Below are 243,793 nucleotides of genomic sequence, written 5' to 3'. Positions count from 1 at the left end.
CACTGGTTTGTCAGAAAAGTTCCATTAATAAAAATCCTAGATCTAAACTATTCTGTCAATATAAAATAATACTTTAACCTTCATAATATTCTATCAGATATGCAATTATAACTATAATTTAAGATATCAAAATCTCATGAGGCTCTAGAGAAACTTCAGTATGTATTCTTTTCAGAACAAGTGTAAAATGCCTGTGATAGCTGAGGAAAAAAAACTTCATCCTTTTATACTTCTACATAAATTATACATGCATGCAAAAACTTGCAAGACAAACTAGTAAGTCTACAAAAACTAATGCTTGATAACTTGTGCAGCCCTTATTTTTCATGCTAATAATACACATGAATTACATGAATGTTTTAAAAAGTATATTGCATACATATTAAAACTAAGCACTGAATTCATGCTAATTATAAAACATTTCTAGATTGTACAGTTCTGTTTGGCCTTAAATATTTACAACAGTGAATCAAGAATAAAAAATGAATGTATACCTGCTAATACTAGAATAAAATAGGCTTTCCTGCCGTTTTCTCTTGCACGTATGATGTAAAACGCTTTAAGAATTTTGGATATTCTCGTTTTGCCACTGCCCGTAACACTGATGCTGGTGCCCATCCTCCTGGGTTCACTAGAAGTAGACAGGAACCCAGACATTGAAATACAACAAATCTGCTAACTAGAAAAGAAAATTTAAGTTTGTATTCCTGCAACTGTTTCTGAAGTAACAGGAAAGAATAATCAGCAGAATTTACGCCCTTACAGCTTGTATTGCAGCACTTTCTATTCTTAATACTCTAATTCAGTCCAGTTCTATGATGTCACTATTTAGAAAACATTAAACATGATGTGTTGTCTTTGGGGAATGCCCAAATGAAAGATGATATTTTTTAAGTACTTCCAAGAAACAACAGAAAAAGAGACTCAAGTTACTTCTTATTTCAAAGAAAACAGAAGTCAGTCTTAACTTTTCAATAACTGCTGCATTTGCCTGCAGAATTGGTACATAGCCAATGTCTTACAAATTATTTTTAAACAAATTTGAAATTTTAAACAATTTTGAAATTTTAAACACTTTTAAACAAAGTTTGAACTGATTCTAAAATATGTTTAAATTCACAGGTCAAGTACTTTGTTGAAAAAACTGCCATTTCCCATATAATCACAGTTCAGAATCTGTCAATGAAAATGTATTTTTTAAATAATTGGGAAATTTCTAAACAGGAAACAAAGCAGCTTACCCCAGAGTTTAACATCATATAGTATCACTATATGATATATAGTACAACTATTCTATGATTCTATTTGTACAGGATTGAATACAAGTTGCATCACTCCTATATGGCAAAGATTTACTGAACCCACTTTTCAGACTTTGATTCTTTAGTAAGCCATGTAATAGGTGGTCAAAAATAATAAGCAGGTGAGATACTCAAAGTGTTTTGTTGCTGCAGGAGAGGAGCTAATAGGTATATGGTTCCAATACTATATTACACCGCTAAATACCGGGTACAGTAACAATACAGTTTGGCTTTGCTAACTTTGCATTCAATACCAAAGATTCTATCAGTTAAAAAAATTTAAAAATATGTAGACTCGATTATACAACTTGCAAGCATCCTCATACAAAATTTATTTGTCCCTTCTTAATATTGAGGGTAAGAACTGTATCTTTACTATCAGCAGCTTTTCAGACTAACAAGAGGAATTGGGGGAAAAAAATGACAGCAATATATGAATAAAAAAACCCAGACTATCACTGAAGCTAAAAGCTTATGCCAAGTCATCCCAATTGCAGACATTTCTTCTGCCCACCCCCCTCCACCCCAAGGTTCAGGTACTTAGGACTGAGCTACACATTACTTTCATTTATTCCTCCCAGAATGCCATACAATGAAAAATCCCACTCACTGATTGATGTAGCACATGAATTTGAGTCTTTTTAACCATGAAGAGCACAAGTGTGATCCTATATATAAGTTTAACAGAAAACTGCATCAACTTTTTTTTGCCAGTATTCAGCTCCCCAGAATTAGCATATATCATGAATATCATACTGAAAAAATTTAGACTTACCATTAGCTACATATGTAATCTTGCATAGGATATTGTCCCTGCTTATTTCCTTGTTCCCCTCTGGTGGGCTTACTAACGTCTGACAAATCATAGCAATGTTTATTTTGGCACGGACACAGCGATTGTTCAGCTGCCAAAAATAAAGAATGAAACATTTGTAAGCTTCAAACTAAGTTTATTTCAGCATATTTGACTGCTAACATTTTAATTTAGTATAAAGCCTAAGACACTCCAAAAGTTGTGTTTTGGGAGTTTGTGTTCTAGCACTACATGGATGTAACATGAATGTGAATGAAAGGTACATGGGTGAATAGGGAAAGGGTTAAATTGAAATGCCTGAATCTCAGGTTTCCATTTGCTGAATACAATGAATTATTTCAATTATTGACACAACTAAGGAAACATCTAAAGAATAACACATCAGCATTTACAAACATCAGTTAGTAACTTTTCCCTTGTAAGCAGGCAATGGCATAGCAATCAGCACAGAAACACTCCTAAGAAAACAATCGTTGCTACTATCCGACAGAACCAAGGCAGAACTGTGTAAGCTGGAGGTTTAACAGATTCCATATCTACAGTTATACAAGCCTATTCCCATGTCTGACAATACCGAACAGTTATTGATTTGATTCCATACAAAGTAACCTCATTTCTTTAAAATGTTTTCACATCTCCAGAAATTTTGCTTCCATTTTTCTGCAACACCTTAGATCTGCCAACTGTTGAGATAAGGTAAGAAAGCTTTTGGCTCAGAATGCCTTCATCAGGTCACTGTATCATCTGGTTTAAACAAACTGTATTTTTGCATACTCCCCCCCTTACACTAGTACTGCAAGACCATCACCACATAATAGAAAAATGGTATCTTAAAAGCAGAACTTGATAAAATGAAAATGACACTTACAGGAGCACTGTCATGTTCCACAGAGAAATTGCATACAATCCATGTTTCCAGATCATTTTCACTGAATGCTGGTATCTTTTTGATGGCAGACAAATACAGCACATCCCTTTGAGAAGCTGGCCACACCCTCTGCAGAGAAACACCTGAATATAAGCTTTTCCAGTTTTGCAAATTAAGTACTTACTATCCTTAGATAAAGGAAAAAAACAAACAAGGCAAAACAGGTCAGTCATTTAAGTAAAAAAGTTTCAAGTTAGTAATTTAATGTAATTTTCAAAACTGAAACAGAACATAGGTGTTATACAGATGTGTATCAGGTTATATGGCTACACTTCCTTTTAAAAAAATTAAGGCAAAAGTTTAAGGCCTTTGAAAGGCAGGAAGCCAAGCTGCAATGACTTTTTCAGTAGACAACCATGAAGAGGCACTTCCCTGCTTGTTCTCTCAACCTCAGGTTTACATTGTACTTAATACTTATAAGCCACAAACTGAACTAGTGGTTAAGTACAAATAGATGCATCTACAGTTATTTATGTCTCCATAAATATGGGGAGGGAGGGAGAGAGAAAGAGAACAAGAAATATTTATAACATTATTTCAAGCTGCTACTACTTTAGTGAGACAGATATGGTAAACTGGTGTTATCTAAGAGAAAGTTTCAGAAGTAAAGCGTCTGATAAAATAAAGTAAAACTATACAGAAGCCATTTTCCTTACACTCAAAATGGGAAAAAAGTCCCCAGCTTTTACCACAACACTATACAGTTCACACAACTGCCTTCTTAAAAAAAAAAATGTCTGCTGTTACAGCAGTTTTAAGGTAACCACATTACTAGTAAAACTGTAAAAAAATAGATTTGTTTTAATATTTGAGTACACTAATACTTGGAATCATGCAAGATTAAAGATTAATTTGTACACTTCATTCCCAATTTTTTTGAACCTGTTAGGTTACAGTTATTGGGTTAAGTCAAATCAACATTCTAATGAAGCTACATAAGAACTGGTTGGGGTGAAAAATCATAATGAAGTTAAAAGAACAAATGTTGTACCAGAAATTATACCACCTCATAATGCAAATGCATATGTCAACTAATCGTGGTTGCCTTAATACAACAAAACATATGATACAGTGGTATGGGTTTCTTCCTTGTAGTTAGTGTCAATTTATTGCTTCAGTTTGCTTTAGATGACCCTTGCCTTGATGGCAGTGATATACTTAAGAGATTAAAAACAGTCCTCATTTGTTATTACAAGCTCTATCAGACACATACACAACCAATTATGCTATCAAGCCAAGTTTGAAAAATTGACAAAACTGCAGTTTAATAGAGAACTTGTTCTGAACTGTTGTTTTGAATAGTATTTCGAGTTGTTAAGACATTAAAGTATTTCAGAACAGATTAGAACACATATGCCCCAGACTGTCTCACTAAGGTGTGTATACAGGTGAAGTGTTATTACCTTATGCATCTGGTAAATGATGATTGCATTATCAGCTAAATTTTCCACAACATAGAAATTTTCAATTGTTGCTAAAAGGGGGGGGGAGGGGGGAAAAATCCATCAGTAAATGTCATGGTTTAACTCGGCAGGTAGCTAAGACAACCACACAGCCATTCATTCCACCTCCACCTCCACCCCCCCCCCACCCCCCCCCCCGTGGGATGGGGGAGAGAATCGGAAAAAAGGTGTAACTCATGGGCTGAGATAAAGACAGTTTAATAGGACAGGAAAAAAAAAAGATAAAAGAATATACAAAACAAGTGATGCAAAGCACAATTACTCACCACCCTGCCGATCAATGCCCAGTTAGTTCCTGAGCCACGACACCTCCCCAGCCAACTCACCCAGTTTATATACTGGGCATGACGTCATATGGTATGGAATATCCCTTTGGCCAGCCTGGGTCAGCTGTCCTGGCTGTGTCCCCTCCCAGCTTCCTGTGCACCCCCAGCCTGCTCGCTGGCAGGCCAGCACAAGAAGCTGAACAGTCCTTGACTGCTTAGCAACAACTGAAAACATCAGTGTGTTATCAACATTATTCTCATCTCAAATCTAAAACACAGCACTATACCAGCTATCAGGAAGAAAATTAACTCTATCCCAGCTGAAACCAGGACAGTAAACAAGCACAGATATTAGGTCAATGTTATAAACAATATGCTTGCTGATAAGCAGTTTAAGAATGGATTCCTTACTTTCCCAGTCATTACGAACATCAACACTCCAGAAGTAGTGGCAAACTTCATGCCCTGTTACCCCTTTAACAGCATGTGTTGCTTTCAAAGGATCTAAAACTATTCCATTCTCTTCCACCTCTCTTCTGTACACCTGTGGCCAAATAAAAAAAAAGAAATGCAGAACAGAATTTGTCAAAACTGTTCAAAAACTTACCTAGAAGACTAACACATGAATAATTTGCCATGTCAGTGTTCTCTGGTAACTACCAATGCAAACGTTCTTACATGGACCTTCACATAAAATACCAGTATTTTGAGAATCTCTACTCCAAAAATGATTAAGCTACCTTATTTACCACTATGCACAAGAATGCATAAAAGCACAGTGGAGTAGCCGACAGTAACTTGCTACCATATAACATTTTCATACATTGAATTTACATACCATTTTGATACCAAGTTTTAAGTAGGAGAAAATTAGAAAGGAATCTGCAAAGACAAAGCTATTGCAAGAGTTGCATAAGATTTTACATGAATAAATACATTAGACTGCAGCTCTTGTAGACTCCAGTCCTAATTTAAACAATGCTATTCTTAGAGAGAAGTTTTAACAGCATAACTTGCTTAGTGATACTATTCAAAGAGAATCGTAGAATCACAGAATCTTTGGCTTAGAAGGGTCCTTACAAGGTCATCTAGTCCAACACCCCTACAATGAGCAGTGACATCTTCAACTAGACCAGGTTACTCAGAATAAAACTATCTGTCCTAACAGCATATCATATATCAATTAAGCAGAAGAGCAAATGCTTACCTTCATTTCTCCTTCTTCTACCACCAGCTGCCAATTGGCATCTCCCCCTACATCTTGCAAGGAATACGTCATATGGTTTTGTACCATCTCTTCCACCTTTAAAAGAAAAAAATACACATTTTTAAATCATTCCTTCCATCTTCTTGGGCAGGTGACTGTACAGTATTGGAAGACACAAGTCAGTATTTCAAATCCTGTGCAGGAGCTGAACTTGGACAACAGAGCTTTCTATCACCAAGCTGACAGAGCATATCTATGATGTCAAGCTGAGCGGCACAGCTGACATGCCTGAGGGATGGGATGCCATCCAGAGGGACCTGGACAAGCTTGAGAAGTGGTCCCATGTGAACCTCATGAGGTTCAACAAGGCCAAGTGCAGGGTCCTGCACCTGGGTCAGGGCAACCCCCAGTATCAGTATAGGCTGGGCGATGAAGGGATTGAGAGCAGCCCTGCTGAGAAGGACTTGGGGGTACTGGTGGATGAAAAACTGGACATGAGGAGGCAGGGTGCCCTCGCAGCCCAGAAGGCCAACCGTATCCTGGGCTGCATCCAAAGAAGCGTGGCCAGCAGGTCGAGGGAGGTGATTCTGCCCCTCTACTCCGCTCTGGTGAGACCCCCCTGGAGTACTATGTCCAGCTCTGGAGCCCTCAGCACAGGAAAGACATGGACCTGTTGGAACGGGTCCGGAGGAGGGCCACAAAAATGATCAGAGGGATGGAACACCTCTCCTATGAGGACAGGCTGAGAGACTTGGGGTGGTTCAGCCTGGAGAAGAGATGGCTCCAGGGAGACCTTACTGCAGCCTTCCAGTACTTAGGGGCTTAGAAGAAAAATGGGGACAGACTTTTTAGCAGGGCCTGTTGAAATAGGACAAGGGGTAATGGTTTTAAACTAAAAGAGGGTAGATTTAGACTAGACATAAGGAAGAAATTTTTTCACAGTGAGGGTGGTGAAACACAGGTTGCCCAGAGAGGTGATAGATGCCCCATCCCTGGAAACATTCAGGGTCAGGTTGGACGTGGCTCTGAGCAACCTGATCTAGTTGAAGATGCCCCTGCTCATTGCAGGGGCTTGGACTAGATGACCTTTAAAGGTCCCTTCCAACACAAAGATTCTATTATTCTATGATCACAAGTCAAGAACAAGCAGATACTTCTGGCCTTCAGAAACAACAGCCAAAATCTTGATTCAACTTCCAACTTCATTCTTTATGGGTGTATACTGAGGGGTTAAAAGATGGGATTTTGGTCTGTAGTTGGACACTGGCAGAGGGGTTAAAAAGGTGGAATTTCGGAGAATAGCATCATGTTCCAACCATGGACCACATGGTGGCATATATACGGAGGGGTTAAAAGATGGGATTTTGGTCCGTAGTTGGACCCTGGGTAAGAAGTAGATAGCAGAGAAAACCACAGCAGAGGGATTGAAAGATGGACTTTCGATCTGTGAGAACATCGCAGTTAACACAGTGAGAAAAACAGATAGCTGGGTTGAGAAGTAGATAACAGGCTGGGTAGGAAAAACCAGATGGTTTCCCACAGAGATAAGAAAGTTGAACAATACTAGGGGAGGACGTGGAGGGAGGAATCCTTGCAACATCTTGCTATTGGGTTAAGCATGATTGATAATATGCCGTGTGTACAAAGCCTACAAACCAATAGATGGGATGGCTATGGTGTGTGCAGCGCGCCTGACCAGCGGGCGCATATGCCATAGGCTCCCTATGTTAAGAGTCAGCAACAGAGGCGTGTTTCGGCACTCGCTGGTCACGTGTGTCGAAACCCGCTCCTCTGCAAATGTATAAATACCGGGATTTCCCAAAGAGCAGGGGATTTGGTGTACGGTGAGGCCACCATTGCCTCCGTGGGGACGCCCACATAAAGCTGGCACCTACCGACTGCTGAGCTGAGCACGCAGCACAAGACGACACAAGAATGTACGGATGTACCATCTTCATCACAGTCCTCGGGTCAGTAAGACAATCGCTTTGCAAGATACCCTTAGTGTAATGCATGCTTGTAGGTAATAAACGCTTATTGCTTTTCCCCTTGTAGTCTGTGTATATGTGTCTACCCTTCTCGGGAATCCTCAAAACCACCCTAGGACAATGGGTACTTCCCTATCTTTCTTTTGCACCTCTAAACTGTCAAAACTCACTATTTCTACCTAAGACAGTTTTATTTCAGCATGTAGGAAATTACCTCAGGTATCTCCAAATAGAATTACAATGCATTGTAAGATTTGAAAGACAATATTCACTGAAGAGCATTTAAAAAGCTGAACAAGGTGGGGGGAGAGGAGGCAGACAAGCTCTAAAAAAGTGAATGCATATCAGAAGTCACATTGAAACAGCAGTGAAGGAAATAGTCACGAGCAAAGCATGCCTATACTGTTTCATTGGCACAGCTGCCAGCTAGACAAACAGAACAGAAATGCTTATATTCCAAAAAATTACGATGATGCAGACTCCACTATTATAAAATACCCATTTAAAAATTATTTAGCTAGACAATTGCGTGCTTTTCTTAAAAGCCAAATATTTGATATGTTTTTATCAAGCTATGTGAATACCTCTTTTTTTCTCTTCCAAATTATGTGCATGAAAATGGGTGGTGGGACAGGAAATGGATTTTCATTTTAAATATACAGTCTTATTCTGTTTCTTTTGTGTCCGTCCCCCCATTTCCAAATCCCACTCTCACCCAAATAAAAATAGAGACAAAAATATAAAGTATCCATTGCTGTGTAATATTCACAAGTGCTAGAAACAATTTAATAAATTTTTCCATCTGAAAGGTAGGCAACTACTAAAGCTCATCACAGGAAATAAGTCCATGTACTTGACACTATTTTCCTGAATTACTAGAAAAACCTTTTTAAAAAGGAAAAGCACTGCAAGCAAAGGTTAGTCAATTGACCAACATACAGATTAGTCTACAAAGTGTACAATCACAGAATTAATAGCCTGAACCTATAAGTGTTTTTTTGCACAACTTACAAAAATATTTTATATACACACTAGGCTTCATAACTGTTATAAATTTACCTGTCCAATTGAGTGACAGAGGCTAGTCAAAGAAATTTTTGATTTATTAAAGCAAGCGACCAGTAAGCAAAACAGCGCTGGGCGGCTGGGGAGTCTCCTGCTCTACCAACGGCCGGCAACTTAACAGGTCTTTCAGTCCTCTCTTTATACCTTTTTTCACTCGCGCCTTCTCTCGAATCTTCCAATTGCAATCTACTCCGCTCCCCCCTCCCCTTCTACCTCAGGGCATGTTTTGTCTTGTCTGGGCTTGTTTTGTCTTGTTGCCGGGCTTGTTTTGTCTTGTAGCCAGGGGTATTCAAGGTGTTAAGCACCGATTTCTTATCATGCTGTTCCATCTTACTATACAGTTCTTTCATTCTTAGCATTACCATCTAAACTTTAATGCTTTAAGAAAACTTTAGCAAACATGGTTCTAACACATATACACAGAGTTTGATGAACAAAACAGTTTACAGTTTATCACAATAACCTATAAAACATAATTGAGCAAGTAGTACACGTATAAAACAAAATTAAAAAATACTTAATGACCTTTTTCTGATACAATATAGAATTGAAAGATATTATTTACTTCTAATTTAAAGCAGTAATTTTGTTTGTAAAACATACTCTTTGGGCAATACACTTAATATCAGGAAGAAAAACAGTAACTGAATCAAGTCAAAACCCTCAAAGTAAAACATAAAAATAAAAACCTTTCAATATAAATTTGACTTTATCTTAACTATAAAATTCTCTACAGAAACACAAGTTATCAGTCCAGTTTTGGGGGTTTTCTTGGATTGTTTTTTTTTTTTTTGTGGTTTTTTTTTTTTTTTTTTTTTTTTTTTTAAGTTGTAATGAACTATAAACACCCGGAAGATCTGTGCTTCTGCTTTTAGACAGGCCATCTTTTCCTGCCACTTACTAACAGGTTTCCTACAAAATGTTCTTTTTTTTTTTTTTCTCCAGTGACACAATGACAGTACAATCCAAGCCAGGTAAGAATGTAGGCTATTTAAATATTCAAGGTCACACTTCTTTCAGAAAAGAATCCTCTCCATGCTCCCAACCTTTACCTGCAACATCTTCAGGTCCCTCTCACTCTTCTCCCCTAGCTCCTAATCTGTTAAGGACAAAGCTGGCGTTTATATGTTTGTTTTGTATTTTGCTGCTTTTTGCTTTATGCTAAATGCAAAGGTAAGAGGGGAATTGATACCCCCAGTATCAATACAGGCTGGGGGATGAAGGGATTGAGAGCAGCCCTGCCGAGAAGGACTTGGGGGTGTTGAAGGCATGCAAGGAATGAAGTTGGGGGTATTGTTTAGCCTCTGTGAGCAGTTAACAAGGCGTAACCTTGAGGGAAGGAGCAAGATAATCACAAAAGAAACACAACTACTCAACCTTGAGTGAACTATCCTAATTAACATCTAATTAACATGTAATGTGCATGATAGAAACCTGCCCCTGGGCAGGGAAAGCCCCCTCCTCACAGAGCATGCCTAGGAAAAAAGAAGGACACTGTGACTTTAAGTGGAGACGAGGCTTGTGAGAACCAATGGGAACAAGGGTAATGGAGCCAACTTTTAAAAAATACTGATAACTGTTGCTCGAAGTGTATAAATATTTTCTGTAATTATAATAGAACCTTATCACTTACAAGTGACAAACAAAATTTAAAGACAAAATTAAACCTTTGATTTAAAAGCAAGAAAAACTATTCAATTTGAAGCAAAGACCATATCCAGGCCACACAAAACAGGTGTTCTTTTATTACTTTTATTATAATCGGCAATGCAAAATTTTCAAGTTGTAGGCATTTTTATTAAAGCTACTGAAATCAATCCAACAGTTTCACAAGATTTGGGCCTCTGCACAAGTGATATGCATGAAAGCAGAATGTAAAAAGACAACCGTTTAGTATAGGAACAGAGAGGTTTTTTTTGTCTCAACATACTAGTTTAAAGCAAGCAGTGATTTATGTATCAAAAACCCCAGGATGAAATACAGCAAAGATATGCAACCCCCACTCTACACATTAATACAGTACCTGGGCGCTGAATCTGTGAACATCAGAGGCACTGACTAGATCAATGGAAGACATGGAGGAAGAGCGACTATAGGGCTACCAGAGACAGACAAAAAAACCAAGTAATCAGAACAAAGGCACAACAGAGCATTTGGTACCAACTTTGCAAGCACAAGATAATGAAGAAAAGGAAAACAAAAGCACCATAAGCAGCAAGCACAGCAGTGAACACTGATTTCATGCACCTATTATGTATTATGCTCCCAGTGTAGCCCTAAGAAGAGCATAGTGTTTCTAGTAACACTAAAAAAAGTCAACTGGTCCTAATGCAAGTGACTGGATTTTTAAAATATATTTTTTTAAATCAATTAAATGAATTTTGGTGAAGGTATCTTAAAAACACTGCGGTTAGCAAGTTGGGATTTTTTTTCCCCTTTAATATAGTCTCCAACTTACAAGCTTGATACAAGTCAAGAGTATTCTAAATAGATACTGAAATCAGTATTTTTTTGAGCCAAAACAGAAAACACTGAAAGTTATACTAGAAACACAATCTTACCTATCCATATAAAATATTATATAGAAATATGTCAGCCCATTATTCAGAGGAGATAACGAGAAGTATCTTACCTTTTGGACAAATCTATGAGTCCCCACAGCAGAATATGCATCTCCAGAAAGTAAGGATGTTGGCCAGTGTAATCTGACCTTTTCACTTTGGGACTGCAACAAAATAGGTTTAATTATTGGTAGCCAGCTGCTACTGGGTGGACTATGAAACAGAGTGAGGCATCCTCAATCTATATAGTGGTTACAACAACTAATGCTGTCCATGACAGACCTGAAGTTGTCATCCTCCTGGAGTTCTCAGGAAGTGAATGGGCCTGGACACTGAATTACCCATCCATCTATACTTCAAGGTGTATTTCCAGGTTAAGCAAAATAGATTGGCAGCATTAAGGATGTTGCATCCATGTAGTAGTACAAGAGTCACTCAAAACTTTTACTTTCCGCTAAGAGACCCCAACATAGATAAACTGTTGGGCACTATATGTCTACTAGAAGGTCTTATAATTCCTAACCAAGTCATTGTATTCACTATATTCATAAGCCTAAAACCTTTTAAGACAAAGGAGACACCACTTTGTTATTCCCTCTCATTTTATACACTACTATATGTTCTCATATTCTATATATTTCGTCACATGCATCTTATCCCTTTTTGATCCTTGTCACTGAAGTGTATTCAAGAAATGAGTTCGAAAAATAGCCAGAGCCTACACAATTTTTTAATAAAAACAAACACCAACAGAACTATGTCTTTCCTATTTCACATATTGCTACAGTCAAAAGGAACTTCAGAGCAATAATTAAGTTTTAAAAAATAGCTGCAGTATTTGATATTCTTATTTGCACAGGGCATCAGTTACATATAAAGATAAGTTTTATACAGGACCAATACACTTATTTAGGAATTAGAAACCAAAGACATTCAATTAGCTTAACACTTATACTATCCTTTTCTATGCAAGCTGTGAAGTCACTTTCTCAAAATTAGTGTTAAGCAATGATATTTAACTGTACAAATATTAAGTAGTGAATTCCACTTATAAGTGTCAGTATAAAATATCTAGAGTTTCAGGAGATGCACCCCAGGACTAAGTCACAGAAGTCTTCCATGAAGTGCCCATCATTAACACATTTCTCAAGTATCAATACCTGTTCTTCCATTTTATCCTGTCTATCGAGAGCAGCTTCAACAGCATCAAAGAATTCTTCTTCATTAATCAGACTATTAGGACCCTCCTAGAGGATAAGAAACAAAACTAGTTCAAAATTTTTGAGACACGAGAGCTCCGCTTAAGTTTAATATTAGAAATAGATATTTATATATTATGCATATAACTGAAAGAAGGAAATTTCTTCCATATACCTCAAATATTTTCACCAATATTCTTATATTACAGTTCATCTGAAAACCTTACTTGTTAAAGGAAGTTATTTCCTTTAACTACAGTTTAGGGGTAGTTCTAGAAACAAGCAAAAAAACAGGAAACTGAAGACTGAGTAATACAGTGTCAATATGCTTTGATTTAGGTTTTAATTAACATATATCTTCTCTTAAAAATGTTTACAGTGTGTCAGTAAAGTAAACATATTAACATAATTGTGTAGTTAGACTCCTTCTAAGTATTCCAGTGCCTTAGGGTGGATTTCAGATATGAGCTCAAAGCACAAGACAAGAGAAAACCCTGGGGATCACTACTGAAAATTCTTGGAAGGTTGTTTAACAAAAAACAGCAGGTAGAGTTGAGTCAACTACTAAAAACCCGTGTCCACTAAGTAAAATGGTAATTTAAGACGACTAGGTTTACTGCTTTTATTATACTGTAAAACAAACTGGTCCAGCAAATTTCAAAAACCTACTTTACAACAGGGATATCTGGGAGAAGCATATTAGTACTATTTCTCAGGCTATAATTTGTAAGTAGAAACCTGCTTGATTACCATAAATGAAAGGGTCAAGTTCTTAAAAGTTATGCAAACTGCATTATAGGTGCATTAGCTTATATTATTCTTCAGAAGGCAGTTTAAGAGCCTTAGAATTTGACTAAATAACCAAACTGAGGAGGAAGCTGCTAAAACATGCAGTTTAACAGATGAAGCAGAACCTAAAAATAACTGAATTTATCAACACATTTCAAGTGGCAGTGACAAGTTAAAAGTCCAAGTTAAACTTCAGATTCTAGGACTGCCTCTGCAGTCAGGGTTTTCATATTTACATTACATATCTATACAGCTGACTCATTAAAAAGTAAGAGTACAAAACTTGCATATGAGAAGTATCAAATGTAAAAGAAAAATAAAATAAAGTCAGCAGAAATATCCGTAAGCAAAATGCTTTAGACAAAAGCAGAATAAGGAAGCCTGGGGTGAAGACAGACTTCTACTCTCAAAAAATTAAGGATTTAGATTCTTCATTCAGTTTCCAAGGCAGTAAAAGGTAAGTGGCATAAACACACTTGCACAGCCAAAGACCTTGATTTACACAGGCAGTCCTTTGAGAAACAAACCAATCTTTAAAAGCCTTAGCATTTTTAAAAATTTCAAAAGCAGAATTTGTACCTCATAGTCTGGCCCTCCAAAATGGGACTTCTTCTTCAGTTCTGTCATGGCATTTTTGTATGCTTCTTCAATTCTTCTCCTTTTCTCTATCTCCTGTAAAATTACATGATTATTTGATGCAGCAAGAACGAACTGGCTGATAATAGTCAGCATGCCAATAAATCACAGAATCACATAGAATCATTAAGGTTGGAAAAGACCTTTAAGATCATCAAGTCCAACCATTAACCCAACACCACCATGCCCACTAAACCATGTCCCAAAGTGCCACATGCAGACGTTTTTTGAACACTTCCAGTGATGGTAACTCCACCACCTCCCTGGGCAGCCTGTTCCAATGCTTGACCACTCTCTCCGTAAAGAAATTTTTCCTAATATCTAATCTAAACCTCCCCTGGCACAACTTGAGGCCATTTCCTCTCGTCCTATTGCTAGTTACTTGGGAGAAGAGACCAACACCCACATCGCCACAACCCCCTTTCAGGTAGTTGTAGAGAGCGATAAGGTCTCCCCTCAGCCTCCTCTTCTCCAGACTAAACAACCCCAGTTCCCTCAGCCGCTCCTCATAAGACTTGTGCTCCAGACCCCTCACCAGCTTCATTGCTCTTCTCTGGACACGCTCCAGCACCTCAACATCCTTCTTGTAGTGAGGGGCCCAAAACTGAACAGAGTATTTGAGGTGTGGCCTCACCAGTGCCAAGTACAGGGGTAAAATCACTTCCCTGGAATGGAATGATCAGTATAGGGGTTTTTCCCAAGTAACAGTTGCAAAGCTGCTGATTTTCTGATTTCATTCGAATGCATGCATTATATGTGCCCATATACATGCATATATAATACAAAGCTTGGAGTGCTAGCTACCTTGAGCATACCTTCTTTAAGTCACATGGAACACACTAGATCAGCAAGCAAAATCTGGTATCTAGTTTAAGCATAGCTATTCATGGTTTGTTGAGGGTCAGACTTGGTATCTGACAGTATATAAACTCCTTGACACAGATGCTTGGGCAGTGATAACAAAGGGTGAAAAGTAAGACTGGTAGAAAGCTAACTTGTTGAATGGGGTGAGTTACTAGCGAATCACAGCATGTAAGCTTGTATCTATAATTAGCTGGCATAGGATCCACGTGAATCATTTTGTGAACTCCATGCAGAGACTAACAACTCAACATCATTCTCCCATAATAGGTGTGTGACTGTACTAGAGCCACTAATGACGTCTATGTTATTGTATATTTTGAATAAAGAAGTAGTAATGCTGGAATCAGATTAAGCCTAGTATTTCCTCTGTAAATTCTACATACTGCCAGATATTCCCAGAGAAAAAGCTATAAATGCTTCTGAAATTCTTGCAGAATTCAGCTTTGGTACATAAGATGTTTCTCTGTTCCCTTTTGGCAACTGGACACCACACACTACTTCTTGCAGATATGAGCATAATTATTCAGCAACCCAATTTGAACTTTAATGATTCAGTGGAAAACCCTTAACAACACTGGAAGGCTGAGTTTACCAACTGGGAATTTGGTGGTAACATTCATGCTGGAAGACATACTTTTCAGTTTCTAAAGAAAAGTTTGAAAAATAAAGCAATAGTTTTGATGCAAAACAAAGTAATATAATTTTCCACAGGAAAATTCTTAGGAAAAAAGCAGCACTTAAATGAAGACAGTATTGTTGAAGGTATGCAAGGAATTAAGCTGGGGGTATTGTTTAGTCTCTGTGACCAATTAACAAGGTGCAACCTTGAGGGAAGGAGCAAGATAATCACAAAAGAAACACAACTACTCAACCTTGAGTGAACTATCCTAATTCACATCTAATTAACATATATTTGGCTTAATAGAAACCTGTCCCTGGGCGGGGAAAGCCCTCTCCTCACAAAAGCCCCTTCCTCACTGAGCATGCCTACAGAAAAAAGAAGGACGCTGTGACTTTAAGTGGAGATGAGGCTGGTGAGAGCCAATGGGAACAAGGGTAACAGAGCCAACTTTTAAAAAATACTGATAACTGTTGCTCAAAGTGTATAAATATTTTCTGTGTGTTAACTGAGGCGTGCTAGCTTTGTGGACCTACCACCTAGCACCCAACTCTGCACAGATTTGGAGTAAAAGCAAATCTCTCGGCTCTGTGTGTTTTTCGGCTCTCTGCACACCGGGTGGAAGAACCTGTATTTGGGACAACAGTATTGCTTTTATCTGTGAATGTAGGCTTTTCCCTTCCTTAAACTGTCACAAACAGGCAATAACTGCTAACACTAATGTTTCACAAAATTTTGCAAGTTTACCTATTTTGAAAGTAACTGGAGAGTCCCGAAGATGCATAAAGCATGACTTGAGTGTAAGTCACTGAGAGAAAGCATAGAAGTTTTACCAGAACACTTGGAATGAAAAAAAAAACAAACCCCAAAACAATCCTCCCCCCAATCCCCACGCTTTCTGTACTTCAATCTGCAAATTAGTGATAGTTCACATGTGTCAAGACAACTCTCCAAATCTGCCAGCTTCTCTTGGCAACAGCATTAAATAAGGCAGAAATTGTGAAACTGTTTGATTGCAGAGCAGAAAAATTACCGGTGCATTAAAACTCTGTAAAATTTAATAAGACATTTAAGTTACAATTTTGAAAGGTGAACAAAATAAACTACCCAAACAGGTTAATCTTAAAGTAAAATTTAACACTCAGAAGATACATTTGCACGTTAATATCAATTATTTAGACCAAAGGAAACAAGAATAGAAAAATGTTGCTGTAGTCAAGACAGTAAGAAAAGCATCATCACAAGGATTTTGTTGCAAATAAAACAATGGACCAAATACTAGAGATTAAATCCTTTCCCTGTTTATCCATTTTCTTATAAAAAAGTCTATTTAAAAAATACATTCAAGAGGCTCATACTGAAAAAACATATTGCACTGGAAAAATAAAAAGTCAAGCTCAAGATCTTATCAGCTAAGAATAAAAGGTCAAAAGCAAAGCTGTAACTACAATTACCTTTAGATAACATTACATGCTTTTGTATTAATTTTATTCTGGCCATCTGACTGTTTTGGTAACAGAAAGAAAGCAAAATACAGAATTCTAAAATTACGATCACTAAGTGCACTATTTTAGCAGTCTCCTTCAAAATTAAAAGATGTTTTTATAATGATTTCTTGCTTTCAAAGGTTTAAAAATAAATTTTCCAATCTTCAGAATGTAACTTAAAAACCTTTCATTTATTTAAAAAATAAGGTTTCTAGAGAAAGATACTCACTTCATAACACTGTACTCAAGTCAAATTGTAGTCAGCTCTGGATTCAACAAGTTCTGATGAACTTGAGCTTTTTAATAACATTAGAAATATTTTAGGATAGCTATAATTTTGAAATATATTTGCTTCAAGTTCAGCAGACGTAAATCTCTCTTGCATCTTTAGCCTAAACTGGCCCTCTACAAGATGGAGGCTGTATAGGTTTGTGAAGTAGCAGGACTCTCACTAATCACATTTGTGTTTTGCTGTCAAGTAAAATGTGGTTCTGAAGCTAGTGGAGTGAGGAGGCTGGAGAGGGAAGGAGAACAAGCTAGATTACAACGGTACTTAGACTACTTGTAAAACACTCATTGCTTTTAGCCACTGACAGAGATCCTGTTCTTCCTGTGACAAACCTGCACAACACAGAGCCTGCAGAATGAATCTGCTGATATGCCAAGGACAAACTTCAATTCTTATAGCTGGTCTTTTACATGCACTGGACAGACTTACAAGAGCTTTAAAACCGTCCTAGCTAAAACAAACACAAATAGCTGCCCAATTTAATATAATTTTTCCCTCTAGTCTCTCAGAAAAGATATTCTGAACTTTATAATCTCCCCATATCTATACTTCCTTTTCAGAACAGCATAAGCATCCATCCAAGAAAACCAAGAGTACAGATATCAACATCATTGTCCTCCTACATCTAATTATCAGATGACAGAGCAATGTTCCCCCCCCCCCGGGCCCATAGTTATAGAAGAGACTTTTACAGAGCCATGTTTAGCCAATAAAATAACAAGGTAAAAAAACAAAACAAAAGCAGCCCTACAACTGAAGGGGAATAGTGTTAGCAAAGGTCTGAATACAGTTGACTGCTGTCTTTAAATTCTTGTGCAGGGTGTAGGTGTCAAGGTGTTGGTTGTGGGGGGCTGCAGGAGTGGCCTCTGTGGGAGGAGGCCAGGGGCTGCCCTGTGTCAGACACAGAATCACAGAATCATTAAGGTTGGAAAAGACCTTTAAAGATCATCAAGTCCATCCATCAACCCAACACCACCAAGCCCACTAAACCATATCCTGAAGTGCCACGTTGTCACCGAAATCGGGAATAAACCTCGTAACACCAATGTAGTGTTAAAAGGCAGGCATTCTTTATTCGCGGCGCCGGGAACACGGGGGATAGCTCCTCCTAAATCGTGTTCATCGATCAGTTCAAAAATCAAACATTTATAGGCAAGATTAATACATATTCATCAAGTGTCCATACAATGATTGGTTAAGTATTCCTCGCCTACCATGTAAATGACCACGCATGCTCACTATAATTTCTTGGGATTTTACTTCCTTAATCTTTTGAGTCGGAGGGTTTCTTGAGTGGGTGGTCTCTGAGTCGGTGGTCGCGATCTCCCCCTGCCGGAATTACCTTTCCCTCTAACTTCACTTAAACTTGGCAATACCAAATGGTCCTTTACGGGCCGTTGGCACAATAAGTAATTATTCATTCCAAAGTCTTTGTTTCAAGACAGAAAAATTGCCTTCGCTATGTTATACTACACCATTCAGACTAGTTACACTGTTCTCTATTTGCTATCAAAGAACGAGACATACTACTCTTAATCCTGATCTTCTACAATTACAATGTTACATACTGAGTAGATCCTTGATGTTTAAATCAAGATGGAAAGGGTTGGGTGGACTTCTGAGCAGCATTGCTGGTACATAACGTTCTTATGGTTACATCTATATAACCTTATTATGATTCCCACCACCTCGGTTACATTTCCCCCCTTTGGAAGTTTTGAAATAATCTCTTTTCAATACTTCCATTACAAATTAATTTTCTTAATAACATTCAATCACTTTATTGTATGATGGTGGGAGCATTATTAGCCAGTCCATTTAAATTTTGGTGTCCCCCTGTAGTCATTGCAAGTGTAATTTTACGGTTGATTGCCGCTCTTTTATAGAATTCCCTTTTCAAACAATGATAAATGAATAACACTCCCAAGAATCTTAGTAACAACAATAATATAGTGCTAATCAAGGACTTCACCCAAGAACTCAAGTTCCATCCCAATTCACTGAAAATTTTATCCAACCAATTTTCTTGCATGTCTTGTTGCATTTCCTGAGTGTCCTTTTCTATTTTTCTCAATAAGTCCAAATCATATTCAACATCCTGGGTAATGTTTGGGATATGTATGCAACAATGATCTATCCTATCCCTCAGGTATCCGCAAACTCCATGTTCTTTTAGTAAGAGCATATCTAGAGCCATCCTATTTTGTAGGGTCATCTTCGAAGTGGCTTGTAACTGTAAATTTAGTTGTTTAAATCCTTTCCTTGTTATATTGGCTAATCTTTCCACTTGACCTGTCAACTTATACAACCAAGCCCTATTCCTGTAAGTTGCCAAGGGAGTCAATAAGGATTCTAAGGCCCATCCAAGTTTTACTCCTGTCGAGGGTTCATTCCAATCATCATCATCAATTTGTGATCTTTTTGTCCGTATTAACTTCAAATTTTCAGAATCTCCTTTAAAAGGAGCTTTCTTCCAGATTGGACATAATGTCGGCATTCCTAAAGTGATTTGTTTTACTTTCCCATCCATTGGTAAATGGGTGGTCCAAGTTCCATTACTCATTGCCCAAACTAAATGTCCTGGGCTCTGAACTGTAGATTTTCTACAACTGAATACAGTCCCTCTTTTGATTTTATACGTACTAGTCAAATTTAAATCGTTCTTGAGTCCTCTATGCCAACACCCATATTTTAATGCAGCTGCTAAGGGAGGGACTGCTCTATCAATTGTACTGCAATTATATATCTTTTTACAATTCCACCAGGGTACTATGTCTTCCTTTTCCCTGGATGTGGTTCCCTTCTCATTGACCAATGGGAAAACTGTAAAGACTGTTCCGTCCCAGGTAAAACACCATGAAGCATTGGCCATATATTGAAATTGAGACAAAATGGTCATAGACCACACTGAATCCCAGATAACCTCTGATCCTTGGTTAGTCTGATTGGTTTTTCCACATTTCCATTCCATGATCATTTGACTAACATTCTTTTTAGTTAATTCTTTATAGTCACATGTTCCTCCCGGTGCTGGATTTTGTAATGTAGCCACCGGTGTGTATTTATTTGACTCCTTTGTTCCTAACCTATCGCAGTCCTCTTTGCTCAGAGTATATCTTCGCTTTTGTTGGAGTTTTAATTATTCCCGCCATACCTGTTTTGGAACTTGTTCACAACTCATGTTCTCATTATTAAATCCCTTGTTGCTTAAACCTTTTGTCAATATTCCCCATGGAATTGATTCACCTACTGCTCTTGGAATTGGAAGACGTGTGGTTATTTGGGTTACATTTTGTAAATTTGCAAATTCTTTTATCAATCCTATCATTAAGTTCTCCTCTGGGGTTCTTTTTGGGATGTGTATTAGTTGTCCTACTTCGTCTTCAACTTTCCCTTCCAATTGGTTTATTGTTACCCCAAACAATGCTCCCAACATCATCAGTTTCCAAATCAAAACCCCTTTTTCCATACTTTCCAATGATAATTTCTTAAACACGTTTTAAAGTCAACTTTGCAGTCTCTGAATCCCTATTAATGACCTTCCATGACGGGGCTTTCTTCACTCGGGTGTAGTGTATCCACGGTTCCACTCCTCCAACCTTGATTGCAGTATAAGTTGTTAACAGTACCTGGAATGGTCCCTTCCACTTTTCCTGCAGTGGTTCAGAGTTCCAAGTTTTTATATATACAAGATCACCTGGCTGATACTGATGTACAGGCGTATCCAAGGCAAGTGATCTAGTCAGAACAATATATCTCTGAAGTGCTCCAAGGACTTTTCCTAAAGAAATTAGATACACTTTCAAATCAGTTTCCCCAGCTACCTTCATATCCCCTGGGATTAAAGGAGTCTGGTACGGTTTGCCATACAGGACTTCATATGGACTTATACCATCTCTTGATCTTGGTTGGATGCTGATTCTCAAGAGAGCTAGTGGTAAAGCCTGTGGCCACTTCAAAGATGTTTCCTGACAAATTTTACTTATTTGTCTTTTTAATGTTTGATTCATTCTCTCAATTTTTCCACTCGATTGTGGTCTCCAGGGGATATGTAGGTCCCATTTTATGCCCAAAATTTTACTGATTTGTTGAACTACTTCTGCCACAAAATGTGGTCCTCTATCAGAGGACATTCCCATTGGCACTCCAAATCTTGGTATTATTTCCTTCAATAATATCTTAACTGCTTCCCTAGCTTTGTTGGTACGGCAAGGGAAAGCCTCTGGCCATCCAGAAAATGTATCAATTAACACTAACAAATACTTACATCCATTCTGTCTGGGTAACTCAGAGAAATCAATTTGCCAATAATCTCCAGGAGAATTTCCTTGTTTTGTCACTCCTAAAGGTGGTTTCCTTTGGTTCAAGGGATTATTTTTAAGGCAGATTGGACACTTAACTATTATTGATTTAACTATTCCTGTCATTCCTATGCACACTACAGATGTTTTTAAACTTGAAACCATAGCATCTACTCCCCAATGTGTTTGCTCATGTTTTTCCTTTGCAAGTTGTATCATAACTTGCGGGGTTACTATCACCTGTTTCTCTGGCGTTACCCACCATCCTTCTACATTTTGTGATGCTTTTAATTGTTCTGCTAACTGCTCATCCAATTTATTGTATGTTGGTTTTCAATTTGGAAATTTTATTTGTTTTACTGGTACTAGTGCAAGGATACGCCGTTCTGCGGCCTCTTTTGCAGCTTTGTCTGCCAATCGATTACCTATATTTACAGCCATCTGACCAAATTGATGAGCTTTACAATGCATTTACCGCCACCTCCTCTGGTCTCACCTCGGTTACACATTTGTGTGTCTTGGTCATATTCATTTTTCTACTTTGCTTCTACTTTTGATGCTCATCCTCTTTCTTCTCTTTCCTCCATGCTTTTTTGTCTTCTACCTCATTCTTTAAATGGGCCAGATAGAAACTGACTCTTGGCTCCTTCTTGCTTGTTTTTGCTGGGTAATCTCATTCAGTCATGTTCATTCAGGAATTATATTAACAACTTTGGAACTCACATTTTTCTTTTCAGTCTTACCTTCATTTTTCCAAAACTGTGTTTCTTTGCCACTGCTCCTTTGTAACCCAAACATACATACTTTGTCCTGCACACTTGCAGTGTTGTCCAAATTCTCCGGTTTCAACCAACTTCAGCTTTTTGTCATTTCTCCTTGCTTTTAATACTCTTTAAGTTAATTTGCGTCTTAATTTATCAGCACTTTCCTGCCTTCCCAAAGCCTCTACAACTACCTGAAAGGTGTTGGCCTCTCCTCTCAAGTAACTAGTGATAGGACAAGAGGAAATGGCCTCAAGTTGCGCCAGGGGAGGTTTAGATTGGATATTAGGAAAAATTTCTTCGCTGAGAGGGTGGTCAGGCATTGGAACAGGCTGCCCAGGGAGGTGGTGGAGTCGCCATCTCTGGAAGTGTTCAAAAACGAGTGGATGTGGCGCTTCAGGACATGGTTTAGGGAACGTGGTGGCGCTGGATTAATGGTTGGACTTGATGATCTTGAAGGTCCTTTCCAACCTTAGTGATTCTGTGATTCTGTGATTCATTTTTTCACAGAAGTACAACAGCTAGAATTTCGTTGTTGCTTCTTGCTTGTTCCATATCGTTTGTTCTGTCCCCCCTTCTCCCTGCCCCATCGGAATTTCTCTGCCACTACAGAATTTCTTATTCCTGTCAAAGATCCTTCACAATATTCTCTACTTGATCAAATTAATCTCTTAAAAGTATTTCAGATATTACTCTGAACCATCTGTTTCTTTTGTCACAAAAATTTTGCAACTGGCTCATGCCCACAGAGAAGAGAGGCTAGGATGCAAAGTATAGAATTACAAGAGCAGTTCTTTTTTTCATGCGCATGAGGTGTCTCGTTCAAATTTGGGGCACACCGAATGCTGTTTTGCACATGATTCTTAGACCTTTCAAATGTTCAGATATAACATGATTCGACCAATCACTACTTAGCACGCACATACTACTGTTTTGCAAAGCAACTATAATTCTATGGCATCATCATCTATCTGCTTTTTTTCTTGATCTAGATGTCCCCGGAGTCAGTCTTGCTACAGTTACTTGTCTGTGATGCCAGATAATGGGAGGGTTTCACAGAGGTGTTGGAGGGTCTAGGATGCTAGTTATCTTGATAGTCTGGGGATATCCTTTATTCTTCAGGGTGGGGGCTGTCTTTCTTGTAATGAGCTGGGGTCCTTTAGTCATGCTTACTTAACCATGACTATCCAGTATACAGTGTTAACTATATATCCTAAGAAAGTTCATGCAATTTCATACTATAAAGACTAATTGGTACGATAGTTAGGGAATGAGATTTTCCAACACTGTCTTATGTTCTCTTTCAGGGTTTTTCTTTGCCATGCACGGGCCATTTTACATCAACCTCTAGGGAAATATTTTTCTTCTAGTTCTTAATTATCTGCTTCCGTTTCACTTGTGAGGACATTTTTCAGACTTAATATTTTTAGATCTTTGTCACGCTATTTTAATCAAGAGATGTTTTTCATTTTTTGCATTATTTAATTAGTTACTATTATTGTCTCTCCCGCTTGCTTTCAGTATCTCACCTTGTTTTATGTAGACTTTTGTTCTTTGTCAAAAATAATTTGTCTAGTATAAAGAATATTGCTAAAGAAGTCTAGAACAAGCAAAAAAAATGATAGTAGTAATATCTGTCTTTTTTTTCTGTGATCTCTACTGATTTTGTTCTCATCATGTTCTAAATTTTGTTCTCATCATGTTCTAAATTTCCTGTTGGATCCTCTGTTGATAAGAATATTGCTGGATTAACAATCGGTGTGGTTTTCAATTCCACATCATCTTGTTCCAATAGGACAACCTGATACTTCAGCATTCTGCTGGGGAATAGCCAGTGACCCCCCTTTTGCTCTAGAACGGCTATTACCATATGTGGTGCGTACACCACCATTTTTTTTGACCCAAGGTCAATTTTCGTGCCTCTTGCATCAACAACACTGTTGCTGCCACAGCACGTAAACATCCTGGCCATCCTTTACTCATGTTGTTAAGTTGTTTAGAGAAGTACCCCACTGGTCTCTTCCAGGATCCTAGCCGTTGTGTCAGCACTCCAAGAGCCAGATGTTGCCTTTCATGTGCAAACAATTCAAAGGGTTTGGTCACATCAGGTAATCCCAGAGCAAGAGCCATCATTAATGCCTTTTTCAGTTCTTTGAATGATTTCTGACATTCAGGTGTCCAAGTCAGATACCGATCCTTAGATTCCTTTAAAGCCTCATATAGTGGTTTTACATACAGTCCATAGTTCAAAATCCAAAGTCGGCACCACCCAATCATTCCCAGAAAACCTCTCAGCTCCTTTGGGCTACTAGGTTCTGGAATTTGACAAATAGCTTCCTTTCTTTCATTTCCTAATTGTCCTTGAGATATTTCAAATCCCAAATAAATCACTGCTGCTTTTCCTAGCTGAGCTTTGTCTCTGGAGACTCTATATCCTCCTTGGCCTAAAAAATTTAGTAGACATAGTAATTTCAAAACATTTTTCTTTACTTTCTGCTGCTATCAGAATATCATCCACATACTGCAACAATATGCCTCCCCCTTGGTTCTATTTCTTCCATATCTCTTAATTCCTTTGCCAATTGGTTCCCAAATATCGTAGGGCTATTTTTGAATCTTTGTGGAAGTACAGTCCATGTTAATTGTGTCTTTCGTCCTGTGGCGGGGCTCTCCCGTTCAAAAGCAAATATGCTTTGGCTTCCTATATCCAGAGGTATGCAAAAGAAGGCATCCTTTAAATCTAGTACAGTAAACCACTTATGCTCCTCTTTTAAGGAAGTCAGTGTATGGGTTAGCCACTACTGGGTGTATGTCTTGGACTATCTGATTTATAGCCCTTCAATCCTGAACTAATCAATATTCCTTGCCTCCGGATTTCCTTACTGGCAATATGGGAGTATTATATTCCGATTCACACTCTACCAATAGTCCATATTCTAAAAACTTTGTAATCAACCCCTCTAATCCTTTTCGAGCCTCCCACTTAATAGGATATTGGTTTTGTCTTACTGGTTTGGCTCCAGGTTTTAGAATCACTTTTACCGGCTCTGCCAATTTAGATAGTCCCGGAATTCCACTTGCCCAGACCAAAGGAATAACTGCATTTTCTACTTCTTCTGGAATTTGTTCTTCCCGTAGGAATCCTGTAACATAAACACTCTTGCCCCTATGGCTTTTGATTCTGGTATTAGCAATTTAATTTCTCCATCTTTGAAAGTTATTTGTGCGTCTAATTTACTCAACAGATCTCGTCCGAACAAAGGCAGCGGACATTCAGGCATATACAGAAACTGGTGAGTTACCCATTGTTTTCCCAATTTAAACTTTAACAGTTCTAAAAATGGCCAATTTTCCTTCTGCCCTGTCGCACCAACAACATCTACTGATTTGTGACTAAATTTCCCTTTACATGTTGTCCTGGTTTCAGCCAGGATAGAGCTGGTTTTCTTCACAGAAGCTAGTGTGAGACTGTGTTTTGGATTTGGGATGAGAAACTGTTGATAATGTGCTGATGTTTTGGGTTGTTGCTGAGCAGTCAAGGACAGTCCAGCTTCTCGTGCTGGCCTGCCAGCAAGGAGGCTGGGGGTGCACGGGGAGCTGGGAGGGGACACAGCCGGGACAGCTGACCCAGACTGGCCAAAGAGATATTCCCTACCATCCGACGTCATGCCCAGTACATAAACTGGAGTTGGCCGGGGGGCAGAAATCGCTGCTCGGGGACGGGCTGTCGATCGCCGGGTGGTGAGCAATTGCTGTATTGGGCATCACTTGTTCTTGTACATTCCTTTGTTGGTATTATCATTGTTATTTCCTTCTTTCTTTCTGTCCTATTAAACTGTGTTTATCTCAACCCACGAGGTTTTTTTCCTAATTCTCTCCCCCGTCCCACTGTGGGAGGGGGAGTGAGTGAGCGGCTGCGTGGTGCTTAGTTGCCGGCTGGGGCTAAACCACGACAGTCCTTTTTGGCACCCAACGTGGGGCTTGAGGCTTGAGATAATAACGGTTGCAGATCACAATATCAGTTTATTTGATTTGCATGATGCTCTCGTCTTTGTTGTACATGTTAAGGATCGGTGTTGGTCTCTGCGGGCTGCTGTACTCGCCTGCGAGTTTTGTTTTTAGAGCACTGACCTTGAACTTAATGTGGTATCATCTGAGCTCTGTACTAAAGCCGTTACTGTATTTTGGCTACAGTCTTGTGGAGACGATTAGCAATTATACTTCTGCCTCTGAAAGGCTTTCTATGGAGGAAATGCGGAATGGTACCTTTGCTACCCTCTATCATAACATTTCCTCCTTCATCACAATAATTTTTCCGTATTTTGAACATCCTTGGGTAGTTATAATACCTCTATTGCTACTTCTGGGGAACATTGTTTCAGTTTTGTCTAAGGTTGGCAAGCAATTTAAGAATATCACCCGGAGATCTGCCCCAAGGCTGGATAGTTATGAATGGCAGGGCGTGTGGAACAGCATGGGCAAATGCCTGGGGTGGTGGGCACCTCCGGTGTTTTGGAACTTCACTCCCGAACAAGTGCAGAATCCTGATAAACTAGCAGAATATCTGGAAGAAGTATGCTGTCAGCCTGGCAGTTCCAAGGAGACACAAATCATTGCAATGTGCTGGGGCCTGGCCCATGCCTACCGAGCTCTATTTAACACTATGCAAAGGGGAGAGAGGCTCTCTGGGTCTGATGGCAATGTGGCAGGCACTGTGACTACTCCAACCCCTGCAACAGGCACTGTAGCTACTCAGACTGTTGCAGCTGAACCAGAGAACCAGCCCATCCCAGTATCAGTTGCCCCTGTACAAAAGAAGAAATCTTGGAAGCGGAAGTCAGCTCGTTTAGTAAGGGATGAGGAAGATTCTGCTAAGAAGGAGGCAGAGGAAGAGAGTGAGGAGGCAGAGTGCTCTGAAGCAGGGCCATCACAAGGACGGAAGAGGGAAGAGAGCGGGTCATCGCTTGAAGAGGAGGAAGAGGAAGAACTCATAAAAGAGACGGTAACTACCCGATCTCTATCCCTGAGTGAATTGCGAGATATGCGAAAGGATTTCAGCCGTCGTCCAGGTGAGCACATTGTCACCTGGCTGCTCCGATGCTGGGATAATGGGGCCAGTAGCCTGGAATTAGAGGGTAGGGAAGCCAAGCAGCTGGGATCCCTTTCTAGGGAAGGGGGCATTGACAAAGCTATTGGAAAAGGTGCACGAGTCCTCAGCCTCTGGAGACGACTCCTGTCAGGTGTGAAGGAAAGGTATCCCTTCAAGGAAGATGTTCTATGTCACCCAGGCAAGTGGACCACCATGGAGAAAGGTATCGAGTACCTGAGGGAGCTAGCTGTGCTGGAAGTGATTTATGGTGACTTGGACAATGGACAATCATCCAAAAATCCAGATGAAGTCAAATGCACGCGACCTATGTGGCGGAAGTTTGTACGGAGTGCACCATCATCATATGCCACCTCATTAGCAGTAATGGCCTGGAAGGACGGAGAGAGACCAACGGTGGATGAATTGGCTGGCCAACTCCGGCAATACGAAGAAAGTCTCTCTTCCTCCCTACGGGCCTGCGTCTCTGCTGTAGAGAAACTGTCCCGGGAGTTCCGGCAATTCAAAGAGGATATGCCCTATCCTCCACCCGTACGGACCAGTGTCTCAGCCATTAGGAGTAAGCGCTCTTCTGTTCAAGAGAGAGGATATAGAGGATACACACCACGAGCCACCCTGTCGTTTCAATTGCGTGACTACGGAGAGGACATGAGGAGGTGGGATGGAAAACCTACCTCGACCCTAGAGGCACGAGTACACGAGCTGCAAGGAAAAACAATTAGAAAAGGGGATTCAGGTTCCTCCAGAAAAATTGTCGCTCCACTTTCCAGTGGGCAGTTCCCCAGAAAGAATAGAAGGGCTGATCTCACCTCTGATCCTCTAGAAGGGACTTCTGATTCATAATTACAAGAAGTGGGTAACGAGTACTATGAGCAGGACTAGAGGGGCCCTGCCTCCAGCCAGGCAGAGGAGAGGGACAACTGAGTTTATTGGACTGTGTGGATTAGATGGCCATCAGACCCACAGGAATATAAGGCTTTAGTGGATACCGGTGCACAATGTACCCTGATGCCATCAAGCCATAATAGGAGCAGAACCCATCTGTATTTCTGGAGTGTCAGGGAGATGCCAACAGCTGACTGTACTGGAGGCTGAAGTGAGCCTAACTGGGAAAGAGTGGCAGAAGCACCCCATTGTGACTGGCCCAGAGGCTCCGTGCATCCTGGGCATAGACTACCTCAGGAGAGGGTATTTCAAGGACCCAAAAGGGCACCGGTGGGCTTTTGGTATAGCTGCCTTGGAGACGGAAGAAATTAAACAGCTGTCCACCTTGCCTGGTCTCTCAGAGGACTCTTCTGTGGTAGGGTTGCTCAGGGTCAAAGAACAACAGGTGCCGATCGCTACCACAACAGTGCACCGGCGGCAATATCGCACCAACAGAGACTCCCTGATCCCCATCCGTGAGCTGATTCGTCGGCTGGAGAGCCAAGGAGTGATCAGCAAGACTCGCTCACCCTTTAACAGCCCCATATGGCCAGTGCGAAAGTCTAATGGAGAGTGGAGACTGACAGTAGACTATCGTGGCCTGAATGAAGTCACGCCGCCACTGAGTGCCGCCGTGCCGGACATGCTAGAACTTCAATATGAACTGGAGTCAAAGGCAGCCAAGTGGTACGCCACCACTGATATTGCTAACGCGTTTTTCTCAATCCTTTTGGCGGCAGAGTGCAGGCCACAGTTTGCTTTCACTTGGAGGGGTGTCCAATACACCTGGAATCGACTTCCCCAGGGGTGGAAACACAGCCCTACCATTTGCCATGGGCTGATACAAACTGCACTGGAACAGGGTGAAGCTCCAGAGCATCTGCAATACATTGATGACATCATCGTATGGGGCAACACAGCAGAAGAAGTTTTCGAGAAAGGGAAGAAAATAATTCAAATCCTTCTGAAAGCTGGTTTTGCTATAAAACAAAGTAAGGTCAAAGGACCTGCACAAGAGATCCAGTTTTTAGGAATAAAATGGCAAGATGGACGTCGACAGATCCCAACGGATGTGATCAACAAAATAACAGCTATGTCTCCACCAACTAGCAAAAAAGAAACACAAGCATTTCTGGGCGTTGTGGGTTTCTGGAGAATGCATATTCCAAATTACAGTTTGATTGTAAGCCCTCTTTATCAAGTGACCCGGAAGAAGAACAATTTTAAATGGGGCCCTGAGCAACGACAAGCCTTCGAACAAATCAAACAGGAGATAGTTCATGCCGTAGCCCTCGGGCCAGTCCGGGCAGGACAAGATGTTAAAAATGTGCTCTACACGGCAGCCGGGGAGAATGGCCCTACCTGGAGTCTCTGGCAGAAGGCACCAGGAGAGACTCGAGGTCGACCTCTAGGGTTTTGGAGTCGAGGATATAGGGGATCTGAGTCCCGCTATACTCCAACTGAAAAGGAGATATTGGCGGCATATGAAGGAGTTCGAGCTGCCTCAGAAGTGGTTGGTACTGAAGCACAGCTCCTCCTGGCACCCCGACTGCCAGTGCTGGGCTGGATGTTCAAAGGGAGGGTCCCCTCTACACATCATGCGACTGATGCTACGTGGAGTAAGTGGGTCGCGCTTATTACACAGCGGGCTCGAATAGGAAACCTTAATCGCCCGGGAATCTTGGAAGTGATCATGGACTGGCCAGAAGGCAAAGATTTTGGAATATCACCAGAAGAGGAGGTGGCGTGTGCTGAAGAGGCTCCACCATATAATGAACTGCCAGAGAATGAAAGGCAATATGCCCTGTTCACTGATGGGTCCTGTCGTATTGTAGGCAAACATCGAAGGTGGAAAGCTGCTGTATGGAGCCCTATACGACGAGTCGCAGAAGCTGCTGACGGACAAGGTGAATCAAGTCAGTTTGCAGAGGTGAAAGCCATCCCGCTGGCTTTAGATATAGCTGAATGAGAAAAATGGCCAATACTCTATCTTTATACTGACTCATGGATGGTGGCAAATGCTCTATGGGGGTGGCTACAGCAATGGAAGCAGAGCAACTGGCAACGCAGAGGCAAGCCCATCTGGGCTGCTGACTTGTGGCAGGATATTGCTGCCCGACTAGAGAATCTAGTCATAAAAGTACGCCATGTAGATGCTCACGTACCCAAGAGTAGGGCCACCGAAGAACATCAAAACAACCATCAGGTGGATGAGGCTGCTAAGATTGAAGTGGCTCAGGTGGATCTGGACTGGCAACATAAGGGTGAATTATTTATAGCTCGGTGGGCCCATGACACCTCAGGCCATCAGGGAAGAGATGCAACATATAGATGGGCTCGGGATCGAGGGGTGGACCTGACCATGGATGCTATTGCACAGGTTATCCATGAATGTGAGACGTGTGCTGCGATCAAACAAGCCAAGCGGTTAAAGCCCATCTGGTATGAAGGACGATGGCTGAAATATAAATATGGGGAGGCCTGGCAGATTGACTATATCACACTTCCACAAACTCGCCAAGGCAAGCGCTATGTGCTTACCATGGTGGAAGCAACCACCGGATGGCTGGAAACATACCCTGTGCCCCATGCCACCGCCCGGAACACTCTCCTGGGCCTTGAAAAGCAAGTCTTATGGCGACATGGCACCCCCGAAAGAATTGAGTCAGACAATGGGACTCATTTCCGAAACAACCTCATAGACACCTGGGCCAAAGAGCACGGCATTGAGTAGGTGTATCACATCCCCTATCATGCACCAGCTTCCGGAAAAATTGAACGATACAACGGACTGTTAAAGACTACCCTGAGAGCAATGGGTGACGGGACGTTCAAACATTGGGATAAACATTTAGCAAAAGCCACCTGGTTAGTCAACACTAGGGGATCTACTAATAGAGCCGGCCCTGCCCAATCAAAACTTTTACGTACCGTAGAAGGGGATAAAGTCCCTGTGGTGCATGTGAGAAATATGCTGGGGAAGACAGTCTGGGTCACTCCTGCCTCAGGCAAAGGCAAACCCGTTCGTGGGATTGCCTTTGCCCAGGGACCTGGGTGCACTTGGTGGGTAATGCGGAAAGATGGGGAAGTCCGATGTGTACCTCAAGGAGACTTGATTTTGGGTGAAAACAGTCAATGATTTGAATTGTATTATGTTAATTGTTACACAATACAGTATGACATTACTACTATGGTTGCTATCTACCATATCAATGGTATTACAGTAAGAATCACCCAGACTGAAGAATGAGCTTCACTGAAACCAAGCAACGTGCAGCAGTGATGGAACCAGAACTGGCTTCAGCAGCTTGTGCCCAACAATTCCCTCGAGACTGACATCTTCGACCTGCAGATCATGGACATGGACCGTGCCAGATAACAATCCAACACCACATACCATCTCCCCTGCCCTGAGAGATTGCTATGATGGATGAAGCCCGGAGTCATGTACTGAATGAACTCCACAGACATTTTAAAGTGATGGCCCATGGACTAAGAAAGTGATATCTGTGTGTATATATTAAAAGACAGGAAGAGTAATAATGAATAATTGGAATGTATTGAAAAGTATAGGACCCGGGCATGACGTAAATGGTATGGAATAAGGGGTGGATACTGTCCTGGTTTCAGCCAGGATAGAGCTGGTTTTCTTCACAGAAGCTAGTGTGAGACTGTGTTTTGGATTTGGGATGAGAAACTGTTGATAATGTGCTGATGTTTTGGGTTGTTGCTGAGCAGTCAAGGACAGTCCAGCTTCTCGTGCTGGCCTGCCAGCAAGGAGGCTGGGGGTGCACGGGGAGCTGGGAGGGGACACAGCCGGGACAGCTGACCCAGACTGGCCAAAGAGATATTCCCTGCCATCCGATGTCATGCCCAGTACATAAACTGGAGTTGGCCGGGGGGCAGAAATCGCTGCTCGGGGACGGGCTGTCGATCGCCGGGTGGTGAGCAATTGCTGTATTGGGCATCACTTGTTCTTGTACATTCCTTTGTTGGTATTATCATTGTTATTTCCTTCTTTCTTTCTGTCCTATTAAACTGTGTTTATCTCAACCCACGAGGTTTTTTTCCTAATTCTCTCCCCCGTCCCACTGTGGGAGGGGGAGTGAGTGAGCGGCTGCGTGGTGCTTAGTTGCCGGCTGGGGCTAAACCACGACACATGTATTCAATACTGAATAAGTAGCTCCTGTACCTACCAGAAATTCTATTTCTTCATTCCCTAGCTTCAATGTAACCAGAGGTTCAGCTAGGGTTTATTCCCCCAGTCCCCTTCAGAGTTCTTCATCCAGAGTCATTAATTTAATTGCCCGGAGAGCTGGATCTAATCCTCCTGCCTTAGGACATTCTCTTTTCCAGTACCCACACTCCTTGAAAGTAGCACATTGACCTTCTGCTAATCGTGCTTCACTTTCCTCCTTTCTCCAATATTTATTCCCCGTCCTCTTCCTCTACCTCTTCTATGATTTTCTGTTAAAATCGCTAATAATTTTCCATCCCTTTGGGCTTGCCTCACCTCTTTTTCTTTTTCTCTAGTATTATATACAGCCCAGGGAATTTCAAGCATTTTACCCTAGCCACCCTTTTGGGATCCTCCCGATAGGTACCTGCAGTCTCTTTCCATGATCTTAAATCAGTAATAGAAAAAGGAACTTTCACCACCACTGGACCATCATTCCCCACTGCTTCTCGGAGAGGGGCTTAGAGGAAAGTTAGTCCTACTTCCCTCCTCCTTCCCCGTGTTCTTCCTGAAATTGGGCTAAATTCTCCTCCTTCTCTCTCCTTGGGAGAAGCAGGGGAATTATCATTTGCATCCTCCAGATCTTGGATCCCTCTTTCTCTCTCCCTCCTTCGGTGAGGGGCAATCATCAATTCAATATCTTCCTCCTCACCTCCCTTCCTCCAACCATTCTTTTTGGTCTTACAAGAGCAGCAACGTTTCCCCGAGTTCCCATCACGTTTTTCTTTTTGCACAACCATTACCATGGGATCATATGGATGTATTCCACACTGTCTCTGCCATTCTGGATGATTTTGTAGTGTAAAGAACAAATCAACATATGCCATTTCTTCCCATTTACCTTCCTTTTTACAAAAGAACATTCATTGCAAGATGGTGTTATATTGCAATGTCCCATTTTCTGGCCATTTCTCTTCCCTCTCCAACCTATACATTGGCCACCAGTGATTGCAATATTCAATTAATTGTTTCCGAGTCAGAGGATCACCTCCCAGATCTTTCCAGTGTCTTAAAATACATCCCAAAGGTGTTTTCTGTGGGATGGGTTTCTTCCTCGGAAGTATACTCATCTTCCCAAGACTAGTGGTTGTGATTGTGCACTATCACAGGCACTAGTCAGAGGGACCCCAACCCCTGTTGAAGCTCCCTCTAGGATTCCGGCCCCCTGCCAGGAATCCAAACCTCCTTACCTGGGCCCCTAGCCCAACCTTGCGAGGCTTTCACCACGACTTATAGGCAGGCGTTACTCGTGAGGGTCTTGTACCCTCACCCTTTCCAGAGGTACCTTTCAGCCCAACTCTGCGTAGCTTTCGCCGCGCCTTACGAGCAGGCTAGTGGGACTCGAACCCACGTTACTTCAATCCCTTAAAGAATGCCTTATTACCTTTCCAGGGGACTTGCTCAGAATTCTTCGGTCCGAGGATCAGAGGTTCTCCCCGAGAATCCCTCGGTGCCAGCTGGAGGGCCCGTGATCCTGCGGATCCGTCGAAATTCACAAGCAGTGTCCCATCTGGGTCGCCAAAACTGTCACCGAAATCGGGAATAAACCTCGTAACACCAATGTAGTGTTAAAAGGCAGGCATTCTTTATTCACGGCGCTGGGAACATGGGGAATAGTTTTCCCAAATCGTGTTCATTCAATCAGTCTGAGAAATATTCTTTTATAGATACACAAATACATATTCATCATCCTCTATACAATGATTGGTTGAAAATTCTTCACCTAACATGTAAAGGACTACGCATGCTCACTATAACTTTCTAAGAATTTACTTCCTTGATCTTTTGAGTCGGAGGGTTTCTTGAGTGGGTGGTCTCTGAGTCGGTGGTCGCGATCTCCCCCTGCCGGAATTACCTTTCCCTCTAACTTCACTTAAACTTGGCAATACCAAATGGTCCTTTACGGGCCGTTGGCACAATAAGTAATTATTCATTCCAAAGTCTTTGTTTCAAGACAGAAAAATTGCCTTCGCTATGTTATACTACACCATTCAGACTAGTTACACTGTTCTCTATTTGCTATCAAAGAACGAGACATACTACTCTTAATTCTGATCTTCTACAATTACAATGTTACATACTGAGTAGATCCTTGATGTTTAAATCAAGATGGAAAGGGTTGGGTGGACTTCTGAGCAGCATTGCTGGTGCATAACGTTCTTATGGTTACATCTATATAACCTTTTATTAATTATTAATATTTTATTAATTATTACTATATTTTAATATATTATTAATATTTCTTAATGATAAATAATTCCCACCACCTCAGTTACAATGTCTACACTTTTTTTGAACAGTTCCAGTGATGGTGACTCTACCACCTCCCTGGGCAGCCTGTTCCAATGCTTGACCACACAGCTGGTTCCAGCCAGCTCCAAAACAGACCCACCACAGGACACAGCTGAGCCCATCTGCCAATGTATGGCACCTCTGTGAAAAAGTATTTAAGAGTAAAAAACACCCCAGGGAGAGAGGAGGGGGAACAAAAAGTGAGAAACAGAGGGAATGCCAAGGCTAGAAGAGGATCTCCAGGGCAGAGAACATATCCACACTGCAGCCCATGGAGCACCCTCACTGGAGTATATTTTTGCCAGAGGACTGAAGCCCTGGAAAGGACCCATGCTGGAGCAGAGGAAAAGTGTGAGGGGGGAGGAGTAGCAGAGGCTGTGTTTTTGACTGACCTCCAACCCCCCATTCCCCACCCACTCCACTCTGCACTGCTTGGGGCTAGCAAGCAGGGAGGGGCCTGCAGTGAAAGAGTGAAGTTGAGACTGGGAGATGGGGGAAGAAAGATGTTTTAGTGTTTGTCTTTTTGTTTCCCACTAACTGCACCCATTTTAATCAGCAACAAATTGATTTTCCCCAAGTTGAGACTCTTCTGCCATGACAAGAACTGGTAAGCGATCTCTTTCTCTTGACCCATGAGCTTTCTCATCCTATCCCCCCCCCTTCTGCTGGATGGGGTGATAAGTGAGCAGCTGGGTGGACATTTGGCTTTTAGCCAAGGTTAACCCACCACAATTCTATATTATTTAATTCAATCAAAATCTCATCTTCTAAAAGGCTAGCAATTAGAGGAATCCAAATAAAAAAGGTTATTTTATATTAGAATTACAGTACTTTACCATGAGTGTGCTGTAAACCCCAGAATATTTCACTGGCAAGCGTGACAAAGTTGCAGGTCTACCAAAGCAGAGAAACTTAAAATCTCCAAGTTTTTAGAAGCTTTTGTTATTTTAATTTCTGGGAAACCAAGTCCAAATAAGCTTGTGACCCCCTTTAAAATGTATTTACTCATGCTGTATGAGGTATCAGTCACATGAGACTCAAAGTGAAATTTAGATTTGAATTTGTTAACCACTTGCAGCTAAAAACACATGCTTTAAAGTTAGTCCACAGAAGAAAAACGTGACAAATAACTAATCTAAACCAATTCAAATTCTATATTAACATATTATTCTGTAGTAACATATACTAATGAGAGAAGGGGTTAAGGGAATCTTAGCAGTTAATTAGTAGATAAGGTTTGAAATCTTGTTAGCTATTGCGTGAAGTAACTAAAGCAGGAGATATGTAGTTCCTCACAAGGACAGTTCCTGATAAACTGACAGGAGTGAGAAGACTTGTGGCTCCTCACAAGGACGGTCCCTGATAAGAACCAGGAGAGTGCCTCAAGAACCGGCTGAAACTGACCTTGTGGTTTGGACGAAAACCAAAGAGCAACTGAGTCTGCGTAAGAACAAGGGGTTACTACTGGTGACGAAGAGGAGCCACCGGCCTTCATCCTCACGACCCTCAGCGACCACCACCAGAAGGCACTGCGCAAGCGCAGATGGGAGGAGTTCATGGAAATAACGTCTTGGAACTCATTTCAATACGAAGCGGGGACAGGTCATGCATATGTATAGGCATATTGCGAAAATTTATGTATATGCAACACTTTGCTGTATATATTTGAAGTAAGTGCCGTGTTGGGGTGCGCACGGGTTTTGGTGGGACTACCCCCCCATGCTGCCCAGCGCTGAATAAACATACCTACTTTACAATCTTACAGATTGTGGAGTCTGTTTTCCGCACGTCAGTTTTGGCGAGCCAGCCAGGAGGCTCTCTGCTTAACCGCGGGATCGGCTGTGGAGCGGATGCCCCTGGGCGCGCCTCAAGCACTTTCCTCGGAGGGGACTCCGCTGCCAGCCGCTCACCGCGGGAGCAGAGAACAACCTCCTGAAGCCGCGGAAGAAAACGGTATGTTTTATGAGGGGAGCCTGTAAGTCGTACGCGTGGCCGGGGCAGCTGGTAAATTGCGCGGAGACGTCTGGCGTACAGCAGAGTCCCCGTATGGGAGGAGGGTACCCCGTAGGAGGAGGGTACCCTGTATGGGAATAAGGGGATTTGCTGACCGAGGGGGCAGCCGCTAGCGATCTTGAGGGTAGATCAAGCAAATCCAAGGTCACCGCTGCATCCCAGTGTCGGGAGCCAGGATGGACCTGCTAATGACTGGTATATAAGAAGCAGGAGAAGGGTAAGCAGACCTCCTCGCAATTGCGGTAGGGTTATTATTTTGTATATTTGCAGCTGCTGGATGGGTGTTACCTGGAGTGATGAATGTATAAATTAAGTACCCGGGAATTTTATGTTAAAAGTCTTTGTCTTTATGTGTGTAATATATAGAAAGATTGTGAATACCTTTATATGTTAATGAAGAAGCGGGGCAAAGGGAATTACTCCTTCGGTGGTTTGGGCTCGAACCTTGGGGATATTTAAACGAAGGAGCACATTGGATAAAAAGGAGACATAAACAATTTTATCTAGGAGGAGCGTATGTGACTCCTGCAGGGCGGAAAGTGACCTTAGATTGGGAACAACCTTCAGACGTTTTTTTATAAACCCCAGTGTTGGTAGACAAGTAGGAGTAATTCCCTGTTTTGTGTGTGTAAAGGAAAATCTAATCCCAGAAACTTGGGAAGTGTGGGAAAAGAACTGGGAAGAAACCATAAAGAAGTGTAAGAAACTGCTTGTGTGGAAACTTATTGAAAAGTATATCAGAAACTAAAGTAATAGGAGAGGTTTGCAAAATGGGTAACACTCAAAAGGGAGTTTTGAAGAAAAGCCCCCTGGGCTGTGTGCTTCCTCATTGGAAAGACATTGTTGGAACTGGAGGGACAGAAAATGAAAAGACCCTTATTAAGTATTGTAACCAATGGTGGCCGTTGGATAAATTGGAGAGTGAAGCTAAGTGGCCACTTAATGGATCTATAGATTATAACACTCTTTTACAATTGATGTCGTTTTTAAGGAGAGAAGGGAAGTGAGATGAAGTTTCATATGCAGATATGTTTTTTACCCTCCGAAACCATCCGGAGTGGCAAAGGGACTGTGGAATGATACCACCGCAGGACCCTATGGTTCTCGCACTTGAGCGAGAAAATAATAAGGAATTCAAAAGTAAGCTGAAGCGGTGTTGTTCAGCATGTAGTATTGGACAAAGGTGTACTAAAGTAGACAAAATTCGCCAGGCACCAGAACAAGATCTAACTGATTTGTTTAAGCCTCCCCCTCGACCACAGGAACAGGATGCGGACTTGGACGAAAACTCCACTCCCCTGGACGGTCCCATACCTTCCCACACAAGGAAGAAAACTGCCTCTAGGACTGTCCCTACAGCTTTACAAGCCCCTCTCCGAGAGTCAGTGGGACCTGATGGAAGAACAATGATGATTAAGGTGCCCTTTCCCACCACTGATGTAGGAGAATGGAGAAAAGTTGCAAGGGACTATAGAAGCGACCTGGTGAGTGTTACTAAACATTTTCAGTTCATAGTAAAACAACATAATCCAGACTGGAAAGATATACAGACAGAAAGATATATGACAGAAACAGAAAAGCAATTAATTTTGAAAACGGCAGGGAATTTAGCTGAAGACCATTACAAGATCACGGGGGGGGGGGGATGTCAAAGAATATTTCCCCTCCAAGACCCAAAATGAGATGCTAATAAATCTGCCCATATGGAGAGGTTACAGGATTATCAAAAATGGATTTCGAAGGAAATGGAAAGGGCTATTCCCAAAACCATAAATTGGTCAGCTCTATATGCAGTTAAACAAGGTCCTTCCGAGCCCCCATCCGAGTTCCTGAATCGATCGAGGGATGTAATGCGTCATAGCACACCGCTGGATCCTGGGTCAGAGGTAGGAATCCAACAAATAGTCTCCCTGTTCTTGGGTCAGTCCATGGGGAACATTAGGCGCAAACTCCAGAAGCTGTGCCCTACAGAAGGTAGAAATCTGGAAGTGTTGCTGGATGAAGCGTGGAGAGTATTTAGTAATAGAGAGGAAGAATATAGACAAGGGCAAAGAAGAATGATAGCAGTTGTCAGGGAAGAGGAGGGAAGGAGGCCTAGACGAGAACCGTCTCGATTAGGTAAGGATCAATGTGCGTTGTGTAAGAAATTTAGTCATTGGAAAGGAGAATGTCCAAGAAACAAGGAAAAGAGGCAAAGCCACCAGACAGGAAGAATAGTAGCCCATGTGAAAAAGGATTGACAGGGACCTGGGGAATCTACCCTAGCAGATCCACTGGTTATAATGAGGCTAGGGAAGGAACAACAAGAAGTAGAATTTTTGGTTGACACAGGACAACATACTCAGTTTTAAATCAAGCCTTGATGCCCCTGGGAAACGACTATATCATGGTAAAAGGGACAACCGGCCGAAGTAAAAAGGCATATTTTTGTAAGCCTTTGAAGTATAAATTGGGAAAACAATGGAGTATTCACAAATTCCTGTATATGCCCAACTCCCCAAAGCCACTTTTGGGAAGAGATTTGTTGGAACAATTGGGTGCAAAAATTACATTTGAAAAAAGGAGAAATTACTCTGGAAGTAAAAGATCAGCAATATATCCAAATATTGAGTCTATTCTTAACCAGTCTCCCCGCAGAAGGAAAGATAAGGAAGGAATTCGGCCAGTGATTGAAAAATTTTTATAAATAGGATTACTGAAAAAGTGTGAGTCTGATTTCAACACCCCTACATTACCTGCTCGTAAGCCTGACGGGTCGTATAGTGTGGTCCAGGACCTACGAGCTGTAAATAAGATAACTGAGGACCTTTATGCCGTAGTAGCGAATCCATATACCCTGTTGACTGTATTGACACCTAAACTAACTTGGTTTACTGTCTTAGATCTGAAGGATGCCTTCTTTTGCCTCCCTCTCCATGAAGCCAGCCAAAAATTATTTGCATTCGAATGGGAAAACCCCAAAACTGGTCGCAAAACTCAGCTCACTTGGACGGTGTTGCCACAAGGATTCAAGAATAGCCCTACCATCTTTGGTAATCAGCTCGCAAAAGATTTAGAATCTTGGGAAGCCCCGTCTGAAAAAGGGAAACTGTTACAATATGTGGATGATATCCTGATAGCCACCGAAACAGAGGATGATTGTATGACCGGGACGGTGAGTCTACTAAATTTTTTGGGGCTTCAAGGGTACCGGGTGTCTAAGAAGAAGGTCCAAGTAATGCAGCAGAAAGTGATTTATTTGGGCTACGAAATCAGTGCTGGACAGAGAACTTTGGGACAGGCCCGCAAAGAAGCAATATGCCAAACTCCGAGACCTCAGACAGTAAAAGAGTTACGAACTTTCCTGGGAATGACTGGGTGGTGCCGGCTGTGGATATATAACTATGGACTGCTTGTTAAACCATCGTATGCATTAACAACCACTGAACAGAAATACCTTAAATGGGGCGAAGAGACCACACAAACCTTTGAGCTACTAAAGAAAACTTTGATGTCGGCTCCGGCCTTAGGGCTCCCAGACGTGAGTAAACCGTTTTTTTTCCTTCTCATGAGAAACAGAGAATTGCTCTGGGAATATTAGCACAAGATCTGGGCCCCTATCAACGAGCAGTTGCCTACTTTTCCAAACAGTTAGACACAACTGTAAAGGGTTGGCTTGGATACTTGAGAGCAATTACAGCTGTAATATCGAATATACAAGAAACCCGAAAATTTACTCTGGGACAGAAGATGACTGTTTCAGTGTCTCATACAGTGTCTGCAGTGCTAGAAGCGAAGGGTGGGCACTGGCTTTCTCCACAAAGATTCCTGAGATATCAGACTATACTGGTAGAACAGGATGATGTGGAGATCGTAGTTACTAACATTGTCAACCCAGCCTCTTTCCTAGTAGAAACACGGGAGAACCAGTGCATCATGACTGTTTGGAGACTATTGAAACAACGTACGCAAGCCGACCAGATCTAAAAGACAGCCCTATGGGAAGCAGAGAAAACTGGTTCACAGATGGAAGCAGCTATGTCCTGAGTGGTAAAAGACATGCGAGATATGCCATTACCACTAGTCAAGAAATAATAGACCTTTACCCATAAATACCTCTGCACAGAAAGCAGAAATAATTGCTCTGACCCGAGCCTTGGAACTGGCTCAAGGCAAAGTTGTGAATATTTACACAGACTCAAGATATACCTTCGGAGTTGTGCACACGAATGGAACAATCTAGAAAGAAAGAAGGTTATTGAACTCTCAAGGGAAAACTATTAAGCATGCAAAAGAGATTTTGAGACTGTTGAAAGCAGTCCAACTTCCTGAGAAGGTGACGATTATACATATTAAGGCACACCAGAAAGTGAGCTCAGAATTGGAGAGAGGAAATGAGCTGGTGGACAGAGAGGCAAAACAGGTAGCTAAACCAGAGATAAAAACAGAAGGGGCTTTAGTCCCTGATGGGCAAATCTCCCTAGAAGGTAAACCAAAATATACCAAAGAAGATCAAAAACTTATCACAGATCTAGAAGGGTCATATAACGAAGAAGGGTGGGCTTATACCCCACAAAGAAAACTGGTTATTCCCTCCTGCCTAATATGGCATTTGGTAAGGGAAGAACATAAGAAAAAGCATTGGGGGATGGAGGCTCTATATAAACATTTAATTAGAGAAATTCTGGCCAGAAATTTATATACTATGGTGAGACAGGTAACTCAACAATGTCATCTTTGTCTCCAGACTAATCCTAAGAATACGCCCAAGCCAGAAATGGGCCAGATTAGGAAAAGCAATGAGCCTGAGCAACAATGACAGATTGATTTTACAGAACTTCCAAGAAAAGGGGGGTATCGATATTTATTGGTATTAACTGATACCTTTTCAGGTTGGCCAGAGACATTCCCAACCAGAACAGCTAAAGCTCGGGAGGTAGCTAAAGCATTGGTACAAGGGATAATACCACGTTTTGGAATTCCAACAACTATATCCTCTAACATATAGAGGTCCAATAGAGGACCACATTTTGTCTCTATTAATCCAGCATTTCAGTTACTTAATTATACTAACCTCCTGGTTCCGCTAGGGAACCACACTGGTTGTGTGGTACAGCAGCTCGGAAAACTTTACCTCTGGGGTGGCGGAGAGCATGTACTTTGGACACCCTGGTCCCCAGCATCACTATTATTGATAAAACAACACAGAATCCCGTGAGAAGAAAATGGAAGGCCACTTTAATCAGAAACTGAAAGATGAGTAACCCCTTAATAGAAAAGCCGACAAGCTATCATAGTTTTGTGCGGTGGCTAATCCCATTTCTGGAAGTTAGCGAGTTAGAAAAGACTATAATAAACATCACGACTGTAATAGAGTTAATCGAGAATAAAACTATAGATGCCATCAGGACACTCCAAGAAGAAACTACTAGTTTATCAAAAATAGTATCACAAAATCGTAGAGCTTTGGATTTATTATTAACCTCACAGGGAGGGGTGTACACAGTAATCAATGTCAACTGTTGCATGTATGTAGACAAAAGTGGGTGAATCAAAAATCCTACGTAAAGTAACTCAAGATGACACCTTTTGAGGGTTTTCTGAACTGTGGGAAAGGTTAACCTCTTGGTTACCAAACCTATCATGGTTAAAACGATTATTTGTTACTCCAATAATTATTGTGGTTCTATCCATAGTGCTTTGTGTTATAGTTCGATGTGCCCTGTGGTGTTTTCGGAACACAGGGAACTCCTACAGCGAATGGAAGAAGAACCAGTTACGACGCAGGCTTGAGTCCAACAAGTATTTTGAAAAGATGCTGGATAAGGAAACACTGTATTAGAAACAGGCATAGTAAAAGAATTTACTAACTTTTTAGAAAAGGGGGGACTGAGAGAAGGGGTTAAGGGAATCTTAGCAGTTAATTAGTAGATAAGGTTTGAAATCTTGTTAGCTATTGCATGAAGTAACTAAAGCAGGAGATCTGTAGTTCCTTACAAAGACAGTTCCTGATAAACTAACAGGAGTGAGAAGATTTGTGGCTCCTCACAAGGACGGTCCCTGATAAGAACCAGGAGAGTGCCTCAAAAAACAGCTGAAACTGACCTTGTGGTTTGGACGAAAACCAAAGAGCAACTGAGTCTGCGTAAGAACAAGGGGTTACTAGTGGTGACGAAGAGGAGCCACCGGCCTTCATCCTCACGACCCTCAGCGACCACCACCAGAAGGCACTGCGCAAGCGCAGATGGGAGGAGTTCATGGAAATAACGTCTTGGAACTCATTTCAATACGAAGCGGGGACAGGTCATGCATATGTATAGGCATATTGCGAAACTTTATGTACATGCAACACTTTGCTGTATATATTTGAAGTAAGTGCCGCGTTGGAGTGCGCACGGGTTTTGGTGGGACTACCCCCCCGTGCTGCCCAGCGCTGAATAAACATACCTACTTTACAATCTTACAGATTGTGGAGTCTGTTTTCCGCACGTCACTAACCTACTGACAAGAAAAAATTCACTTCATCCATGCTCTAAGCAAAGTCTGATCAGCAAGAGTGAATTGTGTTTGTTCAGCCTGGAGAAGAGAAGACTTATGTGTGTGGACTTAATAGCAGCCTTCCAATACCTCCAAGGAGGTCATCAAGAAACTGAGCCAGGCTCTTTACAGCAGTCTATAGTAGGGAGATGAAAAACAGTAGGCAGATATGGGAATAAGAGCTACTCCAACCGGATATAATGAAAAACTTTTTCACTATAACAACAGTTGAGCAGCAGAACAGGCTGCCCAGAAAGGCTGTGCAGTCTCCAGCCTTGGAGACTTAAAACCAGACTTGATAAAGCCCTGAGCAACCCAGTCTGATCTCAAACTGTACTTCCTTTAAAGCAGGAGGTTGGACGAGAGACCTCTTGAGGTCTCTTCCAACCTGAATTGCCCTATGATCCTATGAACAAGCTTCAAGTCTTAGGTCTTCTATAATTCCTCCAACTACCTAGATGAAGCAATAATAAAATAAGTGTTGACAGAAGTCACAATACAGTTAGATAGGACCAGGCCTTTGACATATGGACAAAGAAGAGCCAGGAGACAGGGGCAAGGATTCAAATGTGGATGTATTTTGTCTGAATGACTTAATTCTTTGAATTGTGTACCACTAACACATACGGAGTATGATCTGAAGTGTGATATACACCATATGGAAACATGCTAAATTAAAAATGAGACAATGGCTAAAGGACTGTACAGGACACCAGCCAGTGATGACAGGATTCTAGAAATCAAAGCCTGAAGTACAACCTAGCCATGCTTCTAGCACATCTCATCTGAAGAGAGAAGACATTGCTCCTTTCAAGTTGCTGTAGTGGTTGAATAGGCTTACCATGAACTATCACTGCCATAAGAATAACAGATATTATAATACCACACACCCCCCTAAAAAATTAACCAGTTGGTATAAAACATGACTAATTTATCTCTTCAATCTATTAAAGGTAAGTGAAATAATTGTATCTTAGACCTTTAAAGTTAGAACTGGTTGTTTTCCTCAGTACTGTCACCATCTCTTACCACAATTAAAAAATTTCAGAGATTTGCACATCATTTTGCAAACACAGATAATTAGGTCTCTCTTAGAGGGCTGAAAGCAATACACTTATTACTGTAGAATACTATCAGGTTCTTTATAGATATAAAAGAAATATAGGAATACTATCTAAACAAGGGCTGGGAAAAGAAAGACTATGATGAATAATATTACTGTATCACCAACAGTCAGGATGAGGTTTTAACATTTTATAGGAGTAATAAATAATGAAAGCACCTAAAATAAATAAATGCTGTACATAAAAATAAAAGCAATACCTGGAATAAAAAAGTTAAAACCAGCTAATTTGACATTTCAATTTCAAGCTGAAGAAACAATTTTTTCAACAAAAGTAAAAGGAAAATGATCTTACCTTATCTAGTCTTTTTTGCCAGCTTTCTTCACGTTTTACCATAAGTTCAATACAGTGAGAGAGTGTAGCAAGGATTCCAGCAGTAGTTGCCTTGAAAGTTATACATTCTCCTTTAAAGTCTATGCCATTAATTCCTTTGGGTGTCACATGTGGAAACACTAAAAACAAACATGAATCATTGACTGATAGCTGCCTTAAACTCAAACAAGCATTTTACATGTATGCTTTATGTTACAACTGTTTGAAGAAAACAGACTGTCTAAAAAGTTAATTTAAAAATAAAAATCAAAAGTGCTAATAATTTTCAGCTATCCACAAGATAAGGAAAGAGATTCAAAAGGAGGAACGCATCCCTTCGGCTTCATCTTGCTATACTGTATTTCAAGTCTGCTTGTAATGCTGTATTACTCTGCACTCTGTAAATCATGTGGGTGGAGGAAGTGGGAATACTTTGTAACAATAGCAGTTTGACAGCTTGAAGTGGGGCCTAATTAACACAGAGTGACCTTAAAACATATCCAATACAGCACTAAAAGGAACAATTTCACAATGCAATCAAACCCAAAAGGTAACATTTCAAGGTTGCTTTAAGCAGGTAACTATAGATCTAAAAACCACAACATAAAAAGGTATGATATAACAGTATCAAGTGTGCAGTTCCAACGACTACTTCATGCTGTCAACCAGGCCATCTGTTGCTAAAGCTATTTAAACAAGTCACTTAAAATGCGTGACAAAAAAGTACCAAATAGAATATATGTCAAACATGTACGTAGGCTGACAGAATAACAAATAAAACACTACTCGTAAATGTCAGAAAATATTAGAAAGCAGAAGTAACACCCATGTTGAAGCTGACTGAACCCAGCAAGTTAAAGTAACTCCTGCTATGCCATGGGGCAAGCTAATGACTTATCACCCAGTTGGATATTGCTTTCTTTTCCCAGTCTATCAGTTTGTCAATGTGCCACTGTTATGGTTTAAAGAGGACAAATAAATATTTGTGTAAGTTTATCCAATATCTGTCTGCAAGGGTAAAGCAGAGCTTTCAAGCAGCTCTATTCTTGTAGGGAAGAGAAATGCAATTGCTGTTCTCTAATGGTAGAGCACAATATCTACACTTAAGGAACAGAAAACAAGTGTAACACAGTCTTAAGCAATGGTTTAGGTCTCCAGAGGTTTTATATGCCCTCATTTCATAAGGAATCAAACTTTTTCAAAGATGTTTACACACCATACACTACTTCAAATACCTCAATAAGGATACATACTATGGTAGAACACAGCTTATTTTTTTGTTTCATATTAAACAAGAATACTCCCTAAAAGGGAAGGGAGGAAAGGATGGGAGAGGGAGGGAGAGGACGGGAGAGGGAGATTTGTTTCAGAAGCAATAATGAGCTCTCCCTCCCCCTAACAGCTGCAGAGGGAAGACAGAAGAGGCTAAAACTGAAAGTGGTATCATCTCTCAAGGAGGCAATGCAGTGGATTCACTGAATAGTGAAAATTAGACAAGAGCTTCACCAATAACACACTTCACCAATAAAAAAAAAAATGCAGTTTATACTAATAATATGTCCTGCTGGTATAGACCATGTTCATGTGCAGGCTTACCAGCACAGCTATGCTGCTTATAGATGTGATTTTTCTCTTAAGTATGCAACATGCTGGACACGCTGAAGAAATTACCATCAGCTGCAACAGTATAAAATCACTCCAGAAATCCATGGTAGACTGTAAAGGAGATGCAGCAACATAGCTTCATTTCCTGGAAAAAAGCCAGCTTTTGTTCCTGGATATCTTTAGGTCTACAGCTATAACTCATTGATACTTCCATAGAGTGTATGGTGACTGAAACTGTAAGTCATTCTTTAATAACTAGTCTCAAAGTAGCAGTGATACATACAGAGCTTGCAGTTTCAAAGTCAGTGTCCATAGTTCCTTTCAGCCATTATAATTCTGGACAAAACCAAACTTGTTTCAGAAAGGTGCAAGGCCCATTTCTTTGGAGAGAAGATCACTCAAGATATTCCTTACTGTGGATGGGAGTATTTTGATTCACCCCTAATCACAGGAGATATTTGTCTTCCCACATGTCAGAAGACAGCCTCAAGCTCCATCTCAGCAACAGATGAACTTTAGCACATTAGAAGTATTTGTCAGGAGATTTTTTTCTATTTGGAGAGCCTGAACATCTTTCCTATTCCTTTTTTACATCCTTTTTTCATGTCAGCTACAAGATCGAGTGTTTCAAAATGAAATCTTGCATCAGGAGATCTGCAGGTTCAAGTTAAAGGCTAATAGGAAAGTGCTCTTATCATTGCAACTGCTCTTCTAGCCTGGTGATCAAACAGTATGTAGCCAACTGAAAGAAGCAGCAGTATGATTTTTCTTCTAACTTTAACTTCAATTTCAACATCTTCCAAGTGGTTCCTTTGTAATTATCCTGTCTTTTAAGCATTTTGCTTTATTTGTGAATTCTTTTCTCTTGCCTTTCTTATAACGGAGTTTTCATACCATGCTTTAGCCTTCTTCCATAGCTCTTCAGCCCTTCTCTCCTACACACCTCTATGTCAGTTAGGATAGATCAGTTTTCCCTTCTTATTCCTAAGATGCTGTTTGTAATACTTTCCCAGATGTCCCAAACATCACCTGTTTGATCAAATCTGTTTTCCAGTGAAATGGAAGATTAGTTTTAAAAGACAGTAAGTAGAAAAACAAAGTTCCTTTATCTTTTCCATTTTATGCCACCTTAACCTCTTATGTCACTAAACTAATTCTAAATGAAAGAGAAATGGTTGGGTGCATGACCCATTTATTGATACCTACTGTTGTTGATTTTCTGTGGATAGCAGTAGTATCAATATTAGTTTTCCTCTAAGAACAACCTCATTATTTCAGCAGTATGTTGGTGAATATTCTTCCTCCATTCAAAGCATAAAAATCCACCACAAGTCCCACTGTGTTTTATATCAAATTTCTCTTTCAGTCTCTGTACCATTTCCATCTTTGTAGTTCCAGTACAAAACCACCTTCCATCTTCAAAGAGGTTCCCTTAAGTAAGTTTCACCTGCTAATCTTATTCTTACATAATTTAAACCCAAATACACTAATTTTCCTGAGCAGATGGATGGGAACACTTCCTGATCAAGATTCTACATTCTTAGAATATAAGATCCCAGTGGGCAAATATGCATCAGCCAGGCTCTCCCTTGGTGCTTTATACAAATAATCATTGTTTTAGTTACCAGATTTCCTAACTGGAAAGTGAGCAATAAATTTAAATGCCTTCATAGTGTTCTTTTTAACTCTTCACTCAAAGATCCTAGAGAACACAGAAAAGAAAAAGCCTATCTAAAACGTCTTCTTCAGAGCAGTACATAAATCTCCACAGTCATGCTAACTTTCTCCTCCTACCCAGGGAAGGTGCAGAAGGGAACAAATTTCTAAAACCAATGTGAGTATGGCCCCTCAAATCAGTCTTAAATGTAGTGATTTGAGTACTAGATTGATGCACTAGTGGTTTGAACAGTAGGCTCATACACTCCTCCTTATCATAGTAGGCTAAATAAGAGGTTGAATTTGTGCTTCCCACTTCCTGGAGCAGTGACTGCACAACAGCCCCGTGTTTAGAATAGACAGGCAATCATTTCTCAGCTACAGTTAAAAAGATTGTTCCAGTCTTTGCAGGACTGGACAGAGACTTCAAGAAGGGAACATGAAACTTGAGAAGCCAAAGAATCTTAACAGCTGCTCTGAGGAAAAGCTTCAGAAAAGGGTGAAGTCTAAGATAAATCTTTCATTATCAGTTAGCCCTGAGTAGTTTTCTGCTCAATACACAGGCATGGGTATCTCAAACCTGAGACACCTACTTCTCTCACTGCATCATGTAGAACTTTCACTTTAGGGCATAGAGTCTAATTTTTCAAGCTTTGCAGCACTCAGCTACTAAATCTTTAATGGATTTAGCCCTTAGAAATCACACAGAGGCATAGAAAAACTAAAATGAAGATAAAGCTTTTAATAGAAATAATTGATGGAAAGTAAATGTAATGGAATCAGGATTCATAAGAACTAGAAGTTTTGCAGAAAGCAAAGGGTTGCAGAAATTATTTTCTCTAGTAAGCTATAGTAAGTGAGTTTATATACAGGTACCCATAATACATAGCAATTTCTTAGCACATACGTTCCTAAAGACTTGATAACAGAATTTTTTACAAGAGGAATGTGGATATCACTTTAAATTCCTGTTAAACACATAATAAAAAAAATGACATCACTTTGCATTTAAATGTTCTAAAATGACCAGATGTACTAAAGATACAGACTTTCCTAATGACATTCCACATAATGAATGTGTATGTATAGTAGATACACCAGAAGAATGTAGATATGAAGAAATGTTCTAAAGGTAAATTAAGCTGAAACTCCTACATCGTTCTACTAAAATTAAGTCTGACAAAGACATCTTTTTCCAAATGAATCATGCAGTGAAATTAAATTCCCACTTAATATTTTTTAAAGAAGGCTTTTTCAGTTTTCTGAAGTTTCTTCTGACTTAACAGTCCTCAAAAATGTAGACATATATAAAATAGGGTTAGTGGAACTGTGGACTTGCTTACAGGTGAGTGTTGCAAGCTTGCTTATCTTTGCTGATAAGAGGCAAGAAAGATTTATTCAAAACTTCAGAGTTATACACCACTTAACCTCTGAAATCAGCACTACAATTAACCCTTAGCAGAGCAAGCGCTTTATATAATTGAAAAAAATCTACTCATATGATTAATTCTCTGGAAGTATACTGAAAGCTCCTTCCATTATCTTTCCTCGTAACATTTTTGGCAATAATATAGAAAGAGCACTTAAATACAGCAAGGAAAAATGCAACACAGGGAACTAGAGCCAGTTAAAAAGAAAACAGAAGACAAAAAAGGCTTATTTTGCCCATATATTTTCCAGGTTCTTGAAGAAAGTGTCTACATTTTGAAAAATGCTTTTGGTAAGTACTTCTTTTGGAGATTCCATCAGATTTGAAACTGTACTGCTTCAAATTTTTGTGAACCAAAGTCTAACAAATACTGAATTGTCAACAACTAGAGAATGTAAATACTGAAATAATTTCAGTCTGGAAACAAGTATAAGAATACAAATAGATTTTTAAATGCATACACAACTTCTAGCAGGCTAGAAGTATCATATTTCTAAAACAGCAAGACTTGCACGAGTTCTTCACATTTACTGCATGGATGCAGTGAGTATAATGACTATAACCAGATCATTTAAGATAAAAATCAGAATTCTGTTCATCATAACATTGGAAAATACAGTTTTAAAAAGTGCTAAAATTATGATGAGTGAGAATCAGTAACAATGTTGACTTAACCATTACGTAGCCATAGAACTTAGAAAAAACATAATGGGGCACACCTAACTGGAAAAGCATTGTGCTCCGCCACACTGCTAAAGCAGATAACACTTGCAAGAAAAACTGTAATTGCTATTACAAATCTCAGTTCCCAATATCTGAATGATGCAGCTGTTTCAACAGAATTTTGTAGTGGAAATGGCTTTGGACATAGAATAGGGAATTCCAGTTTGACAGGCTTGCATTAATATTTGTGTGAATTAAGAATAACTCAAATTATCATTCCTTAGCTGCTTTTCATGATGATTATCTTAACACAAATAAGAATTTCCCATCACATACATTCAAATAACTATCCTTGTCATTTTCTGCTTAGAAAAGAGCATAAATACCCATCTTATCAGGCTTATCATATCATTCATATGAATTTTCAGTGAAAAAGTTGACACACTTACATTTTTCCTTACTGCTGTTACTGTTATGTAAAAAATCGCCATCAGAACGCATTGTAGGGAAATCATCTTCATCATCTTCTACCACTAAATGTGAGAGTTATGGGAGTGAGAAAGCTTTCCCAATTCTTTAGTGCGCAAGAAAGAATTAAGAGCATCTTCATGGCTAAGCAGCATTTAAGATTTTTTTCTATAACAACAGTCATGAACCCCCCCCCTTCCCCCCCCCCTTTTTTTTTTTGACCCGAGACCACTATCAACATTACTGTCAGAAACCATCAAAAGACTAACATTTGCTCAGTGTTGAAATTTAGCACTTGATTCGACGGTAAGAACAACATTATATCGGTGTTACAACTGGATAAGCAGGGAGCCACAATTGAGCAACTATCTACTCTTTTATACTAGAAAGTTCTCAAAGAAGTGGAATGCTACTTATCTACTGTTTTCTCACTACCAAAAGTTTCAGGCTGCCAGAAAAAATGTGAGTATGAATATAAATGCCTCAGGAGAGTGCATGAATATGACAAAAAGCTGTGCTCTGGTGAAACAAGGATCTAAAGCAAACATAAGGTTTTAGCATGTGTCACTAATGAACTGTAAGTTTTGCAAATTTCTTAATATATGGAAGGTTATTGATTACATGATTAGTTTGACTTTAGTATAGAATTCTTTAGCCTAATAACTGTGTGATTATGTTTAGTGGCCTACTCTCATAGTCCTTGGGCTGTATTTGCCTCAGTGCTAACACTGTAACTATGTGTAAACAGTTAATCACGAGGAAAGCAGGCCTCATGAAAGTTAAAACAAAGAAGAGTTAAGAGCAAGGACTGAGAGATTAATGAGTACAGAGAAGATATCTTAACCTTGAGCATAGAGACAGACTGGCAGGAATGCTCTAACAAGGATGATAAGAAGGAACTGCTTGGCTGGACAACAGAAGGGGCAAACATCCAAGGAGAAGAAATTATCCTCAAGAGACCCGTGACCATAAAAGGGAAAAAGGAGTAGTGGGCTACCTCCCCAAACGACCACCGACGACCCCCGCGCATGCGTAGTGTACTTTTGCAATGCCAGCATTATGTAAATGTAGTAGATAAGCAAGGAGGCGGTGATTTCTCGGAAAATGTGTGAATATTCATGTCTTTAAGGTATATAAAGGATGAACTTTTGTTTCAGCACACGCATGTTAGGAGGAGATATCCCCCATGCGTCCAGCACTGCAATAAAGATGTCTACTTAATAACACTTTGATGTTGAGTTTAAATTTCTTTAACTTTTTTGAATCACTGGGAAGAACAATTCCAAGATGTGCAGACATCCACACGGGTCTACTAGGGCCTCAAGTGTGCACTCAGTGCTCTAGTTGCAGCCAATACATCTCAGGAGCATTCATTATGGCAGAACCTTTGCCTTTTTTAAAGAATGTATTGTTCCTATCAAAACTAATATCCTATTGTTTTTCAAAATAAAGGTAAGAGACACAGTAGTAAACTAACTTGAATCCATCTTATGGGGGTAAACAATTATTGCTCTGTAACATCAAATGCTTAAAAGAACATTTCTTTAATACAGTTGTCAGCTACAGGTTAATATTTAAGTTAAGCAGATTTTTATGGGAATCCAACTTCTGAAGTGAAAATAGTTAACGTTTATGCAGAAATATCTATGACTGATCCCATTACTAAAGAGTAAATTTAAGATACGTATTTTATTTATATGGTATCAAATGCTATAGTAACTATTTCAAGGGCTATTACTGTGTAAAAAATTAAATTCTATGGAGATAAGAGTTTTCAATTACAGTTTTACCTTTATCCCTCTGGAGTTCATCTTTGGAAATTGCATCTGCACAGGCATCAAAGTATTTCTGTAAAGTATCAACTTGTCTACACAAGATGTCTCTAAAGGTTTCCATCTCTGCAAGCTTCTCACGTAAGCTATGGCCCTTCTGAAAATACAAGAGAAAAAAGGCTCAAATGCTTCTACATACTCAGCAAGAGTTCAATGCAAAAAAAAAAAAAATTATGCAATTATGAAGAACAAATTCTTCAAGTACACTAAAGACATTTCAGATATCAGCAGCTATGAAATACTGTTAATGTTAGAACAACATAAACTGTATAGTGTTTCTTACTCATTTTGTCCACTGGTCTCAATTTTTCCTCTTGACTGCATCTGCTACTTTAGAGAATTCAATAAAAGCTTATTAAAAACACGATCTTGCATGCTACCAGGTTTACACCTATTTGCCTGAAAACAGTCAGTTCTAGTTTAAGATCTTTGTTTTAATCTTTACTCCCCCTTTTCTCGTGCTGCTCCTCTTCTGCTCTCCCAGAAGTACAGCCCACCCAAGTTCACATGTTAAATATTTATACACATGAAACAAGGAAAGCCATCATTTGTCAATCAGTATTAATCAAATTCGTTAAGTCACAGAATCGGCATTTCCTTTCATTTAGAAGCCCTGATATTCTCAGAAGTACGCTAGGAAATGTTAATAAATCCTCCCACAGGTTTGATTTTCTTGCCATTTGAAAATGACACCATAGTTTAGGAGGGACAACTACAGAGGCATGAAAAAGCTTCCTGTACAATCTGTTCATCATCACATGCTGAATTACTAACACTTATAATAAACTAAAGATTTGGGGTTTTTTTCCCCTATAATTGTGTGAATAAGTCTTCACATCACTTATTTCCTTTCCAGTTGTGTGTGTTATTTACACACCAATACTAAGAAAATGTTATTCACTAACCTTGAATGAAGAGGTGGATGTTGCAGAGTATCCACTTGCTCCAGAAACAAGAGACACCATGGAGCCATGGCGCCGTAAACTTGACTCTGATCCATAGCCAGATTCAGTCTAAAAACCAAACACACACAGAACTAGAGTGCTGAAGCTTTTAATGAAAAAAGAAATCATGAAAGCAAGTTTAATGTCATCTCCTTTAAAACCAGCCCATTTGTTTCTTATCAGGAAACAGCAGGGGGGACTTAACTCAGATTGTGTCTACAAGTTTAAGATGTTGATGTAGCATCTGTAAAGTTACTATGAATCTATTTTTCGTTATCATAGTGATCTGGGAAAAAGTAGTTATCTGCAACTTATTATGTGCCCCCAAAAGACCAAGACAACATATATTTAAGGGTTCAAAAAAGGGGTAATGTATCCATTATTTTGGTATATGTAATCCCTACCAAGCAATTTTCACATAGCATTTGAAAAACTTACAGCACTCTACAATTAATCAAGGGATTAACAAAGACAATTAACAGCATCGATTAATCCTTCCAATCATTCAAACAGTGCCATTTTAGTTTTAAAAGCAACAAAATCAGTAGAGATCACAGAAAAAAAAGACAGATATTACTACTATCATTTTTTTTGCTTGTTCTAGACTTCTTTAGCAATATTCTTTATACTAGACAAATTATTTTTGACAAAGAACAAAAGTCTACATAAAACAAGGTGAGATACTGAAAGCAAGCGGGAGAGACAATAATAGTAACTAATTAAATAATGCAAAAAATGAAAAACATCTCTTGATTAAAATAGCGTGACAAAGATCTAAAAATATTAAGTCTGAAAAATGTCCTCACAAGTGAAACGGAAGCAGATAATTAAGAACTAGAAGAAAAATATTTCCCTAGAGGTTGATGTAAAATGGCCCGTGCATGGCAAAGAAAAACCCTGAAAGAGAACATAAGACAGTGTTGGAAAATCTCATTCCCTAACTATCGTACCAATTAGTCTTTATAGTATGAAATTGCATGAACTTTCTTAGGATATATAGTTAACACTGTATACTGGATAGTCATGGTTAAGTAAGCATGACTAAAGGACCCCAGCTCATTACAAGAAAGACAGCCCCCACCCTGAAGAATAAAGGATATCCCCAGACTATCAAGATAACTAGCATCCTAGACCCTCCAACACCTCTGTGAAACCCTCCCATTATCTGGCATCACAGACAAGTAACTGTAGCAAGACTGACTCCGGGGACATCTAGATCAAGAAAAAAAGCAGATAGATGATGATGCCATAGAATTATAGTTGCTTTGCAAAACAGTAGTATGTGCGTGCTAAGTAGTGATTGGTCGAATCATGTTATATCTGAACATTTGAAAGGTCTAAGAATCATGTGCAAAACAGCATTCGGTGTGCCCCAAATTTGAACGAGACACCTCATGCGCATGAAAAAAAGAACTGCTCTTGTAATTCTATACTTTGCATCCTAGCCTCTCTTCTCTGTGGGCATGAGCCAGTTGCAAAATTTTTGTGACAAAAGAAACAGATGGTTCAGAGTAATATCTGAAATACTTTTAAGAGATTAATTTGATCAAGTAGAGAATATTGTGAAGGATCTTTGACAGGAATAAGAAATTCTGTAGTGGCAGAGAAATTCCGATGGGGCAGGGAGAAGGGGGGACAGAACAAACGATATGGAACAAGCAAGAAGCAACAACGAAATTCTAGCTGTTGTACTTCTGTGAAAAAATGAATCACAGAATCACAGAATCACTAAGGTTGGAAAGGACCTTCAAGATCATCAAGTCCAACCATTAATCCAGCGCCACCACGTTCCCTAAACCATGTCCTGAAGCGCCACATCCACTCGTTTTTGAACACTTCCAGAGATGGCGACTCCACCACCTCCCTGGGCAGCCTGTTCCAATGCCTGACCACCCTCTCAGCGAAGAAATTTTTCCTAATATCCAATCTAAACCTCCCCTGGCGCAACTTGAGGCCATTTCCTCTTGTCCTATCACTAGTTACTTGAGAGGAGAGGCCAACACCTTTCAGGTAGTTGTAGAGGCTTTGGGAAGGCAGGAAAGTGCTGATAAATTAAGACGCAAATTAACTTAAAGAGTATTAAAAGCAAGGAGAAATGACAAAAAGCTGAAGTTGGTTGAAACCGGAGAATTTGGACAACACTGCAAGTGTGCAGGACAAAGTATGTATGTTTGGGTTACAAAGGAGCAGTGGCAAAGAAACACAGTTTTGGAAAAATGAAGGTAAGACTGAAAAGAAAAATGTGAGTTCCAAAGTTGTTAATATAATTCCTGAATGAACATGACTGAATGAGATTACCCAGCAAAAACAAGCAAGAAGGAGCCAAGAGTCAGTTTCTATCTGGCCCATTTAAAGAATGAGGTAGAAGACAAAAAAGCATGGAGGAAAGAGAAGAAAGAGGATGAGCATCAAAAGTAGAAGCAAAGTAGAAAAATGAATATGACCAAGACACACAAATGTGTAACCGAGGTGAGACCAGAGGAGGTGGCGGTAAATGCATTGTAAAGCTCATCAATTTGGTCAGATGGCTGTAAATATAGGTAATCGATTGGCAGACAAAGCTGCAAAAGAGGCCGCAGAACGGCGTATCCTTGCACTAGTACCAGTAAAACAAATAAAATTTCCAAATTGAAAACCAACATACAATAAATTGGATGAGCAGTTAGCAGAACAATTAAAAGCATCACAAAATGTAGAAGGATGGTGGGTAACGCCAGAGAAACAGGTGATAGTAACCCCGCAAGTTATGATACAACTTGCAAAGGAAAAACATGAGCAAACACATTGGGGAGTAGATGCTATGGTTTCAAGTTTAAAAACATCTGTAGTGTGCATAGGAATGACAGGAATAGTTAAATCAATAATAGTTAAGTGTCCAATCTGCCTTAAAAATAATCCCTTGAACCAAAGGAAACCACCTTTAGGAGTGACAAAACAAGGAAATTCTCCTGGAGATTATTGGCAAATTGATTTCTCTGAGTTACCCAGACAGAATGGATGTAAGTATTTGTTAGTGTTAATTGATACATTTTCTGGATGGCCAGAGGCTTTCCCTTGCCGTACCAACAAAGCTAGGGAAGCAGTTAAGATATTATTGAAGGAAATAATACCAAGATTTGGAGTGCCAATGGGAATGTCCTCTGATAGAGGACCACATTTTGTGGCAGAAGTAGTTCAACAAATCAGTAAAATTTTGGGCATAAAATGGGACCTACATATCCCCTGGAGACCACAATCGAGTGGAAAAATTGAGAGAATGAATCAAACATTAAAAAGACAAATAAGTAAAATTTGTCAGGAAACATCTTTGAAGTGGCCACAGGCTTTACCACTAGCTCTCTTGAGAATCAGCATCCAACCAAGATCAAGAGATGGTATAAGTCCATATGAAGTCCTGTATGGCAAACCGTACCAGACTCCTTTAATCCCAGGGGATATGAAGGTAGCTGGGGAAACTGATTTGAAAGTGTATCTAATTTCTTTAGGAAAAGTCCTTGGAGCACTTCAGAGATATATTGTTCTGACTAGATCACTTGCCTTGGATACGCCTGTACATCAGTATCAGCCAGGTGATCTTGTATATATAAAAACTTGGAACTCTGAACCACTGCAGGAAAAGTGGAAGGGACCATTCCAGGTACTGTTAACAACTTATACTGCAATCAAGGTTGGAGGAGTGGAACCGTGGATACACTACACCCGAGTGAAGAAAGCCCCGTCATGGAAGGTCATTAATAGGGATTCAGAGACTGCAAAGTTGACTTTAAAACGTGTTTAAGAAATTATCATTGGAAAGTATGGAAAAAGGGGTTTTGATTTGGAAACTGATGATGTTGGGAGCATTGTTTGGGGTAACAATAAACCAATTGGAAGGGAAAGTTGAAGACGAAGTAGGACAACTAATACACATCCCAAAAAGAACCCCAGAGGAGAACTTAATGATAGGATTGATAAAAGAATTTGCAAATTTACAAAATGTAACCCAAATAACCACACGTCTTCCAATTCCAAGAGCAGTAGGTGAATCAATTCCATGGGGAATATTGACAAAAGGTTTAAGCAACAAGGGATTTAATAATGAGAACATGAGTTGTGAACAAGTTCCAAAACAGGTATGGCGGGAATAATTAAAACTCCAACAAAAGCGAAGATATACTCTGAGCAAAGAGGACTGCGATAGGTTAGGAACAAAGGAGTCAAATAAATACACACCGGTGGCTACATTACAAAATCCAGCACCGGGAGGAACATGTGACTATAAAGAATTAACTAAAAAGAATGTTAGTCAAATGATCATGGAATGGAAATGTGGAAAAACCAATCAGACTAACCAAGGATCAGAGGTTATCTGGGATTCAGTGTGGTCTATGACCATTTTGTCTCAATTTCAATATATGGCCAATGCTTCATGGTGTTTTACCTGGGACGGAACAGTCTTTACAGTTTTCCCATTGGTCAATGAGAAGGGAACCACATCCAGGGAAAAGGAAGACATAGTACCCTGGTGGAATTGTAAAAAGATATATAATTGCAGTACAATTGATAGAGCAGTCCCTCCCTTAGCAGCTGCATTAAAATATGGGTGTTGGCATAGAGGACTCAAGAACGATTTAAATTTGACTAGTACGTATAAAATCAAAAGAGGGACTGTATTCAGTTGTAGAAAATCTACAGTTCAGAGCCCAGGACATTTAGTTTGGGCAATGAGTAATGGAACTTGGACCACCCATTTACCAATGGATGGGAAAGTAAAACAAATCACTTTAGGAATGCCGACATTATGTCCAATCTGGAAGAAAGCTCCTTTTAAAGGAGATTCTGAAAATTTGAAGTTAATACGGACAAAAAGATCACAAATTGATGATGATGATTGGAATGAACCCTCGACAGGAGTAAAACTTGGATGGGCCTTAGAATCCTTATTGACTCCCTTGGCAACTTACAGGAATAGGGCTTGGTTGTATAAGTTGACAGGTCAAGTGGAAAGATTAGCCAATATAACAAGGAAAGGATTTAAACAACTAAATTTACAGTTACAAGCCACTTTGAAGATGACCCTACAAAATAGGATGGCTCTAGATATGCTCTTACTAAAAGAACATGGAGTTTGCGGATACCTGAGGGATAGGATAGATCATTGTTGCATACATATCCCAAACATTACCCAGGATGTTGAATATGATTTGGACTTATTGAGAAAAATAGAAAAGGACACTCAGGAAATGCAACAAGACATGCAAGAAAATTGGTTGGATAAAATTTTCAGTGAATTGGGATGGAACTTGAGTTCTTGGGTGAAGTCCTTGATTAGCACTATATTATTGTTGTTACTAAGATTCTTGGGAGTGTTATTCATTTATCATTGTTTGAAAAGGGAATTCTATAAAAGAGCGGCAATCAACCGTAAAATTACACTTGCAATGACTACAGGGGGACACCAAAATTTAAATGGACTGGCTAATAATGCTCCCACCATCATACAATAAAGTGATTGAATGTTATTAAGAAAATTAATTTGTAATGGAAGTATTGAAAAGAGATTATTTCAAAACTTCCAAAGGGGGGAAATGTAACCGAGGTGGTGGGAATCATAATAAGGTTATATAGATGTAACCATAAGAACGTTATGTACCAGCAATGCTGCTCAGAAGTCCACCCAACCCTTTCCATCTTGATTTAAACATCAAGGATCTACTCAGTATGTAACATTGTAATTGTAGAAGATCAGAATTAAGAGTAGTATGTCTCGTTCTTTGATAGCAAATAGAGAACAGTGTAACTAGTCTGAATGGTGTAGTATAACATAGCGAAGGCAATTTTTCTGTCTTGAAACAAAGACTTTGGAATGAATAATTACTTATTGTGCCAACAGCCCGTAAAGGACCATTTGGTATTGCCAAGTTTAAGTGAAGTTAGAGGGAAAGGTAATTCCGGCAGGGGGAGATCGCGACCACCGACTCAGAGACCACCCACTCAAGAAACCCTCCGACTCAAAAGATTAAGGAAGTAAAATCCCAAGAAATTATAGTGAGCATGCGTGGTCATTTACATGGTAGGCGAGGAATACTTAACCAATCATTGTATGGACACTTGATGAATATGTATTAATCTTGCCTATAAATGTTTGATTTTTGAACTGATCGATGAACACGATTTAGGAGGAGCTATCCCCCGTGTTCCCGGCGCCGCGAATAAAGAATGCCTGCCTTTTAACACTACATTGGTGTTACGAGGTTTATTCCCGATTTCGGTGACAAATGTAGTTAGAAAAAGGTATTCCAAGCCTTCGTGAAAGACAACTAAGTGATCACCAACTTAAGAAAAAAAAAGCAGCACTTATAAGTTCAAAAGATTTAATAAGGCACATCTTAAGTTCACTGCTTAATTTTGCAAAAAACCAGAAATATGTTACTTACTGGAAATAGAATTAATAGAGGTTTTTTTAACTGACAGCTTAGAGTGTGTCGTGGTTTAGCCCCAGCCGGCAACTGAGCACCACGCAGCCACTCGCTCACTCCCCCTCCCACAGTGGGACAGGGGAGAAAATTGGGAAAAAACTCGTGGGTTGAGATAAAAACAGTTTAATAGGACAGCAAGAGAGAAAGAAACAACAATGATAACAACAATAATAATACCGACCAAGGAATGTACAAGAACAAGTGATGCCCAATACAGCAATTGCTCACCACCCAGTGATCGATAGCCCGTCCCCAAGCAGCAATTCCCGCTCCCCGGCCAACTCCAGTTTATGTACTGGGCATGACGTCGGATGGTAGGGAATATCTCTTTGGCCAGTCTGGGTCAGCTGTCCCGGCTGTGTCCCCTCCCAGCTCCCCGTGCACCCCCAGCCTCCTTGCTAGCAGGCCAGCACGAGAAGCTGGACTGTCCTTGACTACTTAGCAACAGCTCAAAACATCAGCATGTTATCAACATTTTCTCATCCCAAATCCAAAACACAGCCTCACACTAGCTTCTGTGAAGAAAACCAACTCTATCCTGGCTGAAACCAGGACAGAGTGAAATGATAGAAGGCAAGATGCATTTAGAATCTTCTGCTATAAATCATGCATTTAAAGCTATTTTATACAGAGTAAGAATCCTAGAAAAATAGCTACCTAAGTGTAGCAACAGAAGTGCTAAAAGCTCAATTTTTTTTAAGAATTAGTCCCACTATTTGTTTTAAAGCATAGCTTTAAAATATCTACTGAGAAAGGCTTTTTATTAAAAACATTCACATTGGATACACAGGGCTCTTCGAGAATATCAGTTCAAGTGTTAAGCGGTATACCTGGCTTTGGCAACATGTTTGGTATACTGCACTACATTTTGAATTGCAATGCACTTGTGTTACAGTGCAAAGATTATACCTTAATTCACTGGATTTTAAGTATAACAAATCAAAAAAATGAAGTTTTGATTAGTTTTTTTGCAAATACTCAAGTAAGGGCTTTCAGCTCTTTATATGGACTTTAAGTCTCCCAAAGGCTTGACAAGTGAAAACAAAGAAGGTAAGGTGTCCTGGTTTTGGCTGGGATAGAGTTAATTTTCTTCCCGATAGCTGGTGTAGTACTGTGTTTTGGATTTGGGATGAAAATAATGTTGATAACACTGATGCTTTTTAGTTGTTGCTAAGCAGTCAAAGACTGTTCAGCTTCCTATGCTCTGGCCTGCCAGAGAGAAGGTGGGGTGTGCACAGGAAGCTGGGAGGGGACACAACCAGGACAGCTGACGCCAACTGGCCAAAGGTATATTCCACACCATACAACATCATGCTCAGTATATAAACTGGGGGAGTTGGCCAGGGAGGGGCTGTGGCTCAGGAACTAACTGGGCATCGGTCAGTGGGTGGTAAGCAACTGTGATGTGCATTACTTGTTTTGTGTATTCTTTTATCATTATTGTTATTCTCTTCTTTTTCTGTCCTATTGAACTATCTTTATCTCAACCCACGAGTTATACCGTTTTTCTGATTCTCTACCCCATCCTGCTGGGGGGTGGGGAGGGCGAGTGAATGGCTGTGTGGTTGTTTTAGCTAACTGCCAGGTTAAACTATGAAATATGGTAATAATGAGAGAAGGGGTTAAGGGAATCTTAGCAGTTAATTAGTAGATAAGGCTTGAAATCTTGTTAGCTATTGTGTGAAGTAGTTAAAGCAGGAGATCTGTAGTTCCTCCCAAAGACAGGTCCTGATAAACTGAAAGGAACAAGAAGATTTGTGGCTCCTCACAAGGACGGTCCCTGATAAGAATTAGGAACTTGCCTCAAGAAACTAGCTAAAACCGACCCTGCGGTTTGGATAGAAGCCAAGAAACAACGGAGCCTGCGCAAAGGCAAAAGGTTACTAGCGGTGACGAAGAGGAACCACTGGCCTTCATCCCCACGACCCCCGACGACCACCACCAGGAGGCAACACGCAAGCGCAGATGGGAGGAGAACTCATTTTAATACGAAGCGGGGACAGATCATGCATATGTATAGGCATATTGCGAAAATTTATGTATATGCAACACTTTGCTGTATATATTCGAAGTGCCGCGTTGGGTGCACACGGTTTTTGGTGGGACTACCCCCACCCGTGCTGCCCAGCGCTGAATAAACATAGCTACTTTACAATCTTACAGATTGTGGAGTCTGTTTTCCGCACGTCAGTTTTGGCGAGCCAGCCAGGAGGCTCTCTGCTTAACCTCGGGATCGGCTGTAGAGCGGACGCCCCTGGGCGCGCCTCGAGCCCTTTCCTAGGAGGGGACTCCGCTGCCAGCCACTCACCGCGGGAGCAGAGAACAACCTCCTGAAGCCACGGAAGCAAACGGTATGTTTTATGAGGGGAGCCTGTAAGTCGTATGCGTGGCCGGGGCAGCTGGTAAATCGCACGGAGACGTCTGGCGTGCAGCAGAGTCCCCGTATGGGAGGAGGGTACCCCGTAGGAGGAGGGTACCCTGTATGGAAATAAGGGAATTTGCTGACCGATAGGGCGGCCACTAGCGATCTTGAGGGTAGATCGAGCGAATCCGAGGTCACCGCTACATCCCGGTGTCGGGAGCCAGGATGGACCTGCTAATGACTGGTATATAAGAAGCAGGAGAAGGGTAAGCAGACCTCCTCGCAATTGCGGTAGGGTTATTATTTTGTATATTTGCAGCTGCTGGATGGGTGTTACCTGGAGTGATGAATGTATAAATTAAGTACCCGGGAATTTTATGTTAAAAGTCTTTGTCTTTATGTGTGTAATATATAGAAAGATTGTGAATACCTTTATATGTTAATGAAGAAGCGGGGCAAAGGGAATTACTCCTTCAGTGGTTTGGGCTCGAACCTTGGGGATATTTAAACGAAGGAGGACATTGGATAAAAAGGGGAAATGAACAATTTTATCTGAGGAGCGTATGTGACTCCTGCAGGGTGGAAAGTGGCCTCAGATTGGGAACAACCTTCAGACGTTTTTTATAAACCCCAGTGTTGGTGGATAAATAGGAGTAATTCCCTGTTTTGTGTGTGGAAAGGAAAATCTAATCCCGGAAATCTGGGAAGTGTGGGAAAAGAACTGGGAAGAAACCATAAAGAAGTGTAAGAAACAACTTGTGTGGAAACTTATTGAAAAGTATATCAGAAACTAAAGTAATAGGAGAGGTTTGCAAAATGGGTAACACTCAAAAGGGAGTTTTGAAGAAAAGCCCCCTGGGCTGTGTGCTTCCTCATTGGAAAGACATTGTTGAAACTGGAGGGACAGAAATTGAAAAGACCCTTATTAAGTATTGTAACCAATGGTGGCCGTTGGATAAATTGGAGAGTGAAGCTAAGTGGCCACTTAATGGATCTGTACATTATAACACTCCTTTACAATTGATGTTTTTTAAGGAGAGAAGGGAAGTGGGATGAAGTTTCATATGCAGATATGTTTTTTTACCCTCCGAAACCATCCGGAGTGGCAAAGCGACTGTGGATTGGTGCCATCACAGGACCCTATGGTACTCGCACTTAAGCGAAAAAAATAATAAGGAACTTAAGGGTAAACTGAGGCGGTGTTGTTTGGCATGTAGTATTGGACAAAGGTGTACTAAATTAAACAAAGTTCACCGGGCGCCAGAACCAGATCTAGCAGATCTGTTCAGATCTCCCCCCCCCGACCACAGGAACGGGATGTGGGCTCGGACGGAGCTTCCACTCCTCCAGATAGCCCCATATCCTCCCGCACCAGAAAGAAATCGGCTCCAACAATCTTACAGGCACCCCTTCGGGAGGCGGTAGGTCCTGAAGGTGGGACGATGTTAATTAAAGTACCCTTTTCTACTGTTGATTTGGGGGAATGGAAAAAGGTTGCAAAGGATTATAGAAACGACCCAGTGAATGTAACTAAACATTTTCAGTTTATTGTGAAACAACACAACCCTGACTGGAAAGATATACAGTTATTATTAGAATATATGACTGAGACAGAAAACCAGCTGATTTTAAAAACGGCAGGGAATTTAGCCGAAGATCATTGTAAGATTATAAGAAGGGACGTCAAAGATTATTTTCCTCTCCAAGATCCGAAATGGGATCCTAACAGATCCTCACATATGGAAAGATTGCAGGGGTATCAGGAATGGATTTCGAGGGGAATGGAAAGAGCTATCCCCAAAACAATAAATTGGTCAGCTTTGTATGCAGTCAAACAGGGCCCCTCTGAGTCCCCATCTGAATTCCTGGATCGGTTGAGAGATGTAATGCGCCGTAACACACCGCTGGATCCTGGGTCAGAGGTAGGAATCCAACAAATAGTCTCCCTGTTCTTGGGTCAGTCCATGGGGAACATTAGGCGCAAACTCCAGAAGCTGCGCCCTACAGAAGGTAGAAATCTGGAAGTGTTGCTGGATGAAGCGTGGAGAGTATTTAGTAATAGAGAGGAAGAATATAGACAAGGGCAAAAAAGAATGATAGCAGTTGTCAGGGAAGAGGAGGGAAGGAGGCCTAGATGAGAACCATCTCGATTAGGTAAGGATCAATGTGCGTTGTGTAAGAAATTTGGTCATTGGAAAGGAGAATGTCCAAGAAACAAGGAAAAGAGGCAAAGCCACCAGACAGGAAGAATAGTAGCCCATGTGAAAAAGGATTGACAGGGACCTGGGGAATCTACCCTAGCAGATCCACTGGTTATAATGAGGTAGGGAAGGAACAACAAGAAGTAGAATTTTTGGTTGACACAGGGGCAACATACTCGGTTTTAAATCAAGCCTTGATGCCCCTGGGAAACGACTATCTCATGGTAAAAGGAGCGACTGGCCAAAGTGAAAAGGCATATTTTTGTAAGCCTTTGAAGTATAAATTGGGAAAACAATGGGGTATCCACAAATTCCTGTATATGCCCAACTCCCCAAAGACCCTTTTGGGAAGAGATTTGTTGGAACAATTGGGTGCAAAAATTATATTTAAAAAAGGAAAAATTATTTTAGAAGTAAAAGATCAGCAATATATTCAGATCCTAAGTTTAATTTTAACCAGTCCTTCCGTAGAAGGAAAGGTTAGGGAAGAAATCTTAAATCAGGTATATCCTGGGGTATGGACCACTGATATACCTGGAAGAACAAAGAATGCACTACCTGTTGAAGTTAGACTCAAAGAAGGCCGACAACCGGTAAGGGTTAGGCAATACCCCCTAAAAAAGAAGATAGGGAAGGAATTTGGCCAGTAATTGAAAGATTTTTACAACTAAGATTATTAAAAGAGTGTGAATCTGATTTTAACACACCTATATTACCTGTTCATAAGCCTGACGGGTCATACCGCGTGGTTCAGGACCTATGAGCTCTAAACAAAGATAACTGAAGACCTTTATCCCGTAGTAGCGAATCCATATACCCTGTTGACTGTATTGACACCTAAACTAACTTGGTTTACTGTTTTAGATCTGAAGGATGCCTTCTTTTACCTCACTCTCCATGAAGCCAGCCAAAAATTATTTGCATTCGAATGGGAAAACCCCAAAACCAGTCGCAAAACTCAGCTCACTTGGACGGTGTTGCCACAAGGATTTCCTACCATCTTTGGCAACCAGCTCGCAAAAGACTTGGAATCTTGGGAAATCCCATCCGAAAAAGGGAAACTGTTAAAATATGTGAATGATATCCTGATCGCCACCAAAACAGAGGACGATTGTATGACCGGGACGGTGAGTCTACTAAATTTTTTGGGGCTTCAAGGGTACCGGGTATCTAAGAAGAAGGCCCAAGTAATGCAGCAGAAAGTGATTTATTTGGGCTATGAAATCAGTGCTGGACAGAGAACTTTGGGACAGGCCCGCAAAGAAGCAATATGCCAAACTCCGAGACCTCAGACAGTAAAAGAGTTACGAACTTTCCTGGGAATGACTGGGTGGTGCCGGCTGTGGATATATAACTATGGACTGCTTGTTAAACCATTGTATGCATTAACAACCACTGAACAGAAACACCTTGAATGGAACAAGGAGATCGCACGAGCCTTTGAGCTACTAAAGAAAGCTTTGATGTCGGCTCCGGCCCTAGGGCTCCCAGACGTGAGTAAACCGTTTTTCCTTTTTTCCTACGAGAAACAGGGAATCACTCTGGGAATATTAGCACAAGATCTGGGCCCCTATCGACGAGCAGTTGCCTACTTTTCCAGTTAGACACAACTGCGAAAGGTTGACCTGGATGCCTGTGAGCATATACAAGAAGCCCGAAAATTTGCTCTGGGCCAGAAGATGACCGTCTTAGTGTCTCACACCGTATCCGCAGTGTTGGAAGCGAATGGTGGGCATTGGCTTTCCCCACAAAGATTCCTGAGATATCAGGCTATACTGGTAGAACAGGATGATGTGGAGATCGTAGTTACTAACATTGTCAACCCAGCTTCTTTCCTCAGTGGAAACATGGGAGAACCAGTGCATCATGACTGTTTGGAGACTATTGAAGCAATGTATGCAAGCCGCCCAGATCTGAAAGACAGCCCTATGGAAAGCGGAGAAAACTGGTTCACAGATGGAAGCAGCTATGTCCTGAGTGGTAAAAGACATGCGGGATATGCCATTACCACCAGTCAAGAAATAATAGAGTGTCCTGGTTTCAGCCAGGATAGAGCTGGTTTTCCTCACAGAAGCTAGTGTGAGACTGTGTTTTGGATTTGGGATGAGGAACTGTTGATAATGTGCTGATGTTTTGGGTTGTTGCTGAGCCGTCAAGGACAGTCCAGCTTCTTGTGCTGGCCTGCCAGCGAGCAGGCTGGGGGTGCACGGGGAGCTGGGAGGGGACACAGCCGGGACAGCTGACCCAGACTGGCCAAAGAGATATTCCCTACCATACGACGTCATGCCCAGTACATAAACTGGAGTTGGCCGGTGGGGCGGAAATCGCTGCTCGGGGACGGGCTGTCGATCACGGGGTGGTGAGCAATTTCTGTATTGGGCATCACTTGTTCTTATACATTCCTTTGTTGGTATTATCATTATTGTTCCCTTCTTTCTTTCTGTCCTATTAAACCGTGTTTATCTCAACCCACGAGGTTTTTCCTAATTCTCTCCCCCGTCCCACTGTGGGAGGGAGAGTGAGCGAGCGGCTGCGTGGTGCTTAGTTGCCGGCTGGGGCTAAACCACGACAGTCCTTTTTGGCGCCCAACGTGGGGCCCGAGGCTTGAGATAATAACGGTTGCAGGTCACAATATCAGTTTGATTTGCATCATGCTCTCGTCTTTGCTGTACATGTTAAGGATCAGTGTTGGTTTCTGCGGGCTGCTGTACTCTGCAATGATTAGTAATGTCTCGCCTGTGAATTTTGTTTTTAGAGCACTGACCTTGAGCTTAATGTGGTATCATCTGAGCTCTGTACTAAAGCCGTTACTGTATTTTGGCTACAGTCTTGTGGAGACGATTAGCAATTATACTTCTGCCTCTGAAAGGTTTTTTATGGAGGAAATGCAGAATGGTACCTTTGATACCCTCTATCATAACATTTCCTCCTTCATCACAATAACGTTTCAGTATTTTGAACACCCTTGGCTGGTTAAAATACCTCTATTGCTACTTCTGGGGAACATGGTTTCAGTTTTGTCTAAGGTTAGCAAGCAATTTAAGAATATCACCCGGAGATCTGTCCCAAGGCTGGATAGTTATGAATGGCAGGGTGTGTGGAACAGCATGGGCAAATGCCTGGGGCGGTGGGCACCTCCGGTGTTTTGGAGCTTCACTCCCGAACAAGTGCAGAATCCTGATAAACTAGCAGAATATCTGGAAGAAGTATGCTGTCAGCCTGGCAGCTCCAAGGAGACACAAATCATTGCCATGTGCTGGGGCCTGGCCCATGCCTACCGAACCCTATTTAACACTATGCAAAGGGGAGAGGGGCTCTCTGGGTCTGATGGCAATGTGGCAGGCACTGTGACTACTCCAACGTCTGTAGCAGGCACTGTCACTACTCCAACCCCCACGGCGGGCACTGCCACTACTCCAACCCCCACGGCGGGCACTGTAGCTACTCAGACTGTTGCAGCTGAACCAGAGGACCAGCCCATCCCGGTATCAGTTGCCCCTGTACAAAAGAAGAAATCTTGGAAGCGGAAGTCAGCTCGTTTAGTAAGGGAGGAGGAAGATCCTGCTAAGAAGGAGGCAGAGGAAGAGAGTGAGGAGGCAGAGTGCTCTGAAGCAGGGCCATCACAAGCACGGAAGAGGGAAGAGAGCGAGTCATCACTTGAAGAGGAGGAAGAGGAAGAACTTATAAAAGAGACGGTAACTACCCGATCTCTATCCCTGAGTGAATTGCGAGATATGCGAAAGGATTTCAGCCGTCGTCCAGGTGAGCACATTGTCACCTGGCTGCTCCGATGCTGGGATAATGGGGCCAGTAGCCTGGAATTAGAGGGTAGGGAAGCCAAGCAGCTGGGATCCCTTTCTAGGGAAGGGGGCATTGACAAAGCAATTGGAAAAGGTGCACAAGTCCTCAGCCTCTGGAGATGACTCCTGTCGGGTGTGAAGGAAAGGTATCCCTTCAAGGAAGATGTTCTATGTCACCCAGGCAAGTGGACCACCATGGAGAAAGGTATCCAGTACCTGAGGGAGCTAGCTGTGCTGGAAGTGATTTATGGTGACTTGGACAATGGACAATCATCCAAAAATCCAGATGAAGTCAATTGCACGCGACCTATGTGGCGGAAGTTTGTACGGAGTGCACCATCATCATATGCCAACTCATTAGCAGTAATGGCCTGGAAGGACGGAGAGAGACCAACGGTGGATGAATTGGCTGGCCAACTCCGGCAATACGAAGAAAGTCTCTCTTCCTCCCTACGGGCCTGCGTCTCTGCTATAGAGAAACTATCCCGAGAGTTCCGGCAATTCAAAGAGGATATGCCCTACCCTCCACCCATACGGACCAGTGTCTCAGCCATTAGGAGTAAGCGCTCTTCTGTTCAAGAGAGAAGATATAGAGGATACACACCACGAGCCACCCTGTGGTTTCAATTGCGTGACTACGGAGAGGACATGAGGAGGTGGGATGGAAAACCTACCTCGACCCTAGAGGCACGAGTACGCGAGCTGCAAGGAAAAACAATTACAAAAGGGGGTTCAGGTTCCTCGAGGAAAATCGTCGCTCCACTTTCCAGTGGGCAGCTTCCCAGAAAGAATAGAAGAGCTGATCTCACCTCTGATCCTCTTGAAGGGACTTCTGATTCCTATTTACAAGAAGTGGGTAACGAGTACTATGAGCAGGATTAGAGGGGCCCTGCCTCCAGCCAGGCGGAGGAGAGGGACAACCGAGTTTATTGGACTGTGTGGATTAGATGGCCTGGCACATCAGACCCACAGGAATATAAGGCTTTAGTGGACACCGGTGCACAATGTACCCTGATGCCATCAAGCCATATAGGGGCAGAGCCCATCTGTATTTCTGGAGTGACAGGGGGATCCCAACAGCTGACTGTACTGGAGGCTGAAGTGAGCCTAACTGGGAAAGAGTGGCAGAAGCACCCCATTGTGACTGGCCCGGAGGCTCCGTGCATCCTGGGCATAGACTACCTCAGCAGAGGGTATTTCAAGGACCCAAAAGGGTACCGGTGGGCTTTTGGTATAGCTGCCTTGGAGACGGAAGAAATTAAACAGCTGTCCACCTTGCCTGGCCTCTCAGAGGACCCTTCTGTGGTGGGGTTGCTCAGGGTCAAAGAACAACAGGTGCCGATCGCTACCACAACAGTGCACCGGCGGCAATATCGCACCAACAGAGACTCCCTGATCCCCATCCATGAGCTGATTCGTCGGCTGGAGAGCCAAGGAGTGATCAGCAAGACTCACTCACCCTTCAACAGCCCCATATGGCCAGTGCGAAAGTCTAATGGAGAGTGGAGACTGACAGTAGACTATCGTGGCCTGAATGAAGTCACGCCGCCACTGAGCGCTGCTGTGCCGGACATGCTAGAACTTCAATATGAACTGGAGTCAAAGGCAGCCAAGTGGTACGCCACCATTGATATTGCTAACGCGTTTTTCTCGAACCCTTTGGCGGCAGAGTGCAGGCCACAGTTTGCTTTCACTTGGAGAGGTGTCCAATACACCTGGAATCGACTTCCCCAGGGGTGGAAACACAGCCCTACCATTTGCCATGGGCTGATACAAACTGCACTGGAACAGGGTGAAGCTCCAGAGCATCTGCAATACATTGATGACATCATCATATGGGGCAACACAGCAGAAGAAGTTTTCGAGAAAGGGAAGAAAATAATTCAAGTCCTTCTGAAAGCTGGTTTTGCTATAAAGCAAAGTAAAGTCAAGGGACCTGCACAAGAGATCCAGTTTTTAGGAATAAAATGGCAAGATGGACGTCGACAGATCCCAACGGATTTGATAAACAAAATAACAGCTATGTCTCCACCAACTAGCAAAAAAGAAACACAAGCATTTCTGGGTGTTGTGGGTTTCTGGAGAATGCATATTCCAAATTACAGTCTGATTGTAAGCCCTCTTTATCAAGTGACCCGGAAGAAGAACGATTTTAAATGGGGCCCTGAGCAACGACAAGCCTTCGAACAAATCAAACAGGAGATAGTTCATGCCGTAGCCCTCGGGCCAGTACGGGCAGGACAAGATGTTAAAAATGTGCTCTACACGGCAGCCGGGGAGAATGGCCCTACCTGGAGTCTCTGGCAGAAGGCACCAGGAGAGACTCGAGGTCGACCTCTAGGGTTTTGGAGTCGAGGATATAGGGGATCTGAGTCCCGCTATACTCCAACTGAAAAGGAGATATTGGCGGCATATGAAGGAGTTCGAGCTGCCTCAGAAGTGGTTGGTACTGAAGCACAGCTCCTCCTGGCACCCCGACTGCCGGTGCTGGGCTGGATGTTCAAAGGGAGGGTCCCCTCTACGCATCATGCGACTGATGCTACGTGGAGTAAGTGGGTCGCGCTTATTACACAGCGGGCTCGAATAGGAAATCTTAATCGCCCGGGAATCTTGGAAGTGATCATGGACTGGCCAGAAGGCAAAGATTTTGGAATATCACCAGAAGAGGAGGTGGCGCGTGCTGAAGAGGCTCCACCATATAATGAACTGCCAGAGAACGAAAGGCAATATGCCCTGTTTACTGATGGGTCCTGTCGTATTGTAGGCAAACATCGAAGGTGGAAAGCTGCTGTATGGAGCCCTATACGACGAGTTGCAGAAGTGGCTGAAGGACAAGGTGAATCAAGTCAGTTTGCGGAGGTGAAAGCCATCCAGCTGGCTTTAGATATTGCTGAACGAGAAAAATGGCCAATACTCTATCTTTATACTGACTCATGGATGGTAGCAAATGCTCTATGGGGGTGGCTGCAGCAATGGAAGCAGAGCAACTGGCAACGCAGAGGCAAGCCCATCTGGGCTGCTGAATTGTGGCAAGATATTGCTGCCCGACTAGAGAATCTCGTCATAAAAGTACGTCACGTAGATGCTCACGTACCCAAGAGTCGGGCCACCGAAGAACATCAAAACAACCATCAGGTGGATCAGGCTGCTAAGATTGAAGTGGCTCAGGTGGATCTGGACTGGCAACATAAGGGTGAATTATTTATAGCTCGGTGGGCCCATGACACCTCAGGCCATCAGGGAAGAGATGCAACATATAGATGGGCTCGGGATCGAGGGGTGGACCTGACCATGGATGCTATTGCACAGGTTATCCATGAATGTGAGACGTGTGCTGCGATCAAACAAGCCAAGCGGTTAAAGCCTCTCTGGTATGAAGGACGATGGTTGAAATATAAATATGGGGAGGCCTGGCAGATTGACTATATCACACTTCCACAAACTCGCCAAGGCAAGCGCTATGTGCTTACCATGGTGGAAGCAACCACCGGATGGCTGGAAACATACCCTGTGCCCCATGCCACCGCCCGGAACACTCTCCTGGGCCTTGAAAAGCAAGTCTTATGGCGACATGGCACCCCCGAAAGAATTGAGTCAGACAATGGGACTCATTTCCGAAACAACCTCATAGACACCTGGGCCAAAGAGCACGGCATTGAGTGGGTGTATCATATCACCTATCATGCACCAGCTTCCGGAAAAATTGAACGATACAACGGACTGTTAAAGACTACACTGAGAGCAATGGGTGATGGGACATTCAAAAATTGGGATAAACATTTAGCCAAAGCCACCTGGTTAGTCAACACTAGGGGATCTACTAATAGAGCCGGCCCTGCCCAATCAAAACTTCTACGTACTGTAGAAGGGGATAAAGTCCCTGTGGTGCATGTGAGAAACATGCTGGGGAAGACAGTCTGGGTTACTCCTGCATTAGGAAAAGGCAAACCCATTCGTGGGATTGCCTTTGCCCAGGGACCTGGGTGCACTTGGTGGGTAATGCGGAAGGATGGGGAAGTCCGATGTGTACCTCAAGGAGACTTGATTTTGGGTGAAAACAGTCAATGATTTGAATTGTATTATGTTAATTGTTCAGAATGACATTACTACTATGGCTGCTATCTACCATATCAATGGTATTACAGTAAGAATCACCCAGACTGATGAAGAATGAGCTTCACTGAAACCAAGCAACGTGCAGCAGTGATGAAACCAGAACTGGCTTCAGCAGCTTGCGCCCAACAAATCCCTCGAGATCGACATCTTCGACCTGGAGATCATGGACATGGACCGTGCCAGATGACAATCCAACACCACATACCATCTCCCCTGCCCTGAGAGACTGCTATGATGGATGAAGCCCAGAGTCATGGACTGACTGAACTCCATAGACATTTTAAGTGATGGCCCATGGACTAAGAGAGTGATATCTGTGTGTATATATTAAAGGACAGGAAGAGTAATAATGAATAATTGGAATGTATTGAAAAGTATAGGACCTGGGCATGACGTAAATGGTATGGAATAAGGGGTGGATACTGTCCTGGTTTCAGCCAGGATAGAGCTGGTTTTCCTCACAGAAGCTAGTGTGAGACTGTGTTTTGGATTTGGGATGAGGAACTGTTGATAATGTGCTGATGTTTTGGGTTGTTGCTGAGCCGTCAAGGACAGTCCAGCTTCTTGTGCTGGCCTGCCAGCGAGCAGGCTGGGGGTGCACGGGGAGCTGGGAGGGGACACAGCCGGGACAGCTGACCCAGACTGGCCAAAGAGATATTCCCTACCATACGACGTCATGCCCAGTACATAAACTGGAGTTGGCCGGTGGGGCGGAAATCGCTGCTCGGGGACGGGCTGTCGATCACGGGGTGGTGAGCAATTTCTGTATTGGGCATCACTTGTTCTTATACATTCCTTTGTTGGTATTATCATTATTTGTTCCCTTCTTTCTTTCTGTCCTATTAAACCGTGTTTATCTCAACCCACGAGGTTTTTCCTAATTCTCTCCCCTGTCCCACTGTGGGAGGGAGAGTGAGCGAGCGGCTGCGTGGTGCTTAGTTGCCGGCTGGGGCTAAACCAGGACATAGAGTCAAGACATTTATCCATAAATACCTCTGCACAAAAGGCAGAAATAATTGCTCTGACCCGTGCCTTGGAGTTGGCCCAAGGCAAAGTTGTGAATATCTATACAGATTCAAGATATGCTTTTGGAGTTGTACATGCGCATGGAGCAATTTGGAAAGAAAGAGGGTTATTGAGCTCTCAAGGAAAAATATTAAACATGCAGAAGAAATTTTGAGACTGTTGGAAGCAGTCCAACTTCCTGAGAAAGTAGCAATTATGCATATTAAGGCACACCAGAAAGTGAGCTCAGAATTGGAGAGAGGAAATGAGCTGGCGGATAGAGAGGCAAAACAGGTAGCCAAAGCAGAGGTAAAAACAGAAGGAGCTTTAGTCCCCGACAGGCGAATCTCTTTAGAAGAAAAGACACTGGAGCCACAGTGGGAAGGACCTTTCCAAGTCCTCCTTACCTCTTTTACAGCAATTAAAATTAAAGAACAAAACGCTTGGATTCATCATACCAGAGTCAAGAAAGCTCCTCGGCTACCATGGAAGTCAACATTGGCTGGACCTTTGAAATTACGCCTCCAATGAAAAGATGAACCTTGATCGTTTGTATAATGGGACTATGGGCAAAAGTTGTGTGTACATGGGACCAAAATACATATGTACAAATGACTAAATCAATAGTAGATAATATGAACTTGTCTAGCTGTTGGGTGTGCATAGCTCTTCCCAGAGGTCAGATGGAGATACCCACTTTTGGAGTTATGTCTTCTAATTGGTCTATAATTAATGAAGTCACTGGGGTGGACATGTGGAAGTCGAGAAACACATCCAAACTAGAGTGTCAAACTAATGTGACAACTAGAGAAAGGGGACCTAAATTTGAACTTCAGGTCTTGGAGGGAGGAATATTTTTTGAGGGATGTAAGAACAAGAGCTCCGAAACATGTATAAGCGCCCCTCAATTTGGAAAATTTGAGCACCATAAACTGTACTAGCATTGATTTATAGAACAAGACATCAATCGAAACCTTAAGTGACCTGGTTAATGACAACCTACGGGTGACTCTGAATGGAATATACCTTAATATAACTGCCCAAAGAGGGAGTAACGCGGCAAGCCCAATACCTATATGTCCAACCCCTCAAGGGACTTGGTGGTTATGTGGAGATGGATGTGCATGAAAGATATTACCTAGAGCTTGGCAAGGGACCTGTACTCTTGGGTATCTCACAACACAATATAGAGTCGTTAATCAAACCGAAGTACCTTCAGGAGTCCTGAGGAGCCCCTGGGTACGAGTAAAATAGATAGACCTACTAGTTTTCACAGTTTCGCTCAATGGTTCCTCCCTTGGTTAGGAGTAAGTGAACTTGAAAAAGCTATCCTAAACATATCAGCAACAATGGAATTGTCTTTAAATGCAACAGGAGATGCCCTGTTGTCTCAGCAAAAAGAAATAGAGGGTTTACAACGGTTTGCAGCACAGAATAGAATGGCCTTAGATATTTTGTTTGCTAATCAGGGAGGAACATGTGCAGTGATTAATAGTAGTTGTTGCTCTTATATTGATCAGAGTAAAAGAATTGCCACAGACATCAACCAAATTTGGAAACAGTCAAAAATATTACACCTAGTAACACTAGATGACACTTCACTGGATTTTTCTGATCTTTGGAATAAGTTGACTTCTTGGCTCCCAAACTTGACTTGGTTAAGACAATTATTTGTTCTGATAATTGCAATTATCTTTTTGTTTATAACTCTTTGTATTACAGTTCGATGTGGTCTATGGTGTTTTCAGAACACAGGAGACTCTTATAGCGAATGGAAGAAAAACCAATTACGACGCAAATTGGAATCTAACAAGTCCTTTGGAAAAATGTTAGATAAAGAAACACTGTATTAGAAATAGTATCAGAAATAAATCTAGTAAAAGAATTTACTAACTTCTTAGAAAAGGGGGGACTGAGAGAAGGGGTTAAGGGAATCTTAGCAGTTAATTAGTAGATAAGGCTTGAAATCTTGTTAGCTATTGTGTGAAGTAGTTAAAGCAGGAGATCTGTAGTTCCTCCCAAAGACAGGTCCTGATAAACTGAAAGGAGCAAGAAGATTTGTGGCTCCTCACAAGGACGGTCCCTGATAAGAATTAGGAACTTGCCTCAAGAAACTAGCTAAAACCGACCCTGCGGTTTGGATAGAAGCCAAGAAACAACGGAGCCTGCGCAAAGGCAAAAGGTTACTAGCGGTGACGAAGAGGAACCACTGGCCTTCATCCCCACGACCCCCGACGACCACCACCAGGAGGCAACACGCAAGCGCAAATGGGAGGAGAACTCATTTTAATACGAAGCGGGGACAGATCATGCATATGTATAGGCATATTGCGAAAATTTATGTATATGCAACACTTTGCTGTATATATTCGAAGTAAGTGCCGCGTTGGGTGCACACGGTTTTTGGTGGGACTACCCCCACCCGTGCTGCCCAGCGCTGAATAAACATACCTACTTTACAATCTTACAGATTGTGGAGTCTGTTTTCCGCACGTCAATAAGAGTATTTTTAAAAGAATAATTAAGAGTTTTAGTCAAATGATACTGTAATTTCAGAAGTGTTTAATAAGCATAAACGTCAAGAGAGCATGTTATGAGTCACACAACACCTCGAAGCAAATCTAAACCAAACTTCACCATTTTCCTGGTAACTTCAATGTTTACTTAATCATGGACTACAAATATGAAGATGACTTTGAATGGGCTTTTACTACAGTCAATTTGACTGACCACCCTCTCAGTGAAGAAATTTTTCCTAATATCCAATCTAAACCTCCCCTGGCGCAACTTGAGGCCATTTACCTCTTGTCCTATCGCTAGTTACTTGGGAGAAGAGACCAACACCCTCATCGCCACAACCCCCTTTCAGGTAGTTGTAGAGAGCGATAAGGTCTCCCGTCAGCCTCCTCTTCTCCAGACTAAACAACCCCAGTTCCCTCAGCCGCTCCTCATAAGACTTGTGCTCCAGACCCCTCACCAGCTTCGCTGCCCTTCTCTGGACACGCTCCAGCACCTCAGCATCCTTCTTGTAGTGAGGGGCCCAAAACTGAACACAGTATTCAAGCTGCGGCCTCACCAGTGCCGAGTACAGGGGCACAATCACTTCCCTACTCCTGCTGGCCACACTATTCCTGATACAGGCCAGGACGCTGTTGGCCGCCTTGGCCACCTGGGCACAGTGCCGGCTCATGTTCAGCCAGACGTCAACCAGCACCCCCAGGTCCCTTTCCGCTGGGGTGCTCTCTAGACGCTCCTCCCCAAGCCTGTAGCGTTGCATGGGGTTGTTGTGGCCAAAGTGCAGGACCCTGCACTTGGCCTTATTAAACCTCATACAGTTGGCCTCTGCCCATCGATCCAGCCTGTCCAGATCCCTCTGCAGAGCCCTCCTACCCTCCAGCAGATCAACACTCCCACCCAACTTGGTGTCATCTGCAAACTTACTGAGGGAGCACTCAATTCCCTCATCCAGATCATCTATAAAGACATTGAACAAGACCGGTCCCAGAACCGAGCCCTGGGGAACACCGCTTGTGACCGGCCGCCAGCCGGATTTAACGCCGTTCACCACAACTCTCTGGGCTCGGCCATCCAGCCAGTTCCTCACCCAGCGAAGAGTAAACCTGTCTAAGCCACGAGCCGCCAGTTTCTCCAGGAGAATGCTGTGGGAGACGCTGTCAAAGGCTTTACTAAAGTCCAGGTAGACAACGTCCACAGTCTTTCCCTCATCCACTAGGCGGGTCACCTGGTCATAGAAGGAGATCAGGTTGGTCAAGCAGGACCTGCCTTTCATGAACCCATGCTGGCTGGGCCTGAGCCCTTGGTTGTCCTGCACATGCCCTGTGAGCACTCTCAAGACCAACCGCTCCATAATCTTCCCCAGCACCAAGGTCAGGCTGACAGGCCTGTAGTTCCCAGGATCCTCCTTCCGGCCTTTCTTGTAGACGGGCGTCACATTGGCAAGCCTCCAGTCGTCTGGTACCTCCCCTGTTAACCAGGATTGCTGATAAATGATGGAGAGTGGCTTGGCAAGCTCCTCCGCCAGCTCTCTCAGTACTCTCGGGTGGATGCCATCAGGCCCCATAGACTTGTGGGTGTCCAGGTGGTTTAGCATGTCCTTGACTGCTTCCTCCTGGATTATGAGGAGTACATTGTGCTCTCCATCCCCATCTTCCAGCTCAGGGGGCTGAATACCCTGTGGATACCTGGATTGGCTATTAAAGACTGAGGCAAAGAAGGCATTAAGTACCTCAGCCTTGTCCTCGTCCTTGGAGACAATGTTCCCCGCCATATCCAGTAAGGGATGGAGATTCTCCTTGCCTCTCTTTTTGTTGTTAATATATTTGTAAAAACATTTTTTATTATCCTTTACGACTGTGGCCAGACTGAGCTCTAGCTGGGCTTTTGCCTTTCTAATTTTGTCCCTGCTTGACCTAACAAGATCCTTGTACTCTTCGTGAGTTGCCTGGCCCTTCTTCCAGAGGTGGTAAACTCTCCTCTTTTCCCTGAGTCCCAGCAAAATCTCCCTGTTCAGCCAGGCCGGTCGCCTTCCCCGCCAGCTCTTCTTACGGCACATGGGGACCGCCTGCTCCTGCGCCTTTAAGATTTCCTTCTTGAAGGCTGTCCAGCCTTCCTGGACCCCTTTGTCCTTCAGGACTGTCTCCCAAGGGACTCTCTCAACCAATGACCTGAACAGGCCAAAGTCTGCCCTCCGGAAGTCCATGATAGCAGTTTTGCTGACCCCTCTCCTTACTTCGCTCACAACTGAGAATTCTATCATGTCGTGGTCGCTAAGCCCAAGACGGCCTCCGACCACCACATCTCTCACCAGTCCTTCTCTGTTTGTAAACAGCAGGTCCAGCAAGGCACCTCCCCTGGTGGGCTCACTCACGAGCTGCGTCAGGAAGTTATCCTCCACACACTCCAGGAACCTCCTAGACTGTTTCCTCTCTGCTGTGTTATACTTCCAGCAGATGTCCGGTAGGTTGAAGTCCCCTACAAGAACAAAGGCCAGCGAATGCGAGACCTCCGCCAGTCGCTTATAGAATGTCTCATCTGTCTCTTCATCCTGGTTGGGTGGTCTGTAACAGACTCCCAGCAGGATATCTGCCTCATTGGCCTTCCCCCTCATCCTTACCCACAAGCACTCTACTTGGTCTTCACAATCTTCGATTTCTATGCAATCAAAACACTCCCTAACATACAGAGCCACCCCACCGCCTCTCCTTCCCTGACTATCCCTTCGGAAGAGCTTATAGCCATCCATTGCAGCACTCCAGTCATGAGAAGCATCCCACCATGTTTCTGTGATGGCAACTACGTCATAGCTGTCCCGCTGCACAATGGCTTCCAGCTCCTCCTGTTTGGTGCCCATGCTGCGTGCATTGGTGTAGATGCACCTGAGCCGGGCTATCGATTTCAACTCTGGCACGTTGAACCTACCCCTAGGTTCAACTCTAGTGAGCCCGGTTTTAGCCCCTCCCCCCTCCAAATCTAGTTTAAAGCCCTCTCAATGAGGCCTGCCAGCTCATGAGCAAGAATCCTTTTGCCCCTTGGCGTCAGTTGCACTCCATCAGCTGCGAGCAGGCCCGGTGCCGTGTAAACCGCCCCGTGGTCAAAAAACCCAAAATTCTGACGACGGCACCAGCCCCTGAGCCACGTGTTGATCAGGTGTGCTTTCCTGTTCCTTTCAGCGTTCTTCCCTGTCACTGAAGGGATTGATGAAAACACTACCTGTGCTCCCGCTCCATCGACCAGTCGCCCCAGCGCTCTCAAGTCCTTTTTGACTGCCTTTGGGCTTCTTAGCGCAACCTCGTCATTGCCAACCTGCATGACCAACAGTGGGTAGTAATCAGTGGGCCGAACCAGACCAGGGAGTTTCCTGGTGCCATCTCGCACCCAGGCCCCAGGGAGGCAGCAGACTTCCCTGTGAGTTGGGTCTGGTCGACATATTGGGCCCTCTGTACCCCTCAGAAGGGAGTCACCTACAACAATCACCCTCCTCTTTTTCTTACCTAAGGACGTCTTGATGCGTGGGGCTGGTTGACTCACCCTAGGCACCCCCTTGGACGGACCTTCGTCAGGGTCCTCATGTTCCTGTCCCTCACGTTCCAGAGCCCCATGCCTGTTGTGTAAGGGCAGCTGGGACGGTGAGGGAGGCCCGGAGGGAATTCGCCGACCTCTCCGAGGAGGGACCTGCTTCCATTTCCCTTCATCTCTTAGGTCCTCTCCTTCTGCCCGGCAGCAAGAGGACAGGGGATCTCCTGCTGCTTGTGGAGCCTCCACCAGCTGCCCCTGCTTCAGGGATGGCCGGGTGCGGCTCCACCAATCTCTCTCTCTCTCACACTCCCTAATGCTCCTCAGCCTCTCCACTTCCTCTTCCAGCTCTGCCACCAGGCTGAGCAGGTCGCTCACCTGGTCGCACCGCATGCAGGTGGTGTCCCCGTCGGTCTCTGGAACAACCGACAGGCTCAGGCACTCTTTGCAGCCGGAAACACTCCCACCCAACTTGGTGTCATCTACAAACTTACTGAGGGAGCACTCGATTCCCTCATCCAGATCATCTATAAAGATATTGAACAAGACCGGCCCCAGAACTGAGCCCTGGGGAACACCGCTTGCGACCGGCCGCCAGCCGGATTTAACGCCGTGTGGAGTAATCGCTGAGGGGTACTTTGGAAATTTACCCTCTAAGAACAGCCTTGAAACCAGGTGGAACGTAGCACTCATGTACAACGGGTCTGTGACATGGAGACTCCCTGAACAGCCTTGGATGTTAGCAACATCAGGGGCGCCTGGTGTGCTGACTCTGGGAGAGATTACATGGAGGGTGGAGCGAAGTGGAGACCTCGCGGCCACGCTCTGTGAACAGGGGAGTTTAGGGATGCACAGGATGTACGTTGATAAGCTGCGCTTACAATGTCCTGGGCCAAAGACCTGTCAACTTTGATGAAGTGCTGTACTTAGAGTAAACTTTGCTAATTATAATATCATTATAATACTAAAACGCACACCCCTCTCAAAAGCTACCACCCCCCCAAGGTGCGACCCCTCCTCAATGAGTGTGCGCACTGAATTTTTCCTAGTCTGTACCTTTAAACGCGAAGCGAGAGAATTCTGCACCAATCCTGATAAAGGTATGTATGACTAGAGTCACTCAAGCTCCACCTGCGAAGTAAAACACTATAAAATAATGTTTTAAGAGCTGGATGTTAGGGAAGATACCATCGTCGTGTACCACCCTAACTTCTGGGATCAGTCGACGGGCTGAGCCTCTCTTCCCCCCCATCGGGACGCCGTTGGGTAAGATTCGAACCCTTGGTCATACCAAGTGCCTCCCCGGGAAACTTAGAAATCTCTATATAGAGTCACTTTACATCTTTTAACGCGTTTATAGCCAAGTAGTGTCCCTCGTAGTTTTAGCATTTGCACGTGCTTTATAGGTAGTGAATTTATCACCGGCAATCCAAAGAACCTGTATATCTGTTGCTTCAGTAAATCGCACTATTGATTGACTCAGCCGTGTGTTCAATAAATCGCACTATTGATTGACTCAGCCGTGTGTGGTCCCTGAACGCGACCGTACCTCTGAGTGCGGCCGTGTTAGTTCAGGAGGTGTCCGGCTGAGCAGGTAGTGTGATGTTAGTAGTGCATCCGGACCCATGATAGTCCAACAAAGGTGTTGGGCGCGACCGGACTACTAACGCTGACTTTGGGCATCACTCAGAACCTAAGCTCAGCCGCCCCCAGTCCCTCTGATATCTGAGGATCGACTGGAAAGCAAGGGGGTTTAGTTTCTGCCAAATTGCTCTGCCTCTTAACGCAACACGCCGTTCACCACAACTCTCCGGGTTCGGCCATCCAGCCAGATCCTCACCCAGCGAAGAGTAAACCTGTCTAAGCCACAAGCCGCCAGTTTCTCCAGGAGAATGCTGTGGGAGACGCTGTCAAAGGCTTTACTAAAGTCCAGGTAGACAACGTCCACAGCCTTACCCTCATCCACTAGGCGGGTCACCTGGTCATAGAAGGAAATCAGGTTGGTCAAGCAGGACCTGCCTTTCATGAACCCATGCTGGCTGGGCCTGATCCCTTGGTTGTCCTGCAGATGCCCTGTAGGCATTCAGGGCATATAACGACACACTGCATTCTAACAGGTCAGGACTGGACAAATTAAGTTTCCATACACCCCATATTACTTCTGTGTTAGTTTATTTATGTACAAGTATTTGAAAAGATACCAGTTCATGTATTTAACCTCCCCAAGTCAATATCTTGTGTGACCACTAGAGGGAAATAGCAAAAAGGAAACAGACACGTCTAAAGGTTACTATTGGTCAAAGCCCAACAGTAACTCTTATCCTGTTTCTGCTTCAATCCCTGGGCATATAAACCTCCTTTTCCTGTCGGACAATTAAAAACAGAGCAGTTTTACCTTTAGCCTTTATAATTACATTTGAGACACATTGCTAAGTGAGGATAAAGTTTTCCGCACAGTATGCAAGAAGTAACAATATCTATCACTGAAAGAATGACAGCAAATTACAAGTTTTAATACAGATTAATGAAATTATTCTGAAGTCACACCTCTCAGCCAGTCCAAAACAGTGAACCAACTAACAACATGCTAATTTCCAGTTAAGACTGTGCTAATGACTTTGGACCAAATTAAGCACTTCAAATGTTTAGGCACAGATTTCTTAAAATATCATCTAAAATTAAGTAGTTAGGCTCAACATAATTTAGCTTTAAAAAGAATGCTTAATATGTGACACAGAAGACTGGACACCTCTGTCTCAAGTACCATGTCCAAGTAGGACTTTTCTTCACATTCAACTTCTCTGTCAGTAGTCTGCAGCTGTAAAACAGAGTTCATCGTGAAAATGAGTTTTATATACCAGCCAGATGAACAGGCACAGGATTTCTTCATGTACAGAGTATGCATTAAGTAGGTTGTCACCAAAGTAGTTTTCCCTGTACGCATATGCACTTTGAGAAGCATCAGGAGAAACAAAGTTCTGGTTAAACCCTTACAAACCCATAAAGAGTCATAAAGTAGTGATACAGACACATTTCATTTGAAATAAGTTATTTACTCCATTCATAACATGTTTAAGCAGGTGTCCTGGTTTCAGCTAGGATAGAGTTAATTTTCTCCCTAGTAGCTGGTATAGTGCTGTGTTTTGGATTTAGGATGAGAATAATGTTTATAACATACTGATGGTTTGGTTGTTGCTGAACAGCTTCTCATACTGCCCTGCCAGCAAGGAGGCTGGGGATGCACAAGACAGCTGACCCAAATTGGCCAAAGGGATATTATTCCATACCATATGACATCATGCTGAACAATAAAACTGGGGGGAGTTGGCCAGGGGGCAGCAGCCACTGCTCAGGGACTGGCTGGGCATGGGTCAGCAGGTGATGAGCAACTGCATTGTGTATCACTTACTTTGCATATTCTTTTATCGTTATTATTATTTTCCCTTCTTTTTCTGTCCTATTAAATTGTCTTTATCTCAACCCACGAGTTTAATTTTTTCTTCCAGTTCTCTCCCCCATCCCACTGAGGGGGAGCAAGCAAACGGCTGTGTGGTGTTTAGCTGCCTGCTGGGTTAAACCACAACAGCAGGCTTACTTAGGTGCTTGTAGGACTATTTTATGCAATGCAACTTTCAGAAATCTAATCTTTAATAATTAAAAATGTTATCTGACATTACACACAGTATCAGTAAACTTGTCAGTAAAAATATTAAATTCAACTTAATCTGCCAATACCAAAACACCCCCTACACTATCATTACTCATTCATGCCAAAAGAAACGGACTGCTTTTATTTGCTGAAAGCCAGCACTCTCTGTGCAAGACAAAGGCAAAAACTTCAAGCACAGCACAGTAAGCTGACCTATTCTACCCTTAAAGAAAAACCTCGGAACTGGTAGAAAAAAACCCAGCTCACAAAAGTCTGCTTTCTAGTGCACCAGAAGGAAGCAAACCAAAGCATTTAGGTTCTAAAACGCCCCAGAGTTTGAAGATAAGCATTATCACCCATTTTATACAGGATTGTAAATACTGTTGGCCATCCTTAGGTTGTGCATTAAGCTGAGTCAGCTTTTTTGTTCTTATTGCTTTCCAGAAAGGTAAAAAGTTTGAACAAGAGAAAGGATGACAGTGCAGTGCTAGGTACCAACACAAAAACCTCCAGGCAATAAGCATGAGCTAGAGAATAGTGTACTAGTGATAAGACAAACAGTTTAGTATTCTAACTCAGTTTTCTAGTAACTAAACTGTCTTGTTTCATTACAGCACCACTGTGTTTTGTACAAACCATAGGAATACTTTCTGCAAGAACTTGTGCCTTAACTGCATGCTGTAGTATTAAAAGTCCAGGCAACTGCAGAAACATACTATATGTATGTCTTCAGAACAAATTATTTTGTAGACCCATATATTCTCTACATACTGCTAAAGTCCAATCCCATTGCTGGTTCCCTTACAGTGGTATATCCCTGCAGAATTCATCATGAGAAAACTACCTGTATATTAAGAGCTCAGGAACTGCTCAAAACACTGATTGCCTGCAGACACTGGAGTGTGTGTATGGGGCAGAAGACTTAAGGAGAATGGCCATATTCGTGCTGTCATCTGCTTTGAATTGCAACACATTAAAAGCTGACTTGCCTCCATTGCTAAAGCAAGGGGAGGGAGACTCCAACTTGATTGTAGGCAAGCAAGGTGTTCCCTGTCTGCTCTGCACAACAGTGACAAAATGCATATGCTGCTGCCAGATCTTCACATTTGGACAGATCTGCATATAGTCCAGTTCAGGCATGATAAAGTAAAAGCCATAAAAATGGCAGAAAGGTGAAGCTATGGTATTTTCATCCAAAAGCACTCCAGATTCAAAGGTCCCCCACAGTCTAGGATAGTAAAGGAAAACTTTGCAGATTACTTGTGTATCATAGGAATCTAAAAGATAAGACCTCTCTTGAAGCATTTTATCGTGAGACTCTATAAATCAATGAGGTTGGCAGAAAACCTTTCCAGCCAGGTGACACACAAGTTTTGCTTCTAATTGCAGCCTCAGGTCACATATTGCAGACTTCCTTTTCATGTGACCAAGCCCAAACACATAATGGAACATGTGTTTACTCCATGTGCATCACCTGTCTACTCACATGGATACTCCAAAAAGAGGTTATGTATGACTGGTATTGCTGGCTTAACACACTTGATCTATTAAATACATTAGTCTAGCAGCCATGATGGCCTCTTTAAAAGAATTAAAACAAGCCAGCCCAATAAGTCTCCAGATCAATTAGATATACTTGTACAAACCTTAAGTCCTACATGTTGTTTGATTAGATTATGGGAAGTGTAATCTAATTAGCTGTTGTTGCTTATCTTTGCACTTTCTTTACATTTCAAAATGTTTACCTAACAGATTTCCTCAAACCTACTAATACCACTAAACAACACATGAAACTGATATTTTATTCCCTGCTTAGCCTTGTTTAGCATATTTGGGGGCAGGTATAAATAAGAATGGAAATAAGTAGAAGTTGCACCTTCAAACAGTGCAAGAATAAAGCAAAACTTCAAGGAGACAGGTAAACCAGATCTTTTATTTATGAAGTCTGAAAACTAGCAAATTTGAGGCAATAAAACTTCACTGTTTGTTAAAAAAAGGGATCATTTCAATACAGGGATAAGTCATCCTTTTGCTGTGAAGTAGGAAATATTATGACATGAGCAAAGAAGAATTTAACTGCTATAAAGCAATGTGATTTTTATCATAGAATCAGAATAACTTAGGTTGCAAGGGATCTCTAGTACCACTCTCCTGCTCAAAGCATATCCAATTAGATATCCAGGCCTCCACTCCATAAGGATGTATTCTTCAGAGAATTATATCTACTTTTAAAGCCAAAGTGATTGTTATGAAACATAACTGGAACACACATGCGAAGAGAGATTGGGTTGGTCAAAGTGAAACAATCTGCATGGTTTGTAATTAATCAAGTGTGTTGGGCCAAAATTGACAGAAAGCTTTAGTCCAGCTTTAAACAGCTTCAACTAACTACTTTATTAATAAGCTGCAACTTACTGCTGTGGTTGGAACATGGACCCAAGAGTGGCAAAAGGGTGCCAAGAGAGAAAAAGAACTATTTTTTTCTTTCCTGAAAGGGAATTTTCAACAGTTTGGAAGTGACAGCATTAAGGTGTGCTGCAGCATACGCTTATGTAGCCAACTAAAACTGCCGATTCACTGGCTTTCCTCTAAAGTCTTCTTTCAGGAAATATACAATGTCCAGCAATAAGTGCACTTAGCAAATTTAGTAAAGTTAAATGACAAGCAATATCATATGTATTAAGAGTTCCTGATATCAGTGCTAAAATAATAGAATGTGTAAGACATAGCCAACCTTAGTTTTTTTCCTTAAAAAAGCCTATTTGATTAATTTTTAAAGAAACTTTTGCTATTTCCAGTAAAGGACTAATAACTTGAGCAACCCATCTAACCTTCCCCTGAAAGCATGGCTTCTCTACATCATCTACAAGTTTCATTATCAGCATCATAACATACATCAGGGCAAGTAGTACATATCAGCTGAGCAGCCCCAGCTATACTTGCTTAATCAAACCAGCAATTTTAAGGTAATACATAAATCCCCACAAGTTATTTCAGATTACCAGGGGGGAGAAAGACTGATACCTCTCTCTATGCCCCTCCCCCCAAACTGCAACATATTCTAATGCCAATGTTCATACCAACCAATATATCTGTCATTTAAATATTAGAAGTTAAATGTTAAACCTTTCTTCCTCCTCTCCCATTTAACACAGATATGTTCAAGACACCAGAATTTTGATTCCTTTGCAGTAAGTCCATTCACCTAGATGACACTAAACAGACAACAAATGCATATTTTCAAGCTTTATTTGTTTTCAGAGAAAAAAAAAAATCTTTTTATTCTACAATAGAAATTTTATTAGGAGAATTACCTTCAAAGCTTCCAATAAAGGCAAGTGGACATTGAATTAAACAAGCAGATGTCCAAAGTCTTATTGTTCTGTTTTTAAAAGAATTCCCCTTTTCAAAGTCTCCCTCAGCTCCTTAGAGTCATGTTAGCTCCTGCAGCTATTCTCTTTTTCGGGAGGGGCATGGGAGTGTGTGGCAAAAGAACCAAAAAGCCACAAAGGACTTTGAACAACATTACCTCTGTTGAATGTTACTGTCACTGCTACTTGTGCACACCACCCATATGGCTGAGCAGCATGTACTCCCTATGGTTAGGGTACAACTCTGGTCTGTTAATATCAACTCAATGAGTTTCACTCTAATGAAAGCTCACTGAAGAAAACTCACCCCTTACAAAGTCCTTTTAGAAAGGAAAAAAAAGACTGCATATGGTAGACGAGGCAGAGTATCCAAGATTTTTCTATTAAATTGTTAATGCACAGTACTGTGAGTTGATGAGCAATGCTTCTGAGTAAACAGCATGCAGATCTATTTGGCAAGCGTCAACTTCTAACTGTTTAACCACTCACTACTTCCACATTGCAGCTCTGTACTTTCTGTTCTAGATACACAGAGCAGCGCTTACCCTGATTTGAAGAGGCATTTACCACTGAAGTCCAGCTTGACACAGGTGTCTCAATGAATTATATTGTTTTCAGGGAGACTGTGCAAAAACATGCTGCCACTCTGCTACAGAGAGCTTGACTCCTAGGACCTACCATGTATCACTCTGCCAGTTACAAGCACTGACATTCCCCTTATTTCTATGGAATGAAAGTATACACTACCAAAATGATCTACCACTGTTTTCACAAAGTGAATTAATAACACCTTTGAGTTTACTAGTAGAATCCCACTCATTTATAGAAATGAGACTGGTTATTTACTGCATGGCCAGCTGCATGTTGAATCTGGTAGCTTAGTTCCAGTCAGCATTAGACTTGGCACCAAGTTTACTTCAGCTTGGTGTTGCTAAGCAGTAAGTTTTTCCTAAGTCTGCTCATACTCAAATTTAATATAAAGTTCATTTTAAACCAGTATTTTCTCTGTTCAGAGCACAATGAAACAGTCAAAGTTTCAGTCTGTCTTTCATACTCTAAAGATAAACCACCTTATGACATGCTGCAGTAAGTCTCAGACATACTTTTGCTAGTTAACAGCTTAAGCAGCCTACCAGAACTACCTACCTACTCAGTAAGCAAAGTTCTTAAAAAACAAAATAAACCCAGTACTTTATGTAGCAATAGATTCAAGTTAATAAAAATGACTGCTTAGTACAGGAAATAGTTTCCTCTCTCAATTTTATTCAAATTATGTATCAGTTCAAGAACCTAGTTCTGAAACAAAAATCAATTTTTATCTGATAACAATAGCTGGTCAAGGAACTTGTTTGAGTTATGGTAATCTGACCAGGAAAGTTCCTTTAGAAAATTTCAGAGCAAACAGATAAAAATCTGGACTTTTCAGTGAAACAGGATATTTTGCCTCAGAGAAGTCCAACTTCTACTCTCAATCAAGTGTTTAGATATAAAGCTTCCACAAGAGCTGAAGAAAAATTAAAGGATGGGTGAAAATTTACTTAAAACTAAGGATCACTGAAGGATTCTTCATACAAATTCAATGAAAAATGGGATGAACTTCCAGTCCCCAAGAAAATATATTTTTCAGATCCTATATATGTTATTAAGAAACAGTATGTTTTTTCCTACAAAGATGTATATAAACTATAGGAAAACATAACACTAACTATCCAATTTAGAAAGTATCTTATTGAAACAAGACATTTGGAGATACTTTCTCTAAAAAACATTAATGATAATCAGACTGAAAACTGCATTTAGACATTTCTGGTTTATGTTTAATAACATCAAACACCTATTTATGAGCATACAGCACTTTTCCAAGGCTTTCTGGTGTTCAGATTCCTATGGATTTTAGCAGGAACAGATGCACCTCCAGTGGAATTGTCCAACAAACCTCTCATTGCACTCAAATGTGAAGACAGGGATCTGGTACAAATTATTATTATTATTTTTTTAAGAATCACCAAATTATTGCAAAGCATGAAAGCTTAAACTGTCCAAACAAAAATCAATACAAAAAAAGGCTTCTTTTAAAAGTGGAAAAACTGCATAATTAATCAGGCTTCTCCACAAAAGGAAGTCATTTTATGAATGCTAGAACTCACACTCCTCAACACTCAATGATCTAAAAAGGAGACTGAATAAGATTACTTAAGTTTATCAGTAATACCAGACAACAACAAAAGCAAACACATACCTCATGATAGTGGCTGAGCAGTAAAGCAGGAGAAGAAAATTAAGTGGTGATGCATGCAAGATGTTTTTTTGTGACACAGAAAAACAATTCCAAATTTACACGTACAATGGCAAAGTCTAAACTATAAATAGGTGGTTCCATAAAATTGCCAGCTCAGAATTCAGCAACAGTTAAGGACAGCCTTAGAAGAGGATATCAAAGTTAATGCAAAATGCCAAGCTCTAAATGGACTAATATTCTAATTGAGAGGATTTTTTTTAGAGCACCATTATCAAAAGACAGCACTTGAAATTTAAGAACATCTACCGCTCATTGTAAGGGTTGCACAATAAAAAGTGAAAATGCCTAATTACATATAATACTTATATAAGCAATACTTCAAGAACCTCAAAGTAAAAATATGTACCTACTTAAATATCTATTTTACTTTGTTTTCCTGTAACACTGACGAATTATTCTACAAGGCATTAAGGGATATCTCTAGATCAACTGCCCTTGTCCTTATGGGTGGTTTCAACTTCCCAGGCATCAACTGGGAATATCATACAGCAGACACAAACAGGTCCAGGAAATTCCTGAAGTACATTGAAGATGATAACTTCTTGGTGCAAGTACTAAAGGAGCCAACTAAGAAAAGGTGCCCTCCTAGATTTGTTGCTTGTAAACAGAGAAGAACTTCACAATCACTAGGTTGGAAAGGACCTTCAAGATCATCAAGTCCAACCATTCATCCAGCGCCACCATGTCCCCTAAACCATGTCCTGAAGCACCACATCCACACGTTTTTTGAACACTTCCAGAGATGGCGACTCCACCACCTCCCTGGGCAGCCCGTTCCAATGCCTGACCACTCTCTCAGTGAAGAAATTTTTCCTAATATCCAATCTAAACCTCCCCTGGCGCAACTTGAGGCCATTTCCTCTTGTCCTATCGCTGGTTACTTGGGAGAAGAGACCAACACCCTCATCGCCACAACCCCCTTTCAGGTAGTTGTAGAGAGAGATAAGGTCTCCCCTCAGCCTCCTCTTCTCCAGACTAAATAATCCCAGTTCCCTCAGCTGCTCCTCATAAGACTTGTACTCCAGATCCCTCACCAGCTTCGTTGCCCTTCTCTGGACACGCTCAAGCACCTCAACATCCTTCTTGTAGTGAGGGGCCCAAAAGTGAACACAGTATTCAAGGTGCGGCCTCACCAGGGCCGAGTACAGGGGCACGATCACTTCCCTACTCCTGCTGGCCACACTATTTCTGATACAGGCCAGGACGCTGTTGGCCGCCTTGGCCACCTGGGCACACTGCCGGCTCATATTCAGCTGGCTGTCAACCAGCACCCCCAGGTCGCTTTCCAGCCACTCCTCCCCAAGCCTGTAGCATTGCATGGGGTTGTTGTGGCCAAAGTGCAGGACCCGGCACTTGGCCTTATTAAACCTCATACAGTTGGCCTCTGCCCATCGATCCAGCCTGTCCAGATCCCTCTGCAGAGCCCTCCTACCCTCCAGCAGATCAACACTCCCACCCAACTTGGTGTCATCTGCAAACTTACTGAGGGAGCACTCAATTCCCTCATCCAGATCATCTATAAAGATATTGAACAAGACCGGCCCCAGAACCGAGCCCTGGGGAACACCGCTTGTGACCGGCCGCCAGCCGGATTTAACGCCGTTCACCACAACTCTCTGGGCTCGGCCATCCAGCCAGTTCCTCACCCAGCGAAGAGTAAACCTGTCTAAGCCACGAGCCGCCAGTTTCTCCAGGAGAATGCTGTGGGAGACGCTGTCAAAGGCTTTACTAAAGTCCAGGTAGACAACGTCCACAGTCTTTCCCTCATCCACTAGGTGGGTCACCTGGTCATAGAAGGAGATCAGGTTGGTCAAGCAGGACCTGCCTTTCATGAACCCATGCTGGCTGGGCCTGAGCCCTTGGTTGTCCTGCAGATGCCCTGTGAGCACTCTCAAGACCAACCGCTCCATAATCTTCCCCAGCACCAAGGTCAGACGGACAGGCCTGTAGTTCCCCGGATCCTCCTTCCGGCCTTTCTTGTAGATGGGCGTCACATTGGCAAGCCTCCAGTCATCTGGGACCTCCCCTGTTAACCAGGACTGCTGATAAATGATGGAGAGTGGCTTGGCAAGCTCCTCCGCCAGCTCTCTCAGTACTCTCGGGTGGATCCCATCAGGCCCCATAGACTTGTGGGTGTCCAGGTGGTTTAACAGGTCCTTAACTGTATCCTGCTGGATTATGAGGAGTATATTGTGCTCTCCATCCCCATCTTCCAGGTCAGGGGGCTGAATATCCTGTGGATACCTGGATTGGCTATTAAAGACTGAGGCAAAGAAGGCATTAAGTACCTCAGCCTTGTCCTCGTCCTTGGAGACAATGTTCCCCGCCATATCCAGTAGGGGATGGAGATTCTCCTTGCCTCTCTTCTTGTTGTTAACATATTTGTAAAAACATTTTTTATTATCCTTTACGACTGTGGCCAGACTGAGCTCTAGCTGGGCTTTTGCCTTTCTAATTTTGTCTCTGCTTGACCTAACAAGATCCTTGTACTCTTCGTGAGTTGCCTGCCCCTTCTTCCAGAGGTGGTAAACTCTCCTCTTTTCCCTGAGTCCCAGCAAAATCTCCCTGTTCAACCTGTGGGCAAAGTGGTGATTGGTGGCTATCTTGGTCACAGTAACCACAAAGTAGTTGAGTTTCAAATCGTTGGCAATACGAGAAAAAAAACTGCCAGCAAAACTTTGACCCTGGATACGGGGAGAGCAGACTGCAGGCTGCTGAAGGAGCTAGTTAGTAAGGTCCCCTGGGAATGTGCTTTTGAAGGTATAGGGGTCCATAAGTGCTGGTCACTTTTTAAGAGCCATCTCTTAAGAGCACAGGAGCAAGAAATTCCAAAGTGTTGGAAGTCAGGCAAGGGGGGCAGAAGGCCCACTTGGCTGAGCAGGGATCTCCTAGAATTTAGGCGGAAAAGGAAAGTGTATGGACATTTGAAGCAAGGACAGGCAATGCATGAGGGCTACAGAGATTCTGTTCGCCACTGTAGGGAGAAAATTCGTGCAGCCAAAGCTCGATTAGAGTTCAAGCTGGCCAGCACTGTGAAGGACAATAAAAAGGGCTTTTTAAAATATGTTAACAGCAAAAGAAGGATCAGAGATAATATTGGTCCATTGATGAGGTTGGTCACCTCACAAATAGAAATGTAGGCAAAGCAGAGATGTTTACTGCCGCCTTCGTCTCCGTCTTCAACACTGATGATGGGCCCTGGTACCCCTGGAGTCCTGTGTTGGAAGACCGTGACTGGGGGGATGATAAACTCCCAGCCAACCCTGAGCTTGTTTGACACTTGCTGCTCCAGCTGGATGTGCATAAGTCCACAGGGCCCGATGGGATTCATCCCAGGGTACTGAAATCGCTGACCAAAGTCATCGCAGGACATCTCTCCATTATTTTTCACAGGTCTTGGGAGTCTGGACAGGTCTCAGTCGACTGGAAGCTGGCAAATGTTGTCCCAGTTTTCAAGAAGGGTAAGAAGGAAGACCCTGGTAATTACAGGCCTGTCAGTCCAACTTCAGTGCCTGGTAAAATTATGGAGAAGGTTATTCTGGGAGTTACTGAAAAACACTTGAGAGACAACACAGTCATTGGTCATAGCCAACACGGGTTCACGAAGGGAAAGTCCTGCTTAACTAACCTAATTTCCTTTTATGACAAGGTCACCCATCGAGTAGACCAATGGAAGCCAGTAGGTGTGGTTTCTTTTTGGTTTTTAGCAAAGCTTTTGATAACTGTCTCTCGCAGTATCTTTCTGGACAAAGTGTCCAGCATTCAGCTAGACAAGTCCATAATAAGTTGGGTGAACAATTGGCTGAAAGGTCAGGCTCAAAGAGTTATAGTAAATGGGGTTACATCAAGCCAGTCACCAGTGAGGTTCCCCAGGGCTCGGTTTTAAGGCCAGTGCTCTTTAATGTTTTTATAACTGATCTGGATGCAGGAGTCAAATGTACACTACGTTTGCCAATGATACTAAATTAGGAGGAGCTGTGGACACCCTCAAGGACAGAGAGGCCTTACAGAGAGATCTGGATAGACTAGAAAGCTGGGCAATCACCAACTGTATGAAATTTAACACGAGCAAGTGCCGGATTCTGCACCTGGGACAGGGTAATCCTGGTTATGCGTACAAATTGTGGGATGAGAGGCTGGAGAGCAGCCCCACAGAAAGACATCTGGGGGTTTGGGTTGATGGCAAGTTGAACACAAGTCAACAGTGTGCCCCGGTCAGTCAAAAGGGCCAACCGTGTCCTGGGGTGCATCAAGCACAGCATAACTAGCCCGTCGAGGGAGGCGATTGTCCCCCTCTACCCTGCACTGGTGCAGCTCCACCTCAAGTACTGTGTGCAGTTTTGGGCACCTCAATATAAGAGGGACATCAAACTATTAGAGTGTGTCCAGAGGGCGACCAAGACAGCGAAAGGCCTCAAGGGCAAGACTTAAGAGGAGCGGCTGAGGTCACTTGGCTTGTTCAGCTTAGAGAAGGCTGAGGGGTGACCTCATTGCAGTCTACAACTTCCTCAAGAGGGACAGTAGAGAGGGAGGTGCTGATCTCCTCTCTCTGGTGACCAGCGATAGGACATGTGGAAATGGTATGGACGCTGCATCAGGGGAAGTTCAGAGTGGACATTAGAAAAAGGTTCTTCACTCAGAGGGTGGTTGGTCACTGGAACAGGCTCCCCAGGGAAGTGGTCACAGCACCAAGCTTGTCAGAGTTCAAGGAGCCTCTGGACGACGCTCTTAGTCATATGGTTTAGTTTTAGGTAGTCCTGCGAGGAGCAGGGAGTTGGACTTGATGATCCTTATGGGTCCCTTCCAACTTGAGATATTCTATGACTCTACCAATAAAACTGTCCTTGTTAGGATAAAGTTAATTTTCTTCCTGATAGCTGGTATAGTGCTGTGTTTTGGATTTGGGATGAAAAAACGTTGATAACATACTGATGTTTTCAGTTGTTGCTAAGCAGTCAAGGATGGTTCAGCTTCTCATGCTGGCCTGCCAACACCTTAGTTGCTGTATATGTTCCCTGTTGTGCTGTCTCTGGGAACAGGGTCAAGGTTATCATTCTGCTGTACTCTGCAAGAGTTGCATATATGATATAAAATGGCTACTTATTAATTTGGTATTTGTACTCCGCATTGCCATCACCTCCATACTTTGTGACCCATCTCTTGGAAACTATTAATGATTATACTTTTTACCTTTTCTTTTCGGACAGCAAATTTAAGGGGGAGACACCTTCCTTCACCTTCCCCTTCTCTTCCCAGCTAGTTACAATAGCTCTTGAGAATTTTGAATATCCTTGGGATGTTTTAACTAGCATGTTCCTGTTCCTCCTGCTCCTGAATGTGTTCCAGGTCTTGTTTCAAGTTAAACAACTATTTAAGAATATCACCCAGAGATCTACCCCAAGGCTGGATAGTTATGAGTGGCAGGGTGTGGGGGACAGTATGGGCAAACGCCTAGGATGGTGTGCACCTCCAGTTTTCTGCAACTTCACCCCTGAACAAGTGCTGAATCCTGAAAAAATAGTAGATTATTTGGAAAGAGTATGCTGTCATCCTGACAATTCCAGAGACACACAAATCATTGCAACATGCTGGGGCCTGGCCCATGCCTACCGAGCCCTGTTCAACACTATTCAGTACCCTCAAGGGGAAGAGAAGGTCCCTGGATCTGATAACAAGATGACAGGCACTGCAACTACTCCAACCCCACAGCAACAGGCACCACAGATACTCCAACCCCAGCAACAGGCACTGCAGCTGAACCAGACAGCCAACCCATGCCAGTATCAGTCACCCCTATACAAAAGAAGAAATACTGAAAGTGAAAGTCAGCTCGCTTAGTAAGAGATGAAGAAGCTTCTTCTAAGAGGGACCAGGAGAAAGTAGTAGATGAGGCAAGCTACTCTGAAATCAAGCCATCATGAGAACAGGAGGAGGAAGAACTCATAAGAGGCAGTAACCACCCGCTCCTTATCCTGAAGAGAGCTGCGAGATATGCGAAAGGTTTTCAGCCATCATCCAGGTGAGCACATTGTCAGCTGGCTCCTCCAATGCTGGGATAATGGGGCCAGTAGCCAGGAATTAGAGAGTAGGGAGGCCAAGCAGCTGGGATCCCTGCCTAGGGAAGGGGGCATTGACAAGGCAATGGGGAAAGGGGCACAAGTCGTCAGCCTCTGGAGGCGACTCCTGTCTGGCATGAAGGAAGGGTATCCCTTCAAGGAAGAAGGTCTATGTCACCCAGGCAAGTGGACCACCATGGAGAGAGGTATCCAGTACCTGAGGAAGCTAGCTGTGGTGGAGGTGATTTATGGTGACCTGGACAACACAGATCCAGATGAAGACCAGTGCACATAACACGTGACGGAAGCTTGTACGGAGCACGCCATCATCGTATGCAAACTGCTTAGCAGTGATGACCTGGAAAGACGAAGAGGGACCAACAGTGGGTGAACTGGCTGGCCAACTCCAGCAATACAAAGGAAATATCTCCTCCTCCTCATGGGCCTGCATCTCTGCTGTGGAGAAACTGCCAGACATGATGGCTGAGAAACTGTCCCGGGAGTTTCAGCAATTCAAAGAGGATATGTTCTGCTCCCCACCTGTACAGAGCAGTATCTCAGCTATTAGGAATAAGCATTCTTCTGCTCGAGAGACAGTGTACACACCACAGGTCACCCTGTGGTCTTTTCTGTGGTCACACAGATAAAACATGAGGAAGTGGGATGGAAAATCTACCTCTACCTTTGAGGCAAGAGTAGATGAGTTACAAGGAGAGATTAAGACAGAAGGGGGTTCTTCCAGGAAAACTGCTGCTCCAGTTTTCAGTGAGCAGTTTCACAGACAAAGGAGAAGGGTTGGTCTGACTTCCAATCTTAATAAGTGACTTCAGATTTGTATTCACAAGAAGTGAGTAACATGTACTATGACCAGAATTAGAGGGGCACTGCCTCCACCCAGGTAGAGGAATGGGACAGAGTTTATTGGACTGAGTGGATTTGATGGCCTGGCACGTCAGATGCACAGGAACATAAGGCTCTAGCGGACACCGGTGCACAGTGTACCCTAATGCCATCAAGCTGTAAAGGGGCAGAATCCATTTGTATTTCCGGAGTGACAGGGTGATTCCAACAGCTGACTGTACTGGAGGCCAAAGTGAGCCTAACTGGGAATGAGTGGCAAAAGCACCCCATTGTGACTGGCCCAGAGGCTCCGTGCATCCTGGGTATAGACCACCTCAGCAGAGGGTATTTCAAGGGCCCAAAAGGGTACCGGTGGGCTTTTGGTATAGCTGCCTTGGAGACGGAAGAAATTAAACAGCTGTCCACCTTGCCTGGCCTCTCAGAGGACCCTTCTGTTGTTGGGGTTGCTGAGGTGACAATCACTACCACAACAGCACACTGACTGCAATAACACACCATCTGAGATTCCCTGATCCCCACCCATAAGCTGATTCATCAGCCGGAGAGCCAAGGAGTGATCAGCAAGACTCGCTCACCCTTTAACAGCCCCATATAGCCAGTGCAAAAGTCTAATGGAGAGTGGAGACTGACAGTAGACTATTGTAGCCTGAATGAAGTCACACCACTACTGAGTGCTGCCGTGCCAGACATGCTAGAACTTCAATATGAACTGGAGTCAAAGGCAACCAAGTGGTACGCCACAACTGATATTGCTAACGCGTTTTTCTCTATTCCTTTGGCAGCAGAGTGCAGGCCACAGTTTGCTTTCACTTGGAGGGGTGTCCAGTACACTTGGTTCCAAGTGCCCCAGGGGTGGAAACACAGCCCTACCATTTGCCATGGGCTGATCTAGACTGGAGCTTCACCCTGTCCCAGTGCAGAACACCTGCAATACATTGATGACACCATATGGGGCAACCCAGGAGAAGACATTTTTGAGAAAGGGAAGAAAATAATCCAAATCCTTCTGAAAGCTGGTTTGACCTTACTTTGTTTTATGGCAAAGGGACCTGCATAGGAGATCCAGTTCTTAGGAATAAAATGGCAAGATGGACGTCGACAGATCCCAATGGATGTGATCAACAAAATAACAGCTATGTCTCCACCAACTAGCAAAAAAGAAACACAAGCTTTCTTAGGTGTTTGGTGTTTCTGGAGAATGCATATACCAAATTACAGTCTGATTGTAAGCCCTCTCAAGTGACCCAGAAGAACAGTTTCAAATGGGGCCCTGAGCAACGACCCTTTAAACAAATTAAACAGGAAATAGTTCATGCTGTAGCCCTTGCGCAGTCCGGGCAGGACAAGGTGTTAGAAATGTGCTCTATACCACCGCTGGAGAGAATGGCCCTACCTGGAGTCTCTGGCAGAAAGCCCTGAGGGAAGACTCGAGGTTGACCCTAGGTCTTCAGAGTCAGGGATACAGAGGATCCAAGGCCCACTATACTCCAGCTGAAAGAGATACTGACAGCATATGAAGGAGTTCAAGCTGCTTTGGAAGTGGTTGGTACTGAAGCACAGATCCTCCTGGCACCCCCCCAACTGCCAGTTCTGGGCTGGATGTTCAAAGGGAGAGTCCCCACGTAGCATCAGCTGCATGATGTGTAGAGGAGTAAGTACGTCGCACTGATCACACAGCAGGTTTGAATAGGAAACCCCAGTCACCCAGGAATCCTGGAAGTGTTCATGGACTGTCCAGAAGGCAAAGATTTCAGAGTATCACCAGAGGAGGAGGTAACGCATGCTGAAGAGGCCCACTATATAATAAACTACCAGAAAACAAAAAGCAATATGCTCTGTTCACTGATGGGTCCTGTCATATTGTAGGCAAACATCAAAGGTGGAAAACTGCTGTACAGAGCCCTATACAACAAGTGGCAGAAGCTGCTGAAGGACAAGGTGAATCAAGTCAGTTTGCAGAGGTGAAAGCCATCCAGCTGGCTTTAGACATTGCTGAACAAGAAAAAAGGCCAATACTCTATCTCTATACTGACTCATGGATGGTGGCAAATGCCCTGTGGGGGTGGTTACAGCAATGGAAGCAGAGCAACTGGCAGCGCAGAGGCAAGCCCATCTGGGCTGCTGAATTGTGGCAAGATATTGCTGCCCAGGTAGGGAATCTGGTTGTAAAAGTACACCACATAGATGCCTGTGTACCCAAGAGTCGGGCCACCGAAGAACATCAGAACAACCATCAAGTGGATCAGGCTGCTAAGATTGAAGTGGCTCAGGTGGATCTGGACTGGCAACATAAGGGTGAATTATTTATAGCTCAGAGGGCCCATGACACCACAGGCCATCAGGGAAGAGATGCAACATATAGATGGGCTCGGGATCGAGGGGTGGACCTGACCATGGATGCTATTGCACAAGTTATCTATGAATGTGAAGCATGCACTGCAGTCAAGCAAGCCAAGCGGTTAAAGCCCCTCAGGTATGGAGGACGATGGTTGAAATATAAATATGGGGAGGCCTGGCAGACTGACTATATCACACTTCCACAAACTCGCCAAGGCAAGTGCTATGTGCTCACAATGGTGGAAGCAACCACCGGATGGCTGGAAACATATCCTGTGCCCCATGCCACCACCTGGAACACTATCCTGAGCCTTGAAAAGCAAGTCTTATGGCAACATGGCACCCCCGAAAGAATTGAGTCAGACAATGGGACTCATTTCCGAAACAACCTCATAGACACCTGGGCCAAAGAGCATGGCATTGAGTGGGTGTATCACATCCCCTATCATGCACCAGCCCTGGGAAAAATTGAACAATACAATGGACTGTTAAAGACTACACTGAAAGCAATGGGTGATGGGACATGCAAACATTGGGATAAATATTTAGCAAAAGCCACCTGGTTAGTCAACACTAGGGGATCTGCCAATCAAGCTGGCCCTGCCTAATCAAAACTCTTACGTACTGTAGAAGGGGATAAAGTCACTGTTGTTGCACATAAAAAATATGCTGGGGAAGACAGTCTGGGTTATTGTTGCCTTGGGCAAGGGTAAACCCATTCGTGGGACTGCTTTTGCCCAGGGACCTGGGTGCACTTGGTGGGTAATGCGGAAGGATGGGGAAGTCCAATGTGTACCTCAAGGAGATTTGATTTTGGGGGAGAATAGCCAGTGATTTGAATTGTATGATGTTAATTGCTATATAATACTGTATGTCATCACCACTATAGTTGCTATATGCCATATTAACAGTATTATAGTAAGAACCACCCAGATTAATGAAACCAAAGGAAGAGCAGCAGTGATAGAACCAGGACTGGCCTCAGCATGCAACAATCCAACACCACACGCCATTTCTCCTGCCCTAAAAGACTTATGTCAGATGGAGCCCTAAGTCATGGACTAAATGAACTCAATAGACATTTTAGAGGAATGGCCCATAAACTGAGGGAATGGTATCTGTCTGTATATATCAAAGGACAGGAAAAGTGGTAGTGATTAATTGGAATGTATTGCAAAGTGTAGAACCTGGGCATGACATAGATGGTATAGAATAATGGGTGAATACTGTCCTGGTTTTGGCTGGGATAGAGTTAATTTTCTTCCTAGTAGATGGTTTAGTGCTGTGTTTTAGATTTGGGATGAAAATAATATTGATAACATGCTGATATTTTCAGTTGTTGCTAAGCAGTCAAGGAGTGTTAAGCTTCTCATGCTGGCCTGCCAGTGAGAAGGCTGGGGGTGTATGGGAAGCTGGGAGGGGACACAGCCAGGACAGCTGACCCCAACTGGCCAAAATGATATTCCATACCATACGATGTCATGCTCAGTATATAAACTGGAGGAGTTGGCCAGGGAGGGGCTGTGGCTCAGGAACTAACTGGGCATCGGTCAGTGGGCGGTAAGCACATCACAGTTGCATTACTTGTTTTGTGTATTCTTTTATCATTATTATTTTTTTTCCTGTCCTATTAAACTGTCTTTATCTCAACCCACAAGTCCTACCTTTTTTCCCCTCAGTTCTCTCCCCCATCCCTCTGGGGTGGGGGTTGAGTCAACAGCTGTGTAGTGGCTTTAGCTATCTACCAGGTTAAACCACAGCAATAACCCAGATGCAGAAGTTGCACTGTGCTAGGTATTGTAGTTATATTCAACATCTTGGAGCAGTGCCTATCTTGTATCTGAAAACATAACAGATGTTTTGTATGCTACATACTTTTAAAATACCTGATCTTCAAGCCCTTTTGGTAAAATGAAATTAACAGAGTTCATTGGAAGAGATAAGGCATAGATCAGTAAAGCTGAACCAATATGCTAATTAACAGTAAGGTCTTAAAAGACAAGGAGACAAAAGCTAGTAATCAGATACAGTAAAAAGCAGCCAAGTGATGCAAGATTAGCCTAAAAACCAGAATGATTATGTAGGAAAATTGGCTCTAAGATTTACTAGTTTAAAATCTAGATAAGAACCAATTCAATAATCAGTGAGAGAGGATGGACAAAACCATTACAAAGTCACTCAAACAGAATCATAGAATCATTAAAGTGGGAAAGGACATCTAAGATCAAGCTTTTTCTTTTTCAAGCTAGAGAGCTCAAGAAGGGTTCATAGCTGTTGGCTCCCAGTTCTCTAAGCTCTTATATATGAAGGGTAAGCAAATGGAATACATTCCCTTGGAATACATTTAACACACTGCTTCAATCTTTAAGCTTTTATCTGTCATAAATACCTTGAGTACTTTAATGACTGTACAGTGAAGCTTACAACTCTCCACAAGCACCATCAGATCTAATAAGCAAGTAAGATAGGAAGTCAGAAAAAACATACCTTGTGTTGTTCTATTGCATCTACCCACTGTTGTCTGTGGTCTGGGTCCTGAGCTCGGAGGTACCAAACACTATCGTTTACACTAATATCAAATCTGCATTCATCAAAGTCATGGGGCTGCGAAAGAAAAGAGTGTAAGAATAGCTAAAATTATCAAAGTGATCAACAATATCTCACACTCTAAAATATTGTAATTAGGAAAACTGATTGATACTGCCTTGAATTCATCCTAGATTCTAAACTCCACTTGATGTAGCGGTCTCAAATAATGAGCTAACATACACGTCCATACAGAAAAATGCCAGTCATCTTAAACAGAAAAGCTTGTTTAGTACATGCTTATTAAACAAGATTGTCACAAAAAAGTTCCACACAAACACTGATCAAACCTTCATATTTCCAAAGCAATCCTGGAACAGTTAATAGCTGGGATAGTTATTTTTCTTCCTGATAGCTGGTATAGTGCTGTGTTTTGGATTTGGGATGAAAAAGTGTTGATAACATAGTCATCTTTTCAGTTGTTGCTAAGCAGTCAAGGATTTTTCAGCTTCCTGTGCTCTGGCCTGCCAGCAAGTAGGCTGGAGACACACAGGAAGCTGGGAGGGGACACAGCCAGGACAGCTGACTCAAATTAGCCAAAGAGATATTCCATACCATACAAAGTCATGCTCAGCATATAAAACTGGGGGAAGAAGGAAGGAGGGGGGACATTCTGAGTTATAGTGTTTTATCTTCCCAAGTAACTGTTGTGCATGGAGCCCTGCTTTCCTGGAGATGGCTGAACATCTGCCTGCTGATGGGGAGTAGTGAATGAATTCCTTGTTTTGCTTTGCTTGCATGTGTGGCTTTTGCTTTACCTATTAAACTGTCTTTATCTCGAGCCACGAGTTTTCTCACTTTTACTCTTCTGATTGTCTCCCCCATCCCACCTGGGGGGAGTGAGCGAGCAGCTGTGTGCTGCTTAGTTGCTGGCTGGGGTTAAACCATGACAGGGAGAAAATAAGATTAAAAGCTGTGGGTCAAGATAAAAAACAGGGAGATCACTTACCAATTATCATCATGGGCAAACCAGACTTGACTTGGTAAAAATTAATTTAATTTACTGCCCATTAAAAATAGAGCTGGATGGTGAGAAACAAAGACAAAACTAAAAGCACAGGTGCAGGGGGATGGGAGGTTGCAGTCAGTTCATAACAAATCTTAAAATATATCAGTCATAGAATTTTTGGGTTGGAAGGGACCTTTAAAGGTCATCTTGTCCAACCCCCCTGCAATGAGCAGGGGCATCTTCAACTAGATCAGGTTGCTCAGAGCCCCATCCAACCTGACCTTGAATGTTTCCAGGGATGGGGCATCTACCACCTCTCTGGGCAACCTGTTCCAGTGTTTCACCAACCCCATTGTGAAAAAATTTCTTCCTTATGTCTAGTCTAAATCTACCCTCTTTTAGTTTAAAAACATTATCCCTTGTCCTATTGCTACAGGCCCTGCTAAAAAGTCTGTCCCCATCTTTCTCATAGGCCCCCTTTAAGTATTGAAAGGCTGCAGTAAGGTCTCCCCAGAGCCTTCTCTCCTCCAGGCTTAACCACCCCAACTCTCTCAGCCTGTCCTCATAGGAGAGGTGTTCCATCCCCCTGATCATTTTTGTGGCCCTCCTCTGGACTTGCTCCAACAGGTCTCAGTACATGGAGCACATCCTCCTGCTCTCACCACAGGGCTGTTTCTTACACTTTTTCTTTACTCCTCTCACACTGCTGCACAGCATTTTTGCCCTTTCTTAACTGTTTACCCCATGGCACCATCACAGTGGCCAAGGGGCTCAGCTGTGCCCTGCAGTGGGTCCACTAGAGACAGCTAGAACATCCAGTGCACAGTGGCTGCCCTGCAGCCCCCACCCTTGCCACATACACCTAATGCAATTATAGAAGTGCATAAAGATCCTTTTTTCTCTACAAGTTATTTTTCAAGACACTTGGCTTTGGAAGTATAAACATTACAGATATTAAATGAAGTTATTACTTTTATTTTACAAAGCTGTCTTTTTTTAATATCATTAACTGTCCTAGATCTGTCAGGGTGAAACAACTTGGAGAAAGCATTATACTCCATTGTTTATCATACATTTTATTCAAAGTGTACTGGAAACTCAAGAGATGTGTCAAGTTCTAATTCAGTTCATTTGCAATACACCCCCCCCCCCAAGTTGATCCACAAACCTGGGTTTATTAGGGTCAGACAAAATTTACAACACAAAATTCTGGTTTCCCTTTTTGAATTCTAAAATCCAAGCAAAACCTAGTATAAATAAGACTAGGATGTCTTGTCTTTCCTTGCTGTTATTCTTAAGCAATAAGAATCCACTTTTTAGTTACATCAGCTAGCTGTATTTTTTACAGGATATAGGAAAACATTATTGCAAACAAGTAAAATGAGACCCACTTTATGTCTATCAAAACAGTGATGATCCTTTTAGGTGACAAAACATAGGACATCTAATCATTCTATGATTTGTTCATTACTACATTAAAAAGAAAAACTCTCTCATAATGGCACATTTACATGTACAGTAAAATCTTATCAAGAAAATGGGCTTAAAAATATAAAAGCCCGTTAAGTGTTTTCACATTCTTTGCTATTACCCATATATTTCACTTCAAATCTTATATTAGGATATTTGCCTTTCGAAGTGTCATGAAAAACCTTGGCTGAAGTAGAGGCCCACTGCACCCATGAAAGCAGAAGCACACTAAGCAGAATTTAATATTAGCTTGCTAGCATGCTATGCAAACTTTAAAATTAGCTTGGTTTAGTCCATTGCAAAGCAGCCCTCTCATCTGAGAATCGCCTTTTTAAGTCTGGAACAAGCATATATTATATGTGTTACTTTTGCAGTTAAACCACATTTTAAACTTGAAACCCATGGTTCTCAAGAATGAACCTGGTGAATCTGCACACCCAGAGAAGTTCAGATGCAGGAGTGATCATATAAAGAAGTAATTTTTAGTAATTCTTGTGTAGAATCAACTATCCTATAGCATTAAAGTACCCAATTTGTTAACGAATATTTTATCCAGTTATTTTCCTGTTAATTATGTGGAATTACTACGTAGCATCAAGTCATGCTGTATTGGTTTATACGTGAACACACCTCTAACGCATGCTATTCCCAACAGCCCACTGAAAAAACAATGACTTGCAATAGAAAAGTCTAGAATGTAACAAACGTGCACTTGAAATGTCAGCTAAACTTTCATCAAAGACATGGAATGGCACTGTGTTATTAGAAGAAATGAGGGCAAGACTGAAATAGTTGTAAGACAGCATGTGCACGCAACCATTGCCTGAAGTGATCTACCATTGACTGTGGATACTCTATGTAAAAGCTCCATGGATTAGTGAAGGGATGTTAACAGATTTAGGTACACACTGTGAGAAATTAGGATATAACCAGTGGGCCTGTCATGTTTGAACACAGTCTGAAGAACCCTAAGCTCCATTGAAGTCATAACTTGTGTTTAGTGCTATCAGTTAATGACTCCAGGATATGAGATACTGGAAATGGAAGCATGCATGGTGTCATCTTGGTGGGAATTAAACCAGAGAACGAAGTCCCCTGCAGAAAAATGCAAATGATGCTTCTCAGATATCCAATAGGAGCAAAATATTTGCAATATCCACTGACATCATATATTAGCCATGGAAAAAAAAAAAAAATCAGAATTATACCACCTGGAAAAACATCAGCTTAGAATTGATATGAAATCACCGAGTTAAACTCATTAGGAATACCATCATATACAGGAAGAAGTTAGAGTTATTAATCAGGCAGGAAGCAAGGCAACTTGATATCAACTTTAAAGAATGCAGAACTAAGTTTTACCAGGACAGTCAAATACAGGAACAAGAATCACATACACTTCTGCACCCCTAAAAAAAAAAAAAAAAAAAATCACTATTTGTGTATTGTTTAGCTGTCTTTTTGTTACATCTCATACTGTGTACTGCAGTATGCCGTTGAAGATCAAAAAGTTGTACATACACCAACAGTCCAATATGGATTTCACAAGAAAACCATGAGGCAACACCCAGACAGGATACTCTACCCTAAGAGCAAAGCCATGCTTTGCAGCAGTACTGTTGAGCTGTCAGAGAGAGTACAACACCCTGGACTCAGGCTCAGTGATGGGAACGGAGAGCTCCCATCCTACGAAAGCAGGGAAGCTGCAGCTAGAGGCCTGCTGTATCCATGACAGCAACACACTAAGCAGACTTTAAGATTAGCTTGCTTTGAATCCAAACATAAGCAACTTAATACAGTATGACTGTATAAGCATTTCTATAAATGCAGTGCTATCATTACTAACGACATGCCAACTATGCTAACTATACAAGGCCCCAGTCCTGATCTGTAAGGCTCATTATCAACTTATGAAAACTGGCTCAGTGAACTAGAGCTTGGTACCAGGTGTCTCTTGTTATGACATACAAATTAAGCATGAGATAACAAAGGCCTTGAAAATATGGATACAGACTAAAAGCAGAGGCCCCAGAACCATAAACAATTCATTAATGGTCAATTACTGGTCAGTGAAAAAGTGCAGCCTCCAGAGCTGGGAAGACTGCTTTTGCTCTAAGCAGCAGCAGCTACACAAGGGGCAGGAAAAAAACCAACAAAAAACAAAACAGCTGAGCAACAGGGCAATGCACCTGTTGCAGCCTGGGAAAGTAACACTCCCTCCCCCCTCCATCACACAGGATTAGTCCAGGAGCAGGAGCCAAGGATTAAAAATCACCTAGCAACTCAATCATTTTATAAAAGATGGTTGTAAAAGATCACAAATTGGGGCAGGGTTGGCAGAAGATGACTACTTCAATTCTGTCCCTGTCCTATCATCTGTGTCCCATTCCCCCCCCCATGATGGAGCTCTTCAGTCAGGTCACCTTGACCTCAGCAACTAGGACCATAAAGAACAAAGATATCAAGTTAGCTATGTGGCATTGGCTCCATGGTACTGCATACTTGCAGGTAATTTAGGATATAAGTGTTAAAGACTAACTGCTTTGAATACATAATGATAATGGTTAATGTGTAGTAACCTAATTATCACTAATGTATAGTGATAATTAACAACATGTAAGATCTAATTATAAGCACAAGGTATGTTACTAACAAATGTCAGCCTAAAAGCTTTCATTCTAAAGTTTGAAATTGACCTGATGAGAGTTTAGACTGACATCACAACTATCTCTAATTCCTTGATATATATACTAAAAAATAAATCTATTTGTGTACATATAGATATATATGCACACATATTTAGTTGTGAAACAACTTTTCTCCTGCAACTTAAAACTTTAAGAATACAGGACACTAGTCACAATGCAATCTGGGTTCTTAAGTGTCTGGAGACATGGGGTAGCAAATCCTGTTCAACTGATCCTCTTAACTGGGGAATGGTAGACTTCAACTGAGTCTGGACATGCCAAACAGACTAAGAAGTGGCTGAAGCCTGCCAGAAGATTTGATCTAAACCATATTGATTAGAATTCATTATGAACATGGCAAAAGCAGCAACTGAAGTTTACGTCTAAAGGAGGAGGCAAAAAGATGAACTCTGAGAAGCAGAAACAACACTGAAGAAGTCATCTCTGAAGAACTACTGTGTGTATGAACAGAAGTGAAAAGCTGATGAGTCAGCAACTTTAGGAGGCAGCAAAACAGGAGATGGCCTGGTGCAGCTGCATATTAGATATTTTAAAAAGTATTCTGACCCTTTTACTTAGCATTCCGGGAATGCATCTCAGAGAAAGTGAGGTCTGGTATTAAATAAATCCTCAGAGATGTTAAAAGTGTCATTAATGGCTAACACAATACAGATCAGATAATCAACAGCAGGTTGCCTAGCAGGACTGTTGAGCAACACTACAACCCTGGAGGGGGGTGACATGTGAACAAACCATATCCACTAACAGTCAATGAATCTTGGGAAGATTCATAGACATTCAGATTGAGCAAGAAGGAAGATTGCAAATATCACTGAAAAAATTTGCTGACGTATATAACCATAGCTTTAACACCAAACACAAACACTGGAATTATTTAAGGCTTGGTATAGCATCTGTGAGAAAGAGGTCCACAGCATGAAAACGCTCAGATTAACCCATGGGCAGAAATTATGATCCTGAAGTAGATGTCAAATCATGAACACTGTTAAAACCTAATTCTTTTAATAAAAAAAGTGGGGGAGTGATATTCTAAATGATAATAAAAAGTTGACAGAAGTACTGTTGGATTATAGCCCTAATTTCAAGTGCATGGTAACATATGATTATATTCAAGTACTAAAGCTGAATTCTTCAGTAATATTAAGTAATCCTAAAATATTTGGTCATTTAACACACATTACTGATTCCCCCCCCATCTTGTTCATATTATGTCAAAGAATTCCATAATGATTAACAGACTCACTTAAGCTGACCTGAATGCGTATTTTTCTACTTCTGACTCAATTTCCTCAATACAATACTAAGGAAGATATCTTCTATTTCTCTACCCAGCCAAAGAATTGCTCTTTTTGCTTGCTGAGGATATCAGCACTCTATAGCACTTTGATAAATACAGGACAACATCCTGACATTTTCACTTTGAACATCAACCCATCCATTGCTGGTTCAGATAACTCAAAGACTATAACATTCATATACAAATTTGTACAGAGGATGTGAATGTTAAAAATAATTGTCCAGGAGAATCCCATGATCCAAGCAACTTCTGCTTGCCTCACCAACACTGGCCCCATCTCACTATCTCCTAGGCATCAACTCTTTCTCTCCTTCACTCTTCTGTTGCTCTTTGGCATTTTCCTCTCCAGAATACAATCACCTCAGGCCTTTCACATATGAGTAAGCATTCCTGACCACACTTGCCTCTGTAGGGTTTTTTTGGATGTGCTGTCTACAATCTCCATTCAGACTTCTCTCCCATTTTGCCAAGATTTTCCACCAATCTTGATGTAACTATTTGATTATTTAAGGCACACACCAAAGCCTAAAAGTACTATTTGCCTCATGTCCTAAATAAACCCCTATCTAGTTAGAGCTTGTATTCTATGTCTTAGTTTATTCAAGTCATCTTTTTAATGGCAATTAAGGCTGAGGAAGCACTTTATCAAGTTACAGAAAATGAATTATTTAATTAAATGCTCACCACTTCATACTAAAACAGATTGTTTTCCAACCTCAGACAGCTGGAAACAATATTTCCCCATGCAATTAGCAATTATTACAAATTTACTGCTATGGTATTTCTGCCCAGGGCACGGATTTATAGCTTAGCTTTTTTAATAAAAGCTTTCACCAACTAAAAGCTATCAGTTCCCATTCAACTTAACTAGCAGCTGACAGAATCAAAACTATCAGTAGATAAAAGTCACAGTGACATCATTCTTCTAGCATAAGCAAGTCTGTTAGCAAGATCAAAGATCAGAGCAGTAGCTAGAAAAAGCTAATCCAAAGTTTACCCACATTAATCTTCCCAGCAGGTCCACTTCTATACACTAGCACTCCAACTGCTTCAGAAATTCTTTAAAATTATATTAAATATGAATGTAACAGTAAGACACCAATGTACTATTAATATCATGGTGAGTTTTTCAAAATCAATTTTGCAATACATGATTCTTCATGCTAAAAGTGCTTTAAACAATACTACTAAGAATATTTGTTTAGCACTGACATTCCCTTCAATTAAAAATAAATACACATCTTGAAAACAAATATTTGTAGAGTTTAAAGTTTCTGTGCAAAAAAACTCACAGGAAGCTTCTCTATCTGTTTAAATTGACAAATGTATGAAGCATGTTAACTTGTCCATCTATTTTTAAAGATGTCAATCTGTACTTCCTCTCACAAGTGTCCAATTATTAATGGTGGCTAGCGTCATACTATAAATAAACCAGAAATACTGCTAGACAGAGTAAGGAGGGTTATTCAACTAACAGTATCTTTTAGAGAGTGGTGAAAGTTTTTTTTATTATCAGTTGATTACTGGAAAGAACTGTCTCCAGTGAAACACTAGCACAGGTTGCCCAGAGATGAACAGTAGATGCCCCATCCCTGGAAACATTGAAGGTCAGGCTGAATGGGGCTCTGAGCAACCTGATCTAATTGAAGATGTCCCTGCTCATTGCAGGGGGGTTGGACTAGACCTTTAAAGGTCCCTTCCAACTCAAACTATTCTATGATTCTTCAGACTATGTGTAAGAAAATGAGAAGGTTAAAATTGGAAACTGCCAGTTTAGCTCTTTCACATATAGTATTCTTGTTCTTTTGGTAAACCAGAGCTAAAATATGTTTATTCCAGCCCCGATTTATAACATGAATATTAAGTTCTTCACAATAGCAATTTATTGTTATTTAGAAAAGTAAGCTAAGGCAATTCACTACACTGTCTCAGACAGACTTCAGTTTTCTATCTTCTTGTCTGTCCCAAGCTCCAGATATCCACAAGCAATAGATACTCAAGAAACCCACCCTTTCAGAAATGCATTCTGCAGGGGAATGGCTGGCAACTTGTATATTAATATGAAACATCATTGCTGCCTTCATTAAGCAACAGTTCTTTCCAATTACTGTTTCTGGACACAAACTAGTTTACTAAAAATATCTCCATTACACAAACTGCATTCATTACTCAATCCTAGCCCAGGCATTTCCACAGAATTGTCTAAACATATCTTTACAACACCGTAACAACAAAATGTTCTAAAACCACTAATAAACAATAGCATGTTTTCATTAAGACTTTTACATGAGTATACATCATCTCAGTATAACCAAAACCAAGGAAAATCATTGCATCACAGTTACTGCATCTTGTTTAAGCTACCAAATTAGAAATCAAAGTTTTTCTACATCAGTAATACACAACGTAAAACGAAGACCAACCACTGGATTAAAACAACATAGCAGGTATGAAACCTATCTGAATAAAAGCTCAAATTTAAGTTGGAACAAACTTTTTGAACTCTTCCTGTATAGGTAGTCACCTCTAGTGACAAAAAATACAAAGTGCACACATGGCTGAGTTTAAGCATTCTTAAAAGTTAAAGCATGACATTTCTATAAGCGTTTTTCAAGATCCATACAGAAGAGCTGTCCTGACCAGCCAAGTCCTTTCTAGAAAAACCCTAGAATTTATGAGAAACACTTCATTGTTAAGAATTTGTTAACAGGTTTGAAAAAATCTATTAATATAAATTACCACCAGGATTAAATTAGTGCTGGCCTTTCTGTGAGACTGCCTGGAGCGGGGGGGGGGGGCACACAGCAGATTAACTTCACCTCGAGAGGTCCCTTCCAGTTTTTTTATGCATACCAAGTTACTTCTTGATATATCACACTGTCACTGCATGAGATAGTACAAGTCCCTCTGTACAAAAGCAGCAATGTCACTATCAGAATAAACAGTAATCAAGGCAAAGACAATACAAGCTGAAAGGCAAGTTTCCCTGGAAGTTGGACTTCCAAACTCTGCAAAGCCTTCCTGTGTGTTTTTAATGACAGACCCTAGACCTTCTAACTCCAAAGCTGCATCCCACAGATCTACCATTACAAAACTGCCATCAACATCCACTCCTAACCATGTACACAGAAGTCCTCACTGAAAGCTTGACTTGATGAATTGAAGAACTACAGAGTTTTATGGCAATGAAGGATATCTTTAATAAACATTATCTGTCTTTGACAATCAACTGCAGCAGTAATTTAGGATGTCCAAGCCAGAGTAATAGAACAATTAATTAATTAATCCTTAATTGGTTATTTCAAAACTTAATTTGATTATTTCAAAACTTCCAAAGGGGGGAAATGTAACCAAGGTGATGGGGGAATCAAACGATAATTAGAAAATAGGTTAGTAATAAGTTGTAAAAGACGTAACTATAGGAATAGGTTACGCACCAGTGTTATGCACCAGCAATGCTGCTCGAGAACCCACCTAACCCTTCCCATCTTGATTTAATTATCAAGGAGTTAAGTGTAACATTGTGATCATGGTATTATGTTTTGTTCTAATAACAAGTAGCTAGCAAGAAGGAACACCTTGGTCAGTTCTACGGTCCGGTGGGTGGGTAATTATTCATTCTATAGTCTTGTCTTAAAACAAAGGACTGTGGGGTGAATGATTGCATATTGGACCGACAGCCCGTGAAGGTCTATTTAGTGTTGCCAAGCTTAAGTGAACTTTGTAGGAAAGGTAATTCCGGCAGGGGGAGATCGCGACCACCGACTCAGAGACCACCCACTCAAGAAACCCTCTGACTCAAAAGATCAAGGAAGTAAAATCCCAAGAAATTATAGTGAGCATGCATGGTCATTTACATGGTAGGCGAGGAATACTTAACCAATCATTGTATGGATACTTGATGAATATGTATTAATCTTGCCTATAAATGTTTGATTTTTGAACTGATCGATGAACACTGTTATAAATGATTTAGTCCCAAACAGGATTCCAATTCAAATTTACAATTTATTAAGCGAATAGAGGCAAGCAAACAGCGCTGGGTGCGCCGGGAGTCTCTGCTCCACCAAGACGCACGCGGTCCTGGTTTATATCCTGTCCGTTAATACATATTAATGAACAGGCGTGTCTTCTTCAGCGCATGCCCTCTTCTCCTGCTAGAGTCTTCTCGAATCTTCCTCGGCGTGCCCCCAGGATGACCCCAAACCTTATGCATGCACTTTCTTTACACAATACTATGCGGTCAGTGGTCAAACTGGTTTGAGCTGATATACCAGCAAAGTAGTTTAACTTTCTCCTGTAAAATACCCCTTTTTATGGTGCAGGAGAAATCCATGAAAGTACAGAAGATTACACTTCATCACACGAATCAGATGAACATATTTCACAATCCCCCATCTTTTTCTTTATAGTATTGATTCATGTTTTCATTTCCAATTGAGTATAACCGAGTAGATTAATCTAGTAACAATCCCCCACATATCCTCAATACAACTATCCCCATTTTAGTAAGCCGATCACCACCCATAAAATCTCCCCAAAATCCTCCTAGATTGATTCCATTCCAAGTTTGTCTCTCAGGAGGCCATTCGTTCTCCCTAATTTATGGGTAACAGGAAAAAACTAGGTTTTATTGTTGATTACAGGTATGCGCTCTACAATTAGAAAAGGTCCTCACTTTTCCATTTTTCTGGGGTAAACCCCAGCTGGACTTGTTCCAATATTGACTACAGTTATTTGCCATAGTCAGAGTCCAAGGAACTCACCCCAAGTAGAACTAGAAGAGGTCCGGTCAGGGCCATAGTGATCAGCGGTCACAGCCCGAAGGGGTTGCAGCCCTTGGCAGACCCTTTTTAAGCCGCAACACCAGTTCCCCTCCGGTCTTGCCCTCTTCTTTCCTTTAAGGGGGTGCTTTCTTAGTACCCAAATTAATTGAGCACTGCTTGTGAAGGCCAGAGCTTTGCTAGATCAGTGGTTTGTCCAGACCTAAGCACTTGCCCGAGCCTGGCAATCCTCTTTATTTGCAAGGCTTTATGGCTACAGAAAACTGCCAGTTAGCCTGCAACACTAATCTTACAAATACACACCACCTTCTACACAAAGGACAAATTCTAGTTCCAGCTCCTTTTTCCTGTTCTTCTTTTGCCAACAACTCCTTCCGATTATACTCGTTTGGAGTACCCATTGTTGTTTCCTATTACCCTTTCCCATTGTTTTCCAAACTTGGGGATTACTTACATTTCTCTCCATAGCTTCCCATGGCCATCGTTCACCTTGATTTGTTCCACCACAAACGTAACAATTAGTTATATTCAATGACTTTACAAATAGATTTTTAGCAACTGTGGGAATTTCATGTTTCACTCCTGTTTCATTACAGGAGTAGCCACAATAAAATTCCCACAGCAGTTTAGTCAGATGTGACTTTCCACTCCTTCACTGGACCTTTCACTTGCGACACATGTGTCCATCCTTTTTCAGCAGTTCTCACAGCTGTTTCTGTAGTTAATAAAACAAGGAAAGGTCCTTCCCAGAGGGGAGATAGGTTTCCTTCTTTTCATGTTTTTATCAGAATTTTATCTCCTGGTTCTAACTGATGGATTGCAAATCCTAAAGGTGGTGTTTGGGCCACCATCCCAATCTCTCTTAATTCTTTTAATCTTTTTCCAATGGTAATTATATATTGTTGGATACTATGATCCTCAATTACATTGTTCCCCAGAGGCATTCCTTGAAAATAAGGCATGCCATATAACATTTCATATGGCGATAATCCAGTCTCACTGTATGGTTTCGTTCTTATGTTTAGAAGTGCCAATGGTAAACATTTCGTCCAGGGCATTTGTGTCTCAATCATTAATTTAGCCAATTGTTGTTTTATTGTTTGATTCATTCTTTCTACCTTCCCCGAGCTTTGTGGATGCCACGGAGTGTGGTATTCCCACTGTATACCTAATGATTGACATAATAGTTTTATTATTTTAGAAGTAAAATGTGTGCCCTGGTCAGAATCAATGTACTGGATTATCCCATATCTAGGTATCAAATGTTCCAATAAAATTTTTACCACCATCTGTGCCGTAGCTCGTGCTACAGGGTACGCTTCTACCCACTGTTTTAAATGATCTACTATTACCAATAAATATTTTATCCTCCCTACCTTAGGCAATTCAGTGAAATCGACTTGTACTTTCTCAAAAGGTCTGTAAGCTGTTTTTCTCCCTCCCGTGGCTGTTTGTCGAAACACTGTCTTATTTACCTTTTGACAGGTTAAGCAACCTTGTGTAATTTGCTTTGCTATTTCAAAAATTCCAATACCACCAAATTGTTTAAGAAAATGATCACTTAACGCTTTTGTACCCCAATGTGTTTGCGCATGCAAACGTTCTAATATTCGCCTGGTGTAGGCTTTTGGCAACATTTCTCGCCCATCGGGCAGTGTCCATTTTCCTTGTTCTAATTTAGCTCCTATTTTCTCCAATTTTGTTTGTTCTTCTGGCGTAAACTTCTTCTCTCTTTCCTCTCATTCTTCTTTGCTGGTGTCCTCCTTTGTTTGTATGACATTAATTTTGGCAACTTTAGTCCTCAAGGCTGCTTCCTGGGCCTCTTTATCTGCTAAGTTATTTCCTCTAGTTCGGTAATCTAATCCCTTTTGGTGTCCCCTCACATGTACCACTGCTATCTCCTTTGGTTCTCTTAACGCCTTCAAAATCTTTACTATTAATTCTTGATGTATTAAATTCCTCCCTTGAGTATTAATCAAACCTCTTTCTTCCCAAATTTTTCCAAAAGTGTGGACCACCCCATATGCGTATTTAGAATCTGTAAATATAGTCCCACTTCTTCCTTTTAATAATTCCAGGGCCTTACATAGGGCATACAGCTCACAAGCCTGAGCTGACCATGATGGACTCAGAGGTCCTGATTCCACAAGTTCCAAGTCCTTATTAATTACTGCATAACCCGATTTTCTCTTCCCTTCTACCACTCTGGAGGAGCCATCTATAAACAGCGCTTCTCCATTTTTCAACTCAGCATCTCTTAAATCTGGTCTCACCTTTGTCTGGGTCTCAATTACCTCTAAACAGTTATGTTGTAATACCTCTGATGGTTCTCCAAACAAAAATTGTGCTGGACTCTGAGCAGAAGTCACCCTCAGTTCTAAGTCAGGGGAGTCTATTAGTATTGCTTCATACTTTAGGATTCGGCTGTCCGTTAACCATTTTTCCGCTTTTTGTTGTAAAACATTTCTGACATTGTGTGGGGTATACACTTTTAAAGGAGAACTAAAGGTAATCTTCCTAACTTCTTCTATTAATAATGCTGTAGCAACCAAAGCTTGGAGACAAGCAGGCCATCCTCTGCTTACTGGATCAAGTAACTTAGAACAATACCCCACGGGTTTTTTGATTCCTGCCCAGTCTTGAGTAAGAACTCCATATGCTGTCTGGCTTGATGTCTTCACAAAGAGATAGAAAGGTTTTTCTAGATCTGGGAGGCTCAGTACAGGTGCTTGTATTAATGCCTTTTTTACTTCCTCAAATCTCTGATCATCTTCAATAAACCACTTAAGTTGGTTATTAGTTAATTTTTCATATAAGAATTTTACTTTATCACTATAATTTTCAAGCCATGGTCTACAATATCCTAATAATCCCAGTATTTGCCTAATTTCCGTTTTAGTTTGTGGGGGTCTTAAGGATAGAATCCCAGCTACCCTATCAGGATCTAACTTCTTCCTTCCCTTACTCAGCCAATGTCCTAAGTATTTTACTTCTTGTTCTACAAACTGCAGCTTTGATCGGGACACCTTTAATCCCTTTTCCCCTAGAAAATTTAACAATTTAATGGTGGCTTTTCGGATCCCCTCTTCAGTTTCTCCTGCTACTAATAAATCGTCCACATATTGCAATAATTCTACCTCCTTAGGTATTGTGAAATCTTGTAGAATTTTTTCTAAAGTTTGTCCAAATAGATTTGGTGACTCTGTAAACCCTTGTGGTAACACAGTCCATCTTAATTGTTGTTTTCATCCTGTTTCGGGGTCCTCCCACTCAAAGGCAAAATAATCTCTGGATCCCTCATCCAGAGGACAGGCCCAAAAAGCATCTTTCAAATCTATTACACTATACCAAGTATGTTTGGGAGATATATGACTCCACTACAGGGAATTTAGTGATTGTTCGCTGATTTACAGCTCTTAAGTCCTGCACCATCCTGTATGACCCATCCGGTTTCTTTACGGGAAGAATGGGCATGTTATGAGGTGACATACATGGTTCTAGGGTTCCTTTTTCCAAAAGTCTGTCAACTACAGGTTTTAATTCGACCCTCCATAGGTATAGGGTATTGCTTGATTCTAATTGGGCAGTGCGGATCTATTATTTGAACCCTTATGGGGTCCATTTTTATCTTTCCAGTTTCCCCTTCCTTATACCACACTGAGGGGTTTATAGCTTCTTCATCCTCTTGTGTTAAAGTGTATAATTTAATCTGCAATTTGTCCCCTTGACTCTGAATGCTCAAGTTTAACTTCAAAATCAAATCCCTTCCTAATAAATTGTATTCTGCTTCAGGGAGCAAAAGTAAATCATTAAGACAAATTTTCTTTTCTGTTTCTACTTCTACATCTTTCAATATATTTACTTTAAAAGGCTCTCCTTTTGCTCCTACTACTGACACGTAACTCTTCCCTTTTTCTATTCCTTTTGGAAGTTTTTGAATGGTTGACTTTTCGGCCCCTGTATCCACTAAAAATAAAACTTCCTCTTTATGGGGACCAATTAATAATTTTACAAATTCTTTATTAATGTTTTGCCCTCGGGGAACCGCTTCCCTTATTCCCTGTATGATTAACGTTCTCAAATCCCTCATATTTTGTCTTCCTTGGGGTTATTGATGATCCCAGTGGGGATCCACATTTGGCCATTTCTGATCTCCTGGGGGTCCTGCCTGATTCTGTCTTTCCCAAATTCTCATTCCAGCTTGTCTAATCATTCCCCTTTCCTCAGCGGTAAATAAGATCCCTAAAATGGACTGCATTTCTTCCCAGGTATAGGTATTGGGGCCTAGGAATTGGTCCAGTTTTTCAGCTACTCCGAGGGGATCATCTAATAGGGTCCCCATTTCTTTCTTGAAATTTCTTACATCTGTGGTATTTAATGGGACTGCCACAAACCCGATGCCTCCCTGATTGCCTCCGAGGGGTACTTCTCGTAAGGGATATAGAGAAGCTCCCTCAGATACAGCAGTCCTACTTCTCGTACATGCAGCCAGAGGTCGATCTAATTCCGGTGCTGTTGGTGGTGGAGATAGGGGCAACGGTGTTACAGATAGAGGTACTACGGCCACCGGAGGGGGAGCCGCCGCCGGAGATGGATTATTAGAATATGGAGGCGGTAGGTTATCCAGTGGCTCCCATTTATCATCTTTTTCCTTTTCACTTTTCCCCTCTTCTTCTTCCTCAAACTTTTCATCTGTTTTTAATGTAAGTATTGAGGCTGGAAAAGAACGTAAAGTTCTGTCCCATAATCCTGCATAATCACTTTCCTCCTGACTAAAAGGTTCCTTTGAATTAACATATATATTTAAGGCCTGGCAGACCCAGTCTTCAAAAGATCCAAAAACGGGCCAAAAGACATGTGGTCTCAAAGGTTCTTTTGGCCATTCTACCATACAATATTGAACTAATTTTAATTTACTTTTTCCTTTTCTGGGGCCCCTATCGTTCCAATTTTCAATCATTATTCCTAATGGACTCTCCGGAGGTATTTCTAGTAATTCGCTCCCTTTCTTCTGGTCCTGGGTTCTCGATTTCATCTGACCCATCTAGGAATTTTTACTGTGCCAATTCCTACAGCCCTTGGCTACCGGTAAGAGTGTCTTGCAGGGGGTTTAAGACCTATCACCCACCCACGAATCCTCTAAGAATCGCTTCGGTCCTTCACCGCCCAAGTCCCTCGCGGGAGATTGGAACCGCGGTTAGAAGACCTCCACAATCGCTTCGGAACTAGGTTCCGTCTCAGTCACACTCTTACACACACAGGCAACCGAATCCTACCCAACCGAATGGTATACACCTTAAATACTTATGACTCCGTCGTCTTCATTCGGATCTTCGCGCGCAGAATTACAGGCAAAATAAACTGCTGCAGCCGGCAAGGGAGCTCATAAAAAAATAAAATTCTTTGCTTGCCCCTATTCAGGTTCAGGATGGCGTTAGTCCCGACCCGATCAGGAGCCACCAAATGGTGGGGCGCCCCTCCTAGATCAAGTCAGAATTCAGGAACCAAGACCATCCCGGACGAGCCCCCAATTGTTATAAATGATTTAGTCCCAAACAGGATTCCAATTCAAATTTACAATTTATTAAGCGAATAGAGGCAAGCAAACAGCGCTGGGTGCGCCGGGAGTCTCTGCTCCACCAAGACGCACGCGGTCCTGGTTTATATCCTGTCCGTTAATGCATATTAATGAACAGGCGTGTCTTCTTCAGCGCATGCCCTCTTCTCCTGCTAGTCTTCTCGAATCTTCCTCGGCGTGCCCCCAGGATGACCCCAAACCTTATGCATGTACTTTCTTTACACAATACTATGCGGTCAGTCGTCAAACTGGTTTGAGCTGATATACCAGCAAAGTAGTTTAACTTTCTCCTGTAAAATACCCCTTTTTATGGTGCAGGAGAAATCCATGAAAGTACAGAAGATTACACTTCATCACACGAATCAGATAAACATATTTCACAACATTATTTGGGAGGAGCTATCCCCCGTGTTCCCAGCGCCGTGAATAAAGAATGCCTGCCTTTTAACACTACATTGGTGTTACGAGGTTTATTCCCGATTTCGGTGACAGTTTTGGCGACCCAGATGGGACACTGCTTGTGAATCTCAACGGATCCGTGGGATCACAGGACCTCCAGCTGGCACCAAGGGATTCTCGGGGAGAACCTCTGATCCCCGGACGGAAGAATTCTGAGCAAGTCCCCTGGAAAGGTAATAAGGCATTCTTTTAAGGAACTGAAGTAACGTGGGTTCGAGTCCCACTAGCTCGCTTGTAAGGCGCGGCGAAAGCTACGCAGAGTAGGGCTGAAAGGTACCTCTGGAAAGGGTGAGGGTACGAGACCCTCACGAGTAACGCCTGCCCATAAGTCGCGGTGAAAGCCTCGCAAGGTTGGGCTAGGGGCCCAGGTAAGAAGGTTGGGGGATTTCTGGCAGGGGGCTAGAAGATCCAGAGGGACCCTCGAGGAGAGCAGGGGTCCCTCCGACTAGTGCCTGTGATAGTGCACAATCGCAACCACTAGTCTTGGGAAAATGGGAACATTTCCGAGTAAAAGATCTATCCCACAAAAGACACCTTTGGGATGTATTTTACGGCATTGGAAAAATCTGGGGGGTGATCCTCTGACTCGGAAACAATTAATTGAGTACTGTAATCATTGGTGGCCAATGTATAGATTGGAAAGCGGGGAGAAATGGCCAGAAAATGGGACATTGCAATATAACACCATCTTGCAATTAATGTTGTTTTGTAAAAAGGAGGGTAAATGGGAAGAAATGGCTTATGTTGATTTGTTCTTTACGCTACGAAATCATCCAGAGTGGCAGAGACAGTGTGGAATACATCCGTATGATCCCACGGTAAAGATTGTGAAAAAAGGAAAACGTGATGGGAACTCGGGGAAATGTTGCTCTTCTTGTAAGACCAAAAAGAATGGTTGGAGGAAGGGAGGTGAGGAGGAAGATATTGAATTGATGATTGCCCCTCACCGAAGGTGGGAAAGAGAAAGAGAGATCCAAGATTTGGATAATGACAATGATGATTTCCCTGCTTCTCCCAAGGAGAGAGAAAGAGGGGAATCTAGCCCAATTTCAAGAAGGACGAGGGGAAGGAGAGGCGAAGCTGGAGCAGTCTCCCTCCAAGGCCCTCTCTGAGAAGCGGTGGGGAATGATGGTTCAGTGGTGGTGAAAGTTCCTTTTTCAATTACTGATTTAAGATCATGGAAAGAGACTGCAGGTACTTATCGGGAGGATCCCGAAAGGGTGGCTAGGGTAAAATGCTTGAGATTGCCTGGGCTGTATATAAGAATAGAGAAAAAGAAAAATAGGTGAGGCAAGCCCAAAGGGATGGAAAATTATTAGCGATTTTAACAGAAAATCATAGAAGACGTAGAGGAAGAGGTTGGGAAATAAATATTGGAGAAAGGAGGAAAGTAAAGCCCCGATTAGCAGAAGATCAATGTGCTGCTTTCAAGGAGTGTGGGTACTGGAAAAGAGAATGTCCTAAGGCAGGAGAATTAGATCCGGCTCTCCGGGCAATTAAATTAATGACTCTGGATGAAGAACTATGAAGGGGACTGGGGGAATCAACCCTAGCTGAACGTCTGGTTACATTGAAGCTAGGGAATGAAGAAATAGAGTTTCTGGAGCTACTTACTCAGTATTGAATACATGTAAAGGGAAATTTAGTCACAAATCAGTAGATGTTGTTGGTGCGACAGGGCAAAAGGAAAACTGGCCATTTTTAGAGCCATTAAAGTTTAAATTGGGAAAACAATGGGTAACTCACCAGTTTCTGTATATGCCTGAATGTCCACTGTCTTTGTTGGGACGAGATCTATTGAGTAAATTAGATGCACAAATAACTTTCAAAGATGGAGAAATTAAATTGTTAATACCAGAATCAAAAGCCATAGAGGCAAGAGTGTTTATGTTACAGGATTCCTACAGGGAAGAACAGATTCCAGAAGAAGTGGAAAATGCAGTTATTCCTTTGGTCTGGGCAAGTGGAATTCCGGGATGATCTAAATTGGCAGAGCCGGTAAAGGTGATTTTAAAACCTGGAGCCAAACCGGTGAGACAAAACCAATATCCTATTAAGTGGGAGGCTCGAAAAGGATTAGAGGGGTTGATTACAAAATTTTTAGAAAATAGACTATTAGTGGAATGTGAATCAGAATATAACACTCCTATATTACCAGTAAGGAAATCCGGAGGCAAGGAATACCGATTGGTTCAGGATTTAAAGAGTTATAAATCAGATAGTCCAAGATATACACCCAGTAGTGGCTAATCCATATATTTTACAGACTTCTTTGAAAGAGGAACATAAATGGTTTACTGTACTAGATTTAAAGGATGCCTTCTTTTGCATACCTCTGGATATAGGAAGCCAAAGCATATTTGCTTTTGAATGGGAGAGCCCTGCCACAGGACGAAAAACGATTAGGAAATGAAAGGAAAGAAGCTATTTGTCAAATTCCTGAACCAAGTAGTCCAAAGGAATTGCGAGCTTTTCTGGGAATGATTGGGTGGTGCCGACTTTGGATTTTGGATTATGGATTGTATGCAAAGCCACTATATGAGGCTTTAAAGGAATCCAAGGATTGGTATCTGACTTGGACACCTGAATGTCAGAAATCATTCAAAGAACTGAAAAAGACATTAATGATGGCACCTGCTCTGGGATTACCTGATGTGACCAAACCTTTTGAGCTGTTTGCATATGACAGGCAACATCTGGCTCTTGGAGTGTTGACGCAACGTCTGGGAACCTGGAAGCGACCAGTGGGGTATTTTTCCAAACAACTTGATAATGTAAGCAAGGGATGGCCAGGATGTTTACGCACTGTGGCAGCAACAGTATTGCTGATCCAAGAAGCTCGAAAACTGACCATGGGTCAAAAGATGGTGGTGTACGTACCGCATATGGTAATAACTGTTCTAGAGCAAAAGGGGGGTCACTGGCTATTCCCCAGCAGAATGCTGAAGTATCAGGTTGTCCTATTGGAACAAGATGATGTGGAATTGAAAACCACACCGATTCTTAATCCAGCGATGTTTTTGTCAACAGAGAATCCAACAGGAAATTTAGAGCATGACTGTTTGTTAACTATTAAACAAGTTTATTCCAGTAGACCAGACCTGAGAGATGAACCTCTGGGAAAACCCTGATCTGGAGTTATACACAGATGGAAGCAGTTTTGTACGAGAAGGAAAACGAATGGCTGGATATGCTGTCATCACCACCCCTGAGGTATTGGAATTAAGGACACTACTTGTAAGTACCTCAGAACAGAAAGCAGAATTGGTGGCGTTGAGGCGTGTTGGGATCACCCTGCATGGCTCGACCTTAAGGAGAAGGAGCTGTGGCATTGAGAAGCTGGTAAACAGCTGGATATCTGCACGGCTCGGCCTTGAGGAGAAGGAACTGTGGTAAACAACTAAGAGGAAGCAAAGGAGCGCATGGACACCTGCAGGCAGCGAATCCTGACTGTGTGAGAGGCGCATGGACAGCGCGTGATATTTTGTATATAGCCAATTGCAGTAATGTGTGTAACAAGCTGTAACCAATCATGAGTGTGTGTGTGCAGTGGCTAAGCAAAAATTATGATATATATTGGAGTCAGACAAGACAATAAACGACTTCGGAATATAACTCTCATAGAGTTGTGAAGTCCATCCTTCTCCTGCAACTGGTGACCCCGATGTGATACAATCTCTGGGATCTCATTGTTGAACACCGGTCGAGCGCAGAGGACGCCGCGGGAGAAGCCCGGTTGGAAGAATTGCAGTCAGCGGGACTGACGCAAGGAAAAAGAAAAAGGAATACGTTGCAACAGAAAAGCACCCAGCAAGGTGAGGCGAGCAACCGGGGCGGCATGGGGCAGAACACATCGCATGAAGAAGGGGCGATAGTCAGACTCCTGCTGCACATGCTCTCTAAGAGAGGACTGAAATATGATGAATATATACTTAGAAGGCTTCTAATTTGGAGCCGAAAGAAAGGGTACCCCCCCGATCTGTCTGTGGCGTTTAAGGCACAGACGTGGGAGGAGATAGGAAAAATGTTATGGGAGCATATTGAGAAAACCGCCGCAGAGTTAGTGACAGCATGGAAATTGATATTAACCACATTAAAAGCCTTGAAGGCAGAGAGAAAAGCTGCAGCTGATATGGAGGAGGCTGTTAAACCCCCTTCAACCAATCCCTTTTTAACCGAGTCAGAGGGTCCAGGACCTTCAGCAACTCCGACTGCACCGCCTGAGGTGCCAGATGCACCGGGTGAACTGGCCGCATTAGATAAGTCAGAGAAACAGATCTATGATGATGTATATGAAGGCAAGACGGGACAAAGCTGCCCAGAACAATGTACTCAATGTTCCCCTGTGTGCCCGTGTGAAAGATTGATGGGGCGGGCTTCACCACCCCCGAAACCACCCAGACTTAACCGATCGAAAGCCGTAGTTTTGAAGCCCTCAGCCGAGCCCCTGCCACCTTTACGGCCCCCTTTGCCTGATAGCAAAGACGAAGGAGAAGAGCCTGTTGTAGAGACTATAGGGAGGCAAGAGCCTAGAATGAAAGGCGACCCTAGGGAGCGGTGGAAAGACGTTTTTTTAGGAGCGATGAAAGACAAGGAAACGGAGTTACCGATGGCATTTCCCGTTAGTGTACAGCCTCACGGGCCCAATCGCTGGGACCCATTTCATTGGGACTTGATTAAGGAAGCGCGGAAGGCAGTGCAAAATTATGGCTTGCAATCACCTTTCACGCAAGCTCTATTAGATAACATATTCACGGGAATGGTTCTTACACCATGGGATTGTCGGCAGATGATAGATATGTTGTTGACACCAACCCAAAGGTTATTGTGGGCAGACAGATGGTATAAACTCTGTATGCAAGAAGCCCTGAGAAACCTGGAGCGTCAAGACGGCGATCCGCTTCAGAACATTACTATGGAACAAATGACAGGCCAGGGACCATTTGTGGATGTTAGGTTGCAAGCTCAGCTGCCCTTAGAAGCCTTGCAATTAGTTGGGCGACTAGTATTGAATGCGTTGCGAACCGTCCCTGAGGAGGGAAAGAGGCACCATCTTACACTCAAATTAGACAAGGGAGAGATGAACCATATATGTCTTTTGTTGATCGTCTGAGAGACGCTTTGAATAAGGTGTATACCAATGAAGACGCAAAACTAGCAGTGTTGTTGAATTTGGCAGTAGAAAATGCCAATGTAGATTGTAAAAGAATTTTGTTAGCTTTGCCAAAAGAAGCAACGTTAGTACAAATGGTAGAAGCCTGCAACAGAGTAGGCTCTGCCACACATCAGGCAGAGACACTCGCAAGTGCCTTTGCAGCAGCAATTAAGCCATTTATAAATGAAAAAGGGGAGAAAAAATGTTTTAATTGTGGAAAAACAGGCCATTTTAGAGCTCAGCGCAAGGCCACAAGGAAAGGACCTAGGCAGATTGAGACAGGTCATAAATCCTTCCAACAAGGACCCTTTCAGCAAGGAATAGGCCCAGCAGGAGCACCATGTGGTTGATGTCAAAAATTTGGTCATCAAGCCTCAGAATGTTGTTCAAAGTATCATCAGGTTGGTATGAAATTGGGAAACGGGCGACCGAGCACGAAGGCACCCCGCACGACGACACTAATGGGGAAGCACCACCAGGCTGCTTGGCAAGCCTCAGCGCCCGAACCAGAGGGAGCGCCGGAATCACAGAATCACTAGGTTGGAAAGGACCTTCAAGATCATCAAGTCCAACCATTAATCCAGCGCCACCATGTCCCCTAAACCATGTCCTGAAGCGCCACATCCACACGTTTTTTGAACGCTTCCAGAGATGGCGACTCCACCACCTCCCTGGGCAGCCTGTTCCAATGCCTGACCACCCTCTCAGCGAAGAAATTTTTCCTAATATCCAATCTAAACCTCCCCTGGCGCAACTTGAGGCCATTTCCTCTTGTCCTATTGCTAGTTACTTGGGAGAAGAGACCAACACCCTTGTCAACAGTAGAAGTTACCTTATGGGACATGTCGGTTTATGATGTCCCAACTAACACGAATGGACCATTAGGATATGGATTGAGTGCTTTGTTATTAGGACGATCTTCAGCAACAAAGCAGGGACTTTTTGTTCTCCCTGGAGTCATTGACGCTGATTATACGGAAACCATCAAAGTAATGTTGTGGACTCCATCTCCTCCTGTTGCGGTTCCTGCAGGCACACGTATTGCACAATTGGTGCCTTTTACTGCTTCTGTACCTCAGGCGGTGCAATCAGTGAGGGGGAATGGAGGGTTTGGCTCAACAGGAAGACCACAAATCTTTCTAGCATTAGCTATCAGCAGAAGAAAACCAACTTGGAAAATGAAGTTTAGGCATCCTGACCCCACTGTGTGACCGCAACAATGGACCATCGATATGTTAGTGGATACAGGAGCTGATGTGACCATAATCAGTCAGCGAGAGTGGCCGCCAGGCTGGCTGGCTCAGTCTCCACCTCACGGACTTGTAGGGGTTGGTGGGTTTTCTGCAACACAACAGAGCGTAACAACTCTAACCTGTGAAAAAACAGACGGGCTAGTGTGTTCAGTACGACCCTATGTAGCCGTCTTGCCATTAAGTCTGTTTGGGCAGGATGTATTGAGTCAAATGAATATATCACTCTCTAGCGATCTGCAAGGTTTTCGGTAGCGACCATTGAAACGCGACCTGTGCTCAAACTGGAATGGAAAACCGATGATGCAGTGTGGGTAAATCAATGGCCGCTGACCGCAGAAAAGGTCGCTCACCTGGAAGATTTGGTAAAAGAACAGCTAGAAAAAGGCCATATTGTGCCAACCACTAGTCCTTGGAACACACCTATTTTTGTGATTCCAAAGAAAAGTGGAAAATGGAGACTATTACATGACTTGTGAGAAGTCAATAAGGTTATAGTGGACATGGGAGCCTTGCAACCAGGGCTACCATCTCCCTGTATGATACCGAAGTATTGGAACCTTTTGATTATAGATGTCAAAGATTGCTTTTTTACAATCCCTCTGCATGAAGAGGATGCCAAACATTTTGCATTCTCAGTCCCAAGTACAAACAAGGCGCAAGCCATGCAAAGATATCATTGGACAGTATTGCCACAAGGCATGAAAAATTCACCCACGATGTGTCAAATTTATGTAAATTGGGCTTTACAGCCAATCAGAAAAAGGTGGCCTCAATATTTCATCTATCATTATATGGATGACATACTGTTGGCCGGTGATCAATTAAATCCGGAAGAAATGATCGGAGAGCTCGTTGAGCTTTTAAGACAAAGTGGGCTGCAAGTAGCGCCGGAGAAGATACAAGCTGAAGCGCCTTGGAGGTACTTGGGGTGGATGATCACTGAAACGTCGGTGACCCCCCAGAAGGTTGAATTGAGAATTCAGATTAAAACATTAAATGATGTACAAAAATTGGTAGGAGACGTTAACTGGATTCGACCTATTTGTGGGATCACAAACCAAGATATGGAGCCCTTGGTTCAGCTGCTGTGAGGGGATAGTAGGTTAAACTCTCCTTGGCAAATGACCAAGGAAGCCCGGGAAGCAGTAGCAAACATTTCTGAAAAGGTGACTCAAGCATTTAGTTCTAGGGTAGACCCCTCGATAGGGATCACTTTGGCAGTAATCAATCATGAGCGACATCCCTATGCACTTATAATACAGTTGATAATAAAGCTAGAAGCAAAAGCAGACCCATTGAGAATTTTAGAGTGGGTCTTTTTGCCTCAGCATCAGAGAAAAACCATCACCAGGAAAGCAGAGTGTTTTGCAAATTTGATTATGAAAGGGCGCAACAGAATTATTGATATATCAGCAAAGGACCCGAAAATGATTTTAATACCATTACAACAAGAATATTGGACTTGGGCTTTGCAGCACTCTGTTCCCTTCCAAACTGCATTAGCAGGATTTGAAGGTGACATTCAGATTCATTATCCATCACACAAAATGTTTACCTTTTTTAAAAATCATGAAGTAGAAGAAAAAATCAAAGTGTAGTCAATATCCAGTTCAAGGTGCTACAGTATTTATGGATGGTGGTGGGAAAACAGGCAAGGCAGCAAGAGTATGGCGAGAGCATGGAGAATGGAAAGAAGGGGTACTTGTCATGCCAGGATCAGTTCAAAAGGTAGAAATACAGGCAGTAATTGAAGCCTTTAAATTATGGTCTGAAGAACCAGTAAATATAATTACTGATTCTTTATATGTAGCTTTATTCTTTATATGTAGATTGGAAGGTTCAATCCTCAGACAAGTACAGCAGGAACAGCTATATCATCAATTTAGCACGCTTTGGTTTTTATTGCAGAAAAGACGACATCCTTATTACGTTATGCATATACGCAGCCATACCAACTATCCTGGTTTAAGCCAGGATAGAGCTGGTTTTCTTCACAGAAGCTAATGTGAGACGGGCACTAGTCCACGGCGGGCACTGTGTATCCACCCCTTATTCCATACCATTTATGTCATGCCCGGGTCCTATACTTTTCAATACATTCCAATTATTCATTTTCACTCTTCCTGTCTTTTAATATATACACACAGATATCACTTTCTTAGTCCATGGGCCATCACTTCAAAATGTCTGTGGAGTTCATTCAGTCCATGACCCTGGGCTTCATCCATCATAGCAGTCTCTCAGGGCAGGGGAGATGGTATGTGGTGTTGGATTGTCATCTGGCACGGTCCATGTCCATGATCTCCAGGTCGAAGATGTCGGTCTCGAGGGATTTGTTGGGCGCAAGCTGCTGAAGCCAGTTCTGGTTCCATCACTGCTGCACATTGCTTGGTTTCAGTGAAGCTCATTCTTCATCAGTCTGGGTGATTCTTACTATAATACCATTGATATGGCAGATAGCAGCCATAGTAGTAATGTCATACTGAACAATTAACATAATACAATTCAAATCATTGACTGTTTTCACCCAAAATCAAGTCTCCTTGAGGTACACATCGGACTTCCCCATCCTTCCGCATTACCCACCAAGTGTACCCAGGTCCCTGGGCAAAGGCAATCCCACGAACGGGTTTGCCTTTGCCTAAGGCAGGAGTAACCCAGACTGTCTTCCCCAGCATGTTTCTCACATGCACCACAGGGACTTTATCCCCTTCTACAGTACGTAGAAGTTTTGATTGGGCAGGGCCGGCTCTATTAGTAGATCCCCTAGTGTTGACTAACCAGGTGGCTTTTGCTAAATGTTTATCCCAATGTTTGAATGTCCCGTCACCCATTGCTCTCAGGGTAGTCTTTAACAGTCCGTTGTATCGTTCAATTTTTCCAGAAGCTGGTGCATGATAGGGGATGTGATACACCCACTCAATGCCGTGCTCTTTGGCCCAGGTGTCTATGAGGTTGTTTCGGAAATGAGTCCCATTGTCTGACTCAATTCTTTCGGGGGTGCCATGTCGCCATAAGACTTGCTTTTCAAGGCCCAGGATAGTGTTCCGGGCGGTGGCATGGGGCACAGGGTATGTTTCCAGCCATCCGGTGGTTGCTTCCACCATGGTAAGCACATAGCGCTTGCCTTGGCGAGTTTGTGGAAGTGTGATATAGTCAATCTGCCAGGCCTCCCCATATTTATATTTCAGCCATCATCCTTCATACCAGAGGGGCTTTAACCGCTTGCCTTGTTTGATTGCAGCACACGTCTCACATTCATGGATAACCTGTGCAATAGCATCCATGGTCAGGTCCACCCCTCGATCCCGAGCCCATCTATATGTTGCATCTCTTCCCTGATGGCCTGTGGTGTCATGGGCCCACCGAGCTATAAATAATTCACCCTTATGTTGCCAGTCCAGATCCACCTGAGCCACTTCAATCTTAGCAGCCTGATCCACCTGATGGTTGTTTTGATGTTCTTCGGTGGCCCGACTCTTGGGTACGTGAGCATCTACACAGCGTACTTTTATGACGAGATTCTCTAGTCGGGCAGCAATATCTTGCCACAATTCAGCAGCCCAGATGGGCTTGCCTCTGCGTTGCCAGTTGCTCTGCTTCCATTGCTGTAGCCACCCCCATAGAGCATTTGCCACCATCCATGAGTCACTATAAAGAGTATTGGCCATTTTTCTCGTTCAGCAATATCTAAAGCCAGCTGGATGGCTTTCACCTCTGCAAACTGACTTGATTCACCTTGTCCGTCAGCAGCTTCTGCGACTCGTCGTATAGGGCTCCATACAGCAGCTTTCCACCTTCGATGTTTGCCTACAATACGACAGGACCCATCAGTAAACAGGGCATATTGCCTTTCGTTCTCTGGCAGTTCATTATATGGTGGAGCCTCTTCAGCACGCGCCACCTCCTCTTCTGGTGATATTCCAAAATCTTTGCCTTCTGGCCAGTCCATGATCACTTCCAAGATTCCCGGGCGATTAAGGTTTCCTATTCGAGCCTGCTGTGTAATAAGCACGACCCACTTACTCCACGTAGCATCAGTCGCATGATGTGTAGAGGGGACCCTCCCTTTGGACATCCAGCCCAGCACCGGCAGTCGGGGTGCCAGGAGGAGCTGTGCTTCAGTATCAACCACTTCTGAGGCAGCTCGAACTCCTTCATATGCCGCCAATATCTCCTTTTCAGTTGGAGTATAGCGAGACTCAGATCCCCTATATCCTCGACTCCAAAACCCTAGAGGTCGACCTCGAGTCTCTCCTGGTGCCTTCTGCCAGAGACTCCAGGTAGGGCCATTCTCCCCGGCTGCCGTGTAGAGCACATTTTTAACATCTTGTCCTGCCCGGACTGGCCCGAGGGCTACGGCATGAACTATCTCCTGTTTGATTTGTTCGAAGGCTTGTCGTTGCTCAGGGCCCCATTTAAAATCGTTCTTCTTCCGGGTCACTTGATAAAGAGGGCTTACAATCAGACTATAATTTGGAATATGCATTCTCCAGAAACCCACAATGCCCAGAAATGCTTGTGTTTCTTTTTTGCTAGTTGGTGGAGACATAGCTGTTATTTTGTTTATCAAATCCGTTGGGATCTGTCGACATCCATCTTGCCATTTTATTCCTAAAAACTGGATCTCTTGTGCAGGTCCCTTGACTTTACTTTGTTTTATAGCAAAACCAGCTTTCAGAAGGATTTGAATTATTTTCTTCCCTTTCTTGAAAAATACTTCTGCTGTGTTGCCCCATACGATGATGTCATCAATGTATTGCAGATGCTCTGGAGCTTCACCCTGTTCCAGTGCAGTTTGTATCAGTCCATGGCAAATGGTAGGGCTGTGTTTCCACCCCTGGGGAAGCCGATTCCAGGTGTATTGGACACCCCTCCAAGTGAAAGCAAACTGTGGCCTGCACTCTGCCACCAAAGGGATTGAGAAAAACGCGTTAGCAATATCAATGGTGGCATACCACTTGGCTGCCTTTGACTCCAGTTCATATCGAAGTTCTAGCATGTCCGGCACGGCAGCGCTCAGTGGCGGCGTGACTTCATTCAGGCCACGATAGTCTACTGTCAGTCTCCACTCTCCATTAGACTTTCACACTGGCCATATGGGGCTGTTAAAGGGTGAGCCAGTCTTGCTGATCACTCCTTGGCTCTCCAGCCGACGAATCAGCTCATGGATGGGGATCAGGGAGTCTCTGTTGGTGCGATATTGCCGCCGGTGCACTGTTGTGGTAGCGATCGGCACCTGTTGTTCTTTGACCCTGAGCAACCCCACCACAGAAGGGTCCTCTGAGAGACCAGGCAAGGTGGACAGCTGTTTAATTTCCTCCATCTCCAAGGCAGCTATACCAAAAGCCCACCGGTACCCTTTTGGGTCCTTGAAATACCCTCTCCTGAGGTAGTCTATGCCCAGGATGCACGGAGCCTCTGGGCCAGTCACAATGGGGTGCTTTTGCCACTCATTCCCAGTTAGGCTCACTTTGGCCTCCAGTACAGTCAGCTGTTGGAATCACCCTGTCACTCCAGAAATACACATGGGTTCTGCCCCTTTACAGCTTGATGGCATTAGGGTACACTGTGCACCAGTGTCCACTAGAGCCTTATACTCTTGTGGCTCTGACGTGCCAGGCCATTGAATCCACACAGTCCAATAAACTCTGTTATCCCTCTCCTCCACCTGGCTGGAGGCAGGGACCCTCTAGTCCTGCTCATAGTACTCGTTACCCACTTCTTGTAAATAGGAATCAGAAGTCCCTTCAAGAGGATCAGAGGTAAGATCAGCTCTTCTATTCTTTCTGGGAAGCTGCCCACTGGAAAGTGGAGCGACGATTTTTCTGGAGGAACCTGAACCCCCTTTTGTAATTGTCTTTCCTTGCAGCTCACGTACTCATGCCTCTAGGGTCGAGGTAGGTTTTCCATCCCACCTCCTCATGTCCTCTCTGTAGTCACGCAAGTGGAACCACAGGGTGGCTCGCGGTGTGTATCCTCTATATCTTCTCTCTTGAACAGAAGAGCGCTTACTCCTAATGGCTGAGACACTGGTCTGTACGGGTGGAGGGTAGGGCATATCCTCTTTGAATTGCCGGAACTCCTGGGACAGTTTCTCTACAGCAGAGACGCAGGCCCGTAGGGAGGAAGAGAGACTTGCTTCGTATTGCCAGAGTTGGCCAGCCAATTCATCCACCATTAGTCTCTCTCAGTCTTTCCAGGCCATTACTGCTAATGAGTTGGCATATGATGATGGTGCACTCCGTACAAAATTCTGCCACATAGGTCGCGTGCAATTGACTTCATCTGGGTCTTTGGATGATTGCGCACTGTCCAAGTCACCATAAATCACTTCCAGCACAGCTAGCTCCCTCAGGTACTCGATACCTTTCTCCATGGTGGTCCACTTGCCTGGGTGACATAGAACATCTTCCTTGAAGGGATACCTTTCCTTCACACCTGACAGGAGTCATCTCCAGAGGCTGAGGACTCGTGCACCTTTTCCAATTGCTTTGTCAATGCCCCCTTCTCTAGAAAGGGATCCCAGCTGCTTGGCTTCCCCACCCTCTAATTCCAGGCTACTGGCTCCATTATCCCAGCATCGGAGCAGCCAGGTGACAATGTGCTCACCTGGACGACGGCTGAAATCCTTTCGCATATCTCGCAATTCACTCAGGGATAGAGATCGGGTAGTCACCGTCTCTTTTATGAGTTCTTCCTCTTCCTCCTCTTCAAGCGATGACACGCTCTCTTCCCTCTTCTGTGCTTGTGATGGCTCTGCTTCAGAGCACTCTGCCTCCTCACTCTCTTCCTCTGTCTCCTTCTTAGAAATATCTTCCTCCTCCCTTACTAAACGAGCTGACTTCCGCTTCCAAGATTTCTTCTTTTGTACAGGGGCAACTGATACTGGGATGGGCTAGTTCTCTGGTTCAGCTGCAACAGTCTGAGTAGCTACAGTGCCCGCCGTGGCGGTTGGAGTAGTCACAGTGCCTGCCACATTGCCATCAGACCCAGAGAGCCTCTCTCCCCTTTGCACAGTGTTAAATAGAGCCCGGTAGGCATGGGCCAGGCCCCAGCACATTGCAATGATTTGTGTCTCCTTGGAGCTGCCAGGCCGACAGCATACTTCTTCCAAATATTCTGCTAGTTTATCAGGATTCTGCACTTGTTCGGGAGTGAAGTTCCAAAACACCGGAGGTGCCCACCGCCCCAGGCATTTGCCCATGCTGTTCCACACACCCTGCCATTCATAACTATCCAGCCTTGGGGCAGATCTCTGAGTGATATTCTTAAATTGCTTGCCAACCTTAGACAAAACTGAAACAATGTTCCCCAGAAGTAGCAATAGAGGTATTATAACTACCCAAGGGTGTTCAAAATACTGAAAAATTCTTGTGATGAAGGAGCAAATGTTATGATAGAGGGTAGCAAAGGTACCATTCTGCATTTCCTCCATAAAAAACCTTTCAGAGGCAGAAGTATAATTGCTAATCGTCTCCACAAGACAGTAGCCAAAATACAGTAACGGCTTTAGTACAGAGCTCAGATGATACCACATTAAGCTCAAGGTCAGTGCTCTAAAAACAAAACTCACAGGCGAGACATTACTAATCATCGCAGAGTGCAGCAGCCCGCAGAAACCAACACCGATCCTTAACATGTACAGCAAAGACAAGAGCATCATGCAAATCAAATAAACTGATATTGTGACTTGCAACCGTTATTATCTCAAGCCTCGGGCCCCACGTTGGGTGCCAAAAAGGACTGTCGTGGTTTAGCCCCAGCCGGCAACTAAGCACCACTCAGCCTCTCGCTCACTCCCCCTCCCACAGTGGGGCGGGGAAGAGAATTGGGAAAAAAAAAACCTCATGGGTTGAGATAAACACAGTTTAACAGGACAGAAAGAAAGAAGGAAACAACAATGATAATACCAACAAAGGAATGTACAAGAACAAGTGAGGCCCAATACAGAAATTGCTCACCACCCCGTGATCGACAGCCCATCCCCGAGCAGCGATTTCCGCCCCCCGGCCAACTCCAGTTTATGTACTGGACATGACGTCGGATGGTAGGGAATATCTCTTTGGCCAGTCTGGGTCAGCTGTCCTGGCTGTGTCCCCTCCCAGCTCCCCGTGCATCCCCAGCCTGCTCGCTGGCAGGCCAGCACAAGAAGCTGGACTGTCCTTGACTGCTCAGCAACAACCCAAAACATCAGCACATTATCAACAGTTTCTCATCCCAAATCCAAAACACAGTCTCACACTAGCTTCTGTGAAAAAAAACACCTCTATCCTGGCTGAAACCAGGACACCAACCTTCCAGGGGAATTGGTGGAAGGAAATGCAAGAGCCGATCGGCTGACTGCCGCAGTATGGGCTGGACCTGCCCCGGACCGTTTAGGTCAAGCACAAGCCTCTCATGCCTTTTTCCACCAATCTGCCAAAGTTTTAGCGAGACAATTTAATTTAAGTGCAGGTGACGCTAGAGCTATTATACAGACTTGTGCTGATTGTCAACAAATAGGCCCAGGTATCGCGATTACAGTAAATCCCCGAGGATTGCATTCACTACAACTATGGCAGATGGATGTGACACATGTCGCTGACTTTGGAAGATTTAAATATGTTCATGTTTCAATTGATTGCTATTCTGCAGTAGTTTGGGCCACTGCACAAACAGGAGAAACTACTAGGCATGTGGAAAAGCATTTGCGAGCTGCATTCGCAGCCCATGGTATACCCCTACAAATTAAAACCGATCATGGTCCTTGTTATGTAGCCCAGTCAACACAACGATTTTTTTGCTCAATGGGGAGTGACGCATGTTACTGGTGTGAAATATGTTTATCTGATTCGTGTGATGAAGTGGAATCTTCTGTACTTTCATGGATTTCTCCTGCACCATAAAAAGGGGTATTTTACAGGAGAAAGTTAAACTACTTTGCTGGTATATCAGCTCAAACCAGTTTGACCACTGACCGCATAGTATTGTGTAAAGAAAGTGCATGCATAAGGTTTGGGGTCATCCTGGGGGCACGCCGAGGAAGATTCGAGAAGACTCTAGCAGGAGAAGAGGGCGTGTGCTGAAGAAGACACGCCTGTTCATTAATATGTATTAGAAGACACGCCTATTCATGAATATGTATTAACGGACAGGATATAAACCAGAAACAGGAACTGAACCGCGTGCGTCTTGGTGGAGCAGAGACTCCCAGCGCACCCAGCGCTGTTTGCTTGCCTCTATTCGCTTAATAAATTGTAAATTTGAATAGGAATCCTGTTTGGGACTAAATCATTTATAACACTGGAATACCGCATTCCCCAACTGGACAAGCTTTTGTTGAACGAATGAATCATTCCCTGAAGTGTTTATTGCAAAAACAAAAAGGGGGAGAGGCTACCACACCACCCCAGGAACGTTTGAATAAAGCCTTATATGTGTTAAATTATTTGCGTCTAGCAGAAGGAGAAACAGTACCTCCCATAATAAAACATGTAAAGGGAATGACAGGAAGTCTGTTTGAGTTAACACAAAATGTGCAAGTAAAAGTTAAAAATTTGGAAAAGAATATGTGGGAAGGACCTTTTCAACTGCTAACCTGGGGACGAGGTTACGCTTGTGTCATTACAGATTCTGGGACTCGTTGGGTACCCGCAAAATGGGTAAAACCATGGGCAAAACAGTCACCATCATCGTCGTCAGACACATCTTGAGACTATAAGGTGTCATCGCAACCTGGATGCCACCTCAGCCAAAAGAAAATGTATGGGTAAATCACACTGAAATTAGTGGTATCATGAGATGAACATGGAAAGCTTTTAGGGCAAAGCGCTCTATAACTACAAATCCTTTGGTAAGATATAATATTGGTTTTCATAGCTTTGTGCAGGTGCTTTTTCCATCGCTAGGAGTAGTACAGCTAGAATTGTTTGCCTTGTAACATTCTGCTATTGGCTTAAGCATAGTTGATATGTGACTGCTGGATTATGGTAATATGCCGTGTGAACAAAGCCTACGAACCAATAGACAGGGTGGCTGTGGCGTGTGCAGCATGCCTGGCCAGCGGGTGCATACGCCATAGGCTCCCTGTGTTAAAAGGTGACAACCAAGGCATGTTCCGACACTCGCTGGCAACGTGTGTCGAAACTCGTTCCTCTGCTATAAAGACTGGGATTTCCCAAAGGGCAGTGGGCCAGTGTACGGCAAGGCCATCGTTGCCTCCGTGGGGACGCCCACGTAGAGCTGGCACCTACTGACTGCTGGGCTGAGTTCGCGGCACAGGACGATACAAGAACGTACAGATGGTCCATCTTCCTCACAGTCCTCGGGTTGCGAATGATCCATCAGGTTTTGTTTATAGATAAACAAAAAGGGGGAGATGTTGGGATCACCCTGCATGGCTCAACCTTAAGGAGAAGGAGCTGTGGCATTGAGAAGCTGGTAAACAGCTGGATATCTGCACGGCTCGGCCTTGAGGAGAAGGAGCTGTGGTAAACAACTAGGAAGCAGCAAAGGAGCGCATGGACACCTGCAGGCAGCGAATCCTGACTGTTTGAGAGGCGCGTGGACAGCACGTGATATTTTGTATATAGCCAATTGCAATAATGTGTGTAACAAGCTGTAACCAATCATGAGTGTGTGTGTGCAGTGGCTAAGCAAAAATTATGATATATATTGGAGTCAGACAAGACAATAAATGGCTTCGGAATATAACTCTGAGTTGTGAAGTCCATCCTTCTCCCGCAGAGGCGGGCTCTACAAATAGCTGAAGGGAAAAGGGTGAATATTTGGACTGATTCTAAATGTGTGTTTGGCGTAATCCATGCTCATGGAGCCATCTGGAAAGAAAGAGGACTACTGTCAGCCCAAGGAACATCAATCAAATATAAGGAAGAAATTCTCCAACTCCTGGAAGATGTGCAGAGACCGAAAGAAGTGGCGGTAATGCATTGTAAAGCTCATCAGTTTGGTCAGACGGCTGTAAGTATAGGTAATCGATTGGCAGACAAAGCTGCAAAAGAGGCCGCAGAACGAGGTATCCTTGCACTAGTACCAGTAAAACAAACAAAATTATTAGATTTGGAACCAAAGTACAATAAATTGGATGAGCAATTAGCAAAACAATTAGAAGCATCACAAAATGCAGAGGGATGATGGGTGACATCAGAAAAACAGCTGATAGTAACCCTGCAAATTATGACAGAACTCACAAAGGAAAAACATGAACAAACACATTGGGGAGTAGATGCTATGGTTTCAAGTTTAAAAACATCTGTAGTATGTGTAGGAATGACAGGAATAGTTAAATCAATAATAGCTAAGCGTCCAATCTGCCTTAAAAATAACCCCATGAACCAAAAGAGGCCACCTCTAGGAATGATAAAACAAGGAAATTCTGCAGGAGATTACTGGCAAATGATATCTCTGAGTTACCCAGACAAAATGGATACAGGTATTTATTAGTACTAATTGATACATTTTCTGGATGGCCGGAAGCTTTCCCTTGCCACACCAACAAAGCTAGGGAGGTAGTTAAAGTGTTGTTGAAGGAAATAATACCAAGATTTGGAGTGCCATCGGGAATGTCTTCTGATAGGGGACCACACTTTGTGGCAGATGTAGTTCAACAGATCAGTAAAATTTTGGGTATAAAATGGGTCTTATATACCCCTTGGAGGCCACAAGCGAGTGGAAAAATTGAGAGATTGAATCAAATGTTGAAAAGACAAATAAGTAAAATTTGTCAGGAAACATCTTTGAAGTGGTCACAGGCTTTACCACTAGCTCTCTTGAGAATCAGGATCCAACCAAGATCAAGAGACGGTATAAGTCCATATGAAGTCCTGTATGGGAAACCATACCAGACTCCTTTTATCCCAGGGGATATGAAGGTAGCTGGGGAAACTGATTTGAAAGTGTATCTAATTTCTTTAGGAAAAGTCCTTGGAGCGCTTCGGAGATATATTGTGCTGACTAGGTCACTTGCCTTGGATACGCCTGTACATCAATATCAGCCAGGTGATCTTTAAACTTGGAACTCTGAACCACTGCAGGAAAAGTGGAGGGGACCATTCCAGGTACTGTTAACAACTTATACTGCAATCAAGGTTGGAGGAGTGGAACCAGGAATACACTACACCCAAGTGAAGAAAGCCCCATCATGGAAGGTCATTAATAGGGATTCAGAGGCTGCAAAATTGACTTTAAAACATGTTTAAGGAATTATCATTGGAAAATGTGGAAAAATGGGTTTTGATTTGGAAACTGATGATGTTGGGAGCATTGTTTGGGGTAACAATAGACCAATTGGAAGGGAAAGTTGAAGACGAAGTAGGACAACTAATACACATCCCAAAAGAACCCCAGAAGAAAATTTAATGGTAGGATTGATAAAAGAATTTGCAAATTTACAAAATGTAACCCAAATAACCACACGTCTTCCAATTCCAAGAGCAGTAGGTGAATCAATTCCATGGGGAATCTTAACAACATATTTGAGCGCAGTAAGCACAAGGGATGAACAATTATGCAAAGAAATAAGTAGAGGCCTCCCTGTACATGATCCCAAGGAAGCTGGACGTGTAGTCCGTAATTGTGAAAATCAGACTAAGCGAGAGGCAGAGGTTGCATGGGATTCAGTGTGGTCTACGGCTATTTTATCTCAATTTCAATATATGGCTAATACTTCATGGTGTTTTACCTGGGACGGAACAGTCTTTACAGTTTTCCCATCAGTTAATGACAGGGGAACCACATCCAGGGAAAAGGAAGACATAGTACCCTGGTGGAATTGTAAAAAGATATAATTGCAGTGCAGTTTATAGAGCAGTCCAAGAAGTTCCTCCCTTAGCAGCTGCACTGAAATATAGGTGTTGGTGTAGAGGACTCAAGAACAATTTAAATTTGACTAATACCTATAAAATTAAAAGAGGAACAGTATGTAGTTGTGGGAAATCTACAATACTGAGCCCAGGGCATTTAGTTTGGGCAATGAGTGATGGAACTTGGACCACCCATTGACCGGTGGACGGGAAAGTAAAACAAATCACTTTAGGAATGCTGACATTATGTCCAATCTGGAAGAAAGCTCCCTTTAGGGGAGATTCTGAAAATTTAAAGTTAATATGGACAAAAAGATCACAAATTGATGATGATGATTGGAATGAACCCTCGACAGGAGTGAAACTTGGATGGGCCTTAGAATCCTTATTGACTCCCTTGGCAACTTACAGGAATAGGGATTGGTTATATAAGTTGACGGGTCAAGTGGAAAGATTAGCCAATATAACAAGGAAAGGGTTTAAACAACTAAATTTACAGTTACAAGCCACTTTGAAGATGACCCTACAAAATAGGATGGCTCTAGATATGCTCTTACTAAAAGAACATGGAGTTTGTGGATACCTGAGGGATAGGATAGATCATTGTTGCATACATATCCCAAATGTTACCCAGGACGTTGAATATGATTTGGACTTATTGAGAAAAATAGAAAAGGATACTCAGGAAATGCAACAAGACATGCAAGAAAATTGGTTTGATAAAATTTTCAGTGGATTGGGATGGAACTTGAGTTCTTGGGTGAAGTCCTTAATTGGTTATTTCAAAACTTAATTTGATTATTTCAAAACTTCCAAAGGGGGGAAATGTAACCAAGGTGATGGGGGAATCAAACGATAATTAGAAAATAGGTTAGTAATAAGTTGTAAAAGACGTAACTATAGGAATAGGTTACGTACCAGTGTTATGCACCAGCAATGCTGCTCGAGAACCCACCTAACCCTTCCCATCTTGATTTAATTATCAAGGAGTTAAGTGTAACATTGTGATCATGGTATTATGTTTTGTTCTAATAACAAGTAGCTAGAAAGAAGGAACACCTTGGTCAGTTCTACGGTCCGGTGGGTAGGTAATTATTCATTCTATAGTCTTGTCTTAAAACAAAGGACTGTGGGGTGAATGATTGCATATTGGACTGACAGCCCGTGAAGGTCTATTTAGTGTTGCCAAGCTTAAGTGAACTTTGTAGGAAAGGTAATTCCGACAGGGGGAGATCACGACCACCGACTCAGAGACCACCCACTCAAGAAACCCTCTGACTCAAAAGATTAAGGAAGTAAAATCCCAAGAAATTATAGTGAGCATGCGTGGTCATTTACATGGTAGGCGAGGAATATTTAACCAATCATTGTATGGACACTTGATGAATATGTATTAATCTTGCCTATAAATGTTTGATTTTTGAACTGATCGAGGAACACGATTTAGGAGGAGCTATCCCCCGTGTTCCCAGCGCCGTGAATAAAGAATGCCTGCCTTTTAACACTACATTGGTGTTATGAGGTTTATTCCCGATTTTGGTGACAACATGACAAGGACGTGAAAATAAAGATTAAAATATTCTTCGAGTTAAACAATTATTTTTGAGCATAACTTTCTACTATCGATAACATAGGTTTTAAAAAAACTATTCCATTTGCTACCCAACAACTGTCAAACCAGAAGCATTCATTCTAAAACTCTGGCCTAGAAGAATAGCTTCTGAAAAATAAGAGAGAAAAATAATCATATGGCAGTTTCAGAAATAAATTTCTATATCCTAGTGACACATGAAATGATCTAATAGTATTCCTGAACCTCAAATACTTACACAGCAATCACTAACTGCAACTAGAAATAACAGGAGCTTACAAGGTTTCATAGATGCCATTTCAAACTACAATCAAGCAATTAAACTGTCAAATACCACTCACAATGCATGATCCTGAATGAAAATGGAACAACTAAAATATCAGATTAATTTTTAGAACTATGCCCATTCTTTCTCAATGTACTCAAGAAACTCAAGAACTGGGGGGAGGCAACAATTCAACTCCAAGTTACCAGATATAACGTTCCAGATAGAAAAGAGAAAAAGCTATCTGCAAGAAGTTTCAGTGTTACACACTTCCTAGTCAAAATATAAGCAGCCCACCAGTTTCCCTTCAAAGTGCAATATACCAAAACATTCCAGACAATATCAGCACCACTATAATCTCTCCACCACCACAACTGGAATTCAAGCTGATGAGATGTGCTCTATAGCACACTTCCAGACACCCCCTGGCCTACCTCCTTGCCACCACCTTCCTGTCTCTGCCTGGTTGGTCAATGAGACACCTTTTGGGAAGTCCTGATCAGAGGCTGGTACCTCTACAGACCACCAGAAGTACACTTAAATGAGCACTTCTACATGTTGTTGCTGTGCACCATATATTCCTGAGTAAGTCAAATCTTGAGCAAGTTTTAAAAGAGCTTTAAAAGAAATGAGGTAATCCGTTTTTATTTTTAGATGACTGCAATACCTGTCAGACATCTAAACGCAAAAAACTTTTTCTTCACAATCTTTTTCCAAAGCATATACAGTTGATATAATCAATCCAGTCTTTCTTTCTTCAAACCAAAAAGTGTTTAAAAAAATGCTATTTGTAAGCTCAATATTAGTAAGAAAAGGAAACTTCTTATTTGTCATGCTCGATTCAGTTTGAAAGCAAAATATTTGGTGGAATGAGAAAATAAATAGTAAAATTTAACACTACTGCTCTAAGAAGTTATATACTACACAGAAGTCCAGCATCCAGCACCCCCCCCCCAGTCAAGTAACTGGACTGACTATTTAAGAGTAACATAGAAAAGCTACAGTATGCTTTTTGGTAAGCATTATTCATACTACACATCATAAATCTGAAAGCTACAACAAGATATTTTTTTCCTTTATCTTCTAAGGTCAATTCATGAGATTTCACTTATATGTGGGCTCTTTATTATTACCAGCATAAAACTGGATCTTTTAGCATTAGGCAAAAACAGCAGCACACTTCAGAATCATAGAATGCTGAATGGGAAAAGCCTTTTAAGATCAAGTCCAACAATCAACCCAACACCACCATGCCTACTAAACCATGTCCCAAAGTGCCACGTCTACATGTTTTTTGAACACTTCCAGAGATGGTGACTCCACCACCTCCCTGGGCAGCCTGTTCCAATGCCTGATCACCCTCCCAGTGAAGAAATTTTTCCTAATATTCAATCTAAACCTTCCCGGTGCAACTTGAGGCCATTTCCTCTCATTCTATCACCAGTTACTTGGGAGAAGAGACCAACACCCACCTCAACACAATCCCCTTTTTTCAGGTAGTTGTAGAGAGCGATAAGGTCTCCCCTCAGTCTCCTCTTCTCCAGACTAAGCAACCCCAGTTCCCTCAGACACTCCCCATAAGACTTGTTCTCCAGACACCTCACCAGCTTCGTTGCCCTTCTCTGGACACACTCCAGCAACTCAATAGTCTTCTTGCAGTGAGGGGCCCAAAAGTGAACACAGTATTCAAGCTGTGGCCTCACCAGGGCCGAGTACAGGGGCACGATCACTTCCCTACTCCTGCTGGCCACACTATTCCTGATACAGGCCAGGACGCTGTTGGCCTTCTTGGCCACCTGGGCACACTGCCAGCTCATATTCAGCCGGCTGTCAACCAGCACCCTCAGGTCCCTTTCCGCTGGGCAGCTCTCCAGCCACTCCTCCCCAAGCCTGTAGCGTTACACGGGGTTGTTGTGACTCAAGCACATGACCTGGCACTTGACCTTGTGTTCTGGTTTCAGCCACGATAGAGCTGGTGTTCTTCACAGAAGCTAGCATAAGGCTATGTTTTGGATTTGGGATGAGAAACTGTTGATAACATGCTGATGTTTTGGGTTGTTGCTAAGTAGGCAAGGACAGTCCAGCTTCTCGTGCTGGCCTGCTAGCAAGAAGGCTGGGGGTGCATGGGAAGCTGGGAGGGGACACAGCCGGGACAGCTGACCCAGGCTGGCCAAAGAGATATTCCCTACCATACGACGTCGTGCCCAGTACATAAAACAGAGTTAGCCGGGGGGTGGAAATCGCTGCTCAGGGAAGGGCTATCGATTGTTGGGTGGTAATTGCTGTATCGGGCATCACTTGTTCTTTTACATTCCTTTGTCAGTATTACTATTGTTATTATCATTGTTGTTCCCTTCTCTCTTGCAGTCCTATTAAACTGTTTTTATCTCAACCCACAGGTTTTTTCCCAATTCTCTCCCCCATCCCACTGGGGGGGAAGTGAGCAAGTAGCTGTGTGGTGCTTAGTTGCCGGCTGGGGCTAAACCATGACAGTCCTTTTTGGTGCCCAATGTGGGCCTCGAAAGGCTTGAGATAACAGTTGCATGTCAAGATATCAGTTTATTTAATTTGCATCATGCTCTTGTCTTTGCCATATGTGTTAAAGATTGGTGTTGGTTTCAGCAGGCTGCTGTACTCTGCAATGGTTAGTAATGTCTTGCCTGGGAGATTTGTTTTTAGAACACTGACCTTGAGCTTAATGTGGTATCATCTGAGCTCTGTACTAAAGCCATTACTGTATTTTGGGTACTATCTTGTGGAGACAATTAGCAATTATACTTCTGCCTCCAAAAGGCTTTCTACGGAGGAAATGCAGAATGGTACCTTTGCTACCCTCTATCATAATGTTTCCTCCTTCATCACAAGAATTTTTCAGTATTTTGAACACCCTTGGACAGTTAAAATACTTTTATTGGTACTTCTGGGGAACATTTTTTCGGTTTTGTCCAAGGTTAGCAAGCAATTTAAGAATATCACCCGGAGATCTGCCCCAAGGCTGGATAGTTATGAATGGCAGGGTGTATGCAACAGCATGGGCAAATGCCTGGGGCGGTGGGCACCTCCAGTGTTTTGGAACTTTACTCCCGAACAAGAGCAGAATCCTGATAAACTAGCAGAATATCTGGAAGTAGTATGCTGTCGCCCTGTCAGTTCCAAGGAAACACAAATCATTGCAATGTGCTGGGGCCTCGCCCATGCCTACTGAGCTCTATTTAACACTATGCAAAGGGGAGAGAGGCTCTCTGGATCTGATGACAATGTGACAGGCCCATCGATCCAGCCTGTCCAGATCCCTCTGCAGAGCCTTCCTACCCTCGAGCAGATCAACACTCCCACCCAACTTGGTGTCACCTACAAACTTACTGAGTTTAGAGAAGGAAACACATAATAGAACATTTTATTTCATAGATGTTGTACGTAGTCATGTTCAGAAAGTACAGTCAGAGAAATACTACCCTCTCTTTCTAGTGCAAAGTATAAGGACTGTGATGGAGATGCTGCCTCCTTTGGGAAGTTGGTCCAGGGTCTTAGGCTGACCCCTGGGGAAAACTCTGCCTCCTCCAGAAGCAAACTGTATCCCTACCCACAGAAACATCTAAGATAACAGATGAAAAGCTGCTTACTGTCGTCTCAAATGAGAACAGCTTGTTTTCTTATTAGTAACTCCTTGCCCTGCTCCACAGTGTTGCACTAATATCACTAAATTTAATATTAAATAACCTAACAGAATTTGCCATACGCATATTCACTTTCACCAGCCATTAGCCTACAAATATGCAACACCTCAAAACATGAAAAGATGGCAATACTGAAATAGCACTTACCATAATCACAGCCTTGCTCAGACAGATAGAGCCTCTGCAGCCATACTCCGTTTCATCTTCAGACTTGTAATAACTGAGTGTGTTGCTTTTCAGAACTACCCATCGATCCTGCCACCCATGAATGTAGTTGGTCCACTGTAAAAAAAAAATAAAAAAATTCAAAGATCAGCTAACAGTAAAATAACAATAAAACCAGTTTGGCTGATATTTCTCAGGCATTCAAGCACCAGGAAGAAAAAAAGCAGCTTCTATAAAAATTCTTCCCAGTTGAGAACTTTTATTCCTCTTCTGCCCAGAGCTCCCTAAAATCATTTTACAAACTTCTGAAGGTACTAAAAACCAGTTGTTTCAAATGAACAATAAGATAACAGGTGTCTTAACTGCAACTGCATTGCCAAGGCCAGTTAAAATAAAGGTAAACATACTGATGACAAACGAGGGAGGGATAAAACATTAATCACTAAGGTGAGTTTAGTAATTTGATTTAAAAACTGGAGTTAGACCAAAAGCCAGGCTTAAGCAGAACATGAAATAAGTTATTTTATATAAAAGTTAATTTCTACAAAAGTGATTTTGTATCTAGTTCTCTTCATATAAACAGAAACATGCCATTATCCCACCAGTACAGTATATAACTACTATAATACCTAGAGCATTCAGTTCTTTATCAATTTAATATTACCCATAGATATTGCTTTAGGTCTTAATTCCTAACCACTTTCTCATTATGATGATACTTGCTTATCAGCAGACATGAAAGTGATATTCCAGGAACAAGTCCTGGATTCATCCTACAAAGATCTAGTTAGGAGTGACTAAAAGTTCTGATTATTAATCTTATTATTTGCAACATCTCAACAATACTGAGCTGCACTTTGTAGACTCATATGACACTGATCAGGACTGTTCTGTAACTCTGGCTAGACACTGGTGCTTCAGTCACAGTGCAAAAAGTATAAATTAGATAAAAATGGAAACAAAAGCACTGAAAATTTTATCATGCAGGCACTACTTTGATCATGACAACCATTCTTTGACAAAAAGCTCCAAGAAATAAGTTTAAATTGTCTCTTTTTAGCATTTAATTCCAACCATTATTCACCATTTTTATAACCTATAAATAAGGGGAAGAAAGTGGACCAGCAGGCTCATTTCTACATTATACTACACATATTAGTTAATACATGTCCCATAATATCATGTTAACTCTATTAATAATAAGAGGAAGTCTACAGAAAACAAATTCTATAGCTGAGAAATTCCTAACAATTTTCAAGCATAGGTAAGACCTAGATTTGCTCTTCAAAGATAAAGCCCTTTATGATCTCTCAATGTATTGAATCGCTAAGTTTAGTATTTCTTAAAGAAAGCCTCAGCTGTGCTTAGTACATGAACTGGTAGCACAAGCTGTCACAGAGGTATAATATATTTCCTGCCTTCATCCTTTTCCCGTCTCTCATATTCCCAACTCCTCCCAGATGCGAAAGGCAGAGTCCAAAGTTATCTTGGGCAAAAGAGCAAGGGACAGGGAGGAAAGCACCTTTTCTCTGGTACAGTTAAGTGAGGTAAATATAGCAGTCAATCTTGCATTTGCTGTTGCAATCAATGCGTGCCATGAATTAAGACTCAAAGTATATGGGGTATAAACAAGGTTTTGGCAAAGACAAGACCACTGGTTCAAGCATCTAGATTCTTGTGCCTCAAGAAAGACACTTCCACAAAGTTCTTTCTTTGTATCCACCTTAAAATGGTAAGCAGGAAATACAATGAAAAAAACCCTGGAGTTCTGAAGCATTTAGAGAGACCTGCAGGACACACTTCCAATAAGATTCTCTTACCAAATTACTCCATTTCCTTCAAAGCTTCTCTTTTTACCAAAGGGCAGAACAACTGAAACACTACTAAGCACAGAGAGACCTGCATCCTACTTTTATTGATTTAAAATGTAATTATACACAATAAGTTATTAAAAGTAAATATTTCTTTAGTAGAAAGTTTAGCATGCTACCATTTCATTTTAATTAGTTTGTCTCAAGTATTGCTGAGGCACCAACTAGCAAAAGGTAAACTTATCTCTCAAGCATATTCACTGCAACAGGTTTCACTATACTTGACTATTTGGATTACATCCCATGTTCTCACAGGAAAGGCAGCATCAGCTACACTCAGCACAATCATCCAGAAAAGTTTGCACATACCTAAACTACAGAATGTCAAAAGCAGCCATGGATTGACCTACCACCAGTAGAACACAGCACTGGGATTTATTAGATTATAAAATCTTACAGATGAGAGCCAAGGCCCTTTTCTCCTAACAGTTTCTCCCATCTCTGGGCTTAGGAACATTTTCAAGACTAGAAGGAGTTCACAGAGTCCCTCACAAAAAGCAGAGTACTGGCCCAGTTACGGTTGTTTTCTCAGCATCCAGGGCCTGTTTATGATCTCAGTATTCCATGACCTGTGCCTTCTACACTGGTCTGTGCCTGGCCTTATTGTGTAGGAAAGGAAAGAAATTCAAAACATAGTGCTTTAGTTCTAAAGACATCTCAACATTCTTCTGAATGTACTTTTTGTTTTAAAAAAAACTGCTTTCAAACTTCATAATTCACTATTCAACTTTAAGGACTCCTAAAGTTTCCCAATATCATCCAATGCATACTTGCAAGTCATCTTATTTTCAGTGATGAAATTAAACATCACTTTTTTTGCTCTTTTCAAAAGGGAAAACAAACTTTAGTGCTATTTTCCTTCCACTCCTCCCCACCTCCCGTATCTCTTGGTACAGGGATATTTTATTGCCCTGTTTTGATACTTGGACTAAAGGTTGTGCCGCTCCTGTGCTGGGGCCTGCTCCTGGGAAATGACCACGGGCTGCGCCTGCCTTCAGGAGCTCCCGGGCAGGAGAGCGGGATGCCGCGGCCACAGCCCGCACCCGGGCCCACCGCCAGCTTCGGCCATGAGCCTGAGGAGTGGGGGAGACAGCCTCCCCGCCCGCACCCAGCCGCCCCCTTCACGGGCCTCGCTCTCCAGAAGCTCACGCCAGACAGCCAGCGGGCTCGGGGGCAGGGGGTGTGGAGGGGGTGTGGGCGGTTCGCGCCCGACGCTGGAGCTGCTGCCTAGCAGGCTTCCCCCCCCCCCAATCAGGTGGCAGCTGCCTCGGCCGTGCCTGCACCTCCCGCGCCCCCACCAGGCCCCTCCCACCGGCGCTGGAAGCCTCGGCCTGATCATCCGGAGCGGCGGGGTGGGGAGGAGACAGGCGGACGGGTCTAACAGCCCTCGGCCAGCTGCGGGAAGGGGAAGCGGTAGTGCGGCGCGGAGAGAGGAAGCGAGAGACCGCCAGGCATAGACTGCAGGGAGGAGGAAAGGCATCTTACCTTGCTGAGCACCCCACAGAGTTCAACAGGCAGCCCGAGCTCGATCTCGGGGTCCTCTTCGGAACCGGAGGAATTCCAACTCTGATTGTCCGACATAGCCGAGCAGGCAAGAGCCGAATGACCCCCACCCACAGCAGCCTCAGCCTCCTCCTGCTGAATGGACGGGAACAGCGGGCTCTACCTGCTCCGCGCCTGCAGTGCCACCAGCGCCGCCCGCCCCTGCCAGCGACCGGCCGGCACTGAGGCACGCAAGCTCGGCCTTCCTCCTCACCGTAGCTCCACAGCCCCTACCCACGGTAAGGACCACAACATAAAGGCGGCAAGGAGAAGGAGAGACAAGTACGCGTCTGCCTACCGTGCACTCTACTTAAGACGCCACTACCACCACCAACTTACGTGAGGTGGGTGCTATGTGCCACTATTTATCAGCTCCGCCCCTCGCCTTTCCTCCCAGCTCCGTTAGCCAGGCCGCGCGGCGCCTGCCGGGAGTTGTAGTCTTCTTCCATACAGCAGTAAGCCTGGCTACAGTTGGCTCTTGGAGATGTAAGTCCGCTGCAGTAGCTATCTCCCTCCCATCGATAGGTGGCCGCCATTTTGGCTTCGTTGTTTCTGTGGTGCTAGTGGTGGGTTTCGCCTCCGTTCCCTCCGCCGCCGGGTGAGGGCAGCGGTGCTGTTTAGTGCGGTGTTTGCTCTCCCCCCCCTTCTTTTTTTGCAGGGGGAGAGTGAGGGAGGACTCTTTCTTTAGTATGGTGAAGCGTTTCTCTGACCCCGCTCGCTTTCTAGTGTGAGAGAAGGGATATCGTCTTCCCTACTTCAAGCCGGCAGGAGACTTGAGGGGTGAGCGGAAAACCTTTCTCTTAACAACAGTTAGGTAGCTATAAAAGATTAAAAAAGTGAGGTAGTTATATCGTAAGAGCAATGTTGTAAAATTGTATTTTCTCTGACTTCCTCCTTGTGCCAAATCATTGTATGATTTTTCCATGTCATGCTGCTTGAAAGTTTCCATTGAGGGATTATTATTTTTTTAAGGAGCTCTTAGCATTGACATAACTACTTATATGTGTTCTCCATTTATGTGGCAGCTAAAAGTTAAATAATATTAGTACCAGCTCAAAGTCTCTGGTATAAAGAGATTTAGAATTAATGCAGCACTGAGAGTGAGCGGTAAAGCAGCATCATTGTCCTAAACAATTAGAAATTGATACGTTGATGTACTTTCTGGAAGGTTATTGATTACATGATTAGTTTAACTTTTGTACAGATTTCTTTAGCCTGATAACTGTCTGATTATGTTTAACAACCTACTCTCATAGTCCTTAGGCTATACTTGCCTCAATGCTAACATTTCATCTGTGTGTAAATAGTTCATCACAAGGAAAGCGTGCACATAGAACCAAAAGGCCTCATGAAATTAAAACAAAGAAGAGTTAAGAGCAAGGACTGAGAGATTAATGTGTACAGAGAAGATATCTTAACCTTGAGAATAGAAACATCCTAGCAGGAGTGCTCAAACAAGGATGATAAGAAAGAATGGCTTGGCTGTACAACAGAAGGGGCAAACATCCAAGAAGAAGAAACTATCCTCAGGAGACCTGTGACCATAAAAGGGAAAAAGGAGTAGGGGGTTAACTCCCCAAACGACCACCCGAGACCCCCGGTGCATGCGTAGTGTAGTTTTGCAACGCCAGCATTACATAAATGTAGTAGATAGGCAGGGAGGTGGAGATTTCTCAAAAAATGTAATGAGTATGTATAACTAGTTACAATAAAAGAAATGCTTATGAAACTCAAGACAGACACATTGGGTGGAATTATCCCCTGTGTCTTCAGTACTGCAATAAAGAATGTCTGCCTTCTGAAACTTCAAACTAAGTGTTAGAGGGTTTTCTTGCCGACTTTTTCATTAACATTTTGGCGACCCAGATGGGACTGCACTTTTGAATTTCGACAGTTCCTGGGATCGTGTGACTTCCAGCTGGCACCGAGGAATTCTCGGGGAGAACCTCCAATCCCCGGACCGAAGAATTCTAAGCCAAGGCCCCTGGTTGGTAAGTTTCAAAGGCATTCTTTCTGTAATTTCTGGTCACCTGCCCATAAGATGCAGCAAAAGCTCCGCAGGGTTGGGCTGTAAAGGTACCTATCTGTCTGTACAAGGGGATTGAATTCCCCTCTGTCTGTATAAAAGGGATTCTGATCCCATCTGTATAAAGGGTTTGAGTCCCCATCTGGAAATGGGTCTGGTTAATTGTGATCTGACATTTGGCTATTGAATTTTGGATATCAATTATTGGCTTGTCATTTTAACAATTGTGGTCTGATGTTTGGTTATTGAATTCTGGCTATTGATTATTGGGTTTTGGCAATTGTTTTACGGTAAAATGGGAGCTGCATCATCATCATCACAGGTTGATATTCTTAAGAAATCCCCTTTGGGATGTATATTGAAACATTGGAAACAGATTGTGGGACCTCTGGGCGGAACTACAGGAAGAGAAGAATTGATTAAAAATTGTAATCAGTGGTGGCCTTTGTGTAAGTTGGATGATGGGGAGAAGTGGCCTCCGAATGGAACGTTGAATTATAATACGTTGTTACAATTAATGTTGTTTTTAAGAAGGGAAAATAAGTGGGATGAGGTTTACAAAGGTGTTTGAAAGTTTCGTAACAGGAGGAAGAAAATATTGAAATGTTGGTGACTCTTGAGAGACGAATAAGGGATCGAGATTATGGAGGAATAAGACTGGAAAGATGTGAGGTTGAGAAAGGTGAGAGGAATGAGGACCAGGGAGTACAGGCACTGAGGATTTTAGCCCGATTGCAGGGCGAACAAGAGCTAAGAATACAGGAGAAGTTATATAAGCTCCCCTGCGTGAAGCAGTGGGAAGTGATGAGCCAATTACTGTTAAAGTGCCCTTTTAAAATAGCTGTGGGAAATTACCGAGATGATCCAGATCGCACGGCGAGTGTGTTTGAAATGATGATCAAAACTCAGGATCCTGATTGGAAAGATATTAAAGCAATAATGGCTGTGGTGTTTGATAGTACTGAAAGAGGAATGATCCGCAAGGCTGCCCGAATGCAAGTGGAGGCTCAGTTAGCATCAGGGACTCTCCCTGGGACAGTGGAATACCACTTTCCCTCGGAAGATCAGAAATTGAATAAATTAAAGGCCAAAATGTCCCCCTGAGTTTATGAATAAATTAAAGGAGGCGGGGGAGGGGGGGGAAAGTAGTATACCACACTGGATCCAGATTCGGAAGAAGGGAGAAACCAATTAGCTTCATTGTTTATTGTCCAGTCTTCAAATGATATTACAAGAAAATTGCAGAAACTGCAAGGGATGGATGCCCGAGACTTGGAAAAATTATTAGACGTAGCATGGGCGGTATACAGGAATAGAGATCACCAGAAAGAGGCTGTTAATGCCAAACTGATTGCTGTATTAGAAGGAACTCCTAAAGGGAGAGGAAATTTCAGAGGAGGATATTATGGATGGGGTCGCAGCTGTGGAAGGTCTATGCCTCGGCTAGGAGAAAATCAGTATGCATATTGTAAAAAGGAAGGGCACTGGAAAAGTGATTGCCCTAACCGGAAATTTGGAATGACTCCAGACACACTGCTCTTGGTGGGGACGGAATGAAGGGGACAGGAGGAATCTCTCCCAGCGGAACCTCTGGTTAAAATTAAGCTGGGAGAGGGAGAAGTGGAGTTTTTAGTAGATACTGGAGCCACTTACTCTGTTTTAAACACATTAAAAGGAGAAATCGGTAATAGACAAATAAAGGTTGTTGGTGCAACAGGAAAGCAAGAAATATGGCCATTCTTTAAGCCAAGGAAATTTAAATTGGGAAAACAATGGGTGATACACCAATTTTTATATTTGCCAGGGTCACCCAAGCACCTCCTGGGAAGGGATTTATTAGAAAAAATTAGAAGCAGACATAAGATTTAAGGATGGAATAGTAGAAGTATTGGTCCTTGAAACTAAATTTGTTGAAGCCACAGCCTTGTTATTGCAGGATATACCGACAATTGAAAAGGAAATTCCCCAAGGCATGGAAAATCAAGTGATCCCGATTGTATGGGCAGGAGAAGTACCGGGGAAAACTAGGTGCACTGATCCAGTAAGAGCTGAACTTAAGCCAGGAAAGACACCGGTAAGGTTAAAACAATATCCCCTAAAATTAGAAGCCAAGTTGGGATTAATTCCCATAATCCAAAAATTTCTTAAATATGGTCTATTAGTAGAATGTGGATCTAAATATAATACTCCAATATTGCCCGTCAAAAAGGCGGATGGGAAAATGTATAGATTGGTTCAGGACCTAAGAGCGATTAACCAAATTGTCCAAGATATTCATCCTGTGGTAGCTAATCCCTACACTTTGCTGACCTCTCTAACTGAAAAGCAGGGGTGGTTCACAGTTTTAGAATTAAAGGATGCCTTTTTCTGCATACCTCTTGACTTAAATAGTTGAGAGTTGTTTGCATTTGAGTGGGAAAATCCTGAAACTAGGTGAAAGACACAATAGACCTGGACAGTGTTGCCCCAGGGATTCAAGAATAGCCCCACTATCTTTGGAAATCAGCTGGCAAAAGAACTGGAATTCTGATGAGAGCGCCAGCCCTCAGACTCCCTGACCTTACAAAAATCTTTTGAACTGTTTACCTATGAAAGGCAAGCAGGGCTCTCAGAACAACTGGATCCTGTGAGCCAAGGATGGCCAGGATGCCTGAGAGCAGTAGCAGCAACAGTACTGCTGATCCAGGAAGCCCAGAAGCTGACCTTGGGACAGAAGATGACTGTTTATGTTCCACACATGGTCGTCACAGTATTAGAACAAAAAGGGGGACACTGGTTATCTCCTAGTAGAATGCTAAAGTATCAAGTAGTCCTGAGAGGACAAGACGATATTTACACTTCAAATGACTGCTATTGTTAACCCCGCAATGTTCCTCTCTGCCAGACAAGTCGAAGGAACACCGGAACATGACTGCCTGCAAACTACTGAAGAGACATACTCCAGCAGACCAGATCTGAGGGATACCCCTTTAGAGAATCCAGATTGGGAACTGTACACCAACGGCAGCAGCTTTGTGCGAAGTGGAATACACATGTCAGGGTATGCAGTAACCACACTCAAAGATATAGTAGAAGCGAAGGCTCTGCCTCCAAAAACATCTGCACAGAAGGCTGTTGCTATAATGCATTGTAAAGCACACCAATCGGATAAAACCACTCAAGGGAAAGGGAATAAACTGGCCGACTTAACAGCAAGAGAGCTTGCAGAAAAAGGCAGTGAAATGCTAGCTCTAGTCCCAGAAAAGAAAACTCTTTTAGCAGAACTTGCATTGGTAATACCTTATTTTCTTATGAGAAACTTAGTACAACAAGAACATAATAAAGTACATTGGGGAACTGAAAATTTATTAAAACACTTAAAAAAGATAATAATTAGATGAAGTATGATAGAAACTGTGAAGTCAATTACCAAAAGATGTGAATTGTATTGCAAAAATTATCCCAAGACCCAGAACAAAATCCTATTTGGAATAAATAAAGAAGGACATTTGCCTGGAGAATACTGGCAAATTAATTTTACTGAATTACCAAGAAAAGGGGGGTTAAAGTATCTACTTGTTTTAGTGGATACCTTTACGGGTTGGCCCGAGGCTTTTCCATGTCGCACCATCAAGGCCAGGGAAGTAGTAAAGATGTTATTGAAATAAATTATTCCACGATTTGGAGTCCCCTTGGGAATGTCATCAGACAGAGGTTCCCACTTCATAGCAGCAGTTGTTAATCAGGTGAGCAGACTACTGGGAATCTCCTGGGATTTCCATACCCCTTATAGACCACAATCGAGTGGAAAAGTAAAAAGGATGAATTCTACTCTTAAAACACAGTTGGGAAAATTATGTCAGGAAACGTCTATGACTTGGGTACAGGCTTTACCTTTAGTCCTATTGAAAATTCGAATTCAGCCTAGAGGAAAATATAAGTTAAGTCCTTATGAAATTCTGTATGGTCGACCATACCAAATACCCAGTTTACCAGGAAATATGCATATAACTGGGGAGACTGATATGAGAAAGTACTTAATATCACTAGGAAAAACTCTACAAGAAATAAACAAACAAGTTGTTCTGAATAAATCTTTAGGTCTTGATTCCCCAGCACACCCGTTTCAGCCTGGAGATTGGGTATATGTGAAATCCTGGAATTCAGAATCATTAACTGAAAAGTGGAAAGGACCTTTCCGGATTCTCCTAACGACATACACTGCTGTTAAGGTTTGGGAAAAAGGACCCTGGATTCACTATTTGAGGATCAAGAAGGCCTCCCCTCCATGGGTGATAGAACAACAGGATCCTTTGAAGCTGAAGATAAAATGAAAAAATGTATAAATATGTTGTGTTTATTGTAAATTTGATAACCATGAGTCCAGTTTGTGAAATGATTTACTGGGCTCAAAATGTACATCTACTGCTGTCCCAGAATGTTACTCAAATACTCCATAAAAGTGATTGCTGGATCTGTACCCAGATCCCAGAAAATACGAGGAAAGATATACCTTTAATAGGGATACTACTTCCTAATCGAATTAATTGGACCAATCCAAGAATTTGGGAAAATACCACCTTAGAAAGGAGCCCTAGTGCATGCTGGACCTGAGAGTTAGAGATCAGTGTTTTACCTCTACCTAATTCTACTTGGTCATGTTTATTCAATTTGGGAAATGGAGAATTTGTGGGCAGTTTTGAAAACTGTAACGAGACTTGATCATTGAGTTTGTCAGGAATACCTCCTACTTTTGTGACCCTAAATTACACAGGTTGTCTTGTTCCCACAGGAACAGGTTGATATTGGCTATGTGGTGGGACAGCCCAAAAGATATTGCCCTTAGGATGGAGAGGAGCATGTACATTAGGATGTTTGGTTCCCAATATGACCATAATTGATAAATTACATCAACAAAAAGGATGGATTAGAACTTTTCTTAGATGAGCAACAAGAACTCACAATGCAATTGCAGATAGACCTACCAGATTTCACAGCTTTGTAAGACGATGCCTCCCATGGCTTGGAGTGAGTGAATTAGAAAAGACCCTAGTAAACATTTCAGCAGTAATAGGAATAATTGAAAATAAGACAGCAGATGCAATTCAAGCATTACAAAAAGAAGTCTCTAGCCTCTCACAGGTAGTATGACAAAACCGAATGGCACTGGATTTATTACTGGCCTCATAGGGAGGTGTTTGGACACAGACTAAAGTGTTACATGAAATGGCAAAAGATGATACCTCTTGAGGATTTGAAGAAATATGGAAAAAACTCACTTTATGGTTACCAAATCTCACTTGGCTAAAGAATCTTTTTGTAGTCATCATAATAATATTAGCGATATGTGGGTTTGGTTTTTTTTTTGGCTTGTATAATGATTTAATGTTGCAATTGTTTCTCCCAATTAAATTGGAAAATAAAATATGGTGGCTTAGTTTGAGACTTTAAAGGAGAACCTTTAGAAGTCTCTAGAAAAGGGGGGAATTGATATGTTTATGTACTTTCTGGAAGGTTATTGATTACATGATTAGTTTAACTTTTGTACAGATTTCTTTAGCCTGATAACTGTCTGATTATGTTTAACAACCTACTCTCATAGTCCTTAGGCTATACTTGCCTCAATGCTAACATTTCAGCTATGTGTAAATAGTTCATCACAAGGAAAGCATGTGTGTAGAACCAAAAGGTCTCATGAAATTAAAACAAAGAAGAGTTAAGAGCAAGGACTGAGAGATTAATGTGTACAGAGAAGATATCTTAACCTTGAGAATAGAAACATCCTAGCAGGAGTGCTCAAACAAGGATGATAAGAAAGAATTGCTTGGCTGGACAACAGAAGGGGCAAACATCCAAGGAGAAGAAATTATCCTCAGGAGACCTGTGACCATAAAAGGGAAAAAGGAGTAGGGGGTTAACTCCCCAAACGACCACCCGAGACCCCCGGTGCATGCGTAGTGTAGTTTTGCAACGCCAGCATTACATAAATGTAGTAGATAGGCAGGGAGGTGGAGATTTCTCAAAAAATGTAATGAGTATGTATAACTAGTTACAATAAAAGAAATGCTTATGAAACTCAAGACAGACACATTGGGTGGAATTATCCCCTGTGTCTTCAGTACTGCAATAAAGAATGCCTGCCTTCTGAAACTTCAAACTAAGTGTTAGAGGGTTTTCTTGCCAACTTTTTCAGTAACAAAATAAAGGAGAGTCACAGACATCTTAATACTTGCATAAGCATTGGATTTCAGTGGATGTCCTGGTTTCAGCTGGGATAGAGTTAATTGTCTTCATAGAAGCTAGTATGAGACTATGCTTTGGATTTAGGATGAGAAAATGTTGATAATGTACTGATGTTTTGGGTTGTTGCTAAGTAGGCAAGGACTGTCCTGCTTTTCATGCTGGCATGCCAGAGAAGGTGGCTGGGGGTGCACAGGAAGCTGCGAGAGGACACAGCCAAGACAGCTGACCCAAACTGGCCAAAGGGGTATTTCATACCATATGATGTCGTGCTCGGTATATAAAGCTGGGACGAAGAAAAAGGAAGGGGAGAGGGGATGTTCGGAGTTATGGCATCTGTCTTCCCAAGGAACCATTATGCGTAACGGAGCCCTGCTTTCCTGGAGATGGCTGCACACCTGCCTGCCCATGGGGGGTAGTGAATGAATTCCTTGTTTTGCCCTGCTTGCGCGCACGGCTTTTGCTTTACTTATTAAACTGTCTTTATCTCAACCCATGAGTTTTCTCAGTTTTACTCTTCTGATTCTTTCCCCCGTCCCACCGTGGAGGGGAGCGAGCGAGCGAGCGGCTGCGTGGTGCTTAGTTGCTGGCTGGGGTTAAACCACGACAGTGCACAGAGATGTTTTTATATGTCTACTGTGGGTGCTATTTCTGATAATTTTCTAACATATAAAAAGTTGTTGAGAAACTATGTTCTTTGATTCACCAGCTGTTTGGAAAGAAACCGATTTTTTTTCTTAGTGTCTCTTGCAATGTACTGCTTCTGTTAAGCAAGCAGAGAGGCTGAGTTTTGTATATATTGATATGTATAAGAACAATTTACAGTTCTCTGCAGTATGTTGATGAAGTTAAGTGGTATCACCTGTAAAGACAGTCCTGTTTTCCCTTTTAAACTCAGAATGAACTTCTTTCTCTATCCTGAATGAGAGCAGGAGGTGAAGAGACATGTCTGAGCAAAGCCTTTTGGCAATGGCAGTGATGTGTACTTATGTAGCCATGTGCTCTCATACTTTTGGTCTAGGACTGTCCACTTAGTTCCAGAAGTAGCTGCTTTTTTTTTTTTTCTCCTTATAATATAGTTTGACTCAAACAGGTGTTAAAAACTGAAAATGCTAAGGATATATATTCTTTCAAGTTGTTTAGCAAACAGATTCATCCTTGTTAGAATATTTGTTTAATGATTAATTCTAGCTAATATTTTGTAACCAGAACTTTAAATGAATAAACCTTTTAGCATCCAGTATTTACCTTTTCAACTTTTCATATAATGCTTCATCTGTTCTAATACATTTTTTTACATCTGCCACATCCTCCTAATATGTCTTATTTTTTCCATAATGGCACCAGTTTATGTTCCTCTAATGAGTATATCAAGATTGTGAATACCTAAGATAAATAGACTCTTCTTTCTAATGTTCTGACCATCTTTTTTGTGTGTAACTTGCTATCTATTATTCTTAATGAGATCAGGCCATGTCTTCATTAGCAAGAATGTGGTGCAGTGGAAGTAGATTTGTAAAGGAAAGATTTTGTGCTGAGGATCTAAAGTTTATCCTATATATGCTTTAAGAGGTATTTCTTCAGACTAGCACTAGTCTGGTCCCATGGAGGGAACCTCCGTTAGCAGTTGGGATGTGTCAGGTCTTCTCTGGAAGCACAGTCTTCCAGTATAGTTTAGTTTGAAGGGAATCTGTTTTGCCTGCTCCAAGACCAGTCTGGGATGCAAACCAAAGCCATGGGAAATAGAGGTGATCAAACTGATACGTTGATGTAGACCACTCACTCCTCTCTACCTCCTTCTATGCCTTTTCCACTGGACCTTTATTTTGTGCTTCATTGCTGTGTTTGTTCTTTCATCACAAACCCCAGTACTCAATCTGTACCCCTTCTAGTGTCTTGGAGATTGTAAGGAGTTTACAAATAATTGTTATAACCAGAAACAGTCATCGCCTTTCTTAGAATAGTAGAACAGATACTGTTGTTCTGTATTGCTGATATGCTAAAAATGTTCTTTTGAGTTTTACTTCTAAAGATGTCAATCATAAACATCATAAAGTGAGGGACTTTATAACTATTTTTTCTCCCTTTTTATATCTCTCTCATTTCCACTATTATTGTACCTTCAGTTTTAGTGTGTTCATTGTATGTTATTAAAACACATTCATTACTAGTGTGTAAATATTTTCTACTATGTTCATGCTCATGGTTATGTTTGTTTATAAATTTAAAATTATTTTTTAAGAGGATTCTTGAAGGAGCTTTGTTTATACAACAGCATATTGCCTAATAGTATAGGCTCTGAGATATAAACAGTTCAGACAATTTTTTTCTAAAACAGTTGTGGTCTCCTGTGAATCACTGTATTACGGTTTTTCTTCTGTTTTGCTTTTTTGTTTGGGTTTTTTTTTTTCTTTAGGAGATTGCCACTATTTATGAATATATTGGCAATAAACACATCTCTGTAGAAACAAGGTTGCAGATAACTACAACCACTTCTGGTGTAGTTTTTACTGATTAATGTTGTTCATAATAGTTCAATTCCTTCATTATTTTCTTTCTGGATTAAAATGGTAAAACATTTGTTTTCAGTAATCTAGAAGTATTAGGAAACCTTGGTTGAGAAACCTGAGATAAATCAGTTTAAAAGGTCTTATAAAGTGCTGAATAGAGACAGGAGAAGATACCATGGTTCTTTCCCCCTGGAATAAACTTTGAAGTTTTAAAGTCATGAGTTTTTCTAGACAGAGCTACAGAGGAGCTGAAAGCAGGATTTACCACATCTTGCCTGCAGAAGATTAATAGGGGATGGGTGCTCTGCATTATTTAAAGAGTTTGATGAATGGCATAAAATGACTTTTTTTTAATGTTTCATTTTGGGCATTGTCAGAAGCAGTCTCTATTATCTGTTTACTTTGCAGTGTGAATTACAGACAATTCAAAGCCTTTTAAAAAGTATTTTGTTATATCTTAAAGCCAGTTATTTCAGTGAAGACATAATTCTAGGGCTTTGCTTTTTGAAGGCTAATTCTAGGTACTTGGTCGGGGTTTAAGTTTTTGTAAAATACTGGGTCAGCTGCTACTTGAAAAATAGTCCCATTCAGCTGTGTCAGCTTGGGCACTTGGAATTTTCACTTCTGTGAATCCTGACACAGTTTTCTGTTCAGTATTAATTTATCATGTACCTTGGCTTAGTATGTTTATAAAAATACTTAAGTCTTTCTTAGGAGAGTCTGTATTCTAGGGAACTAGGTTTTATTATATAGTGAGAGAGAATAGTGAAACAGTAGCAGTTTTGAATGTGCTGGTAGGGAACCTAGGTGGCTAACACTGTGTATATTTACATGCTAATAACACTGTTGTACAGTTCCTCCTGCTAGCTCTGTTCCTGTAAATTACTACAGGATTAAAACTGACAGGAGCCCTCTTCCCAGGGCTATTCAGAAACCAGGGCTCTAGTAAAAATCACCTCCCCTGTGGTTGAGAAGAATTGAGCAGATAGTTCAGAAGGACAGTCTGATGTGCTTGCTTGCACATGTCTTTGTTGGTGGTTTATCCTGCTGAGAAGCAGAGACTTTAGAGCAGCTGATACTTAAATCATTATTGGGGAAACATGTTTTTACAAGGAAATGACAGTTAAGGAGTTTGTTAAATTTGATCCTGTCAGCCAGAATGTTTCCTTGCCAAATGAATACTCAGAAAAGACAGGTGCACTTCTTGTTGCAAAATATGTAACGTAACATTACTGTTTTGGGATAAAATTCTTAACTCATCCAAGTAATGGATAAATCAGGTAGTATGAAATCAAATGCATTACTGGACTTTGTAGTGTAACCTTTTAAATATCAGAGAAGTTAAAAATATTCTAGCGGGGTTGAATTTTCCTAGTTTCTTGAATGTATGTTTTGCTCTTGTCTTAGAAATTAAAGAAATAAAGCAATGCATTTGTGGGAAACCCGTTGTTCGAATGGCCTGGCTCTATTGATACATTAATTTCTATACCAAGGTGTGTTAGCTGGATTTTAGTTCTTTTAACGATAGTGACTTGAACAGTTCCATGCACATCCTAGAAGAAGATACTTCTGTGCAGTGAGTGGAATAAGAAGTGTAGCTGCATGGCCATCAGTTCAATCTTAACTAGCAATTGGGGTAAAAACAAAGTGGAGTCTATTAAAAATGTTGATTTAGATGAGTTGTTGGGAAGGTCTGGTATAGTCTGTTTTATTTATTACTTACAGTATTGCTTCAGTAGTACCCAGAGGCTTTTTTTTGAGGTGGCCCGTGATATGGTTTCCAGCTGTAATAATTTCCAGTGCAAGGGAGACATTTGAAAGGTTGGGATTGAGAGTTACTCTTGAATCAGTTTGCTTGGCTTGTTTGTTCTGAGTTTGCTCTTAAATTCTTTTAAAAAAAAAATCCTTACCCTTTGATTCAGTATGTATATAACTTTCTACATGATTTCTTTGGAGTATATTTTATATTTTACATTTATATAAACTGAAAGTTTTTGCAAATAGATGAATATAAGTTGTCCTGTCTGAGATCTAGAACAGTAACTGCTTGTTAATTTATGGTTTTTGGTAGACGAAACTGCTTACAACACTAAGCTTAATTCCATCTCAGTACAAAAGAAAGTGACTGCAAAGGATGGTTATCAGTGACTTTTTTTGTTAGCATTCTCACTAGGGAGACACACTTATCCAGCTTGCTTATTTTCATTCGTGTTGCTTGTCTTGGCTTATGAGGTTTTTGGTTGGCTTAAGTGTGTATTATGGTGAGGTGGTGTCACAGCAAAATTTTATGGCAGTGACTGAAATAACTGAAATTCCTTCTTTTAGAATCTTAAAATGCTGAATTACAATTTTACTGAAAATGTGTTAAAGCTGGATATTTGACTTAGGATCTTATGAACACTTATGAAGTGTTCTAGGAGTTTCATATTCTTCACAACCATCTTCTACATGGATGTGATTATTTTAATAATTGTTTTATGGAAGAAATTTTTCCATCCCACACTCGCACCGAGTGCTCCAAACTTTAGTAGTATTTGATAATGGGTCACTTGTAAAGTTTTCATAAGAAAAATAAAAGACCAGGGATCTCATGTATATATATTGATATTTGAAAGAAAGTTGGGGGGGGGGTTCCCTGTCTTTTTCTTCTCTTTTATGTTTTTAGTACAGTACTAACTTCAGAGGCATTTACCTTTTGAACATAGAGTGATCTGTACTACACCACACTTGATTTTAGCCAAAAGCCTGAGATGGGAATGAGTGATGTCATTCATTCTCAACTTTTATATGTGAAGGTAGCTGTTATAATTTTGTTTTGTTCTTGCTAAAATAAGAATAAAATAGTTTAAATAAAAGAATGTCTAAAACCTTTTAATTGAGGAAAAACAGGAAGTTTATTTTGGGATCATACTATAATAAATGAGGTGTCAGATTTTGATGAAATGGCATTGTAGGCTTTTATGAGTTTCACAGAAATTGCAGAAACTATTTAATTTAGATCCTTGTTTTAACCATCCTAAAATAATAATAAAAAAATCATATAGAAAGGAGTCTTTAATAATTGTGTTACTATTTGCGACATCAGTATTATTTATTTTTTTTTACACACTATGGAGACTCACTCAGGGCTATTGAAATGTAAAAGATGGCCACTTATGTCTGTAATACATGTCTTGATTCCTACGTTCAGCTTTAGAGGTATGGGGGAAGCAAGCAGTTGTGTAACTTATTTGCATCTCACTATTTCTTTTATTGGCATGAGCATCTGTGATAACAAAGATGTCAGAATTTGTTTTTCTTTATGAGGACCACTACACACTTTGCATGCGTCAAATCATAATTCAGTATGTAAATAAATTCTTTTTCAAGCTTTTTCCATACAGGTGTCATTTTCCAGTCCTAATATTTCTTCGCAACAAGCTGTTACACTATCAATAAAAGGCAAACTGTTAACATACTTTGTGAGTGTTATTACCTTGCATAATAACACTGTGTCCACTGAACTGAATATTCTTAGAAATATTTTTATCTTTCATTTTCTCATGTATTATTTTATTACATGAAAATAATAATATGAAGGCATTTAAGTTTTCACACAACACACAGGGTTTCTGTTGCTGGAATTGCAGGATTTTTACTGAAGACAGGCTGGGGGAGTGGCACAGGATCAAATACAAGCCACTTCCTTCAAGCTAGTTCAGTCAACTATCCAAAAAGATACTAAATTTGAAAAAAGGTAGAGGCACTTGAAATTAGACTGTTGCTCTGATTTTTTTTTTTTTTACTGCAGTTTCAGTGTCTTGATACTTTGATATATTATATAACCCTGTCTGATTGGTTCAGTTGAGTTTCTGTGCCTGCTCCTAGAAGAGCTTGATTGGGGTTTTGTTAGCAGCCTTTTTCCACTTGTAAGCATCCCAGGTTACTAACAAAGCTTCCTACACGGAGTCCTGGTTTTGGCTGGGATAGAGTTAATTTTCTTCCTAGTAGCTGGTATAGTGCTGTGTTTTGGATTTAGTATGAGAATAATGTCGATAACAAACTGATGTTTTTGGTTGTTGCTAAGTAGTTGTAGTGCTTATACTGTGTCAAGGACTTTTCAGCTTCCCACGCTCAGCCAGCAGGGAGGTGCACAAGAAGCTAGGAGGGCACATAGCCAGGACAGCTGACCCAGAATGGCCAAAAGGATATTGATATTCCCTACCATATAACTTCATGCTCAGTATATAAAACTGGAGTTGGCCGGGGGGTGGGAATCGCTGCTCAGGGACGGGCTATTGATCACTGGGTGGTGAGCAATTGTTGCATTGTGCGTCACTTGTTTTTGTATATTCCTTTATCAGTATTATTATTTCCTCTTCCTTTTCTGTCCTATTAAACTGTATTTATCGCAACCCATGGGTTGGTTTTTTTTTCCCCACTTCTCTCCCTCATCTTGCCTAGGGGCGGGAGGCAAGCAAGTGGCTGTGTGGTGCTTAGTTGCTGGCTAGGGCTAAACCATGACAGCCCTTTTTGGTGCCCAGTGTGGAGCACGAAGAGTTTCAAATAATAACAGATCGGAGCGTACTAAGGGATTTATATCTGTTAAGAGTTGCAGATCATGATGTTAGTTTGTTCGATTTGCATCGTGCTCTCATCTTTGCTGTACATGTTAAAGACTGGGGTTGGTATTTGCAGGCTGCTGTACTCTGCAATGATTAGTAATGTTTTGCCTGGGAGATTTGTTTTTAGGACACTGACCTTGAGCTTAATGTGGTATCTGAGCTTTGTACTAAAGCCATTGCTGTGTTTCGGGTACCATCTCGTGGAGACAATTAGCAATTATACTTCTTCCTATGAAAGTTTTTTTTATGAAGGAAATACAGAATGGCACCTTCACTGCCTTCTACTATGATGTTTCCTCCTTCACTGCAATAACTTTTCAGCATCTTGAACATCCTTGGGTAGTTAAAATCCTTCTATTAGTGGTACTTGGGGCATATTGTTTCAGTTTTGTCTAAGGTTAGCAAGCACTTTAAGAATATCATCCAGAGATCTACCCCAAGGCTGGATAGTTATGAATGGCAGGGTGTGTGGAACAGCATGGGCAAATGCCTAGGACAGTGGACACCTCCAGTGTTCTGGAACTTTACCCCTGAACAAGTGCAGAATCCTGAAAAACTAGTAGAATACTTGGAAGAAGTATGCTGTCGCCCTGGCAGTTCCAAGGAGACACAAATCATTGCAATGTGCTGGGGCCTGGCCCATGCCTACCGAGCCCTGTTCAACACTATTCAAAGGGAAGAGAGGGTCTCTGGATCTGATGACAACACGACAGGTACTGTGGCTACTCCAAAGCCCGCAACAGGCACTGCAGCTGAACCAGAGAACCATCCCAGTATCAGTTGCCCCTGTACAAAAGAAGAAATCTTGGAAGCAGAAGTCAGCTCGTTTAGTAAGGGATGAAGAAGCCTCTTCTAAGAGGGAGTAGGAGGAACAAGTGGATGAGGCAGACTACTCTGACGCAGGGCCTTCACGAGAACAGGATGAAGAAGAGGAAGAACCCATAAATGAGGTAGTAACCACCCAATACCTATCCCTGAGTGAGCTGGGAGATATGCAAAAGAATTTAATCCATCGTCCAGGCGAGTACATGGTCACCTGGCTCCTCCGATGCTGGGATAACGGGGCCAATAGCCTGGAATTAGAGGGTAAGAAAGCCAAGCAGCTGGGATCCCTGCCTAGGGAAGGGGGCATTGACAAGGCAATAGGGAAAAAGACACAAGCCCTCAGCCTCTGGAGGTGACTTCTGTCAAGTGTGAAGGAAAGGTATCCCTTCAAGGAAGATGTTACATGTCACACAGGCAACTGGACCACCATGGAGACAGGTATCCAGTACCTGAGGGAATTAGCCATGCTGAAGGTGATTTATGATGGCATGAACAAAGAGCAGTTATCCAAAGATCCAGATGAAGTCTAGTGAACGTTTGTACGGAGCCCACCATCATCGTATGCCAACTTCTTTAGCAGTAATGACCTGGAAAGACGGAGATGGACCAACAGTGGATGAATTGGCTGGTCAACTCCGGCAACACAAAAAAATATCTCCTCCTCCCTACGGACCTGCGTCTTGGCTGTGGAGAAACTGCCAGAAATGCCAGCTGAGAAATTATCTGAGAAACTGTCCTGGGAGTTCCAGCGATTCAAAGACGATAGGTTCTGCTCCCAACCCATATGAACCACTACCTCTGCTATGAGGAGTAAGCGTCCCCCTGCTCAAGAGAGTATATAGAGGGTAAACACCACAAGCCACCCTGTGGTTTTACCTGCATGACCATGGAGATGACATCAGGGAGTGGGATGGAAAATCTACTTCGATCGTAGAGGCACGGGTACATGAATTGCAAGGAGAAATGATCACAAAAGGGGGTTGGAGTTCTTCCAGGAAAATTGCTGCTCCAGTTCCCCAGACAGAATAGAAGGGCTGATCTTACCTCTGATCCTCTTGCAGAGATTTCTGGTTCGTATTCACAAGAAGTGAGTAACAGATACTATGACCATTGGTCATAGAGGTCATGGACTAGAGGGTCCCTGCCTCCAGCCAGGTGGAGGAGAGGGATAACAGAGTTTATTGGACTGTGTGGATTCAATGGCCTGGCACGTCAGAGCCACAAGAGTATAAGGCTCTAGTGGACACTGGTGCACAGTGTACCCTAATGCCATCAAGCTGTAAAGGGGCAGAACCCATGTGTATTTCTGGAGTGACAGGGTGATTCCAACAGCTGACTGTACTGGAGGCCAAAGTGAGCCTAACTGGGAATGAGTGGCAAAAGCACCCCATTGTGACTGGCCCAGAGGCTCCGTGCATCCTGGGCATAGACTACCTCAGGAGAGGGTATTTCAAGGACCCAAAAGGGTACCGGTGGGCTTTTGGTATAGCTGCCTTGGAGATGGAGGAAATTAAACAGCTGTCCACCTTGCCTGGTCTCTCAGAGGACCCTTCTGTGGGGGGGCTGCTGAGGGTTGAAGAACAACAGGTGCCGATTGCTACCACAACAGTGCACCGGCAGCAATATCGCACCAACAGAGACTCCCTGATCCCCATCCAGAAGCTGATTCATCAGCTGGAGACCCAAGGAGCGATCAGCAAGCCTCGCTCACCCTTTAACAGTCCCATATGGCCAGTGCGAAAGTCTAATGGAGAGTGGAGATTGATAGTAGACTATCGTGGCCTGAATGAAGTCACAGCGCTGCTGAGTGCTGCCGTGCCAGACATGCTAGAACTTCAATGCAAACTGGAGTCAAAGGCATCCAAGTGGTATGCCACAACTGATATTGCTAACGTGTTTTTCTCAATCCCTTTGGCAGCAGAGTGCAGGCCACAGTTTGCTTTCACTTGGAGGGGTGTCCAGTACACTTGGTTCCCAGTGCCCCAGGGGTGGAAACACAGCCCTACTATTTGCCATGGGCTGATACAAACTGCACTGGAACAGGGTGAAGCTCCAGAACACCTGCAATACATTGATGACATCATCATATGGGGCAACACATCAGAAGAAGTTTTTGAGAAAGGGAAGGAAATAATCCAAATCCTTCTGAAAGCTGGTTTTGCCATAAAACAAAGTAAGGTCAAGGGACCTGCACAGGAAATCCAGTTTTTAGGACTAAAACGGCAAGATGGATGTCGTCAGATCCCAATGGATGTGATCAACAAAATAACAGCTATGTCTCCACCAACTAGCAAAAAGGAAACACAAGCTTTTTTGAGCGTTGTGGGTTTCTGGAGAATGCATATTCCAAATTATAGTCTGATTGTAAGCCCTCTCTATCAAGTGACCTGGAAGAAGAACGCTTTCAAATGGGGCCCTGAGCAACGACAAGCCTTTGAACAAATTAAACAGGAAATAGTGCATTGTCCTAGGGTGGTTTTGAGGATTCCCGAGAAGGGTAGACACATATACACAGACTACAAGGGGAAAAGCAATAAGCGTTTATTACCTACAAGCATGCGTTACACTAAGGGTATCTTGCAAAGCAATTGTCTTACCGACGCGAGGTCTGTGAGGAAGATGGCTCATCCGTACATTCTTGTGTTGTCTTGCGCCGCGCGCTCAGCCCAGCAGTCGGTAGGTGCCAGCTTTACGTGGGCGTCCCCACGGAGGCAACGGTGGCCTCGCCGTACACCGGTCCCCTGCTCTTCGGGAAAATCCCGGTATTTATACATTTGCAGAGGAGCAGGTTTCGACACACGTGACCAGCGAGTGCCAAAACATGCCTCTGTTGCTGACTCTCAGCATAGGGAGCCTATGGCATATGCGCCCGCTGGTCAGGCGCGCTGCACGCACCATAGCCATCCTGTCTATTGGTTCCTAGGCTCTGTACACACGGCATATTATCAATCATGCTTAAGCCAATAGTAAGATGTTGCAAGGATTCCTCCCTCCATGTCCTCCCCTAGTATTGTTCAACTTTCTTATCTCTGTGGGAACCCATCTGGTTTCTCCTACCCAGCCTGTTATCTACTTCTCACCCAGCTATCTGTTTTTCTCACTGTGCTAACTGCGGTGTTCTCACAGACCAAAATTCCATCTTTTAACCCCTCCGTATACATGCTACCGCGTGGTCCGTGGTTGGAACACGATGATTTTTTACTATTCTTCTCACGGGCCGAAAGTCCATCTTTTAACCCCTCTGCTGCGGTTTTCTCGGCTATCTACTTCTTACTCAGTGTCCAACTACGGACCAAAATCCCATCTTATAACCCCTCCGTATTACATGCATGCAGTAGTTCTTGGGCCAGTCTGGGAAGGACAAGGTGTTAGAAATGTGCTCTACACCGCAGCTGGGGAGAATGGCCCTACCTGGAGTCTCTGACAGAAAGCAGCAGGGGAGACCTGAGGTTGACCCTTAGGGTTTTGGAGTCAGGGATACAGAGTGTATTGGGCTTGCGTGGCAAGGTTTCGTTAGTGGGGGTTTGCAGGTGTGGCTTCTGTGAGAAGTTGCTAGAAGCTTCCCCTCGGTCTGATAGAGACAGTGCTAGCCGGTTCCAAGACGTACCCACCACTGGCCATGGCCGAGCCAATCCGTGATGCTGGTAGCGCCTCTGTGATAACATATTTAATGGAGGGGGAGGAAACGCTCACGCAGTAATTGCAGCTGCGGAGAGGAGTGAGAATATGTGAAACAACTCTGCAGACACCAAGGTCAGTGAAGAAGGAGGGGGAGGATATGCTCCAGGTGCTGGAGCAGAGATTCCCCTGCAGCCTGTGGTGAAGACCATGGTGAGGCAGGCTGTCCCCCTGCAGCCCATGGAGGTCTATGGTGAAGCAGGTGGATGTGCCCAAAGGAATTTGTGACCCTGTGGGAAGCTTATGCTGGAGCAAGCTCCTGGCAGGACCTGTGGACCCATGGAGAGAGGAGCACACGCTGGAGCAGGTTTGCTGGCAGGACTTGTGACCCCATGGGGGACCCATGCTGGAGCAGTCTATTCCTGAAGATCTGCAGCCTGTGGAAGGGACCGAGGCTGGAGCAGTTGGTGAAGAACTGCAGCCTGTGGGAAGGACTCGTGTGGGAGAAGTTTGTGGAGAACTGTCTCCCATGGGAGAGACCCCATGCTGGAGCAGGGGAGGAGTGTGAGCAGTCTTCCCCCTGAGGAGGAAGGAGCAGCAGAAACAACACTGAACTGACCACAACCCTTGTTCCTCATCCCCCTGTGCAGCTTGAGGGGGGAGGAGGTAGAAAATCAAGAGTGAAGTTGAGCCCTGGAAGAAGGGAGGGGTGGGGGGAAGGTGTTTTAAGACTTTTTTTTATTTCTCATTATCCTACTCTGATTTTGATTGGCAATAAATTAAGTTAATTTCCCCAAGTCGAGTCTGTTTTGCCCGTGACTGTAACTGCTGACTGATCTCTCCCTGCCCTTATCTCAACCCACGAGCTTCTCGTTATATTTTCTCTCCCCTGTCCAGCTGAGGAGGGGGAGTGATAGAGCAGCTTTGGTGGGCACCTGGTGTCTAGCCAAGGTCAACTCACCACAAGAGGATCTAAGGTGCACTATACTCCACTTGAAAAAGAAATATTGGCAGCATATGAAGGTGTTCGACCTGCTTCGGAAGTTGTTAGTACTGAAGCATAGCTGCTTCTGGCACCCCAACTGCCTGTGCTGGGCTGGATGTTCAGAAGGAAGGTCTCCTCTACACATCATGCGACTGATGCTATGTGGAGTAAGTGGGTCGCACTGATCACACAGCGGGCTCGAATAGGAAACCCCAGTTGCCCAGGAATCTTGTAAGTGATCATGGATTGGCCAGAAGGCAAAGACTTTGGAATATCACCAGCGGAGTAGGTGACGCATGCTGAATAGGCCCCACAGTATGTAAAACTACCAGAAAACGAAAGGCAATATGCCCTGTTCACGGATGGGTCCTGTCATATTGTGGGAAAACATTTGAGGTGGAAAGCTGCTGTATGGAGTCCTATACGATGAGTCGCAGAAGCTGCTGAAGGACAAGGTGAATTGAGTCAGTTTGCAGAGGTTATCCATGAATGTGAAACGTGCTGCATTCAAGCAAGTCAAGCAGTTAAAGCCTCTTTGATATGGAGGATGATGGCTGAAATATAAATATGAGGAGGCCTGACATTGATTATATCACATTCCCACAGACCTGCCAAGGCAAGTGCTATGTGCTCACAGTGGTGGAAGCAACCACCTGGACACATATCCCATGCCACTGCCCGGAACACTATCCTGAGCCTTGAAAATCAAGTCTTATGGTGACATGGCACCCCCGAAAGAATTGAGTCAGATAACGGGACTCATTTCCAAAACAGCCTCATAGACACCTGGGCCAAAGGGCATGGCATTGAGTGGGTATATCACATCCCCTATCATGCAGCAGCCTCTGGGAAAATTGAACGATACAGTGGACTGTCAAAGAGTACACTGAGAGCAATGGGTGATGGGACATTGAAACATTGGGATAAACATTTAGCAAAAGCCACCTGGTTAGTCAACACTAGAGGTTCTACCAATTAGCTGGCCCTGCCCAGTCAAAACTTAAGTATTGTAGAAGGGTATAAAGTCCCTGTGGTGCAGGTAAAAAATATGCTGGGGAAGACAGTCTGGGTTATTGCTGCCTTGAGCAAGGGCCAAGCAGTCTGTGGGATTGCTTTTCCGCAGGGGCCTGAGTGCACTTGGTGGGTGATGGGGAAGTCTGATGAGTACCTCAAGGAGATTTGATTTTGGGTGACAATAGCCAGTGATTTGAATTGTATAATATTAATTGCTGTAGAATACTGTATGTTATTACTTCTATAGTTGCTATATGCCATATCAGTGGTATTATAGTAAGAATCACCCAAATTAATGAGGAATGAATTTTAATGAAACCGAGCAACATGCAGTGGTGATACAACCAGGACTGGCTTCAGCAACTTGTACCCAGCAAATTTCTCAAGGTCGATATCTTCTACCCACAGACTGTGGGCACGGGCCACACCAGATACACCAGCTACAAGCTCCAGATGTAGCGTGCAACAATCCCACAGCACACACCATCTCCCCTGCCCTGAGAGACTATGACAGATGGAGCCCAAAGTCATGGACCAAATTAAATCAACAGATATTTTAGAGGGGTGGCCCATAGACTAAGGGAACAATATTTGTATATCTATGTCAAAAGACAGAAAAAGTGGTGGTGATTGCACAAGGGGAGGTTTAGACTGGATATTAGGAAAAATTTCTTTACTGAGAGAGTGGTCAAGCATTGGAACAGGCTGCCCAGGGAAGTGGTGGAGTCACCATCACTGGAAGTGTTCAAAAAACGTGTGGATGTGGCAGTTTGGGACATGGTTTAGTGGGCATGGTGGTGTTGGATTGATGGTTGGACTTGATGATCTTAGAGGTCTTTTCCAACCTTAATGATTCTATGATTAATTGGCATGTATTGGAAAGTGTAGGACCTGGGCGTGATGTAGATGTGGAATAAGGGGTGGATACTGTCCTGGTTTCGGCTGGGATAGAGTTAATTTCCTTCCTAATAGCTGGTATAGTGCTGTGTTTTGGATTTATTATGAGAATAATGTTGATAACAAACTGATGTTTTCAGTTGTTGCTAAGTAGTTGTAGTGCTTATACTGTGTCAAAGACTTTTCAGCTTCCCACGCTCAGCCAGCAGGGAGGTGCACAAGAAGCTAGGAGGGCACATAGCCAGGACAGCTGACCCAGAATGGCCAAAAGGATATTGATATTCCCTACCATATAACTTCATGCTCAGTATATAAAGCTGGAGTTGACCAGGGGACGGGAATCACTGTTCAGGTGTGGACTATTGATCACTGGGTAGCGAGCAATTGTTGCATTGTGCGTCACTTGTTTTTGTATATTCCTTTATCAGTATTATTAGTATTATTATTGCTTTTCTTATTATTGTTGTTTCCTCAATATCTAAGACATCATGCTCAGCATGTAAAGTTGGGGGAAGAAGGAAGGGGGGGGATGTTCGGAGTGATGGCATTTCTCTTCCCAAGTAACCATTACGCATGATGGAGCCCTGCTTTCCTGGAAATGGCTGAACGCTTGCCTGCCGATGGGAAGCAGTGAATGAATTCCTTGTTTTGCTTTGCTTTGCTTGCATGCGCGGCTTTTGTTTTACCTATTAAACTGTCTTTATCTCAACCCAGGAGTTTTCTGACTTTTAGTCTTCTGATTCTCTCCCCCATCCCACCAGGGGGGGGAGTGAGCGAGCGACTGTGGTGCTCAGTTGCTCTCTGGGGTTAAACCACCACAGTCCTTTTTGGCACTCAGTGTGGTGCTCAAAGGGTTTGAGATAATGACAAATTTGATTGGAATGTGCTAGGTCGAATTTATAGCCAACTTCACCTGAAATCTTATCTACTGTGTTCCTTGAATTAAGGTAATCATGGAAGCAGCTGGATCAGCTCTGACTGAAAACCAACTTGTTTGGGGGGAAGAATTAGTTTGAAGTTGCTATTTGGTCAAGTGATCTCTTTGAAGAAAACCAATAAGTGATCTAATGCCTTCTGCACAATCATTTATTTTACATTAGTTTAGCTAAAGACTAATATATTAGGTTTTTTACATTGCTGAAATTTTGCTGCAGGGAATTTTGTACAGTTCCATATTGTTCCTGGTTGAATAACTCATCTGAAGATATCTGTTTTCTTCTTCTGACATCTGATATAATCTAAAATATATTTCTTTTGAAAGCTATAGATGTGCATTGGAAGTGCTAGAATACAGTACTGTGTGTGGTTGGAATATTTTAAGGTATTCTTTATAAATTTGATCTTAAAACATTCGTATGGGCTGAACTTGTAGAGGCAATAAAATGTGACTTTAATTGGACTAAGCAGCTCTGCAAGTTTTAACATCAAGCTTCGATAGCAACATTTCCTTGCTCACATACCTATCTCTGTCTCTGTGTTGACCTGTTAAAGAGAGTGACTTGTTTTCTAAATATCAGCTCACGTACCACAGGTTGTCTTATATTAGGGGCTCAGGAGCACCAGAGTAGAATAGACAGCAATTTGGTCATCATGTTTTGCTCTTCACATAACATGCAATATAAAAGAATTGTGCTCGTACCAAGGAATTTAAATAAGTACCTAGTAAAGACGCACAGTCTAACTGCTAATGTGTCAGCTTTCTTAATGTAGAATGGTAGAATGTAACGTTATCTTAGGATTTCCATATGTTTTACAGCATTATTATCCAATTCCTACATGCTTTTGAACATATATTGAAAAATAGTTACTTGTAAATCAGTTTTAGTCTTGGTTTTGATCTGGATTTACTTATTTATACTACAATTTGTCACTTCTGTATTTAATTTACCTTTATGGGTTAAATCTGAAAAAAAGTTGATAGCTTTTTGATTTGCAACTAACTATACTATTTATGTGGAAAGTGGTTGTCCTGGTTTCAGCCAGGATAGAGTTAATTTTCTTCACAGAAGCTAGTGTGTGCGACGAGCGAGGGAAGGCAAGCAGTCGACTCAATATGAGTGATAAGGCAAGCTTCAACTTTATTGCAAAACCTTACACATATTTATACACTAAGTTCTACCTTATGCATACTTGTCTTACAATCATTGGCTTAGCTCTAAAGATTGCATTATCATACTCCTCCTACTTGCGGTTACTGCTACGTGGTCCGGGTTCCATCCTGTTTTTCTTATACAGTGCTGCTTCTTAGCTGTTTACCACAGCTCCTTCTCCTCAAGGCCGAGCCCTGCAGATGTCCAGCTGTTTACCAGCTTCCCAGTGCCACAGCTCCCTCTTCTCAAGGCCGAGCCGTGCAGATATCCAGCTGTTTACCAGCTTCTCAATGCTGCAGCTCCTTCTCCTTAAGGTCGAGCCGTGCAGAGTGATCCCAACAAGTGTGAGGCTATGTTTTGGATCTGGGATGAAAAAATGTTGATAATGTGCTGATGTTTTGAGTTGTTGCTAAGTAGTCAAGGACTGTTCAGCTTCTTGTGCTGGCCTGCTAGCAAGAAGGCTGGGGGTGCATGGGAAGCTGAGAGGGGACACGGCCAGGACAGCTGACCCAGGCTGACCAAAGAGATATTCCCTACCATATAACATCATGATCAGTATATAAAGCTGGGACGAAGAAGAAAGAAGGGGTGGAGGGACGTTCGGAGTGATGGCGTCTGTCTTCCCAAGAAACCGTTATGTGTGCTGGAGCCCTGCTTCCCTGGAGATGGCTGAACACCTGCCTGCCGATGGGAAGTAGTGAATTAACTCCTTGGTTTGCTTTGCTTATGTGTGTGGCTTTTGCTTTACTTATTAAGCTGTCTTTATCTCAAACCATGAGTTTCCTCACTTTTACTCTTCCGATTCTCTCCCCCGTCCCACCGTGGGGGTGTGAGCGAGCGGCTGTGTGGTGCTTAGTTGCCGGCTGGGGCTAAACCATGACAGTCCTTTTTGGCGCCCAACGTGGGGCACGAAGGGTTTGAGATAACAACAGGTTTGATTGGAATGTGCTAGATAGAATTTATAGCTGTTATTGCTGTTTAGCTATTAATTGCCAGGCCCCTGTGCTTGCCATGGGTTTGCTTTCCTTACGTATATTAGAGTCCAGTGCTCGTTAGTGGCTGCTTTTTGCTTTCGCTGCTTGCTGTACTGCTGTAGTGCTTATAGTCTGGCTCTGCTGTGCCTGGGAACATTTTGATAACAGCAATGGCGATGCGCCTGGGCTGGCAGATGGCCAGGGCATCGCTGCTTTTTCTCTGCTGCTGTACTGGACAGGCTAGAACTCCCATGTGAACTCGAGTCGAAGGGACTGTGACCTATGGATGAGTCCATGTGGGAGCAGGACACTCCGAAGCGTCTGTGGCCGTGCGTAAGCCCATGCCAGAGCAGGTATATCTCGAAGCATCTGTGGTCGTGGTTATGTCTGTGCTGCAGCAGGTATACCTCTGATGGGATTGTGGCACAAGGATAAGTCCATGCTGGAGAAGGTACATCTCGAACCGTCTGTGGCTGTGGATAAGTCTATGTTGCAGCAGGTACACCTTGAAGCATCAGTGGTTGTGCATGAGGTCATGCTGGAGCACCTCAAAGTGTGTGGCCATGGAGAAGCCCTCGACAGTGCAGGTATATTCCTGGAGGAACTGGAACTATGGGTAAGGCCACGCTGGAGCAGATTTATCTCTGGAGGTAGTGTGGCCCATGGAGGCGGCTGTTTTGGAGCAGGTGCACCTCGAAGTGACTGCAACTGTGGATAAGTCTATGCCACAGCAGATATACCCCTGGAGAGACTGTGGCTCATGGAAGGGACTGCAGTGTGTGGATAAGTCCAAGCTGGAGCAGGGGCAAGGGGAGGAGTTCATTGCAATGTTAAACCCTATGGTCCAGTCCAAAGGGCCCAGGGGTGGAGATTGTAATGGAAATACCTTTAAACTGTTGTAACCCATGATTTGAGTTGCATGTTATAGGAACTAATATAGCAGGAACCGCCTGAACCAGTGGAGGACAAGCCTTACAAGAAGCAGTGCCAGTGCAGCAGTGACCTGACCTGAGCTGGCTTTGGTGCCCAGTAACTCCATGCAACACCCCACCTTGCCTGTCCTGAGTGACCACCATAAGACATGGAGCCCAAAGTCATGGACTAAATGAACTCAGCAGACATTTCACGGACATTTTGGAGGGAAGTCTATGGACTAAGGGGATGATAATCTGTGTATTATATTAAAAGATGGGAAGGGGGGTGGTGGTTAATGAGGTTGTATTGGATAGTGTGGTACCTGAGCATAATGTAAATGGTATGGAATAAGGGGTGGATAATGTCCTGGTTTCAGCCAGGGTAGAGTTAATTTTCTTCACAAAAGCTAGTGTGAGGCTGTGTTTTGGATTTGGGATGAGAAAATGTTGATAACGTGCTGATGTTTTGAGTTGTTGCTAAGTAGTCAAGGACAGTCCAGCTTCCCTGCAGAGGGATCTGGACAGGCTGGATCGATGGGCCAAGGTCAACTGTATGAGATTTAATAAGGCCAAGTGCCGGGTCCTGCACTTGGGTCACAACAACCCCGTGTAACGCTACAGGCTTGGGGAGGAGTGGCTGGAGAGCTGCCCGGCGGAAAGGGACCTGGGGGTGCTGGTTGACAGCCGGCTGAATATGAGCCAGCAGTGTGGCCCAGGTGGCCAAGAAGGCCAACAGCGTCCTGGCCTGTATCAGAAATAGTGTGGCCAGCAGGAGTAGGGAAGTGATTGTGCCCTGTACTCGGCCCTGGTGAGGCCGCAGCTTGAATACTGTGTTCACTTTTGGGCCCCTCACTACAAGAAGGATGTTGAGGTGCTGGAGCGTGTCCAGAGAAGGGCAACGAAGCTGGTGAGGGGTCTGGAGCACAAGTCTTATGAGGAGCGTCTGAGGGAACTGGGGTTGTTTAGTCTGGAGAAGAGGAGGCTGAGGGGAGACCTTATCGCTCTCTACAACTACCTGAAAGGGGGTTGTGGCGACGAGGGTGTTGGTCTCTTCTCCCAAGTAACCAGCGATAGGACGAGGGGAAACGGCCTCAAGTTGCGCCAGGGGAGGTTTAGATTGGATATTAGGAAAAATTTCTTCACTGAGAGGGTGGTCAGGCATTGGAACAGGCTGCCCAGGGAGGTGGTGGAGTCGCCATCTCTGGAAGTGTTCAAAAAATGTGTGGATGTGGTGCTTCAGGACATGGTTTAGGGAACATGGTGGCGCTGGATTAATGGTTGGACTTGATGATCTTGAAGGTCCTTTCCAACCTAGTGATTCTGTGATTCTGTGAAGAGTGGTTATAAAATCTGCCTGGCGGAAAAGGACCTGGGGGTGCTGGTTGACAGCCGGCTGAATATGAGCCGGCAGTGTGCCCAGGTGGCCAAGAAGGCCAACAGCATCCTCTGGCCTGTATCAGAAAGAGTGTGGCCAGCAGGAGTAGGGAAGTGATTGTGCCCCTGTACTCGGTGCTGGTGAGGCCACACCTTGAATACTGTGTTCACTTTTGGGCCCCTCACTACAAGATGGACATTGTGTTGCTGGAGGGTGTCCAAAGAAGGGCAACGAAGCTGGTGAGGGACCTGGAGTACAAGTCTTATGAAGAGTGGCTGAGGGAACTGGGCTTGTTCAGTCTGGAGAAGAGGAGGCTGAGGGGAGACCTCATTGCTCTCTACAACTACCTGAAAGGGGGTTGTGGTAAGATGAGCGTTGGTCTCTTCTCCCAAGTAACAAATGATAGGATGAGGGGAAATGGCCTCAAGTTGTGCCAGGGGAGGTTTAGAATTTCTTTACGGAGTGGTCAAGCACTGGAACAGGCTGCCCAGGGAGGTTGTGGAGTCACCAGCACTGGAGGTGTTCAAAAAACATGTGGATGTGGCACTTCAGGACATGGTTTAGTGTGCATGGTGGTGTTGGGTTGATGGTTGGACTTGATGATCTTAAAGGTCTTTTCCAACCTTAATGATACTGTGATTCTGTGATTCTCATGCTGGCCTGCTAGCAAGAAGGCTGGGGGTGCATGGGAAGTTGGGAGGGGACACAGCCAGGACAGCTGACCCAGGCTGGCCAAAGAGATATTCCATACCATATAACATCATGCTCAGTATATAAAGTTGGGATGAAGAAGAAGGAAGGGGTGGAGGGACGTTCGGAGTGATGGCATCTGACTTCCCAAGAAACCATATACATGTGCTGGAGCCCTGCTTCCCTGGAGATGGCTGAACACCTGCCTGCCCATGGGAAGTAGCAAATGAATTCCTTGTTTTGCTTTGCTTGTGTGCGCAACCTTTGCTTTACTTATTAAGCTGTCTTTATCTCAAACCATGAGTTTCCTCACTTTTACTCTTCCGATTCTCTCCCCCGTCCCACCATGGGGGAGTGAGCAAGCAGCTGTGTGGTGCTTAGTTGCTGGCTGGGGCTAAACCATGACAGTGGTACTCGCTTTTGCTCATCAAAAGCATATGCAATGTATTTTTTTGTAATTATATAGCTTCATAGACATTTATTTAGACTTTTAATTTTAACGTGATAGGCTAGAAGATGGGAAACAGAAATTTGAAAGGAAACTGGAATTCATGTAAAATGTACAAAACCTAGCTTCTTAAAAAGTTTTCTAATTATTTGAAACCCACATAAATTTAAGGGTTATATTGAAAGTTTTAAAACATTATCCTTTTCAACTGTTAGATTCAACAACATATTACATATAATTGGTACCTTAAACTGGTTGTTTCCGCTCTAACTTTCCCCAGCCTGAAGAGGAAAATAATTTTTCAATTCACAATCAGTTTCTGCGATTTCACCTCATTAGGATGCTATACAGAATTAGTACAATAGTATTAAGTAAGTGGAGAAAAAACTACTGCTAGTAGCCTGGTTTAATACTTTCCAACTCGTGTTTTTTTCCAAATGTTTAATTAGTGGCTTTGATCAGCTTCAACATTTAACTGCTACTGGAACTTTTTAATTACTGTTGGAATGGATTGTATGTTTAAGCTATAATACAGATTATTTGCAGTTTCACAATGAACTCTAAATACTTTCTTTCTGAAAATCTATTTAATTAGGAGATTTCAAAAACATGTTAATTGGCTTACTTTGGTACACAGTATAATGCCACATACCAGTTAGACTGGTTTATAACTTTTTAACAGGAAAGCTTTTATATTAGTTTTATATATATATGTACACATACACATTCCCTATACCCATATAAATTTTTAAATGCATAATATAAAGTGAGAATAATTATATCTAATCTAAAGAAAACACTGGATAATCAAATGTCTTTTGATGATTGGATTTAGAACTCCTACCAAAGAAATTGTAATGTCATAGAATGTGAAATGTGACTCTGCTCAGTAGCATCCTTGTCATGGCTGTAAAAATACATACTTTTTTCTTTTCCTTTGCAGTAATAGCAATGTTCAAAAATAGTATCAGGTGATTAATAGCATACATGACCTAGAAGAATTTCTTTTAGTTCATGGTTTTTTTTTAAGGTGCCTTTTATAGTATCCAATTCTGGCATCTAGCAAAGTCTTTCTATGTAACTATTATACTGCATATAGTTGTAACCGGAATGAACATGAAACAAGAGAAAGATAAATTATTATAACCAGTATAACTGGCTTCTAAGTGGTAAGAAAATATCTCGCTTTTGCAACTTTAAAGGGAAATCCTCTTAGTTTTCACCAAAATAAAAAAATAGTCTCAAAACTTATCTAAAACCACTTCCACTCCTTCCTAGTTTCTAGAAACGTAAGTGTAGTTTTATAATTATTTGTCATCACTTTGTGACAAGATGAGTATGAAGAGCTGCTTTGTTACACTGTAGTGACTCTGAAGTTTGACCGGTGTGTCCTAAAGTGGTCAGTGCCTCAGAACTGAGGTGACAGATTTTCAAGTGTAACCCATGATGATGCCATTCACCACAAGACTCTGGGTAGTATGTGCGAAGCCATGGGCTCAGTTTACAAGAACAATTATATAACTTTTTTGACTTGAGTTTTCTGATAGCTTCTGTTTGAATGATATACATAGCTCATGTATAATACATTTACATTTTGCAGAACAAGAAATTTAGGAAGGTGTATTCACTGAAGGATTCTTTCATTGACATAGCTTTCAGGTGATAGTATTGACGTGCTGACAGTTCTGTGTGTTCTGTGATGTAAAGTGTAAAAGAAATGTTTAAGGTGGTTGGTGTAATAATGCAGAAAGGTGTCCCTTATAGTATACTGCATAGAAGTTTGACAGGTCACAACTGTTTTATGGCAGCACAGGTATAAGCAAATAGGTAAATGAACATTTAAAAGATTATTATTTTGAAGCAACAGTTACCTTAAAAGGGTGTCATGGTTTAACCCCAGCCAGCAACTAAGCACCACACAGTAGCTCGCTCACTCCCCCACGGTGGGATGGGGGAGAGAATCAGAAGAGTAAAAGTGAGGAAACTCATGGTCTGAAATAAAGACAGTTTAATAAGTAAAGCAAAGGTTGTGCACGCAAGCAGAGCAAAACAAGGAATTCATTCACTACTTCCCATCGGCAGGCAGGTGTTCAGCCATCTCCAGGAAAGCAGGGGTCCGTCATGCGTAATGGTTTCTTGGGAAGACAGATGCCATAACTCCGAACATGTGTGCCCTCCTTCCTTCTTCATCCCAGCTTTATATACTGAGCATGACGTTATATGGTATGGAATATCTCTTTGGCCAGCCTGGGTCAGCTGTCCCAGCTGTGTCCCCTCCCAGCTTCCTGTGCACCCCCAGCCTACTTGCTGGCAGGCCCGCATGAAAAGCTGGACAGTCCTTGACTGCTTAGCAACAACTGAAAACATCAGCACGTTATCAACATTACTTTCATCCCAAATCCAAAACATAGCCTCATACTAGCTTCTATGAAGAAAATTAACTCAGCTGACACCAGGACAAAGGGCTTTGTGTAATGACGAATCATGTCACTACATGAATGTCATTCTGGCTTTTTAAGTTTAAACAATCTATTCTAGTTTTACTTTATTACTTGGTATTTAGGACTGTGTAAACTTAGTGTCTTGTGTTGCATTAGTAACACTGGTATTTGTGGTTACATATTGTTTGCTTTCATCGTTAGCATTTTGCTTGAGGAAGTTATGTTAATTTTGCTTCAGAAGAAATAATAAATCATCATACCTGCATTATTTCTTTCCTAAGGAGTTTAAAGAATCAGGAAGAACTTACTTTAACTTGTCTTCTTTATCATGCCTTTTCATGATTGTTGTGGTTTAGCCCCAGCTGGCAGCTAAGTACCACGCAGCCACTCGCTCACTCCCCCATGGTGGGACGGAGGAGAGAATCAGAAGAGTAAAAGTGAGGAAACTCATGGTCTGAGATAAAGACAGTTTAATAGGTAAAGCAAAAGCTGTACATGCAAGCAGAGCAAAACAAGGAATTCATTCACTACTCCCCATGGGCAGGCAGGTGTTCAGCCATCTCCAGGGAAGCAGGGCTCCGTCACGCGTAATGGTTTCTTAGGAAGACAGACGCCATAACTCTGAACGTCCCTCCACCCCTTCCTTCTTCTTTGTCCCAGCTTTATATACTGAGCATGACGTCATATGGTATGGAATATCTCTTTGGCCAGCCTGGGTCAGCTGTCCCAGCTGTGTCCCCTCCCAGCTTCCTGTGCACCCCCAGCCTTCTTGCTGGCAGGCCAGCACGAGAAGCTGGACTGTCCTTGACTACTTAGCAACAACCCAAAACGCCAGCACATTATCAACATTTTCTCATCCCAGATCCAAAACATAGCCTCACACTAGCGTCTATGAAGAAAATTAACTCTGGCCTGGCTGAAACCAGGACAATGATAAAAATACACTACCTATAGTTTTCCTTTTTTTGTGACCTTGAGGATGGGTTTATTTCTACTATTTAGAGGAGCATGGGGTGTAAAATGTGTAGATCATTTTACAACTAGAGACTAAGTAGCCTTGAAGTCCTGTGTAGATCTGGTGCTAATTGTCTTCTTGGATAAATGTTTATAGCTAATGTATGAAAGAACTCTTGGTCATGATGATCAAAGCTAAATAACTCTCTGCTAGCAGGAATTTACCAGTGTGATTGCAAAGGGCACTGCAGACAGTGAAAGATGTTTATTTCATATTAGAAAAAGAACCATGAATAAAAATAAATCTGCCTTCTTAAATTGTGTGTTGTTTTCACTGGAATATAAAGCAGTCCTAGTAAGTTGTCAATTACCATTTAGTTAACTCATGTGCGACTGGAATGCAAGGGGGTTTAGTTTCTGCCAAATTGTTCTGCCTCTTAACGCAACACTCATGTTAATACAATATAATAAAAACTGATCTAGAAACAGGTTCTTAAAACAAGGAATGTGATTAAAGTGAGGATGGCAGTATTGGTTATGCTTTGTATCCTTCCCCTTCCACAGTGCATCTGTGCAGTGGAATTTAGGTACATTCAGGCCTCCAAGCCAATCCCTCTCCTTCTAGTACGCCATAAGGAGAAATGCTTTGTCCCTTTTATAAACCAGTGGAGAATCTTAGTCCTGAAGGACATCATATCCATAACTTCTTATAGTGCAAAATTAGTGTGGTTGTTCCTCTGAATATCAGACTACCATGGGAAATGTAGAAGGCATTATTCTGAGTTCATTGAAAGCATGAGAATTGTGGTTTGGGGAGAGAGAGAGAGAATATTCTGTTATGGAAGCAGATCTGGAATTAGAATATGAATAATTTCAGAAAAACTTCTGCCAACAGAAAAGCTTCAAGTGTAATCTATGAAGCCTTTGCATTATTAATTTTACATACTGAAGTGTATTAACTTGATCCAGTGTAGTTCTGTGTGGGAACTGTGCCAAGTTGCATAAGAAATTAGATCAATAGAAGCTGCTGATATTTTGTACTATGACAATTATTCTTGAACAGTCAAACTTGTAGAAAAGATTCCACTATGCTAAGAGGTATTCCTGCAACTTCTAGAATGAGAACAGTTGGTTTGGGGTTTAAAAAATTATGATACTAAATGTTTTAATTTGGGGAATAAAGCATCCTCATCTGTTTTATCAGGTCGAGATACCAAAAATTGCAGTCTGATAGTTTCAACTAAAGGTAACGTTTAAACTATCTATGATTTCCACAGCCAAAGAACATTCTGTGGCTACTGTCAAGAGTCCAATGCTCTCTGACCATGTTCTCTTAGATATTGCACATAAGGAGGGTTTAGTGTTCTAATACGAGTTTACTCATCTGAAGATATTTGCTGTTACATGGGATCTTGATTTAGCAGAGTGATACAGCAATATACTGAAATCACAATGCAAGCACATGTTACAGTCTGTTTGGCACTCTCAAATTTACAAGACAACATACTCTGTAAATTAAACTTTATTTTCTGAGCTCATTAGGAAAGAAAACAAACATGTCAAGGGCTCAATCCCCTTTGTATAACTGATATATCAGTTGATCAACTGATACAACCATTTATGAAAAACAAAGGCCACCCTCTGGCCCTCTCTGTGTTAAGTTCAACTTTCTTTACAACAGCTGTGGTCACTTCTTGTATTCTTCCCTGAGCTTCATGAGCATATTGCTGTGCTTGTCTCCTCTGAACCTTCTTCCATTGTAGGGGGAGGGGGGTGTTGATCAGTCACACTAACAGATTGCCAGGATTCAAATACACTTGCAAAACTCTTGAATTGTAGAACAGTTCCAGATCAGCTGCTGGAAGCATTTCTGGGCTTGAGAAGTTGCTCTTAGAAGGAGAGAAGATTTCAAACCCAGCTATGTGGAATTATATTATGGAGCAAATCCCAGGTTAGGTCTTGTCCCTGGTGCGCTCTCTGCTTAAAGAGGTGCATCTAGGTTTCTTACTGCTCACAAGATTTGTCTTCGGAATTGCAAAAGTACACAGCTGAGTTTTGTCTCTCAATTTGAATGGAACATTGTTTTGTAAGGGAATATTTGTGATGTGTGGTACTGATGTTCATAAGAAAGAAGATCAGAATCAAAATACTAGACTACTGCTTTTTTTTTCGGTCTTCTGTATCTGAAGAGAAGATTCTAGCCATTTTTCTTTCATTTTAATTTTAGAAGATTTTTCTGTCTGCTGTCACTCCCTACCTCTGTGAGAGGGGTTAAGCTTTTACATTTTTTTCTGGGGCCAAACATGTAGTCTATGAAGTCTTTGTTCTTTTTTACTGCTTAAAAGTGTACAATAGAAGTGGGAAGACAATTTTCCATTCCCTTGATTGTTTCTCTTGAATTTTTTTAATAAAGTTATCTTTTAATATGCTTGGTATTACCAAATAAGAATAGTCATTTGCAAGCTGTAGTTAGTTGCCATGAGACAGGGGAAAGAGATGCTCTTATTCTTGATGGTGATCAAAATTTTGCACTGCAGTTTTATGTATTGCTCATTATAATAAGCAACATATTCCCCTCAGTTATAGACACTCAGATGTTTATTATCTTTGCAAAGGGCAGGACCTTGCAAAATACAATGTCTTTTATTTTCAAAATTTAAAAAAATGGTTAAAAACAGTAAAGAAGGTGCTCTTGATCTTCTCAGAGACTTAGACAAGAACAATATCTACATGGCCCCTATCATGCTTCTATTAACTACACACTATTTCAACTTCTAGTACTTTGCTGCTTTATCAAAACAGGTTTGCTGTTCAAAATGTCACTACCTCCTGTCAGTCTGGGAAGAGATGTTTTATATCTCCTTGAAACAGAGCTTGAAACAATCTAGCTGTAGAAAGGAGGTGCATTTATTTCAACTTTTAAAAAAGGATCTGACCAAAATTTCTCCAACTCTTCTATAGAAGTTCCAGTATTGATTGAGGGTGATTGCATTTTTGAGTGATGTTTGCCAGTGTTAAATGGCTTCAGAATACTTCCCCCCCGATACTAATAACACAAGACATTGGATGAACAGTGAGAATGTAGTTAAATTCAAGTTCAATATTATATCTCTGATACTGATCAGGTAGGATAGATTAGCAGGTTGTTTCAGGACAGTTAATTTTTTTTTGTTTAGCTCCATTCTTTTGATGTTGCTACATGTTCATACTAAAAATCGAGCTCTTTGACATTTGTTCTTTCCCTGTCCTGCTCTAATGCCATTGCTGTGTTAAAATAACAAAATCATAAATTATTAGGGTAGTGTTCTATAACTTTGTAAAACTAAATGCGTGTCTGTGCTGGATACAGAGTTAAGACCTAAAAGTTCACTCTTCTGCAGAGCTTCTCAAGCTTGCAGTTATATTTTTTTTCCCTTCACCATGTGATTTTGGTATTGAGACCAACAGAGTTGCCAATGCCACGTGATGCCTTCTGAAATGAAGTTCTGTTTGTGGAGTATTCTTTGGTCTGGTGTTTTGACTTTTTCCTCAGGTTTTTGAAACTGAATTGAATGTTTCCACTATGACTATAGAACTCCAGTTGCTGGTAACCTCTATTTGTTGCAGTAAATTTAATGATACATAATATCTTCACTAAAAGCTTCCGGTCAAATAAGAAAAATAATTGGAATAAAACATGCTATACTATTCAATTCAATGTCCAAATGCTTTTAAACTTTGAAACCTAAAACTTAATTTCCTGTTCTTGTTACCAGTTTAGTTGACTAAATTTGAAAATGAGTAAGACTGGAGCAGTAAATTATTTGTAGCAAAGATGTGTAATGGTGACTCAAACAGTAGGAAAATTAATTCTCTTCAGGCTACCAGTCCTCAGTATTGATTCATTAAACTTCTGAGAATATTTTTTTTAAAGCTATACATTTTAACAAATTGCTACCTTCAGCTTGGGCCACTGATACCAGATCATGTGTGAGAAAAATTTGTAACATCTGTCTAACCTTCATCTATTAAAAAGAATAAATGGTTTCTGCAGCATGTTTTGAAGGTCAAGAGGAAGAAAAAAGTATGTCCGGGTTTTGGTAAAAAAGAAAAAGGTTTCCCCATAGTACCTAAAGAAATAGGAAGGTATTTGCTTTTAATTTGCTCTTTCATGTCCAGAATCTCTCAACTGTTATTCAAGCTGTTATTTCAAAGACTAACTTGAGTAGGAGCTACTTGATCTTCGTTAAAATAGTAGGGGGATTTTCTTGCTAAGAATTTCTACCAAACATTCTCAATACCTGTTTTACTGACACTTTCGACAAAGTGTTTTTCAGTCTGACAAAGAATTGGTAGGTCTTCACCTTCTTCTGAATCTTATTCTTTCCTCTTGCTGAATACAAATGATCTGATAATCTTTGGGGAGAGGGGAAAGAGAACTGAAAAAGCTTGCTTTCTCTCCACTTCATCAAAACTCGATTCAAATTGTACATCAGGAAAAAGCTGGCCATTCATGCATTCAGGACTTGTAGTGTTAAAAGCCTCATCTGTATCCTGCTCTGTAAGTAATTATGACGTTCTTAAATCTCTAACACTATACTAAGATTACCTGCATACTAAAATGTCATACATTTTCTTCTTTGAGTCCCCCTCTCTCCCCCTAAAATGTAGTATTTTAGTACTGTATGCTACTTAATATGCCAAATACCTTCATACACTCACAGAAAATGTTAATCTGTAGTGTGTATCTGTAGCATAAAGCTGCAAGTGTTGACAGTTTACATGTACAATGACCATATGAACATTTTATCTATTCAGTTTGAGCAACAATGTGAAATCTTTCTTACTAATATCTTACTAAGATATTGCTCACTTGCAAATTAAATTAGTATTAAAGCAAATTCCTGAGAAATTCATCTGATTCTGGACAATGCTGAAGATCACGTCACTTTTTCACAAGTCCTAATGCTGAATATGATCAAATTCCAAATAAATTCTTCTTCATTTACTGAATAATTGTTTACTTTCTTTTACGCAAATGCAAAGGGGATAGTGTTCCAGTCACGGTTTAGGTATCAGGTGTTCCTGAAGGCATTTTTAGTACAAATCTAAAAGGTGCTGAGCAGTTATCATTCAATATGAATGGAAGATACAGCATATCTGTATTTATTATTTTAAAAATATTTACTTTTGCTTAGTTTTGGATTTGAATGCTGCTTCTGTGACAGTTTGTCAGAGCTTATTTACTTACTAAAAGCAGAAAAAGTCAGATACTAAAGGAACACAAAAAAAACCAGTAGTATTGGGATAACAGACATCTGGAAAAACAGCTGATTTCATTACCTCTACTATAAACAAGAATACAGCCTAGAGATTTGTTGTAGTAAATGCATGTGGGGATTATTTAATGAAGTACATTTTATATACTTTTGTCCTGGTTTCATCTGGGATAGAGTTAATTTTCTTCATAGAAGCCAGTATGAGACTGTTTTGGTTTTGGGATGAGAAAATGTTGATAATGTGTTGATGTTTTCAGTTGTTGCTAAGCAGTCAAGGACTGTCCAGCTTTTCATGCGGGCCTGCCAGCAAGTAGGCTGGGGGTGCACGGGAAGCTGGGAGGGGACACAGCCAGGAAAGCTGACCCAGGCTGGCCAAAGAGATATTCCATACCATATGACGTCATGCTCAGTATATAAAGCTGGGATGAAGAAGAAGGAAGGGGTGGAGGGACGTTCAGAGTTATGGCATGTGTCTTCCCAAGGAACCATTACACATGATGGAGCCCTGCTTCCCTGGAGATGGCTGAACCCCTGCCTGCCCATGGGGAGTGGTGAATGGATTCCTTGTTTTGCTCTGCTTGCATGCACAGCTTTTGCTTTACCTATTAAACTGTCTTTATCTCAACCCATGAGTTTCCTCACTTTTACTCTTCTGATTCTCTCCCCCATTCCACCATGGGGGAGTGAGCAAGCAGCTGCGTGGTGCTTAGTTGCTGACTGGGGTTAAACCACAACAACTTTATAATATCTGAATGGTTCCATGTTCTTGATAACTTAGTGTACTGTAACTGTATGGCATCATGTAATGTAGTGGAAGGAATAGAGGTGACGGGAGGAGAGCATTATGAATAAGGATGAAATTAATATGTATACAACTTAGAAAATTATGACAAAATTGGAAAGCCAAGATAAATTACATGAGATGATGATATAAACACGTAACAGATACAATCATCAGATTCAGGGAAAGATACATCCTGTGGTAAATGAAAACAAATGGAAGCTGAGCTAGGACAATCTGTATATAGGGAGGATTAAGGGGAGGGGAGTGATGAATTTGTACTACAATCCAGGATTGTGGCCACTGTATCCTAGTTTTATTGGTTACATTTTGTTCTGTTTCTTTCTTTGTAAATATCTTGAAAACTGTGCTGTGTAGGTTGGATATCTTTGTAATCCAAGCAAATAATAAAAATTTTAAAATAAAAACAAACCTTCATACGTTTTACAGAAATGTGACATTGAAGGAAGAACACACTGACACGTAGGAATGGGAACAAGTGGAAAAGGACAGAACTGGGAATACTTGACAGTAGTAATGCTGCCAAATATTTTATACTGTGAAACCCCAACCAGATTCATCATCACTGAAATTAGATGACCCAGATTACTTGAAATACTTCTGTCTAGTATGTCACATTTTTTTGAGATCTTTACAAGCAACGAATATTCAAATTCTGCCATTAGCTAAGCAATACTTCTCTCATTTGCAAGAGAAACAATGACAAAAAGCTAGCGCCTGATCTTAGTATACTGGTGTGATTGGGAATAATCCATTTATAGACTTCTGTTTATGTAATGGGATAGAAAATTCAGTCTAGAGAAATGTGTGTTAGATGGGGTGGCTTTAGATCAAGGTGATTTCAAATTTGACGTGTAGAAAAACACCAAAAAGCAATTGTAACTGCCTCTGCATCACAGTTCTTCCTTATTTCCTTCTTATTTTGGAGCATGAGTGTAGTAGTTGCAACTCAACCTACTTGATGGGGATGAGTATTAGCCAGACAGCTCTTCTGTCCACACCCTGTCTCACTTCCTTTGGACAGGAGACCTAATAGTGACAGTAACTGTAAAAGGGTGTCAACCATCAGGCTCGGCCTTGAATAAATTAGAAATACACATTTCCAGTGTCCACTGAAAATACTGCTCTCTCCATTTATGAAAGGAGGATATTATTCTTTTTAAATTGTCCTGATTGTTATTAATACCAGGAATCTGCTAATCCCTCTTCTTCCCAATTTTTTTATTCACCTGTCAACTCAAATAACAAATTTTCTGTAAGGAGTAACCAAATAGAAAACAGTATTTAATTTCCTCTGTTTACTTAAATGTGACCTTAATTTGTCTTAGCCCATTTTTTTCCCCATCAGTTGGAACTCAAACCCATGCCGGTTAGCTTCTGGGCGTGGATTAATTTTTATTGCAGTGGTAGTTAGCCACACCACTCAAAAGTGAGGCCTTATTGTGTAAGGCATTATATAAATTCATAGTAGATATTTCCTTTCTCAAAGAGTTTAAAGTCTAAATAGATGAGCAAATTAAAGGCTGTAAAGAAAATGGTTGCAGGTACATACCAACATTAAAATATACCTACAGGTTGTGTTTCAAATGCACAAGGGAAGGCCACTGGCCTCAGGAGTTTACAGTCTCATTAAAGAACATGGCAAAAGTTTCTACGATGTGACTGTTGTTATAGATACAGATACCTGCATCTTGAAGGAATATATGTGAATTGGATAGTGTGTTTTATATGGGGAAAAGAGGTTTCTGATGGCATAAATATTTTGGTTTGTTTTATTTTGTTTTTAAATGTTTGGCTTCTGACTTCCATTCAGAATGCAGACCAGTTAGCCTTTCCAGATGTCCTGGTTTCAGCCAGGATAGAGCTGGTTTTCTTCACAGAAGCCAGTGTGAGACTGTGTTTTGGATTTGGGATGAGAAACTGTTGATAATGTGCTGATGTTTTGGGTTGTTGCTGAGCAGTCAAGGACAGCCCAGCTTCTTGTGCTGGCCTGCCAGCGAGCAGGCTGGGGGTGCACGGGGAGCTGGGAGGGGACACAGCCGGGACAGCTGACCCAGACTGGCCAAAGAGATATTCCCTACCATATGACGTCATGCCCAGTACATAAACTGGAGTTGGCCGGGGGGCAGAAATCGCTGCTCGGGGACGGGCTGTCGATCGCCGGGTGGTGAGCAATTGCTGTATTGGGCATCACTTGTTCTTGTACATTCCTTTGTTGGTATTATCATTGTTGTTTCCTTCTTTCTTTCTGTCCTATTAAACCGTGTTTATCTCAACCCACGAGGTTTTTTTTCCTAATTCTCTCCCCCACCCTACTGTGGGAGGGGGAGTGAGCGAGCGGCTGCGTGGTGCTTAGTTGCCGGCTGGGGCTAAACCACGACACCAGAATATTAATCCTTATTCTCTGTTTCATTTTTTAGTCTTAATGTCAGTGAAGATGCCTTCTGAGGCCAATATGGAACAACTTTGCCCTGTTCTTTCAGAAGACTCTTCTTCACAAGGGTCTGCACATGGTCCAAGAGAAATCAACAAAACCTTAGTGACAAGGTTAACTGTACCTGGTGAAAAAGCAACTCATATAGAAAATATGCTTGATCTTTTGAGTGGAATCCTTAAGGTATTTATTTTGCATGGAATCCTTAAAAATCATATACAGATGTCAGTGTGTTGTCATAGAATAAGTGGGAGTGCAGGAAAAGTTGCAGTGTGATAGCATTGGGAAATAGCATAGGGGTTTTTTGTTTGTTGTTACATATTGCGTATAAGCACTAGAATATCTTGTTACAAGAGCTTTGGAATAACTTTCTCTATTAGAGATGTTCAGTTATTATCATTCAATAGTTCATTATGTCTGGTAATATTTATAGATATAAACAGCCTGTGTAATGAAGACATCACTGTAAATATTCATGTCTCCTTAATTTCTAAGTGGTCTCCTTAATTGCTAAGTATTTTAAGATTAAAAGATTAGGGAGGAGTGAATAATTTTACTAATTGCACTTCTGTCATCCCTTTAACTTTTCAGACAAATGTTCTGACTGAATTGAGAAAATGGAAGCTTAGTTTGATCGAACATCACAAGGTACAAATGAGACAAGAAAAAGAGGAACATGCTGCACATGTGAGACAATTGAGCAATGAGATGGAAAACCTGAAAGAGTTGCTACATACTTATGAAATTTCTATTGGCAGAAAAGATGAGGTAGTATTTCAATTTCATAATTCAGTTGTCCTCTCTAAAAATCTCCACACTGACTTTTTGGGTCCATCTATTTGAACAACAAAATTCTTCTTGCAGTAAGTAACATAGAGAAGTAAATAATATATTTAGACTGTAGAGTGGAAAATGAATCATTGTTGGTAACCTATTAACAATGGAAATCTAACGTGTTGTATGTACATATTCTGCATTGTTTGCTTCTTAAATCTAGGGTCTATTATTGTTCCTTTTTTTTTTTCATGAAGATCACACAGTCTTGGATGAGTCTATTAGCTCTTGCACTTAAAAAACCTTTAATTTGTTAATGATTGGATTGGTTTTCTTGTACTTTAAATGGGCAGCAGTCTCCTAAATGTTGAGAGGGTCTCTATTTTACAATTCTTAGGAATTATACAATTGTACAAATTCTTAGGATTGTACATTTGTGGTATTTGCATTATGTTTTTCTACTATCAACAATATCATCAACTTTTAAATTAACTAGAATTGTGGAAATGGATATAAAATTGTAGCAGCCCTATAATCACATAATGTAATTGAATCCTCTTATTGCTATTGTGACTTTTTAACCTTCTACTTGAGAACAATTAATGGAGTTTGGATTTTTAATTCCTATTTACATTTTTAAAAAAACAACCACTCATTGAAGAAGTTAAAATATGGAGGAAAGGTGATGTTGTGTGTCCATTTGGAAAACAGTCTAATCTTACAGACCAAGAAGATCTAAATGTTGCAACATTAAAAGAACAGGATTAGTATAATGTCATTTAACTAGTATGTATGTGCAGAACCAGTTATTTCAGTGTATACCACTCAAACATATCTTATTCTGTTGGATATCATTGTATGTCACTCATGTTTAATGTGTCATAATTCTTGATGATACTTTGAAAGCAGTACTTTTTTTCTGCTACCAAAGAAATTATTTCTTCAGCCATTTTTATAATTCTGTTTCTAAAAAGAAAATTGTTTTCCATAGAAAATTATTTGACTTAGCAGTAGGTGACAGTATCACACCATATTCATCAAAACTGCTGTATTCTGGCATGGGCATAACCCAATCAGCCTCACAAATATTATGGATAACTTAGATACTTGTTTTCACACTGGAAATCTCACAAATGCTTTTTAATGGCAAAAATATACTAATTAACAAACATGGATAAATTAACAAACTAGAAGCTAAGGCTTCTAGTGTGTATCAACAGGTATGCATCATCAAAAATTGATGTTTTATGTTAGTATATGACACCTTTTCAACAAAAGTAATAAATTAATATAATTAATTTCCTTTCTATTTTCTTATTGATTTGTTGACAATGTATGCACATTTACATCTAATTTTAGATAAATTCATTGTTATTTATATAGCTAAAACTATTCCATTATTCTGAAACTGCAAAAAGTTAAAATTATTCATATTTAAGCAAAGTAGTTTATACTAGATTATACAGTATTAGAAGAACTCATTCTTAAACTCTAGAGAAGAATCATCTTTAAGTTACTTTAAATGCAGCAAAATGACCTTTGTTTGTTTCTGACTGTGATATTTTTGAGATAAATGATTGAGTCCCAAACAGGATTCCAATTCAAGTTTACAATTTATTAAGCGAATAGAGGCAAGCAAACAGCGCTGGGTGCGCCGGGAGTCTCCGCTCCACCAAGACGCACACCGTACAGTTCCTGTTCTTGGTTTATATCCTGTCTGCTAATACATATTCATGAATAGGCATGTCTTCTTCGGCGCATGCCCTCTTCTCCTTCTAGAGTCTTCTCGAATCTTCCTCAGCGTGTCCCCAGGATGACCCCAAACTTTATGCATGCACTTTACAAGTTTCTCTACACAATACTATGCGGTCAGTCGTCAAACTGGTTTGAGCTGATATACCAGCAAAGTAGTTTAACTTTCTCCTGTAAAATACCCCTTTTTATGGTGCAGGAGAAATCCATAAAAGTACAGAAGGTTACACTTCATCACATGAATATTGTAGGGAGTGATCATCAGTATTCCATTGAGAACTATATTCAGTAATTCCCCACGGAACACTAAAGCATGGTACAGTACTATTTGGGCTCCACCCCATGGTTTCATCGATGGGTAGGTAAGGCCAGGACCTTCCGACTGTCAGGAGGCATTGCCAATCCTCTGTTCTCCATACCTTTGTGGGACCTATTTCCCAATTAGTAGATTCCCATTAACATATCCATTCTGTCATGCCTTTGTAGGTCGCATAGGAATCGGTGTAAATGATGGTAGCACTGTTTTCCATGGCCAATAAAAGAGCTTGCAGTTCTCCTACTTGCACGCTACCTTCCCCCTCTTCCTCGACTGTCCTTCTGGTACCAATTTCCAATGTTACTGCCTTATATTGCCACCTTGATCCTACACGATGGGCATATGCCTCAGTGAACCATACCCCTTGCATGTCTGAGTTTGCCACGAACTCAGTCGTTTCTTTAATTGGAGAGGACTTACAGGGTTGGCCTAGCAAGGCTAGGTCTGGGTTTACAGGCTTTTGCAATTTAGAGACCTTGGTTGGGCCTTCTTTCAATGGAAGTAATTGGCTAATTCCTTCTAAATATGTGTACCATTTCCAAACTGTGGCCTTTTGGGCTACTCCTTCGGGAGGGGGTGATCCATTAAGGATCGGAATTCAAAGGGGAAAAGGACCCTGTACTATAACATCTTGTGACATACGTAGTCATGCGGAGAACGCATGGAGAGTCAGGTGGAGAATGCCTCTTTAACCACTCTAGTGAGGGAGAGGACACCCTTTTCCCAGTCTGAGTACCATTGCTTGGTTTCTTTGAACAAAGTGGAGGAGAATAATAAAGGCTTAGCTGGTCCCTGCGGTCCCTTTTGAAACACACCACAGTACGAAGCATGGGTGACAAATCCCCATTCAACCCTTAACAGATCCTGTGGGTGTAGCGGGCCTAGTCTCTGATAGGCTTTGAGTTTGTTCTTCAATATGTTAAGGGCTTCTGTATGGTGCTGAGTCCAATCCCATTCTATGTTCTTTCAAAAAGTCAGTCATATAGAGGGCAGGCAATCACTGAAAACCCTGGTATATGCTTCCTCCAATAATCCAATGTACCTAGCAACTGTTGTAGTTCTACCTTGTCACCCAAAATTTGTCCTTTCTCAGTGGCTGATAGGATATTGTCAGGTACCGCAACAGCTCCTGCTATCCACCAGGCTCCTAGGAATTTAATTTCTTGTCCGGGACCCTGACATTTGGAGGGTGGAATATCTAGCCCATTCTTAGTTAACAGTTCCCAGATGGCTCCAGCTACTTGCTCCACCTGGTCTTTGTTATCTCCACCAACCAGGATATCATCTATATATTGGTAGATATGGACACCTGATAGCATCTCCACAGTATCAAGGAGCTTGGCTAAGGCATTGTGGGCAATGGTGAGGGAGTGTTTATATCCTTGCAGGAGTCTATTAAAGGTGTATCGCGTCTCTTCCCAAGTAAAGGCAAACCGTAGTTTGTCCTCTTCCCTCAGGAGAACCATAAAAAACATATCCTTAACATCTAGGGTGGCCATCCAGGGGTGGGCGGCAGCCTGTATCGCTGTCACTATGGAGGTTATACTCAGGATGGCAGCAGTCAGGGGTGGAGTATTACAATTTCCTATAGTCAATTGTTAAACGCCATCACCCATCAGGCTTATGGACCGGCCAAACTGGGGAATTGTAAGGGGAATGTGTATGACATAATCTGTCTCTTCTCGAGGTCGTTAATCACTTCAGAAATGCCCCATTTGTCAGCAGTTGGTAGTGGATACTGAGAAACACAGGTTACTTTAGATTGTGGTAGCGCAGGAGCAGCCTGCAGAGTCCTGACACAGACAGTGCCTGTCTCTCTGCTTCCAAAACTCCACATCCTGCCATTGGGTAGATACCATTATCTGCCCACTACTATGTCGAATCCTAATATATTTCCCTTGTAAGGGCTCAGGGACACCTCCACAGCTGTCATCCTCTTTTCCCTGGGTAGCCAAAGTTGGGTTTGGGCTAAGGGACATTTCTCTGCTACACCCGTTACTCCCACTATATTTAGAGTTTTCCTTGACAGTTTAATTCATAGAATCATAGAATAGTTTGGGTTGGAAGGGACCTTTAAAGGTCATCTAGTCCAACCACCCTGCAATGAGCAGAGACATCTTCAACTAGATCAGGTTGCTCAGAGCCCCGTCCAACCTGACCTTGAATGTTTCCAGGGATGGGGCATCTACCACCTCTCTGGGCAACCTGTTCCAGTGTTTCACCACCCTCATTGTGAAAAATTTCTTCCTTATGTCTAGTCTAAATCTGCCCTCTTTTAGTTTGAAAACATTACCCCTTGTCCTATTTCAACAGGCCCTGCTAAAAAGTCTGTCCCCATCTTTCTTATAAGCCCCCTTTAGGTACTGGAAGGCTGCAATAAGGTCTCCCCGGAGCCTTCTCTTCTCCAGGCTGAACCACCCCAACTCTCTCAGCCTTTGCACATAGGAGAGGTGTTCCATCCCTCTGATCATTTTTGTGGCCCTCCTCTGGACCCACTCCAACAGGTCCATGTCTTTCCTGTGCTGAGGGCACAGTGACTGAACTCATGGGTGGAGCAACTCCCATCACTGCTAAACTACCACAAATTCTGGCTTTTTGTCCTGTATCAGATTGGCCCATGATTCGAGCAGTGATTGTTCTTCTTGCTTTCTGTTGAGTAGATGTTACTACTTTTGCCATGGGCTACAAATGAATTAAATGTTAGTTGGTAACAATTCTAAACATAATATTTACGATGCTCTAGCATGTCTGCTTAGTTTTACTAGCCACATGCCCGAATGGAACATGGGATGTTGTAGGTAATGTTATATGGGACTGAATTTGCTCCACCTAGTTGCAACTTGGTTTATTCCATCTTTTTCGACTCTAAGTATGAGATACTGTTTAAGAGCAAGTGACTACTGTCCTGAGGGGAGTAAGGCTAATTTGACAAAAATCAAGCAGCATGGATAGTTTAGCTTTGCTCAATGGCTGCATACTCTAGTGACAGCTGCTGGCACTTCTATCACCCTGGCAAGCCTTTCTAGCAGTGACATAGATACAAAAAAGCATCCATGCAATAAAACGCTGAATCCTTCTCTGATGGCTGGTAGCAAGCTGTATCAGATGGGAAAAGGAAAGGAGTGCAATGCAGAAGAGTGAAGAAAAGTAAAAAGGACAGTTTAGTAACAAATACAGAAGAGGGAATGAGAGAGACATTTCAAACAGCAGGATGGCAAAAGCAAAGCATATTTTTTCCAGAACAAAATGGTATTGTTATAAATGATTTAGTCCCAAACAGGATTCCAATTCAAATTTACAATTTATTAAGCGAATAGAGGCAAGCAAACAGCGCTGGGTGCGCCGGGAGTCTCTGCTCCACCAAGACGCACGCGGTACAGTTCCTGTTCCTGGTTTATATCCTGTCCATTAATACATATTCATGAATAGGCGTGTCTTCTTCAGCGCATGCCCTCTTCTCCTTCTAGAATCTTCTCGAATCTTCCTCAGCGTGATCCTGTTCGCTAATACATATTCATGAATAGGCGTGTCTTCTAATACATATTAATGAACAGGCATGTCTTCTTCAGCGCATTTTAGTAAGCCAATCACCACCCATAAAATCTCCCCAAAATCCTCCTAGATTGGCTCCATTCCAAGTTTGAACTGGGACATGTGCAATTTTCTTCATTTCTTTTACAAGCTCATTTACAGCATCAATTTCTAAACAACAGTTACTAAGATTAAATTTTCCACAGACTCCTTCTTGTGCTAGCAAATAATCCAAAGCTAAGTGTTTTTGATATAAAGCAGTTCTCATCTTGGTATTTTGTTTTGCAATTAATCCGAGTGCATCTCCGGTTTTATTTACAACTATTTCTACCACAGCTTGTAACCTAATTATTCTATTAAGCATATATATTGGGGTCCTGTAACCCCAGGATCCGTCTTCTGCCCATGTAGCTGGATCATAATAGGCAATGATTCTCTCAGGAGGCCATTCGTTATACACCTGGACTCCTAGTCGCTCTCCCCGATTTATGGGTAACAGGAAAAAACTAGGTCTTATAGTTCCAATTCTTTGGCAAATATGCATATGCTAGCTTGCCACAAATCCAATAATGTCCTTCAGGAGTTGGCCAACCATTTGATATGTTTCCAATTCTTAAATTGATTATTCATCTATTCCGAGTTTCCATCATCTTTTAGATTTTGCCAACAACTCCTTCCAATTATACTCGTTTGGAGTACCCATTGTTGTTTCCTATTACCCTTTCCCATTGTTTTCCATGTTTGGGGATCACTTATGTTGCTCTCCATAGCTTCCCATGGCCATCATTCACCTTGATTTGTTCCACCACAAACATAACAGTTGGTTATATTTAATGACTTAGCAATGTTTTCAGCAAGATTTACAAATAGATTCTTAGCAACTGTGGGAATTTCATATTTCACTCCTGTCTCTATTTCATGATAAAATGAGTTAAATAACAGCCTATGTTGCACTGATTCTTTTACCTTTTCTTTTATTTCAATACTAATAACTACACCTGGGTCTTCTCCAGGTCCATATATCATAAGTCCAATTTTCACATTTTGTTGTTTCCATTCTCCTAAGTTCCACATAGTTATATTTACCGGAGTACAAGAATGGGCTGTGCAATTAGGGACTCCAACAAACACAACTCCATCCTGTGCCTCCACAATAGTAATAACTCTGGGCAATCTTGTAGGGCCACCCCTTTCTCAATTTTTGCTCTCCACACTTTTTGGGTCCGGCTACATCACTGACATAGCAATGGGGGGGTGATGCTTTAGGCAAGAAACTCACCCCAAGTAGGACTAGAAGAGGTCCGGTCAGGGCCATAGTGCTCGGCGGTCACAGCCCGAAGGGGTTGCAGCCCTTGGCAGACCTTTTCAAGCCGGAACACCGGTTCCCTCTCCGGTCTTGCCCTCTTCTTTAATTTGAAGGGGTGTTTTCTTAGTACCCAAATTAATTGAGAGCTTGTTCTTTTCTCTCAATTTATAGAAAAACTATTTGATTCCAGCTCCTTTTTCGAGTTTTAAAAAAAAAACATTATTCTTTGACTTGTTTTTCCCTAATGGGTAGTCTCCCTGTTCACCAATTCTACAGGAGTAGTCACAATAAAATTCCCACAGCAATTTAGAACATTTTGCTCTTACAAATAAACAACACCTTCTACACAAAGGACAAATTCTAGTTATTTTCTCCAATTTTGTTTGTTCTTCTGGGGTAATGCAATAATTTTAAATCTTGTAAGATTTTCTCTAAAGTTTGTCCAAATAAATTTGGTGACTCTGTAAACCCCTATGGTAGCACAGTCCATCTTAATTGTTGTTTTCTTCCCGTTTCGGGGTCCTCCCATTCAAAAGCAAAATAATCTCTGGATCCCTCATCCAGAGGGCAGGCCCTTCAAATTTATTACACTATACCAAGTATGTTTACTCAGTAAAGTATAAGGGTTTGCCACCACAGGGAATTTAGTGATTGTTCGCTGATTTACAGCTCTTAAATCCTGTACCATCCTGTATGACCCATCCGATTTCTTTATGGGGAGGATGGGTGTATTATGAGGTCTGTCAACTACAGGTTTTAATCCTTTTCGACCCTCCATTGGTATAGGGTATTGATTAACTCTGATTGGACGATTCGGATTCAAGTTTAACTTCAAAATCAAATCCTTTCCTAATAAATTATCCTCTTTATGGGGACCAATTAATAAGTCCCCAGAAGATATAGCCCCTGACACCCCTAATCTTCTTTGAACATTTTCTCATCTTGTTCCCACTTATGGCAGTTCTTCTGAACATGTCCCCTCTTGTTACAGTAGTAGCAGATGGGAATTGTAAATCTTTCTCGATAAGGCTGTCCCCGGGGTGTCTGCTCTATTCTTTTTTCCCTTTTCTCTCCAGACGGAGTCTTATTTTTCTGACTTTCTCTTATTGCTGCTACAAAAATTTTTGCTTTCGCTTTCTGTTTTTCTTCGTCCCTCCTAACATAGACTTTCTGGGCTTCTCTAAGTAACTCCTCTAATCCTCTTTCTTGCCAGTCTTCCAATTTTTCTAATTTCCTTCTTATATCCCCCCAGGACTTAGCTACAAATTGTGTTCTAAGGAGTGCGGTCCCAGCCACTGTATTTGGATCAATTCCAGAATACATTTGTACATTTTTTTCTCAACCTCTCCAACCATTCTGTTGGAGATTCGTCTTTCCCTTGTTGTTCATTAAATGCTTTATTAATGTTTTGCCCTCGGGGAACCGCTTCCCTTATTCCCTGTATGATTAGCGTCCTCAAATCCCTCATATTCTGTCTTCCTTGGGGTTGTTGATGATCCCAGTGGGGATCCACATTTGGCCATTTCTGATCTCCCGGGGGTCCTGCCTGATTCTGTCTTTCCCAAATTCTCATTCCAGCTTGTCTAATCATTCCCCTTTCCTCAGCGGTAAATAAGATCCCTAAAATGGACTGCATTTCTTCCCAGGTATAGGTATTGGGGCCTAGGAATTGGTCCAGTTTTTCAGCTACTCCGAGGGGATCATCTAATAGGGTCCCCATTTCTTTCTTGAAATTTCTTACATCTGTGGTATTTAATGGGACTGCCACAAACCCGATGCCTCCCTGATTGCCTCCGAGGGGTACTTCTCGTAAGGGATATAGAGAAGCTCCCTCAGATACAGCAGTCCTACTTCTCGTACATGCAGCCGGAGGTCGATCTAATTCCGGTGCTGTTGGTGGTGGAGGTAGGGGCAACGGTGGTACAGGTAGAGGTACTACGGCCACCAGAGGAGGAGCTGCCGCCGAAGATGGATTATTAGGATATGGAGGCGGTAGGTTACCCAGTGGTTCCCATTTATCATCTTTTTCTTTTTCCTTTTCACTTTTCTCCTCTTCCTCAAACTTTTTATCTGTTTTTAATGTAAATAGTGAGGCATAATCGCTTTCCTCTTGACTAAAAGGTTCCTTCGAATTAACATATATATTTAAAGCCTGGCAGACCCAGTCTTCAAAAGATCCAAAACCAGGCCAAAAGACATGTGGTCTCAAAGGTTCTTTTGGCCATTCTACCATACAATATTGAACTAATTTTAATTTACTTTTTCCTTTTCTGGGGCCCCTATCGTTCCAATTTTCAATCATTATTCCTAGTGGACTCTCCGGAGGTATTTCTAGTAATTCGCTCCCTTTCTTCTGGTCCTGGGTTCTCGATTTTGTCTGACCCATCTAGGAATTTTTACTGTGGCAATTCCTACAGCCCTTGGTTACCAGTAAGAGTGTCTTGCAGGGGGTTTAGGACCTATCACCCACCCACGAATCCTATAGGAATCGCTTCGGTCCTTCACCGGCCAAGTCCCTCGCGGGAGATTGGAACCGCGGTTAGAAGACCTCCACAATCGCTTCGGAACTAGGTTCCGTCTCAGTCACACCCTTACACACACAGGCAGCCGAATCCCACCCAACCGAACGGTATACACCTTAAATACTTATGACTCCGTCGTCTTCGTTCGGATCTTCGCGCGCAGAATTACAGGCAAAATAAACTACTGCAGCCGGCAAGGGAGCTCATAAAAAAATAAAATTCTTTGCTTGCCCCTATTCAGGTTCAGGATGGCGTTAGTCCCGACCCGACCCGATCAGGAGCCACCAAATGGTGGGGCGCCCCTCCTAGATCAAGTCAGAATTCAGGAACCAAGACCATCCCGGACGAGCCCCCAATTGAGATAAATGATTGAGTCTCAAACAGGATTCCAATTCAAGTTTACAATTTATTAAGCGAATAGAGGCAAGCAAACAGCGCTGGGTGCGCCGGGAGTCTCCGCTCCACCAAGACGCACGCGGTACAGTTCCTGTTCTTGTTTTATATCCTGTCTGCTAATACATATTCATGAATAGGCGTGTCTTCTTCGGCGCATGCCCTCTTCTCCTTCTAGAGTCTTCTCGAATCTTCCTCGGCGTGCCCCCAGGATGACCCCAAACCTTATGCATGCACTTTCTCTACACAATACTATGCGGTCAGTCGTCAAACTGGTTTGAGCTGATATACCAGCAAAGTAGTTTAACTTTCTCCTGTAAAATACCCCTTTTTATGGTGCAGGAGAAATCCATAAAAGTACAGAAGGTTACACTTCATCACACGAATCAGATGAACATATTTCACATTTTGAACACCTTAAAGAAACCAAGCTTTTGCCTAGTAATATTTCATTAAACATTCTGAAGATTGACTGAAACAGTTTGTATGAAATTCTGTACTGAAACAGAATAGGAGTTTTGTACTATTTGCTAGATAACTTTGTTGATTTAGGGCTAAATTTTATTTTTAGTGTCAGGCATTTTGTTGACGTATGTTCAATAATTATTGCATATAACATATGCAATATAACATATTAACATAAATTAACATCATAAAATATTGTTCTTCACAATCTTTATGCAGTAGTTAAAATAACTTCAAGTTACTCCCAAGAGTCCCAAGATTTGTCCCTGTTGCCCATTGGAGTTGCTCAGATGTGACTGATGGCAGAATCTAGCTTAAGAGATTAGGCAAAAATATAGAGAAGTACTCAGTGATATGGTGTACCCTGTTTGCATCATGCCTGGACTAATTTTTAATCGGAGAACCTCAGCTGTTTCTGTATACGAATTAAAACATATTTATAGGTTGGTGGTAAAAGTCCCCAGTTGCATTCTCTGTCCAGTAGGCCATCCTGCCTCTCAAATGTTTTGATTGCTATAGGCCTATATGATAGAATAGACTAGAATAGTTCAGTTGGAAGGGACCTACAATGATCATCTAGTCCTACTGCCTGACCACTTCGGGCTGACCAAAAATTAAAGCATGTTATTAAGGGCATTGTCCAAATGCCTCGTAAACACTGACAGGCATCAGTGATATCTTTCATGAGATCTTTTAAAGAGAATAACAATTCTTAATCAGATTTTTCTAGTTCTTAGCATTTCCTTGGCTTGCTTATTCTGTTCGGAAAATTGAATAAGCTTTTTGCAGATAAGTTGTTTCTTTACACTTCAGTTAATTAATAATGTGCCAAAGCAAACTTTTTAATATAAATGTTCCTGATTTATCAAAATTGACTTTTTAAAGCATCCTGGATTCTAAGTTTTTAAAAAGTATAGGTGATTTATGCTAATCATCCGCTATCTTTGTGACTGCACATTTTATATGGTTCTTGCAGTGAATTGAAATGTGCCATGTATCCACTAAATGGTTTCACACATATATGTGAGGCTGTTGTTTAAGTGTCATCAAGCTAAGAGTAAAAACACTGTTTTGTGTAACCTAGGAGTTCTCAAATATGTTTTCTCATACTGGGGACAGTACTGCTCCTTGACATGTGTGCAGGAAGAAACATTGAGCTGCTGATGCAATGTTTGTGTACCACTTCACTGTGGCACATGTAACTCAGTTTAGACATTCCTACTGTGGTCTATGTAATACATTGTGAAACAATCATCCACAATCTCTGGAGTACTTAAGTTTTAAGGAAACTTGTATTTGGATATAATGTGGTTATATTTGTTTCCTAAGGAATATGCAAATAGAATAGCAGACAATTTTGGACAGCTTTGATGAAGCATGTGCAGCATGGTGCTCTCTTAGTGAAGAAAGATGGAAAGAAAAAGTAGCAAAAGCCTGTCAGTTAAGGGCAGAGGATGTCTGTGTTCAGATCACCAATTATTTATTATGAAGCCAAAATTGTAGAGGTAAAATAAGATTTCTTTTTTCATTCTTTTTCTTCCCCCCCACCCATCCCCAAAGTATCTCTTTCTCACTAAACTTGAAAAACATGAGGACTTCTTTCCAGCTCCCAGTACAGGAGAAGATATGAAGAGATCTAAGATCTCCACTATGGTGGTTTGCTTTCTAGATGTGAGGGTTTTTTTCCTGCATCTGATGTAAAATGTTGCTGATCTGCACACACAGGTGAAGTAAATTGGACTCTTCCTGAAATGAGACAAATCTCTATTTGCCCACCAATAGGGATGATATTTGTTTTCTAATAGCATACTGTTAATATTGGCTATGCATTTTGAGGTCTTACTGAAGAAGACAATGGAAATAAAAGACCAGTATTATTATGAATGACCATGACGAGTACAATATTTTTTTCTATAACAGCTACTCTGTTAAAGGTTGAATTTAATTTATGTTTTACCTTCAACTTGTCAATTAAGCTTGTTAAAAAATTTTCAAAGTTTAAGGTGAAATTGGGTTATCAACATACGCAGTAGCACTCAATAAGTAAAATAAATTTTAAAATATACATTTTAAAAGCTTTGTATTTTAAAAAGAAATTAAATCTAGAAATTTTAAGAACTGGCTTATCACATGTGGTGAACCAGAGATTTTGAAGTGAAAATTTGTATCTTTGTAAACGTAGTAAGTGACTTGACTTACTTATAAAGTTAATTGAGGAATATATTAATGGTTTGCATTCAGAAGTACAAGACAGTTGTTTCCTTATTGTCTTTTGTAGCTAACTGCTACTTTGGAACAGAAAAAAGCTGAGATTCTGCAACTGCACAGTGAAAGAGAACAGTATGAAGACAACATGAAGAAAGCCTTTATGTATGCGCTTTGAATCTGGAAGCAATGACCATGTTTCAGGGCAAGGACAATAGGAGAGATCCTGCTCAGTATAAAAAGCGGCTCTAATCTGGTAGTGGGGGAAGGTTTGTTGGGTTGGTTTGTTTTAAAGGTTTCTCCCTTTTTTCTTTTTCTTTTTTTAATATGAGGACTTATGGCAATACAGAGTTTAACAAACTTATTGCTTTAAAAAGTCCCATTGAGTATGTTGAGAGATATTCTGATGCTGAACTTTGTACTGCTGCAGTTGAAATGTGGAACGTGTTCCCTTCATCCAGTCTTGCTGTGAGAGTGGTAACCTGCAACTGAAGGCAGAACAAGAAGCCCAGAATTCTGTCAGCACCGAGGTTAATGGGGGGTGGGGGGGTGGGATCCTGGAAAACCCTCTATTCTCTGGAATCTCAGTGTGCAATGAATCTGCTTTTCCCAGACAGTTCTCTCTTATTTCTTAATCTTGCGCAAAAATGGCAAGTAAATCTCCCAGGTTCTGTATTTAGTTGGAGTGCTATGCCAGAACAGGAAATACCAGTGTAATATCAGCAGCACACTCGTAAAACTTGTGTAGCTACACAGGAAAGAGCTGCACACCCTTAATGATGTAATGAAATCACCCCATCAGAGCGAGACAATCTATAGTGGAGCATGATATTGCTGGTGCATCAGTTTTCATTAAAGAGAAAATAGATGTGCCAGCAGCTGTACACGTGGTTCAGAAACCAGCTAAATTGGCAGAAGTTGTTAATAGCCTTAGGCAAGTAACTTCAGTTGCTAAACTTAGAAATTTCTGGTATAAGATTATTGAACTACTTCAGAGAAATTCCTCCCCAAAAATGTAGATATGAAGAAGAAATAAAAACCTGAAGAAGGTATAAGAGGGTACTTGAGTAGCTGTCTGATCCTGTTAAACACATGTGGTCTTTGTTCAGTTCAGGAAACTAGAATATAACACTGGCTAAGTGCAGTGGCTCTGTGCTAGTACAAACATAGGATCAGTATTTGGGGAAGGTCAAGAATGAATGATTTTGTGAAGATACTGAATCTGGGAACAAAGTTACAGAATATTGCCCAACTACTATACTTTTCACTGTGTTATAACTGAAGAACTACTCTCTTGAAGCTTTATCTTATATTTGTTTATTGTTTTCCAAAAACATGCAACAGAAAGCATGTCTCCCAAATAATGGTGGGTAACTGAATGGTGTGAAATAGGAAAGCGTTGTTTCTGTAAACCTGTAAAGAGGATGAGTAGGAAGGAAGTGAAGAAAACTGAGCTCTAGAGCTGCTATGACCAACCTCTGGGGTTTATGGACCAAACATTTTGCTTGACTTTCCTATGAAGCAGGAGCTGATACTATACAGATGCAGTACCTAGAGATTTTGCTGTGCTGGACACTGCTGGGGTGCCTGTACCAAACTTTTCAGGTGCCCAGCATCATGCTTTTTAATTTCCTGTGGTCACTATAGTCCTCATCAGGCTTCATAATATCTCATAGTCTCTGTTGTCCTTGGTCCCATGCTTGCCATCTTCTTCCACTGCCTCCCGTACCACCTTCTCCCCTGCCCCAGGCATGCTAGTCTCTTTCTTGCTACAGCCAGACAGTGCTTTTAATGGTTAGTTACAGAATTATTTAATATGATTGTACAATCACTTATTTGCATTCCTACTCAGGTATAACAGAACAGTGATCAGGACATCTGCCACTGGAAATAAAAGCAGAATTTGTTCCCTTTACAGATTTGTTATTCTTAGGTTATTATAATGTATATTTAATATACATATACAAAAACATACATATAATATACTTTATAATGTAGGTTATTAATAGTGTGCAAATATCACAATAATGGGTCCATTACATTTGGAGCCAGTGGTGATGGTCTAAAAATCTATCTGGCTGATTTACTGACAGATTAATTTTTTATTATTATTGCTATTTAAAGATTATTTTTAACCTCTTTATGTATTTAAAGGAACACTGAAGCCACAAGGTCTCATGACTTGTTACTAAAAAAAATAACCCCATTGCTTTTTTAAGTAACATAGTTCAGATCTGATTGCTCTGCAACTATGCATTATTCCTGTCTATGCTTAAACTTGGTGTGTTTGTACATACATATACATGAACAAAACGCATATTCTGGCATACTTTCACTCTTGAAATCTTTGAGTATTGCACTGATTTGAACTACCTTCCTTATTATATTTTTCCTGCTCACTTTAAGAGGAAAAAAACCCCAAAGCTAACTACCACATGGTGCACTCTAGTCCCTGGAATGAGCAACATTCCCTTGTCCTGGAACTCCTGAAAGCATCATCTACTTCAGAAATAGAAGAGTAAATAAGAATACCTCTCTGCTTCCTTTAAGTTTGTATTCTAAAGGAAAAGGCTTGAATCATTATTCCTAGTGGACTCTCCGGAGGTATTTCTAGTAATTCGCTCCCTTTCTTCTGGTCCTGGGTTCTCGATTTTGTCTGACCCATCTAGGAATTTTTACTGTGGCAATTCCTACAGCCCTTGGTTACCAGTAAGAGTGTCTTGCAGGGGGTTTAGGACCTATCACCCACCCACGAATCCTATAGGAATCGCTTCGGTCCTTCACCGGCCAAGTCCCTCGCGGGAGATTGGAACCGCAGTTAGAAGACCTCCACAATCGCTTCGGAACTAGGTTCCGTCTCAGTCACACCCTTACACACACAGGCAGCCGAATCCCACCCAACCGAACGGTATACACCTTAAATACTTATGACTCCGTCGTCTTCGTTCGGATCTTCGCGCGCAGAATTACAGGCAAAATAAACTACTGCAGCTGGCAAGGGAGCTCATAAAAAAATAAAATTCTTTGCTTGCCCCTATTCAGGTTCAGGATGGCGTTAGTCCCGACCCGACCCGATCAGGAGCCACCAAATGGTGGGGCGCCCCTCCTAGATCAAGTCAGAATTCAGGAACCAAGACCATCCCGGACGAGCCCCCAATTGAGATAAATGATTGAGTCTCAAACAGGATTCCAATTCAAGTTTACAATTTATTAAGCGAATAGAGGCAAGCAAACAGCGCTGGGTGCGCCGGGAGTCTCCGCTCCACCAAGACGCACGCGGTACAGTTCCTGTTCTTGTTTTATATCCTGTCTGCTAATACATATTCATGAATAGGCGTGTCTTCTTCGGCGCATGCCCTCTTCTCCTTCTAGAGTCTTCTCGAATCTTCCTCGGCGTGCCCCCAGGATGACCCCAAACCTTATGCATGCACTTTCTCTACACAATACTATGCAGTCAGTCGTCAAACTGGTTTGAGCTGATATACCAGCAAAGTAGTTTAACTTTCTCCTGTAAAATACCCCTTTTTATGGTGCAGGAGAAATCCATAAAAGTACAGAAGGTTACACTTCATCACACGAATCAGATGAACATATTTCACAGTATCATGCGAAACACCAATTGTTCCTGCTGTGCTATACATAAGTGTACATGCACTTTTCTGTTCTTCATTTTGTTACACTTTTTCCTCCCTCCAAAAATCATTTAAAATTGCTCCTAACATAAATTGGTTCTGTAACATTAATGAGCATTTGCAAGTTAGTGTCTTCACACAGCTATGTAAAATCTATGGCAGTTTCCTGAACTACGTACTTGCGTTGATCTGAAAAACATGGAAAAAATGATACCCAAACTAAAATTTGTTATAATTATGCCTTAAAATATAAAAAAAGTTAATTTTAGCATGTTACCAGTTTTTGAGTTGATGCCACACCAGATCCTGCAGCTGTGCTAGTTACAATTACTGGAGAATCAGAATCTAGCCTTGTCTGAGAAGTGCTTGCATGACCCAGGTGGGTAGAAAACTGTGAATGAAATCAGAGTTTACAAAGAATGAGTATAACTTTCTAGAAAATATAGTTTTACTCTTTAGATAGCCAGTCTTTTGACTATTCCAATTACCCTTCTAAATTTAACTTCTTTGCATATGTTTTATCTCTATTTTTATTGTTTTCTGGCTAATTTAAAAATACTAGTCTAAAATTTGCTAGAAACAGTGTGAATTAACATTTGATAGCATTAGAATGAAAAATCAGGAAGAGAGGCAAGCATGTCTTCTCTGTTCTAACCTGTACTCTAGCGTGAAATTGTTTTCGAGTGGCAACGTCTTCAGCATGACTCCAGGGCAGGTCCAGAACATCCAAGCTACTGGATATAGGGAATGATGTTGGAAGAAACAGGTAGACCCAGCATATCAATACCTGGCTCTGTGACTGGTGTCACCAGCAGAATTTTGGGTTTTTTGAGCACGAGTCAGTCTACATGACACCAGGCCTGCTGGCAACAGACACCTTTCTCAAAGGGGGAAAAGGATCTTTGCTCAGGAGTTAGCAGGGCTCATTGAAAGAGCTTTAAATTAGATTTGAAGGGGGAAAGGGATAAAACCAGGCTCGCTAATGATATGTCATGGGATGGCATGCCAATGTTTGAGGGATGGTGTGCTAGCGAGGTCCTTCAGTCTGTTCCATGAGGGGCTGAGCATACTGGAGCACATCTGAAATGTCTCTATGCTAATGCGTGCAGCATGAGGAATAAACAAGAGGAACTAGAAGCTTTGGCCCAGTCCCAGAGCTATGACATCATTGGCATAACTGAAACCTGGTGGGATGAGTCCTGTAACTGGGGTGCTGTGATAGACACTTACAGGCTCTTCAGGAGGGATAGGCAGGGCAGGTGAGGCAGGGGGGTGCGGCACTGTATGTAAGGGAGGGGTTGGATTGTATGGTGCTTACAGTTGGTGACACAGTTGAGAGCCTCTGGGTAAGGATTAAGGGGAAAGCAAATAAAGTGGATGTTGTTGTGGGAGTCTACTATTGACCACCCAGCCAGGATGATGACACTGACGAATTATTCTACAAGGCATTAAGGGATATCTCTAGATCAACTGCCCTTGTCCTTATGGGTGGTTTTAACTTCCCAGACATCAACTGGGAATATCATACAGCAGACACAAACAGGTCCAGGAAATTCCTGAAGTACGTTGAAGATGATAACTTCTTGGTGCAAGTACTAAAGGAGCCAACTAGGAAAAGGTGCCCTCCTAGATTTGTTGCTTGTAAACAGAGAAGAACTTCACAATCACTAGGTTGGAAAGGACCTTCAAGATCATCAAGTCCAACCATTCATCCAGCGCCACCATGTCCCCTAAACCATGTCCTGAAGCACCACATCCACACGTTTTTTGAACACTTCCAGAGATGGCGACTCCACCACCTCCCTGGGCAGCCTGTTCCAATGCCTGACCACCCTCTCAGTGAAGAAATTTTTCCTAATATCCAATCTAAACCTCCCCTGGCGCAACTTGAGGCCATTTCCTCTCGTCCTATCGCTGGTTACTTGGGAGAAGAGACCAACACCCTCGTCGCCACAACCCCCTTTCAGGTAGTTGTAGAGAGCGATAAGGTCTCCCCTCAGCCTCCTCTTCTCCAGACTAAACAACCCCAGTTCCCTCAGCCGCTCCCCATAAGACTTGTACTCCAGATCCCTCACCAGCTTCGTTGCCCTTCTCTGGACACGCTCCAGCACCTCAACATCCTTCTTGTAGTGAGGGGCCCAAAACTGAACACAGGATTCAAGGTACGGCCTCACCAGTGCTGAGTACAGGGGCACGATCACTTCCCTACTCCTGCTGGCCACACTATTTCTGATACAGGCCAGGACGCTGTTGGCCTTCTTGGCCACCTGGGCACACTGCCGGCTCATATTCAGCCGGCTGTCAACCAGCACCCCCAGGTCGCTTTCCAGCCACTCCTCCCCAAGCCTGTAGCATTGCATGGGGTTGTTGTGGCCAAAGTGCAGGACCCTGCACTTGGCCTTATTAAACCTCATACAGTTGACCTCTGCCCATTGATCCAGCCTGTCCAGATCCCTCTGCAGAGCCCTCCTACCCTCCAGCAGATCAACACTCCCACCCAACTTGGTGTCATCTGCAAACTTACTGAGGGAGCACTCAATTCCCTCATCCAGATCATCGATAAAGATATTGAACAAGACCGGCCCCAGAACCGAGCCCTGGGGAACACCGCTTGTGACCGGCCGCCAGCCGGATTTAACGCCGTTCACTACAACTCTCTGGGCTCGGCCATCCAGCCAGTTCCTCACCCAGCGAAGAGTAAACCTGTCTAAGCCACGAGCCGCCAGTTTCTCCAGGAGAATGCTGTGGGAGACGCTGTCAAAGGCTTTACTAAAGTCCAGGTAGACAACATCCACAGTCTTTCCCTCATCCACTAGGTGGGTCACCTGGTCATAGAAGGAGATCAGGTTGGTCAAGCAGGACCTGCCTTTCATGAACCCATGCTGGCTGGGCCTGATCCCTTGGTTGTCCTGCAGATGCCCTGTGAGCACTCTCAAGACCAACCGCTCCATAATCTTCCCCAGCACCAAGGTCAGGCTGACAGGCCTGTAGTTCCCCGGATCCTCCTTCCGGCCTTTCTTGTAGATGGGCGTCACATTGGCAAGCCTCCAGTCATCTGGGACCTCCCCTGTTAACCAGGACTGCTGATAAATGATGGAGAGTGGCTTGGCAAGCTCCTCCGCCAGCTCTCTCAGTACTCTCGGGTGGATCCCATCAGGCCCCATAGACTTGTGGGTGTCCAGGTGGTTTAACAGGTCCTTAACTGTATCCTGCTGGATTATGAGGAGTATATTGTGCTCTCCATCCCCATCTTCCAGGTCAGGGGGCTGAATATCCTGTGGATACCTGGATTGGCTATTAAAGACTGAGGCAAAGAAGGCATTAAGTACCTCAGCCTTGTCCTCGTCCTTGGAGACAATGTTCCCCGCCATATCCAGTAGGGGATGGAGATTCTCCTTGCCTCTCTTCTTGTTGTTAACATATTTGTAAAAACATTTTTTATTATCCTTTACGACTGTAGCCAGACTGAGCTCTAGCTGGGCTTTTGCCTTTCTAATTTTGTCTCTGCTTGACCTAACAAGATCCTTGTACTCTTCGTGAGTTGCCTGCCCCTTCTTCCAGAGGTGGTAAACTCTCCTCTTTTCCCTGAGTCCCAGCAAAATCTCCCTGTTCAACCTGTGGGCAAAGTGGTGATTGGTGGCTATCTTGGTCACAGTAACCACAAAGTAGTTGAGTTTCAAATCGTTGGCAATACGAGAAAAAAAACTGCCAGCAAAACTTTGACCCTGGATACGGGGAGAGCAGACTGCAGGCTGCTGAAGGAGCTAGTTAGTAAGGTCCCCTGGGAATGTGCTTTTGAAGGTATAGGGGTCCATAAGTGCTGGTCACTTTTTAAGAGCCATCTCTTAAGAGCACAGGAGCAAGAAATTCCAAAGTGTTGGAAGTCAGGCAAGGGGGGCAGAAGGCCCACTTGGCTGAGCAGGGATCTCCTAGAATTTAGGCGGAAAAGGAAAGTGTATGGACATTTGAAGCAAGGACAGGCAATGCATGAGGGCTACAGAGATTCTGTTCGCCACTGTAGGGAGAAAATTCGTGCAGCCAAAGCTCGATTAGAGTTCAAGCTGGCCAGCACTGTGAAGGACAATAAAAAGGGCTTTTTAAAATATGTTAACAGCAAAAGAAGGATCAGAGATAATATTGGTCCATTGATGAGGTTGGTCACCTCACAAATAGAAATGTAGGCAAAGCAGAGATGTTTACTGCCGCCTTCGTCTCCGTCTTCAACACTGATGATGGGCCCTGGTACCCCTGGAGTCCTGTGTTGGAAGACCGTGACTGGGGGGATGATAAACTCCCAGCCAACCCTGAGCTTGTTTGACACTTGCTGCTCCAGCTGGATGTGCATAAGTCCACAGGGCCCGATGGGATTCATCCCAGGGTACTGAAATCGCTGACCAAAGTCATCGCAGGACATCTCTCCATTATTTTTCACAGGTCTTGGGAGTCTGGACAGGTCTCAGTCGACTGGAAGCTGGCAAATGTTGTCCCAGTTTTCAAGAAGGGTAAGAAGGAAGACCCTGGTAATTACAGGCCTGTCAGTCCAACTTCAGTGCCTGGTAAAATTATGGAGAAGGTTATTCTGGGAGTTACTGAAAAACACTTGAGAGACAACACAGTCATTGGTCATAGCCAACACGGGTTCACGAAGGGAAAGTCCTGCTTAACTAACCTAATTTCCTTTTATGACAAGGTCACCCATCGAGTAGACCAATGGAAGCCAGTAGGTGTGGTTTCTTTTTGGTTTTTAGCAAAGCTTTTGATAACTGTCTCTCGCAGTATCTTTCTGGACAAAGTGTCCAGCATTCAGCTAGACAAGTCCATAATAAGTTGGGTGAACAATTGGCTGAAAGGTCAGGCTCAAAGAGTTATAGTAAATGGGGTTACATCAAGCCAGTCACCAGTGAGGTTCCCCAGGGCTCGGTTTTAAGGCCAGTGCTCTTTAATGTTTTTATAACTGATCTGGATGCAGGAGTCAAATGTACACTACGTTTGCCAATGATACTAAATTAGGAGGAGCTGTGGACACCCTCAAGGACAGAGAGGCCTTACAGAGAGATCTGGATAGACTAGAAAGCTGGGCAATCACCAACTGTATGAAATTTAACACGAGCAAGTGCCGGATTCTGCACCTGGGACAGGGTAATCCTGGTTATGCGTACAAATTGTGGGATGAGAGGCTGGAGAGCAGCCCCACAGAAAGACATCTGGGGGTTTGGGTTGATGGCAAGTTGAACACAAGTCAACAGTGTGCCCCGGTCAGTCAAAAGGGCCAACCGTGTCCTGGGGTGCATCAAGCACAGCATAACTAGCCCGTCGAGGGAGGCGATTGTCCCCCTCTACCCTGCACTGGTGCAGCTCCACCTCAAGTACTGTGTGCAGTTTTGGGCACCTCAATATAAGAGGGACATCAAACTATTAGAGTGTGTCCAGAGGGCGACCAAGACAGCGAAAGGCCTCAAGGGCAAGACTTAAGAGGAGCGGCTGAGGTCACTTGGCTTGTTCAGCTTAGAGAAGGCTGAGGGGTGACCTCATTGCAGTCTACAACTTCCTCAAGAGGGACAGTAGAGAGGGAGGTGCTGATCTCCTCTCTCTGGTGACCAGCGATAGGACATGTGGAAATGGTATGGACGCTGCATCAGGGGAAGTTCAGAGTGGACATTAGAAAAAGGTTCTTCACTCAGAGGGTGGTTGGTCACTGGAACAGGCTCCCCAGGGAAGTGGTCACAGCACCAAGCTTGTCAGAGTTCAAGGAGCCTCTGGACGACGCTCTTAGTCATATGGTTTAGTTTTAGGTAGTCCTGCGAGGAGCAGGGAGTTGGACTTGATGATCCTTATGGGTCCCTTCCAACTTGAGATATTCTATGACTCTACCAATAAAACTGTCCTTGTTAGGATAAAGTTAATTTTCTTCCTGATAGCTGGTATAGTGCTGTGTTTTGGATTTGGGATGAAAAAACATTGATAACATACTGATGTTTTCAGTTGTTGCTAAGCAGTCAAGGATGGTTCAGCTTCTCATGCTGGCCTGCCAACACCTTAGTTGCTGTATATGTTCCCTGTTGTGCTGTCTCTGGGAACAGGGTCAAGGTTATCATTCTGCTGTACTCTGCAAGAGTTGCATATATGATATAAAATGGCTACTTATTAATTTGGTATTTGTACTCCGCATTGCCATCACCTCCATACTTTGTGACCCATCTCTTGGAAACTGTTAATGATTATACTTTTTACCTTTTCTTTTCGGACAGCAAATTTAAGGGGGAGACACCTTCCTTCACCTTCCCCTTCTCTTCCCAGCTAGTTACAATAGCTCTTGAGAATTTTGAATATCCTTGGGATGTTTTAACTAGCATGTTCCTGTTCCTCCTGCTCCTGAATGTGTTCCAGGTCTTGTTTCAAGTTAAACAACTATTTAAGAATATCACCCAGAGATCTACCCCAAGGCTGGATAGTTATGAGTGGCAGGGTGTGGGGGACAGTATGGGCAAACGCCTAGGATGGTGTGCACCTCCAGTTTTCTGCAACTTCACCCCTGAACAAGTGCTGAATCCTGAAAAAATAGTAGATTATTTGGAAAGAGTATGCTGTCATCCTGACAATTCCAGAGACACTGAGTCCCTTCCAACTTGAGATATTCTATGATTCTAATGATTTGGCTAAGCTGACATGACAGGACAATAATCTGAGTTCCCTCAGTGTATATATGCTACATTTTTAAAAAAGAAGCTTCAGGTCAAGCCAGCTTCTATTTTTTTTAGATTATAGCAAGCTCAGTTTTTTTGCAAACAACTCTTAACAGTTTTTTTCCAGGAAGAACCTTAGAAAGCATATTCTGCTTATTATAGTGACCTTGTCTTCATTAGTTTAATGCATTTATACTAAAATAAAAAACAAAGCTTAATGAAAGTATAGCAAGTCACAGCACCTGTGCCCCAGTCACTTCATTTACACAATGCAGTCTGAACATACTCATAGGTTTCTTTTTATGCTTAGACTGTGTTCAAATTCCTTCTGTTCATGGGCTATGGTATTTATCTTTAAAAAGCCCTAACCCAGGAAGTTAATTTTCATCACTAGCGAATACAGTTCTATTCCAGCTCCACACTTACCAAGTCTTCCAGCTGAAGAGTAGTTGCTGGTGAAAGCAGTGGTGAGGGGGGATTATGTTATGAAGGAAGTAGCTTTCCTGCAACAATGGTACCATTATCATCTCTCCTACTTCCTACATCTAGTATTAGAAACACAAAGTAATGGGATCAGCACATAATCTATCAAACCCTAAGGGAAAAAAAGAGATAAGTCACAGTAAAAGTTTTACAATTCCTTTGGGATTTCTATATAATCTAATTAAAAGGATCAGCCTGTTCTTTATAGGCATATATATAAACTTACCTGTATTTGACCTTTCTTTTCAGAAGCTTGGAAATAATATTTTCAAGGGGTTGGTTTCTGTGTTATGCCTCAACACCCCTGTGCACTTGAAGTGCAAAGAACAGAGATTCTCAAAACTGTTTGACAATACTGCAAGAACTGCTCTTACACTAAGGGCAGTTTAGGTAGAGAGCAGCAAAACAGGGAAAGGCCATACTGGGCTTCTGCAAGGGCATAAGAACCTTAAGGGAGCACACTATCAGTAAAATAAAAAGTTATTTTAACTTTCCTGAGAACGTACTGCAATTTCAAGGAACCATACATCATGCCCAGCAGCATCTCATCTCCACGTACATGTCTGGACACTGGCCACATCCTGGCTGTAGGGCTGGGACGCTCTATGGGTGCCCTACAGCCCTCATCTCCTGTCACCAACTGGGTGTCCTGGTTTCAGCTGGGATAGAGATAATTTTCTTCATAGAAGCTAGTGTGAGGCTATGTTTTGGATTTGTGATGAAAATAATGTTAATAACGTACTGATGTTTTCAGTTGTTGCTAAGCAGTCAAGGATGGTTCAGCTTCTCGTGCTGGCATGACAGAGAGAAGGCAGGGTGTGCACGGGAAGCTGGGAGGGGACACAGCCAGGACAGCTGACCCAGGCTGGCCAAAGGGATATTCCATACCATATGACATCATGGTCAGCATATAAACCTGGGGGAAGAAGAAGGGAGGGATGTTCGGAGTTATGGCGTTTGTCTTCCCAAGTAACCATTACGCGTGATGGAGCCCTGCTTCCCTGGAGATGGCTGAACACCTGCCTGCCCATGGGGAGTAGTGAATTAATTCCTTGTTTTGTTTTGCTTGTGTGCACAGCTTTTGCTTTGCCTATTAAACTGTCTTTATCTCAGACTATGAGTTTTCTCAGTTTTACTCTTCTGATTCTCTCCCCCATCCCACTGTGGGGGGGGTGAGCGAGTGGCTGCGTGGTGCTTAGTTGCTGGCTGGGGCTAAACCACGACACTGGGTAAGCCTGAGGTTGTGCAAAATCCAGTCAGAATTCTTTTGTCTCACAGTGCAGGCATCCTAGGGAGGTCAGATCTGCAAACCTTAGCCCAGCATCTTTACCAAGCAGTTTCAAGCCTTTTCCTTTAGAATACAAACTTAAAGGAAGCAGAGAGGTATTCTTATTTACTCTTCTATTTCTGAAGTAGATGATGCTTTCAGGAGTTCCAGGACAAGGGAATGTTGCTCATTCCAGGGACTAGAGTGCACCATGTGGTAGTTAGCTTTGGGGTTTTTTTCCTCTTAAAGTGAGCAGGAAAAATATAATAAGGAAGGTAGTTCAAATCAGTGCAATACTCAAAGATTTCAAGAGTGAAAGTATGCCAGAATATGCGTTTTGTTCATGTATATGTATGTACAAACACACCAAGTTTAAGCATAGACAGGAATAATGCATAGTTGCAGAGCAATCAGATCTGAACTATGTTACTTAAAAAAGCAATGGGGTTATTTTTTTTAGTAACAAGTCATGAGACCTTGTGGCTTCAGTGTTCCTTTAAATACATAAAGAGGTTAAAAATAATCTTTAAATAGCAATAATAATAAAAAATTAATCTGTCAGTAAATCAGCCAGATAGATTTTTAGACCATCACCACTGGCTCCAAATGTAATGGACCCATTATTGTGATATTTGCACACTATTAATAACCTACATTATAAAGTATATTATATGTATGTTTTTGTATATGTATATTAAATATACATTATAATAACCTAAGAATAACAAATCTGTAAAGGGAACAAATTCTGCTTTTATTTCCAGTGGCAGATGTCCTGATCACTGTTCTGTTATACCTGAGTAGGAATGCAAATAAGTGATTGTACAATCATATTAAATAATTCTGTAACTAACCATTAAAAGCACTGTCTGGCTGTAGCAAGAAAGAGACTAGCATGCCTGGGGCAGGGGAGAAGGTGGTACGGGAGGCAGTGGAAGAAGATGGCAAGCATGGGACCAAGGACAACAGAGACTATGAGATATTATGAAGCCTGATGAGGACTATAGTGACCACAGGAAATTAAAAAGCATGATGCTGGGCACCTGAAAAGTTTGGTACAGGCACCCCAGCAGTGTCCAGCACAGCAAAATCTCTAGGTACTGCATCTGTATAGTATCAGCTCCTGCTTCATAGGAAAGTCAAGCAAAATGTTTGGTCCATAAACCCCAGAGGTTGGTCATAGCAGCTCTAGAGCTCAGTTTTCTTCACTTCCTTCCTACTCATCCTCTTTACAGGTTTACAGAAACAACGCTTTCCTATTTCACACCATTCAGTTACCCACCATTATTTGGGAGACATGCTTTCTGTTGCATGTTTTTGGAAAACAATAAACAAATATAAGATAAAGCTTCAAGAGAGTAGTTCTTCAGTTATAACACAGTGAAAAGTATAGTAGTTGGGCAATATTCTGTAACTTTGTTCCCAGATTCAGTATCTTCACAAAATCATTCATTCTTGACCTTCCCCAAATACTGATCCTATGTTTGTACTAGCACAGAGCCACTGCACTTAGCCAGTGTTATATTCTAGTTTCCTGAACTGAACAAAGACCACATGTGTTTAACAGGATCAGACAGCTACTCAAGTACCCTCTTATACCTTCTTCAGGTTTTTATTTCTTCTTCATATCTACATTTTTGGGGAGGAATTTCTCTGAAGTAGTTCAATAATCTTATACCAGAAATTTCTAAGTTTAGCAACTGAAGTTACTTGCCTAAGGCTATTAACAACTTCTGCCAATTTAGCTGGTTTCTGAACCACGTGTACAGCTGCTGGCACATCTATTTTCTCTTTAATGAAAACTGATGCACCAGCAATATCATGCTCCACTATAGATTGTCTCGCTCTGATGGGGTGATTTCATTACATCATTAAGGGTGTGCAGCTCTTTCCTGTGTAGCTACACAAGTTTTACGAGTGTGCTGCTGATATTACACTGGTATTTCCTGTTCTGGCATAGCACTCCAACTAAATACAGAACCTGGGAGATTTACTTGCCATTTTTGCGCAAGATTAAGAAATAAGAGAGAACTGTCTGGGAAAAGCAGATTCATTGCACACTGAGATTCCAGAGAATAGAGGGTTTTCCAGGATCCCACCCCCCCACCCCCCATTAACCTCGGTGCTGACAGAATTCTGGGCTTCTTGTTCTGCCTTCAGTTGCAGGTTACCACTCTCACAGCAAGACTGGATGAAGGGAACACGTTCCACATTTCAACTGCAGCAGTACAAAGTTCAGCATCAGAATATCTCTCAACATACTCAATGGGACTTTTTAAAGCAATAAGTTTGTTAAACTCTGTATTGCCATAAGTCCTCATATTAAAAAAAGAAAAAGAAAAAAGGGAGAAACCTTTAAAACAAACCAACCCAACAAACCTTCCCCCACTACCAGATTAGAGCCGCTTTTTATACTGAGCAGGATCTCTCCTATTGTCCTTGCCCTGAAACATGGTCATTGCTTCCAGATTCAAAGCGCATACATAAAGGCTTTCTTCATGTTGTCTTCATACTGTTCTCTTTCACTGTGCAGTTGCAGAATCTCAGCTTTTTTCTGTTCCAAAGTAGCAGTTAGCTACAAAAGACAATAAGGAAACAACTGTCTTGTACTTCTGAATGCAAACCATTAATATATTCCTCAATTAACTTTATAAGTAAGTCAAGTCACTTACTACGTTTACAAAGATACAAATTTTCACTTCAAAATCTCTGGTTCACCACATGTGATAAGCCAGTTCTTAAAATTTCTAGATTTAATTTCTTTTTAAAATACAAAGCTTTTAAAATGTATATTTTAAAATTTATTTTACTTATTGAGTGCTACTGCGTATGTTGATAACCCAATTTCACCTTAAACTTTGAAAATTTTTTAACAAGCTTAATTGACAAGTTGAAGGTAAAACATAAATTAAATTCAACCTTTAACAGAGTAGCTGTTATAGAAAAAAATATTGTACTCGTCATGGTCATTCATAATAATACTGGTCTTTTATTTCCATTGTCTTCTTCAGTAAGACCTCAAAATGCATAGCCAATATTAACAGTATGCTATTAGAAAACAAATATCATCCCTATTGGTGGGCAAATAGAGATTTGTCTCATTTCAGGAAGAGTCCAATTTACTTCACCTGTGTGTGCAGATCAGCAACATTTTACATCAGATGCAGGAAAAAAACCCTCACATCTAGAAAGCAAACCACCATAGTGGAGATCTTAGATCTCTTCATATCTTCTCCTGTACTGGGAGCTGGAAAGAAGTCCTCATGTTTTTCAAGTTTAGTGAGAAAGAGATACTTTGGGGATGGGTGGGGGGGAAGAAAAAGAATGAAAAAAGAAATCTTATTTTACCTCTACAATTTTGGCTTCATAATAAATAATTGGTGATCTGAACACAGACATCCTCTGCCCTTAACTGACAGGCTTTTGCTACTTTTTCTTTCCATCTTTCTTCACTAAGAGAGCACCATGCTGCACATGCTTCATCAAAGCTGTCCAAAATTGTCTGCTATTCTATTTGCATATTCCTTAGGAAACAAATATAACCACATTATATCCAAATACAAGTTTCCTTAAAACTTAAGTACTCCAGAGATTGTGGATGATTGTTTCACAATGTATTACATAGACCACAGTAGGAATGTCTAAACTGAGTTACATGTGCCACAGTGAAGTGGTACACAAACATTGCATCAGCAGCTCAATGTTTCTTCCTGCACACATGTCAAGGAGCAGTACTGTCCCCAGTATGAGAAAACATATTTGAGAACTCCTAGGTTACACAAAACAGTGTTTTTACTCTTAGCTTGATGACACTTAAACAACAGCCTCACATATATGTGTGAAACCATTTAGTGGATACATGGCACATTTCAATTCACTGCAAGAACCATATAAAATGTGCAGTCACAAAGATAGCGGATGATTAGCATAAATCACCTATACTTTTTAAAAACTTAGAATCCAGGATGCTTTAAAAAGTCAATTTTGATAAATCAGGAACATTTATATTAAAAAGTTTGCTTTGGCACATTATTAATTAACTGAAGTGTAAAGAAACAACTTATCTGCAAAAAGCTTATTCAATTTTCCGAACAGAATAAGCAAGCCAAGGAAATGCTAAGAACTAGAAAAATCTGATTAAGAATTGTTATTCTCTTTAAAAGATCTCATGAAAGATATCACTGATGCCTGTCAGTGTTTACGAGGCATTTGGACAATGCCCTTAATAACATGCTTTAATTTTTGGTCAGCCCGAAGTGGTCAGGCAGTAGGACTAGATGATCATTGTAGGTCCCTTCCAACTGAACTATTCTAGTCTATTCTATCATATAGGCCTATAGCAATCAAAACATTTGAGAGGCAGGATGGCCTACTGGACAGAGAATGCAACTGGGGACTTTTACCACCAACCTATAAATATGTTTTAATTCGTATACAGAAACAGCTGAGGTTCTCCGATTAAAAATTAGTCCAGGCATGATGCAAACAGGGTACACCATATCACTGAGTACTTCTCTATATTTTTGCCTAATCTCTTAAGCTAGATTCTGCCATCAGTCACATCTGAGCAACTCCAATGGGCAACAGGGACAAATCTTGGGACTCTTGGGAGTAACTTGAAGTTATTTTAACTACTGCATAAAGATTGTGAAGAACAATATTTTATGATGTTAATTTATGTTAATATGTTATATTGCATATGTTATATGCAATAATTATTGAACATACGTCAACAAAATGCCTGACACTAAAAATAAAATTTAGCCCTAAATCAACAAAGTTATCTAGCAAATAGTACAAAACTCCTATTCTGTTTCAGTACAGAATTTCATACAAACTGTTTCAGTCAATCTTCAGAATGTTTAATGAAATATTACTAGGCAAAAGCTTGGTTTCTTTAAGGTGTTCAAAATGTGAAATATGTTCATCTGATTCGTGTGATGAAGTGTAACCTTCTGTACTTTTATGGATTTCTCCTGCACCATAAAAAGGGGTATTTTACAGGAGAAAGTTAAACTACTTTGCTGGTATATCAGCTCAAACCAGTTTGACGACTGACCGCATAGTATTGTGTAGAGAAAGTGCATGCATAAGGTTTGGGGTCATCCTGGGGGCACGCCGAGGAAGATTCGAGAAGACTCTAGAAGGAGAAGAGGGCATGCGCCGAAGAAGACACGCCTATTCATGAATATGTATTAGCAGACAGGATATAAAACAAGAACAGGAACTGTACCGCGTGCGTCTTGGTGGAGCGGAGACTCCCGGCGCACCCAGCGCTGTTTGCTTGCCTCTATTCGCTTAATAAATTGTAAACTTGAATTGGAATCCTGTTTGAGACTCAATCATTTATCTCAATTGGGGGCTCGTCCGGGATGGTCTTGGTTCCTGAATTCTGACTTGATCTAGGAGGGGCGCCCCACCATTTGGTGGCTCCTGATCGGGTCGGGTCGGGACTAACGCCATCCTGAACCTGAATAGGGGCAAGCAAAGAATTTTATTTTTTTATGAGCTCCCTTGCCGGCTGCAGTAGTTTATTTTGCCTGTAATTCTGCGCGCGAAGATCCGAACGAAGACGACGGAGTCATAAGTATTTAAGGTGTATACCGTTCGGTTGGGTGGGATTCGGCTGCCTGTGTGTGTAAGGGTGTGACTGAGACGGAACCTAGTTCCGAAGCGATTGTGGAGGTCTTCTAACCGCGGTTCCAATCTCCCGCGAGGGACTTGGCCGGTGAAGGACCGAAGCGATTCCTATAGGATTCGTGGGTGGGTGATAGGTCCTAAACCCCCTGCAAGACACTCTTACTGGTAACCAAGGGCTGTAGGAATTGCCACAGTAAAAATTCCTAGATGGGTCAGACAAAATCGAGAACCCAGGACCAGAAGAAAGGGAGCGAATTACTAGAAATACCTCCGGAGAGTCCACTAGGAATAATGATTGAAAATTGGAACGATAGGGGCCCCAGAAAAGGAAAAAGTAAATTAAAATTAGTTCAATATTGTATGGTAGAATGGCCAAAAGAACCTTTGAGACCACATGTCTTTTGGCCTGGTTTTGGATCTTTTGAAGACTGGGTCTGCCAGGCTTTAAATATATATGTTAATTCGAAGGAACCTTTTAGTCAAGAGGAAAGCGATTATGCCTCACTATTTACATTAAAAACAGATAAAAAGTTTGAGGAAGAGGAGAAAAGTGAAAAGGAAAAAGAAAAAGATGATAAATGGGAACCACTGGGTAACCTACCGCCTCCATATCCTAATAATCCATCTTCGGCGGCAGCTCCTCCTCTGGTGGCCGTAGTACCTCTACCTGTACCACCGTTGCCCCTACCTCCACCACCAACAGCACCGGAATTAGATCGACCTCCGGCTGCATGTACGAGAAGTAGGACTGCTGTATCTGAGGGAGCTTCTCTATATCCCTTACGAGAAGTACCCCTCGGAGGCAATCAGGGAGGCATCGGGTTTGTGGCAGTCCCATTAAATACCACAGATGTAAGAAATTTCAAGAAAGAAATGGGGACCCTATTAGATGATCCCCTCGGAGTAGCTGAAAAACTGGACCAATTCCTAGGCCCCAATACCTATACCTGGGAAGAAATGCAGTCCATTTTAGGGATCTTATTTACCGCTGAGGAAAGGGGAATGATTAGACAAGCTGGAATGAGAATTTGGGAAAGACAGAATCAGGCAGGACCCCCGGGAGATCAGAAATGGCCAAATGTGGATCCCCACTGGGATCATCAACAACCCCAAGGAAGACAGAATATGAGGGATTTGAGGACGCTAATCATACAGGGAATAAGGGAAGCGGTTCCCCGAGGGCAAAACATTAATAAAGCATTTAATGAACAACAAGGGAAAGACGAATCTCCAACAGAATGGTTGGAGAGGTTGAGAAAAAAATGTACAAATGTATTCTGGAATTGATCCAAATACAGTGGCTGGGACCGCACTCCTTAGAACACAATTTGTAGCTAAGTCCTGGGGGGATATAAGAAGGAAATTAGAAAAATTGGAAGACTGGCAAGAAAGAGGATTAGAGGAGTTACTTAGAGAAGCCCAGAAAGTCTATGTTAGGAGGGACGAAGAAAAACAGAAAGCGAAAGCAAAAATTTTTGTAGCAGCAATAAGAGAAAGTCAGAAAAATAAGACTCCGTCTGGAGAGAAAAGGGAAAAAAGAATAGAGCAGACACCCCGGGGACAGCCTTATCGAGAAAGATTTACAATTCCCATCTGCTACTACTGTAACAAGAGGGGACATGTTCAGAAGAACTGCCATAAGTGGGAACAAGATGAGAAAATGTTCAAAGAAGATTAGGGGTGTCAGGGGCTATATCTTCTGGGGACTTATTAATTGGTCCCCATAAAGAGGATAATTTATTAGGAAAGGATTTGATTTTGAAGTTAAACTTGAATCCGAATCGTCCAATCAGAGTTAATCAATACCCTATACCAATGGAGGGTCGAAAAGGATTAAAACCTGTAGTTGACAGACCTCATAATACACCCATCCTCCCCATAAAGAAATCGGATGGGTCATACAGGATGGTACAGGATTTAAGAGCTGTAAATCAGCGAACAATCACTAAATTCCCTGTGGTGGCAAACCCTTATACTTTACTGAGTAAACATACTTGGTATAGTGTAATAAATTTGAAGGGCCTGCCCTCTGGATGAGGGATCCAGAGATTATTTTGCTTTTGAATGGGAGGACCCCGAAACGGGAAGAAAACAACAATTAAGATGGACTGTGCTACCATAGGGGTTTACAGAGTCACCAAATTTATTTGGACAAACTTTAGAGAAAATCTTACAAGATTTAAAATTATTGCATTACCCCAGAAGAACAAACAAAATTGGAGAAAATAACTAGAATTTGTCCTTTGTGTAGAAGGTGTTGTTTATTTGTAAGAGCAAAATGTTCTAAATTGCTGTGGGAATTTTATTGTGACTACTCCTGTAGAATTGGTGAACAGGGAGACTACCCATTAGGGAAAAACAAGTCAAAGAATAATGTTTTTTTTTTAAAACTCGAAAAAGGAGCTGGAATCAAATAGTTTTTCTATAAATTGAGAGAAAAGAACAAGCTCTCAATTAATTTGGGTACTAAGAAAACACCCCTTCAAATTAAAGAAGAGGGCAAGACCGGAGAGGGAACCGGTGTTCCGGCTTGAAAAGGTCTGCCAAGGGCTGCAACCCCTTCGGGCTGTGACCGCCGAGCACTATGGCCCTGACCGGACCTCTTCTAGTCCTACTTGGGGTGAGTTTCTTGCCTAAAGCATCACCCCCCCATTGCTATGTCAGTGATGTAGCCGGACCCAAAAAGTGTGGAGAGCAAAAATTGAGAAAGGGGTGGCCCTACAAGATTGCCCAGAGTTATTACTATTGTGGAGGCACAGGATGGAGTTGTGTTTGTTGGAGTCCCTAATTGCACAGCCCATTCTTGTACTCCGGTAAATATAACTATGTGGAACTTAGGAGAATGGAAACAACAAAATGTGAAAATTGGACTTATGATATATGGACCTGGAGAAGACCCAGGTGTAGTTATTAGTATTGAAATAAAAGAAAAGGTAAAAGAATCAGTGCAACATAGGCTGTTATTTAACTCATTTTATCATGAAATAGAGACAGGAGTGAAATATGAAATTCCCACAGTTGCTAAGAATCTATTTGTAAATCTTGCTGAAAACATTGCTAAGTCATTAAATATAACCAACTGTTATGTTTGTGGTGGAACAAATCAAGGTGAATGATGGCCATGGGAAGCTATGGAGAGCAACATAAGTGATCCCCAAACATGGAAAACAATGGGAAAGGGTAATAGGAAACAACAATGGGTACTCCAAACGAGTATAATTGGAAGGAGTTGTTGGCAAAATCTAAAAGATGATGGAAACTCGGAATAGATGAATAATCAATTTAAGAATTGGAAACATATCAAATGGTTGGCCAACTCCTGAAGGACATTATTGGATTTGTGGCAAGCTAGCATATGCATATTTGCCAAAGAATTGGAACTATAAGACCTAGTTTTTTCCTGTTACCCATAAATCGGGGAGAGCGACTAGGAGTCCAGGTGTATAACGAATGGCCTCCTGAGAGAATCATTGCCTATTATGATCCAGCTACATGGGCAGAAGACGGATCCTGGGGTTACAGGACCCCAATATATATGCTTAATAGAATAATTAGGTTACAAGCTGTGGTAGAAATAGTTGTAAATAAAACCGGAGATGCACTCGGATTAATTGCAAAACAAAATACCAAGATGAGAACTGCTTTATATCAAAAACACTTAGCTTTGGATTATTTGCTAGCACAAGAAGGAGTCTGTGGAAAATTTAATCTTAGTAACTGTTGTTTAGAAATTGATGCTGTAAATGAGCTTGTAAAAGAAATGAAGAAAATTGCACATGTCCCAGTTCAAACTTGGAATGGAGCCAATCTAGGAGGATTTTGGGGAGATTTTATGGGTGGTGATTGGCTTACTAAAATGCGCTGAAGAAGACATGCCTGTTCATTAATATGTATTAGAAGACACGCCTATTCATGAATATGTATTAGCGAACAGGATCACGCTGAGGAAGATTCGAGAAGATTCTAGAAGGAGAAGAGGGCATGCGCTGAAGAAGACACGCCTATTCATGAATATGTATTAATGGACAGGATATAAACCAGGAACAGGAACTGTACCGCGTGCGTCTTGGTGGAGCAGAGACTCCCGGCGCACCCAGCGCTGTTTGCTTGCCTCTATTCGCTTAATAAATTGTAAATTTGAATTGGAATCCTGTTTGGGACTAAATCATTTATAACAATACCATTTTGTTCTGGAAAAAATATGCTTTGCTTTTGCCATCCTGCTGTTTGAAATGTCTCTCTCATTCCCTCTTCTGTATTTGTTACTAAACTGTCCTTTTTACTTTTCTTCACTCTTCTGCATTGCACTCCTTTCCTTTTCCCATCTGATACAGCTTGCTACCAGCCATCAGAGAAGGATTCAGCGTTTTATTGCATGGATGCTTTTTTGTATCTATGTCACTGCTAGAAAGGCTTGCCAGGGTGATAGAAGTGCCAGCAGCTGTCACTAGAGTATGCAGCCATTGAGCAAAGCTAAACTATCCATGCTGCTTGATTTTTGTCAAATTAGCCTTACTCCCCTCAGGACAGTAGTCACTTGCTCTTAAACAGTATCTCATACTTAGAGTCGAAAAAGATGGAATAAACCAAGTTGCAACTAGGTGGAGCAAATTCAGTCCCATATAACATTACCTACAACATCCCATGTTCCATTCGGGCATGTGGCTAGTAAAACTAAGCAGACATGCTAGAGCATCGTAAATATTATGTTTAGAATTGTTACCAACTAACATTTAATTCATTTGTAGCCCATGGCAAAAGTAGTAACATCTACTCAACAGAAAGCAAGAAGAACAATCACTGCTCGAATCATGGGCCAATCTGATACAGGACAAAAAGCCAGAATTTGTGGTAGTTTAGCAGTGATGGGAGTTGCTCCACCCATGAGTTCAGTCACTGTGCCCTCAGCACAGGAAAGACATGGACCTGTTGGAGTGGGTCCAGAGGAGGGCCACAAAAATGATCAGAGGGATGGAACACCTCTCCTATGTGCAAAGGCTGAGAGAGTTGGGGTGGTTCAGCCTGGAGAAGAGAAGGCTCCGGGGAGACCTTATTGCAGCCTTCCAGTACCTAAAGGGGGCTTATAAGAAAGATGGGGACAGACTTTTTAGCAGGGCCTGTTGAAATAGGACAAGGGGTAATGTTTTCAAACTAAAAGAGGGCAGATTTAGACTAGACATAAGGAAGAAATTTTTCACAATGAGGGTGGTGAAACACTGGAACAGGTTGCCCAGAGAGGTGGTAGATGCCCCATCCCTGGAAACATTCAAGGTCAGGTTGGACGGGGCTCTGAGCAACCTGATCTAGTTGAAGATGTCTCTGCTCATTGCAGGGTGGTTGGACTAGATGACCTTTAAAGGTCCCTTCCAACCCAAACTATTCTATGATTCTATGAATTAAACTGTCAAGGAAAACTCTAAATATAGTGGGAGTAACGGGTGTAGCAGAGAAATGTCCCTTAGCCCAAACCCAACTTTGGCTACCCAGGGAAAAGAGGATGACAGCTGTGGAGGTGTCCCTGAGCCCTTACAAGGGAAATATATTAGGATTCGACATAGTAGTGGGCAGATAATGGTATCTACCCAATGGCAGGATGTGGAGTTTTGGAAGCAGAGAGACAGGCACTGTCTGTGTCAGGACTCTGCAGGCTGCTCCTGCGCTACCACAATCTAAAGTAACCTGTGTTTCTCAGTATCCACTACCAACTGCTGACAAATGGGGCATTTCTGAAGTGATTAACGACCTCGAGAAGAGACAGATTATGTCATACACATTCCCCTTACAATTCCCCAGTTTGGCCGGTCCATAAGCCTGATGGGTGATGGCGTTTAACAATTGACTATAGGAAATTGTAATACTCCACCCCTGACTGCTGCCATCCTGAGTATAACCTCCATAGTGACAGCGATACAGGCTGCCGCCCACCCCTGGATGGCCACCCTAGATGTTAAGGATATGTTTTTTATGGTTCTCCTGAGGGAAGAGGACAAACTACGGTTTGCCTTTACTTGGGAAGAGACGCGATACACCTTTAATAGACTCCTGCAAGGATATAAACACTCCCTCACCATTGCCCACAATGCCTTAGCCAAGCTCCTTGATACTGTGGAGATGCTATCAGGTGTCCATATCTACCAATATATAGATGATATCCTGGTTGGTGGAGATAACAAAGACCAGGTGGAGCAAGTAGCTGGAGCCATCTGGGAACTGTTAACTAAGAATGGGCTAGATATTCCACCCTCCAAATGTCAGGGTCCCGGACAAGAAATTAAATTCCTAGGAGCCTGGTGGATAGCAGGAGCTGTTGCGGTACCTGACAATATCCTATCAGCCACTGAGAAAGGACAAATTTTGGGTGACAAGGTAGAACTACAACAGTTGCTAGGTACATTGGATTATTGGAGGAAGCATATACCAGGGTTTTCAGTGATTGCCTGCCCTCTATATGACTGACTTTTTGAAAGAACATAGAATGGGATTGGACTCAGCACCATACAGAAGCCCTTAACATATTGAAGAACAAACTCAAAGCCTATCAGAGACTAGGCCCGCTACACCCACAGGATCTGTTAAGGGTTGAATGGGGATTTGTCACCCATGCTTCGTACTGTGGTGTGTTTCAAAAGGGACCGCAGGGACCAGCTAAGCCTTTATTATTCTCCTCCACTTTGTTCAAAGAAACCAAGCAATGGTACTCAGACTGGGAAAAGGGTGTCCTCTCCCTCACTAGAGTGGTTAAAGAGGCATTCTCCACCTGACTCTCCATGCGTTCTCCGCATGACTACGTATGTCACAAGATGTTATAGTACAGGGTCCTTTTCCCCTTTGAATTCCGATCCTTAATGGATCACCCCCTCCCGAAGGAGTAGCCCAAAAGGCCACAGTTTGGAAATGGTACACATATTTAGAAGGAATTAGCCAATTACTTCCATTGAAAGAAGGCCCAACCAAGGTCTCTAAATTGCAAAAGCCTGTAAACCCAGACCTAGCCTTGCTAGGCCAACCCTGTAAGTCCTCTCCAATTAAAGAAACGACTGAGTTCGTGGCAAACTCAGACATGCAAGGGGTATGGTTCACTGAGGCATATGCCCATCGTGTAGGATCAAGGTGGCAATATAAGGCAGTAACATTGGAAATTGGTACCAGAAGGACAGTCGAGGAAGAGGGGGAAGGTAGCGTGCAAGTAGGAGAACTGCAAGCTCTTTTATTGGCCATGGAAAACAGTGCTACCATCATTTACACCGATTCCTATGCGACCTACAAAGGCATGACAGAATGGATATGTTAATGGGAATCTACTAATTGGGAAATAGGTCCCACAAAGGTATGGAGAACAGAGGATTGGCAATGCCTCCTGACAGTCGGAAGGTCCTGGCCTTACCTACCCATCGATGAAACCATGGGGTGGAGCCCAAATAGTACTGTACCATGCTTTAGTGTTCCGTGGGGAATTACTGAATATAGTTCTCAATGGAATACTGATGATCACTCCCTACAATATTCATGTGATGAAGTGTAACCTTCTGTACTTTTATGGATTTCTCCTGCACCATAAAAAGGGGTATTTTACAGGAGAAAGTTAATGTCTATGAAAACCTGTGAGACAATTCTCACAGCTTGCCCACAGTGTCAGATAAGGCTTAAAGCCAACCATCCAAATCAAACCCCTGCTCAGCACATTAAACAAGGCAAGGTTCTCTGGAGCACCTGGCAAATTTATTATGTTGGGCCCTTAAGGCCATCCCATGGGAAGAGATATATTTTGATAGTAGTAGAAATAGTATTGGGACTGTCAACAGCCACGACTGTTAGTACCGCCACCGGAGATCAAACAGTCAAGGCTTTGCAAGAATGGTTCAGTGTTCTGCCTATGCCTGAATGTATCCAGAGTGATAATGGGTCACATTTCACAGCTACAGTAGTGCAAGTTTGGGCATGAGGAGAAGGTATCAAAAGGGTATTTCATACACCATATTATCCTCAGGCCAACTGTATAGTGGAACGGACTAATGGTCTAATTAAGAGACATGCTGATGTCCCATGCCACAGTTGGGACCTACAATTACCACAAGCGGTCTTCACCATTAACAGCTGCTGGGGAAATTATGGGAACCCAAAGATTCGAGCATTTTGTCCTACGGGGCCGCTAACGGGTGAAACCCCCATACCTGAGGATCAAAAGGACCAGTTCCCATTGAGAACGTATGTGGGCCAGCCCATCATGGTAAAACTACCCTCTGTTGGTACTGTGCCCATGACCCTGGCAAAACCCAGAGGCTTATATGCCTGGGAAGCCCTAGACGGGAGCAGGAAAACCCACCACATTAGTGCCCAGTGGATAATCCCCGACTTTTAAGGCCCGGTCCCAAAGCCCAAGGCCCAGTTCCATGTTCTCTTACAGGACAATGAAGAGGCAAATCATCTTGATACTCTTGCTGACAGCAGCGATAGCAACTAACTTGGACAACACGAACCTAGACAGAAACGTAGTGGTGAAAATGATAACAGGATTTGCCTGAATGGTAAACTTAACCTCGATAACGGCTTGCCTGCCCATCCCTAAATCAGCAGAAGACCCCTTGCCAATCTTTGTACAGGATGTCAATATATCACTAGCCCTTGAGCTCACGTGCGAGCAATACAGCAATTACAGCTGGACCTGGGAGGGGACTGGAGAAGACGGAGATTACCTCCATGTCATCTATAGTTGGCCATTTGGCACAGTAAATGCTAGCTCAGTGTGGAGAGCAAAGTGTAATTATACTTACCTACCCATCGATGAAACCATGGGGTGGAGCCCAAATAGTACTGTACCATGCTTTAGTGTTCCGTGGGGAATTACTGAATATAGTTCTCAATGGAATACTGATGATCACTCCCTACAATATACAAGACCATTAAATGCCTCGTGGTGCATCAGGCATCCTGAAAGGGATAGAAACGATTGTCCCAGCATGTGCAACCACAACACAAGTGTCTGCCCCCTCAGTTGCACATGGGCTGGAAGAAACAAGTGGGTCAGTTGGGATGGATGAAAAAATAGGATGTCCCTGGTGGGAAAATCTCTGCTCTGGAACTGCCAGGTGGAGATCGGATGCAAAGGCATAGACAAAATACCATTGTTATGGCTATACCTCCCTGTCCAATGAGCTTTAACACAGGGCTGCCTATGTAGCAACACCAGCTACTCATGGCCCTCTGCCCTGAACTATAGGAGAATGCATGGCTGCCACTGCCTCCTTCTTGAAGCCAGGCCAGGGTCATGTCGAACATCCACCGTACCTGCACCTCCTAACCTAGTATGGGCATGTTCTGATGGCCATTTATATTCCCAATTGCATCCAACTATCCCTGGAATAGCCTGTACACTGGCCATGCTCTCCCTTTGACCTATTTATCAGAAAGGACCCATGCCTCACAAGTGGTGGGATCGTAGGCCAAGAGGTTAAGAAGGATGGCGGGAACCCGCAACACGAATAGGATGGTGCCTAAAATCCCTGTTCGGAATGGGAGTTGCTCCAGTCCGAAATCGACAAGCCATTCTAGAATTAGGTCTGCAAGTGTCAATCTTTCTTAGCCAATGCTATGTCAGGTAGCTTGAGCCTCTTAAAAAACCAATTACAACACACCAGCAAGATGACTGCACAGAACCGAGCTGTATTAGATCTGATGCTATTGAAGGAAAAAGGCGTATGTGGAATTCTAAACGTGTCTGTGGGTGAATGTCGCATCCACATTCCAAATGTATCTACACTGCTTCAGAATCAGATCAACAAGATGAAGAAAGTGGCAAAAGACTCAGAGGCGATTATTGCGGCGCTGGGAACGAACTGGTTGGGGGAGGTTTTTGATATGTTTGGGTTTTCTCTATCCAGTTGGTTAACTAGCCTACTTCAATCTTTAATAATAATTGTAGTTATAGTTATTATAATCTGTTTCACAATAAGTTGTGTTAAGTGTACAATGGTAAGATCTATATTAACTGTAGAGTATACTCCCTTGAAACCCATTCAAATGATAGATGTTCCACTACAACCCTAGAATGACTGAAAGATGATGACCTACAGTGAGCATTGACACTTACTGAGACTGCACTCCCTTTCAGTCTTGGAGGCAAGATGTGACTGCACCACCACTGCAAGGAGACCAGTCGAATTATGACCGTGGTCACGGGGTGGATTGTGTGGCAGGTACACCTGCCCCTAGGCTAAGCTATGGCATCACTGTTGCCACCCAAAAACCGGAGTCTCCAACCCATGAGAACATGACCATATACAGGTCAGATTCAACTAGGGTATAATATATATTTTTTTTTTCAGCAAAGCCACCGAGGCGAAGGGCTCCAGAGTGGAGGATAACGTCGGGGGACCCTTCCTAAAGCAGCAAAACCGCGAAGGCTAAAAGAGCAGGGAGAGAGAGGGTGCCCCAGCCCCCCCGCCAGACCGAGCTCCTGACGAGCGGCAGCTCCGACTCAGCATGGGCGGGGACAAGAGCAGCGGCGGCCAAAGCACCTCATGTACAAGAGCAGCCCCCAGGGAGCGCGAGCGACTAGGAGCACAGCGAACAGGGCGTGGCGCGGCAGTTTGCATGGCGGTTGCGCAGGGAAGGTGTGCGGGCAGGGCGTAGTCCCTCGAATACTGTGTTCAGTTTTGGGCCCCTCACTACACGAAGGATGCTGAGGTGCTGGAGCGTGTCCAGAGAAGGTCAACGAAGCTGGTGAAGGGTCTGGAGAACAAGTCTTATGAGGAGGGGCTGAGGGAACTGGAGTTGTTTAGTCTGGAGAAGAGGAGGCTGAGGGGAGACCTTATCGCTCTCTACAACTACCTGAAAGGGGGCTGTGGCGAGGTGGGCGTTGGTCTCTTCTCCCAAGTAACTAGCGATAGGACAAGAGGAAATGGCCTCAAGTTGCGCCAGGGAAGGTTTAGACTGGATATTAGGAAAAATTTCTTTACTGAGAGAGTGGTCAAACATTGGAACAGGCTGCCCAGGGCGGTGGTGGAGTCACCATCACTGGAAGTGTTCAAAAAACGTGTAGTCATGGCACTTCAGGACATGGTTTAGTGGGCATTGTGGTGTTGGGTTGATGGTTGGACTTGATGATCTTAAAGGGCTTTTCCAACCATAATGATTCTATGATTCTAAATGGAGCCTATTGAGTCGGTCCTCCTCAGAGTAGCAGGCCTGCAGTTGGGGACTCTCCTCTTGGGTTGGGATGCTGCCCAAGGTAACTCCCCGAGGATGAGCGCTCTCGCCTTGTTAGGTGAGTGATTGTGCATTTTGGATCATCATCCAAAAATTTAAGAATTCTTAAGTCGGTTGTGTAGTAGTAGTTCCTGCTGACATCCTGAACCGGTGCTTAACTAATGTTTGTTGGAGCATTGAAATGACTTTACTCGAAATAAGTCCCATTGAAGCATAATGTCTGATTAATTTGTATTGCTAAGCCTCCACAACAGGCTGTTCTCAATCCCTTCATCCCCTAGCCTGTGTTGATACTGGAGGTTGCCCCGACCCAGGTGCAGGACCCTGCATTTGGCCTTGTTGAACCTCATGAGGTTCACACAGGCCCATTCCTCAAGCTTGTCCAGATCCCTCTGGATGGCATCCCATCCCTCAGGCGTGTCAACCGCACCACTCAGCTTGGTGTTGCCTGCAAACTTGCTGAGGGTGCACTCGATCCCACTATGTCATCGATGAAGATATCAAAGGGTACTGGTCCCAACATGAACCCTTGAGGGACACCACTCGTCACCGATCTCCATCTGGACATTGAGCTGTCGACCACTACCCTCTGGATGTGACCATCCAACCAACTCCTCATCCACCCAACAGTCCACCCATCAAATCCATATATCTCCATTTTAGAGAGAAGGATGTTGTGGGGGACTGCGGGAGAAAGATGGACTTCACAACTCTATGAGAGTTATACTCCGAAGCCGTTTATTGTCTTGTCTGACTCCAATATATATCATAATTTTTGTTTAGTCACCGCGCACACACTCATGATTGGTTACAGCTTGTTACACACATTATTGCAATTGGCTATATACAAAATATCACGTGCTGTCCACGCGCCTCTCACACAGTCAGGATTTACTGCCTGCAGGTGTCCATGCGCTCCTTTGCTTCCTCTTAGTTGTTTACCACAGCTCCTTCTCCTCAAGGCCGAGCCCTGCAGGTGTCCAGCTGTTTACCAGCTTCTCAACGCTACAGTTCCTTCTCCTTAAGGTCGAGCCCTTGCAGGGTGATCCCAACATCTCCCCCTTTTTGTTTTTGTATAAACAAAACCTGATGGATCATTCGCAACCCGAGGACTGTGAGGAAGATGGACCATCTGTACATTCTTGTATAGTCCTGTGCCGCGAACTCAGCCCAGCAGTCGGTAGGTGCCAGCTTTACGTGGGCGTCCCCACGGAGGCAACGGTGGCCTTGCCATACACCGATCCCCCTGCTCTTCGGGAAATCCCGGTATTTATACATTTGCAGAGGAACGAGTTTCGACACACGTGGCCAGCGAGCGTCGGAACACGCCTCGGTTGCCACCTTTCAACACAGGGAGCCTATGGCACATGTGCCCGCTGGCCAGACGTGCTGCACGCGCCACAGCCATCCCATCTATTGGTTCGTAGGCTTTGTTCACACGGCATTTTACCATAATCCAGCAGTCACATATCAACTATGCTTAAGCCAATAGCAGAATGTTACAAGACAAACAAAATTGTGAATTGTGCTTTATATTCCTCCGTTACTGCACGTCTTCCACATCCTCCCCTAACCTTGATCAACTTTCTTATCTCTGTGGGCTGTTTTCTCTCACCCAGCATAGTATCTATTTCTTACCCAGCCATCTGTTTCCTCCTATGCTAACTGCAGTTTTCTCACAGGCCAAAATTCCATGTTAACCCCTCTGTATACAGCTGCAAGCCTAAAATCGCGTCTACAGTGCAATTAGCAATAATTTCCATTTCTGCCAAGTTAACTATTGCTTTTTCTAGCTGTACTACTCCTAGCGATGGAAAAAGCGCCTGCACAAAGCTATGAAAACCAGTATTATATCTCACCAAAGGATTTGTAGTTATAGAGCGCTTTGCCCTAAAAGCTTTCCATGTTCCTCTAATGATACCGCTGATTTCAGTCTGATTAATTATTTGCAAATTAGGAACTAGGATGCCCATGGTACAGTCCCCTGACCAGTTCCCGGGCAGCTGTTACCCAGCCAATTGATCTCCACACAGCCACCATAACCCTTCTGGCAGATTGAAAAGGGATTGCCCAAGGAGGAAAGAGACAGACAGATGGTGTCCTGTCCTGTTTGATTTGCTAATGTTACCCATACATTTTCTTTTGGCTGAGGTGGCATCCAGATTGCGATGACACCTGATAGTGTCAAGATGTGTCTGACGACAACGATGGTGACTGTTTTGCCCATGGTTTTACCCATTTTGCGGGTACCCAACGAGTTCCAGAATCTGTAATGACACAAGCATAACCTCGTCCCCAGGTTAGCAGTTGAAAAGGTCCTTCCCACATATTCTTTTCCAAATTTTTAACTTTTACTTGCACATTTTGTGTTAACTCAAACAGACTTCCTGTCATTCCTTTTACATGTTTTATTGTGGGAGGCACTGTTTCTCCTTCTGCTAGACGCAAATAATTTAACACATATAAGGCTTTATTCAAACGTTCTTGGGGTGGTGTGATAGCCTCTCTCCCTTTTTGTTTTTGCAAGAAACGCTTCAGGGAATGATTCATTCGTTCAACAATAGCTTGTCCAGTTGGGGAATGCGGTATTCCAGTAACATGCGTCACTCCCCATTGAGCAAAAAATCTTTGGGTTGACTGGGCTACATAACAAGGACCATTATCGGTTTTAATTTGTAGGGGTATACCATGGGCTGCGAATGCAGCTCGCAAATGCTTTTGTACATGCCTACTAGTTTCTCCTGTTTGTGCAGTGGCCCAAACTACTGCAGAATAGCAATCAATTGAAACATGAACATTTTTAAATCTTCCAAAGTCCTGATAACAGATTCAACAATGGTGTCATTTCTACATTTGTTATTCCACAAATATTACGAATCCAATTCAAATCTCCCACTAATTTTTGAACATCATTCAATGTTCTGATTTCGGTTCTCAACATGACATTCTGTGGAAAAATTTTTTTTTTTAGGAATTACAAATACAGGTGTATTCCATGGACTTGTAGCGGGTTTAATATGTTTCTTTTCTAATTCCTCTTTTATCAATTCCTGTAGCTTAGCGACCTTTTCTTGAGATAGCGGCCATTGATCCACCCAAACCGGTGTATCAGTTTTCCATGTCAATTTGAATGTCAGTCGCTCCTCAATGGCTGCTTGTCCTGGTTTCAGCCAGGATAGAGCTGGTTTTCTTCACAGAAGCTAGTGTGAGACTGTGTTTTGGATTTGGGATGAGAAACTGTTGATAATGTGCTGATGTTTTGGGTTGTTGCTGAGCAGTCAAGGACAGCCCAGCTTCTTGTGCTGGCCTGCCAGCAAGGAGGCTGGGGGTGCACGGGGAGCTGGGAGGGGACACGGCCAGGACAGCTGACCCAGGCTGGCCAAAGAGATATTCCCTACCATACGACGTCATGCCCAGTACATAAACTGGAGTTGGCCGGGGAGCGGAAATCGCTGCTCGGGGACGGGCCGTCGATCGCCAGGTGGTGAGCAATTGCTGTATTGGGCATCACTTGTTCTTGTACATTCCTCTGTCGGTATTATCATTGTTGTTTCCTTATTTCTTTCTGTCCTATTAAGCCGTGTTTATCTCAACCCATGAGGTTTTTTTCCTAATTCTCTCCCCCGTCCCACTGTGGGAGGGGGAGTGAGTGAGCAAGCAGCTGTGTGGTGCTTAGTTGCCGGCTGGGGCTAAACCACGACACCGCTCCACAAAATGTTCAGGAGTGCTACTTAGAACACAACTCATTTGTCCCAAAACGTCTCTCCCTAGCAAATTGATTGGGATCGGAGCTACATATGGTTTTACTGTTACTGTATACCCATCTGGGTTCTTACATTGCAAGAGTACTGAACTTTGCATGGTATTAGAGACGCCTCCGACCCCAATCAACCCATGGGCTGGATTATGTGTTGGCCGGGTTGCAGGCCATTCCCTGCTGGAAATAATGGTTACATCTGCTCCTGTATCTATTAGCATATGACAACTCCATTCTTTTGGGTCTGCTTGGTTGTTGCAAAAAGTCATTTTTAAGGTAGGTAGGTTTTCGTTCCCCTATTTCGAGCACCCAAAAAACTTCTGGCAGATTGCAAGTTACCCAAAATTCTCTATCCCCCCAACTCTGTTACACCATATACACCGTGGGGAGCGTGTCTTATTCAAATATACTCTTTGATTCCTGGCAAAAGAAATGATACATTTGTGACAATAATTACAACGACATAGAACAAACCCACAACACCGTTTTATAAATATGGCATATTGAAGTTCCTGCTCTTGACCGTCCAGGGAGTGCTGCTGAAACAGTCAACGAGCCGTCATTCCCCTTACAAAAGAGCGAAAGCGTCAGCTGGCGATACGTCGGAGTCGGACTCTGCATCCATGGGACGTGTGACAGGATCTTCTGGTCTTTAGCGGTGGGGTGGGGGCGCGGGTGGGGGGTGTGGGCGGGGGTCGCTCATTCTTATCATCCCCAGCTCGGCCTCCCTTCTCTCCTGGGGCTGTGGCAGCAGCAGCTGCTGCCGCCGCTGTCCGCTCTGATTTTATCGCCTTTATAGAGTCTCTGACTAATCGCCAGGTTGTTAACACTTTCGCAGCCGTATGATCCCCTTTGGAGGCTGCGTCAAACACCAACTTCCCTGCTTTCGCCCAAGTATCTAGCTCAAAAGCTGTTGCAGAGTCTGCTGCTAGCCCCTGGCTCTTCAAAACAGTGTCGAATAGCAATCGCCATGTTGTTGCTAGCTCTGCTGCTTGCCCATCTCCTTTCGAGACCCGCCCCATCGATCTTTCACATGGGCACACAGGGGAACATTGAGTACATTGTTCTGGGCAACGTTGTCCCATCTTGCCCTCACATATATCATTGTAGATCTGTTTCTCTGACTTATCTAATGCAGCCGGTTCACCCGGTGCATCTGGCACCTCAGGAGGTGCAGTCGGAGTCGTCGAAGGTCCTGGACCCTCTGACTCGGTTAAAAAGGGATTGGTTGAAGGCGGTTTAACAGCCTCCTCCATACCAGCTGCAGATTTTCTCTCTGCCTTCAAGGCTTTTAATGTGGTTGATATCAATTTCCATGCCGTCACTAACTCTGCGGCGGTTTTATCTCCGTTCCCAATATGTTCCCATAACATTTTTCCTATCTCCTCCCACGTCTCTGCCTTAAACGCCACAGACGGATCGGGGGGGTACCCTTTCTTTCGGCACCAAATTAGGAGCCTTTTAAGTGTATATTCATCATATTTCAGTCCTCTCTTAGACAGTATATGCAGCAGGAGTCTGACTAGCACCCCTTATTCATGCGATGTGTTCTGCCCCATGCCGCCCTGGTTGCTCACCTCACCTCGCTGGGTGCTTTTCCGTTGCAACGTATTCCTTTTTCTTTTTCCTTGCGTCAGTCCCGCTGACTGCAATTCTTCCAACCGGGCTTCTCGCGCGGCGTCCTCTGCGCTCGACCGGTGTTCAGCGATGAGATCCCATAGATCGTATCACGTCGGGGTCACCAGTTGCGGGAGAAAGATGGACTTCACAGCTCTATGAGAGCCGTTTATTGTCTTGTCTGACTCCAATATATATCATAATTTTTGTTTAGTCACCGCGCACACACTCATGATTGGTTACAGCTTGTTACACACATTATTGCAATTGGCTATGTACAAAATATCACACACTGTCCACGCGCCTCTCACACAGTCAGGATTTACTGCCTGCAGGTGTCCATGCACTCCTTTGCTTCCTCTTAGTTGTTTACTACAGCTCCTTCTCCTCAAGGCTGAGCCCTGCAGGTGTCCAGCTGTTTACCAACTTCTCAATGCCACAGCTCCTTCTCCTTAAGGTCGAGCCCTTGCAGGGTGATCCCAACAGGGGACCATGTCAAAGGCCTTACATAAGTCCAGGTAGATGACATCGGTAGCTCTTCCCTTGTCCACTGATGTAGTCACTCCATCATAGAAGGCCACTAGGTTGGTCAGGCAAGACTTGCCCTTGGTGAAGCCATGCTGGCTGTCTTGAATCACCTCCCTGTCCTCTGTGTGCCTTGGCATAGCTTCTAGGAGGATCTGCTCCATGATCTTCCCAGGCACAGAGGTGAGGCTGACAGGCCAGTAGTTCCCAGGGTCCTCCTTGCTACCATTTTTGAAAGTGGGTGCAACGTTTCCCTTTTTCCAGTCACCAGCAGGGACTTCACCGGACTGCCAGGACTGTTCAAATATCATGGAGACAGTCTTGGCAACTACATCAGCCAATTCCCTCAGGACTCTGGGATGCACCTTATCAGGTCCAGTAGACTTGTGAATGTTCAGGTTCCTCAGGTGGTCTCAAACCTGATCTTCTCTTACAGTGGGAGGGACTTCACTCCTCCAGTCCCTGTCTTGCAGTCCATCCACTCAAGAGGTGTGGGAAGAGAGACTGCCAGTGAAGACTGAGGCAAAGAAGTCATCAAGTACCTCAGCCTTCTTCTCATCCATTGTTACCAGTCTGCCAGTCTTGCTCATCAAAGAGGGTGTGCTTTCTTTGACTTTCCTTTTCTGCCTGACATATCTGTAGAAGCCCTTCTTATTATTCTTTGCATCCCTTGCCAAGTTCAGCTCCTGCCATGCCTTGGCCTTCCTGACCCCATCCCTATACAACCAGGCAGTGCCCCTGTTTTCTTCCCAGGATACCTTCCACGGCCTGTGCATTTCCTTCTTGCCCTTTAGTTTGACCAGCAGGTCTCCACTCAGCCATGCCAGTCTCTTGCCTTCCTTTCCTGATTTCTTACACCTGGGGATAGAGAGTTCTTGCACTCTATGGAAAGCATCCTTAAAGATCTGCCAGCTCTGTTCTGCTCCCTTGTCCCTGAGGGCAGTTTCCCAGGAGGTCCTATTGACTAACTCCCTGAAGAGCTGGAAGTTTGCTTTCCTAAAATTCAGGGTCCTGACTTCACTCTTCGCCTGCCCCACATCCCTCAGGACTGCAAACTCCACCAGTGCATGATCACTGCAGCCCAGGCTGCCTCCAGTCTTGACGTCACCAATTAGTTCACATGCATTGGTGACCAACAGGTCCAGTATGGCATCCCCTCTGGTAGGGATGTCTATTACCTGGCTTAAGAAGTTATCCTTAATGCATTCCAGGAGTCTCCTGGATTGCCCACAGCTTGCCCCACTACTTTTCCAGCAGATGTCAGGGTGGTTGCAGTCCCCCAACAGGACAAGAGCCAGCCTGCGAGTGCGATGCCTCCCTGTAGCTGGGGTAAGAAGGCTTCATCAATAGACTCCCCTTGATCGGGTGGCCTGTAGTAGACACCAGCCACAGTGTTCCCTTTGTTGCCTCAGTTTCTGATTCTTACAGCTTTCAACCTGTTTGTGACTATTCTTCAGAGACAGCTCTTCACACTCAATTCATTTCTTGATGTAGAGGGCAATGCCTCCTCCCTTCCTTCCTCGCTTGTCCCTTCTGAACAGCCTGTAGCGCTTGATAGCTGTGCTCCAGTCATGGGATTCATCCCACCAAGTTTCAGTAATGGAAACCAGGTCATAGCTTTCTAGCAGCACAATGGCTTCCAACTCCTCCTGTTTGTTGTCCACGCTGCATGCATTGGTGTAGAGGCACTTCAGCTGGGCTGTCAGCCGTGTCACCCTCTTAGAAGAACCTCTTTTAGTTCCTCTGAAGTCTTTCTCTGGTGCAACAGGCTGAGGGGGCTCGCTAGCACCCCATCCCTCTAACCTTGGTGTGTCATCCCACAGCTTGTTATGGGTGAGCCTGATATTATCCCACTCCCCCTTCAAGTCTAGTTTAAAGCCCCATCAATAAGCCCCGCTTGCTTGCAAGCAAAGACTCTCCTCCCCCTTTGAGAAAGGTGAATCCCATCTGACGCCAGCAAGCCGGGTGCCATATAGGCCCTCCCATTATCAAAAAACCCAAAATGGTGGCAGTGGCACCAGTTACAGAGCCATGTATTAATAGACTGGGCCTGTTTGTTCCCTATCTTGCTGCCTGCAACTGGAAGGAGGGAAGAAAAAATAATCTGTGCTCCAGATTCCCTTACCAACCATCCCAAGGCCCTGAAGTCTCTTTTGATCACCCATGGACCGAGACTTGCAGTTTCATCTCCACCCACATGGAAGAGCAGTAGCGGGTAATAGTCTGAGGGCCGCACCAGGCTAGGAAGTTTCTTAGTGATGTCCTTAACCTGGGCCCCAGGGAGGCAGCAGACTTCCCTAAGAGGAGGGTCTGTCCAGCATATGGGACCTTCAGCTCACCTCAGAAAGAAGTCACCTACAACTATAACCCGTCTTTTCTTCCTCCTGAAGGTGGTCATGATGGGGGGGGGGGGGGGGTAGGCTTTTCTGACCTTAGCAGCACCTCCAGTGTATCTGGACCATTGTCCACTTCATCTATGGACTGGCCTTCCACATCCAGAGCCTCATACCTGTTGTACAGAGGCACCTGGGAAGACAAGGTGGGCAAGGAGGGGGGTTGCCTGCTGCCCCAAGTGTAGACTTGTCTCCACTCACTCCTTTCCTTTTAGTTACCACCTTCTGACTGGTGGGTGGAAGATCCCTTTGATTTTATGTTTTTTCTGGTAGCTGTTTCTGTCTCAGGGAAAGCAGAGCAGGATCCCACCACCCTATCTCTTTCTCAGACTCCCTGATGCTCCTTAACTTTTTTACTTCCTTTTATAGCTCTACCACCAGGCTGAGTAGATCATCTACTTGGTCACACCTCACACAGGTGTTCTCACTACTGCCATCAGGTACTAGTAAAAGGCTCTGGCACTCCCTGCAGCCTGAGGTCTACTTGGCTGCATGTGTTTGTGGGAGCTCTGACTGAACAGCCATATCAGCTCTGGTGAGTGTAGAGGTTATTGCTTTCTATCAGGTGGTTACCACAGATAAGCTCCTTCTGGGAGGGTGATGGCCATTGATTGACCTGACCTTTTGAGCTGGTAAGGTGATGATGCTCTTCTATGGAAACTACCGTACCATGCCCTCGTTGTTTGCATTCCTTAGGCTGTTGTGGGTTGGTTTGTTTGGTTGTTTTTTTTTTGGGGGGGTGGTTGCTCTGGCAATGGCCAGGCGTTGTCAGCATTTGTTGAGAGAGCTGTGGCTGCACTGTGGTGCCTGGGCATTTTCCTGTTTCAGGAAATCCCCTCGTATGCCAAGATCTGCTGCTCCCTTGTGGACCGGGATGGCACTGGAGTAGCTCGACTCCTCACTGGTGGGGGCTTTTATCAAGGTACAACTTAAACGTTTTCCTAGTCTTTTCATATTTGATGTAGTAAGGCTTAAAGTATGTGTCATGTTTTTACCCTTTTTCTAAAAAAAAATAAAGACTTGAAACAAGTAAAAGAAGTAAAAGTGCTTATAGTAAGAATCTGGAGGGGAAGGAAAAGAACTTGAAAAGTTGTTCTATCTCCAAACTATTTGAGAACTTATTTTATTAAGATAAATACCTTTTATTTAAGGAAACTTCTGTGCACTTTTAAATAAAGGTTAAAATGTGATTTTTTTTTTTTTTGTCTGAAGCTCTTTGGTTCCAATGTTACTAACATCTACTTTCAAATGAAAATTAATTTTTGTTGCATATGCAGCTACATGTAGTTGACATGCATTTTAGTTATATCCTACAACAGTATACTTAAATGAATAATAAGAGGGTGGTAGCCTTCACCCCCAGGGTGCGACATGGACCAGGTGAGGTACTGAGTCCATCAAATTATTAAGTGTTCTCATTTTTCAAGGTAGTGTTGCTTGACTTGATGCATCACCTGTCAGGATCTTAGACCCCTAGTTCCAAAACCTGGGGATTTACTATGCTGTTCTTCACTCTCCTGTGATGCTCTGCAGCCATCAGGTTGCACACGAGAAGGCAGTTAGGTGTAAGACTTCAGACTAAGATATGGATTATCATCTCTTTAATACAAACAGTAAGGTTCAGTACAAAATGATGCTATCTATATATAAATAGACAAGGCAATATTTCAATTCTTTCATTGCGTGATAAAACTTTTTCTATTTTGTTATAGAGGAGACTACAAAGATTGACATTTTACATATTTTTTTCAGATGTGAAATATATTAAGTAATTAGAAAACCTTTAAACATGTTCAGTAGGACACTAACAAATATTAATTTGAGACATGAACAAGAAATAGGTAAATAATTGCTAAATGTGTTAAGTATTAAATGTTAATTTTTGAGTATGTATACAATGTTATGTCATGATAGAAAATTCTGCAGCCAGTCACACATGGTTTTAGACATGACGTTTTTGTATATTTTCACTACAAAAATGCTGAAGAAGAAAGGCTTGTCCTAATCCTAGCACTAATTAAACAAGAGAAAAACCCTCTTTGGACAAGAACACTACAATCTTAGCAAGCCTTTATAAAAACCTGAATCCCAAATGAGGCCAGGTGACAACCTATTTCTGACAGTGTTGATTTATATGCATAATTTTTACTTATTAAATTTAATTTCTTTCAGCTGGAAAACATCTCATTTACATTTCTTGTCAAACACAAAATAGCTTAATTGTGCAGTTCCAATATGGAATTATTATATCAATGTTAAGTCAGGTGTAGAAATTGTAGGGGGATGGTTCTTTCTTAGCAGTATAGTCATAAATTGCCAGCCATTCACTCATAAAATCTCTAAATCGTTGTATAGCAAAGCATATGAGAAAGAACTAACCAGTATTTCAGGAGTACAAGTTCTTCTAGCTTGTAAGAAGTCACACAATTTCAAAACAGTTTTTTTGTTTCCAGAAAACATATTAACTGTATTTGCAAGTTACTTTCCATCTGGCATGTAATTCCATCATCTATGCCCTGTTTTATTGATGAACTCATGAAATTGCACATTTTTTGGTGTCCATGTCAGTGCTACTTTCAGCTCTGATCTCTGATAAGAGGAGAAAACACTTGCTTGATATGCTCTGCTTTTTACAAGGTCAGCACTAATCTAACTGAAGGATGGATGATTGCATTTTAACCGTGTTTGCAGGACAAAGGAGGGAAGCGAAGTTTGCATGTTTTTATCTTCCTTTAGAAATTTCAAGTCTCACTTGAACTCTCTTCCTCAACCAACGTCACCCTCCAGCAAGGGCAGATTCCCAGAAAGGAAGAGAGTGTCTTCCAGCTGTGCCACAGTCACATTTTCCCAGCACAGGTAGGGACCTCAGCAATGCACTGCACTCTCGCAGAGGACAGTATAATGTGCTCTGTATTGATTCAAAGAAATTCAAACTTAAGAAATTTAAACTCAATAACGTCAAAGTGTTATTAAGCAAACATCTTTATTGCAGCGCTGGACACATGGGGGATATCTCCTCCTAACATGCATGCGCTGAAACAAAAGTTCATCCTTTATATACCTTAAAGACATGAATATTCACACATTTTCTGAGAAATCACCGCCTCCTTGCTTATCTACTACATCTACATAATGCTGGCATTGCAAAACTACACTACGCATGCATGGGGATCTCGGGTGGTTGTTTGGGGAGTTAGCCCCCTACTCCTTTTTCCCTTTTATGGTCACAGGTCTCTTGAGGATAATTTCTTCTTCTTGGATGTTTGCCCCTTCTGTTGTCCAGCCAAGCGGTTCCTTCTTATCATTCTTGTTAGAGCACTCCTGCCAGTCTGTCTCTACGCTCAAGGTTAAGATATCTTCTCTGTTCTCTTTAATCTCTCAGTCCTTGCTCTTAACTCTTCTTTGTTTTAATTTTCATGAGGCCTGCTTTAGTCGTGATTAACCGTCTACACGTAGTTACAATGTTAGCATTGAGGAAATACAGCCTAAGGACTATGACAGTAGGCCACTAAACATAATCACACAGTTATTAGGCTAAAGAATTCTATACTAAAGTAAAACTAATAATGTAATCAATAACCTTCCATATATTAAGAAATTTGCAAAACTTACAGTTGATTAGTGACACATGCTAAAACCTTATGATTGCTTTAGATCCTTGTTTCAGTATGCTACAAAACAACTTACCAGCTAAAGGTTGAAATCCTGCTTCCACCAGATCTTCATATATATGCTTGACAGGATCCTGATGAGCCAGTAATATACCATGTAACCAGATGAGCAACATTCTGTTTCCATATTCCTTAACTACTCCCCCATGCAATACACAAAGCATTTGTCTGTTCCATATGCTGGAAACAGTGTATTTTGTGCTTTTGCACTTTTAAGAGTTCCAAGAGGTTTTAAAACCTACTCCTTTACTCTTATTTCCTTTCTCACCTAGAAGCAAAATGAAGACTGAGACTTACAAAGGTTAAAAAAACCCCACAACCAAACAAAAAACCACCCAAAAAAAACCCCCAAACAAAAATCCCTAGTTTTATCCCAAGGCTAATGGAAAGGGGGGAAAAAAGCTAATACATCTTAAAATTAATATTTTTTCCTTTCATTTTTGCCTAACTTGTTTACTATTACTCCAAGATATATTTCCACAAGTTCAATGTGTGCTGTAGAAATATTGATTTCTCAGCACTAGAGATGCCTGACAACAGAAACTTCTGTTTCACAAGGTCCTCGCTGCAGCAGCACGTGACCTGCAAGACCCTTCCATGCTGCTCACTGTTCTTTTTGCTTTCCAGAGATGAAGGTTCCTTCAGGCCAAGAGGGAAAAGTGGCCTGTACTTCTACAGCACTGCTTCCCAGGACTCAGGGACAAGGCTTGTATCCATTCACTGCTCTTTTTCATAAATCAAATAAAAGCAGTATGACCAGTGTGTATCTGTGATACATAGTTAAAAAAGCAACTATATGCCTTGTGGTTTATATAACTTATATATTATGTCTAGCCATTCAGATATTGTTACCTGTCCTGTTCTTCAACAGCTTCGATTTGTTCATCTGTGAACTTCCAGAACAGGGCCAGTTCTTTCCATTCCTGGGGTTTTAACTGACTGTAGTCTAGATTCCAAAGGGAGGAATGGATTTGCTTGGTCTGTGTACTGTGATCTTGTTTAAAGGATAAGCCAAAGTCTGACCTATTGTCACTATGACCTAGATGTTCCTGAAATGGAAAGCAGATGATAAATTTTGTAATGAAGCTGGGAACCTTTTTTGCTTAGTGAGCGGTGAACACTGTGTCCTGTACAGCCATATGTGACTGCTGACAGGTGATTTGCTCAGTGCAGGTAAAGGAACAGTGTTTGACTAGTAGAGCTCTTTTGAAGATGTCTTAACATGAATGATGTTACTACAGTCTTAACAGAACAGAAACAAAGCTCTCCTGTGTTTATTGCTATGTCTCATGAAGTTAAATGCAAAATAAAACATTTTTTTTTTCTCTGGCACATGATATACAATAGCAAGTACTATGCCAGCACTGCTGTGCTCCTTGGCTCTGTCTACTTTATATGTCATTTTAACATGGTTGGAGTTCAACCATAGTTCTTACTCTTTCCCCAGCTTCTCAAAATGCTAACCTCTCCCTGAGAAGGTAGGCACCATTGGCATGGCTCTTGCTCAAGCTGTTCCTGCCTTTACCCTGTCAGCTCCACTTGGCTGAAGCAGGCACTACCAGGTCACAGGATGGCAGCATGAACCATGGGGTTTAGCATGCAGAGCACCATTTAGCAAAGTGTCTAAGCACCACTAAACACATGCATGTTGAACCTGGATCTAGTTTTATTGCTTGCATAAGCAAAATCAGACAGATATCAAAACCACAAGCATTTTATCCTCCAGATTAAAAGTGATGTTGCTACCATATTCATGGCTTAACTGAAACAGGAGTGCTGGGGTTGTTTCTTGTTTGGGCATCTCTGCAATATGCCACATGTAGCAGTGATTTCAGTCCTAGCTGAATGGTGCTCAGGGAAAAGCCTCATCCCTAGTGTAGGTAAGCTCGAACTACTTTGATATTTCATTTTGTTTACATGCAAGTACTGTTTCAAATCAGTCTCCAAAGTGAAAAATCTTTTCAGGAAGTTGATACAGGATGACAAAGCAGATATTAAGCAAGCAAAGGAAATGGTGCAGCATACCACATCTTAAAAGTGCTAAGCATAAAATACTCCATTCCAGATTAAATTCAGAAAAATACAACAGGGTTATCTCCTAAATTTATGAGAGCCTTGCAAGAAAAAAAATCTTACTTCAGTAACTAAGCATTGTTGTGTATGTTTGATTCCATTTTTCTGGTGCAGTCTTTATTTCATGTTTCTTGACACATGCAA

General features: G+C 42.4%; 1 protein-coding gene across 2 annotated transcripts; it reads right to left on the bottom strand.

Annotated features, from left to right (window-relative positions):
- Positions 1-503: 503 nt before the first annotated feature.
- Positions 504-146,400, bottom strand: LOC309415257 (ceramide transfer protein-like; the record flags this gene model as incomplete). 2 transcript variants are annotated; one of them, XM_082012723.1, is made up of 17 exons in its annotated part: positions 504-631; positions 2,077-2,206; positions 2,984-3,112; positions 4,447-4,517; positions 5,184-5,316; positions 5,980-6,075; positions 11,056-11,130; positions 11,665-11,757; positions 12,754-12,840; positions 14,161-14,253; positions 45,046-45,203; positions 50,866-50,949; positions 52,675-52,813; positions 53,622-53,729; positions 100,696-100,812; positions 142,931-143,065; positions 146,305-146,400. In XM_082012723.1, the coding sequence occupies 17 exons, from the start codon at positions 146,398-146,400 to the stop codon at positions 504-506; spliced, it is 1,872 nt and encodes a 623-aa protein (XP_081868849.1). The 2 variants fall into 2 exon arrangements, with proteins under 2 accessions (XP_081868849.1, XP_081868850.1); XM_082012724.1 differs by lacking the exon at positions 11,056-11,130.
- Between the last annotated feature and the right edge of the window lie 97,393 nt (positions 146,401-243,793).

This window comes from Phaethon aethereus (assembly GCF_964289735.1).
Source record: "Phaethon aethereus genome assembly, chromosome: W".
Taxonomy (NCBI): Eukaryota; Metazoa; Chordata; class Aves; order Phaethontiformes; family Phaethontidae; genus Phaethon; species Phaethon aethereus.
The sequence above is the reverse complement of the archived record's forward strand: the minus strand, read 5'-3'. Positions and strand labels throughout refer to the sequence as shown.